This window comes from Cyrtonyx montezumae, unplaced genomic scaffold (genome assembly GCF_038088225.1).
Source record: "Cyrtonyx montezumae isolate F1298 unplaced genomic scaffold, pur_monq_1.0 scaffold_3, whole genome shotgun sequence".
Taxonomy (NCBI): Eukaryota; Metazoa; Chordata; class Aves; order Galliformes; family Odontophoridae; genus Cyrtonyx; species Cyrtonyx montezumae.
Window position 1 is genome coordinate 105,799,383 of NW_027072034.1, and position 224,791 is coordinate 106,024,173.

The window sequence follows — 224,791 nt, forward strand, 5'->3', positions numbered from 1 at the left end:
GAAAAATAATTACTTTAACTCATACACTTCATGAAGTTCTGTAGAAACCTTGGGAATTCAGGGTGCCTCTGTTAAGGATAAAAAACAAATATAAGCATACCAGTTTAAAAATAAGAAAATAAGTCATCTTCAGGTATTTTTAGCAGAATATCATCAATCAAAAAAAACCTTGTGAAAGTTCAAAACATACTATAAATGTTCTGTAAAATACTACACCACCTATTTCACTAAAGGAAATTTGCTTTAAAACCAATTCAGACCAATCAGAGTTCATTTCTCCCAAACCCACGAAACACACACAAACATCTACAACACTCCTAATATATAAAAAAACAAGCATGCTTAGATGGGTACTTTCAAATAAACACAGCTGTATTTAACTGATCAACTCCTTTTGTAAGCATTTAACGCAAAACATCTGTCTTCCTGGAGGGAGGAGGGTTTATTCCTACTAGGCATCAAAGCAATCCTATTCATTGTCATAAAAGAGGAGATTGTAAAGCTAGATTGGCAGATATAGTCTATGTCAAGTTGCACAACTAGAACAAACCAAAGAAGGTATTGGCAGCTGTGGTGGTGCTGTTTGCTGTAGATTCACCTGAAAAGAGGAGAACCCTGTAAACAGGGAATGCAATCCTAACTGCAGTTGAGTATGTGTTTCCATTATTTTTAAGGTTTGTCTCCCAACAGATTTGAGAGAAGACCTGGCTCTAAGGAAGCAGACACTCTAAGGCCTACTGTAGAAGCAGTTTTGCAAAAGCGTGATCTAGAAATGCATTCTGCATTTGGAAGTTAGTTCTCTGCGGTCACTGCTTACCCAAAGAGGCATGTATCTGATTTGGCAAGCTTTTTGCCACTTATAGGTGTTTTAAGATTAATGCTAGCTTTTTCCTAACTGCTAGATCGTTAGAAAGATGATATTTTCTGTTTACAGGAAGTTATCTTGGCACCACTCTCATAGCTAACCACAGAGTGGCACAAGAAGAATGTTCCTTTTTATTGTATCTTGAGCAGGTTAATCACCACTAATGAGAACTAATGCAATGAACACTTACCCTTTTCCTATACCAAATCCTCATATATATTCAAATACATTTATGATTTTATTTTAGGTGTCAGAAAGATGTTAATCTATATGGCTGTTGATGTAACCTCACCAGACACAAAGCTACAGTTATTGTTAAGTTCTGCTGACACGATGACTGGACCCAGAGCTGCAGGCAGCCTTTCACTGGGCTATAATGCTGCTGAATGGGGATTTACTGTTCCAAAAAGCCACACAATGCAGCACTGGAGGGGCACATTCTAAATAGACTGTTGGCTCCTGAACATCACGATTTTTGTGCTGGTTTAACAGTTGTATACCAAATCAATGTTATAACTCCAAGAGAACAAGTGATCATCTAAAATGGTAACCAAAGGCACAAGTTACCTTGTTATCATTAATTTGATGTGCTGTTTGCAGAGGTGAGAGAAAAAAAATTAAGTATATATTTCTTTTCTGACTAAATGTTAAGTAAAGAACTGAAAGTTCCATCAAAGCAAATAATTCATTTTTATTAACCATAATAAAACAGAGTGGGGAAAAAGTTATATTAAACTTGCCAGAACATTAGAACACTTGCCAGAACTATAGTTAGAACACTACAATTTCTAATCTGGGCGATAAATGTAGGTCAAGGGAACTGGAAAAATCTAATAACTCTGTAAATTTTTAAACCTGTTTCTTTCTTCTCAAGAAAAAGAAAATTGTTCCCTTGCATTTATGCATACTTCACATATAACTACAGCTAGCTAGGGAGGTATTTCTGTCTGAACATAAAGGTTTTTGAACTTCCATTAACAGTGTCTTTGTGTCTTGCGTGGTGCTCTCAGCTTTGGCTCGCACTTGTTATCAAGGTAACATTGGTTATTTCACAACCAGCATTACTGTTCTGCAAATTCCAGAGACACCCTTCACATTTAAAAAACAAATAAAAAGCCATCTCTAAATAAAACTGACCTTTGGTACACCATTGTTGCAGTTCCTCTAGGTAACATCCCATACAACTGTAATGTGATACCTCATGTTCATACAGCGCATTAACAAAGTATGAGGCAATGCATCATTACAGAGTTCCTGCTAATACGAATATGTGACAGCATTGTAAATGTTAATTATTTACTGATGGTTTAACCGTTTCACAGATAGATGTTGCTGCCTCCTGCGTCTAAACAGATCATGTTACTTACAAGAGTACCAAATGCTTTAAAAAAATACCAAAAAAAAAAGTGAGGACTCTCACCATCTGAAGATTTCAAAATCAAAGTCTACTGAAGAATCACAAACTCGAAAGATTATAGGATTTCTTTATTGCTTGTCTGTTTTTACACCTCTGCCTAATTACACATAGGCAGAAGTCGGTGCTTCTAGAAAAAACAAAGAGAGCCCCCCCAAAAAATTATGGAGCAGTGGAGCTGCCACTGTGTTTGAAGATACACGGGGATGAGAAGAGGTAACTGCACCCAGCCAACATCTTGTAGTGACCAGCCCTTTGTGCAGAGCTCTCTTTGATTCCTACCTCTGTTATACATGACAAAGAACCACAGCATTTCACAACAGAAAGAGGACTTGCATGTCATGCTCTGATTTGGCAGTCAACACTCCGTTTGTTTTTGGGGGTTGGGGTGTGAGTTGTACAGAAGCAGAAAACCTGGCCTCAGCTCATCTGATCTTTGGACGCTGCTCTCGTTATGCATAAATCCTACTTTTGACCCTCTTCCAACTGTGCTGGCAGGTAAAGACTCCCAGATAAAAAATAATAATAATAATTCAAGAAGAGCCACAGCAAAGACTAAAAACAAATTTGTTGTAAAAGGTAAACCCCAAAAGGCAACTAAGAGAGCACCCCAAATTGAGTTCTGTGACAATGGTCTCCAGTAAAAAGCAGACCAACAACGTTTCTTAACGATATGTTACATGAATACACGTCTATCGTTTATGCAGACACAGTCACAGAATTGTAGCAGTTGGAAGGGACCTCTAGAGATCATCGAGTCCAGCCCCCTGCCATAGCAGCTCCCTAGCCCAGGTTGCACATATAGGCGTCCAGGCAGGTCTTGAACGACTCCAGAGAAGGAGACTCCACCACCTCTCTGTGCAGCTGTGCCAGTGCTCCATCACTGCACCGTGAAGAAGAAAAGTTGAATCTAAAAAATAGTGGTATAAACTGCATTATTAACTTGTTTACTTGCACTGTACCACACCCTGTTTTCTGCATTATGGACAAGTCCACAAATGCAAGCATTACATACATGCTTTTTGTCTCTTCCTCAGTACTCTCAGAGGTTTCCATGTCATTTAAGCTTTCTAATACCAATTCCCGATGCTAATTGGGTATTGGTCCTCCTTCCCTTGCAAAAATATATCAATAACTCTGATTAGAATCATTAAATCATTATTAAGACTGTACGCAGCCTGAGGTGTGACTGATGATACATTGCAACAAGAGCCAGATCTACTCTGAATGATAAGGGAAAGAAGACCTCTAACCTGCCAGGCCAATTGCAAGGTATTCTTTAGAATAAGACAGATTTATACGAGTAAAGCAATGGGTAAAAAGCAAATCAGATTTGGTGCTTCTTAACCTTAGGGTGTTTTGACTATATGACTTCTAACTGTAATAAAGTAATTCTACATAACTTTGGCTTCCCATTTCTATATTCCACTGTTCCTAGTTGTGACATTGCACAGAACCACCACCTTCAGTTTAAGCTCTGAAGAACAGAAGGTCCAAGTGTTGCTAACAACCAGAAGAGACAGCCATGATGAACCAGTCTTTCCAACATATGCCGCAAATCAGACACAGATCCCACCTGTCATAAGTCAGCAAGAGTATAAAATAACGATAATCTTATAATGAAAAAGCATTTGGGTTCTAGAGCAACACAAAGCAGGTAGGATTTGAGAAATTGATAGGATCTGAAAACCCTAAGTCTTCTCTTTGTGCTCTAAACATCAAATTAGGGAAAACATTCACAGAACAGCTCGGATTGCCATAAGCAGAAGCACCCATTGCCTTCCACGTGCCAGCACAGCTGAGTGCTGACAGCTACCTGCACCCAGCCCAGGGATATGCTCACAAAAAGACCTTTTCCAACCTTAAAGACCCTGTGACTCTAATGCTGGACCGCAAACAAGGCTGAGCCTTTTATCCACCTCACCTCCTAAAAGCAAGCACGCACAGCTACACCCCCACTGAGACAACACCAGCACAGCCCCAACGGAGGAGAGCGGAGCCGCTCCCTCCCAGCAGCCCCACGCCACCACGGGGCTCCACGCGGAGAACCCCTCAACCCAGCTCAGCCTGACCCACCCATCCCAGCTCCACTGCCACTCGCGGGTGACTAAGCACCCCCGTGCCCGGCCCTTTACCTTCCCTCCCGCCTCCGGGCCCCGCCCGCCGCTGCGGCCCGCCCCCCCCACCTCCCTGCGCCTGCGCGGTGCGGCGCGGCGCGCGCGGGCGCAGGAATGTGCGTTTCAGTTAAATAGTGGGCGCTGGGGCGGCCGCCGCGGCGCTCGGGCGCGGGGCGGCGGCTCTCGGCCGGGGCTGGAGCGAGCGGGGCGGCGCGGAGCGGGGCCTCCATGGCGCGGCGCGGCCGCTGGGGCGGTCGCGGCGTTGCGGCGGTGCTGTGACGAGCGGCCGGGGCCGGCCTTTCTCCCGCCCCAGCGCCTAGCGGGGCCCGCGGCAGTGGGAGCGGCGTCCCCGCTCGGAGAGGAGCCGCGGCGGCCGGGGGCTGCCGGCGGGTCACCGCCTCTATGATGAAATTTAAGCCGAACCAGACGCGGACGTACGACCGAGAGGGCTACAAGAAACGGGCGGCGTGCCTCTGCTTCCGCAGCGAGCGGGAGGATGAGGTGAGCCCGGCACGTGGGGCCGGGGGACTGGAGCCGGGCTGCGGGAGCCGGGCGGAGGATTGGCGGCCCTTTGTTTCCGTAGGCGACGCCACGCGTGGCCGTCCCCGCGCCGGGGGAGGCGGCGGCGGTCGTGTGGCGCGGGGCGGGTGCGGTTCTCGCCCACCATCTTGGGGCTGCGGGGCGCGGGCCCACGTGCGCGGGGCGGCGGCGCCTCCTTTGTGCGCGCCGGGAGGCGCCCCGCGTAATGGCGGCGCCGCTGCGGGACGGGGCTGCGGGCACGGCGTGCGACCGCTGGGGCTCTGCGGAAGGGATTGTGGGGGGGAAGGAGTTTAATGCTGTCCCGCCTCGCGGTCGGGCTTTCGGAGCTTTTATTCGTTGTTTCTCGGTCGCCGAGGGGCAGCGCGGTGCGGCGTTGCGGCAGGATCGGGAGATGGTAACAGCTTTGCCCTATTCCATCCCAGCCAAGGTCAACAGCACCGGCCGTTATCTGCGAACTTCGCTGATGGATGCGTTGCACAACGCGTCTCAGTGCTGTCTGGAAGCACGCCCTGTCCTGGTTTTTGTTCGTCTTTTTCTTTATGCCTTTCGATACGCTGGTTACGACTTGGGTTTGGTTTTTTTTTCCACCTTTACCCGTGGTTTGGGAGGAGCTGTGTGCCCTGTGCCTGTCAGTGAGGCACGTGTGCTGCGGGTCCCTAAGCGCCCGGCGGGGACAGCCCGCAGCTCCCTCCTGATCATCGACCCGGGCAGCACTGTGCTTCGTGACATTCCCTGCGTGTTAGATGCTTTAAAGGAGAAGGCTGCTGTGACCCCCGGCTGCTGGAGGCGTTGCCCCTGCACAAAGTGCGCTTCGGAAGCTCGGGGTGGCGGTGGTGGCTTTGCTGTGCTGTGTAAGGATGGCAGTGCTGGCACAGGAGAGCATTGGGGTGCTGCAGGTGGAGCGCTTGCATAGCTGGTGCCGGCTGGGCTTGGTGCTGCTGAGCAGATGTGCTGTAGGATGGAATGAATGGGGTAACGTGGATTTAGGGCACCCATGGAGTGTGTGCTAACTGTATTGTCTTCTGACAAGTTGCTTCCTGAAAAGCAGTGGTTGTACCCTAGCCTTATTCAGGTGTTTCCCAAGTGCTGATGGTACTGTCTCACCGCAGAACCTGTGCCTTAGTTTATTGTTGCTGCTGTTCGTTTTTGACTTGTATCACCAGCCATGTGCTGCAGCTGGATGGATGAGACATGCTTGTGATGTTCTTGAATACTGTTCTCTTAATACACTTCAGCATAGGTCTGCTTGAAGTGCTTCCTTTTCTGTTCTCTGGAGATGGTGCCATCAGTTTTCAGCTAACCTGCTTCTCCAGGGCACTTGAGACAGGGGAGCTTCTGCTCTAGAGGATCCACAAGGACAGTAGTACCTGGATATCTTCTGCAGTCTTCTGAAACAAACCTAAGAATTTGTACTCCATCTTTGCCCTGACTCTGTAAATGCCTGGATGCTGTCCAGTTGTGCCTATGTTTCACCTAGTTTTATATCTCCTTCCTAGTACTTTGACTTAGCACTTTCATAGACAGCAGTTTTTCCTTAACAGTGTTTTGATGGACTTTGAAGTCTTAGAACTGCCTATTCTAAAATCTTTCTTCCGCTATTCCATTTGTCTTTTATCTCCCTTAGTTTAATACTATTATTTCTTGAATGTGGGCAACAGAGCTGTTTTGAAGTGAATCCCACTGTTTTTTGTGGACAGTTACTAATACTTCAGTCTCCATACCACAGAAAAAATGTGATAGATCTTGTCTTTACCATGACTGCAAAGCTGTTGTGTAGTCATCTTGCACTTAGAAGTGATATAAAATACTCAGGTTGTTTCCAGTCATGATATTTCCACTAAAGCCAAAGTTCTTCCTGCATGATGGATTCACAACACATTCTTCTTTACCAATTGCCATTTTAATTCTGCAACTTCAGGATATTGAAAGGGGGGCTTGTGCTGATTTGTGGACTCTGCCTCTCAAGTAGGAGGCTTAAAATTTCAGTAATAGATTTTCATGGTTATCCTTAGTGAAAACATCTACTATATACAGCAGTATATCTGTCATGAATCTTGCTGGAAAATCTACTTATGGCTTTTTTTATGTGTTCCTTGCCCATTTTGATCTTCTTGTGCTATCTTTCTAGTGCTACTGAAGCCTACATTACAGCTGAGTTTTATGGGTTATGAAGGAACATAATTGATATGCCATTCTTCGTTTCCTGACTTATTTCAAGTGAAGGGAAATACATTTCTTTTCCTATTTCTTCATTCAAAACATAGGTGAGCTGTAGGATGCCTGTGAAACTGTGGTCAGTCTGGTAGTCCTTGCAAACATCTGGGAGCAGTCACAGTGCTCCTGCTCTCTGGCTGCAGCACTGTCCATTAGAGTTACCAACAGTCCTTGCTGCCAGATTTGAGAAAAGCCACTTCTCTTTGATGTTGGGGGTGGAAATGGGGCTGTAACCTATCAAATGCTTCTGCTTTGTCTGGAGGGCTGGCACTGCAGCATGAGGCATACACTTGTGGGACAGCTGATGTGTATCCAAATGGCTGCACCACTGCAAAAATCCTCCATTCTTGCATCATCTTTCAAAGGACCCAGTGAATGTCAGTCTGCTGGCATTGACAGTTTACCTTAGATTTTTGTAAACATCATGCTGTGGTGTTGTGTGTTTCTTGGGTTTTTTTTGAAAGCACCTTGGAAACCTGAGTAGCCAAATAATGTTGCCAGTCCCTTTGTAGATTTTGGAGTACTTTAAAATAACATTTCTTAGACTGCTGTCTTTAAAGTGAAGCCTGTTTTGATTATTTCAGAGTCATCATTTGGGCTGAGAGAGCAAGATAGCTGAATATCAGATTAAGTACTGAGTCCTTCTGCCATTCTTAATCAAAATGAAACAGTATTAGCAGGCACTGTCTGCCATTCAAATGAAAAAAATGGCTGGAAATGAAGCAGGAGAAATCCCATGAAAAATGAAACAAGGCTTTGCAGGCATGAAGCGTGGGGGCTGCACACAGCATCTCTGCAAGAGGCTGGTAGGTGTACATTTAAGGCTGATTGGTATTCAGCAGGCTGGGATGGGCTGGCATATTTATGCTTGAGGAAATGCAAGTCTCTTGTGCGTGGCTCAGATATGAGCATGGCACCTCCAGGATGAGCAGCAGGAGAGCCTCTTGCAGTGCTGCAAGGGCTGGTGACTTCCACAGGTGGAATTGACTCTTTGTTAAACACTAGGTTTGCACAAAGTGCTCCTGCTTGCTTAGGGTCAGACCAGACGATAGGTGAGGAAATGCTCACCTCGTAGAGTGGAGATCAAGGCCAGGTTGGCAACTAATATATGTGTTTTCCTAGTCACTTTAATAACTAAAACAATTTTGAAAGTTTTTTTCTATCAACTGCATGTTATACAAATAAACGAGCAGTTATTTTTAAATATGTTGAGTGTAAAACTCGAGTGTGTTCTAATTATTTGGGCATCTGCAAACACTGATCTATGTAATTAAATATAATATTGAAAGCTCTACTTCAGTGATCAACAAGCAGTTTTTTGCATCTGATCTAAAAAGTTTCATTAAAATTGTTAGCAAAAATTGAAGGAAAGACCCATTTTCAATTTTTTCTTGTTTTGCTGATTATTGTACGAGAGATGAAAATAAGTGGGGAGGGTGTCCTTGTACTTCTGAGATGGTAGTAATTATCACTTGTGGGAAATGTAGATATACTTATTTTACCACTGTTAGCGGATGTATTTGTTAATTATTGCCTCATAACTTGGTTAAAAGCATTAGGGTTTTACTATTGTATAACCTTTTGAGTACAATTCATAAACTTTTATTTGTCTGGCTATCAAACGTCAAGATTTAAGAAACTGCTGTTGAACCTACCTAGATCCCCATGGTTGCCAACGTGTCACTTAAATAGTGCTCTTCAAATGTTTAAAACCATTCTTCAGTTTTCTGAAACCAAGGCACACACCTCCCTTGCCTTAATGTCAGGATCTGTTCTGACAAGCTACATCTACTTGCCAGCAGTGGAAGCCTGAAAGCGCAGGAGGAAGCTCCCATCTTCCCAGAGGCCTGTTCAGATGTTGAAGCTGGTCCAGCCATGGGCTGTTTCTTGGGAGAAATACCTCAAGTACTGTTTTCAGTACCCACGGTTACACTGAGGATTTAAATGGGTGTCTGAACTTGTCTTTGAATAGCCATTGTTAGTTCTGGGCGCACAAACTTCAGTGCTGTCAGTCTCTACAAAATAACAGAGTGGCAGATGTCTTCAAAAACTTCGTGCATACCTATGCATATGTCCAAGATGTTATATATACATACATTTCTAGATAGGATTTTTAGTAACATTTTTTGTATCATTTATAGATTTGAGTTCCGTGGTGACAGCTTGATGTGTATATTTTTTTGTCTCATTGTAGAACACTTTCAAAGTTTAATGGGGTGGCTTTCTCCATTTATTCCAGCTTGAAGGAAGATGATTTGGCTTTGGCCAGCCAATTGACTTCATGGAACTCTCCAACCTGATCTAGTGCTAAAGCACTTCAGTGGAACTGATCTTGTGAATTAAATATTTTGAAATAAATTTTGTCTCAAAGATGTATGGTTTCATGTTGTGTCTGTATGGGAGGGGCAGTTCAAAGTATCTTAAATACAACAAAGGCCTAAAGCTAACCTGGTACATGTTGAGAAGTAACCTTGTCATGTCTTTACCTACAGCTAAGTGGTTTCTCAGAGACTTGGAGCTCTTGCTTCTTGAAAAGTACTTGGAAGCTGATCCCTTGGTCAGATGGATTATGTTGCTGAGTAACCAGCAAAGCTGAGTTCAGCTGCTCCAGATTAGGCCAGTTTCAAGTTACAAAGAAATGGGCAGTGAGGCGAGGTCTGGCTGTTGGACCACTTCTGGGTGATGTGTTGTCTTCCTTGGTCTGTGTTGGCCAGCAGGAGAGAAGGCAGTCCTATAAGATGGATTGGGAACTTACTGGGTCTGAGGGGTGAAATTAACTTGCATAGGTGTTTTAGGGAAATTTCCTGGATTATTTAGAGGGCTTTTTGTGTCAAGAAATCATACCTTGATACACAGCTGGGTGCAAGACACACTCCATTAATCACAAGTCCTGTCAGATCTGCTTTGTGAAAACTTAGTAAAGCTCCGGAGGAGAGTTGTGTGACACCAGTCCTTGCTGACGTGAGAAAATGTGTTATAGCTGAAACACTGGGCTGCCATGCCTGATATGAACACTTCAGCCTAAGAACAGAACAAAGTACTTTAAATAGTTGGAGGAAGGGACTTCTGGTTCAGTGTTAACAAGAATTTGCCTAAACATGTGAATATCACTGAAAGGAGAATTGATGGAATAATGGAATTTTAATTCTGAGTTAAGGCAAAGCCTTAACTGAAAAAGGCTGATCTTAATCCCTATTGCTTTACACCTTAAATTGTAAAATCTCTAAAAATCGTTTACAGAAGTGATTTTGAAGTTTTGTGAAATATATGCATATATTATTTATTCACTGTTCATCTTTTGAATGCCTGTGAAGTTGCACTGATACCTAAATATCGTGTCAGTGCTTTGATCAGTGATTCATGCATAAAGTTTGGAGTGTTATTTCAGACTTGAGTGTTGTTTGGACAAAACTTCAGTTTTCTGGGTTGCTTTCAAGATGCTGTGCTCAAGTTCCCCAGCCCTTAGGTAAATATACTGCTAGTTATTATGCATTTCTTCACTCTGCTAACTAAACCTTTTTAAACCTGGCATTATTGAGTACACTGCTTTTCAGGTTTTTGTTTTTTTCAGTAAAGTAGTTCACTAGAGGCTCTTGAGTTTCAGTTGATCTGAAATGTGGCAGCTAGAGATATACATTCCTGCATTGGTTTGTTGCTGTGTTGACCTTTGTATGGCCGCGTAGTCATCACCTTCCTGAACTCACTGCCCCAGTGTAAGCTGGAAGAATAAAGATGATGTGGCCTTGACTTGAATTCATTTTTAAAATGCTGTCAAGTCTGACAAGTTTGTTGTTTTTTTTTTTTCTGCTGCTGTATTATAATTTTAGGAATGATTACAGTAAAGTGGAGAAGTCTAAGCAGGCAGACTATGGAGAATATTGTCAGGAAGACAAAAGTATGCCCCTTATTAAATACTACCTGTGTGGCATTGCTGTTGCAAGTGGTGAAGGTCCACTGCATGTTTCTAGTCTCTGGAGTCCAGAGTGAGATATTCTGGGGCAAGGGTACTGTAGCAGTCTACAGGGGAACTGAGAAACTTATTTCAGAACTACTGAAAGGAGGCAAGGATTCTTCAAATAATTAAAAAGTATCAGATGAAGGAAGTTTCTTAACTACAACAGGTTGAAATACACACTCTAATTTGCAGTCTGTGTTTCCTATGTACAGGGAGAATCTTGTAAATGTGGTCCAAGTGTCTATTTTAATGTTGGTAGCATATATTAAAGATGCTTTTCCTGGCTTCTCAGTAATGTGTTGGAGCACTCATTAGTTGCTCAGTGCTTCTAAGGATGGTCCTGAGTGGAAAAACAAGTGGAGGTCAGGGTTTTTTGGGGAATAGTAAAATATTTCCTGTTTGTGTTCCTACCCAAGCATCTGCTGATGGCCGTATTTAAGTAGCTGATAGGCCTTGGCTGACCCTTTTGGCTGTGTTTGGCTTCAGTCACCTTTGACTCTTCCAAGTAATTGTAGCTGGCAAAATGGCCAGATAGCCTGGATTTTTCCATGATGAGTATGCTAGGTTAGATTATATTAATTTCTAACAAAGTGAGTCCTGATGATTTCTTGCAGTAGAATTGGAAACTTTTCCTTCAAAAATATCGTTCCTGTAGTTCTGAGGACATAAAGTACCTTTATTTTCTGTAACAGCATTTTGAAATTGTTATGTACTTGAGAGGTACCTCTTGTCCTTCCAGTTTTTCCCTATACTCCCACCAGTTTAAACATTCTGCAGTTTTTCATGTGAATTCAGCTTCATAGAGCTTGGGATCTGTGTTCCTTTTCCATGCACCTGCCTTATCCTTACTTCATCCATGCAGGGGTGTGCCCAGGCTGTGCTCTCTGGGCTGGTGCTGCACGTGCTCACTTTGTGTTTGGGGGCAAGGGATTGACTTGTTTTTCCCCTCCTGGAAGTTGTTCCTTATATACTGTCAGTTCTACTGTGTACTGAATGAAAAAAGGGCTAACATAGCTATTCCTGTCAGGCAGCTGAAATAGCAAGTTGGATATAGTGGTTTGGTGTGGGTGATAGAAGAAATGGGGTGTGCAGTGAGGAAGGAAAGAATAGATGTGGTTAGGCTGGAAGGAGGGAGCCTACAGACAGGTAATAGCAACTTCTGTGGAACCCTTTCATCTGCAAGTATGTTTCTTGTTTTTTTTTCTTGCAACCGATATATCCACTATAAAAAAAATGTGCATCTTCTGGTCTGTTTATACCAGCTCCTGCTGCTTCCTCTTCCATCACTTCAAGTCATAGGCAGTTGTGCTTTGAAGTCAAGGAATCCAACTGTGCGAGTTTGCTTGTTCTGTCTAGCAGCCTTCAGCCTCAGCCTTGATTCGATCTTTTTTGCTGTAAGCTATTTTTAATCCAATTATTTCTGTAAGCTGTAATGCCCCAATGTCAAGGATCATGAAAAACCATGATACTTTGTAAAAATGTAAGGAGAAATAGCTTGGGGTTGTAATCTGTATTACTCTGGGCAGTTGCTATTTTAATCTTCTGGAATATATGGCCGCTAACTTTCACATGCTTCTTTTGCCTTGAGAACATCAGGCAGGCCAAAACTTTGGCATCTTCTAGAAACTTTCAGTTGTTTATCTGCAAGTTTAACATTTATAGTGAGCAAGTCCCATGATGCCACATGCTCTGTAGTTACCTTTGTTTTTTTGGTTAACCATCTCTTGGTTAAGCGTACTGATAGCTGCTTATTACAAGTAGGCTGGCAAGCTATTCTTCTCCCTTGCTATGTGCAAAGGTCATTGCTATTCCTGGGCAAGGTAAAAACTCGGTTAGTAAGACGTAATGGAAGAATACTTTTTTTTCTTCTTTTTGTTGAATTTTGCAACTTTACTGCCTCACTTGACATATGAAAAACAATAGTTTTACCTTAGTCTTTGGTGTAAGGTAAGCGTAAGAATATAACCAGCAAGCAGATTGGATGCCACTGCTCTTTTAAAGAAGAGAAACAATCATCAGTAAAGCTTTCTGAGGGATGTGAGAGAGGCGGTGATCACTGGCAAGTTATATGATAAAAAGTAGCATGATAAAAGGTAATTTCAATCCTTTGGGTGCAGGAACCTTCCTTTGTACTCAGAGATACAGGATGCAGATTTCTCTGCATAGGAAGAGCTTGGTAGAATATACAAGGTAAAATTTGGTGTTCACAGGCTTGGAAAAAAATAAGGGTGTGTTAGATTGTGCAGTCCTTATTTTCAGCAGAGTATTGCTATCTGCCTGAAGATTACCCTACTCAAGAGACAGGATGTTCAGGTGACCTGGATCTCTTCTCCTGCTTTGCGCCTCTTACATTAAAGGAAAATTAATTGATGATTCTTTGCTGCCAATCTTGCAGCTTTTCTGCCAAGTGAGCACATTTTGAAGCAGCCAGAGCTTTCTGGTGCGTTCATTAAGTGATCTGTGTAGTCATGCCAGTACTGTGGGATCTGTCTTTGGCCAGTTACAGATAGAAGTACCTGAAAATTAAACCCTTTATAGAATCAAAAGCCAACCAGGCAAGTAAGTGCAAGGTTGTTTGCTTCCAGAACTGCAAGGAGGTATGGAGTGCTTTTTAGCCATACCATTCAATCTTAGAATTGGTACTAAGCAACTCTCAATGCTGTGTTGAAATTCACTGCCATGGAGTATGTTGTTGCTAGCATCCCCCAAGGTGGGTGATTCTGGTGGGAGCGAAAAGTTGTGTGTTTGAAAGTCCCAGGGATGTAATTCAGTAAGGTTCTTTACATTCAGATCATAAAATTAGTGGGATAACAGGAAGCTCAGAAGCAGTGATGCTTGAGAAAATATTTTGATTGCAAAAGGTTAGTGGGGAGTTGGGAATTTGCCAAAATGAACTCTTAGGCAGTAGCACATCTCACTGTATGTACTGAAGCCTATCAAGTAGAGTGGTGTATTTTAACGTTGATTAGATGCTAAGATGCATTTGCTTCTGCCTTTTAAAAGGGTAATTTAAAATGAATAGGTATACAAACCCAGCCCAACAGGCTATTGATTGGGTTAGCAGTCGTCAACAACTACATATAAAGGCATAAAACATTCCTGGCTTTATGCTATGCTGCCAGGATCAGCAGCTGGATTTATCCCTTAATAGTAATTAAGAATTTTATGTCTAGCTTAACTAAACAGTAAGTGCTGATTAAAACCATTCTATTAAGCTGGGAATGATTTAATGTTAGATAATCATCCTTTTGTTCATCGCTGTTGCTAGTTTTCACGTGACTGCAATGAGCATGAATTTGATCAGCAGAAAATAACGTGGCAGTGCTTATGTCTCGGATCCCACAAATGTATTCATAAACTCAGTATTTACATTTGGGCTTTAAGCAGCATCCCACCTGTGTGTTTAAAAGCCTGTTTACAACTACAGGTAATAGAGCTGTGTCCCTGTTGGTATCAAAGGATACTAGTCAACAAAAAGCCTGATAAGGATCAAGTTCAATGTTCCTTTTACTGATTGTTACTAGATAAAGTATACAAATAAAATACTTGAGTTGACTGAAAGTCTGAGCATGTAGATCAGGTATTAAGAGTGATTTCTGTACTCAGTGATGGTCTCTTCTGTGTTCCTCATTTAGCATAGTAAAAACTTGGGGGAACTGGCACCATAAAGAGTTCTTAAGAGCAGAACAGCTTGTGGTTGCAATTAAATATTACGATTAGGTGTGCTTCAGTAAGCACCTGTGTTGTGTTCATCTAATTATACTGCCCAGTTTCTATAGGTGAACCTACACCATGTTTCTTGAGTGCTGAAGGGACACAGTTTAGGTGATGTGCATGTCCCTGTTGCCCTCATGACAGAACTGTTGTTCTTTTTAATTAAACAGAAGGGTGAGTTCAGACACTATTAGAGGCAGTTTGTGAAGACTTAACTGTCATTTGCCAGCAGGCAACAGGTAAACCTTTCAGCTAAGGTCCTTATTGTGACTTTTGTCACAGATTTCCAAGACCCAAGTATCGATCCTGTCCTTATGTCCCTGAACACTTGCCTTGTGACTTCAGGATAGTGCCAGTGTTAAGTGTTGCCTTGAACATGCAGTGTTCATCTAGGCACAGTGCTGATGTGTCTGAGGCGTCTTACTTGGAGCATGTCTTAAACACAGTAGTGTTCATTTCTGTGTAGTCTTGAATCAAGATATCATTTTCATAGTCCTCTACTGCAAATTACTCCAGATGTGAGGCATCCTAGTCCTTAATATGTTGTACAGATAGCTGAACATGTTCTCAACTCTGAGCAGTGGTCAGTAAATTGGTATGTGTCAGTGGTACAACCAAGTGGCACACAAGTTTTTAAAACATTCACTTTAATGTCACTTAAAACCTGTTAATGATCTTAGGAGTCATTTAAAATTCAGTATGCTCCAGTTTTTCCTCGTAGAGAGGTGTTAGAAGAAAGGAAATTGAACAAGAGCCAGTGCAGCGCTCTTTAATTTAGTTATGCAATATTGTAAGCTTACTGTGCTAATATCACACTTCAGTTATTGAAGAGAAGCTTTTTTAAGACTAAAAATTACAGCTACTTTGAGAAGGGTAGTTCTTTAGCCAAAATATCCTGTTTTGTGAGAATTGGTTTGTGTTTGATGATAATATCTTAGTTTTTACCCCTTGTGTGATGATCTGTTTTGCTGTGTGTCTTTGTTCTTGTGCACACTGTTATGTACTTCCCATTCTGTATCCAAGCATCTGAAGAAAGTGTATCTGTGAAACAACTGTCTTGACTTTGTATTAAAAAAGCTAATGTTAATTTTGATTTTTCCTGATTGTGGTTTTAAATGCTTTTTATAATTCCCAGTTACCTATTCTTCATTTTTGAAGTAAATAAGTGTGCTATGGAAAAAAAGTAGATAATACCAAGATTCCTGAGTTAAAAGCTGTATTTAACAGTCATTTCCATTATTCACAGGTGCTGTTAGTAAGCAGTAGCCGATACCCAGATCAGTGGATTGTACCAGGTGGAGGAATGGAACCAGAAGAGGAGCCTGGAGGAGCAGCTGTCAGAGAGGTGTATGAGGAGGTAACAAAAAATTTCCAACTATTTCATTGCAGAATGGCTGAGGTAGGAAAGGAAAAAGAGCTCTGGAGGTCACCTCCAATCCTTGCTCAAGCAGAGCCACCTAGAGCCAGTTGTCCAGGATCATACCCGTATGCTTCTTGAATATCATCTCCAGGGAGGGGGGTTTGCACTGTGTCTCTGGACACTGTACAGAAAGTACAAGGTTTTAGAGAAAGCTGGTACATACTAGAAAGTGAGTGAAGTACAGAATATCCAGCATTAAACAGCTTTGTCATCCCAGTATGACAGAGCACACTGATGTTGTTAATTATCGTCATGCATAATGTGTTTTTTCAGTGCTTTTCTCTTCTTTGGATTAGCTGTACTACCCTGGTACTTCAGTTTGCATACCCTTAAGACTCTTAGCTTTGTTGTAGGGGCACAGGAACTTGATGTAAATGTAGCTTGCCTGAAATTTCCTTGCCTTTTGGTGTCAGAATGAATTCTGTGTGCTCTCTTTTGTTGACTCTTTTCCCACCTTATGTGGAGAACAAACCAATTTGGTATTCAGTGCTCTTAGCAACCTTTATGCAGCAAGATTCAAGCATAAATAAACCTCACTGATTCAAGGTTATTCCAGATTTTCTTACTGTGTTCAGTTTTGCAGGGGCCAGTTTTGAACTAACCAAGATGAATTCAGACAAGTGCTCCTGTATTTATAAAAGTGAAGGAGACTGCAACCAGGCACTCAGGTGCCATTTGAAGGAGGCAAAGATCCTGGATCCTCTGTATGAGGGGCAGTAAAGGAACCTCTAGGGAAAGTCCTGACACTTTTCCCATCTTAATATGTCATCAAGTTGTCTGAGGTGTTGACCAGAAATACCAGTGGTCAAGCTTCTGTTTGCAGACAGTGCTACTTACAGAGCTGTCAGGTTGATGCCATAGCAAAGTAGTGTAGCAGTGAGTTGTGACATGGAGGCTGGTACTTAGTTTTCTGCTACATATGCTTCTGCTCTGAGAATATTCTGAGGAGTACTTCAGGTTGTGGCTGTGCTCACAAATTTCTGTAGTGCTGCCTTGAAAGAGGTGTGAAGCCTGTGAGGGTGAGGCTGGAATAGCAAAGGAGGAGTAGGTGTGGAATACGGCCCAGTCAGGCTGCACACGCTGCCCAGACATGGAAAACTTTGTGGCTGTTTTGTACAGACAGTAAAAATTTGGCTACTCCCGATTTTTTTTCTGTGCTTTGGAATTGTTTTCAGATCAGCGGGGAAAAAAAATAGAGCAAATAGTGAAAAATGAAAATGCCAGCTCCCTTCTGTGAAGTGGTCCTCCCATAGCAGAGTTCTGCCCTTGCCCCTGCTTCTTTGTCAGGGCAAAGCAAGACTTGCCCATGCCTCAGTCTCTTACAGCAACCTGCAAGGAGGTTGTGGTGAGGTGAGGGTTGGCCTCTTCTCCCAGGTAACTGACAGGACAAGAGAGAACGGACTCAAGTCACACCAGGAGAGGTTCAAGTTGGGTATTAGGAAAAAAATATTTTCAGAAAGAGTGTCTGGGCACTGGCAGAGGCTGCCCAGGGCAGAGGTTTCTACTGTCCCTGGAGGCATTCCCAAACCACGTGGATGCAGCACTAAGGAACATGGTCTGTGGGGATGGGCTGACGGTTGGGCTGGGTGATCATAGAGGTCTTTTCCAACCTTATCATTCCATGTTGGGGATCCTGGTCAGGAATTTTATCCCTCTTACAGATGGTTCTGTGGGTTCTTCACTGTGTATTCTTGTCCTACTAGAAAAAGTGTATTGCATAGAGAGCCATATGAAAATGAAGTTGCGGTCTGCTAGGCAAGACCATAGGAAGAAACAGGGTACTGTGTGTAGAATGCTGAGCACATATGCAACCTACAGAATCAGATGTGAATTTAAAAAAAAAAAAAATCTTGTGCCTGATAAGATTTCGTATGTTTCCTCATCTGAAATACTGCTGCAGTCAAAATGCTCAGTAGGAGCCTTTGTGATGGAAAAGCAGTCTGAAAAAACAGCAATATCATCGGTGTTTATACACCACAAGAGTAATTGTTTCTCAAGTGAAAGAAACCAACAGATCTCAAGCTCCTGAGAGGTGCTGGTGTGGCCATCTTGTTCACAGGACAAATGAATTCTTATTCATTTTTCTGATGGTGGCTACACTTTTTTTTGGTGTTATTCCAGAGTGAGGCATGACCTGCCAGCCATGTTCATTCAACTCTTAGCTGTGCTTTTAAGTACATATAGGTTTCTCATAAGACAGAGGCTTCAGTGAGCAAAAATTATTTGGAAATGCTTGTTCAACAGCTTGAGGATTTTCAGCATTTCATAGAATTGTAGAATGGTTTGGGTTTGAAGGGACCCTTAAGATCATCCAGTTCCAGCCCCCCTGCTGTAGGCAGGGACACTTCCCTCTAGAACAGGCTGCTCAATGCTTCATCCAGCCTCGCCTTGACTGCTTACAGGGAGGGGGCATTCACAGCCTCTCTGTGTCTCATCACCTTCTCAGTAAAGAATTTATTCCTAATAACCTAGTCTAAATCTGCCCTCTTCCAGTTCAAAGCCATTTCTCCTCATCTTGTTGCTACCTGCCCTTATAAAAAGTCCCTCCCCAGCTTTCCAGTAGGTTCTGTTCAGGTACTGGAAGGCCATTTGATTATGAATGTTAAAAGTTCATGACCCAAATCAAAACAGAATTAAGCCACAGGCTGAATCTTGTGTGCTGCTGTAAGGCTGCAAGGAAAATCACCATTCTTCATGAACACTGCAGTGGTTTTTCAGGGCTTTTACTTGAGCCATGGAAACTCACACTAACTGTTTTAGAGTTGTATGTCCTTTCTATTTTTACTCTAAGGTCAATGTCACCTGGCAAGCTGGTTGCAGTACAGTGAAGTGAACTGTTAAGAGTTTTGTGAATGAATAAACTTCAAAGCAGGCACACTGTGGCACTCCTTTGAACCGTGTTTCTTTGGTATTGGGTCATGCACAAATTAACCATCAGCATCTGGTAACCTATTAAAACAGAGGCATTGATGGTGGGTGTCGTAAGGGTTGTCCCGAGTGGTTGGAGTGCTGGTAGCTCACAGCGTGTTAGCCCACTGGCCCTAAATATCACTTGGTTTCCTGCAAAAAGTGGTGTATTTAAAAATCTTTGTTTTTAAAACCGAAGCAGAGAACAAATGCAGTCAAAGCTACCTGCACTGTTCTTCTTCCATAGTCAGACTCTGAGTCACTCCTGTTGTTTTTTGTCTTTGAGCTCCACTCATGTTAGTGGTGAGGGTTTTTCCTCCAGTAAATTTAGTATGAATTACCTTACTCTTTCTTTCTCCTCCACTGTTGAGGTTACATAGTAAAAACTGACCGTCATTTTGTGGGTTAAGGTAGTGAATGTAACCTGTCAGTTTCTTTAGATACAAGCTTACAAACCTGAAACTAGGATATCAGAATGAACTCAGCAGGGTAAAGCAATCCCACCTTGCTCAGAAATGCAGAGCTGCTTTGTTACTGAAACTGGGACTTGGACTTTAATCAGATGGCACGAAAGGTGGAAATGGGAGTGACTTGCACATGCAGTGTTCAAAGGGAAATACGACACATAAGGGGGGGTGAGATGATTGTCTGGCCTCTTAAAAAGAGTACCCTCCCACTGCCTTTTCTTCCATCTCACATAAAGAAAAAAAGACTGTTTCTGCTGAGTATATTGAAATGTCAGCCAGAATACGTGTAATTTCTCCCTGACCTGTGGAAATACAGCTTTCTGGGAAGAAGAGGTGGATTCTGGTTAATCTGCTGCAACAATAGAAGTGCCAGTAATGTTACCTAAACCTTCCACAAGAAATAAAAGGATCTGCTGCAGCAAGTAACTAATACTTGAAAAAATAGAGACTTGAACTATGTTGATTTATTAAAAAATTTAAAAACCCTCTTAAATGAGATTATACAGTGGTACAATGAAACCCTTTTAAGTTCCAGAAGTATGCAAGAGGGAGCAGGAATAGCCTTGCACTGTGTTTTCATGGCAGCAGCCATTGAAGCACTGTCCAACAGATCCCACGGTTGAAATGACTCTATAATCTTGCAGATTTTAAGCAGCTTTCTATGCTGGTAGACTGTGAGCCTGAAAATTCCAGCAGGGCTCTTGCTCCATCTACAGGAAACACGAGGTACCTCTGCTGCGGCGCTGCATTGGGATCTGCCAGCAGTGAGTCCTCCAGGCCAGAAAGGTTATGGGGTGAAACAGCAGTGATTCCATTTCGACCAGCATTATGGCACTTCTTAAATGATGGATATTATTCATTTGAGGTGAGAGTAGTTTAGTTGCAGAAAAAAAGACATGAGACTCCAGCCACTGCCTTCTATACGTCTGGATATGAGAGTTTTGAAAGATGCTCCTGTCCATAGGAGTGATGCCCCATTTTTGGAAGCACATGTCTGCCTGGAGAGCAACTAGGAATCGGCAAGAGAAATCACACTGATAGCTGGTGACATCTAGCTGCACAAAAGCTTTCATTGTTTAGTTCAGAATTACTCAGTTGAGGATCTATTTAAACTACTGATTTGAGTGGAGGCAGAACAGAGGAGCTGTTAGAATCCATCAAGTTCCCTGTGGCCGTAGTGAAACAGATGACAAATTCACACTGAACCTGGGGTGCTAAGAAGTGGGGGGAAATTGAAAAACACGTGAAGAAAGCTGTGATGTTGTATACAGCTTTCCTTTAACTTCAGTTCTAGTTCTTGCTCTAGTTAAGCAAAAGACTGAGATGCAGAGGCTGAGAGCAGACTTCTTTAATCAAAACTGCCTAATAAATAACATCAGCCATCTGTTTCCTTTAAAAAGAAAGACATGTAGCGTTCACTTGTGAGATGCTGATTAGGCTTACTGCTGAAACCTGCCCAGTGTCTGTCAGAGCTGCATGCCAGAATGTAAATAAGATCCATATGGCCCTTTTACCTAAAGGCATCAGTAACTTTGGTTGAAGCTGGAAACCAAAACTGAAGGCTAGAAAATGTCATCTTGGCACTAAGAAGCTCGTCTCTAAGTATCGGTTAGACAAGGAGGCAAAATCTAAATACAGCTTTATCTACCAGTAGGTTCCACACGTGTTCATGTCTCAGTGGAATGCACTCAGATCTATTCGAGATAAGTGGATGATCATAAATAACTGCTGTTGGAGGAAGCTTTGTATATTACTTCTGTAGAAACCAACCCTGGAGTCTTGCAGGGATGTAACAGCCACCTTAACTACACAACAAGCTGTGACAGTTGCATTCGTATAGGGCTTACTTAAAATCTGAGAATAATACTGAATGCAAAAGTTAGTAATGCTGCACAGTTCGAGGAATCTAGATTGGGTTGGAAGGTTTCCTGTCCCAAGCCATGTATTCCTATGAAAATTAACATGTTAATCAATTATGCTCTAAGAGCCACCTGGTTACTTGTAGTTCAGTTTGTTGCTGTATTGGGAGGACTTGAGTTCTTCAAGAAATAGCAATGCAGTTTTAATGGTTCTGTCTCTAGGTTGACTAATATATTTCTCTCATAGCCTGTTGACTTTCATGATTAATTTTTTCAGCATTGATTCTACTTCTAATAAAATATTATTCAAAGAGTACGTGGGCTTTGGTCTGGATGGAGAGGTTTGAGATACTTAGGTGCTCCTTAAGCTACATATTAGAACAGGTTTTTGTGTTCACTGTATATCTAGAATCTCCAGGAGCAATGCAGCACTGTAATTAAAACCTATGTTAAATAATTGCTTAAATAATCCTAATAAGAAAAAGTAATTCACTGACACGGAATATTGTTGCTACAGTGTTTTGGTTTTTGAAATGATCAAGCACGTGTTAATACTCCTTTTCCTGTCTGTTTTGTAGGCTGGCGTAAAGGGAAAGCTGGGCAGACTGCTGGGGATATTTGAGGTGAGCTATTTCTTTCACTTTGTGAAGACAGCTTTTGTCGGTTGGGTTCAGTCCCATTGTTTTTGTGTTGGTTTTTTTTGATGAGTGGATAAACTGCAGAAAGCAGCTTCCATGTGACAGAGTCAGACTTGCACTTGTTTGCAATTTTAAAGCTTTAATTGCTGCTGGAAGATGTGAGAGGCAGATGTTGTTCCTTTACTGCCACGTGATGTGTGCAGGTTTGAATAAGGGAAGACTTAGAGCCTTTCTGGAAAGAGTGTCTGGATGTAAAACTGCAAGCACTGACCATCTTCAGGCATCTTTTTTGAACCCAGTAAAACAAAGGTTTCAAATACGGTCGAAACTCCCATACATGAGTTACAGTCCATGAGAATAAGAGCCAGTTTTGCTGGCAAATGTTTTCTAGGGTAAGTAACTTGTAATGTTCCAGCTGTGGAATGTCTGTGATGTTTACAACTATTTTTTGCTGTGAATTAAAATCTGTGCTTCTAACATTCAAGCAGAACCAGGATCGGAAGCATAGGACGTACGTTTATGTTCTTACTGTCACAGAAATACTGGAAGACTGGGAGGATTCTGTTAATATAGGTAAATGCATTCTCTCTCCTCATATGCTACACTTAAAATGTTGCAGTTAGCAAATAACTTCACTTTCTGAAATGTTTCTCGTAATCCTGGTAAAAAAAAAATTGGATTCTTTTCTAATGAAGTGAAATTATTAGAAACGATGATGCAGTTCTTCCAAGCTTCTGTATACATGTAACTAGAGCTGCTTCCAGTATGTTGTGTTACTCATGCGTTATTTTAGTGAGGCATTCTAAACACTAAGATGGAATCAACTTTGTTGTTAGTTACCAGTACAGCTCTTAATGCTCAGGCTGAATTTTATATCAGCAGGTGGGCTTTTTTCTTTGAAATGTGGCATGTTTTGCTCTATGATATCTTATAAAAGTGATCTATGTGGAAAATTTTGATATGCCTTTCTTCCCTGATTCTCCTGCAAAAAGAAAGTGATGGCCAGCATGTATTTCCACCTTAATTTTTTTTGGTGGTGCTAGCACTGACCTTATGATGACACCTACTCCTTTTTGTGTATCTGCTATTTAGTGCTTGAAAGACACAATGTTTGTCTGGTTTAAATCCTGTTGAGTGGTATCAAGAATCACATCCTGCCTTGATTGGTGCTTTGCCCTTTTTCAGGAGATGGCCCTTTAAGCACAGTTAATACCCATAAACTCACAACATTACTGTGGCACACAGCTGTAAGGATATCTTCCAAACTGTGCTCAGTTTGTTTTGGTGGGGTGAATATATTGCATGCAAGCATCCCTTTAGAGCAACACTGTTGCTTCATTGATACAGGGATTGGTTTTGTCAGGCTCAGAGTATATGGGAACCATGAGGACAGTGCTGCTCCATTCCTGCTCAGCACAGAGCTGCAGGCACCATCCAGCATGGGCTGCTGCTGACCCACTGCTCTTCAGAGCACTGCCGGGGTAACAGTATAAGAGATCAGTCTTAAGTCCCTTAAATAATAACTTGTTCCTGGGAGGCCTAGATGAGCTTGTGCCCACTGCCTGCTGTACTGTGAGCTGTTTCAGCAGGCTTAAGTGATTCTCCTGTGCTCCTCCATTCTCTTCATGTCTTCATGCTGTGTCTTCTACTAAATGAGCTGTAATTGATCAGATCGCAACTGATGGTGCCGCTAAACATCTGTAACTTCTTTTCTTTGTGGATTGTATTCCTTCAGGAAGGAAAAGAGAATGGTTTAAAGTAGAAGATGCAATCAAGGTCCTTCAGTGTCACAAGCCTGTCCATGCAGAGTACTTGGAAAAACTGAAACTGAGCTGTTCACCCACAAATGGAAACTCCATGGTTCCCCCTCTCCCAGATAATAATTCCCTGTATGTCACTTCTGCACAGACTTCTGGGTTGCCCTCTACTGTGAGATAAACATCTGGATTACCTTTTTAATCATGTCGTCGCGAGGGGGGACATCTCTGATTACACACAGGCGCCCATTAACTGTCGGTTCGAAGTGAAACATGTCAATGTGTCATAATGTCAAGTTTATTTGAACACGTTTTTCCTTTTTAACAGTGTAAAATAGTATTTCAGCAAACCAAAGCCATATATGGATTTTTTTAAGATGCCTTAGTAGGCCATTAAAAAAAAAAAAAAAGAAACGTGAGTATATAAATTTCCATATCCTCTAAAATAAAATCTGCATCTAAGTGGTGTTCAGCTTATTTAAGACTTGTCAGTAGTTCTGCAAGAGTACTTGCTTAGAGAAAGGCTTGAGCAACTAGTCTTACACTAAACTCTTATTGGATAGCCACAAATGACTAGGAACTGAAGAGTGCACTGTTTGGGGGAGACAAGAGTGCTGCAGACAGAGATGTGTGATTGCACTGAAGTGCACTAACCCATGTTGAGAGCCAGGGATACCAACACTCAGTGCTGTTTGCCTCAGTCATCCAAAAAGTTGCCTTGTCCCATGCAACCTTCACGTAATGTAGGACTGCAGCAAGGACAAGAGCTATGTCTTGCAATTCCCAAACCCATTTGCTGTACTTCTGTTACTTGGTCAACTAATTAACTGTCAGTGGGTGTATGTGAAGTGTTGCAGTTCCCCTCCCTCATCCCTTTTTTTTCCTTTCAGCATTTTGGTGCACGTTTTGTTCATGGTGCAGTTACATGGCAGGATCCAAAGCCTGCTGACCTCCAGCGACGAGCGGCCTGTTATTTAAAAATGCTTAAAGGAAAATGACTTACTCCATAAAAATGCTTAAAGGAAAACAAGGCTTACTCCATGGGCATCCTTTAAGGTGAAGTGGTGTTCATTAGCAAGCGTGTTGAGGAGTCATGCCCAGCAGGAGCTGGCTGTGGTACTTCTTGGGCCTTGGAGACTGGTAGGTAGACAGATAGGCTGGTGGGGGAATAATACTCCTTTGTCCCCTTCAGAAGGTGTGCTCAAAGCCCCATATTCAAGTTAGCTCTTTAATACTTGAGTTTTCCTGTCTTAACATCAGTTGCTCTAGCTTTCTGTAATGAACAGCTGGCTTCTCTGTGAAATCCACCTGGAGTAAATGAGGTACAGCTGACAACTCCCCTCTGCTTCCTTATTTTCTCCTCTTCTTCATTCAGACAAGAAGATGAAACCAGATAAATCCACTGTAGGTCTTAATGTGTTTCTACCACAGGATTATTCTGTGTATGTATGTGTGTATATGGCTTTCTTTTACAGGAACACGATCTAATTCATATGAACACCTTAATTCTGAATTTCTTCTAGGATCTAAACCCAGCTCTCCTCTCCAGCCAAAGCAGAGGCTGAGGTAAAGCGTTACCTCCCATGAGAAGTTTGTTCTGGGTATAGCTCCTTCTCTTACACAGCATTTGAACCTTTGTAAATAGTCCAAATAGTAAATAGTGAGTGTAAAATGGAAAATAAATGTAATTTAAACCTTTTGTTACTCAATACACAAATGGTTAACTTCTACTTTTTTAACACAAATTGTGTAAAATGCTGCTATAAATTAAACTTTTTTGTGCTGTTACACTTTTTTAGGGAAAAAAAAAAAAAGTTGTTGCCAGAAGTTACTCCTTAGAAAACCAACCTTGTGCCATATGTAAATGCAGTGGAACTAGGGAGACAGACGTTCTGATCTCTTAATGCTGCTCTCTTTGAGGAGGCATAAATACTACTGACAAGAGGGCGTGAGCCACAAAGCTGAAGACTTTGGCAGTGCTGCGTAGGGCTTTCTGTCCCTGCACATCATCCTATTGCAGATCACTTCCACAGTGGGAAAGAACACAGCTCTGTTTGGCTGCATATCAGCAAGGAAGTACTGCAAACAGCTCCTCCTTGCTGTGAGTGCAAGGTGAGGGGCTGAACTCAGTGGGGTGAAAAGCAGGGGCATGCCAGGCTCAATAGCAGTGTTGGTTAGAAGTGTGCCCCTGTTGTGTAAAAGTACCTCGGGCTCTGAAGTTGCCTTCAGAAGAGTGACAAATTCAGCTTTTTGGTCACTTACCTTTTGCTCACCTATTTGTTCAGTAGTCATTTTATCACTTTAAATTGAGCGAACTTGTACAGGCTTTCTTGTAACAAGATTCCACAGAAGATGTGAAAGCTGAAACAAGAATCCAGAGTTCAAGTCCTTATTCGTAAGACTGCTTCTGTCTCAGTTTCCAATTCTTGGAATGAAACCAATCCAAGCTTGTATGAGATTTAGTGGTAATGCATGATCTTATTTTGTAACTCTTGAATTATGTCTTTGATAATAATGTAAAAATGTACAGTATTGCTGTTGCTAACAAGCTCAGAGTTGATTGCCTATAAATATTTTGGTTATTTTTTTGGTCACACACATTTGAGCTCTTCAGTAATGCCAGATGGATTTTGAAGCAGCATTCGTTGTATAAACCTCTTCAGTCTCTGTGCAGCCTTCAGAAGGAAGGAGAGGTTTGCCTTCACCTCCCTCTCGGAGATGAATGTGCTGTGGACAAACATGACAGTGCAGGTACATTGAAGGTTGTGCTGAAAGAAAACCATTCTAGTGAAGGAGCAGCAGTGGTCTGGCTTCAGCTGTACCAAAATCTGAGCCTAAGCTTAACTGAAAGGATCCGTTTAAAAATCAGCTGGAACACTATGGGTACTTTTCTTTCGAGTACCTAGCCATTAAAATGTAAAGCCATCTTGTTTTCCATGTGTTTCTATTTATAGACAGACCAAATCTGCTGTGTAAAGAGTGGATATGGAGTTGTCCTCATGCCTTGAGTTCTATACACAACGTACCCAGATTTGGTTCTCCAGAGGAAAGAGAAGTGTGTCAGCTGAAGAGTTTGTGCCACTGCTCCCTGCGTTATAAGTGCTGTGATCACAGTGGTGGCAAAGAGAAATGGCCTTAAAGCTTTAAGAACACACGAGGCCAGGAGTGAGGGGAACGGGTCTGTTCTTAAACAGCAGAAGAAACTCTGAAGGACTGCACAGAGGCTGCTGAAGTGGGAGATGTTATTTTGGTGCTTACTGCACCCTGAGTTAACCATTCACTGGTCTGCTATCAATGTGCTGTAAAAAAGAAGTGGAGGAGGTGAACCCTTGGTTTACTTACCGCCATGGTTTGTGAAGTGAAAACTGAAGGGGGGGGTGCAAAAGAAGTTGTAAACATTTTGACCTGCTTGCATGGATTTTCTTTAAAGATTGATGTAAGAATTTTGACTTTTTATATTTGAGAAATACCAAAATAAAATCTAAATTAGTCCTGTGGATGATGTGATCATTCCCTGTCAAATGCTGCAACTGGACTTGCTGTGTGTGAGACTTGTATCCCACTTGAAATGCACGTGTGCGTTTCATCTTCTGTCCTGCTTCCTGCCTCAAAGCAACACAACTTGGAAATGCAGCAAAGCTGCTCTGAAGAGAAGCAGAGGCCATTGAGACTGGTATGTGAGCAGCTGCTCTCTGCCCATGCTGAACTTCCCCAGTGCTCAATGACAGCACTGGTTCCCACTAACTTCATTGTTATTGCTGATTTTAGTGGACAGTACTAAGCACGTGCATGCGCCTGGGTGAAGGTGTGGTCAGCTTACATCCTTCTTGCAAGCACCTCTTCTCCCCTATCACTTACACCTGCAGCCTGGCCCCTGCTACAGCCACAAAGGCTTTGTAACGCATCTGAATTCTGAACACTTGGTGCCTGCGTTCTAGGCGTGCCATGTGCAAAACTCAGTCTGAACGCAGCAGATTGCCAAACATTCAGTGCACTCTTATCTTATTACTTCTTACCTGAGAGAAGTGAACATTTCATTTCCTTCTTTTAAGGGCTGACAGAACCTTTCAGTCGTAGTGCAGCGCAGCAGCAGCCTGCTGCAGGTAAATGAAGCTCGGTGGCTGTACAATGAATAATCACTCTTCCTTTTATTTCAGTGTCATATTACATTACAGTAAGACATGTTATTGACAAAACCTACCAGACATATGTACTTCAAATGTAACCCTCAAAAAAAATAAAAATAAAATAAAAAGCAAAACCAAAAACCCCACAGAATGTACATAAATTGAGATGTCACAATTTTGTATGCTACTAATCCATTAAGAGGTTTCACAATACTCTCCATGTTGGAAATACACCTTCTTGAAAGTTACAGAAGCAACACTTCACTGGTTTTAAACTAAAGTCAGCTACTGCACAGAGCTGCTCATCAGCTCCCTGTGGTGATACACTTCATACCCACGAAAGCACGCGGCCAAACGCTGAGACAAGCACTGAATGTTTATGCAAAGACAAAAGCCTCCCGAAGCCTCCTTCCCCTCTTAAGCTAAAGGAAATGGCCACAACTGTGTTCTGCATGTGTGAGTTTGCTTCCATTTGAGAATCCAAGCTCAACAGATGCAGTCAGTATCCAGAAACCAACCGGATGCAATGTCAGCGCTCTCGCTGCAGATCCCAGCACATGACACAGTACCAGTGATGTCAGAGGAAGCCCACCTAATGTAACGGGCTGTACGTTTGCCCAACAGACAGCCACTAGTGGTAGAGCTAAAAGGAACACTCCCCTAAGGGAGAGCTGCATTTGCTAGCCAGCTGTAAAGGCAGATGTGCCAGAAGTAACCTCAAGTTCAGATAATGCCTGCGAATACACACCTGCTTAGCTGAGGGGAAAAAGACAAAGTCTTTTTCACTTTTCCATCCAAATGTCTTCACAGAATCCCTTTTTTGCTGCAGGGGAGTTGGGCTAGAGGACCTTCAGGGGTCCCTTCCAACTCAGACCATTCTGTGACTCTAATTTAGTCTAAAGCTCTCACACGTTCCCCAACACAATATAGAACATTTCCAAGTTGGCTTTATACATAGCTCTTAAAAAAGGTTTATATTATATATACATATACACACATCACACCCCTAAAATGCCAAATTCTGAAAGATTACAATATACCTGAATATGTCCGACAACAAACAGGATTTCTGACCTTTAGGAAGCCTGTTCAAGGTCTCCTTTCATCACAACCATCACTACTCAAAACAGTTTTGAAACACAGTACTTTGCTTGTCCCACTAACTCCAGGTACAGCATTACAATCAATTCACCAATCCAAACTGTGACAGTGTGGACTTCTGTAAGTCCCTAGCTTGTTGAGATACTAAAAATAACTGTAAAATAGAGGGAAAAAAAATACCCCAGACACATATTAGCTACTGTGTATTCAAACTGTTCTATAATCTACTTAATTCGGTCACTAGCAAACAGGGGCAGAGGATATTTTTTCCTCATTAGATATTAATAATATGCCATCGAGAACTTACTTGTAGCTTTAATTCCGTTGTCAGCAGCCAGCTCCAGCCAAGGCTTAAGCCGTGCACTTACAAACAGCATGTGCTCAGTGGCCCAGCTCTGGATTCAGCCCACCGGGTTTTAAGCCGCGCTCTGTGGAGCACCAGTTCAGAACCGGCTCCTTCGCCAAAGGACAAAGCCACGTTCAGAGGGGATGCTCAGGGCTCCCACTGCCCTGCAGCACTGCACCCTCCGGAGAGCTGAGGCAAGGCACTGCCAGCTGGAAGAGCCCATCTCAAGCTTCCAGAGGAAGGTGAAGGTAACAGACCTACTGCACAGTAGGTCAAGCACATGCTCGTTTGTAACAACAAGAGGGGTTAACAGCACTTCCATTCTGAACAGCAACCCGTTAGCAGCCCTGAACCCAACTTCAGCTTACATTCAATACAGAAACTATTTTTAAGGGTCTTTTGCTCTGTTTGTTTTATAGCTCAATATCGTGAAGCTGAATTCTGAACCAAGCTACAATCACCTTTCAAGGCCTTCAAGGGAAAACACCAGCTACCAATCACTTGAAAGCATTCTGTTTGGAAAATAAGTTGTTTATTTAATAGATAGCCTTAATTTCCCCTAAGAGCACAATAAATGCACCACATTCTATAGATTTCAGCTGATACTAGAATAAGAGGTAAAGAGGGAGGAGAATACCAACAGCCTATATGGCCATCACCCCAGACTGCTCAACAGCACTCCCCAGTGCAACCACTCGCCAACTTCAGATGGGCCCTGCCAAAAGCTTTTACTGTTTTATTTGAGAGGTAAGAGCCAATATGGGAATAGATTAGGGATACAAGAAGTTATGGGAAGTAATAAGGTGGGTTCCCAGAAAAGCTGCTGGACTCCCAGACAAGATACATGCACTCAAAGGCAAGGACAAGAAGGAAGCATCGCATCAGAATTCCCACCAGCACAGAAGCACTGCTGCTATCGATGCAGACTGGTTGCTCAGGCAGATAAAACCAGTGCTCAAAGGGGCAGCCAGACATGGTTAAGCACACATACACTGGTACATAAGCTGGCTCTAACTGGTTCCGTGCACAGGTATGTTTCATGTTTATAGAGGACAGGAACTGGAGTTAGAAAAGTGTAACAACAGCTGATGATAACCAAAGACAAGTTATGCAGATACTCACAATGAGTGCTATCTTTGTTCTCAACCTCCAACTTGATTACACTCCATGTCCACAAAAACACATATCAACACATTACCAAAAATGATGACTATAATGGCAACAGATTTTTTTTCTCCCCCCTTTCCCCCCCTGCCCCCCCAGTCACTCCAAATGTAACTTCATATTAAATTAGATAGGTAAGGTCACCCGTGTAACACAATAAAAAAAAGTCAGCATACAGAAGCAAAACATCTTGTGAATTCCACCTCTTCACTCTTTTAATCTGTCAGAACAGTGAAGACAAACCTTCAATTCAATTCTGGTTTCCATTTCTTTTTTTTGTTCGTTCGTTTTAAATACGATTGTCACAATAGAGAATTGAAAACACAGCAAAATAAACTGTACAAAGGCAAAGTAGAATAACAAAAAATATTTTACTAAAACATAAGATTTACAGGAGATTTTCCAGACAAGCCATACAAAATGGTCACAAGCTTTTTCTCTGAGGGATTTTTCTACACTTGACAGCAGAATCACAATATTATTAGTGAAGGTGATGGATGTTTAATGTTCCCATTTTTTGTTCAAACAATGAAGCTTGTCCATCTACAGCGTCTAAGTTAGACTGGGCTAGAGGGTATATTCTAAAGTATAACTGGTTAGCTGCTTTTACCAATGCAATTAGCATCACCATAAAAAGGGAGGAGGAGCCCACAAAATTAAAACGAAAAGCCCCACAGCTAACCCTGCCTACCTTCATTCACAGTGCTTATGCTTAAACCAAGATGGGATTAAAAGCAGAGATGTGCTGCTGCTTTTAAACAATTTCACAACAATCCAGATGATACTTCTAGCCTCTGCTCATGCGTTACAATAGTGAATTAGGACAAGACACAGATTTGCTAATGTGCATTTAATCACCAAAAGACTGAAGATGTCTGGGCTTTTATTCTGTAATGTTTCTAAGACTGTGTCCATTAAATGCAAACAAAAAAGGAAGAGGTCTTGGCAGAACAGGAGAAGTGATGCACACTTGATGTTCAAAGCGCATTTAAATATTATTCATGGCATATAGCCTAGTCCATGCTCTGGCTGTAAAGAGAAAACACACATTTAGGAAAAAAAGCTTTAATCAAGTTACTTTACTTTTCAGCATTACTTTTACACTGCTGCAAGGACACATAACACTTCAGTTGTGAGGCAAGTGCAATTTTAACCTCCTATAATACACAATATATAATAAAAACAGAGATCTGGCAAAGCAGTGAGGCCAGAAGTGACATAGTGTAATAATTCTTTCCATACCTGCAACAGTACACTCTGAAGCTAAATAACCTGTTCCTTAAACATCACAGGAAAAGCACAAGCGGGGATTTCTATTTTAACCCGTGTCCACACTGGATACCCTTGCAATTTAGGAACAGAAACACTCAAGATAAGATGGCTTAGTTTTCTTCTAGCAGGCTGCATTTACACACTTGGTCTCACTGCAGGTATATGCAGGGAACCAGGACTACAGCTGCATGCAATAATTACTTCTGCATGTTGCAGGTACGAAATAGGAGGTTGGGATTTCAATTCCCCAACCAATTAGCCATGGGCTCACTGCGTTTCCTAAAGCCAGAAGGAAAGCATCAGATACATCACCTGTTTCTATGGCTTGGGCTTCATTGGTCTTCCATTGCTCAGCTACATCATTTGCTAGAGGATCATCTGGATTGGGAGCGCTTAACAACGCCTGGATTGATAGCAGAACTGTACGAATCTGCAAAGCTGGGGACCATTTATCTAAAGAGACATTTATAGAAGTATGAAACACCACAATCACAGCCCACTGAAATAACAAGTTTTCCGCTCCCAGATTACAGGACAATTAAGATATCCCTGCAAATGAATCTCCTTTTAGAGAGAATCTCCATGTTTCTGTATGTAGTAAGATAAAAAGAAAATAAGGTTGCACTTACCTTTCAAAATATCTAAACATATTCTTCCCAGCTTGTCTACATTAGGGTGATAAATTTTGGTCATGAAACGTACTTTAGGAGCTGCCATTGGGTATTCTTCTGGAAGGAATAGTTCAAGTTTAAATGTCCCACCCTCAAAGGGGGAATCCTGTGGACCTGCAATGACCACATGAAAATAACGTGCGTTGCTTTCATCTGGTTCTGCTTTTATCCCAGGGACTGGCTCTGCCAGCAAGCGCTGGGTTTCCTAGAAGGAAAAGGAGGAAAGGAAATGTAACTAATACAAACTGTTCAATGCAAGCACTCCATACAGATTATTTTGAAGACAAGTATTCATTATGAAGTGACCACACCCACTGGAACTACGATATGAAATGAGTATCAAAGTCAGAGAACGGGATGTAGTGAACTGGTGCAGATTTCCTTACAGATCCCTCAACTGTTACACTAACACGTGCCGCCACAGCACAAGGTAACAGGTAACAATCCAGACATTTATTTAGGACAGCTTTACTTCTGATTCAACTACTGCCAAAGTAACATCTTCAATACAAACAGAAGCAACCTAAAGAATATCACAGTAACAATATCAGAAGCATTTCCCATTCTACTTTATAAAGAAAAGTCCATAAGTGAATAACAAATCAACCGATCACTCACAGAAGGCACTCAAGATTTACTCTAACATGAGTGCACTGGTTTTAAAATGAAGGTCTGTCCTGGAATCAGAATTCAGCCCTGGAGAACTGAAAGGACTAAAAGTACTGCTTAGTCTCTTAAAGGTGAAAGTACTACTTAGCCCCAGTATTAAAGCTGCTGCTATATGTGTAAACATATAAAACATCTGTATCCGTGAATAGCTTTTACTCAAGCACACTCAGCCTACTCAGTAAGCACACTCAAAGCTACTCTAACAGACAGTAGGAGACAAACAAGCTGTTTCGTACATGTTAGAATTAGGGAAGCCTGCTTTCATACACAGATTTGTTTCCCTGGATGTTCAGCTCCTCTGCCTGCAGCAGTAACCATTCCCCAGGCACCACGAAGTGGCCACAGTGAGGAGCTGCCCACATTCTGGCCATCCTCCCATCTCACTAACCTGCTGAGCACACAGAGCTCTGTACAGATTCCTCTCTACTCTGCTGCCAGCTTTCACTGTAAGCACCATTCCACCCCCCAGAAAATAAAAATAAGAGGCTGACTGGCAGAAGTACATTAAGCAGGGACAAGGAGTTCTGCAGAAACCTCATTTCCTCAGGTAATTTTAGCCCCGTCTCCTGCTTTTCCTCCAGCTTGTTTTCACCACGTGCAGTTAATTTTATCACCACCTTTCCCTGTCGATTTAGACAAAGAGAAATTCTATTTCTGCTGAAGAAAGGGGCAACCCGTGGGTGTCATATTAAATTATTACCCTGGTTCTGTGGCATATTTACTCTGCGTCTCTACAATAGCAGTATTATAAGCACAACAGTTGTACTTGGCCTAATGTTCTTCAAACATACCCAGGCTGCCACCATACTTGCATTTTGTTAAAATAACTCATGCAGCATTGAAGTGACTGTCTCGATACAGTTAACACCTGGCTGCAGCAAAAGGGAATTACATATTTGAAACACTGAAGCCACGCTAATTAACATTACAATCCAACTGTTCATACCAAATCGACTGAGTTCCCACAGATCATAATATTGACATTACCATCCACATAAACACACAATAAATGTATGTGGTCCAACTTCTTGTTGTGACTATCTGCTTATCTGCACAACTTAGCTGCCAACGCCTCTGACATACCTCACTGCAAGGACATGTAAGCTGCTCTAAGCTTCCTACACTCACCCATGCAAATGTATTTCAAGGGATATAAATGAATTTGCAACACGCTGAAGATTTATGTTCTGTCCCCAGCCCTGGCTCAGTCCCGCTGACCCCCAGGCTGTCTTCCTACCCACGCCGGTGTGCTGACTGTACCCATACCACAGAGCCAATCCTGGCTTAAAACAACCCAGAATCAGCAGTTCCCTGGCAGCAGCATCAGCACTTCTACCTGCCAGTGCATCCGAGGGAGCAGTGTCAGGCTGGGAGCTGTGCATACTTCCACAAAAAGCCATTTGTCAGTACACAATGGGTGAGGCCACATACAAGAAAAATGATTCTCTTGATAAGTCACAGCATCATACTGAGGACTCTATCACTGCTGGAATGTCATCATGTTCAGATAAGACTGTTATATCCTATGTTATGCAAATGCTTATCTTACTATAACAGGAAAGATTAGAGCCAAAAAGATAAAAAAAAGCATCTATGTTACATGCAGCTACATTGCCTCTCAGGCTCCTTGGAGCCATGCAAGACACCTGTGGACTGTGAGGGTGGTGAGACTCTGCAACAGGTTGCCCAGAGAGGCTGTGGATGCCCCCTCCCTGGAGGCATTCAAGGCCAGGCTGGATGGGGCTTCAAGCAGCCTGGTCTAGAGGGAGGTGTCCCTACCTACAGTAGGGGGTTGGAACTTAAAGATCTTAAAGGTCCCTTCCAACCTAAACCATTCTATGCCTCTGAAAAGGAGTAGAAAAGGGAAAATGAATCAACAAACTGTGTTTTAAGGCCTGAGCATATAAAGGTGCTTGAAGATAAGTAGAACCAGTATGTACACCAAGGTAGAAATGGAAACTCAGCTCCCACACTGTAAAGTCAGGTAGCCACCTAAAGACACACTGATCCTGAAACCCAGTCCATCTGCTGCAAGGCTCAGAGCAACAAGTTCCATTTGAGACAGACAGCTGTCAGCACACAGGACAAAGCAGCACCGAGCCAGGAAGCTGAACCTGCTTTATGAATTTTTTAAGATGTTATACCCGTTCCCTTTCCCCTCCAAAAAAGGCACCCACAGAAGAAGCCAGCAGATGTGGACTGTGGCCTCAATCTACAAAAAGAAGTGTTTAATTTCCTTTAATACGTTAATATAATTATCTATTACCTCCCCCAGGGGACTGTTATCCAGTGAAAAAACACACACAAAAAAAAATCACTTCCAATTAAATTTTTACCTCGCTAGATTTAATTAATCAAGAAGCTCAAGTGAATGCAATTCTTGACAATATAGCCACTAGTTTTGTCTGCACAGGAGCTCGTATTTCAATCTAACTAGTACCAGCACTTCATGATGCTTCTTACTAGCTCTCCTCTACTATACACAAACGAGTTTCATAGAAAGCACTTCAGGACATACTTTGAGCTCTACAGCATTTAGTAAGGAATGTTCTTTGCATCCACAGGCAGTTATTGCTATTTGTCACACTCCACGCTTCTGAAATGAGAACTCCTTTTGCTCTCATTTTACCCCACTTTTTCCCAATTTCAGGCTAATTTCACAGATTAACAAAAATGAAGAGATGGAAAATGAAGATACATGCCAGCCAATACTTCAAGGAAAAGAAAAAACACCCAAACACTACTGTCATTCAGAATTCATTACACCTCCCCACCATTTCCTTTCTTATTTTTAATGAAGCAGTTAAAAGAAACGCAGAAGCGTTGAATCTTTTTTTTTTTTTTTTTTTATGAGCCAAAGCTTTTCTTAGTAATACAGGTGGCCTGAAGCAGAGTGACAGATGATACGGAAGGGACATATGGTGCAGCTGACATTCTCCGTAGCTATTCTTCTATGAAGACATTAAACTCAAGATGAATTGTACCAGTGGGGGGAAAACCTTCAACCTGTTCATATGGTGACCTTTGAGCCAAGTCAGCCTAGGAGAAGATCTGATATTAAGAGGCCAGCAAAGGAGGAGTGAGGATGGTTCAGGACACTGAGGCAGAGAAGTCACACAAGCAAGACAGCAATTTCAAGTGGGGTGTGTTTCATTCATTGAGCATTTGACTTTATTATGCTGCTTTCAGAGGAAGGAAAAAATAAATCCTGAAGCACGGACACTCATCAGGATGCTTCTGTATCATACACCCAGGGTAAGGCAGAAATCTTCTTTATGGAAGCAAACCGAACAAGAGAGGATGCTTCCAGACAGACATGCATGAAAAAAATCAATTGCTAGAGCATGTGGAGACACAGCAGTGTAAAGAAGGAGTTCATTAGACTGTTATTTTAATCAGTTCTTGCCTTCCTTCTGAAAGCCTCAAGTTGCCAACACCTCAGTCAAAACAACAACTAAGGAATCCATATCCTACAACTCTAGAAAAACAGAAGCTACCGTAATAGACTTCAGAAGTCTTATTTGCTATCAGTACTGTGGCAGTATCAAATGACAGCATGCAGGCAAATAATTATCATCAAAAGGCTCACATATGCCAGCATTTGGGAAAAAATTACTTCCTACACAGCACAGCCACTGCAGCTGTACTGAAACCTTCAACGCTCTGCCTGCCTGATACAGACAAATTCAACAACACAGGAAGAAATCACTGCACGGGCTTAGACAGTGCTTAAACTCTCGTCACAATCTTTAAGGCAGTTGTAAGAAGAGCCCTAGAACGTAAGAAAGATGTCTGCTTGTCAAGTCAACACAAACTCAATGAAGAAATCCACATCAGAGTCTTCAGCCAAATTTGCTTTGCTCAGTAATTTTCCTTTTTTTGCACTCAATTTACTGACACCTCCTTTTTCCTATCTCACATCTACTATTATTACTGCCATGCAGCTAACTTCGCCAATCAAAAAGCCTGTGTATTAACTCACAAGCTAAACACTCTAGTCCTGAAGCTGCAAATTTAGCAGTTACAACTGAAGGAGTACACATGGGAAACAATCAATCACGGTCTGAACCATTAAAGTTGGTAAGTGAGAGACCAGAAGGAGGGGAAGGAAGGAAGGCCAGGCTGCGGGGCCTTCCACTTCAGCCTGCTACGCACCAGCACTTCTGTCTGCGTGCTGATCTTTTGACCTCACAGTGAAACAGTCCTTGATCCAGCCCACCACATGCCCATGCAAACAGCTGTGCTGACAAAAAGGAGGGGGCAAACATGCTGTCAGAGGGCTTGGAGAACAGAGCTGCTCTAACAGAAGGGCTGCTTTATGGGCTTAGGCTGTGGCAAGCAACACAGCAAGATGTGAACTTAACAGATCACCCCTCTGCAACCAGCCTAAAAAGGAAGCGCAGAGGCTTCCCCTTCATTCCAAAGGAAGAGCCTTAACTACCAGGAGCGCTACTTTCAGTAACAGATGGCAAACTGCTAAATTAAAGTATTTGGTATTTAAGGCTTCATAGATGTATGAAGCCTTTGCATCTTCTTGCTTGTTATAAAGTTATCTAGCAATCTCTGATAGCGCAGCTGCTACAGGAAAAGAATCCTTAGGGCCAGCAGCCTTATGCTGGCACCTATCATTAAGCTCTCAGAGTTCAGCTCAGTTGAGATAAAGTTACACTGAAAGTTCAAACCAGAAAGCACTACCAAGGCCTCTTAGCCAAAGAATAGCCACAAACCAGCTTAAAAGAGTTAATGGTAAAACAAAAGAGACCCAGAGCAAAAGGGAGATGTAACAGCCTCCTCCCCTCCTCTAGGGCACAGAATTTGTGTTTACCCCTGCAAGATGAGGCCAGGGCTGCCCAGTGCCCGACATGGCTGGTTCCAGCAAGTTCCAGCAGCCCTGCAGCCAAGGTGGGGGCACCTCCAGGACAGAGGATTTAGGAAATGACAAAACACCACACAAAGATGATAACAAGGGGAGGGGGGGAAGCACAAGCAAAATCACTTCAAATGCCAAGGTCAGAGGAGGAGACAGCCCCATGCAGCTCTGGAGATAACACTTAGCACTGAGGGCACCACACATAACAGGTAGACACCATGTGAAAGATAACATGATGAGGAAAATATAACTTTCAGTTTAAATGACTGCTGATCAGTCATTTGTCAGTATTTGCTTCACAGAGAAGATCACACATCTTGCTGCCAAGTTCCACAGAAAGATTTCTAAAGCAAATGAAAAGTCAATATCAAAAAGGCAGGTTTGTTCTGTGTGTTTTTCCCTCTCTTATATTTAGACCTACGTTTCATTCTAATGACTAAAAATCAGCACAAATCTTTCACCTCATTCCTCATCAACTCCAGATGCTGGCTTCAGAATGCAGTCAAACTGCCCTCCTCCTCACTATTTCAGTTCCTCTTGGTTAACTCAACATCTATGACTGCACGTCCACCTTCCCTTCTCACAACACAGTGGGGGGTTTGTCCGTGAGGGAAGCCACAGCTTCTCAGCAGCAGCACTAATTCATATGGTTCCATGCACCCCAACCATCAGCCCAAGCGTCTGCAATGTCAAACAATAAACAAGATCACAACTCTGATTTGGATTAAGAAATAACCCTTCTGAGCCAACTCAGTCCCTCAGACCAAGTAGCAGCACAAAATTTTTTGTGCCAGCAGAGCCCAGGCTGTAACAGCTGACACAGTAAGGCTGCACGGACCACCTAGAGAAATTCTGGTTTGTCTGTCTTACTAGGTGGCAACTCCTCCACCAGGTGCTGGCTACCTACAAAAACTACAGCTACCAGCACCATTATGTTCCAACTATTATGAGCAGATCGGATATATTTTTTAGTATGAAACAGAAGCTAACTTTTTGAGCTGCTCAGGACTAAACTCAAAGCAGCATACTGGCACACAGGCAAACCCTAATTACTTGACGGACAGCAATTCTTTCACATTCTGTCAGTGTGGGATAAGGAGGAATATCACACTTTAAATAGATACGTCACATACAGAAAGGTAAACATCACATGTTTTTGCTTTGATTCCGGAGAGGAAGGTGGTAGAAGAAACTGAAGCACGTCATGCAAAACCTTCTTCTACATATATGGATAAAGCAGCATCAGAAAGCCACAAAGACTTAGTCCAATAACTTTTCATAACAGTACACCACATTCTGGCACAGATTCTTCCAGGACACAGATTCTATCCTTTCATTAGCTGCAACAAAGAAAATAACTGACTAGAATCAGCACTGCTGAATACAAATGTTACTCAAGCAAATGTATTGTCAGTGAGATCTCAGAAGGTTTAGATTACAACTGTGTCACTGTAAAATGACTATACTGGAGAAAGTCTTCACAAAACAATACCTTGAGGAAAAAATGAATTACCAATGAAGTCCATTAAATTTTAATGCAGAGGTCAAACATCATAAGCAGAAGGCTGTACTTGTGGTTTCCAGCAGCTGGCCTCCGCATGAATTCCTTGATTCCTTGCCATATGATCCCTGAGTGAGAGCATCCTGCATGCCCCTGCAAACTGGGATCGTCACTGGGCTAATGGCTACTGGCATTTAGAAACTACTCAGTAGGTCTTCCATCTGTGAACAAACATCCAGCAATTGGAAGCTGTAGCTCTGCTGAACAGGCGCTGTGAGCTCCATCACAGTCCTCCCTCGTGTGCTTCAAGTCCTCCAGCTCCCATCACCACACCACAAATTTCAACAACCACAGTACTGGCAGAGTACTGGCAGCGAGATGAAGACAGGCGCACTCCAGATAACAGTGCTTTCACAAAGAGAAACAGACCTGGAGGATGACTGTTACCAAACAACAGCAACGTGAAGAGGGCTCTTTTAAGGCCAGCATCGCCCTCCCCTGGGAATGACCATGTTCTCAGATTTTCCACAGCAGATTACAGGATTTGGGAACTGTGAAGCTGAGACGTTATGCAAATTCCTAGAGGATTATTTACGTACTAGCACAGATCAAGCTTTATTAGAGCTGGAGATGCACCATAAAAAGTGAGGCGTGACTGAATTCAGTAAGCTAACAGCATAAACCATTCCTGCAGTTACACTTAGGGAGCATGTTTGCATTAGAGCCTACTGCACAGAAACTATCAAAGCATGACTAAAGCAAATAATTAACGTAGAGCTTTTGTCCAAATGCCTCTTTGCAGCAGGATTTCCCACTCACTGTCACTATTAACCCCCCAGTCACATATAACAGCAAAAATATATGGATGATATTTCTCCTGGCTTTCACTTATCAGACAAGCACAGTATAAAACAACGGTGTCCAAAATACCAATGCCAGTGCTTTGTATGACTAAGAAAGTTTAATTCACTGAAGATTTGTAACTCAATGGTGCTCAGGTACTACGTAAGAAGGTACTCCAAACAACATTTTTGCCTCTTGCTGGCCTATTTTGCTGTTCTTTCTCTGATTTTATTTTCTGGTGTCTACTGCAAGCTTCTGTAAGGAAGAGGCCACAGAAAGCCATCAGGTTCCCCTAAGATCTTTCATTAAGACTCCATGCCTTTTCTTCCAAGACCTGCTCCTTGGTCTAACTTTACCGGCTTCTTACTCCCTGTGCCCAAGGCTCCTTCTCAGCCTCCTTCCATCATTTCCATTAAATCCACCTGTCCTGAACAAACCCAAGGCTTCCAGCACCTGACCCTACACCCCTAGCACTGCTGGCCACAGCCAACACAGGTTGTACTTGAGAACTGGCAAGATGAAACTAAGAGGGTCACGAAGTACTGAAATCCATCATCTTTAAACATTCTGGGGGAGGGGCAAAAAGCCTGAAAATCTGAAATCTTGATTCTTCTGTCAAATTTGAAGCTATCCACAAGATTCAAACAGCACATGTGGGACAAAAACAAATTACAAAGACCAAACATAACAGTTCCTTTCACCAGTGCCAAGGAAGTGCACTGACCAGAAACAATCAGTTTCTACACCTGGTCATCATTCAAAGAAACTCAAAAATACTGCAAAAAGGTATTAATAGATAAGACTACAGAAATCAGAGTCTCAATATGTTAACACTGATAAATTAAATAACAAAAAGGTTTGAAGAATAGCATCCACTGCTTCAGATGTTTTGTTTCACGAGATGAGCAGCTGCAGCTATCATAACAAAAGTGCTATTAATGAGTTACACAGTTGACACGCAGACCTGGACGCCAGACCATGAATGATGAGATCACTGCAGCAATGAAAACCGGAAGAAAAAAACTCTAAAGGATGACACAAGGCAACACTGCCCACCCGATCCAGATATGTTCACTGCACCTGACACAGCAATGAGGTGGTTTTGAATGGCAGCCAAAGAAAGGAAAGAAAAACAGAAGGTGTATTTCAGCTCTTTACTCTACTGGAGCTACACAACTTTGCAACAAAGGAAATAATCCGTTTAACAAAAGTTCGAAAGCAGAAGTGTCTGGGTTTGATTAGCACATATATTGCAAAGAATTAATTCTTAAATACTGTGCGGTAGGAAAAAGTCCACAGTACCAAAAACAAAACAAAAATCTAAGCAAATGTAAAATACCACCTCCTTATTTTCTTAGATGAATAAATTTTCTTGATATATTGCCTCTCAGAGGACCACTGATGTTAGGCTACTGAATAAAAACATCTTTTCTCTATTCACAAGATAAAAAATTCTCCAATTCCAATTACACATTCAGAGCTAAGACATTTTCTACTTAACATCTGTGATGTGGTAACACCATACACCATACTTCCAAAGCAAGTCATCTCCTGAGCTGATCATTCACCCCACTTGTTTAAAGCCTGTCCTTCAAAGTAATCTGAGGATGGCAAGTCAGGTGTAATCTGTTATCTCCTGTAAAAAATGCTTTGCAACATCAATACTGACACCTTTTAAATGAGCATGGAGAAGCAGCGAAAATATAAATAGAGCTCTTTGCTGAGACAAGGAAAGCCAGTGCCCTCCTGCTGGGCTGGATGACAGTTTGCACAGAGATAAGAAGCAGGCTGGAGAGTGCAGGCCACTAGTCAACCTGAGAGCCAGGCCATCTGCCAGCAGTCCATCAAGACGAGGAATGACAACTGCATTTCGAGCTGTTAGCTAGGCTCTGTATTTCATTACCGTCTGCCTATACACTCCTATACCCAAACAGCTATTGCTGTGCTTCCCTCAGATGGCCACACAAAGACTGCGCGTGGATAAGGTCTTCTCCTAGCAGGAACCTAAACCACTCATTTATCAAATCTGTACCTTGTTACTAGAGTTATTTCACCCTTCTACAGCTCTTTTCTGTCCTCTGTCTTTCTCTCTTCTATTTCCTTTCCTCATCTTTCAAATTCTCACTAGCAATAGAGTTCATTTACTCCCCCCCATCTAAGGTGAGCAGCAACAGGATATTTAACTCCAACATTAAGACCAGTAGAATAGCAAGCATCAAAACAACCCTCATCCAAAACTCCTGAAGACCGAAGCACTCATTTCTAGATCTGCAATTCTGCAGCTGAGATACTTTCAAATATTACTTTACACATTCATAGACTGTAATACTAGTCAGATTCAAATCCTAGACCATACGCACAGCTAATGACCTGAAGCATGCACAGCACAGGAGCTACAGAAATGGTCATCCAGTGCAACCAATTCAAGACTCAAAGGCTCTAGACAGTCTGCAAACAGCCTACGATGCATATCTGGAAACAGACAACCCATAATATGCATCATCCTGTAATAGGCAACACTGAAATATTCCAAGGAATACTCCTCTGGAGAAAATCTAGAGAATCAAGGACTTTGCCTGGGGGGAGTCCATCTATCAACTCCCAAGGACAAGAGAGAAGATGGTATGGGAATATTTTATCTCAGAAATTTGTGTGCACTGCTCTATGCTTTCCCTAAAAGAAGCAAAGAAATTAAAAACAAGAGTGCTGAGAAGGAAATTTATGTACCAGCTTATAAGTGGGTGCACTTCTTGGCTGCACGCAGGAGAACTGTCAAAATCTACAGCTAACTCTAATATGGACATCAGCTTCACAACTGAGCTCTCAGCACATCTTTGCAATGAATACCAGATCTGCTACAAAATGAGTTTTCCTCACACCTGAAACATATTCACTATTGTTGGTCAGGCACCAAAGCAACAAGGTGACCAAACAAACTCCTGTAATACTTGTGTATTATTTCAACTGCCTACACTTCTGAACATTAATCATAGTTCAGCTTCTTTCATACATAATAAATGCTAATCCTGTTGTATTTTTACCCCACGTTATATATATATACATATATATATATACATACATAGGTGTGTGTGTGTGTATTGACTTAAAAGAAATAGTCCAGATTTAATTTTCGCATCAACCAGCTAACACGTTCTGCGTTCTTGTGTTTTACAACGGTTGCCAACTTCACTCAACCAAGGAGAGCTTCAAAGCATTATTATACATCGTGACATTCATTCAGGTGGAAATGAAACGTCAGCTACCACTAATGAATCTCACTAGGATCGTTTTACAAAAGCAGTCAGCGATCACCAACTGGAGATGTCAAACCACATCGGTGCAGAGCAGGAGGGAGGATGCCAGCCCAGGAAGCATCCACGTTGGTTACAAGACCAATCAGCAAGATGAACTGCATTGCAACGCAGCTCCCTGCGCCTGTGCCGAGTGACTCCACGCGTCTGAGCCAGGCTGCAATTCCCTCCAAGGGGCAGCTGGAAGCACCCGCAGACGAAAGCAAAGCTCGGCGACGCCGAGCCGCCGGCATCAGCACGCTAAGGCCACGAGAGCCGGCGGCTCGGGACGCACGTAGCAGCCCCTACACCGGCTGACACACGGGGGCACGGATCCGCGTGCCCCTCCATCGAACACGGCGCCTCTCGAGCCCCGGAGCCCGGAAGGGGCGCGGGACTCCGCCCGGGCGGGCACCGCGACGGGAGCGGCCTCGCTCCCGCCAGCCGCCCACGGCCCACCGGGAGGCCTCGGCAGCTCCTACCATGCCCGCGCACGGCCCAGGGCCGAGGAGCGAGCGGCGGGGAAGGGCAGGCCCATAACGGCGCCCCACTCTCATTCAGCCCCGCGGCGGCCGCAAGATGAGGCAGAGGCCTTGGAGCGGCCGGGCCCCGCGCGGCCCCGCTCCCGCGCACCGGAAGCGGCGCCGGGTCCGGCCCTGCCCGCCACGAGAACCGGGCCCTGGCCGGTGCCGCCCGTCCCCACGGGGCGCGGCGCGTCGCTACCTTGATGATCCTGCGGGGCAGCCCGGCCATCTTGTCTCGTCGGGGTGCAGGCTCGCGGGCTCGCCTCCGCTCGGGGCTCGCGCACAGCCGGAAGTCGCCCGCTCCGCGCTTCCGGTGGCGCCGCCCTCGGCGCGGCACGTCGGGCAATGTAGGCCGCGCCCGCCCCGCCGGACTCCGCGCTCTGAGCCGCCTCCCCCACCCTGCGCGAGCCAGGCTCGCTCCCACTGCCGGTGTGGAGTCAGCGCTTCTCACTGACGGAGCTGACGTTTCGTCGAGGTGTCAGCGAACAGAGACACCTCGGAACACGTCACCCTTGTGCTGCTGGAGTCTTGTTAGTCAGTTTTCCTCCTTCTTGACAGGAAGACAGATGTTGTAGAAGATTCACGTGGACATCGTTAGCCCCGGAGCATCGTGTGACTCCCTGCTGCAGCTGCATTGCAACAGGACTGTCCAGCCCTCTGCATCGGTGCTGAACAGATGGAAAATAAAAGCACAGAAAGATGAAGCGGTTTGCCAGAGTGCTGCCAAGAACAAGACCCTGCGTGCACAATTCCCTGTCAAGTGCTTTCTCTTGGTTCAGAAACAGAACTTGTAGATCAGCTATACCATTTCTGTATGCTGGTAGAATGGAAAGTTCTGATCCTGGCAAATCTGGACTGTGTAATTGCTGACACGCTCCTGACATAAATGCTACAAACCTGTTCTGTGTCCTAAAATATAAAAAATCATACCAACACATGGTGGCTATGATAACATGAGGCATGTCAGCAGTGATGCGCCTCCCTCCTTATAATCAGGGAAACAGAATATTCTGAGTCGGATGGGACCTGCAAGGATCATCAAATCCAACTTCTGACTCCACACAGGACCACCCAAAATTCAAACCCATAGTCCAAGCATTCCTTGTTCCTGTGCTCACCACACTCTGGTGCAGACTCTGTCCCTAAACCCCAGCTGATCCTCCCTTGACACAGCTCCATGCTGTTCCCTCCAGCCCTGTGGTTGTCACAGAGAGCATAGCTCAGCTCTGCCCCTCTACTCCCTGTAAGGAGCTGCAGCTGCCATCAGGCCTCCCCTCAGCTCCTCTAAACTGAAATCCTTATCCTCCCCACAATACTTTCCAAAAACTTACCAAAATTTTCCTACTCTATATTTTGAGAAGGCAACTAAGAAGTATAGAGTTGCTCTTCACTAACTGATCTCCTTAGCTGTTGAATACACCAGTAATTCCAAACTTTTCATATAAATTAATGAAAAACACAGTTGCTGTGCACTTTTGTATATATGTTTGGCCCTCCAAGCACTAGATTGTTCTCCTAACATTATGAATGTAACTTTCTGTGAATCTGATAAAACCAGCAATGTATTGACACATGGCAGGGAAAATGCATTGAACAACATTTGCAGAATTGGATCTCAAAAGGTTCGTCAATAACATTCTCTCATCTCGCAGTGATTAAGGGTGAGTTCATTTGCATTCATTATTGAACTTGTGAAATGGCTGTGCTTAGATGTGGTCCTTCAGCAAAATCTGGACATGCTTCTTATACCCACGACTATTCTTTTATCACAAAGGATTTTCCTTTTTACTTAGTTATAACAACTTGTTGCTACTAAATGGGACCAAGTATATACTTATGTATATGCAGTACCTTACCGGTTGTTGGTGGTTTTGTTGTTTTTTATTGTCATGTGGGGGAACAATGGTTTTGGTGTAAATGAATTAACATAATTTAGTGATGACTGCTATGTATGGCTGATCTGTATATAAGTAAATGCTTACCAATGAGCAGCATAGAATCATAGAATCACTAAGGTTGGAAAAGACCACTAAGATCATCTAGTCCAACCATCAATCCATACCCATCATGCCCACTAACCCATGTCACTCAGAGTGACACCTACCCTGTTCTCAAAAATCTCTAGAAAATGGGTTAGAGCATCTAATTGTTTTAGATGAATGGGGTTAAGCAAACTTTGCTTAGAGAGTCAGGAGAGAAAACCAAGGACAGGTTAGTGAAGAGAACGTTAACATTCATATAATCTTGCAGCTTCATGAACGATTGCAAGTATTTGTAATCATGTTGCTATGACACCCAGTAATAACTAGGAGTCTTCATTTTGAATTAGCAGGTATGCAGAGTGCATAGGTTTCTGTTATTTTTAACTGTTCTCTCCATGTTGTGCAAATTTTAAATATGATGGATAGCTAAGGGACCAAATGGTCTCATGTGACTCTTCTATCCTATGCCAGTAACCCCTATAAGCATTTGCCAGCATCAAGCAAATGTCAAGATGTAGCAAGAGAGGTTAAATATGTCAATTCATTGTGAATTTTAACACACACACACACACACACACACACAGACACACACAAAAAAAAAAAAGTGAAGGAAAATATGAGCCAAAAGATGATTTAACGTAGTGTGATTAAAAGGCCAGTTTCTTGAAAGCACTGGAACTTCTGCTCTGTGAACCTTGCCCCATATCTGCTAGATGCACTACAGCAGAGCATGATTGACACAATGCTGATGAATGTTGTGTTTAGCGTTCTTAACAAGTGTCGTAGACAGAATCCCACTTCTGTCTGGGTTGCAGCAAGTCAGCAGGACAAGCTGTTATATTTTAATAGTTTTCATTGCTCAGCAATGTGGCACACATGGCAATGTGTGCGCACCCTCCCTTTGGCATATCTCTTGTAAGGCTTTCTTGGAGAAGAGCTACTGGTGATCCAGCCCAGTATGGCACTTCTTTCTGCTTCCGTTGGTCAAGAAGTTTTTCAGGACTCCTAATCCAGAGTTCAAGGTTGCCACTAAAATGTGTTCATTCTTCTCTGCTAGATTATATATTTTGAGCATTATGGCTCAGAAATTCCTTTTTCAAAGCAATATATAACAATATCATTAAAACCACCTGGAGAAATGTACAAGTTTCTAAAGGGCATGGGAAGAGGAGCAGGGAGGAGAAACTGAGAGAGGAAAAAGCAGATCTGGAAAACAAGATTTCCACAACACTACACATGTAATTTGTCAGGTGTTTCAGCAATCCCTTTTTTCTTTTTTTCTTTTTTCATTAAATCAAAGTTTGTTCAGTGGAAAAAGTTCTGCTTTCATCTCAAATGTTGTAATTAATGAAGTCATACATCTTCATTTAGACAGCTGCCTTTCCTGACTCAGCCTAGTATTTTTCTTTGGTAGATTGAAAGATAAAGAAGTTATGTGTTTGACAGTCATTTAGATTGATACTTTTGTTTAAATTAGATTGAGATTTTTCATTAGAAGCATTGCCTGGAGTTCTGTCTGATAGTCTCTTAGCAATTGCTAACTGTTTGCTTCCCTGATATCCTTGAAATAAACCCCACAGGTCGGATAGAAAGTGATGATTGTACTGCCTTTAGGTAGTACAAAGACTTTATATACATATTTTACTCCAGAACTTTCTGTCGGGGCTCTGGGTGCAAAAATAGGCCTTAATTGCTGTGTTGGGCCTCAGCTGGGGCCTTCACCCTTGCCCTCTAGGGAGCTGGGCTCTAGGTCCCTTCCCAAGCTACACCGTACCCCTGCTGACCTGAGTGGATGGTGGGTTTCCTTGAGCAACCTCAGGCCAAGTGATCCCTGGTTGACAGGTTAAACTGTGGTGACCACTCAGCCCTGCTCACCTGCCTTGGGAGCAGTAGGACTGCATCCCACTAATGGGGTCACACTGGAGTGCCCTCAGTTCCCTGATCACCTGCCCTGAGGGAGCAGTGCTGCTTCTGCAGCTCCCTGGTACCTTGCTGCTGAATTCGGGCTGCCTGAAGCTGCAGGTTCATTCTGGAAAAGCAATCTTGCCTAGCTACTGTTGCTGTTGATTAGCTTTTATAAACAGCTGTGAACACAGACATTTCAAAGCAAGTTCAACAGTATCTGTTGTCCCTGTAGTCCTCATTAAGACCAGAATTCATTCCTACACCATAGCTCTACCAAGACTTGCCTCAACAGTGATTATTTAAGGTGTTGTTTCCTGTCAGAGTTGCACCACTTTGCATTTGCATTGCTGATGAGAAACATCTTGCCCTCCTTCCTCTGCCACACACTGCTGCTCACTCAGCTCGCTGTCTCACAGGAGGCTCATGGATAGCTCCTGGCTGATCAGTGGGCTTTTGTGACTTGCAGTCATACAGCTGTGTAGGTCTGGCACAAGAAAGGGGACAGGAACACCTGAGACTGTGAGAAGGTAACAGCCTGTAGTTCACTGGACTAGGTGAAACTATGCTTTGGGGTCAAATTACACCAGAGAGCTGAGTCAGCTTGTCAAAAGGAGATCTTATTTCCTCTTCCCATCCCACTCCTACCCTCCTACTTCATCCACAGTTTTTCCCCCGCCGTTCACTTCTAGGACTTGTCAGGTTCTACTGTCTTCTAGTTTAGATTCTATTTAGATTCTATTTACTGACTTGGAAGAAACACAGCCATATATTCCAGCCTTCTGTTGGAAACGTGAATTGATTTGGTGTACAGTAGGATCTAGCATGCACCAGAGACAACAAACAGAACAGCAATGAGAGTGAAGTTTTCACTAGCGTTCATTAGTTACTAAACCAATTGTGGATGTCTCTTACCATCTTTGGGAAGCTGCAGGCAACACCAAATTCCTACTTCCTTTCCCCACACTCTGACATCTATTTCCAATCCCCCAGTTTCCATAGGTGCTTATCTGCTTAGGGAATGGGAGGAGCAAGGATTTTTTATTTTTTTTTTTTTGTCTTGGTTACTTTTCTGACCAGCTGTCACAAGAGAAGCAGTAGTAAATAGAGTAAGAGGTGGTGAATGTAAGATTAAACCTTCCAGCAGCAGTGACCCATTCTGTTTGACCCAGCCTGTCATGTCCCACTGCTCCTGTATGAAAGCCAGGACAGGAAGCATATTTTTCATGTGCAGATCCATAACAGCCATGTCACACCACCTCTAGGACTACAGCAGTTCTGAGAGCAAAATGAAGCAACCACCTTATTTAACAATAAGGTGCTCTGGAGTGTCACTGCAAGCAGAAAATGGGAACAAAGAATTGCAATTATACAATTAATACTCCCAGGACAGCTCAACACAGCTACTGACCACCTTCCTGTGACAGCTTCTGCTGTCATCTAGTTACTCATTGGGTGGATCTAGACCATCTGAGCCTGTGGCTGACTAATCTTACTTCCTCCTCCTACTCTCTGCAATCTTTTATAAGTCTTACTGCAATTACAAGCCTTTCAAAACATAGATTCTTTATTTTACATAAAAACATTTTGATGTTTTTTCTTGCATCTTGCAGAGAGTCTGTTCAACAGAATACTCAGCAAAAAAGATGGATATACACTGAATGGATTCCCTAGCAACATCTAGACTTTACACTGGAAATATTTATCAGTAAACTCAGAGTACTTTAAAATAACTGTTGTTATCCTTTGGCACAAATGAGAAAACTGAGGCATGGAAGTGCAGTTTTGTACTTAGCAGTAGTTGTAACAGTCATCGAGCAAATTCAGATCTTAATAGGCAGCACTGGATGAAGCTGTGCTGAGAGCTGACACCCCTTGGATGTTTTACCTACACAAGACATCAGAATGGGATGCTGTGAGTACAAGCCAAAACTGTAGGAAACATCTATTAATATATTTTGAAGTAAATGCTCCAATATAGGCATAATGTTAACAACTTGAACTACAGAATCAAAACAAGCACAAATTATTTAGGTTGTGTAGGGACACTACAGGCAATTAAGATGCAGCTTGAATCCTTCATAGTAACCCAATGGACAGGTGACGGGATGGCATGAGATTTACAAACAAATGAAGATGGTCTCTTGATGTAAGTTTCACAAAGTTTATTCTGTGTGTTTACGGATTGACTTAAAATATGGAAACATCTATGGCTACAGTGTAACTTGAGAAGATTTGAGTATTGACACCTCAGCTAAAGTGCTGCCCCTTATTAGAAATCTGCCCTAAATTTGGAAAATAACCTCACAAAGACTAAGACACTTTCTCTCAGGAGTAAGGCTTGTCCACCATCGTGCAATACAATAAGCCCATGCAAACCAAATGCTTATTTCTGGAGGACTTTGCAGCATTGATTTCTATGGAGAGAAGGAAAAAGAATTAAAAAAAAAAAAAAAAAAGAGAAAAAAAACCTGTATTCATTTTGCTAATAAGGTGCCTGAATTAATTTTCTAAGAAACAATTTCCTCAATATGTCATACACATGTTTAGAAACAAGGATGCTAGAGAGCTACAATAGCCAACGTCTAATTTTCTGTTTCTCATGAGATGACAGGGGTGAGAGGGAAAATGCAGCTTAAACAACAACAAACCCACAAAAATCCAAATACCAGCTGATTTAAAAACCTGTTGGCAAAGCCAACAAACGCAGTCCTGCCCTCACTACCACATACTGTTTCTTGCATAACTGTAAGTCAGTTCTTTAATCAGAAATTCATAATCGACTGCTTGGGTGAGGTCAGGCAATGCTTTATCTTCAGCCAGAGAGCAACTCAGAAACTACTATACTTTCTAGTTTTTCAAAAATGCAAAATCCCAGAGGTCTGCAACTCATTAGTGCCTCCTCAATGTCTCTGTAGTTAATGGACAGAAAAACCTACTTTCTGTTTAGCCAATACGGAGTGAGCAACGTTCCTCTTTGCTATTCACAATATGCTGAAGCAGGCAAGGCAGTTGGCAGTTATTAATAGCCCCATCTCCAGACATACTTGAGAAGTGTGTAGTCATGCTTCTGAGTGTCCTTAAGCAATTCCTGTCTTGCTACCAGAAAGTTGTAAGCTGTCAGAACACGCTTCCAAGAATAAACTCTCAGAACGTTATGTGTCAGAGAGGGGGCAGACCTCATATACTGTCTCCTAAAATCTTTTAATAGCAACCATCTAAAAATAATCTGGAAACTGATCAGGGAAAACGTGGTTTAGTTTGAAAAAATAAAGGTAATGTTTTGCACTGTCTTCCCTTTTAGAAGTAATCTTTTAAAAGGACACATTTCCAGAATAAGAAATAGCCACCGGTTACATCTAATTTAAATCTAATTATGTTACAAGGTTATAAAACAAGGGAATCTCCTACCTAGTGGAGGCTATTTTGTGAATGAGTTCATACAAAGCACAGAAGCTTGCTACCAATTTCTAATTAACCCTGTAAGTGATATGGCATTGCTGTGATGTGAAAGACAGGACTGCAGATGTGATAGTACTATGTAACAGATAGCAGTAATCTTCCTGGTGGTTTCCCTTCTGCATGGAACCAGACATTCCCTCCGGAGAGCCACATAGCATTTCCTGTGTGGAAAAAATAATAAAAAAATAAAATAAAATAAAATAAAATAAAATAAAATAAAATAAAATAAAATAAAATAAAATAAAATAAAATAAAATAAAATAAAATAAAAACAAACAGTACAGGCTGGCATGTGCTGCATCTTATATATGTATATGTGCTCATGCTCTCACTTGCTCTCCACCTTAAAGCACAAGTCTGATTCAGTAGAGTTTCTGATGGAACTGATCAGAATCATAGAATCATAGGGGTTGGAAGGGACCTCAAGAGATCATGGAGTCCAACCTCCCTGCCAAAGCAGGTTCCCTACACACTCCCTACATCATTGTGATCAACAAGAGTTTTAATAGTGAGGTTTCATAAGCCAAAGGTATTCAACCGCTAACAGCTAAGGAGCTAACTCACCAAGACTGTAAAGAACAGCAAATGAGTGTGGAGATCGTGGGATGAGGAAATCTAACTATTAGAGTGCCTGTTGGTCACATTGACCAGTTACATGAGGAGCTCCACTGATTCAAACTTCTGTTTGAGGGTGGAGAGAGGGAGCATGAGCATATATACACATACATATGAGTATGGGTTTATATACAGTCCACAGAAAGTACATAAGGCCCTCGTGGGCAAATAGTTGTCTTGATAGAAGAAAATAAAATGATGTAGAAAATGGTAATGTAGGAACACCATAGGAGGTTTATATTGCAATGATTACTAATACAAATAAGTATATTGAATATACTAAGACCTAGTATTCTTTATGGATAGGCTAGATTCCTAAGGAGCTACTGAGAATGTCTTAACAATGTTTATTAGTCATATACTTCTCAGTAAAGAGGAGATAATTAATAGAAGTCTAACCCTGGGGAAAAACAAGCAAAAAAAAAAATACCAGAGGTTTGCAGTGGTGTCCAACTGTGAAGGGAGTTTATTTCAGTCTCAGACTGGTCTGCAGAAGGATTATATCTGCAATGTGAATAAGCAGTATCCTTTGAGAAGGAATCTGAACATCTGAGGTGTCAACCTCCTCAGGTGTCATCATTATAATGGAATTTAGCAAATTTTTAAAGTAGTTATGACAACTAAGTCACGAACATCTTCAAGTCAGAGAAAATTGTACTTAATAATTTTCTCTAGAAAGCTAGAACGAGGCCTATTGTGCTTCAGTCAAAATTTCACATAGAACCACACACATAATAACACTCTGCTCTGAGGGGCCTCAGTAGGGTGCATTTTCTTACTGCTGTATCTTACTGATGCAGTTCAATATAAAGGCAAGGGTAACTTGGCTACCTAAATCTGAGTTGATGTTTGCTGAAATGGAAGAGTCTGCCAATCAGCTGAAAGTGGCAGAAAGTGACAGCTTTGTTGCTCTAAGAAGGAGTGATGTACTTGCAAATGATGGGTGGAATTAGCCAGTTGTGGGGGCACACCATACAGACTGCACCACCTGCAAAACACTAGTATGAATCCTGAGAGGTTACCCCTTGTCACATCCTACTCGTAAACTTGATAAGATGCAGCTTAAAGTAAATCAGTTTGTCTCCACTACAAGTATGGGCAAGATTTTACAGAAGTTATTCCTTAAAGTTTCACTTCTTTCTTTTAATTTCATTTCCAGACCACATTTGTTTCAGGCAGTTTATAATCATTTATTTTTGTCAGCACAATCCTTGAGCTTAAAATCCTCAATGTGTTTTCTTTGTTTATCAATACAACTGCTCTCTTGCTTGTACTCAGCCCAAAAGGCCGTTCTTCATCTGAAAGCTGACCTCATCCCAGCACAACAGCTTCCTTGTGGGAGCAACGAGCTGGCACAGGAGATGCACTGAGCTGTGGATCAGTGCTTGAGCACAGAATAGGAGCTGTGCACAGAAACTTGATGGGAGCAACGGGGAGAACGTAAGGGAGTTTTGCAAAGGAAATACAGCTTTCATCCTGACTGCATCTGAGCAGTACCTAAGGCACGGTGCTGCTCTGGCACAGGCTGCCCAGGGAAGCAGTGGAGTCATCATCCCTGGAGGTGTTCACGAAATGCTGCACTGAGGGACATGGTCAGTGGGCAAGTGGTGATGGCTGGACTAGATTATCTCTGTGTTTCTAAGGGATGCTGGCACCTTTCTGCCACTTCTGCGGCTGACTGCAATGCTCCGCAAAGGCCCAGATCTCGGATGTCTTCCATCTTCCACTGTCACACAGAACATCAGAAAAAAAACGTTCTCCACTGCTAATGGAAACGATCATCGGGAACGCTCAGCTCTCGGGTACAGCCCTGCTGCGCGCTTCGGGAAGCCGCCCATGCCACCAGCTGCTCCACGACTGCAGGGCAGAGCGAGATGCTGCTGAGACTGCCAAACACCACAAAGGACGAAACGATCCCCACAGACGCGAACTCACAGCGGAACCAACCGCACCACAGCCGCCGGCGGGCCGCGCACCGGAAGCGGAACCGCACCGGAAGCAGAGGGACACCGGAAGCGGAAGTGCGCTGGAGGCGCCGCTGGAGGACGCTGGGTGTCGGAGGTTTCGCTTATGTCCTGGGCCGGGCGCTCGGGCGGGTGTGCGTGCTGAGGAGTTGAAGTGCTCTGTCGCGCCGTGTTTTGTTTGGTTGGTACGTAGCGGTCCGCGGGTCGGCTTTATAACGGGCGCTCTTGCTTGCCATAAGAGTTGCTTTTGTGTCACGCGTGCCTATTTCCGTGGAAACTACAGGAGTTTCAGTAACGTTGTTTGATAGAGCAGACTCTCAGCTGCAGTAATCGCCACCGTTAGCGGCGCATTCTTGCTAACAGTGAATAAAAACCTGCGTACCCGCACTTGTAAAAGTCTGCATGTCCATCCGGAACGTGGCTTGTCTTTCATGTCCCCTTCACTACTGCTGAAGTGCACCACCCCCCCCTTTCACTGTGCCCACGTCCGCTGTTTGTGCTCCATCAAATTCAGCAAGCATCGATGAATGTCACTGACTGCCATTTTTTCCCCAAGAATGAATTCAGTGACACACCTTTGCTTCATATGCACTTCCATGCCTGACACCATACTGTCACGCTGCCCCTCTGCTGCCATTCATCACACGGCAACAAAATGTAACAGAATGGTGGTGGGAAGGTTCAGCTTCAATCCACTTTGATGTTATCGGCTGATACAATAAAACAGGAGGCGTTACTTTTGAAGCGGGCTTGTGCATGTTGTGAAAAGAAAATCACACAACAGCAATAGTCCCGTGGAGCTTGCAGAAGGAAGGATACAGAAATGGTACGTGTGTGGGTGCTAGTAGTAAAACTGAGCTGAGGGAGGACCCAAGCTTGGAAAGCTGTTTTTCTGCTGAGGCAAGTGATGTTGTTAATGAAGCACCTTAAGAGAGTGCTTCTTACTAAATGAAGTTTGGTCCCATAGTTGACTATTTAGGAGACAGATGCCTTTATCTTAAATCATAAGGGTTTTTCAGAAACTAACAAGTAATATAGTGGGCAAATTATATTTGTTCTTATGATAGGAAACTATCGATCTCTGTACCCAAACATTTATGAAACTGGTCTCTTTTCAGGGGGTGTTCTGGAACCAAAAAGGTACCTTTCTGTTCCATCTTGTCCAGGGCTGGTTTCCCATCTGCTGTCAGCATGGCAGCATCGCTCAGGGCTGTGCGGATCAGCTGCCTCTGGATGCATTCAGTAGCTACCTGCAAGCAAGTCCCACTACGAAGTAAGTGGTGATGACATCCTATATAAAAATGTATTCTTTGAGAGCCTCTTTCTTATACGCTGCAGAATCGTGGAATGGCTTAGGTTGAAAGGGACTTTAAAGATCATCTAGTTCCAAGCCACATCAGTAAAAACATGGAGGTGAATTGCTATTTGAATGGAGTCGAGTCTGATATTGTTTTTTCTGTTTAATTATTAAAGGATATCTTGATAAAAGGATTGATTAAAGGATATCACTTTTCCAAGACCCACATGACACTCTTGTAATTTAGTAAATAGTTTGTAAATAACACCTCTCCAGCCATTAATAAAGTTGTACTTGAAGATATAATTTTTAACTTTTCAGACTTATAAACAATGCTGAGAAAAGGCTGTGGTAAAGTCATAAGCATTATAAAAATAATAAGTAAAAAATAAAAACAGATTACATTTTTGCCCATATTTTAGACTATTGAGAAAAAAATGGAGAGCAAAAGTGGAAAAGGCAACTCAGAAAATAAAATGGACATGTTAAATTTTGGAGGTTACTGGACACAGAGAAGGAAGAAATGTGAACTGTTTGCACTGGTATTTTACCAGAATTTGACTTCTTTATAACTAATGATGATTTTACTTGGGAAAACTGAAGCGTGACAGTGCTAATCAAAATATAAATGTAGAATTTTAAAATCACAGAATCACAGAATCGTAGGGGTTTGAGAGACTCAAGAGATTGAGTCCAACCCCCCTGCCAAAGCAGTTCCCTACACCAGGTCACACAGGTAGGCGTCCAGGCGGGTATTGAATATCTCCAGAGAAGGAGATTCCACAGCCCCCCTGTGCAGCTGTGCCAGTGCTCCGTCACCCTCACCATAAAGAAGTTCTTGTGCACATTCGTGTGGAACCTCCTGTGCTGCAGTTTCTGTCCGTTCCCCCTTGTCCTGTCTCCACACACTGCTGAAAAGAGTCTGACCTCGCCACTTCGTCCCCCACACCTCAGATATTTATAAACCTGGATCAGGTCCCCTCTCAGTCTTCTTTTCTCAAATCTAAGATGCATCTCAATTTCTAGATAAATCTGTCTTTAAATTTTAGAATTAAATGCATGAAAGTAATTCTGAAAGAAAAAAACCTACAGAAAAGTTTCCCCTTGGTTCTCTGCATCTTCCTGGCTTTGCTATGCTGAATGCCTCTCCACACCCATTTTGGGCTGCCAAGAATACCATTTATGGGTTGTAGAAAGCAAGGTGCCTATGGTACAGCTCCTATAAAAAGGACTGTTGCTGTTTAACACCTTCTGTACTAATAAAAAAGGGCAATGGAATCATGGGAAAGCTCAGTTGGAAGGGTCCTCGGGTGGTTTCTAGTCAAACCTTCTGCTCAGTGTAGGCTCAGCTGTGCATGGACACCAGGATGCTCAGGACTGTGTCCTGCTGGGCCCTTAAAATCCTTCAAGGTGAAAGACAGCACAAAGCTCCCTGAGCCCTGTTCCCTGACTACCTTCAAGGGGAAAAGGTTTCTCTGTCTAGTCTGAACCTCTCATTTCAATTTCAGTGTTTTCTGTCCTCCTACCACATAGTGCTCTAAGCTTCCTCTGCTCAGTCAACTGAACCCTATGGCCTCTGGGATCTGCTGTTAGGTCTCTCCAGAGCTGTGGCCTAAGGTTGAAACAGCTTTGGTCCCTCAGTCTCTTGTCATAGTGCAGATGTTGCAAACTGTAGCCATTGTGGTGGGCATTCACAGCATTTATTTCATTCTATTCTTATTGAAGGGGCTAAAAGCAGCCATGGTATCTAGATGTGATCTAGTGAGTGCTGAGCACAGGGAGAGAATCTTTTCCCTCAGACTGTTTGCTAGTACAGTCCACACACCTTTAACCACACACCTTACATGATATAACAGTGAAATTTACTTTTTGTCCATGCTGCGTTTTTTCTTAGGAAAACACTACAGTGGAAATGTAAAAGTAGGACATAGCTGCTTAGGTACTGTAATTTTGATAGCACTAGAAGTCTTCATGATAAAGCAAGCTTCTATTTAGACATTACTTTATATTTGTTTGTATTTTTTTGCTTGCAGCTGGAGCTGTATGTCATACTTGTCATAAATCGACCTACTCGGTGCTCCCTGAGGACTACAACTGGTACGTTAACATCCTGTGTGTGTGGCCTTTTCATGTGATGTGTATTCCAGGATACTGGCTCTGCCATTAAGTTGTCATCTCATGGTATCAAACACACTTTCTGTTTGTTGTTAACACAAAGCCCAGGTAGTGAGAAATGCGACATCTGCTCTGCAGAAGTTTTTTGGAAGCTAATGTGTCACAGAAATGAGTAGGGAAACGAGGTGAGAAGAGCTATACTCCTTCAAGGAACTTGAATTTGTTTATCACACTCACCAGCTTTTGCCAAATATGAAGGTTGGAACCATGGAGCTTTACTTCCTTTCTTTCTCTTATTGGTGCCATGCTTCTTATAAAGGCACGTTGTCCTAGATATGTCTGACATTCGTTAGCTGTTGTTAGCTTTAATGTGATTCTTCAGTGTCTTAAAGACTTTTCCAAACCATATTTCCAACTGTCTGTAGGCTTTCATTTTAGCCCTTTCTTCCCTTACATCAGAAAAAAAAAAAAAAGAAATGTGAAAAAGCTGGGGGGGGGTGGGAAGAAAGAAATTCAGATCAAGTACTTGTGAGCCTTATTTTTTCAGATTTTATTTTATAGACAGACAATTTCCGAATAATTCATAGAGGGGGGAATCAGGTTTTCTTTGGGAATTAGGCTGCACAGTTGGTCAGCATTTCTGAGAATTGCAAGGAATTGTAAGAATGTCACTTTTTACTTTTACAGCAGAGTGGACCTTGCCTTGACATCAGATTCGAAGACAATTGTCTGCTACCACCCTTCACTTGAGATTCCGTATGAGCACACGAAAGTATGTGCAACTGTACACATTGCTTAGTCATATAAAAGCATAAGTAGCTCTGAGTCTTCAGGACATTTCTTCTTGCAATTTGAAATCACAGAATTGGAGAATTACAAGGGTTGGAAGGGACCTCTAGAGATCATCGAGTCCAACCCCCATTCATTGCATGAGCAGCATATCTGTGAAGTGAGTGATGAATATAGCTGCTGCTATAAGGAGGACTTGTAGCTGAACGGAGAGAAAGATACAGGCAAATAAATGCTCAGATTTTTACAGCATTACTCAGAATGAATTAAATGAGTTACTCCAGTAGTTGTGCACTACAAAGAAAATGTTTGTCTAAGAGCACACTCTCAGAGGAGATGTTTGAAGTTCAGGAGATAGCTCGAACATCCTACTGTGTACAATGCAGCATTATGGACAAGGGGATGTGAAGAGGCACTGCTATTTTCAACTGAAGCTTTACATTCCCTTCAGTGCTGTGAGTTCATAAAGCCACAGGAAACCCTTCAATGAGAACTGAAACAAAAAAAAGACCTAATGGGATTAAATAGTGATCATCAGCATGAATGAATTTATAAACAGCTATAATGTGAGTATTTTGTGTTAGTGAATTGATGCTTATGATTCAGCCAGTGGATTGTAAGGATGAGAGCTCAGCAGTAGTAATGACAGCGGGACGCAGTAATCAGCTCTAGCACCTGGGGTAATGAGATATTTCTGGAAATCCTCCCCACAGTGATGCGGTTTAGATTGAGAAGGGAGAGAGTCTTTTATGATGCTTTCTCTTTTTAGTTCTTTTGTTTTCAGCTTTAAAGAGTAAATAGTAATGTTATCAATGTAGCTTGACTTTGTTTGTCCTCAAGGAGGAGGAAAGAAAATATTTACACTGCTGTTTTTATAGCCTGTGCCACGACCAGACCCAGTGAATAACGAAGAAGAAACTCTCGATCAAGTTTTGAAATCCAGATTGAGTGAAAAAGAGCTAAAGAATCACAAAGGTCTTACAATCGAAAAGCTCAGCAAAATGTTTTACACTACAAAACATCGGTGGTATCCTGTGGGACAGTAAGTAGTTTTGTTTCTGCCCCTTCCATAGCCTTTGCAGCTTCGTTGGTAAGATACCATGGAGTAGAGTTTTCTCATACTACGTAGTTAGCTGCTGGTCCAGGTGATTTCCTAAAATTGCGTAGGTGACATCACCCTCTTGATGGACACAGCCAAATCCAGCTTGAAACTGTGTAATTGTCAGACTTAAAAATAGTAGAGGTTTTTCGTTTGAAATGATAGTAAGTGTTCCTTGGTGTACTTTGTATTCAGAAAGCTACTAGAAGTGATAGAGACACGCCTGACCCCGCTTAAAGTGAAACTGTGTGTTCAGGTACACCACTGGAAACAAATAGCATTTTAGTCTGTGGTATTACACTTCCTGGTAATTGCTAATTGTATAGCTATGGAAACTTGATACATGGCAAACCTTTCTAATTATTATGTTTTGAGAACAAGTGAAGAACATGAAATAGTAGAGCTCCTTATGGCCAGAGGGTAGTTGTCACTTAATGAGTATCGTACTGTATCTGCCTTGCTTTAATGTGGCTAATTAGGAAAGTAGGGATGCAATCTATTTTTCTTTGTTGTGAAGAATTTTTTTAAATAATTTATTTGTAGAATATTACACTATTTAAAGTACAGTCTGACATAACTCCTTCTTGTACCCCTGATTGTTCTGTAGCAATCATTTTGGTCGGAGGAAGGCCTGACTATGTAATAAAATTAGCCTCACACAAAGGATTAAGAGTAAACAGCCTTCGTATCTAATCAGTTCTACAGCTGAATGGATTATTGTGTACTTGCAGCAGATGTAGCAGCAGAAATGAGTAGTGTTATGTAACTTCATGAACAACGGAGATGACATCTAACGAACCGTCGTGGATTGTGCTTGTGTGTATTATTTTTTGCTTACTTGTGTAACCTCCAAACCACCTCTGGAGGGAAGAACGTCAGGAGAATCAAAGATCTTTCCAAAAACTTGCATTCACAGCAGCTTTTTTTTTTCTTCCAGGTATCACAGAAGACGGAAGAATCCTAATCCTCCTAAAGACAGATAATTAAGATGACTTCGTGCTCATCAGCATGTTGTTATTGATCTTTATTGGAAATAAAGAAATGTTTATAAGTTCTGCATGAGTTTTAACTAAACCACACTTAACTTTTTTTCCCGTTTCAGTTAGTTGACAGTAGAAAAACAACAGAAGTGCACTAGTGGCATAAGGGGACTGAAGAACACTGTGCGTGTAGGGTCAGAGAATGTGCTGTCTTAGAAGTGGATGTAACAGATGATGGAGTGCTCTGATTAAACTAGGTCAGAGGCTTATCATTAGTGAATGCATAGAAACAGTATTTCAGAGTGCAAGTTCTGGAACTGGATGTGCTGTGGTTTCTTATTTTAGAAATCTAATACTTGAAATGCAGATGAGCTGTGAATACTGAGGTTTAAAGAATTTAAGGCTCTTTTCTTATACTGAAAGCTGGGCAACTTGGTTAAACTTAGCTTCCAAGGCATCACTCACCCTTTGGTCATTTGGTTTTCCCAAATATTTGAGATATTTGTGTACGTTTGTGGGGTTTTTTGACTATTATTTTAATTTCACCCTAACTATTGTTCAGTGAGGATGCTATTTATGTTCATATATAAATTAAATAGGTGTATCTAAGGGGAGGAATAGTTCTTTGCTTTAGCACAGCAATCATTCAGTGAAGACACTTCGTTCTTTCCCGCTTACCAAGGGGGAAGGACTGGTACTTCAAATGCTTTAAATTCAAGGAACATGTTTTTAATGTACTTCACAGCTTTAGCACCTTGCAGTGCTTAGACGTTTCTGCTAATAAAATATTGTCATCTACCATTTTTTCTCAGAAGTATGAGATTCTTTACACCAGTCTACAGTTCCAGGTATCAGCCTTCTGATAGAAAGGGCCAGCTTGGGATGCTGTGCCTGCACAGAGATCCAGTAACATCACTGTTATCTTTGCACATCTGAATAAGCAACGATGAAAAAAAATCCCAAATGTCACGCATTTTGATGACACTTCCTTTCCAAGGCATCTTGAGTAAGATAGGAAGGCACTTGTTTCTTGCACTCATCTAACATTGTTTTGCCAGCTTGTGTTATCCATACATTTTGCTAGAAGACGAATACCATATAAAGTCTCTAATTCTGGTCATTTTAGTGTGAAGTGCATCTGCTTTTTCTAGTGTTATTAAATAGTTTTCCTTGAGTGCTTTGATGGTGTGAAGTTCAAGTCAGATGCGTGCAGTAAGGCTACCACCTTTAAGACCTTGTGGAAAGCAATGTCAAGCTAGTCTAAGGATTTGAGGGGTGTTAATTTTAAAACCTAAAACAAGTTAACCCATAAAGATTTATCCTGGTATAGCATGAAGTAGTTCTGCTTCTCTCTGCTATGCTTATATGTTAATCTGATGCATGTTTAATCCTACATCAGCCCAGTGATCCTGGCTTTGCATGATACAATGTGTTGCTCACAAGATAACAAACATACTGACATGAGGGAATGGTTATTGTGTTTATGGCAAGGATGTCTGCTTACTCTGCAAGTCCAGTCAAACGAAAATAGGTATTTTGAAGGGTTTTCAGTAATTTTTGAAGGGTTTTCAGTAATTGGTGGTGCAGCAAGTTTTATTATTTGTGTCAGTTTATGGTGCCTGTTACTGACACAGGTCCAGATGTGAGAAGCTTACAGATGTGAGAAGCTTACATCTCATGCTCACTGTTTTGTTATAATCCACTGTGTGAAACTGAAGCGCCATTATTTTTTTGAAAGCTGAATCCTAATTTTTCTGCTTAATTCCATCCCATTTTAAAAAAGATTCTCTTTCTTGGGTTCAGCTTTCAAGTCTTTATCCCCCCCCACAAACACACTCTTGCTTATGCCTGCATAACACTGTTGAGACATTTTCCCTTGTGGAAGCCTTTTGTTGTCACAGTGTTACTGTATTTGTCTGTTCTTGCCTGTCAAGAGCAATTAACCATCTGTAGTCACTGCAGAAATGTTGCTGCTTTTCTTACTTTTTTTCCCAGATAGTTTTGAACACCCCTCAGGTATTTGGAGGACTGAAAATCTGTTATGTGTGGGACTGCTGTCTGATTTCAAGTACTTCCTCTTCTGACAGTTACTGGAAACTGAGCGAATCTAAAGCACACTCACTGCATGTACCCTCTGCCAATTTGTTGTTATGTTCAACCATAAAATGGGTGTTTTAACGTCTTTCCCCACACTATGCTGCCAATATTTGTTTTCTTACACTAAATCTTTCGTCCGGGTCATCTGAAGCGTGACCCAAGCAAACTCCTATTCCCACAGTAATTTCAAGCTGTCCTCCTGGCTCTCATCGTCTTCAACAGCTACATAAAGCTGTCTTTAACTCCGTGTTTCTCTTTACTTGAAGACTCGGAGTTGGAAATCCAACTGCTTGAGTCTTTTCCTGCTTTTACCTGAAAGAACAATCAATTTGAAAGGTAGCTGGGGGACTTTCTGTTGTCTTTTTTTCTCTTGTGCTAACTTCATAACTGAAAATGTGAGTTATGTACAGTTGGTGGAATGGGAAATGTGCTGTAGTGCTTTTGTATCCGAGTTGGGGTACTTAGCCATTTGCCTTGTGCTTAATAGTCACCACTTCAGGAGGCTCGTTGCTGCAGATACTGTGCAACTGGGTACATCTTACAGGTTTTTACTTCTTTTTTATTGTTGTACTGAAAGTCTCTTTGAGCTTTCCTTGTTTGTACGCTATTCCACTAGAAATCTCTGCTCTGGTCACACGTCAGAAGGTTTGGCCTCAATTCAGGCCATTGAAATCACACTGAAATTTTTCACGCACTCTACCTACACGTGAATCCAAAAAGGAAGCGTTCTTTCAAAACTTTTTTTTTTTGCCTTCATGTCATTCTGCAGGTTCGTGGTACCGCCACCGGGAGGCAATCTTGCACAATAGCTCTGCTGGATTTGTCCGAAGCCGTAGATCATATAGCTGTATCGTGGGACTTAACACTACGACAGACATGCACCAGCTGTTAATTAAATTTACAAGTACTGAAGAATATGATGTTTCCTGGGAGGTCTGAAAGTGCTTGGATTCAAAGGCTCTTTTCTAGCACTTTCTTGTTTGCTTTGAACTATTTGACTTTCCTAATGTATCATAAAGATGTATCTTTCTTTACATTTAACAGCTATAACGAAACACCCAACCTTTGTGGTTTTGAAAAAATGAGTCGATAGTACAGCACAGCCAAATATGCCCATTTGACAAGTTCCATGTCTGTATGCTTCAGTTCCTCCAAACAAGAATGGAGGGAGTGGTGTGCCTCCCCATCCCCCCACCCCTATGCAGCTACTCAGCCCCATGGAAAAGGTGGCTGTTGGGAGGGCCTGGATTTCACCTGGCATCTCCAAATTGTACTGTGCCACCACCAAATCTTCACTGCAGCTCTATATTATGTCACAGTAATGATTTTTGTCTGATGCTAATGCTGCCTTTTTCAGTTATTCCAATTTCCATTGTGTAGTTAGGATTTCCCACATTCTCATTCCATCCTGAAAAACAGAATGAGGTTACAAGATGAAGCAGACACAGGCTGTGCATTCTGCATTCCTCTTCTGTAATGGAAGATGCGCATTTTGCTTTCATACCACTGTATAAAAAATTGACTCAGAGCCCACCCTTCACTGGAATAAAATTCAGGCTAATTGTGTACCTACAATATGTAAGAGCTAGACTTGTTTCTTAACACCGAGGCAACTACTAATTAGGCATCTAAACCTGAGTTAATTGCCACAGACTTACCTAATAGTTAATAGACACGCACACGGAGTACCTCAACAGGGCAGTAAATCCCTTTAAAAAACAAAATAAATTCCTGGAGTAAGTGACGCATTGTTTTCTGGAGGTGCTTTTCTCTCTTCTGTGAAGGGAGGTGGAGCTTAGTGGGGATTTAGACGCCTATATCATAGCAAATAAAAGTAGTTTCATTGCGTTTGGGAATTATTTTTGATTGGTTGATTTTGGGGGAGGGCGACAGTTTGAGAACAGAAACAGAAATACGGAAGTACTCTGCTTTAAGGTGAAAACTTCCTTCTTCCTGCTAGCCTTTACTAGCATGTAGTCCGTATACAGAAGCCCTGAATGAAGAGATGAGAAAGTCAGCAAAATATTTTAAAGACTAAGCAGTTTTCTCTCGCTGAGCAAATGAAGCAATGCGTTTTGCCTTCGCTGCAACAGCTTTCTTTCTAACTTCCTGGTTTTTGATCTCTGTATGCAGAAATGTGTACACTGAATAATGGTGTATAGGATTTTAATCTCTTACGCCCTTTTTAATCAGCCCTCCGATGCAAAAAGTTATTCGCGAAGCTGTTGTATTTTTTTTTCTTTCATTCTACTTATTCTGAGGAAATGAGGGTTGCTTATTTTATGCTTCTTTATAGTCCCTCTTCTGATGAGCCTGTGGTTCTGCTTTTGTCAAGGCACTCTGAGGCTTCCAGTCAATCAAGTAATTCCAGGGAAAAAGGTCTCTTTGAACCTTAATTATTTAACTGTTTGTTTACGTTAGTTTACAGCAACGTAGAAGTTCACATCCCTCTTCATTTGTTGAAGTGGCCCAATGAGGCCACTGGTGTGGCTGAAAGGTGATGTGGTGATGGTGGCTTGGGCAAGGCCTGTGAAGGAGGGAGGGCGTGGGCACCCCTGAGGCAGGTGGTGAGCACACCCACGCTGCTCAGCAGGTCCTATCCCTTGAGCTGCTGCCTCTTTCGCTTCAACACGGCTGACATTTTAACTCGTGACTTGGGTAAATGAGCCTCAAGAAGCCCTTTGCTTTCCTAAGGGCGAGGCACATGACCCGCAGAGTGTCGGTTGTGCCCAGCTGAGCCCAGCAGCAGGCTGACAGGCAGACCCCTCTAAGCCTGGGCACTAAGCTCCACCTCGAGGCTGCTGAGCACCCATGCTGCCTCACCATATTCCCAGCAGCCCTCTCCCAGCTGGCTCCCAAGGCCAGGCCTTGTGCCTCTGCCCAGAGTGACACAAGATGGCTGCACACCCTCAGGTGTTACTATGCCTCAAAACACACAACGTGTACCTCACTTTCACGCTACAGAAGCACCGTTCTTGCAGGCTCCAGAGCAGTTTCATCTCACTTCAGATGCTCCGAACTGAAAGGAAAAAATTAAAACAAACCATAAAAAAGCATCATTCTGTCTTGGACCCACAGGGCACCACAGCACCTGGGGAGCAGGAGAAGCCCTAGGGGGAACCATGCTGGCAAGGCTGCAAGCCAGTCCTCCTGGCATCAGGAATGTACTTATCCAGAAATACAGACCTGCCCTGTGGGAGCAGGTGGCTGTTCTTACAGACAGCCTGAGCTCAGCTCCTCCTCTAAACACTCTGGCACAGGCATGTTGGGATGTGTGAGAGCAACAGCTCGCATACCATTATTGCTCTCTCCACACGGCTTGAGTCCTCAGCATGGTCCTGCCCAGTCCACAGGTGTTCCAGCTGAGATAGCAGTAAACATCAAAGTACTTTTCTTCTGGATAAACAAAATAAAAAATGCAGTAACATGAAGAACAATCTGCATTTAGGAACAAACAACTCTTCAAGCAGCCCACATTGGAGTAAATTGGAATGAAGGAAAGATAACTAAATATCAGTGTTCTGTAATCCTCAGCCTTCAGAGGATCCAAAAATCTGACTAAATAGCTCAGGTTGAGGCATTTGGGAAAATAATGAGGATTCTGGGCAAAAATAATAATTTGACAATAATTTATTGAAATCTTCATCAAGGCATTTTAAAATAAAAAGGCTGTATTTTAATTTCAGAGCTAGCAATATAGCAACAAAAGACAGAGCATTAAAGAGCTCCTCTTCTTCTCAGGATGCAATAGGTTAATTCATTTAAAAATCTGTGACACTGGCAGATGAGCTTTTTCCTCTAAATAACTTGCCATTTTTCCCCTTTTGAGCTGATCTACATGACAAATTAACTTTGTTAGGAAGGCACTACCAGTTCAGCACAACTCCTCTCCTCACCTGGCACCCTGTTTCCCCCTCAGCAGCCCCAGGAGCCGGAGCTGAGGGTGCCCCAGGAGAGAAGTTGCCTCCACGGTACACTGGAGCACGGCCATCGGCATCAGCAATCCATCCTGTGCGAGGATTCCAGTGCTGCAGCTGCATCCTTTTGTCAGCCAGTCCAGAGGGGTTTCATTAACCTCTCCCCAGTACCTCTGTCTAAGCAGGGATGGTGACTAGATTGTGAAACTTCTAGAAAAAAATCTATTTTGAAGTGTTAAGTACATAAGTGCAATTGAGTGGAAACAGCTGTTATTTACATACGCTGAGCACGGGATTCTGCTCCCAGATGTATAGAAAAAACTTGCCACTACAGGAGAAAGATAATAATAAAAATTGGAAAAATATGGATTTAGAAAAAAATACATGCAATGAACCATGCTGTCAGGTTATATAAACTATTGCAGCTCCACAGGTTTGCCACAGTGACAGGATACAGCCCACCCACAGGAGAGCTGCGTGCATCCCTGCGAGCGGGCGGCTGGAAGGAGAGGGTGTGCTGCTGGGCACAGCGCGGGTGCACGGATCCGTGTCAGCCTCGTACACAAAGGCCAACAGAGAGCCAGGAGTCTTCAGAAATAGTCTCGCAGAACAAAGCCCCCATTCACAACCAGATTTTGCCACGGACTTCTGTAAATTCAAGAATATGTTCTAGAAGAAAAAAAAAAAGAAAGAAAGAAAGAAAGAAAATAAAAATAAAAAGAAAAAGAAAGCAAGCTTTGGAACAATGCAAGTGGTGTAGAACTGTGTGGCTAAAAGAGGAGGATGGCAGGGAAAGTATATCCCATCCCAGCGAGCAGCTGCCCCCAGGACATGAGGTAGCTTTGGCACTGTGCAGAGAGGGGACACAGCCCACCTTGGTCCCCTCCATTAGGGACCAGGCTGAGAACTTGGGTGGGGAGGTTCGGTTGGCTTTTCCTCACAGAAGCTGCTGTGAGAAACAGCAAAAGCTCAGGCACGGTGAAAGCTCAGGCACAGTGAAGCTGCTCAATTCACAAAGCTTGCCAAGGGAACCCCTCCAGGATCTGTTGTGTTCAACCATAGGGCTGCTGCGTGTATTCCTGCACACAGACCTGCCCTGACACACAAGTGTGGGACATAGGTGCCACCCGAACCACTTCAGATGCAGAGCCCCGCACACCAGCTTGTGTGACACAGGGGGACATCGGGCAGGGGAATGCGTCCCGTGGTGCCTGCCCTGAGCAGAGCCCAGCCACAACAGCAGAGTTGGTTCCATCAGGCACAATGGGGCCCAAAATGCTGGGGCAAAGTGTGCCGTGCCCTGGGCGGCTCGCTGGGCCAAACTCTGTACCCGGAGGGATAAGCTATCAGGGGAGGGAGCTCTGAAGAGAAAGCTAAAAATAGTGTTAACATTTTGAAATACGGGACAATGGCATTCACGGTCAGAAGGGACCCAGCCCCAGACTTAACACTTTTTAAAAAGCTCTGCGTGTTTTGTAATAATCCCAGATATTATTTCCCCTCCCCCATCCATGTACAAAAGCTGAGATAATAGCAAACTTCAGCAGATCTGAACCCGGTTGCATGGAGCCGTCTGTTAATTCTTGTCCATGGCAGCAGAGGGCATCTGAGGACTTCGAGCCACATCTGGCACGGGGCTGTGGGCAGGCGGCTGAGATCGATGCCCTCGGTCTGGCCTTGGACATGGTTTGTCCCAGCCGGGGCTCCCGCAGCCAGCAGTCCTCAGGCTCCGCACTGCAGCGTGGGACCGAGTTGCCCCGAGCATCCTGGGTGGGTGCTGGGCAGGTCACTGAGCTTGGGCAGCGTGTGGGAGGCTGTGCCCAGCCCTGGAGGCCTCCAGCCACGGGGCCTCGGGCAGGCTGCGTTCATTGCCTGCTGTGAGCTGTGTGAGAACATGTCTGAGGTGAGCACTGCACACAGCCCCAGGCTGCACGTTGTCACTACGTGGAAGAAGTTTAAAATCACAGCGATGCAGCAATAGCCACCCGATGCCTTGTTACTCAAGCTGCTGAATGCAGCAGCACGTCAGGCCTGAAGTGTGCTGCAGCCTCCCTCCCAAGTGCAGCAGTGGCTGAAGCCCAGGAGAAGGCTCTCCAGCTCCCTCCATGCCTCCCAGCACTCCCAAAATGATATCCGCCTGCTGCTTCCCATGGCAGTGCTCGCAATCATGAACACGTAATTGTAGGAATCCATCCCGGAGGCCAAACAGCTCCGGGTGAGTTAAACATCCTCAGGACAAGAACTAGAGCAGTGATGTAAAATAAATCCTGCTCTGACAGGAGAGCATTTACTCAGAGCCACGTAACCCAGTTTCTGCTGCATCCCCGTTTCACTTTGCGCTCTGAGCCCTCTCCATCGGAGATAGCCACGGCCGCACCTATTTTAAGTTTCCCTATTAGTTTCAGGGCTGCCTCTACCAACCAAGGCTCTGTACTCCGGAGAGCCGCCTGCCCACGGGGGGAAGGCAGCCGTGCTGCCCGGGCCGCCTCTCTCGGCGCAGGCACCGTCCCGTCCCGCGCTCCTTGCGCAGAGCGGCCGTGTTGTTTCTGGCAGCGGCCGGGAGGGAACGCAGCCCTGCGCAGCACTCCCAGCCGCTATCTGGGCGGCTTTTAGGAAGCAAAGCCGGGGCTGCATGTATCAACAAACACCCGAACTTCAAAGGGCGCAAATTGACCGGGCGGAGCTGGGGGTACGCGGCTGCGTGCACACCTCTCAGCCAGCAAACGAGCGGGACACGCAGCACAGCCACAGCACCGTCCGCTGCAGTCTGACTGCTACGGTCCCACCGCAGCAGTTTAAATGACCGCTGTCAACGCGGGGCTTGCGGCACTCTTTTTGTGCCGTGCTGATGAAAGGGAGGCTGACAGCGAAGAAAATGCTGCCAGAGCAGCAGTATCTCCCGCTGCACCCCCCCGTACCTCTGTGATGTGTTTGCCCCCTCCCAGCCGTGGACATGGCACCTCCATGTGATGGCAGTGACCGGGGCTCTACGCACAAAGCAGCCCCACACAGCACCAGGTGGGCGCTGCCGTGGAAGTTCTCTTTAATATTATTTTTTATGCTTATTTCCCTGCGTCACCACGTAACACTTTTCCCTAGCTAGAAAAGCCAAAATATTCTCATGTTGTTTTGTCTTTGCTTTTATTCATAAATAATAAATTGGAGAAGCTTTGGAAGCACTGCATGCAGCAGCATGGTTCTAATTAAAGCTCCCGAGAGTGTGTGAATTTCACTCGGTATGACAGAGGCCTCTGGATGCCATCAGCAGTTTCTACAGAGGAGGGGGCACACGGGGAGAGGGCAAAGGGTCCCAATGCCCATTCCCAGGGGGCTGAGCTCTGTGCCTACCGTGGGCTGTGCGTGTGGCATGGGCAGGAGGACCGGTGCTTTGAGGGGAAACCAACGGGACAGCATTGCAGCCCTCCCAGATCTATCTCTGTACGGTTTGCTTTCCAATTCCGAGTGCTGCTTTCTCTTAGGACATCGCTGATTCATAGAAATTATTCACTGAGTTTTTTGATGATTCTCTTCTAGCAAATGTACATTCTTAAGGAAGAGAAAGTGTTTGTGTCTGAATAGATCAACACGACAGGAAATAAGGTGGCAGCTGGTTAAGAGTAAAATTGTTCGGTATACATCATCACTGATTTCATCAAAACATTCTGTTCCTTGGGCAGCCGGGAAGAGCAGCGTGGTCCCACTTAGGGTAACGCTTTTTTTCTCAGCTCAATTTATTATGTTTTAGGAACTCTGTGTAACAGAAGCAAACCTGCCTGCAGGGCGGGAACTTCCCCAGCCTCTGCCCATGAGGTGCACCCCACTAACTCACCCCCATTCGCTTGCAGTGAGGGCTCTGTGCTCCCATCCCTGTGCCTGGGGATGGGCAGTGGCAGAGCAGGGAGCTCCTGCTGCCGTCTTTATAAGCCCAGCAGCACATGGCCAATCCCCCAACACGGGATGCACAGCCCCCAGCCCTTCGGCTAATGCAGGTTTAGCCGAGCACAGGGCGTATCGCGGGCAGTGGGCTTTCTTCTCAGCATCCTCAGGGAGCAGGGATGCAACAGCAAGGAGAGGCCCCTCTGTTCTGCCACTGGGATAAATCAGCACACAGCCTTTGCAGCACAGCACGGCAAATGTAGCCAAAGCGGCTGCACCAGGGCTGGAGCACCCCCCCCCCCTCCTCGTGACATTACATAAATAAAGCTGTGCGAGCTCTCCAGTGCATCTGGCACTTTTCAGGAACAAAGTGAGAAGCGTTTCTAGCAACAGACAACTGCTACCTCGTCCCTCGAACATGAAAGAGATATTTGCCTTAAGGAAAAATAAGAAGGGAACCCCCCCATCTCGTTCTCCCCGCCAACGCCGCCCCCTCCCCCCCTTTCCCTCTGGGTACATCCAGAACCAAGTGAGAAACGTGACTCGCGCTGCCGTGATTCCAAGAGCTCCCCACGCTGCTGCTCTCTCTGAGGATCTGAACCTCGGTCTGCCGACGGCCGACGCACTGCCCCGACCGAACTGCTCGTGCACGGGGGAAAGGATCTGGGAAAGGAATCGGGTTTCTCCTTCCTCAGCCTCAAACCTCCGACGTTTGTGCCCTCGTCCTGGTCGGGCACCGCACCCCGGGATCTGGCGGCGTCTGTCCCCGAGCCCCATCGGCAATAAGCAGAGCACTCTGTCTGGGCGGCATTACCCACTTCAGATCCCTGCTTACAGACGGTCATTTTCCTTTCGTATCAGTGATCCCGATTAGAAAAAATTATTGTTTATAACACGGCCAATGAAAGCCGGATTTTGTTTACGTGGAGCAAAGCAAAGTTCCTAGAGCTCGAGCTCTCCGTTCTGCTCCCGTCTCCTTTTTCTCTCCCGCTCCACACTCTCTCACCCGGCAAAGCACCCGGGCAGATCGACTGAGCCCGCATTAAACGCCCTAATGCCAAAGAAGCTACAAAGTAGCTTAAAGCACTTTAATACACCGCATGTGGCCCATAATCCCCAAAGTAATTTAATTTAATCACCTTTTCTTCCACCACCGAATCGTTTTTTCCTCCCTATGACCGTGAGGGAGCCTCACCCCGAGGACGGATGGGGGTGGGGGGACTGCGAGGAGCGGAGCCCGAGGTCCCTCCGGACCCCCGCCCCGCCCGGGGGGTCCCACCGAGTGTCCCCGCACCGCTCCGCTCTGCTCCGAGCGGGAACGCCGCGCTCCCGTCACAGAGTCGGACGTTCAGCGCTGCTCTTGACTTCCCGTGGAAAGTTGAACGGGACCCCGTTCAGAAAAGCCCCCGCCGCACTTTTATCGCAGCTTTTCCCGTAACAAAGGCCGGAGCCGGCAGCAACGCCCGTTCACCGCATTCCGCCGTTCTCGTTCCACACCCGGCGCATGAATCACGGCGCTCCCCTCCGCGCTCCGAGAGCGGACACGCACGGCTCCGAGCGGCGGCGGAGGCGAAGGGAGCGCCGAGATGCGCTCCTCCTCAAAATGCCACCGACAAATAACGCGGGGGCACGGAAGCGCAGCAAAGCGGAGCGGCACAGCGCTGGCTCGGGGCGAGATGCGCGGCACTGCCCCGCGGGGAGCTGCTGAACGGGAAAGGGGAGAGCTCCAACCGCAGTGCCATAATAATACAGATAGCGCAGCAAAACAGGCATCGTCGCAACGTACGCATCACTGCGAAATATATCTCGTAGCCAAATAATGTATTTTTTGCGAGCAAAAGCTCTGTGCCTGCGTACAGGGCATTAATTTAGCAAGAAAAACGGAGAAGCGTTCCTTTTTTGTTTTCTGAATGTAATTTTCTGGACGTAGTGAAGCCGACGTGAGGAAGCAAGTCGGAATCCGGGCAGGCTGCCCCCCCACCCCGCTCCTGCCTGCCCCCCGCACCCAACCGCGGGGCACGGCTCGGAGCACGGCCGAAGCGGGGAACCGACGGCCGCACGGAGCCCCGCTCTGCGGGCAGCGCCTTCGGCCCCATTTCCCAAAAGCCCGACAAGCGAAGCGCCCGCACACCGCCCGCACACGGAGCCACGCCGACCGCCTCGCTTAACAGACAAGATTATTTTTTTCCACGCGAATCGGTTTAATTACCAAACGCGACACTTATGGCTTTTTTTTTTCTTTTTTTTCTTTTTTTTTTTTTTAAAGGGGGAATGATTAACCCCAGCGCTCCTCTCTCGCGCGGAACCGCTTTTAAAACTCCGGAACGGCTCGGAGCGGTGCCCCAGGTCCCGGAGCTCCGATCCCGGCGCAGTGACGGCACGGACCCCGTGCGGGGCCCAGCGGAGCCCCCGCACACCGACGGGGCCGTCCCGCGTCGCTCCGCACCGCTCTGCGCGGCGTTCCGCCGACAAAGGGTCCCCCGCACCCCCCCCCCCCGCACCCCTCCTCCAAGCCCGATTTTTAGAGCGGATTTTGCGGCGATTGATACCGGCCTAGAGCAAACCGAACGGCGCAACGCAACCCCGATTCTTTCCGCTTTCAGACCCGAAAAATATCTCCTTCCAGACTCCGCCGTTAATTTGACGGCGATCCCGACCCTTTGCCTGTGGCGAGCCCGGCACGGCCGCGGCCGCCGTCGCTTTGTTTCCCTTTGTTTCCCCGTCAGACCCCCCCCCGCACCCCGCACCGCGCGGCCGCTCCGCTCCGCGGCGCCGCGCCCGCACCGCGCCCCCCGCCCCCCCCACTCCGGGCGCTCCCTGCCCCGAGGCCGCGCCCCCCCCACCCCCCCCCCTCGCGTTCAGGTGCCGCGGCCGCGGGGCTCCCGCCGCCCTCCCCCCCTCGGTCCCAGGAGGGCGCTGACCTGCGGCGGCGGCCTCGCGGCTCCGGCGCGTCCCGCGCGGGGCGGTGCGGGGCGGCGGCCCGTGCGGACAGGGGATTGCGCGGCGGTGCGGCGGAGCGGCGCGGCCCGGGAGCGGTGCGGCTCGGAGCGGGTCCTGTCACATGATGCGGTTCCTGGAAAGTTCCTGGAAAGCGGCCTTTGTATGGAGCCGGGCGGGGGGAGGATGCCCGCGCCTCTTCATCAAAGGCGCGCGGAGCGCTCGCTCCTGCCCGCTCCCGGGGAAGGGGGCGGGCGGGGGGTGCTTCCCCCGGAGCGCGATCCTCCTCCTCTTCCTCCTCCTCCTCCTCCTCCTCCTCCTCTCGCGGCGGCAGCCGCCCGCCTCTCTGTCTGCGTCCGTCTGGCTGCGGGAGGGAGCGCGCTCCGCCGTGTGCCCGCACCGCCGCGTCCCGCCATGCCGCCGGCCCCCTGACGCCGCCGGGAGCCGAGCGAGAGCCGCGCCCCGCCCGCGCGCGGCCCCGTCCCGCCGAGCCCGGGTGAGTGCCGACCGCGAGCGCCCGCCGCGGGGCCGCGCGTTTCCTCGACAGCGGGCGCGGGGTGGGGGGTGGAGGGGGGGGCTCGCGAGCGCGCCGTCCCCTTCGCGTCTCCTTCCCGAGGTTCCCACCTGCGCCCGCGGCCCCGCGACACCTGCGAGTGCCGGGCGCCATGAAGTTGGCTCCGGGGAAACTTTCGGAGCTCCGCCACGGGGCCGTGCGGAGGGAGGGAGGGACGGAGGCACCGCGCTCTGCCCTGCAGCCCCCGCCGGCACCGCCCGGCCCCGGTTCGGCCGCGGGGTGACAGCGGGACGGCGGCCGCTCGCGGCTTTCCCGTCCCCGCAGCCGGGCGAGCGTGCGGGCGGGAAGATGATTTTTTTTTTTTTCTTTTCCGATATCTGAATTTAATGGAGCGGGGAAAGCTCCGCGTCCCGCCCCCGGCGCGCCGCGACTCGCGTGTTCGGCGGCCGCCGAGCTCTGCCCCGCGCCGCTCCCGGCCCCGTTCCTCGAGGTCGCACCGTGCGCGGCGTCGCCTCGCCCCGAGGCCGGGACCCCGCTCTCCCCGGGCGCCTCTATGAACGCGAGGCGGTCCCGAAGCGCCGCGCGTAGCCGTGCCGGGAGCGCCTCCCGCGGGGCCGCCGCTATAACCGCGCTTCTCTCCTCTCGCAGGCGGCGGCGGCGGCCGCGGGGCCGGGGCCATGCCCCCGGCGCGGCGCTGAAGCCCCCGACCCGCCGCCGCCCCCCATGACCCTGCGCTCCGCCGAGTCCCTGCAGAGCGCGGGGGGCGCCGGGGCGCGCTGGGGGCGCCCCGGGGCGGCGGAGGCGGCCGCGCCCGCCGTAGAGGAGTGCCGGGAGGCGGCTCAGCTGGCGGCGGCCATGGACGAGCTGCGGCGCGCAGGTAAGCGGGGCGGAGAGGGGTGCGCGGCGGGGCCGGCGGGTGGGCGCGGGGCGCTGCTCGGAGGCGGCGGCCCCGCGACGGCGTCTCCGAGCGCCCGAAGCGAAAGCGAGGGCAGCGCCGCGCCCCGGCGGGAGCCCGGATCGCCGGGCGGTGCCGGCGGCGGGGAGCGGGAGGAGGCGGCATCCCCGGAGCCGTGCCCGCCGCCCCGAGGGGTGCGCGGTGAGGGCTGGCAGCGCCCCGCCGAGCCGCCCTGCCGCCCCTCTGTGCTCGGGAGGAGCCGCTCGGGCGGCGCGGCCGCGCGGTCCGGGGCCATCCCCTCGTGTCGCCGCGTGGAGCGACCCCACGGGGCGCGGGTGGGGGCGCGGGGGGCCGTGTGCGCGCCGCCCGGGAACAGCCCCCGGCCGGAGGGGCGCGATAAAAGGAAATGCGTCGCGAGGCAAATTATTTTCTATGTCAAATAAAACTTTACGATGCCCGCGGGACTCCAGCTTGCAAGCGGCGCGAGAAGCGGGTTAGCGCAGATCTGTCGGGCGGGGAGCAGGCTGTTAAACAGACAGCCGGCAGCAAATCAACCTCCACTTTCTCCCCTCCTTTACCAGGGTGGTACTGGGGCAACATGAGCGTTGCCGAAGCCAAGGAGAGGTTGCAGGATGCCCCTGAAGGGACTTTTTTGGTTAGGGACAGTTCACATGCCGAGTATCTGCTGACCATCTCGGTCAAAACCTCGGCAGGACCGACCAACCTGCGCATCGAGTACCAGGACGGCAAGTTCAGGCTGGACTCCATCACCTGCGTCAGATCGAGGCTCAAGCAGTTCAACAGCGTCGTGCACTTGATCGAGTACTATGTTCTGATGTGCAAGGACAGAACCGAAACGCCTTCGAACGGGACAGTCCACCTCTACTTGAACAAACCCCTGTACACGTCAGCCCCGTCTCTGCAACACCGCTGCAGAATAACTATAAACAAATGTACGAACCAGATCTGGGAGCTGCCGTTGCCAACAAGGCTAAAAGAGTACTTGAAAGAGTACCGGTACCAGGTATAAATGTCTTTTCTAAATGCCTCTAACGTAGAATAACTTTTAAATGCAATTCTTAAAATCAGCCAAAGAACTGAGTAACCAGTTGTACAACTCAGCGTGGAATTCACTATCAAAACAGTGGCAGTTCTGGGGGAAAGGTTTTTATTTCAGATGCCACAAAGGGAGACTTTATGTAGAATTATCCCCGCTTGCATCCCTGGGGTTGGACAAGGTGACACGCTGTCCCTGTGGGGGGAGTGGAGCCAGGAGGCTGTCTGCATGGCATTGCTTTGTCAGTGGCATTACATACTGCAGTAACGACAGGACGCTGACTGAGCGGGACAGGGAGAGGCTGCAGAGTGTCGGAGATGTGCAGGAGTGCACGAGTAGCTCAGCTGTCTGATTCCGAGATTCATGTGGTGCCAGTGTTCGTACAATCCTGAAAGCTTAACTGGATCACACTGTGATAATCTTGCCAAAGTTATGCAACTAATCAAATCCAGTCAAAAGAGTGATCATCTGTTCAGTTTTTATTGAACTCTGATTTTTGTGCTTTTCTGCAAGGAAAGGAATACTGTAAGCAGTTTCAAACATTGTTTTTCAAAGTTCTCTAAAAGCTGATGTTAAGGAGCAATGCCACATCTTTCATAGGAACCCAGTATGTTGCTGATTATACCAGATTGGTATCCCAGAATCTTTGTTAACATGTTAACATCTTCCCGGTGGTGATATATCCATGTTGTTACTATTAAGCCTCTTTTGGTTGAGGCTTTAGGACTCCACGCTGCAGAGCTGCAGCCGCTCAGTTCCGATGTCAGAACATGGATATCAGCAGATACAGCTGTCTTCTACAGTGTAGAATGTTTTCTTCAGCTTGTTTCCCAAAATATGGGGAAATTTGGATTTTTTTTTGAGGGGAATGGTTTTTGTGGTTTTGTTTTGTTTTGTTTTTTTCTTCTAATTCACAATTGTAGCTCTCAGTCTATTACTCAATAAAATCAATCAGATTGCACACCTATCTCCATCTCTGTATGCATGGATTTGCTACTCTTCAGGAAAGAGTGACGCTAAGAACCCGTAGCATTTCCCAATACCAACATAAGGGGACATGTATCGGTGATGGTGAGTACCCTCACTTTGCCTTTGTGGTGCTGCTCACAGGTACAGCTGGCTGGTGTTCAGATTAGTGCCTTATAAGCTGCCTGCTGAATTCCCGTAGCTAATTAATTCCCGTAGGTAATTAAGTTGAATATTAGCATAGGACTTTGCTTTGTGCATTACAGCACTCCTCCAAATGGGAAGATGGGGCTGAGACCCTCAGTACCCCTTCCTCTTTCTAAATGTAAAGCATTTAACAGAAGAAATATTCCAATTTGGGAGTAATATGGGAGCAGCGACGAGGGAAACCCGAGCATAGATGTATTTTCATTAACAGTTTCAAAGTTTTAACTCTTTTCCTAGCTCACCTTAATTAAAGCAAATAGACTTGTGTTTGAACAAGGAGAGTTGTCAAGACTTGCTGCAGTCTAGCCCTGCCCAGGCTGAAATAGAAACAACAGAAAACAACTTTGTTTTCCCCGTGTCTTAGCTGCTCTGCAGTGCTACTGAGCCTGAGCTTAACTGAATAACTAGGGGGAATGGACTAGCCCATTGCAATGCACTTCTCGTGCTGGGCACTGCTGCTGCCACGATCATGGGCATGGGAAGACATGTTCCCTGAGTACAGCGAGTGCTTGGCGTGCTGTTGTTCCCTCTGTGGAAAGGTGACTTCTCTCCCTCACTTCTCCTCAGCTTGCACTCTCTCTGCCCGAATTTCACGCAGAGATGGGCTGGGGGCAGTCTTCTCCTGGAAAACAAAACAAAAGCTTTTGTTACGTAATTTTTTTCCCCATACTCTGCCAAGATGCAGCAGCGCTGGAAGGTTTCCACCCTCCATGTCCCACCCCAGCAGAACTGTGCCATTGTGGGGACGTATCACTGCGACCTGGCTGCCCTGTTCTCATCATCTAGCTGACTGGCACGTGCCACCTTGGCACGAGAAAGCAACTCTTGTGGTCAGCAGGAACACTTTTCATTCCAGCAGATGTGTGTTCTTACAGCTCTTGCCTTGAGCTAACCCAGAGATGAGGTGGCTGCTGCATGGAATAAGCAGCTGCTGTCGGCGTGAGGGGATGCCCTGGCCCACCGCCATGCTCACTGCCCATTCCTGGGCACGCACTGCCAACATGGCACCCACCGTGGTGCTGGGGGGGCTCGGTGTGAGCATGGTGCACTCAGTGACTTTAAAACGGGTTCCCTCCAGACAGCCCCTGGCTTAGCGATGTGAAACGGAGAGCAGCACCGCTGAGAGAGGCTGATGGAGTGTGGGGGTCAGCGGGGGGCAGCTGGAATGGCCCACGGCCTGCTGCCAGCTGCGGAGGCCTGCTGGGCCCTGCCCTTCCTAACGCTGCCAGGCTGAGGGGTGAGAGGGGCAGAGGCTGTGCAGCCCTGGGGCGTTCAGCACCGCTCTGCGAAGAGCATGGGCTGAGGGCACTGAGGTGAAGAGGGGGAAAGGTGGCGATGGTTGTAATTAAGCGGCGGAGTTTCCCGTGCTGCACAAACATGTTGCGAAACATGCAGCGTCCCAACAGGTACTTCCTCTCCTCCGTGTTGGTTGCTGTGAGGAGGGAGCAGGGTCTGCAGCCGTGCTGTGCTGGAAGCAATGAACAATATTTTGAACAGACTGGAGGGGGAACTAGTCCTCTTTGTATGAGAGCAGAGCTCTTGTCCTCATTAGGATGCCAGCCCTAGGGCTGATGCATTGCGCTCATACAGCTAAACTTCGCTTGGCTTGCTGCAAGCTCTGCACCATCCTAGTGCAGCGCAGGGGAAAGACTTGCTCTGGAATAAAAAAAAATGAAGATAGAACATGATTCAGATCTCAGAGGTGAAAAAATCTTGCATGAAGAACCCTTGATTTTTCAGGCATGATCATGTTGTCCAAACGTTCTAAAGAAAGATCCATTGCTTTTCGAATTTAGTATTATTTTAATTGCTGTCCCTTCAGGTCCCCAAAATGACTTCTAACTGATAAATGCCAGCCTGAATTGCAACCGGGGAGCATTTGGTGAAGGCAATCTCACAGATTTAACCCCTCTGAGTCGATGGAAAATCATCATGAGGACTTTAATTATACGTTTCTTTTCCCCTCGTTTTTCATCTCTCAGTCTTGAGGCTCCAGATTTTTCATCCTGTATCTGGAATGTTAGTTTCTGAAAATGCCTTTGCTTTAATAAATGAAAGTTGAGAATCCCACAACTGTAAAAGTAAATTGTAAAACCTAATTTTTATTTTTATTTTTATTTTTTGCGAGATGGATGGCAAAAGTAGTAGAATTGTGCCTGGATGTAGATGAGCACTACCGCCAGTGTAAGTGTGAGCTATGCTTTCATTTCAGCTGTTTGGGAATTTCTCTGCTGCCAGTGTTAGCACCAGAGACAGAAAATGGTTCAGTACAAGACAGGTGGGCAGAGTGGGAGTACAACCAAACAGCTGCACTCATTGCACTATAATTAATTTTATTTCCATCTGATCTCATCAGCATTGTCCTAATTATAGTTTATGTAACCGCGTTCTAGATAAACAATATATAATTATTGGTGAGCAGGAGAATGGTGCATTGGAATATGAGGTGGGAGTTGTTTATTTTTAATCTCAGAACAATTTGCAACTAAGATGTGGAGTTCTGAAATCTAAAACTCTCACTAAATTTCACCCCCTTACAAAAACAGAATCTAATCACAATAGGAAGGACAATGCTGTGGAGCTGCATTAATCTGTACGTCTTAGTTACCTCTTGTGTCTTAGAAAACCGTTTCTCTGGGGAAATGACCTTGTTGCAGAGCAACAAGCTTTATTTACTCACGTATTCTATTCAAGAGCTCTTCCTTGTGTTCCTGGTACAACTACGGAATTTCGCTTTGTCGGGCAGCGTATTGCTTTGTTCTTCTTCACTCAACGCACACGATGGGTACAGGCAGAGATACCTTCTGATGTGGGTGTTGTGTCTGACAGTCATTTGAAATAAAGTAAAACAAAACCTCTGCTGACTCTGCTACAATTGAAATAAATCTGGGTTTCATACTGACTGCTGGGGGAAATAACGGATCGAGGGGTTCTGAAACTTGTATTACTGGTTCTCAGGAATTGTAAGAAGCTGTCGGAGGGGGAAATAAACAACTACATAAATACAGGAAACTTGTAGATAAAAATAAAATTTCCAAACAGAATAACTAGGAAGTTACTTAAAAGGTGCAGCTAGTTAGGGCTGTGCACAAAAGCTTTGGGGATGACAAGCTCCCCAGCACAGCCCCTGGAAACTGCCTCCTCAGTGCTAACTTCAACATGACTTAGAACGCCTGGAAACAGCATTCCACCGACGCATCCCTTCAGATCACTCAGACCTGAGCTCACTTTACAACGCCATGGCGGTTTGCCACAGTATTGCTCAAATGGGCTAATTTCCACAAAGGGCTGAAGATCAGCCAAAGAAGTGAGAAGGCAGCAGTCGCTGTTAGCAGGGCTGGGAAGGTCATCGGTGCCAAACACCCTCAAGACGGAGGGCAGCTGCATTCTCGGTAAGGCACAGCACGCGGGGAGCCGGTGAGAGCTGCTCTGCTCATTGCAGAGGGAATGACCTGCATGGTGTCTGAGGAGAGCTGGCTTCAGTCTGACGGGGGCAGCAGGGAAGGACACAGGACGGCCAGCTCCTGGGAGAGGTGGCACTCGCAGGAGGTGCACACACAATTCCCAGCAGGATCACAGGTGCAGCACAGCTGCCGGAATATGGGAAAGGTGCATCAGGGGAGCATCAGAGTGGAGGGAGGGGGGAAAAATGTCCACACAAAGCTGTAAACTATACACAAAGTCTGCCAGACAGCCGAACTTCAGGAAAAAAAAATCAGCCTACAGCAAAACCAGTCTATCCTGGTCCCAGGGTTGCCAAGGGGATGTGGGATTAACCGTGTTTATTCATCAGGTGTCTATAGGGGTTGGAAGTAGCCAGTCCTTCCGAGAGAGCTTATGGGAATGTAAAAACATAGTGCCGCAATTATGGTGCTTAATCTCCATGATAAACTGTGGATTACATTCTACTCAAATCCCACTGAAAGAAGGATTGCACCTGTTTGGTTTTTTTTTTAGTTACTCTTGATTTTTTTGTTGTTGTTGCTTTCCTCGCAGTTGGAGCTACTAAAACTACCCAGGAACTGAAATGTCAAAATGATATCACTATTTTCTATGAAACAAAAGAGGAAAAAACTGTAGGAGCAAAAGCTCCTTAAGCTAGCATAAGAAGTAAGCCTTACCAGGAAAGAGTTCAAATGGATAGGACTCAGGACAAGTTCCGTGCTGTGTGCTGCACAGAACAAAATACATGAAAAAATCCCCCAATTAAATGTGCCTGTCTTAATTTCTCTTTGGCAGGCAGGGTTTATGTAAGTGAATCCTTTTGTTTTCAGACAAATTGTTACATAATTGATGTTTCATAGCCGAGGACTGTGATTTGGTGCTCTGTCAGCTAACAAATGGTGAAGGCAGAGAAACGGTAAATGTGGGAAAGATTTAAAGCCCTGTGCAAATTCTTCTTTCTCCTTTCCTGGAGTTATTATTTATCAGACTTTAGATCGGGCTCAACAACAAGAAATAAACTAGAAACAGCTGTGGGATGGACATTTCAAAGCTCTAACCTCACTTTTCAAAATGCTTTGTTAAAATTTAATTGTGCCTCTTTATGCTGCGGTCCCAAAACAGGACCCGTTCAGCTCAGCTTCTGTCCCCACACCCATCTCGTCTCAGTGGGAATGCCCCAACCAGATGGGTTCCTCTGGACATCTCCGTGACATGTCCACGAGCTGCTTTCCTCTTACCTACCGTGCTGCTCACTGACACAAGGCAGAGGAAGCTGTGGCTCAGCTGTGGTTGCTCATGGAACTTTTTGCTGCCTCATTTTCTTTACAGAAAAGCAATATTAAATGTGACCGAGCCCTTACTAGCATCAGTTTCCATATCTGTAAGGCGGGAGATTGACTTCACATTTTGTAGTTTTTCAGCGTGGGTGAAAAATTCCTTATTTTTCAATTAGCATTTACTCTACAACAATGGTGATCTCCTCGAGCAGCTGCTTTGCTCCGCAGAGAGCAGAAAATAAGCAGGGGAGGCTTGTCTGCCTCCATTACAGTGCCAGGGCATCGCAGCTCCTCTGTGAGCTCAGTGCTGCAGGGAGAAGCACTGCAAGGAGATAGCAGCTTTCTGGAAATGATCTGTTTCATTTTGAGTCCCCCGTTGGCAGATGCAGTGCCCACTTGAGGCTGCCGAGCCAGCCCCCTGCAGCCACGAACCACACAGGTTTCACTTTGCAAGAGAACAAAATCAAGCCCGAGGACTGTGAATCGAAGGGTATTTTTTATTGGAGAACAGGACATATGGAAGAAGTATAAGCAAAGCTCCGGCTAGGCTACCTGCAAAAACTTTCCATGAATCATTACCAGCTCCTGAAAAGCTTAACCTGGAAGCAAGAGTCTTTAAAAAGAGATGCACTGTATGTGAGTTTGTGCAGCTCAAAGCCAGAGAAAGGAAAAGAAGATGACAAAAATCACTGCTTATTCTCCTCCTAAATAAATCCTGTGCTCTGTATGGAGTGCTAGGCAGTCAGGTCCTACTCTGGAACATGGAAACAAAAGCAGTTTGTTTTGGGATAAGGTTTTAGACCTGAATCTGAAATTCTGTTTCCTTATTTCTCAGTATTTAATTTCCAGGCTAATTGGTGATATTTCTTTACTTTCCCATCAGTAAAATGGTTGCTACTCATTAAAAAAATAATAATAAAGTTTCAAAAGTCAGGAATATTTCAAGACTTTCAGTATTTCAGCTCTTTCATGAAAGCATCTTTAAATTAAACTGCAAAACAAAACAGGGGAAAGCATTAATTCATATGCTTAAGGAAAATGGACTGCAAATTCCTCGTAGGAGAAATACTGAGTCACATTTTGCAAATATGCATTGCAGGTTTTTTATTACAATTCGCTGCAGAGATTCTTTTTCTCTGGAATGAACATGCCAGTTTCACATTCGATGCCTGCTCCTTTTCTTAGGACTATTCTACGTACGAGTTTTGGCTGAGATCATCAGCACCAAAGCAAACAGCACTAAGAACCAATTCCTCACAGCACCGTTAATATTTACTTATTTTTATTACTGAAACAAATGCAAATGCATGGATGCTTCGGGGTCACTGCAAAACCCAAGGGTTTAATGCTTCGAGACGGTGTTTTACCTACACGCTGGCCATGCCTTTAAATAAAACAACACTTCTGCGAACATTGATGACGTGTCACCTACGTTTTATACCCTTTGCTCTCTTTGAAGTGCACTTAACTCCAAGCCCTTATCGTATAACTGGGGGTGTGTGTGGGGGGTAACGGGGACTCAGGAAGCAGCAGGATAACCCAGTGTGCAGTATGGGGGCTGGCCCCCTCCCACCCCACCAGGTACAATCTCCCGCAGCCAGGGAGAATAGCACTGTCGGGGCTGCCCACTGCCCTCAGAGCCTCCCTGTCACCAGCTGCCTTTGCAGCAGCACTAGGTGTTGGCACGAAAGAAAGCCAGGCTTGCCGAGGGTACCACAGCAAGGGGAGGCTGAGGACAGGGAGGAAGGGATCACTTGCAGGACCCTCATCTGCTCCTCAGGCCACAGCATTTGGGCCACCCTGGCTCCCGTTTTAGCAGAAATGTTTTCTGCGCTCATCTGTCTAAAAATGACAGGCAGCTCTACAATATATGTTTCTTTTTTCCATTTTCATTTTGGAGGTTTTGTGAGAAATTTAACCAATTAGATATGTTTTTAATAAACAAATCTTGAGGCTCATATTTCTTTTCTTTTGTCCCTAAAGTTGGAATGCTGTCCTACAGACAATTGAAAACAGCATAGTCCTAATAGATTAAATCTGGTTGCACGAGTTTTAAAAACACAGTTTGGCTCTCGTTATCAGCAGAAACAAATTAGTATGTAGAAAACAAAGAAAATACACCCATGTTAGGATGGAGCTCAGCTCTAATTAGCAGAGAGGATCCTTTCAAGAGCTTTTTTTTTTAATAGACTTATGATACTTGTAGAGCTTCTAAAAAGATCTGGGATTTAAAAAAATGCGTACGGTACATGTAAAAATCTGGCATCCTGATCTGCAATAGAACACATGTAAAAGGGAATGGAGCTATCAGAAGAGATGCTGTGTAGCTTGGTTCCCATAGAGTTGGACTTGGCTCCCATGGAGTTGGACTTGCTGCCCTGATCTCAGCAGTCCTCAGTAGCATGGCCTGACAACCAGTGGTGATTCCCCATCCCACAGAACACAGTGAGCAAGGTTTTAGGTCAAATGTCCTAAATGTCCTATGTGGGATTGACCACAGTGCACTGACCTACATGGACTGGGTAATACTGTTTTGATCTATGTGTATAACCAGGGTTAGCATTCAGACCTGAGCAGGCAGCAGGGAACGGAGCTGTCCCCAAACTGGATCATGTGGTGCTTTTTTCCCCTAAAACTGGGATGGAACGTAACTGTTGCACAGTTTTGGTGAAGTTGGACCTTCCAGACCTGGAAGAACCACACAGCCGAAACCAAGCAGAATTGCTAAGTGTGAGGACTTCCCACCCCATGCTATTCTGCGGCAGCAGGATGAGCACGGAGCACAATCATTGCCCCATTCGTGTCACTGCCGACAGACCTGAACAACTCGTAGCACACTCAACTTCCACTGGTGAATTTACGGCACCACTTACAAACCAGTGGAAAGAAAAGGAAACTCCAGATTTTCCCTTTAATCAAACCTGGACCTCCGCTCTTCCCCTCTTCCTTCTGAGGCTTATCTCCTTTCTCCCACCGCTCTCCTTCTTTGCATGTTGAGGCTGTAAGCAGCGACGTGACCAGCGCTGGCTGTGCTAAAGACGACCGGGCTGCTGCTATTTATTAGAGAGGGAACCGGAGTTGCTCTGCACACATCCATATGTTTTGCTAACTTTCTAAGATATTCTTGGACAGTATAAAATAAATAATCACAATTGCCTCAACTGGCAGAAAGAATGCAAGCTGTCTAATGAACTGCTTGTGCTCCTTTTCCGAGCTGAGACGTGGGCGCATTGTGTGCACTGAAAGCAGCCTCCAGCACGGCAGCGGGCTGGTACTGGAAGTCCCCAGGTCCGGTCCCTCCGGTCCTAAACACAACACAGTTCCTTCCACGGTGACTAGAACCGAAAAACAAAGCAAAGCAAAGCAAACATTGGCAAGCGGAGGCACAGGAAGTTAAGAAAGGAAACTTTCAGCAGTCACACGGCTCCGCGCGAGGGATGATCTTACACATCGACGGTGCCATATCTCCGCTCCCCGGTGCCACTCAGAATCGCTTACAGATGTGTTTTCGCAGCGCAGCACTACAAACGGCCCGTGACGCAGAGTCGTGACGGCCGTGCTGCGGCTGCAGGGCAGTCGGCTCCGTCACGGCGGCTCACGGTGCCTCCCCGTGCGCTTTGCACCGCGCATGGAAGCCGTCCCGCCCCTGTTCCTAGAAGGCTGAGGTGCGCCCGAGACAAAGCACTCACCGTGCTTTAACGGACGTGCCCACACACAGCATCGCCTACCAGTGTTCCACTGAAAGCAGTTTCAGCCCCTTGCGTCGAATGTAGCACCTGCCCACAAGCCCACACCGACACGTACGCCCAGCGACCCAAAGTATTGTTTCCAGCCACACAACCGCCGCACGCGTACCCACGACGCGCACCCTGCGCCCGCACCAGCCCCCCCACCCTCTCTGCGGCAGAGAGGGCGGGGGAGAGGGATCGGGCTCCCGCGCGCGACCGCTCCTCGCCGCGGGCCGCTCAGAACGGAGCCGGGCCGCTCCCCGCCCCGCCTCGGGAGCCGGCACCGCCGCTCCCCCGCCCCGCTCCGGCACGGAGCCGCCCCCCGCCGCGCCGCCCCCGCTGCCCACAAGTGACATGGCGGCACCCCCCGCCCCCGCCGTCAGCGGAGCCGGTGGCGGCGCTCCCCTGGGCGGCCCGCGGCTTCCGGCGGAGCCCTCAACAAAGATGGTGCTCCCCGCGCCGGCTCCGCGCGTAGTTCCCCGTTTCCCTCTGTAAGTACGGGGAGCGGGCGGAGGGCTCCCCGGCGCCGCGCTGTCCGCTCCCGGCCCGCTCCGCGGCTCGGGCCGCCGGCTGCGGGGGCAGAAGAGCGGCCGAGCCGGCTGCGGGGCGCTCGGCGGGGGCGGGCCGGGGCCCGCGGTGTGTGCTACCGCGACGCCGCCCCCGGAACGGAGCGGGGCAGGACGGGGCCGTGCGCTGCCCGCCGGGCTCGGCGCTCCGCCGCGTGCGAAAGCCCAGTGCGTGGGGCCGGGGGAGAACGGGGCCGGGGGCGGGTGAGCCGCGAGCCGACGGAGGGAGCGCGTTTGGTGCTGGGAAACGCCGACCTCTGACGGGAAGGACCGGGGCAATGTGCGTTTTGTGACCGGGAGGTTCGTCTCCCTCCGTGGATGATTCGCGTAGGTCCGGGAAAGCCCAAAGCCGTGCCCGCGGGTGTGGGGGTGAGTCAGGGATGGTGGGATGTGGAGGTGCGGTTCCTGAAGTTTGGCTGTGCAGTGGAAAGGCGCACGTTTAGGAGTGTCTGGGAAGGGCTGAGCCGTGCCGTCCTGCGGCTAAACTGGAGTCGCGTCTATTTGTTTTCCCTTCAGCAGCAGTCTCACTGGGAAAGTTTACTTTACAGCTCACCGTGGACCTCTAGATACGGACTAGTTAAAATTAATCGAAGCTGTTTCCCTGTTGCATTAAACTTTGGCCCTGTGCTTGTCTGCACCAGAATCCTGATCGTGCCTTCATATCTGTCTGCCCAGTCCTCAATCAGACGTGGTAAACACCCCTAAATAAACGCTTTAATCCTCAAAGAGACCCTAAATATCAATAAGCACCATCCTGGCAGTCACTGGGCTGCTGACTTCGGTGGCGAGTGGCCCTGCAGGCTGTGAAGCCTCTGCTGTGCTCACCCATAAGTCCTTGGCCAGGCAGTCCTTCGGCAGACACCCCCACTGCACGTTCATAATCCAGTCATCATTTCCCAGCACACAAAAATGCAAACAAATGGTTTGAAAAGGGGTTTGTTTTGTGGAAGCATTGATCAGCTTGGTCATGAGGACAAGGAACGGGGCACGTGTCTGTGGTGACTGGAGGCCTCTGTTTCCTTTGTTCAGCGGGTGGGGGAGGCCCATGGGGCTGCTAATGCCTGTATTCAAGGGGAGGCAGAAGGATTCTGTGGCATGAGGAAGAGCTTTCTGCCTGGGTTCAGAGATGGGGTTGGGTGCCTGGTTTAGGCTCTGCAGTTAAGTCATGAGCTCGCAGGTCAGTGGGGAATTTGGGGATCTGCTTTTGTCTCTTGGGCTGCTCCCAAATAAGCATCTAGAGACCAGAATGTTGAGTTTCACCCGTCCCAAATGAGCATCCTAACGCCAGACGCTGTTTGTCTGCCTTCTGGATCTCACCATCGCCACACTCCGTGTTTGGGTTCAGTGTTTGGGCTGTACCCACCAAACCAGGCCTTGTCAAGAACGAGTGCCAAGAGAGCTGCTGCTCAGCTCTGAGCTGGCCCAAGGCAGAAGGTGGGCACCTCAACATTCAGGGTGACCTTCTGGCCCAGTGCCATCCAGCGCTGCATTCAGCGCCTAGGAAAAGTGTTTTCAAAAAGCTGCTTTGCCAGAGGGTGTAGCAGGTGGGGTTTTCCGGTCCCTCCCTTTTGGCTCTTGTGCTTTGTCTAATTGCCGTTTATAGCTTGTATGTTCTGTTGATGACCTGCCCTGATTGTCAACTATCAGGCCACACAGGCATGTCTTTAATGGAGAGTTAACAGGCATCTCTAACAGTAGAGAAGCTTGAGCAGAGTTTTTAAAAATCTTGGTCTCTCCCTGTATCTTTGAGCTAAATGAAATATAATTCCTGTACGGTCAAGCTGTTATAACAGCAACTTCTAATTTAATTACTAGGAATTCTCCTGGTAATCACATTCAACACCTGCTACAGTTTTTTGGCTTCATGATTTAATCACAAGAAAGTATTTAATTGTGTTACTAAGTAATTTTCCTTTGCAAGTGCCATTAATGGACCTGGGGATGTTTGCCATTAGGAACTAGACTAGACATCTTGATTTAGTTGCTAGCTCTGGCACTGAGTCTTGATTTGATCTTGGATGAGTCTCCTGGTCTCTCTGGACCTTGATTCCTCTTTCTCAGAATGGCTATAAAATGCATCTTTTCTAGCTTTTGTCTGGTCGGAGCTTAGTTGAGTGAAATGGAAGCTGGCAGGCGGCACCTGATTGCTTCCTATAAACACATTAGAAGGGTGAATACCAGGGAGGGAGAGGAGCTGTCTAGGCTAAAGGATGATATTAGCAGAAAAAACACCTATAAATAGAAGGTGAATACATTTAAGATGGAAATTTGAGGAAAATTTCTCATCACCAGGTCAGTCAAGTCCTAAAAGAGTCGTCCAGGATGGGCTGGGGGAGAGGACAACCTGGTGCATAAGGTACGTTATCGCCCCTGCTGAAATTAGAACGTGTTGGGTTGCCAGGGCCACTTGTGGACTAGCTGCAGTGCAGCAGCCGTCACGTCTCAGATGCTGAGAGCAGAGGTTAGCTGTGACATCGGGTTAACTTTTTTGGGGATAGAGTCTCTCGTGGACTAGCAAATGCTCCAGCTACTTCGGGGGTGGACCTTGGCCAGTTAGTGAGCCAGGTACTTTGGTATGGTTGTCATTCCATCTAAGCACTGGTCTTCACAATGCCAAAAGTTCTCTTCCTGTCTAATATTTCCCAGAAATGGGAAATGTGTTTTAGCTTGTAAGACTGTTTGTTTTGAGCAGAAAGGAGGTGGTGGAGATTGCTAGTGGTAATTTCAGGCTGATTATTATGAGAATGGCATTCTTTCTGAAGAATGTTGGGCATCAGGCAGCACTTGGGGGTGTTAATGGTTGAAACGTTTTAATCTTGTATTCCCCCACTCCGTTGCTCATGTTTTAGATTGCCAAATGGATGTCAGAGACAAGCAGCTTTTGCGCTCCCTGCGCCTGGAGCTCTGCACGGAGGTGCTGGTGGATGGACTGGTTATTCAGTATCTCTACCAAGAAGGCATTCTCACCGACAGCCATGTTCAAGAAATAAAATCCCAAACCACCAGTCAAAGGAAAACCATGATGCTCCTTGATATTCTTCCTACTAGAGGACCCAAGGCTTTTGATGCATTCCTGGATTCCTTACAGGAGTTCCCGTGGGTTAAGGACAAGTTGAAGGCGAAGCGTAAGGAAATGACAGTACAAGATCCTGCAGGTAAGGCCAGGGTTGCTGTTGCTGGTACTTTGAAGCTTGTTCTCAAGCTGTAGTTGTGAAAGTGTAGAACGTACCAATGATTTCAAGTTATGCATCATGTAGATACAGAGCATGATACCAACACAGGGCACAGCTTGGATTTCCTGGAAGCCAGCCCGACACCAGGAAGCGTTCCCAAGCTTGGGGTGTGAGCGAGCCTGTTTCTGGGCACCAGGAGACAGCAACTCAACTAAGGCTGCCTTTGGAGAGCTGGGAAACATAGGAGGACCCAGACTCCATTGCTTCAAAGGGAATGGACTGTAAAAAGTAGTTTTCCCTGAATGATGGCCTCTTCTCTACCCATACCTGATTAATGTGTATTTTATGGTGATTTGTTTCTGGATAGACAGAAGTTTTACTCATGTAACTTTATTATTTTAATGCCATTTTAATTTAGCAGCATATACTGATTTAGAATTACGTGGTTTATTATGTTTATTGGAGTGCAGATATCTAGGATTATTGCCACCAAAATCACTAGTTGCTGCTTACTTTTAAGGAGAGTTTAAGAGTTAACTGATTTAGTGGATGTTACGTAATCTTGTTGAATCTGTTTTTCTGACATTTAAGCATACTTCTAAAACAAGTTTTCTGGACTTGATGTTTATTCTGAAACAATTTCTCGACCAGTATGTGTGTGCCATTACTATGCTGTTTTGAAGTCAGGAAGACTGCTTAAAATACACTTCCCTTGCCCTAGTTTCTTGCAACATGTGTTAGTTGTTAAATAATTAGTTGTAGGTACTAATAGTTAAATAGTGAAGTAGTTCTCATTTGGGAACATCTTTTTCTGAGCAGTTGCATTAACTTTCCTTCCTTCCCTCCCCCCATTTAGATTTGGTCATGTTATGATGTGTGATTTTTCCAGTGTCAGTGTGCTTTGCGTGAGGCTCTAAGCTTGTGAAGATGTGTGACTCAGGACTGTTGAACATCATGTGCACCTGCGCCTGAATTAGCTGCACGCTGGAGAACGTTTTGTCAAGATCTGCCAGACAAATATGGCATTATCTTACCTTAGGACATTTTTAATGAGTTGTCATGACAGCTTGTCTTTCTGCTGGGTCTCTGTGGAGATCTGCTTTATGCTTGCTCCGCAGCTGCGGAAATAGTAAATAATTTTCAGAACTTTTTGGAGAATAAGTGTCACGTGCTGCCCATGGGTGAAAACAGTGTGAGTTCTCAGCATGGTGCAAACCTGTGGTGTTGAAAGTGTTGGAGAAGATGGTGCTGTTATGACAAGTCCTGTCATGCTCGTGCTCCTTATTTGCCTTACAAATTAGAGTGTGTGTGTGTTTGCTGATTGCTGGTTAACCTATTGAATAATCCTCCAAGTTCTTCAGAAACACACGCAGCCATCAAGCACTGGCAAGGTCCCGTATTTTTTTACTAGAAAAATGCTTTCTGATTTTTATTCTTTTGACTGTTTTGTGGATTGCTCGTTCTCTTTGTGACTAACGTGCTGTATTTATGCATATCAGGTTCTTTGGTTTCGAGTGGGCTGACTGTACTTGATATTGCCAAATCTCATGTATAAGGAAAAGATTTCCATATTAGATCAAAGGTTACTATTGTTTTGTACTGTGTCAACTCAGAGCATAAGAAAAGGGTAAGCTTTAATATTTGGGCATGTTCTCTAGTAGCCAAAGAAAGAGCACCATCTGGACCCTAATAAATGATGAGCACATCCTGAAGTGAATTGGAAACTATGGTGACATCATCAGGGCTGATTACATGCAAGAAAGTGTGGTTTGGGATAAAAAGCTTTGCTTTGCCTTCAGAACAACAAACTTGTAAGCTTTTGTCTCAGCAGAGTACTTGAGCATATGCTTGGCTTTAAGCATGGAAAAAGCCATTGCCTCTAATAAAACTGCAAGCATGCTGAAAATCAAATGTGTTCCTCAGAGCTACACTAGATAACTTCTGCCTTACTGGAAACAGTTCATAAAAATGATGATTCGTCACTGGCAATTTGTTTTTAAGAACCTATTTGTAGTGAAAAGAGCATTTTACCTGCATACATACGTGCATACATATTGTGTAAGCCTTTTAAAATTGAAGTTTGTTTAATGGCCTCAGATTTTAAAATCTTTATTCCTTGGAATCATGCATACTTATGGAAATGGCATGCCTGCTGTTCACTTGTTTATGCTCAATTAAAATTCTGTTTACTCAAGCAAAATACCCTCAGTTTTTGCAGATCTTTTGCAGGATTAAGGACTCGTGGCGAGTTGTTCCTTGAAGGAAGGTTTTATTTTGTAGTCTCTCACTTCTTATAAACTACACGCAGGATTTTTAAAAAGGTAATGCAGGTACACTATTGCTTTGTCTATAGTTGGAAACTCTGGCACATGCACAGTGATTTTTCTGTCTAGGGCTTTGGACTGTTGTGCATTTTGCTTGAAGAGATCAGGCTTTCTATGTGTGGATCAGCTGAGAAATTGTTGGTTACCAGTTTAAAAAAAATCACAACTGTAATTGTTAAGAAGCTTTTAATTTATTTTCTTCTCCTTGTAAAAGCAAAACAACACATAAAAAGCAACAAACAAATTAAACAAGAATTTTAGAAGGATGGAAATGAAAGCATTTTTGGTGATGCAGTGTAATTATGATTTGGTGGACTGAACAGCTATGAGATAGAAGCCAAAGTCTGAGACATAAACAAGACACTGCCACTGACTCATTGTGAGCTTTGGGCAGATTGTTTCAAGGCAGTGGATTTGTCAGTCACAGTTTGTGTAACCTGGTGCAATGTTCATGGAGTGGCATAGATTGTAACTGTAAATTGGCCCAGGATTCAACCCAGAGTGTGCTGTTTGGCTGCTTGCAAATAAATGAGCCTTAAAAGCAGTGCCATCCTGAGTTTCATTGAGTATCAGTTTAGCTTTAAAGTAATAGTTCTAGATACTGTTAGCTGCTGTAGTTACAGGGAACACAGAAGACGCTAATCCTGCAGAGCTTGAGGAGCAGTTTCTGCTGGCATCAGAAGACCGACCGCGGGCAGGTAGGGCTACTTACATCTATACAGGTGCAACAAAGAGATCCAAGATTGCATCCCTTTGCTTGTTTATGCAGAGGACAGCCTTCTGTCTAGAGAAACTTTTCTCCTGTTTTGTACGGTTCTGTCAGATGGCCACACCTTGGGGAAACCTTTCTTAAGGCAGGAAGAACGTAACTATAAACCCCAAAAGAGCAGGAAGAAAACTTAAAATCATGTGCTTTGGAGGTAAACACTTATGACTTTAATCGATTTCAAGATGATTAGGATGCACTTCTTGCTTGTTTAAGAACCTGAGATAGAGTAGTTCACCCAGTGCACTGTCGTTGCTTGTCTTACGAATCATTACAAAGATCAACCCCAGTTACAAGTGCCTGGTTTTGTAGGTCATAACTTCTGCTGTAGCAAGAGTTAACAAAAATAGCACAGGGCTTTTAAAAGGCAGTTGTTTTCTCTGCTGTAGTTTGGATCTCTTTAAGGCTATGTCAGGAGCATAAATCTTCAATATAGTATTATAAGTCCTCTGGAAAGCTACAGCTGTTGGCAACAAAATTCCATTCTTTCTAGGAACAGCACACAGTTACCCAATATTTTTTGCTCTGAGGAAAGTAACATAGGCTTTGAAGGCATTTGTTTATCAGTGTTTTTCTAGTCTCTCTCAGCTCAAGAGTTTCTCTACCCAAGTATTATATTTCTATATATACTGTGTGCTGCTGTAAAATTATTTACTTCAAGAGGTGTTAGTACTGCACCTCTTTGTAGTATAGATTATTTCTCCACTCCACAGGAAATCACAGCATATTGAGAAAGAGAAAAATGTGAGATACAGCACTTGCCAGTGGAATTCTGCAGCAGCCGTTGCTGTCCTGGCAAACGTTAGTCAATCTGGGGCATTGAGTTACACAGAATCAGCTTGGGAAAGCTGTTTTGTCACATCTAAGCCAGGAATATTTTCTAAAGTATGATTTCTTTTGCCTTGTTGATGTTGTTTCTTGCAGTACCTACTCAGCGGTCTGCACTAGGGTCCTGTTAGACTCGGGTGAGGTTTTATGCTTTAAACAGATTTTGATAGGGTTGGGGTTTTTCTCTAGGCTTGTGTGAAGTGCATGTTTTTGTATAGCTCTGTAAAACTCCATGTTGTGTAACACTTTGGATGAAGCATGCAAATACAAAGCAAAACAAGTACTTTTACTGAGAAAGCCATCCTTCCCTCCACCCCAGGTTTACCAAAGTCCTTTTCCACAGCTGGGTTTTAGATTTATAAGAGTTCTGATTCAAATGCAGCAGCATTAGGACATGGGGAAGTTTAACATCTCTTCTTACCTTTGTTGGCTGCTTCCTGCCCTCTTCCTATTCTGCTTCCTCTCACCTCTAATGCAGTGAGGAAACAAGCTGGTTTCTGCCTTTTCCATTTGGATGTGAGATAGGAGAGCAGCTGAGGTATTCCTTTTCTCTCCCTAAAATGGTGGACAGAAGAGGGTGTTTTTTTTTTTCTTTCTTCTCTTTCCCTCCCCTCTCTTGTGTAGTCCAGTGACAGAAGGGGGAGTTTCTTCCCATAGAGGAAAGGGATGGGCTTAGCAATTTTGGCTGCACTGAGTTGACCTGGATGAAGGAATGCCCTTGTGCCACATCCCATTGCCTGAAGGCTGTAGAAAAACTTCTCTAGTTCTCTGGAGAGATTCAAATCCATCTTTGTAGGAGAATTTCCCAAACTCTTTTCCATATTCCCATCTCCCCTGAAAATCGGCTGTTACATTTACGGCTTTGGCTTTGCTCCTGACCGCAGTGAGATCTGGCATTAAAGGTCTGTGCACACACTCAATAAATAGCATACATCGTGATATGGACAAGTAATCAACTTCCCTCGTTCTCCACAGTGTTCTGTGTATGTGTTATAGTTTGTGCATATGACTCTTTTGTTTTTTTATTATTATTTTTTTTTTACAGTATAAGGAATATTTTTGTTGCTTTTTTTTTTTTGCCCTGTTAATAAGCAGCAATGTTTTCACTGAGTACACTTTTACATTTTTCACTTTGAGAAGCCTAAATCATACACACCAACAAGAACTGTAGGCATTCCCCCTCAGGACTCAAGCAGTTTTCTTTCATGCAAGTTAACAGCTGAATTTAGTTGTACTTGATATCATCCTCAATAGAGCACATAGTGAGGCTAATGATAATTTAAGATTTAGTAAAATGTTTAGTGCTGTGGGAACAGGAGGGGAATAAGTGCTGGCAAGAGAAGCGTTTGGGTGAGCTGTACATGGTCAGCTACTCATAACCAGTGCCAGTGCTTTGTAGGAAGCAATGGGTAACAGGAATTGGACATTCCCTAGTGCAAGGAATGGGAACATCCCTCTGCTGACCGGACCTGATGACTTCCGAGGCTTGCTGCTGTCCCAAGGATCCAGGACATCATGAAGGTTGTCAAGGCCTATCTAATCATCAGACTTTGCTGCTCTTTCATGTAGGCACTACTAACAGCAGGTTGAGGATGACTGCAGTGTTCGGTGACCTAGAGTGAAGAGTTGGAGCCCAGGAAATGTTCTCCATCCTGGGCGGGAGTGGATGCATTCTGCATGCTCACATTTCTCTATGTACCTGGTGGCATGGTCATACAGGACTGTGTGGCCACAGGATCCTTTTCAAGAAATGAGGATTGCTAGTGAACGTTATCAACAGAATAGTGTGGGGCAAAACTGTCTTTACCAGCAGGCATGCTGGAAGGAATTGGAAGTCTGCTTTTACACAGTGCAGTGATGCCATTGAATTTGCAGAGACACAGTGGGAAGTTCACACAATTGCACTATTCTATTGAGTGGTCACAGGTTCTTAGGGATGCCATTGGTGTCTTTTCAAAGAAGTGTCTTGAAGGGAAACTTTGCTGTTGTCTGGGTAACAGGCTGGTCAAGAGCTATTGGGTGAGGATCAGATGGGGGAGCTCAGTAGGAGACATTGTGGTCTAAAACTGTCTGATCAAAGATAGGCAGTTCCTAGAGAAGAGAAGGCTTCAAGGGAGCCTGATAACAGCTTTCCAGCGCCTACAAACAGATTATCAAGGAAACACAGAGGCAAGCTCTTCTAAGCAAAGTGTTGTGGGAAGATGAGAGGTGACAGGAGTTAATTGAAATGGGTAATTCTGACTAGCTGTGAGCATGAGGGCAGTCAAGAAGTGAAACAGGGACTCAGAGAGGCTGAGCAGTCTTCAGTTTTGGAGGTTTTCGAGAGCCAGCTGGATTGAATGCTTAGCAGGATGGTCTGATCCCTGAGCTGATTGTGCTTTGACCACTAGGTTGGGTGCAAGACTTCCTGAGGTCTCTTACAAACTGAATTTTCCTAATATCCTATGAAATCTTCTGAAAAGAACAGTTACATTTCAGGCTCTGGTTCTTTTAACTATCTTGGTGCATACTAAAAATGTGGCACAGTAGGGCAATCCAAGAGCTTTCTGGAGTGCAGGGGGGACAGTGTATTGATGGCTGTCCTAGATGGGTGGACTAAGGAAAGCGATCTTCTGGCCTCCCTTCTAACAGATAAGGAGCAACAGTTTAAGGATGTGCTAGTTGATGTCAGTCTTGGCTGCAGTTACCGTGCAGTACTAAAGTTTCAGATCTTGAGAGAAGTGAGGAAGGCAAGTAGCAGAGCAAAGATCACGGTCTTCAGCTTGTTTGTGGAGCTAGTTGACTGGGCACTGTAAGAGACAGTTCTGAAGGACAAAAGCACCCAGGAGATGTGATTGATCATCTGGTAAAACTCCCAATCACAGAAAGAGTCCATTCCATTCCTGTGTGCAGAAAAAGACGCAGGACTTGAAGGAAGCCAGTTCGTCTGTAAGAAGACTTTTGACCTGAACTCATGATAGAATGACTACCTCTGTGCGTGACAGGAGTAGACTTTGTTTTCCATAAGGCTTTCAGCTCAGTTTCTTTTAGAATTCTATATATGGAAGTATGAACTTAATGCCTGGACTGCGTGGTAGGTGAAAAAAACCCAAAACAAACTGGACCACTAGGCTCAAAAGAGTGGTGGTCAGTGGTTAATTAATTAATTCTCTGATAAAATCATGCCAGTGTTTTATGTCCAAAACCACGTGTAACTGCAGTCCTCGGTGATCCCTGAGATCTTTAGTTAATTGTTGCCAGCTTCCTGCTGTTGGTCTTGTCTCAGAATGCGGCATGGCATGGGAAGCACTGAAAATGCTTCGTGCAGACAATAATCATTGTTTTCTAAAACAGAGGGGAGACGTTCTGCTAAGTACCTAACCCTACAGCTTGATAAAGCCAGTTGTAAGCTTAATAAAAACAGTGCAGTTATTATTTTTGCATTATGTTATTGGTACTGGTTTCTTCATGGATATTTTCTTTCAGAGATGGCCAGCATTTTTTTTTTTTTTTACCACCTCCAGAATTGCCTTGGAGCTTTATCTGAAAAAGTTCGTTTAATCTTTGTATTCCCACTGTGCAGAAAAAATCAATTGTATTTTATAAATTAAGACTGTGAATGCTATTTTTAAAAAGAAACCAATCAGAAAACCTATAACTTGATGATCAAGGACACTGAAGGTCTTGGCACCGATGACTGAAATGTTCTTTCCAGTGAAGGAGCAGATGCACTGCTGTCTTCTCTACAGACAGGGCACTATGTGTTGACCTTCAAAGCAACATCTTTTCTGCAGCTGAAAAGCTATTACTAGTTCAGACTATCCGTGCTGTGGCATTTTGCCTGTTGACTGAGAAGATCAGCAGTGTCAGACTTCCTTCTGGCTGGGAAATGTCACTTGTATGACAAAGATCAGGAAGTTTCTCTAAGATCCAGGTAATTATTTATGGTTATTAGACTTGAGAAGCCTCCCTGCTTTGCCATAGTCAACTGAACTTTCCTTCCAGATTTGTTTATTTGTTTTTTGGCCATATATGTTTACATGAATGAGAATTAAAACAAATAAGCAGAACTGGTTGTAACCTCAGAGGGATGCTGCTGCAGTTTATCTTTTTAGATTTAAGATTTTGTATACAGGACTTTAAAGGCAATTTTTATCTATTTGTCAATTGTCTGTGTAAACTGAAAACCAGTTTTGTTGCTTTTCTAAGCCATTGAACCCTTGTTCCACTGTACTGTCAGATTTTCTTAAAATTTTCTTCCTGCTCTTGCTTTATCTGAATAGATTTGTGCTCCATCGTATATAAATGTATTGATAAGGAGTTGTACACGTTCCGATAAACATCTCTGTTTCACAATGCTGTGAACTGAACTGAACTGAAGCTTTACTGTTTCTTCCAATCCACATTTAGAGAAGGAGCTGATTTGATTTATATTACACAGTTTGTGTGTGCGGGAAATAAGCATTAATGCATCAGGTCAAGGGGAATAAATTGCCATTAGTGCACCATTTCTTCTGGCAGCCTTCTTAATCTTAGTGTTTCACCACCTTGCCTGGGATTTGCAAAGTACTCAGAGTTAACCCAACCCTCCACCCTGCAAGGTCAAGGGTAAGCTCCCTGGGCTTTAAAGAAGGCAGTTTTAGTCCTGTGCTGATGCTTTTGAAAATCTTACCTTTCATTTGTGGTTAATGATGTGTTGAGCTCTTTAACGAACAGCTTGTTTCAGTCTTTGGACCTGTCTAATGCACAAGCTACGATTGAGTGAAGGGGCTTTGTGCAATTTCAAACAGGTAAAGGGTTAATGGAGCCCCTTGCCAGCCCCAGGGCTTCCAAAATAGGCAGCTGATTCCGCCTTTATGCAGGGGTATGCGAATCCTCAGCAGAGTAACTGCTGTGAGAAAGGACAGCTGGACCAAAAGGAAAATCACTACTACTTTCTAGTATTTCTGTGTAAAAAATGTAATTCTTCCAATATGTTTTTATTTACTGCAGCTGATGGCTGTGTTTGCTCATCTTTTTGAAGGGACATTTCATTCCTACTCCTCGTCTGCTTAATTAAGAAGTCATGTGTTTCTCTGTGATCCAGTTCTGCCACATCCCACGAGATGAGCTTTTTCTTGGTATTAAGAACAGTGATTGCTGTGGTCGTGATTGCAAGACACTCCTTGTTTTGTGTGCTTATGGGGCATCTGATAAGTTCTCCTACAGAGCACTTGTCTTAAAAGCAACTCAAGATTATGGCTGAAAGTGCTAGCTGGCTGTTTGTAGTAGTAGTTGACTCAGGATTATGGGGATGCTGCACTGCAGTTACTTTGATCCCAAAGGTGAAGCCTTAAATCTTTCCCCAGGGAGCAGCTGGATGGGCCTGCAGCCAGGCCTCTAGGCCTTGCAGCTTTTGCCACCCACATCCCATATCACCTAGGGCATGTCCCAAGGCTATCTGCCTCTTGCAGTGAGGTTAGGCATTTTTCCAGCCATCTGTCCATGTAGCCTAATCCATTGGACATTCTCCATACTGCTTGAGGGGTCAGGCAGCCTCTGCCAGCAGCTAGCAGCAGGGCAAGGGGCCTGCACTTCCATTTTGTTCCATGGTGCTGCAGGGAGAGTGCATTCTGTGTTGCAGGGCCTGAGTATCTTTGTAGGAGAGGGCTTTCAGTCCCTGCTGTTGCAGCCCTTTGTGTAAAACAGTTTGGCACTGATGTGGCCCTGCTGTGTGACAGTTAGACACTACTTTGTGATTTGCCTCTTAGTCACTTCCCTGGGGTATGTGCCCCTGGTAGATGTGGCCACTGGTCCCTTCAGCTCTCTTTAGCAAATCTGAAGTAGAGGATGCACTCCAAGAGGGATATATAGTGCTTTTCTGGCCATTGAAAGAAACATACCTAAGCCCCAGGAAGAGATAAGACAGGGCATGAGTTCTTGTCCTTGTTTCATATGGGCTAATTTAGTCAGCTGCTCAGTTGGCACATTGCTCTTTGTGAATCCCATCCTTAATGCACCTAACTTTCTCCAGAAACTGGGCCTGGATCTTAGTGAAATAATTCAGACCTGTCCTGGAAGTGGTAGTGCTGTGCTTCTTCCTTGCACCTGACTCCAGAAGAACTGATGCTGTACTTGTGAGTACCATTGAATTTATCACTGTTTGTTTTTATTTTTTTTGTTACCCTAGTTCTCTTATGTAGCAGTGTGACTGTACGTTGAAATTGTTCATGTAAGTGCATGGTCTTTCCTTTCCTGCACAAAGTTTTAAGTACATACACTTCCCTTGACTGTCTGTAGCATATGCTCTCAGTGTGATCAACAAGTAGAGTGTAGGTAAGGGAAGACATACCAAATGCCTACTTAACACACATCTGCCCTATTATTAGCAAGCTGTTACCATACTCCTGTTTGGGCAAAATTAAGTTGGCCAGCTGCTGGTGTGACACTGCATTGATCTGCTGTCTTGCAAAACAAAAGCCTGAACAGAGAAGCCCCTCAGTCTTTAGAAGATGGTGCTCATTTTATATGATGTCCCTATCCCAGTTAGAGGAAATGTGCATTGCACAAGTGACTTTAATTGTAATAGGTAATTAGAGACATGAGCTAATATATTTAGACTCATCTTGCAGACATGAGTTTCTGTGACTGAATGCATGTAGGCATGCTTGTTGGCCACAGCTGGATTACTTGTGTCTAAATTTTAAGTGTCGGCAGGATTGGGCCATAATGTGTAAAGAGTCTGTAAGAGGAGAAACAAGGGGGACTGAAAGATGCACATCGAGTCCAAGAGGATATTACAGGCTAGTGTGTGTCACGTGTAGGTTTTGTTAGGCTTTTTGTTGGTTTGTTTTTATCTGTTCGTGATCTACTACAGTGCAAAAAAAGAAAAAGAAAATAAACGAAAAGAAGAATCTCAGTGGTGCGGTACTTTCCCCAGTATGAGGAGTATGGAGTGCACAGCTGCTGTTCAGTTGGCTTTCATGCACTAGTCTGTTACATGACAAGGTGTTTTCATGACTGACTATGCTGATCAGAGGCATTCCTAATGTGATGATTTGTCCACTGCAGTGTTTGTTTTGCCACTGGTATGTGTACCCTCTTAGAACATTCTCGGCACACCAGGCTCTTGTTTAGAAATTTCTCCCTGCTTGTTCTGTGAAGCCAGATGAGAAAGAAGCTGTGATTTACAGCCTTGACTGTACAACTGACCAGCCTTCACTTCCCCTGCTCAGCAGCCTGTGCACTTGGTAACTTTCCTTCTGTATCACTGAATATTTTTGTTGACAGAGATTACATTCTGATTAAGAAGGCGGTGTGCTGTTCCACCTGCCCAAACTTACTACTGCTTCCTATTCAAAGCCTTTTTCGACAAGTGCTGAAAGAAGTTTGGGATGTATATATTTTTAAAATCAATTCTGGTGATGTGAGCAGCGGTATTATCTTGAGATTCTCTGCATGTCTTCTGCAATCATCTGTAAAAGTTAGGGAAGATATAACTAGCCTTTTTTTATTTGTTCATAAACTTTGTATGTGAGTCTTAAGCATTGGATTGTGCATGCTTATCAGAGCCCTTCCCTTCTGGTTTTGTCCCTCAGGATGGAGTTCAGCACTATAAATGTGTCCAATTTTGTTTTTCAATTTAAGTGCTTAGCTGAGTTCTATCAAGCATCAAGTATTTTTGTCCATAAAATTTGAGAGGTCTAAACTAAGGAAATATATGGGATATCCATGTCTTGATGCTGCTTCACTGCCAGCTGATTCCTCGTGGTATGGATTGAGGAATGATTGTGAATTATTTGTGCGAGGTGCAGCGTTATTAGTGTTTCATGTACTAAATAGCATGCTGCCCAGGTGAAATTGCAAACCTCCCAGTTTATGTAAAGGTAAAACTGTTCATTTGTTTGTTATTGTATTTGCTGTCCTTTCCTTGGGGATGCATTCTGGGAATCTGGTATCGTGCCAGCAACGTTGTTATCATGTCAGCAGCATATATGGACAAGTCTGGAGCTCTTAAGGCTTTATCACTGTCTTACATTACTGTCTGTGGGATGTTTATGAACTCTTCCCACAAACAGTTTAGGAGTGCTGGAGAGCACCACTGGACTAAACAGGAGCCCTGGATTTGAAGACCTAGTAGTGTTAATCCTGGGGCATCGGACTGAGCAGGCAGTCACACAGCATTCATATTCCTGGTGGTAAGAGATTCTGTCCTGCCAGAATTAATTAGCTTTCTGATTTGGCACCAGCTAATGTTTATTTGCTTATATGCTTTACACTGATAAACAAATCCCTTTTCTCCTGTTATGTACCGTGAGTGTGGCTTTTAGCTTTTACTAGCACTCAGTTCCTATCAAGTGTACAAGTTGTTGCAGTAGCCCTTTTTTCCTGCTGTGTTGCTACCACCTTTTAATTACTCAGACTGCTGATTTAATCTTGTGTGTCAAGAAAAATCATTACAATACTATATTATTAATGAAGAATTACCCTCTGTAAAGATTAAGTCCTTTGGTTTTTCGAGTAAGTGAATACCTGAGCAGGGTATAAAATCTGCTGGAACGTCACTTGTGTTCCTGTATCATTGATGCCTAGACCTGGCTCTAAAAGACTCCTTGACAGCTCCTATCTAGTTCCAGTCATCTGGGAGCCACAGCATTCATGCTTTTCCTCGTTTTGGATAGCTTTTTCCCTCCCACTTGTTTCCACTTGCATAACCCTTTCTCAGATACGGTAGCATTACGTCATCTGGCTGATTTAATTCTGAGACACAAAACATATTGATTGTACATACCAATGAAGAGTTTAATAGCATTTCTGGGGACAAATTGAACATCATTGTATTGCATCTTCTTTAAAGATCTAAAAGTGAGGGTTTTACCAGGACCTTTCACTAGGATTAAATGCTCTGCCTTTGTCAACATATTTGGAGTAGATACATTATTATTTCTTATCAGCTTCCAAGTCCAATGCTATCATAAAGTTACAAACAAAATTTCATTGGCAGACAGAATGTATAGGGAAAGAATCAAGAATTAACTGCTTTGTGTCACTGTAGGAAGCAGCTGTGGGTTATCTCTGTGCTTGTTGTCTTCGTTACACCAAAACAGACAATTACATTTATTTTTTGGAAATGGTTTATTTTCTGGTTAAAAACAGTCCGCACCAAAATTACTCTAAAGTGTTCTGCTACTACAAAAGCTGTTTGTCCTTCCTTTGCAGTGGTAACACTCATGCTTGCCATCATGGTCTTCCTTCTTTTCCAGGGCATTGTGTATCTGCTATAAAGACTAAAGTACAGTGATGACTCCTACTTCGTCCTCAAATCATTGCAGCTGTGCAGCAGGCACTCACTGATGATTGGCTTACTCTTCGTAGTACATCTTACTGAATTCCTCACCTTGGTTTTGAAAAAAAAAGGAGCTTTCTAAAGACTTAATCATAATCCTATCTTATCCTTGCATAGCACACATTATGAACTTGTCAGTGTTCGTGTCAGATAAATCTTTGCCTTGCCTTGGAGCTGTAGAGGCATATAAGCTTTGAAATTATTTTTTTCCAATTCTGGGATCCATTTTGCTTCTAAGAATATTCCTTTTAGTATCATAATCTCGAGGTTGCTAAGAAAGCTTCCTTGCCCTTACAGTCTTAACTGTGAAAGGATTGATGCCTGAGGTTTTGTTCTGTATTTCCATGATACAGTCTCTGGAATAGGATGATAGGAGGAGGAGGAAGGAAGATGATAGGGCATCTGTGCTGGGTCTGTCTTGTTCGGTGTATCCACTGAGCCAAGAAACTCGCTGTCGATGGCTCTAGAAGTAGCTAGTCCAAGCTATCTTTTAACACCACAGTCATAATTAATTTCATGTAAAGTGGTAGTGCAAGACATACCTGGATGAAACACGTATGCTATGTCTGGAAAACAGAGATGAATTACCTCAGAGGTAGAGGCAGAATGCAATCACTTAAAACAATGTATGATTTAAGATCCAGATACGGGAAATGTACTATCAGATAAACTTCCCCCATCATTCCAGGCTTATAAAATAAGGATTGGCATCAGCACACAAAGACGATTGGTGCTTTAGGAATGCCAAAGTAGATGCAGTTATTTGTCAGAATACCTGCTTGTTTTTTGCCTAAAGGCTATGAGAAAGTTTTGCTGTTCTGAGCTTTTAGAGAGTCACCCTTTCTTCGTAGCTTGAATTTAGGGTATACGTACATACAAGTAATTTATTTCCCATGAGAAATCAATGTGTTTAAGTAGATGAAAATAAGTTGTTTGAGAGAATTGGTGCTACAAGCAGTCCACAATTCTCTTTATGATGTACGCAGACTGATTGGTAAATGTTTGGTGTTGGGTGGAAAAGCGTTGGAATCTGATGCTGTTCTTTGATGTTTTCCTCTGGGGGAAATGATTGAATTATATTTAGTACAGAAGAAAGCTACATTGCTTGTCTTAAGAATTGCTTTAAATCATTTACTTTTTTCTCTCCATATAAATGGGATGTGTTGTGCTGTAGGCAGCACCCAGCTGAGCAGTCTTCTCAGAAAAACTTCTTGCACGTTGAACAAGCAGTACTTAGCAGCCGGAGCTTTGCCCCTGTACAGAAAGTGTGTTGTATTTACACTGTAAAATACACCAACACTTAATTTCAGGTTAGCTTTCATTGCGACTAAAGCCAGACAAAAAGCTGAAATTCCCTTTTGTCTACAGTTGTAGTTTCCATAAATCATCAAAACCTTATAACTGGTTTAGTTTCGTTATGAAGTCTTGAAATGGAGCTTTAAAAGATCACTCCTATTTGGAGATGAAGCCTGTTGTAACTCTTTTAATTGCAGCTTGAAGATTTAAGTTTTGGATTGTTTTTTGTTTTGCTTTCTTCTGAATACAGAACAACTCTTTTCATATCAAGAAAAAATAAGGAAAACACTTGATGTAGTCCTTTCCATTCTGTGTTTTCTCATCATACTTCTTAGTATGTCGGTTGCTCTAGAAGTAATGCCTTCTACTTATTTCCATGGAAGCTACAGTAGATGCAAAGAGCACAATAACACTCTTCGATAGAGCAAATTTTCAGCTATGAAACACTATTTTTCAACATAGTCACCTCCATTAACTATGGATTTTCATCAATGATGAACAAGAGCCCGCATGTTGAACTTGTAAAAGTCTGCACCAGCAGATGTGACCCACCATTTCACAGCTACTGTGACAGCGCTGTTGCTAAGAAAATGTTGTCTCTGCAGTCAGTCCATCCTTCATTGGTCCAGTCAGTCAGGAGGTACCAAATCCAGACCTGGTCACTGTGCTAGGACAGTCCAGCCAAATTTGGCAATGTGCTCCACAGTCTTTGAACTGGTATTATCGTATTGCAAGAGAAAAGTTGTCTCAAAAGACAGTGCACATCACTCTACCCCCAGAGGACTGCATCTTGAACTTGTTCTTTGATGGAGAATTCACGAACTTGAGTATGGTATTCTTTCTGATTCTTCGTGAACATTTGTGGACCTACCTGGTGCAGGCTTTGCAATATTCCAGCGTTGCCACCATCATCTCCAGAGCACTGAAATCGATATTCAGCTCAGTATGCAGTTACCTGTTCATAATCTGCTGATGAGCAGAGAGGAGCTGATGGAGATGCTCTTCATTTTGTGGTGTGACAGCTATGCATGGCTGCCCAGAACATGACTTGTCTTTCCTGTCACTGCTGCTGAAATGCACCAACCACTGCCTCACTGTGCTCACATCTGCTGTTTAGTCTCCATCAGCATTCAGCAAACACCACTGAATGTCAGTGGGTGCTGTTTTTTCCCCGTGGAGGAATTCAGTGACACACTTTTGCTTCATACATATTTCCATGTCAGATGCCGTTCTGTCAGGCTTCCCCTCTGATGCCATCTGTCACACAGCAACAAAAAAATGAGATGGAATATTGGTGGGGAGCTTCAACCTCTGCTGCCACACCACCAACATCTGCCTCTGATGTCATGAGCAAATGTTAAATTAGGAGGCAGTACTTTCAGAGCAGCCCTTGTATAAATTGAGCTAGTGTTGGACATCTTGTATTCCTATTAGGCACTAGGACTAGTAAGAGCTTTTGTTAATAGGGACAAAACTTCCAGACTTCTTGAAGGCTAGCCCTTATTTTTTATTCAGAAGTACATAAAACAAAACAAAAGTTCTTGTAAGGCTTGATTTTGCATAGGAATTGTATTGTTAAGCTAGACAGCTTTTAGTTTATGTTTAAAACTCATGGAAGAAGATGCAGCTGATGGGCGTAATACTGAGGAACCTTTAGGCCCAGGGGTCTGATGTCAGAGGACACACTTTTCAAAGATTCACACTTTTTGAAGGTTCACACTTTTCTTGCAAGGCTCCATTTGGTGCTGGAAGGGAGTTTAACACCAGAGTGAAGTCTGGATGTGCCAGGTGTTCATAACTTGCCACGGGAGACATCCTCATTAACTACATCTCTGTTTCTCTAGCTTTTCAGCAGACTGTGATCAGCAACTCATATTACATTTGGAAGAGATGTGAAAACTGCTCTGAAGTATTCGTAGTCATTCAGAAGAGCTCGTGGTTTTAGTATCTTTGTAAACCTCAGTTTTCCTTTACCTAGCCTGTTCTGATTTGACTGTGTGATACTATCCTTATCCTGGTGTTTTTGTCTTGTGCTGCTCCCCTGGAACTGAGATAAGGTTGCTGCTGGTAACGTCTGGCGCATTCATTGCCGTGTTCTGCCTTAACTTGACTGTTCTAAAAATGGTATTGCTTAATTGGCTTTTTAGGAATAACTCCTCTTTTAAACAGTTTGGTTTCCTCCATCAGCAGGTACCACTGCTGCTTTACTTTCCTCCATCAGCAAGTACCACTGCTGCTTTACTGCTTTACTTGCTGCTTTTACTTTTTGTTTTCAGAATTTCTTGTCCAACTGATTTATGGCGCTGGAACTCCTTAAACCATTCTGTAATTTGCCTTACGTGTATTTTAATCTCCGCACTGACTATCAATAAAAATATTTGGAAAAGAAATTTCTCCTTTTAACTCATTAAGAAAACTGATGTAAAAAAGTTAATGTAACCGTCAGCTGCACTCCCAAGGGTGGCTGTGTTACATGCACCATCTTATTGTTCTCCTGCTTAAAACAATGTTACCAGAGAAAATGAGTTTTAGCTTTTTGTTTACGTGCAGTTTTGCCTGCAAGAGGGCTCTCCTCTTGAGCTACACCATGACTGAAGTTGTCTGTATGTTTACCAAGGTCCCCGCAAGGCCCCCACTGGGATCCCCAACGCCCCTCAGGCCAACCCAGGCTGTGGGCACAGAGAAGCAGGTAGCGCTTGGCTTTCATTTCTGTGCCTTGAGGGTTAACATTCCTGAGTCCTCTCCCATCATCATAAAGAATACATATATCATTTTTTCATGACAGCTAAGAATGGTGGGTCTGGCAAAACGTCTCTGGGAGCCAGGTGCTTAGACCAAGCAGCAGACAGCATCCCCATGGGCAGGAGCTGGGAGCGGTGCTGGCGGGGTGACAGAGGTGAGGGCAGGCCGGGTGCCATGGAGGGAGACCTGCCCATCAGTGGTGCTCAGGGGACCTTTCAGTGCACGCCCTGCCTGAAGTGCAGATCGCCGTTCTCTTCTGGCAGCGAGAGGGGTTTTTATTCTTTAAAGAACACTTTTGTAGCTCTCAGGCATTCATAATTCTCGGCTTACTCTCTCAGGCTTAACTGTTCCCTTTTGTGGCCTGTCTTGTAGGTCACAGACCGTTTCCTAACACGCTGCTGTCAGCTCGCCTCTAAGCCCCTTGTGTGGTCTGATCGATGTTGTACTTTCTGGTGTGATCGGTGCCCTTCCCCAAATGCCATACATCTTGTGCTTCCAGGGATCCGTCATGTCTGAGTTGGGGCAGTGGGCTCCCTTCCCCCTTTGCAGCAGCTGTATTTATTTCCTACCATTATAGTGACTCTATATGGTCTCTTGAACGACTTCCTTAAGAGCCTTTTGCTTATGTTTCAGTAGATGGCTTCTAAAACCGCTCCCAGCTGTGCCATCCATCCGGACAGCATTGGGCTGCTTGGCTTCAGGGCTTTCTGAGAAAGCTGAAAGGATCCTCATATTACTGAATAATACTGAGCTGTGAAAAAAACAAAAACAAAAAACTTCTGTGAAAAATTCCGCCCCTTTCTTCTTGGGGTTAATGGTTGCATTGAAGTTGCAGAGCAGAGGAAAGCTTGTTTGGGTATTTGAAACAAAATAAAAAAGAAAAAAAAATCCCCTGTGTGCTGGTGCCCCCTTGGTTTCGGTTTGGTGTGGTGTTAGTGCAGAGCACAGCCCCGCAGCGCGTTCGCTGGGCAGAAGGTTGTTTTCTTTAAACATTTTCAGCCTTTTCACTGTATATTCTCTTTTAAATGGATTTTAAAGATCATTCCAAGCAGCATGCCAGGGCTTTGAAACAACTCTCCTGGCCTATTCCACCCATCTCTCCCGTGTATTTCTAACCTATATTTGCTGTCAAACTTGCAGCTCAGATTCTCTGCACTATATGATTTCTGATTCAGGCAGACATCTGAACTCTGCTGTTTCTGCTCATTTCTATTTTTGTGTCAAGTGCTGTACGCCCCATTTTTGGTTCTAACCTTACTGAATTAGCACAGAAGGCTGCTTCTGTGTCTCTGTGGACATATGCATTTGTTTACTGGCAGTAATGGGGTGGTTGCTGTTTTCCCAGCGTGTTAAAATCCTGTTTTTCTCCTGACCCGGTGTGCGGATAATGTCCAAACCTGTTCAGACTACCCACTTTTCTCTGAGGCTTATCAGCCCTCACATCTCAGGTGGGTGCTCAGACTGAGCCCAGATGCACGTTGCTCAGCAGCTGTTCTCCTTGTCACAAAGCTCCCCTCTCGCAATACTTTTTGCTTTGCACTGAGCTGTTAATTTTGTCTCTATGCTTGTTTGGTTTTGTGCTGCAATCTTCCGAATCGTGCCTCGACCAGGAAAGCAGAGTGATTTGGGAATTTTATTCCCAGTTCTGCCCCTGATTTAAAGCGTGGCCTCGGGCAGGCGGCTGTCGGTCTGCCTTGCCGTCTGCTCACAGGAGGTGGTGGCGTTCCCTTTGCATCTTGGGGACCCTCAGCCGCGATGCGGGGCATGGTGGCACGCTGCTGTGGCATCGTGAGCACCTCTGAGCTGCCTGCTGCCTGTTTGAATTGTCCCCTCCCAGGCCAGATGGATTTGAAATTTATAGTTCTGAGAAACTGGAGTCCTTTGTTCATTCCGCAGGGCTGGGGTTTTGTGTGTGTGTGTGTGTGTGTGTTTTTGTTGTTTTTTTTTAAAACCTCAAGATGGGGGTACCTAATTTAATAAAGGATTTGATCAGCTGGAATGAGCACTTCTGAAAGCAGCTCACAGCAGAGGCTTCCAGGAGGAGGCCAGATGCATGAGCCGGCTTTAGGAGAGAGAAAGAATGAGGCAACCGTAAAATAAAAGATGTCTAATGTAGTTAACATACAAATACTGTGCTCAAAATGAATAGTCTGCTCTCTGTCTTGGTCATGCTGGAGCATGGCGGTGTGTCAGACCTCACCAGCTCTTTACTTTGAAGAGGTTTAATGCTTTATGACAGGTGACAGGTTTGGTGGCGTCTGCTACTCTGAGATTAAAAATTAAAAAATCCACCTGCCTTCCTTTTCACTTGGGGTCTGCAAAGGGTTAAGGACTGCCGAATGCAGACGTATATGGTGTTGTATTGATATAATGTACTTTGTAATAGAAAACAGAACTATCCAGGTCAAATATCAATAACATTCTATAAGCCTTTCTAGGAAAATATAATTAAAACCATTCAAAGCTGTTTCCCATAACTGAATTTACTGTGTCTTACTGACTTCAGTCCCACGTCTACAGTATGATATTATTATTGACTGTTAGAGTTCTGCCTATTTTAGAAATAAATAAAAAACACAAACTCAGGTGGTGGTATTCGAAATCCATTAGAAATCTTGCCCTCCTTTTCTGCCTGAAGCGAGGGTAATATGGTATTGTTTGAGCAATAGAAATGTTGGGTAGCCCTTGGGTTTGTTTAGCTCCACGGAACGGAGCTAAGTCAGTGGACCATCAACCGAGAACCTCTCCCACATCCTACATTTAAGCAAGTTACTAATTTGCACCAAAGGCTGCTGATTACAGCACGGCCTCTGGTTTTATTGTCAAGCTATATTCACTTGTTTTCATATTGAATATCATGAATAGGATCCAGAGTAGGAAGTTCACTAAATTGGTTAAATATTTCAGACAGAATGACTTTGCTTGTCTAATTCTGTCCCTCCCTCTCCTTAAAGCAAATACTTTGTCATATTATACACATTTAAATCATGAATATAATCTCCCAAGCATATAATTTTCATGATAGATACATCTAGTATATTCAGTGAGTTCTTAAAAGCCATTTGCTAGCACAGCCTCTTAAAAAAATAAGTGTACCAGACTCAAAAACCGAATAAAGACCTGATACTATACCACATTCACTAATCATATTTATTCTGAAGACTTCTACCAAATATTGACTATGCCTGTATTTTTTTTTACACAGATCTGCTAGTGGAATAATTTTTAGTTATAAATAGTAATAATATCGAGCTGTTTGTGCAAGTATTATGGAGACTAAGAAAAATCTTTTCACAGAATAGTTTTGTTGCTGTTGTTCGCTGTGTGTAGATTAGCACCTTATGGTAACCACTCAATATTTGATCAATATTGAAGACTTCTGAAAAAGTCAGGTGTATGCATATGTGTAAAATAGGTACTCACACAGAAATGCTTATATAAAGTAGGAATAGGCATAGAACCTTATGGAGAATTTAAATTCACACTTCCTTAAAATTCAGTGTGCACATTTAGCATTGGTCTGATTTTACTGAAATTAGAAATTTCTCAGAGGTTGGAGGGGTTGCACTGTAGAAGAGAGAAGCTAATTCAGTCTGTTTCCTTTCTACTTGAATTGCACTATATTGGGTAAATTTGTGGCTTGCACAGAGCACCTAGATTTAACATCAGCTTGCTTTAAAAACATTTAGATATGGAAATCTATTGGTTCTGACAGCCTAGAATATTTTTAGTCTACTAATGTTTTGTGTGTCTTTTTTATGTAGCTGGAATTTAATTGCTAGAGTAAGAAGCTCCCCTCATGTCCAGAGACAGACAGTGGTAGCACTCAGAAAAATCTGATAGTCAGTGGTAAATGTGCTCCGAAAGAGAAGAAAATCCTTCTGGAAGTATTCAGAGCTGAGCAGGAATATTGTGTGAACAACAAAAGCTATTTTTTTTTTATTTCAGCAAGTATCCTTTTGCCTTATTATAACTTAATAGATACGTGTGAAGTTGGTAGACAAAATGCTTCGGTAGGAAACATAATTTTATTCCTTGTGCTGTCAAAATTGCTAGAACTCTGTGTCTGAGTTCTTAAAATAACATATTTAAAAGTAAAGATAACATGAACTAGTGTCTTCATTGCTGTTAGAGCTAAATGTTCAATACAAATTCATCTGAGTGAATAGCACCTTCATTTTTTTTCTCGTTCAGTCATTTTAAGTTGCCTGCAAATTGTAGGCAGGTCTGAGCCATTTTTAATACTGAACTTTCTGAAAAAAAAAAGAAAGAAAGAAAGAAAGAAAGAAAAAGCCTAAAACTTAAATATTTAAATTTGAACTGCAGAATGTTTTACACCCTAGGTATTTGTTTAATATTGTAATAACTGTATTTTGGAGATCAATATTTTTTGCTCCGAGTATTAGAAACAACATTACTATGTAAAATAGAACAGAAGTAAATGATTAGGAAATCAGTAGGACTCCGGTGTCAATTTCATGATTTCTTGTCATTTCTGTTTCTCTCTTGTCTTGCTTAAAAGGGGTTCTGCAGTCTGGTTTTGAGTTGATGCACATCTTCTCTAAATATAAAGGTGTTGGTGGTGAAAAACGTGCCAGGGGGAGTCTGTACGGGATTTTCGTGTGCAGTCCTGTTGTTGATGGCCAAGCACACAGGCTGGGCAGTGGCTGTAGAATTGTAGTTCCCCAATTCCCTTTTTTTTCCTTTTAAAAATTGATAGTCCTGTGCTGTGCCATTGCAAGAGCTAATACTGCTTGCAAGCATTATCACAAAATGCTCAGCATTGAAAGTCCCGTGTTTTAGCATACAGGTGGCAGTAGAAAGATTAAACCAAACAAAAGTACATTACTAAAAGACGACCGGGAAGACATTCTACTTCTGACCTGCATCACTTGTTTTCAGTGTAAACACCCCACCCCCTCCCGATTTTTCATAGAACCAATGAATGCTTGGAAAAAACATTGTTAAATTAATATTTCACATGCATGTATATATTTGGCAAAGTCAACTACTTGCCTGGGCCTGCTACTGTTATATTTTTAACTCTGTTTTCACTTGCTATGTGAGAAGCATCGCTGCAGCATGCAGAAAAATTGTTGCTGCAGTAACATCTGGAGCTGCCTATTTTTTCCAGCTGCAAATTAATTATTCTCTTTATCTTTAGGATTACTGTAGGACGTTGTGATTTTATGATTATTATCAGGCCTTATGAGGTAGTTAGAATTTCATGTAATAGCTTCATGAGTTCAGAGACCAGACTTTACTGTACAAGAGCAGTTAATGCATATGGATACACCCCCAAAGTTTCCAGTAACAATTACATTCCAAGAAAGGTGCTAAATATATTGCTACCAAGAATCTTCTGTTTTTTTCCTCCCTGGATCTTTGATGTCATTTGGGAGTGCCAAGAATTTTCACTTCACCTACTTAAAACATTTAAATGTGAATATAAAATTTGTTTCAGATTTTATTCTACCCAGGAAGCTTGATCCTGTGGCTATCACCTAGCAGAAATTCCCACTGCATGAAAGCGAGTCTCCCTTGTGTCAGGGCTGCAGGAGGAGGTCCGCAGCTGCAGTCAGTCCTTCGTGAGGAAATTATTCTGAGCCCATGTGAGGCTGCCGGTGCTGTTCCTCTCACTGAAAGCTTAAATACAACGGCACAAGCTCCTGAAAGTAAAGTTCTCCACATGGGTTCTGATCGCTTGTTTATATTTTATAGTTCAGCGATGTAAACTGATTGACAGTGTTGTGCTCAGTGTTTGCTTTAATTCGGAGAGATGCTAGACTTCTACATTTTGGGGAGAATGGGTTACTGATGTAATTTTTATATGCCCAAAGCAAAAGCTCCAAACAGGTCTGAAAGTATGACATACTTCTTTAGGTCCCAGTTATACTTACTACATAGTTTCTACCCATGGTTACTTTGCAAAGAGGGAGGAGATGATAATTGGGGTAGTTTGCAGGCAATAACAACCTGCATTTTCTCACAGGAACCTTAGTAACAGTGTGACATAATGAAGGTAAAAGCAAATTGAATTAGAAAAACAGCAAACATTGTGTTTTATAACCCAAAATAAAATTCTTCAGCGGCAACTAGTCCTGTAATGTAATCCAATCTGTTTTAATACTGAGATTTTTCCAAGAAAGCAGGAAACAGTAAAGGGTAAGGCTTTCAAACCTCTGCTGTTTCGTTTACAGATCCCTTGTGTTAATTTAATGCTTCTAGGGAACTGGGGCTCTTTCTTTTTCTCAGAATCCCTTCTCTAGGAAATACTGAGTGGTGTGGCGCTGAGAAGCAGTCATGGTTTACAACAGATAAGCCAAAGGACCTGGCTTCAAATTCCACACTTCTTTGAGAAAACAAAACACACCAATGTGTGTTTTCTCTAAAGCTGGTGTTTTCTTGCTCTCATAACTAGAGAAAATTTACCTTAGAAGGGACGTAGCAGGCAACCTTGCAGGCACTGACTCTTCTCCCCTTCTCGTGTCCCTCCACTGCGTGCATCGGCATCTAATAGGTCTGTGCAATAGGATTGTTAAGCACTGAAGATAAACATTTACAGCTAATGCTTTTGAAGCATTGGCCTGAAAGTTTTGCTGGCACAAAATTCACTCTCCTGCCGATGCAGCTGTGCCAGCTACAACCCTGGAAGATGCACTTGCTGCCCCTTCCCAAGCCCTGGCTGTGCACTTTTCCTGTTCTTCTCTTCCCGCAAACCGGAGACACCCACCTGGAAAACTGGATTTTGCAGAGAAAACTCATTTTATCTGGAAAAAAATAGAGTGACTTGCTTGCAAAAACAGTCTAGCCGACGTCAGCTGTATGCTTATTTGTAGTCTTCCTGTTGCAGCAGCTTTAGGAGATGCTGGAGCAATGCGTATTTTGGCCTCTGTTTCTTTTCCTCATTTTGCTTGGTTCAAAAAGAGGCTTTGCACGGCGAAGTCTGAACTTACAACAGCTCTGGCTTCTGCGGTGTCGTTGGCGGGGGGTGTATTGGGCATAAATCGTAGGGTTTGGGCAGCGGGGGCTGTGAGGCGTGCCCGCAACGTGCCAGAGCCCTGCCAGCCCCAGTGCCTGTCCCACACCTGCCTGGGGAAGAGCAACAGCTGCTTGCGGGAGGAGGCACTGGGAAGGGGACACGGCAGGGGACATGGCTCTGAGGGGCTCCAGCTGTGGGTGATGCGTGCCGGGGTGGGGGAGAGCAGGCAGCAGGAAGCATTGGAGGAAAGGCAGTGGGAGGGAGGCTGAGCAGAGAGGGCCCTGCGTTAACAGCCCCAGAATGGCCTGTCCTCACATGGCGTGCAGTATGTGGGGAACTGGGGGGTGGGAGAGGGAAGGGGGAGAAAGGCTGCTGGAGTTCGGGGATGGAGGAGGAAAGGTGATTCCCAGAACATTTAATTGTTCCTGTCGTCTTCTTTCCCCTTTATATCTGAATTGATAATTAAAATGTTATGTTAATTAGTAATAAACTAAGTGAAATTAAAATTAGTGCTGGAACAACTCTGCCCACCACAGGAAGGGAAAAGCAAAACTTAACAGTGTGCTTTGTAAGCAGCAGCCTCTCCTGTCTCAGCTGCAGCTTGGCTGGCCTGGGAGGAGATTTTCAGGAGCTTTGTTCTCATTGTGATACAGAACATCCTGATGGACTGATGCTTTCCCTCTGGTCATTGATTTTTTCATTACTACGTACAGGCAGGGAGAATATCAAAGGCTCAGCTGTATCCTCTCCCAGGCCCTGAGAAGGCCAAAAGGATCTTGGATTCAAACGAAGGGAGTAGAAATTCAGCAGGAGGGAAGAGCTTTGCGCTAAATCCTACTTTAGTTCTGGCCCCACCTCCAGTGCTATATAGCCTGGGAAAGAAAATTTAGCAAGCAGTCCTAATTGTAACACCGAGAATCCCGCTGCCAAGCCAGGGAAGGTGCAGCTCTTGTAGGGGCACGTTCTGTGTTTAAGATTATGGTTGTGAAATTGGTAGTTCCTGGAATCAACACCAGAGTGGGATGTCGTGGCATTCTTGAGATTACCCAAGATCAAGGGAGTATCTTTAGAATCTTCTTCAGGGGCAGCTGTTACTCTCACATATGCAAAGGATGAGCAACCTCATGTGTGGTAGATAAGGCACCACCCTGACTTTCTTCTCAAATTGTCTTTCCTGGGTTTTACACGGGAGGGAGAGTGCTACATCAGTTTCGTCAGTAGGTTCAGTTTATGCTTACAGTGTGTTAGAAAAGCTGATAATGAGGTGTACTGGGAGAGAGAAAAAACAAAAAACAAAGTTAGGATTTTAGAGGGGATTCGCATGACTATTACAGTTATAGAGCCTCTAGCTTGGTTTTCATTTTCCGAATCCTGCAAAGAATTCTTGGTAATGTAGAAGTGTTGTCCCTACCAATTTTGGAAACAAACTTTGAAAAACAAATTGACTACTGAGGCAAGAATTTGCAAAATAAACTTCCTCTCTCTTCCATTTCCAGATTTTTCTTTTGTTTTGTCTTCCTTGTGTGTGAACTGTTCGGGACTGGCAGTGTTGTGTCACCCATTTCTTCTACGCTGCACTGACTCTTTGAAATGGTATCGTGTGCATGGTATTTGCATGAACAGACTTGGAGAAAACTGAAACATAAAAATTAACCTAAGGATGGCCAGACCAGGCCAGAGCCAAGTCCATCTGTCCCATCAATCTGTTTCCAAGTACAATCAGCAGCCTGGTGGCTGAGGGAAAGTGGCACGAGGAGGCCATGCCCATTGCAGTGTGTGTAGGCCGTGCTCATCCTGCAGGCTGGTGCTCAGAGGCTTCCTGAGCTGAATTTGTCCCTCTCTGTTTCATGGTCCTTCGTGGACTTCTCTCACCCTTAACTCAAGAAGGTGTGTGTTGAAATCTGCCATCCATGTCTGGAGATTGTGAAAGATTTAACTTTTGGCCCACTCCTGTTGCGTGAGATGCATTTCTGTTCCCCAAGCACCGCTCACTTGAAGGAGAAAGAGCAGGGGTCTGTGTAGGCTCAGGACACCGACATGAGTCGTTTTTACTTTCATGTTTGGCCCTCTGAGCTTGGCCACTGAGACTGTTTTTGCCCAAGGAACGCTTCTGATAAAAAATACTGGCACGTTACTGCCTCAGGGTGTCAGTTTGGTGTTATTTACATAAAACCTTGCTCAAAAAGCCAGAACATTTTTTTGTTGATGTGTGATGAATGGTAGAGCAGCTCCATTCACCAAAAGACAGTGCCTGTACTCTGTGCCCCTCATAGAAAATAGCCCACAGCGATGCTGTGGCTAGTGGTTGCATGCTGGCAGGCACAGTGTTTGGTGGTGATTATTTCTTTCCTGTGTAGGGTTAATCTACAGCTATTTGTGTAGCCACTTGACAATCATGTGAAATTGTATGTCCTATGATGTGGAAGTTGCTTCAAACTGATCATCTTCCAGAGCTGTGGATAGAGCCTCTGTATCTACTCTGTAGCTTTGTCACTGAGCTGAGTTTCTTGGCAGCCAGAAGAAATATAATAAAAAAGTGCTTTCTGCATACCAGGCAGATAGAATTTGTCCCATGCCATAATAATTGTGTTCATTAATTCATAGCTGCTGTGTTATTAAAATTAAGAGTGAAGTTCATAGGAGGTCAAATAGATTACTGCACTGCAGTATAGATTGTAGGAGTAATAATCAGTAAGAAAGTTACGAAAGGCCTCACATTACAAAATATGGATTAAAAAAACCTCAACTTTTATGCAAATGTGGTAATCCTTGCTTTCACAGAAATTTCTTTGGGCCTGCACACAATGACAGCATTGTTTTCTATCCTGTTTCGTTTTGTTATGCTGGTGGGAAGTGCTGAATAAAACTGGTGGATTCAGAGAGACTCATACGCATAGTGTATGTTCTGTAAAGAGAAAAGATATTTAAAATGCTGTTAAAATGTATGTTTTTTTTTTAAATAATGTCAGTATGACTAACCATGACCTTGGAACCTGGAGACTACGGCCTATTAATATGTTTGTGTCTGCAGTTTGATACTGCATGAAGTCTTGGTTGTAATTACATGGTCTTCCATTTACATGTAGTCCATTTACAAGCCAGTGCTTTGATCTGTCACATTGCTCCTGACCAGCACAGATCAGCCTGTGACTGGAAGTTCATGACACTTGGCCAGCACTGAGACCTGCTGTGGAGGAGCGGCGGTGAGGGTCCATCTAGAGTGATTGTGCTCTTGGTGACGGGGAGCAGTGTGGAGGGGGGCTGGCTCACTGCTGGGGGCTCAGCAGGTTGTCGTGTGGTTTTGCTTTACAGCTCGTCCTGGTCAGTCACCACAGGCTGACACACTGGGAATAAGCCAGCAGAACCAACATCATCCTGTGATATATACTCACTGGTCCATGTAGTGTGAGGAAGGTAAAATGAGAACAGGCCCTGTTGTTTTCATCAGTCACTGTCTCCAGGTGTGGAGGCTTCCAGATACAGGACAAGGGAAAAAGATGATTGTTTTAGTTCTACAGCTAGCAAATTGAGCAGAAAAATGGATAGTTTCCCCAGAGTTTATGGCAGATTCAGGAACTGAACTATTAAGTCCCAGTCCACTGTTCTGACCGCAGTCAGTTTTTCCTATCATCGTCATCATCCTATCATCAGATGAAGTCATTTTACATCTTTCAAAGCTGTTTTCAGGGATACTGGCCTGTCCTCACCTGTGAGTATTTTAAAGTCTAGTACCTATGTTAATTAAATAGTAAAAAAGTAGTACCTTCCTTACTTTATTTGCAGTAATTTAACTTCTGAGAATAAAATCACCTACTAGCTCATCTTTGAATCCTTCTGTAGTCCCCCAAAAGTGAGAAACTATGTCTTCCTCTGTAGAATGCTATTTGAGCCAGCAGTTTAAAGTCATGAGTTGGTATGTTTTCTAGAAAATCCAGTAAAAAAAATCTTTACATTCCTGAAATATTGCAACTCTGTATTAGCTCTAAATACTTCTCCCTGTCTTTCTTGCTTCCCTCCTTGTGAATCTGGGAGTGTAGTCCTGCTGTGGAGATCAGGCAGCACAGAGATGAATGTGTTAAAAAAGAGAGAGCCTCTTCTGCAGCGCAGCTGTGTATGTCTGAACGTTGGCTTCCAGTAGGCATAAAGAATAGGTATCGGATTATTTGCACTGAATTTTCACGTGGTGTCTGGAATTGGATGTGGGGAATTTTACCAAAATACATAACTCTAGAATGCACGAGCTTCGAGCTGTTTCAGTAATTCCTCATTTTTATAGTTATCACTGCTAATAATGAATTTGCTGCAACTAATTTTAGTGTCTTTCAATGTACTCATTAGCATTCTGGGATACTTATTGTCTGTATATCATAAAAATACAACACTGTCTTTCAACAGACAGGTTTTCTTTTTAACAATCCTTTTAAGTACATTTCATGAAGTAACAAAGACATCCATTAAAAGACAGTATTAAATAACTTCTGCCAAGTTTCAGTGAACAAATTTTTATTTAAATTAGGAATGGAAAAGATTTCCTGAACCTACCGTACATTCTCTCACTGTTCCAGGCAACCTCCTCCTGCTGTTCCATTTGCAAAGTGATCAAAATCCCATTAAGTTCTTTGTCTTCACTACTGTTATTAAAACATGCTTCAAAACCTCAGTGTGGTCAGGCTAGAGGCCTTCCTCTAACTTCAACCGAGATTTCATTGTGGCTTGTTTATATCCACTTGTTCTTAACATTGTTGTTTTGCTTAAATAAATCTTCTACATCCTCTGTGATACACTTAAAGAGACAAATCCTATGGACTTCTCAGCCTACTCCTTCTGAGACTGATCAAGCCAAACTCCTCAGAAGCAGGTCTGTTCCTCTCACCATTCTAATAACCCTTCTGTGCACCAGTATGAGTCCAGTTTCCTTCAATATGAGCAGTAAAACTTTTGCTCAGTGATTTGTATTTCACAGAAGCCCATCTGAAATAACTCTGAAGCATCTTTGCCTTTTATGATTATTTCAGGGTGGTTATCTGTGTGATTTTATGGATTTGCCTTTGACATTTCCAAGTGATGAAATTCCAGTCTATGGCAAAATTTTTTGCTTTTAGTCTTTTTTCATCTTTTTCAGTTTGTCTTTCTTCATCTTTTTCTGTTTCATTTCTGTAGCTATGCTTTACAGGTCAGTTAGATCCTCCTGTTTGTTATCTCCTCCTGAGATCAGGAATCAGGTAAATAGGGGCCTCTCACACAAAGATTAAGTATACTAGGCTTCAAGAGAATTCAGAAGAGAGCTATACAAATGAGAAAAGACCAGTGGGACATATCGACATCTCTGCAGTCAAGACAATGGATACAATGGAGCTGGGCAAACATAAGGGGAAAGGTAACCGAAGAAACTGGTGTTGACCGGTTTGAGTGAAGGAACTGAGCCAAGGTAGGAAGGTCAACCCGTGGAAGATGTCTGACTTCATCCCAGTGACCACCAGAGCGAGACCCCCACTACAAACTGCGCACGCATCCATAGGAAGGACAGCATGTAAATGAGTTCCCAGAAAAACAATGAATATGTAAATGATTTCTCAGACATTTATTGAATATGCATGTAATCGCTCTGTAATTATCCAGTTCTTCTGTTCATGGATGCACATGTTAGAAGGAGTGATGCCCCAGCGCTGAATAAACATACCTCTTTATAACCGAGCCTTGGTTATAGAGTTTGATTCCTCACGTCACTCCATACAGGTGATTATTTAATAACTGATTTATTTTAAGTTTATCAAACTTGCCCTTTGAAATCCTGAACTTTTATGACAGGCATTTTGCTTATCTGTTTAATTAGAACAAATATAAATAATGGTCTTTCAACTTCTAATTATTTTCTTAATCCAATTCTATTACAGATATCTTTATTCCTTCCAAAGTCAACCCTGAGATTACCTACAGGCCCTCCTATTAAAGCTGTTGTTGGTATAGATAACTTGGGTCTCACATCCAGAAATCTCCATTCTCCTGCTGTCCCATGTGTTCTACTATCTCTAACTCCTAAATTGAAGTCTTGTTTTCTGCTAGGAATTCTGCTTTTGGAGTCTCAGGTGAAAAACTTCACTGGGGAAAAGTGGGAGAAATATCTGCTGCAAAGGAACCCAGTCTGCTGCAGAGCCCACCTTCCCCCAGGTAGATTTTGTGTTGTCAGTGGTATTCCCTGCTATCACACTGCTACTGCTACTACTAATGTTCAATTCTTTCCCACTGTTTTAACTTGTGCTTTTACTTCTCCTGAACATAGCTGTATTTCCATCCTGATTGCATTTTCTGTTATTCCTTCAAAGTATTGCTTCACATTTTGCACCAGCAATTAAAATTCCTCTTTTACTTTTCTGGTCCATGGCCTAAGTATTATTAGTACACAAACATTTCACTTGTTTCTCGCTAACCACATCCATTTCCCTCACTGAATTAGGTATAATCCCGTGTTTCCTTTCAATTACTGCTCTGTGCAGTGTTGAATCTGTTTTCTTTCTCATTTTTGTATTTCCTTTCCCTCATTGACATTCCTTTGCCCATTGCCATACATTAAAACTGAAGATTTTTCAGAATCATTCTTAACTCCGTATCCTGTATCCATTGGGTGCACGCTATTCTTTTTTTCTAGATCGTCATATGACATGTTTTGCAGATCTTCTTAACAGCAATCTCCCTTCATCTGTAAAAGTCTTTTTCCTGTTCCCAGTGTCAGTACGTATCTGACTCCTTTCCCTTCCCATTCTTCTGTCCGTGGATCACCCTGCTTTCTGTGTACGCTGTGGTCTCCAGAGTGCTGTCAGGCTGCTCCTTGATGTCCAGTACCTCAGTGTTTCTGTTCTTTTCCTTTTTTGTAATGCTGTTTTCCTTCACTGCTGGCAGGTCTCATTCTCAGCGTCCTAACCTAGGGGCTTCTTTTTGTTTTCATTTAGTTTAATTTGCAGATCTGTTCCAAGTCTCTGTCACATTACTGGGCTGTACCAGTAGTCTTCCTTCATAAAAAGCATCTGTCGTGTACCCAGTCGAGGATAAGGGGTGTCTCCTTTTCAATATCCAGTCATTTTGGTGTCTTTGTAATTATGTGAGTCTGCCCCACCACTGCCATCATCTCACTGTTACTGTTTTCTCATTGTTGCCTTACATTTGTAACACCAAAAACAATAAGAAAAACCTTCCTTTTCCAAACTCGTGAACACTGCCCTCTTTTCTGCTCTCTGTCACTGGTTCCAAGGCTGCTGGCTCTGCTCCATGCTTACTGGCTTCTTTCTCAAGAAAATACATACCGTAATCACTTGGTGAACTGCTTAATAGAAGGACTTACATCGAGGAACTGCAAGCAGTGTAGTAGAAGTTGATGAATTTAATATAGCTTGTTACTGTAGAAGAAATGTCTGAACAATACATACCAACAAAACTAGCTGAGGAGCTTTGCTAAAAAGCCATTTCATATTGGACTGTATGTATTAGCATAAATACTTTAAAGTTACAGTTTCAAATCATGTTTTCTTTTCCTGAAAAAAAAATAAAAAATAAAAAAGGTGGTTCTGTAAATTAGTTTTTCCCTAGTTGAAGCTGTATAAAAGCCTGACAGCCCAAGGAAATATTTCTCTAGTAAAGCTTATTCTAATAAGATTAATTCTCATCATATGTTTGAGCCTGAAAAAAAATGGAAACGATGCTCAGAATAATTTCTTATCATCCATGCAAATAATTTACAGTAATTGGGGACTTACTACATCATTACTTCAATAAAGCTTGCTAGTGGAGGCACAGTCACAGCATTACATGTTCACTCTTTCTCAGGACTGAGGATTGTTTTTTACTACAGAACTGCACAATTCAAAGCTTTCGAAAAAGTAGTGGATGATCCTCCCTGTTCAGCAAAACCCGTGTTAAAACTACATTAAAATGTAAAATGTTGATTACTTATTCCAGTCTGATAGTTGAGTAAGAGACCAGAATTTCTATTCCATTTGCAGATGTCTCCTGTAGCTGACTGAGAAATTAAGTAAATTTTAATTAAGTTACAGTTGCTATTTGCTGAGCTTTTGCTGTTCCTATTTTTTTTTCTCAGTTACTCTTACTGTTTTCCAGGAATTCTGGAACTAAGAAATGTTCTACTTAGAATTTGAAAACATAAAGCCTTCAATTCAGGGAGTTTGTTTTTAAGTTCAGAAGAGCAGTGAAATAGAGATTTCTAATTTGTTACTCTATGTGCTATCTTGTAAACATGTTTAATATAATTTAATTGCACTTCGTGGAGCAAAAAAAAAAACACCCCACCAACAGTAATTGCAGATACATTCTTGCAACGTTAAACAAACATCGCCCTCCAAGAAAGAGCACTTAGTAACAAAAAAGGAAGGAAGGGATATGTAACTAAATAATGAAGGTTTTTGAAATACAGAAATTATGTAATAGCTTGTTGACCTTCTCCTCTGCACTGGAATTAAACATATCTGGGTTTTTTTAGTTCTTTTTGGCTTCTTTGAAAGTAGTAAATTCCTTCTTTCCTACCATTCTCCCATTAATTTGTTTTTCACATTAAAAATGCCAAAATCTGAAGTTTCTCTTCCTTTATTCTCTTCCTTTTCCAGCTATTTTCCTCAGAAGCATTCTATCTTTAGTCCGTTTCTGCCTTCTTTGTTTCTCCACCCTCATTCTTCATTTCACAGGGCCCAGCTCCAGTGATGCTCAGTACCTCAGAGGAAACCACAACAGTCTTTTTCTTAAGCTAACGGGTCCAGTCCTATTCTTAGTGAGGAATAGAAGAAGACATCAATCCCTTAGTCACCCACACCAGATGTTGCAAACTGAAATTGATTATCAGTTCTGCCTTTTTATTTTATTTTAAGTGAAAAAATATGAGAGGAGAAGGAAAGAATCCCTAGGCTAGTAATTGCAAAGCACAAGCAGGCACCATATCAGCAGAGTTTCAGCTTGTTTTTAGGAACGGGAATTCACTTGCCCTATTATTGCAGAGTGTTTCTCTCAGCTGCCAGACCTCTCGTGTTTTATTTTTAATATCCATCGTAGCTCACCTCATTCTCTTTTCAGTGTAACAATAATCACTCTTGGGAAGAGATGAAATAAGTAGTCTATGAAGTTAAATGCATTTTAAGGTAAACAGGCCGGTTCCCACATGATGTAAAACGATACAGCTCCACTAATCCTGGTTGGGATTACAGCAGTTTCTGCCATTTGAGGGAATTGAATAATGCTTTTGGTGAAAGACCCTGTGCTTAGCTTAATTGAGTTGTCAGCTGAAAACATGAGTAGACAGCCATTGGACAGTGACACACACTTTAGTTATCACAGCCCAAGTTTATTTTATGAGTAAGTATTATTGATGCATGCTTTCCAACGCTCTGTGAGTGAAAGCCGATCTGAAGCAGACAACTGGTAGCAAAGCCAGCTGCCACCTCTTACTTATTGGAAATGTTAGTGATTTTTGAAGTTTGTTCTTCAAGTGAATTGTTAAACCTGAGCCATCTTTCAGAGCTCGTGTTGATGTTTTCTCTGCTCTCCGTTACTTTGCCTCATGCGCAGCAGACCGCTCGCTCAGTGGATGCCAGTTTGCAGGGCTGGACCCACCATCTTGGCCTTATGAACAGAAACGTTCTTTTCATTCTACCTGTGCTTTGCCTCTTTGCAGGTGGAGAGCTACAGTTCCTAGGCTATGTCTCTCCCGTTTTCCCCTCCCCTGATCAGAGGAAGGCTGAGCTCAGGTAGTGCTGCCAGAGGATAGGTGGTATGGTAGTGCTGAGGACAGGACCCTGCAGTGGGGAGTACACTTGTGGCAGCCCCTGCCTTCTCCACCACCGCTCCATGGAGGGCTAGCCATGGCCCTTCCAGTCCAACTCAGAGCACAGCAACATCACCAGGCTGCTCACCTGAACCTGTGTCTCACCTCTCTCAAACCAACTCAGCAGTGGCCCCACCAGCTCAGACATGCCACATGGGAGAGCCCTCCTCCTTGTCCTGCCATGTGTCTTTGGATGCGTTCCTCACTTTGCCTGTTTGAGGGCCAGTCCCGCAGCATTTGCTGGCAGTGTGGTGTTACCCAAGAAAGGCATACGCTGCGAGGATGTGTCCCCTGCACTTCTCTCAGGTTCAGAGGGGACTTTTAGAACCGGTCATGTGGTTATCCATTTGGGAATTTAATGCTGCTCTTGTAGGTTGCTGGGGCAGATAATTATTCTCATTGCTTTTATCCAGTGTGAACACTGCCTTGTTTTTCATTTTCTTCATTTGTATTTTCCTGGGTACAAGCTTTTTCTTCTCTGCAGATGAGTTTCCTTACTGATAGCCAGTGTTTACTTTATGTTTTTAACCATTGTAAATTAAATTATAGCTTTCTAAGTGCTGAGAAAACTATATTCCTGTTGATAAACATGCTTTTGGTAGACATGTTGACACTCTTTCCTGTGGGTGGAGACTGGCTTAGGTTTACTCTTTAGTACTTGCAGGTGACAGGGTGACATTCATTTCCTCGTCCCCTTGTAGCAGGTGATTAGAGCGAAGCTCTGTATTTTCGTGGAGGTCTCTCTTCCCAGCCTGCAAATCTTTCCCTGCCTCGGAGCAGCAGTAGGCCTTTTAGCACAGACTCACTCACAGCGTTGCTACCAGCTGTGTTATCTGTCCCTTCTGCTCCTCACTGTGCTTTACTTTTCCCATCAGGATCACTTAAGGAGTAAATTTCCAATGTTTAAAATTAGTTACTTTATTTAGATGGTAAGAGTTTTCTGTGTATCATGATTCTGATGGTCAGAAGCCTCTGGGTGCAGAAATACGTAGAAATGACAAGAAAAAATAGAAAAGCCTCTATAAAACATCTCTGCGTTTGGGCTGCTCGGAGCAGGTGTTGAAACTAGGTGCGAAAAATGCCTGTGCTGTCTTGGAGAGTAATCATTCAAATGTACTGGGGGAGATAACTGAAAACAAGAAAGAAGAGTGTGTGCCCCGGTGATGAAATGTGTTAAGTGTGATGCAGTCTGCACAACACATTTCCAGGTTGGAGCATGCTGGACCCTGGAAGCTGTACAGCTTCCAAGCACCTTTGCAGGGCCCCGTGCTGGCTGCCATCACCCTGCTGGGCACACCCACCCGCCAGGAAGAGGCAGCAGATTGCCACCCTGTGCAGGCAGTGACTATGTTGGCACCCACAGGTCTTTCTCTAGCTTGTCAACCCCTCCTCCAACTGGAGCCCTCTTTTTCTTGAGCACTTTAATGTGTTCTCCCTTTCAGAAATATTGACCACAGAGTTGGATAAGGTAATCCATCCAAAATCTCATAACACTGACTTGAAGGGTATATGTTTTATTACTTTCCCTAGGGAGCTCTTTCGCTTTTAGTAATTTTCCCAGTCACGGTTCTCTTGATTTCCCACTCAGAAACCTCAGGCCTTGCATACTTCCACTCCCTGGTCTCCAAACCCTTGTTCCATTCTATCAGATCTCTGGGCTCTGTGTGTGGCCAGGACCTCTCTCCTCACCCATTGCTGTTTCTGACTGCTCCCAAATGTATCCACTCTTCTTCCCTGCATGCGCACATGCTGTCACAGTGTGTCTGTTTGCTCTTTCTTCCTGTTGCATTCTGGAATGGACTAACTCTTCTGCTTACGAACATTTTGTACACAGGTAGGGATCTCTCCAGGCTTCATGAACAAACCAGTGCCTAGGTTATCTTAATGCTTGAAGCAGTCTGCAAGAGAAAAATCTGTTTCTTGTCCTTTTAATGAAGAATACACGTTATTCTTGAAAGAAGCTTTCCAGAGCTTCTTTGCATGTCATAAAAAATGAGCTCTCCTTTTTTCTGCTTAGCTAGAAGGCGGGCCTGAATGGTTGAGGAAAGATGTGGTCACCATCCTACATAATCCTTTCCAGCTCTTTTGAAGGAAGATCTTTGTCTTCACTTTTTCTCTTTCCTGCTGTTGCTGTGCCTACCACTCAGTGTCTCAGCCGGGCTTGGCTTTGCTCAGCAGCTTTTCCCTCTGAATCTTCCTGCTTTCACATACCAGCTGCCTACCCTGCCATCCAGGCAGCTTTTCACACCATATAATGTTTTGCTGTTCTCCTCTCCCTGTGATGCTGCATGGTACCGTGCCAGGCTGGGGCGCGCCTCAGTCTCGCAGAGTGGGAGAGGGGTGGCAGGAGGGGCCACGATGTGGAAGGTAGATCAAGAGAGCATTGGGGTCCAGGGGTCAGTGGAAGACTGGGGGAGTCTTCACTGGCTTGGGGAAGACCAGGAGGAGAACGGTTCTGTGGGCCTCCTTCTGCCATCCCCTTGCTGCCTTTCCTGTAGTTTTCTGTGCAAGAGCAGCCCCAGCTTGCTGTTCCCCATCCCTCCCTTCCTGCCTCCTCCTTCTCAAACTGTCTAGGGAAGGCAGGAGGAATGTCCCCCAGGAGAGTGGGGAAGGAAAAATGTTGAAGAACGGCTGCTGTGGCTCTCTCCTTCTCATTAGTAAGAGAAGTGTCACAGTGAGCTGACTGTGACTTGGTGTGTCTGGGACCACTGCCAAAACATCCATTTGGTGTGAGGTTTATTGGTGGAGTGATACAAATAGCAGAGGGGTTTGCAGAAACCAGGAACTACCAGGCTTGGTCAGTGCTTTGTTTTCTGTTTTTGAATTGCTGTTAGGCTTCCAAAGTGACTTGAAGTACTTTTTGTCCACGGTAAATCGGGTCTTTATAAAGCTGGCATTAGTAAAGAAATCCTTGAAACTTAGGTGCAGGCATTGAGGTTAGAGAGACTAGAGCAGGTGGCTTGAGTGTTCAGAGCATCCCCCATTCCTGGTATTCTTTTCTCCCTGAGGTTTGTTTGCTCGTTTTAATAGAATCTGCATATCAAGGCCAAACCACTGAATCAATCTCTCTTTTTTCCTCTCTGAACTTGGGTTTGCTTTTACGAGAGAAAAAGGGGAACTGGAGGCCCCTTGGGGCTTTGAAGTAAATGGCAGGCTTTGACATCTGCAGAACGTGGGGAATGTGATTGGTATTTTCTTTAGAAAATTTAATGGTGTTTGATAAGGAACCTGAGAGTTAGGAAAGCTGCACTTCTGAATTTGTGTCTTAAACAGTAGAATTCATTTGGGGGCTGTCTTCTGTCCTATGTGAAGGAGAGAAAACAAGCAAAGGAAAAAGTGATTCCTTCCATGTTTCTTTTATTCATGTAATAATAAAAAAGAGCTCTTTGAGTGTGGTTAGGGCGTATTTGTTCACCAGTCCCATAGGAAGTGGTATTTTCTGTGCAGCATGAAAACACGCAGCTCTCAGGTACTTCTCTCAAAGTTATATATAAAAAAGAAAAGGCAGCATGCATGCACAGAAACCAAAAAGAACTCCCCAGACCAGACTGCAGGCAGAGAGGTACACCTAAACACCACCACCACCTATTCTGAAATTTTGTCCCCACATTTTCGTGTTATTTTCCCTCCGGAATACCTAAATCAAAACATGGCAAGTTGCTGAGCTGATATTCTAGTGAGCAATAGTGAAATCAGTTAGAACTTTCCCGTCCTTCTTCCCTCGGATCTCTTGACATTAAGGGACAATTTTATGTTAAAGCACAGTGGAGATCAGAGATCCCCTGGTGCCCTGTTTCTGCTAAAATGATCCCATAATGAATAAAACTACGTGTTACACTTTTTCTGTAGCACACTGTACATATGTACATACATGCCTGTTCTAACCTTACTGTGACTATGGTGAACTTCAGCAGATGTCTCAGGATGATTTGCATTGCAAGGCATGTATGTGTCTATTTGAGAATTACCTTGGTTTCCTGGTAGCAAAGCTGTTCTGCCATTCTGGCTCTATCTGGCCATGTTCAGGAGCCTTACTGTCTTTTTCCATCAAGTTGGGTTTCAGAGTTTGAAGTGGAAATAATCTCTTCACAGCATTACAAACATAGATTGAATTAATTGCAAATTGGTGTCTGTGGCATAGAAACTCCAGTAAGTAAATTAGTAGGTGTAACTTAAAGGTCTGATGTATATAGTCCATTAGCATGTTGTGCATTAAAATCTTCAGTAGGAGAGAGAATTAGGGAAAACTTGACAAGGAATATTGCTGCACTCAAGAATTTTTAATTTTGTCTTGTTTGGCTGATTGTATTGCTCTAGACCTTGTCCATATGCTGAGCAGGATTTGAGGGGCTCCCTTGTTTGATATTCTGGCTCTTTTTCAATTGAGTACTTAATCACAAGCTTAACTGCAAGCATACGGATGGTCTCACTTATCATAGGTGTTGACAAAGTCATCTTCAAGAGTCCATTTGCTGGCCTTTCTAAATATATCCTGTTTTATTTTCTGCTAACACGAGTTATATTTGACCATTCATCCTGTATTATCTTCCTCTTCCTGTTTTTTCATCCCCAAAACACATTAGATTCTTTCAGACTGGAAGAATTTCATTCATAACAGAGCGAATGAGGCACAGAAAAAGCTTGTTTATCAAAAAGATCAAGGGAAAGGAATTGACAGAATATGGAAATTTCAAAACATTTGGTTTGCAGCAAGGGGCAAATGACTCCTCTGAGTGGCAAAATGATATCCCTAATGAAAAGAATTTCGACATGCACATTCACAGCATCACAGAATGGTTGAGGTTGGCAGGGGCCCCAGGACATCATCTGGTCCAACCCCCTGCTGTGAGCAGGGTCAAACGGGGCAGGTAGCACAGGACTATAGCCGGCCAGTTGTCTCCTAGATTGGTTTGGGAATGGCGTCAAACAGCATCCACTGCTCTCCCTCCATTACCCTGCAGTCTTCTCATTACAGAGGGCTTTGAGGTTGATCATACTACAGACAAAGGCTGCCATGATCGAAGTAGGGATAAAAGCAGCAGCAATATATTGATGCGTTCCCTTCTGAGCCAGTGAATTTGCTAGTTCAAGTCTCTAAATAGACTGTAAAAGTCAGATGAAGTTTTAAGCCTAAAGTTGACTACCTTTAAAATGGAAAAAAATGTATTTTAATTTAACAGATAATTAATAAAACTCTTTTTTATACTTTTTATCCTGGCTGCATGTACAAAATCAATGCAAAAAATATTCTTCAATTTTGTATCAAGCAAATTGGCAATCGTGACTGATGAGCTCATTAGGCATTAGAAGCAAGAAGGCTGCATAACACTGCCCTATTATGGCTTTTCAAATGTGACTAAATTCTTTTGTACTGGAAGCTAAATCACACTGAAATCTGGGGTTTGGAATTTTGTGTACTGTTGAGATTCATGTTAGGTCTTTTTTTCCTCTTGTTTAACTTTCTAACTTCTGTGCTAGTTAATCATTTATAAGTATTCAATACTATACTAGATTTACAAGGAGTAACTTTGGCTCTCTGCCTGCATAAGTAGTGCTTTTTCTTTTTTATAAAGGTTTTAATGTGCTGCAAGTCTGTGGCCACTGTTGAGTCATGCTGCATAACTAGGCCAAGCAGGGATATCTTGCCTATTTCTGTCTTTATGAGGATATTTCTAACATTCTGCTCTAATTAACAGTGTGAAGAAATGAGGGAAAACAAGATCTTATTTTTTTTACATGACCTTTAATTACTTATGGAGGGAGTTAAACTTAATGGTTTGGAGTTCTCCTGTTAAAATGAAACCAGAGTGGTGCGTTGTCTTACTGTGTAGGTACCTTCATGGGGAGAAAATACTCGATGCTAAAATAGTGGGTTACTAAAAGGTCACTTTAACAGGAACAGAAGGCATATCAGGAATCAGTGGCTGGGAGCTGAGTCCAGAAAATTGCAAATGAGAAGCAGGGTTCATATTTTTTATAAGTGAAGTGGCTAACCTTTGGAGGAAATTGCTGGCTGGCAAATTAAATATTTCTCCATATCTGCAAGAGAAGACTAGAGGATATTCTTAAAGATGCAGTGTAGTCAGACATAATTTTGTCCTGTATTCAAGCAGTTACTGAACTTTGTGCGTGAGCAACAGTCTGATGTAAAATGGCTTGTGGTGGTGCAAACAGTTAGACTGGATGGGGTGGGCTGGCATCTAACTCTAGATTGTATGCGGCCCTCATCCACTCTCTGTCACCCTCCGCTGTGAGACAGGGCAAAAAGTAGTATAACTCTGGGGAAGCTGGTGGCTGATAGCCCCTTGTGCCAAGACACACATTTGTCCAGGTTTGCATCTGCTTAGACAAGAAGAATTCTGGGGGTGCCATTTGAAGACTGTAACGTCTTGCTTGGCCTGACTTTCTGCCCTGCAGTTCACATAGCAGTGTATCAACTAGCTCACAAGTAGCTCTTCTGTGAACCTCCTGACTTCTGGGGAAGTCAGACAGACTTTTCTAGAAGAGATGCAAGGAAATAATGGGCAAGGAACAAACGTGCTGTACCTCTCAATGTCCATTTATACAATGGAGAAAACATTTGGCTAATTGACAAATGCTTAGCACTGTGGTAGGGTACCCTGTGATCCTCGAGTGAAAGGTACAACATATACAACGTGGTTCCTTTTCTTGCGATTGTAGGGATGTGTAAGGCCTTAAAGATGAGTCAGCTATGAATTAATAATGTGTCGACCAAATAAGAAACCCTTATAATTGAGTGAAATTATTTTCTCCTGGCAACACAAAGTACGTTGCGATACCTGTAGAAAGGCCGTAGTTCTGTCACTGCGTTTGGTCCTCTCACTGAAACCAATGAGAATGTCTGACATCTGGCTGAATTGTTTACATGGTCCCATGAATTAGAAGAGCAAATTGTTGTGCCTGCAACTTACAAACACGCCTGCGCGTCAGGCTTCAGCTTCCTGTAGACTCTACTGATCTTCTCTGGAAATCTCCAGCACGAGTTGCTAAGCACATTAGCTGCTGTTATCTGGTCCACCTATAGGAACTCCAGCTATGAGAAAGGTTGTTTTTGCAAATGACTAGCCTAAAAATAAGAGCAGCATTTATAATGCTTTTCAGCAATCAGTAGATTACCGTTCCTGGGGTCTTGTTTTAAGAACATGGGAATAGCTCTGATTCTTCTGCAGAGGATTGAGAAGGTGGTAGAAAGTAATGCATTGTTGGGAAATCAGTATTTGTTGTAAGATGTGTTTGGACTGTGAAATATTGCTTTAATTACTGTGTTTTTGCTGTTATTTTATGCTAGGCATTTTATTACGAGCTAAGGGAATAACCAGGGACCATTATGTAAATGCAGAGTGTCATCTTCTTTCTACAGATGGTTCTGCTTTAAGTCATGCTTTACATAAATTACCATAGCACAGAGTAAATCACTTCATACCTGAAGTTGTTAGCTAGCGTAAGGAGAAACACTCTTTCTGACTGAAATCAGAGCTATCCTTAAAATGTGTAACTCCACCAGCAGTCTGAGATCTCTTTCATATTTATATTTTTATGATCTTGCTCTGTTGAGATAAAGCTCCAAATACATGACCTTTGAAGATCATATACATGAAACCATCAGATTTGCTTTTTTTTGTGTTTACCTCACTTTTATTCTATTTAACCTGCATGTAGATTTTGAATATAATCAGTGTCACAACAACCTTACAAATTTGTCATCAAAACGTTTCATCTCCACGTCACCTCTCAAATGTCTTACCCAAGTACCTTCATCATCTTCATCACATCGTCTTTCCTACCTTCTCAGTGCATTCCAAACTTCCCTGTTGATGTTTTCCACATTGCATTGCCTCTTACCAAATTTGAAGAAAGCAATTGTGTCTTTTGGGTTACAATAAAAAAAAAAAAGAGAGGAAGTGTCTTTTAGGCCAACCAGCTGAGATCTTAATCTGCGGGGCCCCTCAGAAATCCCAACCTTTATTTACACCAGTGCAGTTATTTAGCAAATAAACAACTCACCGTGGCCCACGGTGCATAACAAAATGATGTCTGTCACCATGCTGGTATGTACTGAACTCAGTGCTTGAAATACTGCCGAGGTTTTGTAGGCAGAAAGCAAAGGAGAATTTTAGAGAAGGAGTTGAAAGATGATTTTCTGAAGCAACTACATATTTTCTTAGCCAGCTGCTTTAGGAGTGAATGCTATCTATGAGAAGATGCTGACATAACCTGTTAATATTAATAGAGCATTTCCTAGAAGTTCTGAAAGCATTCTTACGATTACTCCCAGGCATTCAGATGATTTGGACTTGGTTCTGTGGAGTGATTCCTTTCTATTTTTTGTACCGTGGCAATTACTATCGCAATAGACTGTTGGGAGTATTCAACACTATCCTGAAGTACCATGAAGTCTCATAGAAAATGGTAGGATCTTTCTGCTGGAGCTTAGAATCAAACTCTGCAGCCATTGATGGGATTCATTTTTATTTTCGGTGGGAGGCTCTGTTTATTTCTATTTACCTGAAAGGCCAATAAAACTTAGGTACTGACTTAGGAAAGGAGTGTACCTCGCACAGTGTTGCTCTCAGTAAGAGGCTGGTAGGAGACACTGATGGTGTAGAGGACATAAATGTGCCAAAGCAGCGTTCGGATCACTGTGTTTGGGAGACTGTTTATCCTCTGAATTGGTCTAATCTGTTTTGAACCTTATTTTAGTTTAACTTCCCGAACATCCTGTGTCTATGAGTTTGGCAAACCGTAGGGTGAGGAAAAAAAGCTAATTGTTTCCTTACTGTTTTTTATGTGCAAGCCACCTGTTAACCTGGTAAGCACCTGTGCTCACGGGTGGCTTGCATCTGTCTTTCTGTTCCTTTGTATTCAGTGAGTGTTGCTGACATGGTGATAGGTACTAAATATAAAAATATGATTACCAAATGGGAAGTATGAGGACAAATAATCTTTTCAAGAAGATTATGTATTCTGTGCACAGATGGTGGCTTTTTAGTGCCCACAGACTTACTTAGTCCAAGAAAGATAAGCACATACTTTTTATGATCTTTTGAAACACTGTAAGCCACAAAGCTGTTTGTGATACTGCTGTTGTGAAAGCTCTCATTTTTTGCATAGGTGATGCAGTCTCTTGCTCTTTGGTGGTTTGAGTTTGGGATGGACTCTGACAAGGGTTAATGGGTTGTGCTCAGCCTGGACCTCTGGCAAGCGTTGCAGCACAGGATCTGTCATAGCACATGACCTGATTAATAGCAAGGAGCTGGGGGAGTAGGAGTCCAGGTGAATGTTCACCAGGTTTACAGATGGCATCATACTGGGAGAACCACTCAGTATGTAAAGCACAAGGCTGCCATTCAGAGGTGCCTAGACAGGCTGGAGGAATGTGTCAGTGATAACCTTATGAAATTCAGCGGGGGCAAATGCAAAGTCCTGCATGTGAGGAGAAAGATTCCTGGCAGCATTACAGGCTGGGGACCGCCTGGCTGAGGAGCAGCTGTGCTGGAAGGATTGTGACACACAGCAAGAAGAACATGAGCAGTACGCCCCAGCAGCAAAGGGTGCAACAGTAGGCTGGGCTCTATCAAGTGTAGCAGGGCCTGTAGATAGAAGGAAGTGTTTTTTTGCCTGAGCTGTCACTGGATCACACCTGGATACTGCGGGTGGTTTTGACCCCTCGAGTGCAGGATGGATGCTGATAAACTGGAGTGAATTCACTGAAGGCCCACCACAGTGATAGAGCTGGAGCACCTTCCTTGTGAGTGCAAAAATCATATATCTGTACATTCAGAACAATTTGGGGAGCTAGTTGAACATACAGTTTCTAGACATGGTGCTTAGAAGACATCACATCCTGTGAAAGCTTTGGAACTTTCACCCGTAACTACGATGCTGCAATCACACTTTTCTCTGATGGATGTGGTCTCTCTGCCACTTGACATGGAAAACAAGTATATACCCCTTCCTCATTTCTCTGAGAACATGAGAGCTCTTGAACTCCTGAAATGATGCTATCTGTATTGAGATCTCTGTTACCACTTCACTTTCAGGAGGTAAAGATGTACTTGTGAAGAGCAGGGCAATTCTTGATTTGTTGATACTGTTTGATCTCTTTGCTGACAAAGTTGTTAACAAAACCAGCATTTGAATTGCAGGAGCCTGAATTCAAGGACACAGAACCACAGAATGGTAGGGTTTCGAAGGAACTTTTGGAGATCATCAAGTCCAACCTCTTTACTAGAGGAGTTTCTCTACAATAGGTTGCACAGAGGAGTGTCCAGGTGGACTTCGAATATGTCCAGAGAAGGAGATTGTACAGCCATTCTGGACAGCCTGTTCCAGTGCTCTGTCACCCTCACAATCAAGAAGTTCTTACTCATGTTTGTATGGATCTTCTTGTGTTGCTGTTGATGCCCATTGCCCCTTGTCCTGTACTGGGCACCACTGACAAGAGCCCAGCCCCATCCATTTGACCCTCACACTGAAGATATTTATGACGGGGCCAAACCCCCTTGCAGTCTCTTCAAGGCAGAACAGTCCCAGGTCAATCAGGCTTTCATCATAAGGGAGATATTCCAGGCTCCTCATCATCTTTGTAGCCTTCTGCCAAACTGTCATTCTTCAACTGAGAAGCCCAGAACTTTATACAGTACTCCAGATGTTGTCTCACCAGGGACCTGCTGGCCATGCTCTTTTCCATGCTCCCCAGGATACCACCGGCCTCCTTGGCCATGAAGACATACTGCTGGCTCACAAACAACCTGTTGTCCATCAGGACCCCTAAGTCCTTCTTCTCAGAGCTCCTTTCCAGCAGGTCAACCCCTAACTTGTACTGATGCATGCGGCTATTCCTCCCCATGTGCAGAACTCTACATTTGCCCTTGTTGAACCTCATAAAGTTACTTTCTGCTCATCTTTCCAGCCTATCCACATGTTGCTGAATGACAGCACAGCTTTCTGGTGTGCCAGCCAATCCTCCCAGGCTTGTTTCGTCAGCAGTCTTGCTGAGAGCACATTCTGTCCTGTAGTCTGTGTTGCTGATGAAGTTGTTGAACAAGATGGGACCCAGTACCTACCCTTGGGAGACACTGCTAGCTACAGGCCTCCAAGTGGACTCTGCACCACTGGTCACACCACAGTGAGCTTCTGCCATTCAGATCTCAGTCTACCTCACTGTCCACTCATCTATCTCACACTTTCTAAGCTTACCTATGAGATGTTAAGGATGACACTGATCACTGTCTTGCTGCATACGGTCTCCTTTTCTTTCTCAACCAGGAACTGGTTTCAACAAGATTTCTAAAAGCTGAAGAAAGAAAGCCACGATCACTTTCAGAGATCCAAACTAGCCAGGACAGAGCTGGTAATATCCTCTCTCTGTTGAGACTCAGCAGTTGGCTTCTCAGCGTAAAAATATGTCATAGAGCGTAAACCATTCCACATTCTTTCCAGTGAACATGCTGTTTGCACACATGATCAGTGTTGCTGGTCCAGCTGAGGGAGGTCTTCACAAAGCTATAGACAGATACGTTACCCGAACCAGAGCTGGGTGTGGGGCAGGGAGCTGTCACAGTCTGCAGTGGGGATGCTGAGCCACCTGCGCTGACACAGCACATTGCCAGTCGAAGCGTGCAGAGGAGATCCATAATTCACTATCCAAACTGTGCTTTGGGGCTGCAGATCTCAGAGCAGAACCCTTCAGCTTTTCAGTCAGCTCTGTTAATGTCCACCTCTGTTGTACAGGTGTTCTCAACCTGCCCTCACTGTTGGTGCTCTGGTTGCTTGTGGCCTTGCTAGAGAATTACTCATCAATGAGGAATGTGCTCTGCTCACAGTATCTTGAAGCCCACCAGTCCCTTTTTTGTTGCTTTTTTTTTTCTTTTTCAGAATGCTGATTAGTTTGTACCATTATGAACTATTTCATACACAGTGTCACTGAATTAACTTGTTTCTCAGTTATTACTTTCTGCTTTTGCTTATGCTGCTCTGTTCTCTTAAATGCAGATCTTATCCTGCATAGCTGCTCTCACCAGTAACTTAATGACTACATCAAAGAGTACAGCTGAGTTTTCAGCTCCTAGGTAGTCAGTGGGACTATGAAAAGACACTGCCAAAAACTCCCCTCAAGCATATAGCTCGTAAATGGAATTAATTATCTATAAGTCACCAACGCATAAAATGTGCAGAATTGTAACGTATTTTTGATGAGGCACTTTTCCAAGCAAATTACACTTTAAAAACTCAAAATTTTAAGAGCTGTGTATGTTTGCTAAAAGCTAGCGAGTACAGACAGATGTATTTTTAGAATGGAATTGGAAAAGATAGACCATTATTGGTTATTCAGAGAAAGTGAGGGAATAAACCTCTACTCTATATGGAAAGAGACCTCATGAGAATATTTGGGTTGCTACAATAATTATTAATAATTAAGCAGGCAAAATTGTCTTCATTGTTTAACTTCTCATGACTGGTTATGATAACATTCTTGAATTATGCTGCCATAAATATATATTTTCAGCAATGACACTGAATCAGCAAAGTGAATATTGGAATAGATGAGGTGACATCACTTAGGTTTTATTGAAGACTTCAAAGGCAAGGAGCTCTGAAGAGATACATGGCTTCCTTGCAGCAAAGATCTTCATCTTCGTTATACAGGCACTGTGCTATGCAATGGATTTCATGTGTTATTTTTTTTTCTTGTTTTATTCTCTAGCTGAGGAAGGATAGTATGTAATTTAATATGATGAAGGTTATTGCAGAGGTAATTGTTGCATGGGTAATATTAAAGTAGCACTTTGCAGCTGATGAGCACTTCACTTCCCATCTCAGAGCTAAAAAAAAAACCACAACTCCCCCTCCACAAACCTCTGAGAAACGGCATCATTTAGATCTCTTTAAAAGAAAGCATTAGAGCATTCTTCAGGATGTGGAATACTTATCCTTTCTCCTCTCTGCAGTTTGCCAGGATAACCAATTAAGAAAAAGAAGACAAAGTCACCAAGTGCTGTGATTGCAGGTCCTCCATTATTGGCATTGTGAATGCTTTTTGAAGTTTAGGAGTAAATAAGGATATATTTTCATACATTTTTGCCCGATGGAAACACTTACATGCCATAATTAAAATTTGTCTTTGCGTCATTAGTTTTCATAATCCTACTTGCGTGCTTGCTGTCATGTACATCCCGTTGTGGGTGTATGGTCCTATCTGGGATTAATAATCAGCCTGGCTGTGCCCTGCTCTCCAGTTTGGACTCAGGCATGTTATGTTCATATGCATATTGACTTGTAAGGCAGCTGTCTGGCTGTGACGAAGAAGTGGATAAGAGAGAACAGCTTCTAGATTCTTGGCAAGCCTTCTGGATTTTCAGCAAACCTGCAAGACGAATTTGATTAGTGCACCCAGCCTTGAAGGTGATCAAAGGACATCACCCATTGCCAGAAGGTGACAGAACTGCCATGATGCTTATATATGTTTTAATATAGCTTTTATAAGCGGAACATCGCTGTCACCTGGTCACAGAGCCAGATCATGAACTCCTTATCTTGTAAATCTGTACTGAGCTTGTGGGACTGACTAAAAACCCACAGTATTTTCTGTGAGAAGAGATGCCTACATTCAAACAACCACCAAAACTCAAATTAATTGGATTTTAGAACTTTAAGGGGAGCTTAGGTTATCAGAATATAAAAGATTGCAGTACTTCTCTTTACATTTAGCCATATGCTTTTTCTATTTAAGTTACCAGCTTTCATTATAATTCAGATGTGGCTGAATTTCAGTAATAGGCAAAATTATTCTTAAACACAGCTTGTTTGTAGAGCTGTTTGGGACACATCAAGGACTTGTGTAAATGTTTTCTCTGAAGGCACAGTATTCAGGTCAAATACATAATATGCTGCTGGTGTCTTAAATTTAGGAATTTTCCTACACTTCAGTACTGTCTCTTTCTCTCAGTGTATCAGGTTTACAAATGCCATCGATAGCCAACTGGCTTTTCTTTTAAGAAGGCGCAGAATCCTTGAACAAATTAACAAGCTGTGAGGGCTTCCAAAGGGAAATTGCCTAGACTGGAGTTTGTCTGAGGAGAGTTTGTCATCAAGAGGAATTCTCTGCCATCTAAGAAATCTTTCACCAGCAGTAGACATCCCTTGCATAGAAATCACTGCCAAGCACTTATGGAAATATTTGAACTGGAAATGACTGACTAATTGATTGACTGGGCTTTTTCTACCACAGCCTTTTTTTTTCTCTTTTTTTTTTCTTCTTTTTTTTTTTTTCCTTTTTCAATCAGGCAGTTTAGAAACCAAAGACATTCCTGGCCATGACTGCTGACTCAATTGACTCAATTTTCCCATTTCCTCCCTGGCTTCCGTTGGGATCGCTGCGACAGGAAGTTTCGTGGTGCTCTGTGTGAGACTCATCTCCTTCTGCAGCTCAGGCCCAGAGGTTTTCTGGTCACTGCAATCCCTCCAGAAACCTCTGGCCTGAAGGGAAAATTTGCCCTGTAAGACTTCAGAAGTGACTTTATTATCATTCTAAAAATGTGAGGGTCTTGTTTGGGGTCGGGATCCTCTCCAGCCAAGAGGGAAGGCTCCCAGCACCTAGGCAGGAGGCCAGAAGGCCCCATGTGTGCTCCCCGTGCCAGCCAGCAGCCAGAACAGCTTCAGTGGCAGGGACAGGAGGGCAGAGTGCTTCTGGGAACAGAGAGGTATGGCTTCAAACCCTTCTGACCCAGAGATACTGCACAAAGTGGGTCAGCAGCAGCACTAGTGTCAGGTATTAGTAGAGGGGACTGTAACATTGTTCACCTGTGAAATCAAGGGTTTGTCCAGCTCTGGAAGAAGATTCTGGACTGAGAACGCTGGCCAGAGACCCCTGGTAACCTTCTGCTAGGTGCTCCAGGTCTCCATAGGAGGATGGCTTGCAACGTCTCATCTCTGTCAGCATTTTGTCATTCAGTCTGCCCAACTCACGACATGCATGGCATTGAGGGAGTCTCAGCATTCAGAAAGGTGAGTGAAGCCCCCTCAAAATCTAATCTCTGAAATCCTTCACGTCTGCACTTCCCACTTTCCCTTTGCTCAGATCTCTGTGGAGCCCCTGGCTGTTTGGAGCAGTTCTCTTTTTCCATTTTCCACACAGCACAATACCTTTCATCAACGGCTTTTCCCTGGAGCACTGTTTACGAGTGCCTGTTCCTTTCAAGAGATGCAGACCTCATTCCATTCAGAAATCTGAAGTGATCAGCTTGCAGCATTTGAACAAGTTTCCCGCTCCGGGTGAATTCCAAAGTAGAGAACTTGTCTTTTCCCCATTTTTCTCCTTTGCTGCAGTTCCCTCGGGGTGACATGTCAGGACAGACAGGAGTTCTCTCCCCAGCCTCTGAGGGAGTCTCCCTCCAGCCTCATTTCCTCCAGAGAGATTGACGTATCCGGCTTTGTCAGCATCCTCCGAGAATGCACGCTACTTTTCTCCCAAATCGAACATTTCTTACTTTGTTGCTTCAAGTTGCTTCATCCTCCTGTAAGATCATTACTTTTATTCAATGGTGCTTGAGGAGAGGTTTGGAATGGCTCTTTCTTTGATGAAGGCTTTTGCTTGCTTGGGCCTCAAGCGCTTTGTCTTTCAGACAATTTAATGCTTAAGCCCCTAGTTCCCTGCTGAATGCTGCATGCCTTGTTCTCAGAGAGCAGCTGAAGGAGGGAGAAAAATCGTCGTACACGCATTTTGCCATATTGCCAGCTTAAGAGGCATTGAGCGGTATTGTGACTAAGCCCGTCTGTGAGAATCTGCTAGAGACAGTGTCACTGCTTTCCATTGCCACAGTGCTCTCTCTTCCCCCTGCTTCTTAAACTTTGAGGCCCCATGCAATAAAGAAGAAGGGAGCCTGCATTGTCATCAGGATGCGAGGTCTGAGTGCTATCAAACATTAAAAAGGTTAATTTCCTTCAGTTCAAAGGAATATCTAGAAGAAAACTTGAGTATTGCAATGTGTGAACCAGGCTGTTAGCTGGGGTATGGAGCCGTTAAGACTTAACTTTATGGTTATAAATTACTACCAAGGCAGCTGCCAGATGCCGTTTTTCTGATGTTGGTGACAGTCATTGTGAGAGAGCTTTGCTGAACTTTGATCTGCAAGAAGGCAGCTGGGAAGTGCTGGGACAAAGGGCTGAGGACATCATAAACGTGGCAGAATAGGCATTACCTTTTTGTAGCGCTGACTTGTAGGACTAAGTTGATGTATTAAAGCTACAAGCACCTTTTTGATATAATGTGATTTTAAAATCAATGCTGTCAGACAACAAATGAAATATTTTAACCTAAGTTTATGTACAGGTAGCGGTACTAGTCCAGATCTCTAAGTTTGAAAGGACTTTAGCAGCTGGATATATAGCTCTCTGTGGGACTTCCCATGCACTGATTGCATTATTTACTGACGATCAGTGATGGTACCAGAGCCCAGATTCATTTATTTATTTATTTACTTTTGTCACAGAATTTATATTTCATGGTCACAAAAGGTGGAAAAAGACCAATCACTTTCACTTTCCTTTTTAAGGGCTATTTTTAATGTGTTTCATTTTCTGGCTTCCCTCCATTTGACCTGTGTTGTAATGTTTGGATTAGAGATGCTGCTGGGGAAACATTAAATCCAAACAAACTCCCTTCCACCTTGTTTTCATGAAATCTTTCTTGGAGAGTCACTAACTCTCTCTTTCTTTTCCATTACGTTCTCTGCAAAACATAGGCATGTACTGGAGGCCTCATGATTAGTAATTTCCCAAAACAAAAGCAGCTTTAAATGTTTTTTTTGTGTGTGTGTGTGTGTGTTCTGTAATGGAGAGAAATCAGAAACACCATGGTACTTGCTTGTTTGTTTTATTTTGCTTTGCTTCTCTTTTCATTGTTTTTCCTGAGGGTGAGCTGGAAGAGGCGAGGAATCAGAAGCCCTGGAAATACTTGGCACTAAAATGAAAATCAACTTTTCCCCTTAGTGGCATGTCTGGAATTGAAGAGTGTTGAGTTGTTACCTGGTTGGTCCTTTCCACCGTGATGTATGGAAACTTTCCATAGTGACAATGCCTTCGATCACACCTCAAGGTGTATGAGCTTGTTCTGCTAACACATGAGCAGCATGCTCATGTGTTATGCCTTCCTGAGGCCGTGTAGGTTGTGCAGATGCAATGCAGGCAAACTCTGGGAACATTTTGAAGAGAGATCTTCCTTTTTTGCAGAAAATGCAGCAGAAAGAAGCATAATGAAGTATTCACAGCTCACTATTAAGAATTCAATAAATGGCTCCTTGTTGGCTGATTCTCCGGTAGGTGTGACACAGCAAAGAAAGAAGCAAAGAACAGGAGGCCAAGCCATCAGGGTAGAATGGAAGGTTTGCTGTGTCTGTGTTCTGCCTGAACCTTCTCCAGAGCCAAGCTTCCAGAGAAGTGGCAGAATTTCTCTATCTTGCTTCATCCGTGCTTTATTATTTCATATCAAGTCTCGTAAAATCAGCAACTTGAAACGCAATAAAATCTGCATGCTTTGTTTATGTCCAACACAACTATATATCTTCCTCCTTACGCCCCGCACCTGGGATAACATGAGAAGGGGTCTCCTTCTCATGTCTTCACAGGGTGCCTTTGTTCCGGAATTTTTAAATCAAATAATTTACTTTGTATCCTGTTGTTGGATAAAATATGTATTTCATATGCAGCTTTGGTAACTCAAGTATCTTACGAGACTTACATTCTTCCTGCTGCTGTAGTGTGTTTTTTTCAAATGTATCTGGTTTGAGTTGATGAATTTGAGAACCAAAATCTGTATTTTTATTATGAGCTTCTTGGCACTGATGTGTAATAAATTCGTTTCATTACCCCATCCAGAAGAAATACTGCTAAGTTGAGGGCCATGAATGTTTCATATCAATATCCTGTCTTTAATAAAACCTGGTCACTTCTGCAAAAAATGTGTCTGCTTTATGTTTTGAAATATTCAGGAAGAAAAATATCAAAAAATGAAATGTTTTAGTGTGGGACTTCCTTCCTTTTCACTGCTGCTGTCTCCTTTGTCTTTCTGTGAGATATTGGTGGTCTGTGCTCACTGGTCCAGGCTGCAGCCAAGCTCAGGAGCAGAAGCTGAGTCAGTGCATCTGTACTTCTGCTAGCCTGCTTTCCAAAATGCACTCACAGTTAGCATCTTAAAGCTTGTCATGGGAAGAAGAGATGGTTACTGGTACTGGAGCTGTCTGCCCTCTGACTCTAAATTACTTGTACATAAGGCATTGCCCTGCATTAAACAGCTTCTAGCCTAAACTCAGTTGTGATGCAAAGATCTCCATTTTAACAAGGAGTTGGGCTGGATCTTCTCTCTTTAGCTTAGATCCAGCTGTCCTCTGCCCCTGTCCTCCCTCTGGAGGCTGTTCCCAGTTCTGCTGGCACATGTTGGTCAGGACAGGGCAAAGCATGGCTACAGAAGTCATGGATTATATACTCCTAAAAATTGCTATAATGGCAACCGACAGTCTAACTCCAAGAACAGGCAGAGACAAAATCTTTTCGATCAACCTAAGAACATGACACAGGAAGAGTGATACTTGTACTTACTGTTAGCATGTAAAGTGAAAGCAAGTAGATTAGATGAAATGAAAATAAATTAAGACTTCATCTTTTTATTATTCTCATATTTTATTATTTTTGTTCTTGCAGGAGATTATATGTGTAAGGCCCTTGCAGGTACAAACACCTAGTGGTGGTGGGGATTGGAATCGTTACGAATAACAACACTTGTTATCTACAGAAAATCCTCAAGCTATGTTCTCGTAACAAATATAAGCTATGGCGTAGTAGTTTCCCAAATGAGCGGTGATATCAAGACTTCAGTTTACTTTGGAAGATGCTACCAGGATGTAATTTCATAGGTGGGTTTTCTGTGCTGTTACAACTTGTCAAAACACACTTCAGTTAGTCCCTTTACTGGAATCCCCTGGAGGAAAGCAGCCTTCAGAGGAATGAAAACCACGGCGTACTGGCACAAATAGTTTCACCGTCTGTTGCATAATAGGGTGGCTTGCTTGGTTACTCTGTTGTTTTCTGGTCCTGTCCATACAGAAAGCTATTTGGAGGCAGCATGGATCCAGATTAAGGCCGTCTTGTGAGTGTATGGGGGTGCAGGACACTTCACGTCCAATGCCTGTGAGACATAATGTATTAGCATTGCTCTGAACAGAAGATGTCTACAGTGTGCATACATGATCCTTTGTTTTGGGAAACGACATCAGGTATTAGAACATTAGGCCTGAAGTTTCCAGCTGTATAGCTCATTGTTTGATTCGCTTTTCGGCTCACAAAGCAGTACTTTTCAACTCTAACTATAGCTTGTCACACCAAAAATGTGCAGTGCTGTTGCAGTTGCCGTGGCAGACTTTGCTCTTACCGACGTGTTCCATGTGGAGAGCAGCAATTCCATGCAGTGCAGCTAAAGGCTTGAGGAACTTGGGAGAACAGCTGGCTTGGCTGATGGATATACACCCTGTGATGTTGTTACTGAATTTGGGCTGACACCGTAAAATCTGACCCACTGGTGCTTCATGGCTTGTGGAGGTTTGCTGGACTCCAGCTGCATCTTCTGGCTCAGCAGTTGCTGGTGGTCTGCTGAGAAGCTGCATGTGTGTGTGTGTGTGTGGTTGGGGTTCCTGCTCTCATACCTCCAGGTGCGAGCAGATTCAGTTGTAGAGGAAAGAGTGTGAGTATTGTTTGTCCCCAGAACTCGTCATATTTCCAAGGGCTGTTATTTTGGTTGGTTTGCATGGAACTTACTTGTGCCAACGAAGGTCGCTGGAGTTTCACTTAGCTTGCATTTTGTAGGTAGTTGTTGAGCATTAGGCAGCAACGCCCCGCTGCAGGTTGGGGAGGCTCTGGGTCATGTCTGGTGGTGTTGGGGTGCCCAGCTGTGCTGCAGGAAAGAAGGGGACCACAAGGTGCTGCCGCCGTGGGGACTGCTGCAGTGCACACCGTGGGTTGGCAGCCAAGCCTTACAGGAGGGTCCCGGCCAAAAACAGAAAAGCTGCTGAACGAATGATCTAAACCAGTACTTGCTTCTGTCACTCTTTTCTGGTACAGTTCTTTACAGCCTTACGTATTTGCTAGTGCTAATGATGTTGGGGTGTTTGCATGGCAGATGTGGTATGACTAGAGCGACAGGTCGCATTCTGAACTGGTGGTGGAATCTCTGCTCTGAACTGTAGGGAAGTCAGATTGATGGTGCGGCCTCAAAAAATGAACAAAACAAAACAACAATCGTTGAAGCAGGAAGATTGTTGTAGGTAGTTAATTAAAAATTGTGTAATGGTAATTATGTAGTCTGTCTAGCTACTTACCCCTGAAACATATAAAATAATAGTTTGATGGAAAGAATTGGAGAGACAGCTATTTTTGCTTTGGTAAAGAGAGCAGCATTCTTTATTTTTGAAAACAGCCTGGGGCTGGTTTGGCAGAAAAGCCTTAACCCAGCAGCCATCATGCTTACCATCTGTTAAGACAAAGCAAGCCTTAAACAAGGTAGACTCCTGCGTACAAACAGTGTGCAGTGTATGCGCACTCGTGCTCCACATCAGCCACTCTGGCATCCCAAACTCCCTCCAGCCTCTGTGTGTCAAAGTCTGTGGCCTTGGGGAGTTTGTCTTGCTCTTCTCTGGTCACTCCTATCTCTATCCTCCCATACATGGAAGGGCTGCTGCACTTCTGTCTCCCTCGACTGTCTCATAGCTCAGGGTGCTCTCTCCCTCCATCCCTAACATGCAGAGACAATGAGGATTGCACTGGAGTACATGGAGCCAACTGGCAGAAGGAAAACATCACACTCTGTGCTTCCGTGCTGGGCTGTAGGGTGTGATTTCTTCCTCCTAAACCCCAACAACCATTTCATAAAGATACAGTTGAAGGGAAAAATTCAAGCTGACCTCTTGCCACTGGTAAACCTGGGTTTTGTGATAAACAAAACAGAGGTCAATAGTTACCGGCTCCATGCTGCCTTCCACTCCAAATGTCTGTATTAGCTGGACACTCATGTAGGAAATTTTTAATAAAAAAAAAGGATTCTGAACTTCACTGAAAAAAAAAAAAAAAAAGAAAGAAAAACCAGGAACAAAAATCTGTCTTGGTGGAAAATTTTGTGTGTTTTTTTTTTTTTTTTTCCAACAGAAGCTGAGGAAATCATTATTCTCCCTGTCACTTTCATTCCCACTAGAAAAAGTGGGAGGGAAAGGAGAGAAAGCACTAAAGAAGAAAGAAAAAAAGAAGAAGAAATGCATTTTCTAAAAGTAGGAGGGGATTTTTATTACAGAAAAGCTTGCAACACACCTTTGGCACAGCTGCTCCTGCCCATCTGGTCGCAGGACTGCGTGTTGGCCAGTGTGGGTTACGTGACAGGCAGCTGTGGAAGTGGATCAGCCATGGCCTTGAGGTAGCTGCTTGTGAAAGCATCAGGTCCTTTGAGAAATAGTTGTGACGACGCATTGCATCCACAAAGAGAAGGCACCAAAGGCCCACAGTTGCTGTAGGACAACCAGCAGGGCTATGGGTGCCTCCACCCAGCCCTCCACACCCCACAGAGCGGGCTGTGAAAGCTGAACAGCAGGGAGTGACCATTCCAGCACTTCTGTACTTAGATGGTTTGGGACAATTTTCTGTTTGCATTTCTAGCACCTCGTAAATTAACCGTTCCAATTGAAACAGCAGAGGCATCTCCATCCGCATCTAAAGATGGGCACCTTTCACGAGCAGGAAATCCAGCGTGGGTGAGTGGGATTGCTCCTCATCTGTGATCTCTGCGGATGCTTTTCCTTTTTGGCCTGGTTAGGCCCGGCACTTCAGAGCTGTTTGAACTCTCTGATGGCATTCTCTGCATACACAAATGGATACGCACAAAGCCTTTTTCAGGATCTGGGGTTGCCAAGTGTCTGTCTGTTCTTCCTCCATTAGAGACAATGAGGCCTGTCTCGCTGGGAGTTTCCAGACAGTACAGTGTGGAAGCCATAAAATACAGTAGTTCAGATATAAGACTAGAAGGCTGTTTGTTTAGAGTTCCTGGAAAGCCTGGGATGGTGTACAAATGAGCTAATATCTAAAACATCTTCAAATATGTTTCTAAATCAAATGTTGCACAATTAATGCTTCAGAGGAATAAAAAGTAGAGGCAGAGTTGCTTTTCTGTGCAACAGGACAAGTGCGATATAGTGATTCCCGTGGAAAAATGTCAATAAAAGCCGGAACTGTGTTGTCAGTCTAACCGAGTGTATCAGACTGGGACAAACAGGGCTGTAGATTCTTGCACAAAAGCAGAGTTCTGACTGTCTCTTTCAGGCAGAGTTTTGAGGTCATTTCTTTTAGACTAATAGGTATATTCATGTGGTAATTAGACTTTTCTTGGAGTCAGAGACGGATGAGCACCAGGGCTGTGCTGCAGATTGCTTCAGCTGCCTCCTGCTGTCCCTGTGTGTAGCTCTGATCTTTTTTGATAGATATTCTCAAGCTGTGTTTCTTAATGAAACTGTCTTTGGAAGAGCAGTTTGTGGGGTGACAGGGCTACAGTTTTTTACAGTTTTTTGCAGTTGTGTATTTGGAGCAATTTTACATGGTGCTGTATTCATTTTAGTAGTTCCAAACACCCTTCTTTTTCCCACAGACAGTGCGCTCCTGTGGCACATACAGATGGAAGCATTGTTTGTTGACTGAGTTTCTCCAGTTGCATGTGGAAATAATTGCATGACACAAAGAACAGTATTAAAAATGGCTTGTGCTTTCCTTGCTTGGTTTACAGAAGAGGTCTGTTGAGTCAAATGCTTTGGACCCGGCTTTAGCTTCTTGTGCTCATCCTGAGGCTCTCTGCCGTTTCACAATCCGTCTGTACAGAACTTCCTGAAAACACTCAGGCTCTTTGCAGATTTCAACTTGAGTATCCAAACTCACTCAGCAGTTTTGGAAGGGAGTACCTTCATAAATCTTTAGACTCTAAGATGTGCACAGCAAAACCTTCTCATAGCGTGTCTAAAGTGCTCAAACAACGTAAATACGGTATAAATACCAGTAAATAATACTTCTTGAAAAGCCTGAGTCAGAGATAATTTTATGTTCTTGTTGACCTCTTTCAAGTGGACAAGAAGGCCTCGTTTTCAGTGTAAAAAACTGAATGAAGATGGTTAAATAATTTAGTTCTGCATCTTCAGGACAAAACTCCTAGGCTTTATAATCACCTTTAAAAGCTGTCATCTACAAAATGAAGTAAAACCAAAGCATTAAAGCCAGATTTTCATCTGTTTTCTGCACTTGAACCTGTAAACTTTGCACACGTGCCCCCTGTACCTGTGTTTAACATATTGATGAGCATTAAAGTGCAAATGGAAGGTGAGGTTAGGTAGCAGGGCTCTGTTTGTGTGGTTTGTTACACAGCAAAGTTCTTGCATATGCAGATGTGTATTGTATTTCCTCAAATGAAAGTCTGAGGACACTTCCTCAGAACTTGTCAGCTTTGCATCTCAGATTTGTTTGGTTGCACTCAGTGCAGCTGGGAGGAGCCCACAGGCACAACATGTTGAGTGTGTGAGGTTCAAACTATTTCTCTTTACTGACACTAGAATCACTCAGAAGGGTCGTTGCATGACATATTTTGTTTATTAAGGTCAGCCAACACCTAGCAGTTACATCTGAAGAAGGGAGGAAGACAAAAATGTTCAAGTTTACAATTCTGTCAGGAAAACTGACAGCATTATAAAAAAAAGTCCTGATATCTTTGTTTATGAGTTTGTTGGACTACAGAGATATTTCCTTAAGAAAAAAATAAATAGATCATTTTTTAAGATGCTTTCCCATTTTTACCTTTAGAAGGTAGATGTGACGTCAGCTGTTTCCAGTCGCTGAGCAAGTAAGCAACTCTTCTAACTTGTTCATAGCATGGTTTCAGAGTTGGTTCCCGCAGGGATGCAAGCATAGCTTGTATTTCTGCATCTCTGGGACAAAACGGAGTTGTCTAGTTTCTTGTTTCGCCTTTTGGGTTTGTGTCAGATTCACTTAGGTTAGCATAGCTGCGTTAAATTCCCAAACCAAGTAAAACAAATCTTCTACGGCCTGTCTGATCTTCCAGCCTTTTCCTTTCTGATGTTAAGACATTTTCATTTCTGATTTGCCATGTACAAAAGCCAAAACGACTGAAAGTTTGATTCTGGATCAAAATCTGGCAGCAAGTAGACTATGAAACTGTGAGGGAAAACATTGCTCTGTATGCACAAGACGTGAAAATTAATCGTTTAAGCACAAGATTTTTTCAGATGCTGAGGTTTGTATATGAATTGTCCCACTAATACTGGCATAAATCTTATATAAATATCTTAAGTAATACAAGTGTTTGCTTATAGCTTGTTTGATTTTGAATTTGCTTCGATTGCTTTGGCAAAACACCATTCGTGAGAGAGAAAGAGTAACTGGGCCCCCAGCCTTCAAGGGCATGGTCACAGCTGTGAGTCACCTCGTTACTTTCAGTACTGTCTTGGGACCCTTGGTGAGCGCGGTTGGTCAGAGTGCTGCATCCCAGGGCAGGCATGAAGCGTGCCAGCAAGCACATCACGTCGGGTGTGAGATCAGCACTGAGTCAGAGGGGAAAGAAGGGGAAGAACTTGCAGTGCAAAGTGCTCTGTGCTATACCCACTCTCCTACTTCCATTTCTCAAAGGGAGGCTCGCCAGTTCCCTCCAATGAATTTGTGGAAATAATATCAAAGAGGGGATGAATTTGACTTTCGGATACCTAAGACTTTCATCTATTTTTTTTAATAAAAAGTTGGAAATGTTCATATATCTATATCCATATATATATATACCAATGTATACACACACAGATGTAATTTCCCATTTGCCGTACAGATAAATGAAAGTCCTCTGACTGTGACCCTTTAAAATTACTGTCCTATCAGTCAGCTGGAATCGCTTTCAGTCCAGCTGTGTCACATAAATCACGAGATTCCAGATTCATTTCCCCCAGATCTGTAAGTGACTTGGCACCTGAGCAGGTTGTGGTGCTGAGCCCCACTAGCTGGGAACACTGGTACCTGTGTAACACCCAGTCAGGCGGCTTGGGACGTTGTAGCTCCAACTTGGCAGGCCGGGTAGATTGCCCAGTCACAGCTAAGCAGTGCACTTTAGTACCAGTAGCTGGTTTTCCTGGGGATCATAAAATGTCGAAAACTACTGAAGTTCATAAGCTTTTAAGGAGAAAGGTCCCAACATAAGAAAAGGAGCAAAAAAAGAAGCAGGACAGATTGAAGTCTGTCTTGCTTATGGCATTTAGTGAAGTCTTTCACACCTGTGCAAAATGTTTATAGAAGGACACTCAGCTGACCCATTGGTAGCGTTCTGATTACTTGCTTTGCATGGGTGTAAATGATTAAGTGAAGTGCCAAGCAGTGGAGGATTCAGGATAATGATAGCACTGTTTTAGCTTGCTCTGCACGGCTTGTTCTATTAATATATGTGGTCAGGAAGGAACGTAGTCTCACTTTGCTAAAATCTGAAACTCGGTAAAGCATAATATGTGCAGTATTAATTTTGGTTTGACACCTGCCAGGCAAAGATCTTCACGAGCCAAAGGCATTCTTCTAAACGAAGTTCCATCTGTTGCGCAGATCTTTGATTCTGATATTTCTGACTACTCAAACCAAGGCAAAAAGAATAGCCAGCTTGATGAAAAACCTCTAGGTGGAATGAGCAGTTTTATCAGGGTTAAGTATAACGGCTTCTTGTCCTGTTTGGTTAAAGTTCTGCAAGAGAAAAATGTGTGACTAGTCGTGTTATATAACAGAGCAGTCCTTCGTGCTGGCAGCGTCAGCTTTGTTTTTGCATGAGAGAAACATCTATAGCGAAGTCCAAGTGCGTGATTTTATCTTTGAAACGCCTCAGCCTTTAGAAATATTTCTAGGAAGGAAAGTTGCTAGTAAAAACTTTACTCGCTCATTGTGCTTATCGTCAGATAAACATCCTGCAGATCCTGCTATGGGTCTTACACGCAGAGGAGCAGCAGAATTAATACGTGACTCAGCTCCGTGAAAGACATTTGAAGTCAGTATTCAAGTAGTTTCTGTCAAAAGAAGTTTCTTGCTAATCCCTTGACAAAAATTGCGTGATGAGTTTGTCACATAGCTGACAAAATAATCATTAATCGCTCCAGTTGTCTTTGTTTTGCACTTAGAGTGGGTGAGTACTTCTGTCAGTGATGCCCTGCCCACCTGGGTAAACACTGGTTTCCTATGGAACCATGAGAAGTCTGCTGCAGGTACAAATGTGCCTTCTGATCGTCATGACTTTGTACAACCAACCACTGATTGTTAATTATTATTTGTGATAGTGCAGAGAAGAGACTTGATTGAGGGAAATGATGGCTTCGTATGGTTCAGACCCTTAATTAGTGGTTGAAAGCGTCGTGAGTACTATCAAATTCCATTGAATTCGCTGAGAACTGCAGAGCATTCAAAATTAAATAGAAATTCACAGACATACTTTAGAATTTGATTTTCAGCATTTTTTCTAGAGTTCACTCTTGATGTGACTGATGGCATGTAAACTAGGGACTCTTATCTGTGCTCTGCCACGTTATCAGATAGCTTTGTATTGGCTTCCAAAAGCATGGTCTTACCTGTTGTTTCCATAAAACTTTTCAAGGCATATTCAGAAAAATCTTTGGCCATGATCTGAATGCTCAGTATTTGTATTTATGCAGTTCTTCCAAGCTCAGGTGTTCCTCAGAGTCTTCCCATTAATTGGATGTTTGTTTCTTTTTCCCTTAGTGCTGTATGCTGTTCACACAGTTCGTAGAGTTGTAGAATCATAGAATCATTAAGGTTGGGAAAGACTTTCAAGAACATCTCATCCAACCATCAGCCCATGCCCACCATGCCCACTGATCCTGTCCCTCAGTGCCACATCCACATGGTTCTGGAGCACCTCACAGGGACAGCGACTCCGCCACCTACCTGGGCAGCTTCAGTGCTGTGTGTGTGGGTTATTTAAGTACAACAGTGTTGTACGTAAATACATGTAATAAATAAATAAATGTAAATCCATTGGAAATATCAAGCAAATGTGATTTCCACTTGAGGTAATAGAGCAGTATCATACTGCTAAAACTACAAAAGCATAAGAACACAGTATTATTCAATTCAGTCCTGACTATAATGTTTAGGTGAACCTGCTTGAAAAGGGAGGTTCACAACATAAATATATTTCACAACATAAACCTGTTGTATTTATGCTTTCTTTGCATAGGAATTCCTTTCCTCATATGCACTGATAGATGTCTTTCAATTTATACAATCAATTACGTGATTTCTTGTGCAACAGCAGAGAGCTACTAGGTAGGGTTGTAATTATTTAATTTCTGCATGTGAAACAGAACCGAATCCGTGGTATTAACTGCTGAAACTTCATCCATGCTCTTCTCCATAGAAAGCACTTGAAAAGTGAAAAACGGATTAGCTTCAGCTCCTCAAAGCCAGGGATTTCTTCCTGCAGCCTGACAAGGGTGAAAGCATGATTATATTTAGGGACTTCCCTGTCAATCTGTTTAACATGGATTAAGCAGGACTAATACTGAAGGCTAACAGTCTGCAGAAATCTGTAGAGGTAACAACGCGTTAGATGCATTACAAATAATAAATCATGGGAAACTGTGCAGCTACTGGAACTGAGTGGTGAGAATACAGTTGAAACCTTTTGTCATGAATATTTATGTTTCAGATTTTACTAGTCTGCTGCTGGATCCACAGCTACTGTGCATCCATTAGTAAGTGATAAAGAGAACATGAATTAGCTGCTGGTACTGAGCCATAATAGAAATCTCTGTATTCTTTCCTGTAGATTTACAAATTTAAAAAAATTTTATGCCTCCTATTTTTCCTACTCTATTATCACAAATTTATTTAATGTCCCAGAATCACAGAACTGTAGGAGTTGGAAGGGACCTCTAGAGAGCGTCGAGTCCAACCCCCCTGCCAAAGCAGCTCCCTAGCCCAGGTTGCACAGGTAGGCGTCCAGGCGGGTCCTAAACGTCTCCAGAGGAGACTCCACCACCTCTCTGTGCAGCTGTGCCAGTGCTCCGTCACTGCACTGTGAAGAAGTTCCCATGCACATTTGTGTGCAACTTCCTATGCTTCAGTTTGTGGCCATTTCCCCTCATCCTGTTGCCACACACTGCAGAGAAGAGTCCAGCCTCATCCCTTTGCCTCCCTCCCCGTAGGTATTTAAAGATGTAAGATGAAAAACAAAGCAGAAGGCAGCAACCTGACTGCTGCTGGATGACACAAATGCCAGCAAAGCACAAAAGCTTTGTCCAAGTGCAGCCACTAACATAAAGCATGCAGATGAAGAGGTTGCCAGTGAGTGAAGATGTATGTACCTTTTAATTACCGTAGAAGTGCGTAATCTCAGCAGGATGGAATTGAATTTGGTGCCAAGAGCGGGTAGGATTTCACTTGAAGGAGACTGTTTAAAGTTCCTATAGATGGGATTATCACAGACTCATGGCTGCATTTCTTTCTACGCATTGACTGTTAGAGTATTAGATTCATACTTGTGTTAAAAAAAAACAGAAAACTTTCTATTATGCAGCATGTTTTGAGAAACAGCATGATGTGGAAGAACACAGACAACCTTAATAACATTTACTTTCATTTTGATTAGTGTCTGATAATTTAATTATGAGAAGTGTAAATGTAAATTACCATAATAGGAGTACACTTAAGGGTAAGTGTGTTTTACGATCTCTAATTGCTGAGGTTGGTTTTAATCATACACATTCTGTATATTAATGACTACATGTATTCATAAGATCAGAAAATCATCTTACAGAAACTTCAAAATCCTGCATCTGTGAAGTCTAGCTAGGACATATACTCAGCTGAACATAAAGTTCTCTGTCAGTCTGTTTTACTGGGACATAGTCAGTGTAGATTTCTCTCCTTGCATATGCTTATGGTGCAGTCTCCGTTCCATAGTTTAGTCAGAAAAATTAAATGAAAAAAGATTTTATTTTGATTGCATTAGAGAAGATAGTATTTATTCTGGATTTATACAGGCATTCTTGGGAAGGTAACTGGGCCCATTGTTCCTGCAAAGCTGCATCTTTTCCATCACCAGGGTTTTCCTCTGTTGATACAATTCTGTGGAAGAAGAGGGAGTTTCCAAGTGGAGATCAGCACATTCTCCACAGTCATCATAAAATGATGTCCCCTGATATAGTGAAACAAGTTGAAAGAGGTAGGCATGACTCTGTTTGATAATGAGCAGAAACCTGCAGAGGAGGCAGCAGGCATCGACAAGTGGAACAACGGCCACCCTCTGCCACCATGGCAGAGAAACATCTGGCTGTGTGCTAAAAGTCAAACATCTTCTCTGAGTTTTTTAAAATTTCCTCTGTAAATTACTTTAGTCTGTGTGTTTTAACTTTATACACATAAATATCTATAATGGGGTCAGCTGTCCATGTTCAGGTACTACGGGGTATGGTTCCATTTTACTCATTCCAAGATCCAACACTTTTTGAAACTCACTGGCACCATGAAGCAGACCATAGTAGTTCTGAATAGACTCTGGATTGACTGCATGATCCATATTTACAGATATATGGAAAAAATACCTATACGATGATATATAGAAGATAAATATTTTCCATGGAGCATGATTATTTGGAGCTGTTGCAATTCACTAGTGTTCCCTTTCTAGCCTTTGAATCAGTTTGATGTTTAATTTGCAGCAGCAACAGGAGAAGAACAGCACCCAAATTGTGCAGTATGGGTTGGTTTCTGGACTGTCTGTTGTACTGTTTTTTAACTCATCAGTAGTTTGAGCTAGTTTATTGTGTTTGGATGGGTCCTGAGTCAGGCCTTCTAAAGTTCACAAGGAAATAACCTTATAGTGCTTCATTAACATTTTTAATTTGCTCAGGAAGGAATAAGTGTTGCATTCCTCATGCAAGCCCGCCAAGTAAATCTATCATGGTACATTCCCATTTGGCACTCTAGTCATTTGTTGCTGCGGGTTGGGTTCATGCTTATGAATTTGAATATACTGTAAGAAGGGAGCAGGCATATGTCTTCCATTCTGCCTGTTAGGACAGGGCTGAGAGAGAAGAACTGAACAAGAAAGCAGAAGAGCAGCCCCACAAAAGGAGGCCCACTATCACCTCCCATCCCCTTTTCTAATAAATGGAGCAAACCCACCCCCTGCGGTTACCCAGCAGTTACCCTCTTTATTCCATCCTTCTCACCATGACCACTTTCATCATACCGTCTTTGATTTAATGAAGTACACGACCTGCTGGGAGCCCTCAGGGCTCTTTCACCCAAGATCTCTGGTAGCTCCTGGAGGTCTGCAGCTCTCCGAAATCTCAGATCCTTCCGTTATCATCAGCATTACACACTCGCCTTCCCCTTCAGGTTCTGCAACCCCACCTCACAGCTCTTGAAAGCTTGTCCCAGCGTGATCCTCCAAGTGTTGCTCTACTTCATGATCCAGTTCGAGCTGTTGTGCTCGGCCCAAGGGCTTTAAAGCAAATCTACATGGTTACATGCAGTTTTTTTCTATTATGACATCTAGTCATTAAATAATTCCTGGAACATAATGCACCTGCCTAAATACACAGCACACAGTCTGACAACCACAACCAGACCTGCTCAGTACTGGGTCGGCAGTTCAGACTAGTTGAACAAGTGCACTGCGTTCAGAGGGGGCTGGAGGGAAGCAGCAACGAACACTAGTTCTTTCTTATATATGTTTTCAATGAGTCACAGAACCATAGAATAACATGGGTTGGAAGGCACCTCAGCAATCATCTGGTTCCACACCGCTGTCACAGGCAGGACTGCCATCTGCTACATCATGCTGCCCAGGGCCCTGTCCAGCCCGGCCCTTAGCTGAAGTGCTCCACATGTGTCTGGCTGATGGCACATTAGCGATGGTGTTCTGTGGAGCTGTTGCATTGTCACTGGGAGCGCCCATCTTCTGCAACGTAGTTTCCTAGTAACCAAAGCTGTGCTATTCTCTTCTGAGGGCTGTTGTGTGTACTTGCCTACCTTCTGAATCTGTTGTCCTGTTTCAAGAAGCCTGCCTACTTGCTGTAGTGAAGAAGAGCGATTTCATGAGTATGCTGAGAGTCAGTAAGCAGCCGGAGAGGTCCTGTGAGGTTGAAGCAGCAGTCAGTGAGCTGTGGACTCGCACCTGGGGAAGCAAGGTTTTTTTTTGTTTTGTGCTTGTGGGATTGCTTGCTCCAGCTTTAGCACTTCTCAGGGAAGAAGTGTATTCCAGATGCCAGAAAAGACAAAGAGAACTCTGAAATGCTTGCTTTGAACTCTTTAGATATTGCGAGTAGGATCTGGTAAGGGTGTCAAGTGAATAATAAGGGCTAGGCACTTGAGTCCAGATCACTGAAGGACTGGACTCTTATTGACAGGAGATGCTGAGGCTAGAAGCATACCTAAGAAATTATTCCTTTCTGCAGTCTCATTCCCAGCTGTGCGAGATTTGAAGCCCAGAATCACCTGCCTGTTTGTGAGGTGATAATACAAAAATAAAGAGTGTTTGCCTAGCACTTTCAGCCAAGGACTCCTGCATTTGATTTTATGGTGTCTCAGCATACCTCTTTCTTCCCAGGAGTTTTCTCTTTCCACCAGTCTCCATTCTGGAGGTTTGGAAGTGTTCTTGACCCTCTGTAGAGAAATCTTGCTATTTTTTACTGAAATTATTAATCCAGAGAAAGAGAACAAAGTAGAACATTATCATGCAACTCAGCACTAGGATGTGCAGCTCAGAGGAATCTGGATTCCAGCCTCTTCTGGGACTGTTTCTGCCATCTTATCCAGTGACAGTGCACGTGGTCATTTTAACAGATGAAATAGAGGCAGTGCTGGAAGCAGAGAGTAGTCCCCAGAACATCCTTTTCCAAGGGGCAGCTTTAACCAGGAGTGTTCAGAGAACAGGTGGGCTCAGTTATCCCTGGCTCACTAACTCTGTCCTTAACTGCCTGTGGAGTTGTCCTCCAGGATTAAGTTGCAGCTGATTGGGACTTTTTTGGCACTTTGGATTCAGGCACGTAATTTCCATCAAAGTACTTTTTACACAGCAAATACAAAAGCCAGTAAAATGAATTGACTGCATATGGGGAAGGATCTCTGAAACTCTAATAGACTCTTCTGGTCACACACAGAGAAGCCATATTTACACAGAGAAGTGTCCTTTAGACAAAACTGTAAAGCACTTTGGGCTGACAGTGGTTCTGGGGAATCATTTGGGAACTTTGCAGGTAATCCAAAAACACCTCAGTGCTTTTCGCTGCTGTGTCCCATGCTGGAGCCAGGCTTGTTTTCTCCTTCATTCAGAGCTCACTTTTGCTGGACTTTACATTACATACTCTCATTTCTGCCAAGGGGGGCCGAACTGGGGTGAGTTTCTTTTTCCATCCCCCTGATTGTTACAACTTCCTGGAGTTTTGTGCTTGAAGCTGGGAATATTTCAAAGAAAAGTGAGTGCCAAAGTGGGAACCGGATGCTTTTGCCCTAAACATATTTTTGGTATCTGGGTTACTTCGTTTTGTTCGGTCCCTGTCTGTGATAATTTCAGTTTATATCCGGGTCTGTTTCCTGTCCTCACTCAACAGCATGGCCATGTCCCTCACTCTGAGACATGGTCCAGAAGCACATAAGTCAATAGCTGTCAATGTTTGCTTTTTGTTTTCAGCTGGGACAGCTAGGATTTAGGCTGAGGGTGGATGATCTTCCTTGACCAGCTAGAGCCAGTGGAAAGGAACAAGTGGAGAAGAGGGGAAGCCTACCCCTTTGTGCTGCAGCTTTTGAACTGGAGGAGCCACAGTTCTTTCTCTGGGTCTGTTCCAACTCCAAATCCAGGGTGGAGAGCATCCTCCCTGCTTTCAGCCCTAAGAAAGGGGATTTTTGTGGTCCCAGTGCTGCTCCAGCAATCCAGCAGTAGAGCAGCCCTGCTCTACGTCAGTGCACTCCCCAGAACAGTGCTGTCAGCTTGCCATTTCTCAAGAACTCGGTGGTTTTGGTGTGAGCAGCGAGAGGTTGGACTCTCAACCTCCACAGCATGCGGCCATGACACTTCACAGGATAGACCATGTCTGCAGCTGTTGTGGTCTTTCACTTGGCATGCTCTCCAGAGGTAGAAACACTGCAAATTGTCTTTTCAGGAATACCCCTCAGCACCTTCCAGGTCCCCCTGTGAAGTACAGCACACACCACTGCAGCAAGATCATGAACAGGCAACCCAGTGGCACCCCGGGTGCAAGTCAGGTCACCCCTCCCCAAGCCCCACTTCTCCCCATTTCCAGCAATGCAGTATGAATTTCACAAGCCTCTATCTATCTTAAGCACAGACATCTTCATATTGGACCCACCTAAAGCTAGAAAAGCTTCTTATTTTTGCAAATTGAGGTTTCAGTTTCCTAAATATGTATTTCAAATGCAGCCAGAGCCTCTGCATAATTGGAACTTTTACTGTAATCTCGCTACCTCCTTCAGCCTCCTCCTGACCAATGCAGATTGTAAGCGGGGGTCTGCAGTAAAAATAACCAAAACAAGCTGTCTTTAATGTTTTTGCAACGTGTTCAAAGCAGCTTGGTTGCTGAAGACAGAATAAGCATTTCCCTTTTACCTGAAATACCCTTGTGTTTATTAAATTAAGAGTGTTATTAATCATAGATCATATCCAAACCTTTATATGATTTTACATTTGTCATAACTCAGTGATCTCACTAAATATTTCTGTATACCTCTAAATAATGTTGCCTGTCATGTAGTACTTGTCTTGGGTTTTTCTCAGTGAGAAGTGAGCTGAAAAAGAGCTATCACAGAAAATAAAATGGGACGAAAGTAACAGGCCTTTGTATTAAATTTAACATTTGGCTTCTGTCCCAGAATTTCCTGCATCCGTATTAGAATCAGATGCTAGCTCAAGATGAAAAGATTTCCTGGATGGGTTTTATTCTTATTCTTATTAAAGGGCTGATAACAGGCTGAAGGCAAGATACTTGTTGTAGTAAAAAAATCTGCCTGATATCAAAGGCTGGATGGACAAGCTGACATATATTGTTGTTAGGCCTCCCTGCTTGATCACATTTCAGTACCATAAAATCATTCCGCTAGTGAACACGAGATGTAAAAATCTCAATGTGAGAGCAAAAAGCTCAGACTGGCAGGTCCTGCTCCTGGGCACGGTGTTCCTGCTTAGTAGCAGAGACAATGTGTGGGTTTGATAGCAAGAAGTGTTGTTGGCTGGTAGCTGTCTTTATTATAAATTGTATTTATTGTTGAATACGTGCGCTCACATTTGTGTTCATGGCAGGCACTCGGTTATCCCGATGTGCCCATGGAACTGGTGTTGTATGTAACACGGGGACAGCTCTGCAGTGCTGCTTGTCCTTCTTCAGGAGAGTTGTGCTGGGGTGACAGGCCGCGTAGGCCTGGCCTCCTTTGCCACTCCTGACATCACCAACAAAATGTTCGGCCTGCATGCCACAGAGCCCTTGTCTTTGCAGATGTATTCTTGAGAGGAGCTGAGGTGTTCTTGAGCTCTGTGACAAGGCCTGGAGCCACTGACCTGGCACACACCCTTCCATCTCACGAGCCACTGAAGCTAAAAGGTGATCTGGACATTCAACCTTTGCTATTGTAGCTGAGACCTGTGCAGGAAATCTGTGCGGCCTGTGCCCTGCACAGAAACCAGCCACTGACCCTGTTCCATGCTGTGGTTTAACCCTGCAGGCAGCTCAGCACCACCCACCTGCTCACTCATGCTCCCCAGATGGAATGGAGCAGAGAATTGGAAAGGGGAAAGTCCAAGAACCCGTGGGCTGAGATAATGACAGTTTTCTAGGTAAAACAAAAGTTATGTACGTAAGTGAAGCAAAGAGAGGAACTCATTCCCCGCTTCCCATCACCAGGCAGGTGTTCAGCCACTACCAGGAAAGCAGGGCTCGTCATGGGTGATGGTTTCTTGGGAAGACAAATGCCATCACTCCAAAAAGCCACCCCTTCCTCCTTCATTCCCCTGGCTTTTATTGCTGTCCATGATGCTCTATGGTGTGGGACATCCCTTTGGTGGGTTGGGGTCAGCTGTCCCGATTCTGTCCCCTCCCAGCTGCTTGGCATGCCCGGCCCCTTGCTGGCAAGGCACTACAAGGAGCTGAAAAGTCCTTGGCTTTCTACGTGCACTTTTCCACAGCAACGGAAACATCCATGTGTTGTCAACACTATTTTCATCAAAAATCCAAAACACAGCATCACATGAACCTCTAGGAAAAAAAAAATCTCTATCCCAGCCAAAACTGTGACACCTAGATGCTCTCCAGAAAGCACTTTTGCCTTTACTCAGCAAAGCAGCTCTGTACAGCACTCATGTATGGCTGCGCTTGAACAGTACAAACATTTGCAGGCTCTGGGTATTCTGTGCACAAAACGATTTTTGTTCTGAGACAATGGAGTAGTGCTTTCTAGTGTTGCTGCTCTGCTGTGGCAGAGACTGTGAGCAGGGTATTGGAGCTATAAATTAGATCTTGCAAAGCAGCTCTTCTGGAGGGAGGCTGCTGTTTCAGACTGGCAGGCTATAATTAGCATTTTCCTGAGGTTATTTTTGCTCTGTTTTGACGCAGTTATCTTCAGTGACAAAAGTAGAGTAGCAATTGCAGCTTGCTTTGACCCTTCATTTCAGCTTGTGATCTCAAAAGTTATCAGGGAGTGAATATGTTTTACAGATACGCTGCTTTTCTAGGTACACCTTTTCAAAGCAACTGGTCTGTGGTTTGAATTTACAGGCAGAGAACCATTTCAGCAGCGCTGGGCGTTTACAGCATCGACGTCAACATCTGAGCTTATACCCAGCGCTCCTTTTATAGTCAGCGGAGAGAAATGTGCATTTTTAGAGGAGTAATTCATCTGGTCTATTTTAAACATCTTCTTTCCAATATATGAATTGTATTCTAGAAGAGCCTATTTCCCTCCTCAGCAATAATTAATCTGAGCACTGTTAGGGTTTATTCCAATAAAAGCAGAGCCCCCAAAGCTGGCCACCCAAAGATGATTTTGCTATATATGACAAGGAACAAAGGGTAAGCAGCATCTTAGGAAACTGAAGACTTTCTGGTAGCTAAGCAGTCAATTACTTCTGACGTCTATATACAGAGAGACAGGACCGAAGTGATAAGGTATTATTGGTCTTGTATGTGTCGTTGTCGTACTTATAGAACAAGGCTGATCTTCACAATGTGCTGACTGCTGGAAGCATGTTCCTTTAAAACCTTTCTTGTTCACTCCCCCAAAATCTATAATTACTTTTGAAAGTCCTGCGTATCTGAATTATTGGCATTCAGAAGCTCCAGGCTCTCTAATAACGTTCACTGAGCATTAGTTTTCCTCTAATTAATCTTGTATTTGATTATGTAATTCATTTTTCCTGGTGGAGTGTGCTTGCTGTTTCTCTAATTAATTAATCATTTCACCTCAGCTTTGCTTATTCTCTCCTTGTCAAGGTTTTATGTTAATATTTCCAACATTGCCTAGTGACAGGTGTTTGCATTTTCTTTATTTTTTGTTACAGATGCCACTGAAATTGCCCCACGTATTTTGAAGAGCTCACCAACAGATCAGCAGATGAACAAGCTCGCGAGGAGACTGGGACCCGAATGGGAGCATATTGTTCTGTGCTTGGGTTTGTCCCATACTGACATCTATCGATGTAAAGTCAATCACCCTCACAACGTTCAGTCACAGATTGTGGCCGCGTTCGTCCTGTGGAGACAGCGTTTTGGGAAAAAAGCAACAATACAAAGTCTGCAAGCCAGTCTAATAGCAGAAGAAGTGGATCCTTCTGTGATGCAGTACATGCTTGCGTAAAGCCTTGCTGTTCACTGGGAGCTCTCAAGTACTTTGCTAAATTAAGTACATCATGGAGACAAGTTGAAGATCTGGTGCATCAAACTGGCAAAACTGGGGTTGAGAATTGTGATTTGTATTAAGTTTCTACATTTCAGTTTTCTGTGGCACCTTGTGACTTCTCATTCTTTTCAAGCCAGATTTCTCTTTAGCAGGCATTAAAAAGTGGATCACCCTTTCCTGTTTGCTCTTGTGCTATTCCACTGGGGATATAGGGTGACGCTTAAAGCCCTTGCATGCAGGAGGCCCTGCAGTGAGCTCAGCAAGGTTTCCCGTTTCACTGTGAGAGCAAGACTTGATTTAACCTGTTTTCAGGACTATGGACCAAGAGCCTTTTTTGCTGCTGTTGCATGCTAGTTCCCTGATATCCCAGTAAGAAACGAGAATAATCACTGTTACTAACATAACAGTTTTACGGCAATTACTGCAGGTGGCCTCTTTCACATTTGTCAGAGGGCGCATATCATTTCTTGCTTGGGTAGATGGCAGCCACCTTACTCTTACCTTTCTGACTGGCCCTAAGCAGAAGTAACAGAAACGTGGTGCGCCCGTGAGGTGTTTTCCCATTGTAATTTAATAGGTGTAGGTTTCTCCAAGGAGGCGGGAGCTGTGTGTGTGTGTTAAGTTCAGTGTGGGTGGGGAATTCTCTGAGAAGATAAGCAGCAGGAAAGTGAACAGAGGTTAGGCAGAGAAAGTGCCTGAGAAATAAGACGACTTATAAATTTTCCATCTTTGTCTCAGCTACTAAACTGGAAGATAAGCTGGTGTCTGCTGAGTTTTTGTACTATAGCCTCTATGCTAAGGCAACAGAAGTGGCCAGCTGCTCTTAGAGACCTGATGGTAAGAAGCTAAATACATGTTAATTCTTTATGGGCACTTTACTGTACTGTAAATGAGGAACAATGTTTGAGTGCAGGGTTTCCAGGTCTATTTATGAGCAAGTTCTGGGAGACCATTTCATCTATACAGAGTCCTTGCCAAATAACTTACCATCCTTCAGGATCTGCTCCATATAATTTAACAGCTTAACAGGCTTGTCAGAATGCTTTACTAGGGAAAGAATGAGCTTTATTGCCTTTTTTCCTTTTTAATTCTTCCTCTACTCTGATTTTTGGAGCCGTTTTCCAAAGATGAGAAATCAGGAAAAACAAAAACATTTTCAGGAGACATGGTCTGCCTTGCTTTTCAGAAATATGAAAAGAGAAAACACATCCTGGCAATTCCTGCAGGTCCTGAAGCGATCTGGTAGTATTCTGCATACAGTTTTCACCTTCAGTAAGTCATGATCCTGTAATAGGTCACTCGGATCTTAATTAATCATATCCTATTTCAGCTATTTACAGAGTCTAAGTCTATCAACAAGTCCCACATAAACAATTTAAATCAGTTTCGCCCTTGTTACTTATTTTAACAGTTTGCCATGCTTGCATGCCAGCATATACTTTTTATTGAAAACCATTCTAGAGGTATACAGTGACATTTGGCAAACTCACATCGACACAGCACAGAACAAGGAGTGTGAGGACCCTGAACCTGTTCTGCCATGAGATAAGCACCAGCGTGACACGCATGTTAGGGAAGAGGGGCAGAGGAGCATCCCTGGAAGCAGCTTGGAGGGAGATGTGGAGCGGGACAAACTACTGAAAACATGGCTTGTAGGAGTAAGGCAGCTCCTAGTCACATAAATGTAAGTACCTTGTCTGGTTCTGAGATGGCACGGGCCAGGTTGGAACACAGGCTGGTGGCACGGGGAGCCATCCCCAGTTAGCCCAGCCTGAATGCAGCAGTACAACCAGTCCCACGGTAAAGCAGTGCGATGGGTGATGCGCTCACAGGGTCCTGTTACTTTCTTCTTTGGATGAATTTGGGAATTTTATATCCTTCTTTTATAAGGCCAATGTCAGATGACATGTAACTATATTTGGAGCATTTTAAAGAAAAGAGCTTGGAACAGGTATGAAGTCTCATGCCAAAGAAGCCTTCCTAACCAGTCAGGTATCCTGACAAAGCACCTATTTCATAATTTATAGTTACTTTCGCGTTCCCAGGCCCCAAATTAATGCTGTAATACTTGAGCTGCAGATATTGAAGGGAGAGGTTTACTTGTTTTATGAGACTGTTTCCATTGCTGTTATTTTTAAATTCATGGAAATGTTTCTATTAGACCCTTCAGTTTTATTAAGGCTTGTTTTTGCACCACACAAATAATGGGATACATTAAACTTGACAGTAGTATTCCTTTAACCCAATGGATTTTTCCATCTACTTAAAAATATTTTTCTTCTGTATGTAATGCTTCATTTTACACAAGGATGTAATTAAGACAATTTAATTCTTCAGATGTAAAGCAACGCCTCTCATTCTCTCGTAGCACAGCCAAGAGATCTTAAAATGTTTATTCTTCTCTGGCTAATTTGGGAGCAAATGTTACTCGTTTAAATGTCACTCTGAGGCAAGCTTGCGACTCGAGCATTGTTTGGGGGGAGGCAGCTCCATCAGTGAGCATCCCCATCTCTGCCTTCACACTTTGGGTGACAACCCAAGGCTGGCGGGGGGCTGCTTCCTGCCCCAGGGCCATTGGGGGGACAGCCCCCACAGCAGTCACCTCGCCTGGTAGCAGTTCAAGTGCTTTCAACTAGTTTCTTAACTAGTGTGTTCTAGTTTCTTAACTGAAGCTGAAAAAGGCTTTTGAGTGCAAATGGTGTGATTGCTTTATACTTGTTTATGGCAGTGTTTAGGTGCCCCAAGAGAGAAAAGCAAAGGTGGCCTCTGGATCTTCTACAGAGTTGGATGGTTTGACTTCTAGCCCTTGGAGTAAGCATCCATTGGTTTTCTTCCATGGCCTATAAAGGAGATGCTGAGATCCCACTTAACTCTCTTTAGTGGTAAGCAGGCTTTATAAAAACTGTTTTGTACTCAGTGAGTACAGGCAGACTCTTAGCATAGCAATAGGAAAGGGCTAAGAGCACTACTTCCCACCTGCACAGGGCAGCACAGATTATCACAAAGGAGGGACCTCGCGACCCTCACGATTAGGCTTCACATTGCTCCAAGTAGTGGCTGGAGTGTAGAGGAGAACTAAAATGCAGTCATCTTTGAGCTGCTTCTCCAAGATGATGTAGGGGAAATTTCCATCTTGAGTCATATATTACGACAGCCATCGATCTATGGAATAAAACATTTTGCTAAAGGCTGGAAAAACAAACAAAAGTCACATTGTATTCAAAGAATATAAAAGGCATGCTGATCTTATTCTAAATATGGTCATGCTGCCAATTTTGTTTCTTGCTGGAAATAAAAACAAGCTCTGAGAGCTAATCTATTTATAAGCTTCTGTATTCTCAATGGCCATAAACTAATCTTGAGGCACTGCAGAAGTAGAGCTGAAAAAGCAGTTCCTAAAAGGTTTGTGTATTTATAATGATTAACAACCTTTTTTTTTTTTTTTTTTTGGTGAATTTGCTAAGAGTGTCCAGATTTCACTAAATGAGAAAAAGATTGACTCTCAAGGTGTCTATCACCCGATAAGTAGACCTAAAAATAAGCCTAGTGATTTGGCTTCTCTTTGGCCTGAACACAGTGTCTTTCCGGAGAAAGAGGAACAATTGCTGGAAATGGATATAATCTTTCAAAGTATCTTTCCAGATTAAAAAAAATAAGGATGCGTTTTATCCGAATTCGCTTCTGAACCTAGCGTCTTAGTTGTGAGACAGACGAATTGGTAATTTCCCTTTGAAGCTGTCAGGGAGGGCTGAAAGCTCAGCAGAGCAGAGCGGTTACCAAAGAGCTGATGGTGCAGGAAGGCTCCTGGCACTTTTGTACAGAGACAGCATTAAAATGCCTGCACGTGCTGCAGATGCCATTTCTGACACTGATGTCGAATCCAGGCCCTGAAAGAAAGGAGACAAAAAGTCTCTTATTGACTTCAATGCGCTTTGGATTAGTCCGTCTCTAATTGGAACCTGCTGAAGCGTGGTACTTTTACTACCTCCCTTTGAAAAGCAGTCTTTATGAATTTGGGGCAATAAAACGCGAAGGGTTTTTGTGGGTGCAGAAAGCATTCTGGGTTATGGGGTCCTCTTTGCCTCAAGTGCTGCTTTGCACTTCAAAATCAGCATCGTGAGGAAGGAAAAATAAGAGAGGAGCAGAAAAGGGCAGAGGATGGAGCAAGCCAAGCCCTTGACCCAGAGCTCTCACACACCAGCAGCAAGCTTGCTCAGCAGAAAGGTCACACAGCTGCCCGGCTGCTGGCTGCCATTGCTCTCTGAGTGCTGTTGTAGGCCTTGGCGAGGAGTGCAAGCTCAGCCCTGAACACACCTACCCCATGACCACAGGCCCTGATCTCCAAGGGCTCCCACTCGACCTAGGCTGGAATGACTGAGCCATCCACCCCAATTCGTCTTCAGGGTACCTTGGTCAGAACAGCACTGAGCACACATGACCTGTTCAGTGCCCTCCAAATCCTGAGGGGCACACAGCAGCCCTGTAAAAAAAGGATATAAAGGCACACTAACAGGAAACTATACAACTTACAATTAATTGAGCAGGCAGACTCAGTGATGCCGTCTTCTATGAGGTAATTTTATTTTTATGGACACATTTGCTGGGTTTTATTTGAATATTGAAAGCAGTTAACAGCTAGAACATGTGGAGTCTCCTGATAAGGATCCTTCTTTCAGGTTATTAAGCAGACTGCATAACAAGTGCTTGATTATTCTTGAAAATGCTTAAGCAACACCTTTTGTTCAGAGTCCCGTCCCGAGCTACCTCCCAGTGCGGCGCCTCCCAGCAAGTTCCAAGAAGCAGTGTGCGATCAGCACACGCCCCTGTTCTCCATAATAAAGATTTCTGAGAAAAAGCATTAACAAGCCAGCCACGTATGGACCTGGGAAATCGAGCCTTCTGATGGAATTTTATTTGCCTCATGCTGGGCTCTCTGTGCCTTCGGGTCGGATGTCTGTATGTGAAATGAGTCTCCATAATTAAATATTCTTCCTCTCCATTGCCGGCCCTGACTTAGCAAAATTCGAGAAACGACTTCAGGCTGCAACCCGTAGAATGATGCAGGCCTCCCTTGAGAGGAGCCCCAAGGACAAAAAATGACAGGAGCTATCCACCTCAAGCAAAAGTCACATCACAGATGCACGTGAGAACAACGGCAGCCATCTGAAGAAAGCCAAACTAGAAGCAAAACCCAGGGTCTGGCTGAACAGTTTGCTGTGAATTTGAGGACCGTGATTTTGTTTAGGTTCAGCCCCAGAGCAGGCTCTGTGCTGTCAGTCCCTGCCTCTGTGGCAGCTCTGGGCTCCTGTGTCAGCTCCCAGAGCTCCTGGTAAAGACAGAGATAAAAGCAAACTGCAGAGAGGAACACGTGGGTCAGCATGGAGGCAACGAGGAGAAGGGGGACAAAAGTAGCAGGAGCAAGAGAGGAGGTAGCGAGCTCTGGAGCCAAGGGCTGCTTCCCAGTACCTCCCTGTCACTACCATGAGACCCCATGTCAGGAGATGCCCACCCTGACCTCAGCAGATGCCACAGCAGGTAGGATTTTTCTTTTTCTTCCACAAGGCAGACACAGTCAACACATCAGATTTCACCCTGAAATCCAGCTGACAGGCTGGGTCCAGGTTTAACGCACTTTCCTAGAAGGGACATTGCTCACAGGGCATTCAGCTGCCATTTCCAAAAGTTAATCTCAGGAGGTGAGGGATCCTGGCGAGGTGACAAGCCATGAGTGACTGAAGCAGAGCCGTCATCTCAAAGAAGTGCCAGGAGGCACTCTGCCAAACACTGCCGACAGCAAATGCTCCTGGCCATGGCTGTCACCAACCCAGCACTGCACAAGGGGCACACAGCCATCACGACCACCATGTGCAGGACATGAGCACTAGGTCAGCGTTGGGGCACATGGACATGTGCCACCCTGGCCAACTCATCCAAGGCCAGCTGCTGGGTTTTGGCTCCAGTCTGGGGATGTGTTTAACCTCCTGCCTGACCTTGAGCCATTGAATGCAGCTCATTGGACGACGAAACCTTCCTGCTGCTGTGAGTGCTGAGAGGGACTCGCCCAACTCTAGTGTGGGACTGTGAGTCAATACACAGCCAGGCTTGGAGAAACTCGCACCCAAAATAGCTGGTTCCTTGGGAAACAAAATGAAAAGTCAACAGAAAATTTGGCTGCTTCAAAGCCCTTCTGGAGTGTCTCATCTGAGAAATGCAGGTTGTTCTCTTATGTGTTATAAAAATAAACATTTCAAGCATGGGGAACAGGAATGGATTAGTGCTAGGCGCAATACATAGGCGTGTGCTCCTGCTTGCTCCTCAGGGTGCCCCTTGGTGTGTGTGCCTGCCTGCCCCTGCTGGGGGCACTCCACAGTGGGCTTGCATGGCCCCTCAGGGTGGGCCATGGTGTTTCAGTCTGTTCTGTTCCTCACCATTCACCTGTGCAGAGTTCTCTCTCCCAGAGGCAGAAGCATGCACGGTGCCCTCAGCCTGCCTTCTCCTGTGTATGCTATGGTGTTACCACCCGGTGGTACCAGGCAGAAAAGTCCTCTGGGAGGGCTTGAATGTGTCAGGTTGCCAGTGCAGACCAGTTCTGCAGGCAGCCTGGACTCCACTGGTCATCACAACACAGTAACTGCAGCTGGAAGCACTGTACACATTCCCAGGTGCAGGCAGGAGCACCTGTATCCGGGCAGCAGTGTAGGCACGGCCAGAGTAACCAACTCCGTGGTGCACTTCTGATGAGCCCAGCACAAATCCAGTAACAAAGATTGTGCCCTGTTGAATCTGTTATCCATGCAGCAGTGAATGTCACTTCCCCAGCGAACAGCAGAGTATTTCATTAAAAAGCCAGCACTTCTCCGATAGTGCCATTGTGTTCTGTACTCAAGCATGTTGGCAAATGCTTACATCTTTAAGGGCCATTACAGCAACAAAGTGGGAGTGCTGCACAAAAGTAAGCCAGAAGTGCAGCTGATCAGAAGCAGGGTTGCCACGTTCGCTGCTATGAACTCTCCTGGGGACATCAGTTTTGTAAGAGAAGGAGGAAAAGAGGAACGTGGCACCATTTGACAGTGGCTATTACTAACATGGCAGGAAAAGCCCAGGCCTAGTTTGCAGAAGATGATCATATGCCATAACAGAATTGCTCATCTGTTAAGCATTACTAAATGCTTACTATACTAAGCATCGCCGATCTCCAGGAAATGTACCTAGGTGAAGCTGAAGATTTTTAAATCTAAAACTGATGGCATAAATCAAACCCTTCTTAGGCTCCTGCAATAAGAGGAGAAAAGGAAATTGCTTTTCAGCCCACAAAGCATGCTCCTAGTAGCTGATAAACTGGCTGTGACTCCCCATAGAAGGTACAATGAATAGCGAGAGGGCAAATATCATAACTATAACGAGCCTCCAAAGGGGACATGGAGTGACAGCAACTGCTGCTGGAAGCACCTGGGGCTACAGGAAATCTTCCTGAGATGGAGGGCAGCGTCTGGGAGCTGGGACTGCACCCTCCAGGTGAGGACTGTACTGTCTTCGGAGGTGGAGCTTCTTGTCAGATTGGATTTTCCCTTGTCACTTTAACTGCTTTACCTGGAAGACAGAAAGGTATCCAAGGAAACATGAAAGCATCGTGTCAGCCAAAAGACAAGCCTTACTGACATCCTGGGTGGGGTCGCACACCTGAGGGTGTGATCCTGAAGCATTATAACCCTGTGAGATGGAGACCTGGCTTCTTCCCCTCTGACTTATCCCATCTGAAGATCAGACATGCAGCCCACGCTTCTCCCATAGCCAGCAGAGTATGATGGGCACCACTGGTGCACAGTTCTGCCTACGCAGATTGAAGTGACACATTTCAGAGGATTCTCTTCTACTGATTGTCAAGGGAACTTAGATGCTTTGACCAGCCACCTCACTTTCGAAAGCCATGGAAGGTTCAATTTAACTTCAGACATCTACAGTAGAGACACTCACAAAAGAGCTGATCCCTATTGTGTCCTGCTTCAGTCAATGCTGAGAAGCAGGACCCTTTTGGGAGAACTTTTCCTTACGTTTTTGCTAGGATGAGATGAACTAACACCCCACTGACTATAACTGATGCCTGCCTCAGCTGTAGATGTGTACATTTACTGAGACAAACCCCATCCCTCATGGCAGATTAAATAAATGCTAATTCACCCCGAAGTCTTGATCTTTGGAGAGAACATGCCCGAGCAGGATCCGAACACTCCCAACAATTCTGGCTGCTGGAGCGGATGGCCCCCACAGCAGTGCTGCCACCTCGCCTGTCATGGAGGTCCGTGGGTGTCCTGACAGCATCAGTTTCAAGGAGGCCTTTCAAGGGGTAATAAAGGGCCTGTGGATCCAATAAAAGGAAATTGAAACTTGGTAGACAAGCTTCCCTGGAAAAAGACCTATTGGGTTTGTATAAACAGCTCACACACAGCAAGAGGGATTCTGGAACAAAATGCAGCACTGTAATCCAGTTCTACTCTTAGCCATCCACAAACATAGAGTGCATCTCTGCTTCAAAAGGAAATATATTAGAGGAAGCCAATAAAGATGATTGTGCCTACCCAAGCTGATGCATTACAAAACAGTGCATCTTATATATGTTACCTTTGCAGATGTATTTTATTGTCTGCTTTGTGAAGCACCAGAGCAAAAATGTTCCACTTTGTGCCATGAGAGGTTTGGTAGGATTTGTTGTTTTTTGTTGTTGTTGTTGTTGTTTTTTTCCCCTCTTTGTTACTAGAATTTTAGAAGCTTGAATTTGGAATAGACTTGCATTTCCTCGTGTCTGTATGTCTCACCTCAGTGCCATTAAAAGTCATGACACGTAATAGAGAAACAGCTGTGCAGGAAACTTCAGGCATCTGTTTAATATTAATTGCATGTATTCCTAAAAAGTCATAGCATGTTTTTAAAATTTCACTGCACATCTGGTGCGTCACTACTTTGGGTTTTTTTAAATAGGTTTTATCTGTGAGTCACTGAGGATTATCAGCCACAAGCTGGCCAGACAGTAGAGAGATATACAAGCAAGTAAAATGGAAGAGACGTTTCTAAATAGCTTGTAAAAAAACCATCTCTCAATAACAAAAAGAAAATGACAAAGCAGCATTGACTCAGCCCATCAGAAGACACTGAGCTGTAGGGAATTTAGGCTTTAGGGAAGGACAGCACATTCTATAAATAAACATTGTATGATTTAAAAGATACAGCTTACATGTGAATCCAGTCTTGTACTTTAGGTTAAAACTTCTTTCTCAGCCAGAGAAGCTACTCAAGAAATCCTGAGTTGTCTCCTTCTTCTGTATCCCTTACTTTCACCCTGACCTACTTGCCTTTAGCCATAAACTGCTTTTTCTGCAGACCTGGCAAGTCTCACATTAAAGCAAGTGGTCTTTTGAAGATCAGGTGGAAAGCTGACCCAGTCCTGCAAAGCCTCCAGCTCCAGGCAATCCTCTTACTGGCAACCATGGGGCGTGTGAAGCTGGAGCCTTCTGCTGGGGCAGGAGCCCCAGCCCCCGGGGAAGGCACAGCAGTGGACTCATGAGTGTCCCTGATCTTCTGAAAAGTATGTGAAGTTTCTGAGAAGCTGCTGCTTCTTCTGAATGCTTGATAATGATTTTTGCACATCTTTCTGTATGCCCACCCATTAAGAGGAAAGGACGCCCAAAAGTGTCACTACAAATGATTCCTTTTTAATGTAGAGGTTGGGTTGTTTTTTCAAAAGCTGTTCTTGTACAGCACACATGGCAGGATGTTTCTTACTGCCAGCTCTTTAAAATACTTGCTGAGTGGACATAACTGGTAATTAACTCCGAAAAAAATGATTATATAAGGTTTGGATTAATGCATCTAAGAAGAATTAGAAGACATAGATCTGGAAAACACAGATCTTCCCGTGTTACAGAGCAGGTGCATGCCACAGTGAGCTCCATTTAGAGAAATATGGAAGCAGACCAATGGCATGTGCGTGTCTGGGGTTATCTTCAGTAGTGAGTGGACACACAGAGGCAAAGGCAAGGGAAGAAGGGAAGGGAGCCCTCATTCCATCTTGCATCTAGCTATAGGGAGGTGTCTATGGGAGAAGTCCTTGCTACTCCCATGCTACGGAGGTAAAGAGTTATTCATAAAAAAGTAAAGATGCTTTCTCATTCTCTACTCAGGAGGGTTACAACTTTCTCCTCTTGTCTTGGAAGGAGCTTAACTGAAATGAAACAGTCATTTCACACCTGCTTTCAGCTCTGGGAAAAGTCCCCATCTGGGGCTAAAATTCACCATGTGTTTCTAATGGGGTGAGCAGCTTTGAGTGCTGGAAGTCCTCTTTGGGAAGCTTCTTGTTTGGAATCGGTAGCCAGGGCTCCCTGACAGCTGTGAGCTTCACACCTCTCTCTACTCACCTGTAAAACAGGGCAGTGATTGTACCTCCTCCTTGTAAACTGCTTTGAATTTTTCAAAAGAAGTCTTACAACATCTAAGAGCACGTGGGAAGGTGTGAAGTGGGTGTGTTCCAGAGATGTAAGGACTGATTGTCCATTGCGTGTTCCCTGTGTTTGCACTGCCAGCACAAGGAGTACCTTCCAGTCCTTATTTTTCCCATCTTAAAATTTATGACTCCTTATTAAAAACTATTATTCTCTGCAGCTGAATGCAAAGTTGGTTTTAAAAGCTCACATCCTAACAGAGGTGAGCTCCAGGCCAAAGGGAATCAGTCAGAAAAGAGATGATAAGGGGGTAAATCAAGAAACAATGCAGTATATCCATGATGTGAGAAGGGGAAAGGGAAGGCTTCTCTGAGCCTTTGCCGGCAATCCAGCAGGTCTGGTGCCAGCTTGGGCCATTGTTTGAGCCAAGTGTGTTTTATCTCGATCTTTTTACAGATATGGATAAAATTAAGTTCCTGGCAGAGAGCAAGAACATTATTTGTGGACTGAGTCAAATAGGGAAAACACAGAACCTGCAGAATGCTATTTAAAATTAATACTAGTGAGCAGCTGCATTCAAAGACTGCAGAGCAGAAGTAGTAAGAAAGCTCAGGGGCCTCTGAGTAGGGGCAGTATTAAGCTCTCACAATCACCACAACCTGGATACAGAGGTAAGGAAGGCTTTTTGCTTTTATACTCCGCCTAGCCTAGTCCTTTTGCTGGCCCTCCCTTCCACCTTCTGCTCCTGGTGAGGTAGATGAAGACAGCCACTGCTTGTGCTCCTGTTGCAGGACAGAGGCAGGGTGTGCTGCCTGTGCTATCAGCAGTTGCTGAGCTGTGCTGTGCAGAGCAAAGACTGTTAACATGCTAAGGGCTGCCTAGGCCAGCACTAATGCAGCCACACTCACCCTCTCAGAACAGCACCCCGGCACCCTCTGTGTGTTGAAGCCAATGCCCTCCCACCAGGCAGATGGGAGAGCTCCTGCTCACGGCCCATCCCTGCTGCCGTACTGGGGTTTGCTGGGCCAACACTGTTCCCTGCACTACATGGGAATGCCAGAGAGCATCCTGAGCGGCCCAGCTGCAGCTGAGTGTCATCACTGCCCACGGCCTTTCCTCAGTTAGCAAGAGGAACCAGGATCTGCTCCAACATCAGTGAAAGAAAGAGATCTTGCCAGGGTAGTTACTGCCAGTAACAGGTCAAGGGCACGAGGAGTGACAATGAAACCACCTGAAAGGATCTTTGTTTTTTTTCCTTGACAGCGTTCCTCACCTTAAGCCACTTTTTCACAGCATGACTTCACTCTGTTTTCTCACTGCTGGCAAACCCTGATGTGCTGCAGCCCTGCAGCCCTCAGCAGCGTGTGCTCGGCTCGGGCAGCAGTGGGACAAGCAGGGACGGGCCATCCGTGCGCGGCACTGCCGTCACACCAGCGAGCGGGCAGCGCTGCAGTTTACAGTCTGGGGCCGTCCGCCTTCACGCAGCAATTGTTCTGGCAGCGCAGAACAACCACGGCAGCGCTGCCAGGAAGGAAATAGGACTCCGAGTATGCCGAGTCCTGAGGGCCTGCGCAGTGCAGGGTGCGCTCCGAGCGAGGTTGGTGCCCACCAAGCCCAGGGGCTGTGCTGAGGTAGGGCTGCGGTGGGGGCACAGTCCCAGGGAGCAGACAAGAGGCAGCGAGCGGTGCACGGAGCGGAGAACAAGATCTGCTCAATTCCATCAGTCAGCACTCTCTTCCAGAAGATGACCTATTGAACATTTCCAGGAATAGCTGTGCCAAGCCTGTCAACTGTTTCTTGGAAATACACTCAAGAAAAATGGCCTCCTTCCAGTAGGGATCTGCAGAAAGCCTGGACTGGATCGTGGGCTGCAATCCGGTGCCAGGATGGCTGGGTGGATGATTCCTGCTCTGCTGCCCACTCAAGTGCAGGAGCCTGGGGTGCTCAGTCCACATGGTGTCCCCTTCTCCTCCTCCAAAAGTCCTCTCGCATCTCACACAAACAGCAAGAGGGAAGGGGCAAGGCCTTGCCGACTGACTCAGCCCTCGGCCAGCTTCTGCCTAATTTTCAGTCTTCAGGGTGAGCCCATGTGGAAACAGGCAGTGCTGGAAGTGCCACGTGAGTGTGTCGGGGCCATCCCATCAGCTGTACTGGTGCCAGCTACCCAGGGTGGCTCTGGGAATGGAGGTCACACCTCTTCCCAGTGTGCTCTTCCTGTTATTCCCTTATCATTGCATTACTGATACTGACACGACAACCTGAAGTTATTGCTCTGATACCTGGATCTCAGCGTGCTGCAGCAGCACCTCCATGGGGCTCAGGCAGTGTGGCTGGGGACATGCCCTAGGAAGGTTGCCAAGTCCCAGCCTGGCTGCAGTGGCCCTGTCCCAGCAGGAAGTCCCCACTGGCTCAGCTCGGTCATCGAGATACAGGGCCACGAGTCACAGTGATGGGGACACCTGCCTGGGCCATCCCCTGGGAGTGCACACCATGACACTGCCAAATCCAATGCTCTTCTGACAGCTGGAAGTGGTAAAGTACAAACTGGAGGCACATACCAACCTGATGTACAAATCTAAGAGGATTCTCTCATATTTACATGTTGCAGTGTGGTACTGGTGCAGCAAATGGCTTTTGGAAGGTGAGTGTCCTTCCCATCTCAGTGGTTGCTTTCCACCATCATCCAGTGACACGCGTCCGGGTAAGCAAAAACCCACAGAAATAAATATTTCCGCACTGTCATATGCCAAGAGAAAATAGCCAGATGCTGCTCCTTTATGTGAGAGAGATTGTGGAGCTGCCCTTCGGAGTTGTTCTGGATTGACTCCAGATCTGGATTTACATTGGGTCCTTTGTGACGGGTTACAAATAAACCAAAGTAATGGGATCTGGCGTGGCTTGGCAGATTTTTAATAGGATACAGAGCCATTCATTTGTGGGTCATTAATTCAAACCAGCCCAGATCAGTAGTGGGCTGGTTTGTTGCAGTCTAATAGCTGTATAATGACCTCTCTGAACAGAATTAGGGAGTCCATCACCATAATTTAAATTAATGATAATAACTTTTGTTGGCTGTCTCATGAAGAAACCCAAAACTGAATCCTGCCCAAAGTGGGAGCTCTCCAAGAAGAGGTGTGTAAGAGGTGTGGGGCAGGTGGGGTTCCTCCTGCAGCAGATGAGTGCAGGCTGTAGCAATGGTCCTTCCTCAGACACTGTTTACAAGGTGAAGCTCTCCAGTATACAGATAGACCACCTGAGCAGTGCGCATCCCTGCGGCTATTAAAAACTCAGCTCCAGATGTAGCCTCCGGCTTAAGAAAGTCCCCACAGCCCCTAATTGACTGTTGGAAGTGTCCGATCACTTGATAGTTGCTTGCTTTCTTGTATTCTTTCCAAAGCATCTGTTACTGGCAACTCTCCTAGTCAGGATACTGGGCTGGCTGGGCTAGTATTTGACCTAACAGGGATCTTTTAACTTTTTTTTTAATATATATTCTTATATTCTGAAATCCTCAGAGGGGACATTAATGATGAACAGTGCACTTGTGTGGGATCTATGCACATGGACACATTTACCCCTCAGATCACACATGCACTTGTATGTGCTCACTCCCATCCAGGGATCGTCTGCATTTTTGCAATGGCCCGGTAATTAAAGAACCTTTGAATGATAAATAATTCCTTTGGGGGGAAGGAGAGCTATACTTCTTTTTTTTTTTTTTTCTTTTTCTCTGTCAGATCCAGTTAGCTGGCCACCATCTCTCTTGAAAAATTAACTAAAATAAGCTTTCTGTTTTCCTGGGAGGAATATTTTCATGTTTCTTTCTGGGTGTGGTCAGAATTTCTGGCAGCACTGTGCTGAACTGCAGCGTGTGCCTGACTAATGCAGCAAACAGGCTCGTACACTGTGCCATCTGCAGAGATTATTCATTTCATATCATCATATCATATCATTTGTAATTTGCTGTAGCAGTTCCAAAGAGCCCTAGAGCTTCATGCTAACTACATGTAGATGCTTTCAGTACAAGGCAGAGGAGACTGGGAGGGGATGGAGGAATGCTGTTAAAGTGATAAATAAAACGGGAGCAGTGGAAAAAGCCACTTTTTCTGAGTGTCCTATCAAAGAATTTATCTTCAAGGATCTTCAAGATATCCCATCATTCTTGAGATGTCTCCAAAAGAGTCATTCGTCAGAGATAACAGTTTTCACTTCTTTGCATCACTAGCTATATCACTGTGATTCTGGTGAGGTTTTTGGTTTTATTTTGGTTTGGTTTGTCTTTTTGTGGTTTTCTTCTGGTAATGTTTATTTTTTATTTAAAATTTGCTTAATTTATAATTCTTGTAAAAGAGAGGCTGATATCCTTTCTTCACCTAATAAAAGAACAGAACTGTGACCATCTCCAGGTCACCTTGTCATTTATTTCTGGGCAACACTAATTCACCCACCACAGTACTTGCTAGCACTTTTTCTGATAGCTTTCCCAATAAGTAGGCTTTGCTCTAGGAATCAGTTCACAGCATCCCAGTGGTCTCCAATACTTGCCTTTACCTCCTGCCCCTGCATTGCATAGCTGTCCAGTGAGGGCCTGGAACACAGCCTTGAGCTTTTACATGTGCACATGAGAATCAGGGAGCTGAAATGGAAAGGGAACCCTCTTTTGAACACAGGGAGACTTCAGCTTGCTTGTTCCCACATTTTACCCATTCTCATTACACTAGCAATGGTGTTAACAAGCAACCTTGAAGCGCAGCGAGTTGTAGTTTTGAAGGCCAGTTTTCTCAGGCAGGAGCAGGCTGAAGTTCTTTTAGTTACTACGTGCAAGCAGTTTGAGAGTTTGAGCTGATCACAGAATAAAGCAGATCACTTGCAAACAATTAAAACACAAAACACTGAGTGCTAAAGCTGGCATTGGAGTAGCAACCACAGCTCTTATTTGGATAATACAGAGGTTTATGAATGGCACTATGAATTAGAATAGATTTTGGAAGGGTATTAATCAGGACCTTAGAGCACTTTGGAAATCAGTTGTAGCTGCCAGGCCAAAAGTAAACAACTCAAAACCTGAGTACCACACAATGACAATAATATACCTATCGATGTGTGAATGCTGAAAGAGAGATTACAGCTCCAGCAATCAGCAATGTGTCCGTGCCAATGACAAAAAGAAATTAAGCCCTTTGGTGGACAGAAAGCTTAATGGAGTTTGCAAAACTAAAGCAATCTATGGTGGAGACTGCCATTCTTGTGCTGGTTGTGAGTATGAAATTAAGCTATTACCAAAAACTTTCCTGAAGAGTAATAGCACAATTTTCTTGCAAAAGTAAACCAGTAGTTTAATCCAAGAAGTATATGAGGAGCCCTGTGCTGATGAATGTTGCCCATAACCTCTTTTAATGACTCCAAAGAAGTTGCAGACAGCTGTTGGTTCACCTGGAGAGGCTGCATCCAGCCTGGGCCAGGTCCAAGCTGGACAGAGCTGCAGCCCCACGCCGGGCATGTGCAAGGGTCTCTGAGCAGGGCAGCTTGAGGCAGAACTGTGAGTCTCACATATGAGGTGCAACCTCTTGGAGCAAGGATGAGGCTGGACTGTTGAATATCTGCACTGGCAGCAGCCGGCTGCTGCACTTCCAGTTTCTTCTATGTTTTCTAAGGGAGCAGGAAGAGTTGCTCTCCGCGATTCTTCAGGTTTTGGTCTGGCTTAGGTTTAAGCCAATGAAATTCTAAGTGGGAAAAGGCTTGGGACAGCCCTGGGGCTCATTTCTGAAGCAACAAGCAAGAAAGCTAATTATAATGACCTCAGTGACGGCGATGGTAATTTATCGCTTATTCTATGAGAATTGCACTAACTTCAGTGAGTCATGTCCCATGGGTGATGAAACAGCCATTTTGGGAGACAAACTTTTGGTCACCACCAGCAAATCTTGGCTTTCAGTCTTCAGTTCTGCCATCTGTTGACATGACATTGCCAAATCCTCATGGGTGTCAAAAGACTGCGCTGTACACAGTCTAAAATGATGTCTAGGCATACCTAGCTAGGTCAAGAGAGGCAGCCCACGAAGTGTAAAACCCAGGTCCCAGCACAAGTCCTTGACTTTGTGACTGTACAACACATTACCCTCAGTATATTAATCAGTCTCCATTTAGTACAGATGTAACATGGATATCTTCCACGTTTTCTGCCAGCTCTCATGCAGAAGAGCTATTGTGTGTCTCACAATATATGAACATGGGAGTGCCCAATGAGCTAAAAGACACTTTGAGATCCTTGACTAACATATACTGTAGAAATGGACTGTATCGTTATTATCTGATCACGACCATGAAAATTGTTTCCTTCTACAAATTAGCTGGGCTAACCAGTTTGATTTTTCCCAACAGTTAAAAGAGGAGAGTAATTCTTTTCTTCTGCCTACACCCCTGACAGGAATTCAAACCTTTATCAAAGTCTTCCCTGCAGAAAACAACAAATGCCAGACTGAAAATTCTTTACAAATGAAACCAAGCTCTTAATTTTATTTCATTTGATGTCTAGCAGTGAGCCCTTTTATAGTTTGGTTTCCTCAGGTAACGTTATGTGCACAACCATGCTGTTCCTAGGTGTCTGTGAGCCCCTTCTTCACAGATTTGACCAGGTTGACTAGTTGACCTAGGGAAGGAAGCCAGTTGATGTTTGATTCTGTTTCTCACAGTCCTTCTGGACAGTAAATCCAGCATGCATCGGATTTGAATTTAGAGTGGCCCTCTGTGGAGCCAGGAGTTGGATTTGATCATCCTTTTGGGTCTCTTCCAACTCAACACATTCTATGATTCTGTGAATTAACAGTAAAGTAGAAATCTCAAAGATTCTGTAAGTCTTCTGAACATAGACAGCTGTGGAGAGGAAAGAGACACAAGTTCATGGCCTTTCTGAGAGGAAAGCTTCTATATCAGTGGAGCCATTTTCTGATCTAATATGAACAGTTCTATACAACAGTATGTGCTTCCTTCTCTCCAGATAGCAACAGAGGGACACTGAAAGGAGTTCATATAGTGAGGGAATGAGGGTTTGAGGAAAGCAAGGGGTCTAGGAGATGTTAGATAAATTCAAAGTCCTGTAGCAGGCCATAGTCTTTGGAACCCAAAGCTGGGAACTAGATCCACTGTGGGCAAGGGCACAAAGATGATATCTGGAACTTGTGCCTCTAACGCCCTTCAAACTAATCTCCCAGTCCTCAGATTCTCTCCACCAGTCAGCAGCTGCCCATCATCATGACATTCATGAAGTCAATGACAGGACGAGAGGGAATGGCCAGAAGTTGCGCCGGGGAAGATTTAGATTAGACCTGAGGAAACATTTTTTTTCTGAAAGAGTGGTCAGGCACTGGAATGGCCTGCCTAGGGAGGTGGTTGAGGCACCATCCCTAGCGCTGTTCAAGAAGCGTTTAGATGAGGTGCTAAGGGATTTGATTTAGTAGTTGGGTAGAGATAGTGATAGGAGGATGGTTGGACTAGATGATCTTGTAGGTCCTTTCCAACCTTATGAACCTATGAACCTATAAGTCCTCTGGGCCTGTGTTGTGGAAGGAGGACCTCTTCTTCACAGAAGAAACTTCTGTCCGCACTGTCATACCTTAATGGACCATCACAGCTGTGTCTTCCCTGGTTTGGGCAAGCTGCAGTAGGGCTACCTTCAAGACCAGGCTTGCTGGATAGCACAGGCTGGCAGAAGAGCAGCAGGTGTGATCAAGCACCCACCTCCACAACAAACCTGCCCACACGGTGGAGCAGCACAGCAGTGCCAGCCAGGCCTGCACTGGCTGCTGCAGAGCTCTGGGGTGGGAGAGGGCAAGGACAAGAGTCTCCAGCCTGTGCTCCTGCAAAGAGATGACTCCTGCAGGGAGTTAAGAACAGCTCCTGCTCCCAGCACACTTTGCTGTTCCTGATAAGGATGTGCCTTAATTAAAATCCTATAGTTTAGTCTGGTTATCTGCTTCTTAAGTAGGAGCCACTTAATCCAAGCTTACTAATGAAATACCAGTTGGGTCAAAATTGCTGCTGGAACATGCTGGGCTCACATAGGAGCTCAAAACTGCAAAGCAAATGGCAACCTCACGCCTGTCATATAACGATTTTCTCCTCTCTGCTATTTTTGTCCATCTAACTTAAAGGGTAATTTTGAAGCTCAGTTGTCTTCCTAGAAAGTGTTGCAGAGAGGTGTTAATATATATATTTTTTTCCTAACAAGCTTGGCATAAAACCAGAGAGATGTTTGAATGACGTCAATGAGGAAAAGGAGTGCTTCAGACCCAAAGCTTACTTGAGTATTTGTCAGCTCACATCTGACAGTGCTTGAGTCTGGAATCAGAGCTTGATCTCACTGGCGGCTACAGGGTTTTGTAAAACCCTGGGCAGTGGTTCCAAAGTTTTCTGTACTTTGTATGTAGCCCCTGGTGCCAGGTGAGCAGAGCTGCCAGTACTGTAGGAGTCATTGCATGGGCAGCTGAGGTGCTGCGGCAAGACAGGAGGATGGGGAGAAGGCATCCTGTCCAGTCCCAGCTCCAAGCCCCTTCTAGGCATGGCCTGAGGCTGCCCCCTCCTTTCCTGCTGTTCCCAGAGGGTGCCATGCTGAGGTCCTGAGCCTCCTGAAGCCATGCCTGCCCATTTTTTGGAGGAAGGCACCGCCAGATAGAGTGATTTACTTGTGAAACTGTAGTATTGATTGTGGTGTGCATATGCACACATCATACCACAATAGGCACAAAAAACTGCAGACAGCCTCCCTGAAAAGTATTTTTTTTTTCCTGTTTTTCCATCCCCTAAGAAGACAACATCTTTCTGTTTCTGGTTTCTGGCAGCCAGAATAACTGTCCTCCCTCTCTCTTATGCACAAGCTCACACTTGTGATTCTCATGTTTCTGTCTCCTGTTGTTCACATCAGTTGAGTTATCATTATTTATCCCTATACTACAAAATCCATTCCTTTACTCACTGAATCAAGCACCAAGCATGATAAACACCGCACAATGATCTTTATTTGCTTTGATATTTAAAGGAGAGAGACAAACACAAGGAAAAGGCAGTTTGCTCACTTAGCAAACTATACATAAATACAGAGCATATATGAAGTTTCTGCAAACTGCCTGTTCTGCTGACCCTTCCTATCCTCAATCCCAGAATAAGATGTGGGCTGCCGCAGGTTTGCAAAGTGAAGCCAGAGCATTAACCCAGAGGCCTACTGGGAAAGAAGGCAGCTTGTGGAAAATAGCAAACAGGTGAGCCTGGTAGGGAAATCCACAGCAATCCCAAGAGAGTTGTGAGGGCACAAAGACGGGAGAGCAGGAAATCTTAGAAAAGCAAAGTTCAACTGTCCAAGTGGTCCCACCATGGCTTGCCTTCGCAATCAGGTGCAAACAGATGCAAGTGAATTCTTGTACAAAAGCCGTGCAACTGCTTTTTAGCATGCTGCCAGCTCCTTGTGTTGAGGTCAGTGGTGTGCTAACCCAGGGATGATCCCCTGCTGGCCTGGACCCACAGCACTGGCAGAGGAGCCAAAGTCTGTCTGCACCTGCTCATCTGGCACACTTAGGCTGGAATGGGCGTGCAACCTAATACACAGCAGACCTGCTAGTGCATAGACCTGGCCTTGTGTTCCACCACTGCCTTTGTATTTTTCTTCCCCTCAACTGCTTTCACCCAGCCCCCCTCGCTGTGCTTATGGCAAGGGCTGAGAGCGGGGCACCAGGAGGACAACCTGTGTCAGAGAAAGACCCCATCGTGTACTACCTTGTTGGGGCTGTCCCTGGACTTTTCTAAGCAGTGCCCTCACCACAGCCAAGTCAACAGTTCATGTTGCTAAAAAAAGAAAGAGGAAAGAGTAAGGATCACAAGTACTGCTTTGTGGGCTTTCTGATTTCTGAGGGAGCCTTGAAACATGCCCTTCATTTGAGAGATGAAGTTGTCCCAGGCTCGTGTAGCATGTAGCAAGCTGTGTCTCAGGGAAGGAGCTGGAACACATCAGGAGTAACTGCTCAAACAAGAATCCTTTATTCATTCCCAAAACCTGCTGGCAGTGTGGAGAACAGGAATGTTTTCTATCACACCCAACAATTATCCTCTCAGATAACACCATTGGTTACGTGAAATTGCAATAGACATTTTTCCCTTTAGGAAGCTGGTAGAAACTGATGCTACCATCAGACAGGCTCCTCCATTCACAGCTGGTGTTAGCAAGGCCACTGGCCACAGAGCAACTCTGCTGCCTCTTTCTCCAGTAAAGATGGGGGTGACATGCTTTCCCCAAGCCTTAGGTGCAATTCTGCGTTTATCCTGCCCAGCACAGAGTCGTCTCAGGCAGCACGAGCAGCCCCATCCCTCTCATGCAGCCTGACCCTGTGGGATCCAACCCCGCTGCACTCACGGAGCTGCTCAGGCATCCACCTCCCATTTCTCAACAGTCAAAGCTCCCTCCGCTGCTGTGCACCACACGTTGCAGTTTATAGGCTCTGTCCATTTGTCAGTGAGGCTCTTGCAGTTGCACATGTGTTTCCCAGTGCGCTGCAGCTCTGATTACCCTCTGGAGTAGTTCTGTATGCCAGAAGCACTAAGAGGCTCTTGATGCTGTAAACTTGCCATGTGCATTCATTCAGAGATCATCTTTACAGTCTCTCCCCATCTCGTACAATATGATGAGAAGTATTTAACTGCCTCTCAGTCCAGCTGCAGCCCTAAATCATGATTATTATGCTACAGAGAGCAGTGAGGAGTGGTGTGGTCATATTTCCAGGACCAGCCTCTACCAAAGCTGTCTTAGTTTCAGATGAGATAGGGTTATTTTTCTTCATAGGAGCTGGTGTGGTGCTGTGTTTTGAACAATGTTGATGACACTGACATTTTAGTAGTAGTGCTTACACTAAGTCAAGGACTTTTTAACTCCTTATGCTGCTGGCATGTACAAGAAGCAGGCAGGGGACAGTACCAGGACAGGTGACTGCAACTGCATGTGGCCAAGGGATGTCCTACACCGTATGGTGTCATGCTGAACAATAAAACTGGGGGAGCTGGCTGGGGGCACCTGCTGCGTCTCTAGACCTGCCTGGGCATAAGTTGGTGCTTCGTGTGCAGTTGTGCATCACTTGTTTTTTATAATCTTTTATATATATATATATATGTATATATATATATATATATATATTAGCATTCTCTCCTTTTTTTCTGCCCTATTAAACCATCTTTAACTCAGCCTGTGGGTTTTACCTTTTCCTGATTCTCTCCCTCATCCCGCGTGGGAGAAGTGTGCGGATGGTTGTGTGCTGCTAAGCTGCCTGCAAGGTTAAACCACAACAGAAGCACAGGGCTTGTTTGGAGGAATTGTCAGCTGCCATAGATTGGCTTCCTAAAACCAAGTCCTAGCCCTTCTCAGTGGGGCACAGTGGAGACAGCAGCTTGCACTAGGTAGCAGAGAGGTCCTAGCAAACAGGCTAAGCATTCAGGGTGATACTCCCTTCAGAGAGCTATGCCACACAGCACCACAGGCACAGCAACATGACACCCAGTGTGTCTTCATGTGGACCCTAGTGAGGTCACACACCACAGTCATGCTGAAGACACACAGACCTGCAGGGAGAATGCCACCCCACAAGCATGCACTCTGCCACTTGGGACCAGCAGTGTCACCACACATGTGCCTCAGTGCCCTCCAGGTGCTGCTGTCTTGTTGGAAGCCCAGGGCAGAGGGGCAGCTGATGCCAAAAATACACTCACCATCCAGTAGAGAGATTAGGGTGAAATTCTTAACAGCACTTCAGACCTGCTGGCTTTAAATGAAGACCATTTAAATGAATGTTGTTGGTTGGCCTATATCAGTATGAAATTATCGAGCCCCTAGGGCTCTTGCTAGAGTGACCTGTTGCAGGTCAGTGGGTGAACACCTCTGCTCCCAGATGCAGCCCTGCAGCTGAAGCTGAGGTCCTCCTCCTTCTTTGAAATGTCCCTCATGAGCACCAAGACATGACAGCAATCTGAACGAGGAAACATGGCAGCCCTCAAGGTAAAACTGCATCTGTACTACGGGAGACCTGAGCTCAACTTGGGTCAGGCCTGGCAGCTCACCCTGATCTGTGACAAATCAACAAGATGTGTCACAGTGAAAAACAGCCCTGCAGTCATAGCTTATTTGTGGCACAGTTATTGTGCGCTGGGTCTAACCCTGCTGCTCTGCAGGGCACCGTCACAGATCTTGAGCCTGGCTGTGTGCAGGGCCAGAGAGAAGCAAAGCTGTGAGGGGAATGGCCTCCCCATGGGGTCTCAGGGGGTGACCAAGGCCTCTGATGGGCTCCATGCCCATGCTGCTATCAGTGCTGGGGAGGTGGGCTCAGCTGGAACAGTCCAGGAGCCCAATCACATATTACCTCCATAGTAAAACATGTGATGGGGTGTGGTGTCCCTCAGTGCACAGCGGCCATATGGGGCCCTGCATGCTGGGTGCAGAGAAACCTGGGGATATAAAATGATTTTCCTATTGTTTTGTCACTTTTAGATCCCAAATAATTTTGTTATATGTGCTCCTCTCACTCCCATACCAAGTGGCTCTTGTGGTAGCCCCTGGTGCAGTAAGGGCTGTGCTAATATAAATTAAGCTCTAATAGGACTGTAAGCTTCCTTGATGGTAAAGTTAATTGCTGCACTAGGGAGCAAATATGAAACAACTGCACGTAATTGACTTATTTGGGATTAATGCTGGTATAACTGGCAGCAGATATCCAAACGCTTCCAGTACTGTATCACAAAATCACAAAGCTTGGCTGTTTTCTTTTATCACAAAGCACAGTTACAGAAAACAATATGTCCTATTTTTAGCATTCAGAGTATTTAGTGGTGTGCTGTCATTTTCAAGTTACATTTTCTTCTTCAAAAAGTGCATAGACTTTCTACTGGTGTTTGTGTTTTTGTGATTCTGGGTCTCGAGAAAAATGAAGGCATAGAGCAGACATTTGGCTTGTCAGACAGTATCCCAGTTCTGTGATGTCTGTATGTGAGTGCACGTTTTCAGCTCACAGTTACGTTTCATTTATATTCATTTGGAAGAATGAACGCAGTGAAGTGCACAAATCAGGTTTTGTTAAAAGCAGCTGTGGATAAGCATTTCAGTTTGAGGAAGATGGAGAAATAAACAGCATTTTTCAAAATATGATAATAAGGTTTTAACGATCTCTGGTTCGTGTATGATGGAAAGGTTACACACACTCAGCTGTGCCTGCATGCAGTGCTTGTGAGAAAATGAGAAGTGATAGTATTTAGCATTTCCTTGCAAATGCGTTTCACATAATCAAATGAATGCTGCAAATGCTGAATGCACAGCCTGTTTCAAGGGCTGTCTTTTAACTCCTGCAGGAAGCACTAGAGGAATCATTCGTGTTTGAATTGCTAGAAGAAAGCTGGAGAAAAATCCGCTAACAAGTATCCAAAGCATGTTTTGTTTTGTTTCAGTTGTGGCAATGCATGTGCCCAGCTTGTTTAGTGTAGAATCAAACTTGTCCTACAAAGGAGAGTCCCATCAGTGCTTGCACCTGAGGAAGGTAATGGGGTGCAGTTCTTCCGTGCTTTGCAGGCTGCAGCAGAGGGCTGTGGGCAATGCCTAGCTCTAACAGGGAGCAGTATAACTGCTTTAAATTGCCCCATTTGGGAGAAAGAGGAGCGAATGGCACTCTACCTGGAAAATTTCAACGCCTATTATAGCATGGAAGCTGTGACCTGGTGTCTGCCGCTGGGTGTGTCAGGCATATGGGGCCCTTGCCCACCCCAGCTCTGTGCTGCTGGGCAGCCCCTCGCCCCCAGGCTGGCTCGGTACACAGGCACGAGTTGGCCCACATGTCTGGTGGGAAAGGCTTATGAGCTTTGCAAGACTCAAAGAAGGTGTTGGGTTTATAGTTGTGAAATCTTTCCAGTGAACTAAGGAAGTTTCCTAAATGTTGGATAATCCCTCATTTCCTCCGTAGTCCTTGGGAACCGATGCTTCTTTGCGCTGTGTGGAATTCCTCTCCTATTAGACAAATCAGCTCCACTGGACTCTGCTGCAAGCCTTGCTCCCCTCTGCTATGTGCCAGCAAATTCTGTACCACTCACTGTATTAGATGGGTGCGTCAGGAAGTTGAAGTTGCAAAGCAGAAGTTGGGAACACTCATATCTTTATTTATTTCTTGAGACACCACCTGGTGCCTGCAGGAAAATACACTCCTGAAGCTGCATGCACTGTTCCTTCCCAGTTCCCATGTCAGCCACATGGCCCCTGCATGCCCTTCCCTATCTGTGTGACATGTATGTGAATAATTCTTTGTGCAGTTGGGCTACAAACAAGTAACAATCTTTAGTCTGAAGACTGTGCCCAAGTATAGGCTTCTGTTTCTTTCTGTGATGGCATCATATTTGATTTTTAATTCTCAGACTAGATTGAAGGCTGTCTCTGCAAAGTCTGGTAGAGATGCTAATGATATATGTCATGGCTCACATTAAATCAAAGAGAAATAAGGGCATACAACTGCCAACTTAATTCCAGCTTCTGTTAAATCAGAATGGCCCCACTGTATGGCTCCTTATACTCGATGATATGTGAGTGCAGCACGTCAACATATCTTCCTCCTGTCATCTGTTACAGCTATAACACTCATGCAGTTTTTGAACAATGGTGATTGAGTGTGATTTGGCAGTTTGAACCTCGGGAAGCCATATATTTCCCCATGACACCATGCTATCTAATATACCGGCTATCTCAGATTGCATCAGCTCTGAAAGCTAGCCTAGAGGTTATGACTTAAGGTGAATAATAAAGTCAATTTATTGGTTATTAGACACGAAGCAATAACATTTCTGTCATTCCACCTCCCCAGTCCAACAGCCATTTCTCCTGCAGCAGAGGGAATGCGTGGTCTGCCTTTCAAACTCCTTACTGGCGTGTTTGGGGGAGCATTTCTGGAGGGGCTGCACAGCTGAGCACGGGGGGCCAGGGCAGGAGAGGTGGGCAACATGTGGCCAACAGCTGTGGGGTTTGCATGCCTGCAGATAACATCCATGATGTGCCATTCTGGCATGGACAGCGAGTGGAAGCTTTCTGGCCTGGAAGAGCTGCTTTCTGCCACGTGTGATAGAAAGCCCACTGTAGGAACAGGCACGATCTGTAGTGTTGGTGGTCTTTCTGCCCTTAGTAAGCAAACTACAGTTGTTATTTACTATGCAAAGCTTTTAGGCATGCTCTAGGTATTAGAACTCCATTGTGAGTTTTGAAGTCCTGTCTTTGAGGCTGTTTCTGTCTCATTGCTCATTGCTTGTGAGTTCTCAAATAATTCTTTCCATTTCATTTTTTTCCTCACTTTGTCACCTTTTATCTAATGGCTATTATTTACCTGCTACCCAAAGCCAATATTTTTCTTTGAATTTGGCATTTGTTTGCTCCCTATGTTGAGAAGGAACCGGAGTGTGAGATACCTGCCCAGTGAACACCTACTGCCATGTGTGTGCTGCTGTGGGTTGGATTCATTTACACTGACTCAAATGGAGATGCTTTACGGCCTGTAGGCACGGTACTCTGTATTTACAGTAGATACCAGTTCTGCTATCCCCTAAATTCAACGACGACGTCAAAGAAATAGCTTTTGGAAGAATATATTCATTTTAAAATATAGTGTTTTAAAAATTGTATTGGAATAAAAGAGCCTTTTGTGTACATAACAGCCATTTTACTCCATGTCCCTCTTTACGCGATATTCACAGTGCCCATATGTTAGCTGCCAGCACTGCTCCTGCCTGTTACTGTGATCTTCCCCCAGCCACATAAACCACTCAGGATCTGACTTTACTTTGAGTTTAACCCCTCCGATTTCCATTCACAGTGCCACACACAGTGTACATTTAAAATGTCATAAAAGGGATTAATAATGCCTGACTCTACAGAGGAGAGTACAGAGAAGGAAGGGACAGAAAAGCAAAATATAACTCTCTCTGCTGAAATTTAAGCAGCACAACGAGATTAATTCTCCAGCTCTTGTGAAAAGCGTCATGGGATCTTTAAAGACCACAGACAAACCGGGCCAAGATCTTTAAGTCCCTTCAAGAATAATGCTCCCTTCACATCATATAAACCATATAAAATAACCACCGAGGGAAAGCCTCCCAACAATTTTAACAGCTGTGCGGCATGTAACCTGATGCCAGGAAGGTTTAGGTGTCTATGCACCCAGAGCATCCTCTGATCAGTGCTGAGCGCTGTGCAAGATATTCCTGCCAAGACCAGATGGACAAATGTCACCAGCACCCATAGCAGACAGTGCGTGGCTGTCGGGCAACGCGGGTGGCAGCTGAGGGAAAGAGGGGCCGCCACGGTATGGCAGCGTATTGAACAGATGTTTGTGACTGCCTGAGCTGCTGCAGATGCATTTAATGAGATTAGCTCCCCAAATGAGAACACTTCAAAAGAAGTGTATAAATAGTTGTCTGTATTCTCCCCTTAATGAGGCAGATCATCTGCCTGGGACTGAAACAGAGGCACATCAGCCCCAGCAGCCACAGACAGAACTGCACTCTTTCTCTGGAGGACTCTTTGTTGGACAAGCGAGAAGCCAAACTATTTGTCCTTCCTCACTCTCCATTCAGAGGGCTCCATGTGAGAGGTCCCCATACTCCTTGCAAGCATGTCCTGCTCAGCAGCACACTAAGGCCAGGAGGGGAATTTACAGTTGGCAGTGATGCAGACACAACTCAATAGGTGCTACTGACAAGTTGCCAACCTGACCAAACCCAGGTACATGCAACTTTTGGAGAGAAAGGGAAAGTCTGCTACACCATCTTGAGCACAGAGAAAAGTGGCATTACCAAACTGATAGCAAATCACAGCTCAACTTTGTGTCCGCAGATCAAAGGAAGGACTGAATGCTGAGTGATGTGACAGCAGCAGGAAAACAGCAAGAGTAGTGGGGATCAGCAGCCCAGCTGCAGCTTGGGCAGCTGGCACCCGCCCTGCAGTGATGGACTCTCAGTTGTAAGTGTTGGGTCTTGGCATATCTAGGCCAGGAACTTGCACTTCAGAGGAAAAAATATTCCTGATTCAGTCTTAATTAACATGTAGGAGTTAATATTAAAAAAAAAGGTGTCAGTAGATGAGTGTTATATAATTAGAGACAACCATATAATTAGACCCACAAAGGGAAAATAAAACACTGGAATGTGCCGTGGCTCTGGTAAGCACTAAAATGTAAGATGAACACGTTAGTTTTAAAGGCTTTAAAATTAGAATTAAATAAAATCTCTAGAAAGTCACCTACTCAAATCACAGTTATATAGTGTTGGAAGATATGCATGAGGTTGAATAAAAGGGAACCAGACAGGGGCAGAAGAATGCCAAGTGGCAAGATTTAAGAGGTAATTTGAGCCAGTCCTTCAGCATTTGGAAATCTGACCCTACAGAGGGCAATAAACAGGATTATAAATTATGGTAGGTGATAAATTAGCAGGAAATCAGAAGGATCAACATAGTTTTCAAAGGAACATAGCTAAAAAAAAAGAGAGAAAATATGAAAATATGTTTTCTTAAGACTATGGTAGACAGAGGAGAGACTTCATGGTTCTGTGAGAGAACCAGGGTCTAAGGGAAACAACTAAAGGAAGTCAAGGAAATTTTTCAGAATCGAAGCTATCTTCTGGTGTAAGGCTTTACCACTGGTGATGTTGGTTCTGTTCCTAGAGATTAGATGAAGCTGCTGAGGAAATACCACAACTGAGGTGTTGGAGAAAGCTGAAAACCTTGCATGTTGCTACATTCAGATCGTATATCCAAGAATGGGAAAGTGTTGCAGTCCTGAAGGAGGCTGGTGGGCTGAAAGAAAACAAGTTCTTGTCTGCCTTGGGACTTCAAGTGTCAAGCTTTTCTGTACATGAGTAAAAATCTGTGATCACTAATTGTCACATTTATACTGCAAAATATGTTGAAACAATCACTGAAGTTAAAGCAATAGAACATCTGGAAGCAGAATAAATTGTTTGGATTTCTGCAGAGACCTAGTTAAATCTTATCACAACAGCTAAATAGCAAAGAAGTGAGAAAGCACTGTCCTGAGCCAAACATTGTGCAGGGGGCAGAAATCAATGCATAGGACTGGAAGTTTATTTTCATAATGACAAAATGGTCAAAGGCAGAAGATTCTGTGCTGGAACCTGTGTTATTTACTGTCCTTATTAACAATCCGGAAATAGGGATGCCGCTGTAAGGTAGTAAAATTATGAGTGATTCAAAGAAGGTAGTAGAGAAAGATTAATTAAATACATATTGCACTTAACAGATGTGTACTTGGATCTTGTCAGATCCTTTTTTCAAAAGCTTCAGTGCTGGAGATTTCCCTTCCTCCCTTCATCACCCTGCTCCACTGCTGCACAGTCCATATCTATCACAGAAATTTCCCTGATAAGTAACCCGTCCTCTTTGCTGTGATGTCTGGCATTACTCATAATCCAATACCCAGCAGACACTGAAAGCAGTTTATTCCTTTCCTATGACTGATTTGTTGCCTATTTAAATAACTATTTTTATGATTATTGATTTATGCAAATCTAAGGATTCATCATGAGACATTTAAGGACTTGTCATCTCTCACCGGAGTCTCCTCCATAATAAATGAGATTCTTCCAACCCTTCCCATTGCAACCACTGGAGGATAAATCCTTGTTGAATATCTGTGACCAAAGTGGGACATATTCTCCCATTCAACTTGACTGACACCACACAGAACAAAAAATCACATCATATTTCATGGACTGCTTGTTTTCATGCATTGTAATTCAGCTCTCGTCTGTTTTGTGACTGAATTCTTGACTAGTAGTTAATATAAGTACTGCTGGCCCCCCAGGCTGCATTACTCTGTATTAATTGATTATTCCCCTCCTATGTTTCTGGTGTTTGTTATTCCTATTTAATTATTTACATTTTATTTAGTTGCATCCTTTTTCTTCCAAGCCACTTCTTCAATTTGCCAAGATCGTTCTATATTCCCATCTTGTCCTGTTGTCATCACCGCTGCTTCTCCCAGTTTAGTCATTCATATAATTAAACAGCATATGTCTGCTCTCTCATGCAAGTAACCTTTACAAACCCAGTGCAGTGCTGGATGCAGTACAGATACCGCTAAACCTCAGCAGATAGATTCTGTGGTTTTGAGAATGAGCTGTTGATCTCTGTTCTCTGAGTACAGGTTTTCAAACATTTATGGTACTTCTAAATGTTCATGTCTTCTTTTTTTCCATGCTTATTTATCAGAATGTCATGTAAAGCGTGTTGAAAGCATTAATGAAATAAAGAAAATATATAGGCCATCGATTTCCTCTTTCTAACAAACAAGACCTGTTGCCCTGCCACAGAGAGTAAGTTATGTTAGTGTATGACATGACAGGTCCATGGTGGGAGTTATTTGTCTGCTTGTTATCTTCCAGATGCCCACAATTCTTTGATTACTTATTCCAGCATTTTTCTGTTAATTGAAGAACAGCTGATTGCCTGGTAATTTCCCAGCTCCTTGCCATAGATGAAAATTACATATATCTGGTTTTAGGCTCATAATTTACCCAGGTTTGTTTCTCACACTCCATTTTAACCTTCCTCTTCACTGGGATAGATCACGCTTTTCACCTTACTGTTGTGTAAATACAGAATAAATACAGAACTCTCCACTGTTCTGAAGTACTTTCCTTCTTATATTTGCTTTCAGTATTGATCTTATACTTCTGAAGGTTTCTTCTGCCTGGTGGTTTTTTTTTTTTTTTCTTTCTTTCTAAGAGTCATACAGTGATCACACAGCTCATCTTCACTTCCATATTCTTACATAAATCCAGATGTAGAAGACCCTCCCTTCTAGTTGTTTTTCTGCTCTCTGTATTAACAGTTTGACTCACAACACATCCCCATATCTTGTGGCCAGTCTCTATCCTGCCATTCTCTTCAGGAAAATGACTGTGTAGGAGTTCTCATTAATACCAAGCCTTGTGTTTTGAGTGGTTCTATTAGTTGCTGAGACAAAGTTGCATTCATCTCATCTCCCTGATATTACACAACCTTGCTGTGCTCATGCTTGTGTAAAGTTTCTGCTTTTGTATTTACACTTTGACTTTATGGCTGTGAAGGTACAAGGGAGAGCTGGACTGTTGATGTTAGGTAGACAATGTGGGTAGTTCTCTCTCTCTTCTAATAATAGGTCACTGACATAGAAAGCATGAGAAATTTGGCTGAATGAAATCATTTTTTTTTCCCACAGATTTATTGTTAGACTGTTCATTGCCATGGGAACAAATTTTAGCCAAGATTAAGATTCAGAAAGCCACATGGAGCATGGATGTGGACAGTGTACATTTCCAGACACTGTGTATATGGAAAACACTGTTGAAGAATCTCCAAAGGCTTGTGTCTCTAACAGTAAGGTGTTAGAGTGGCTGGTGACACCGAGTGCCTTACCTTCTCAAGGTGACTCTTTGTCATGCCAGAACTAAGGAAGCTTCCTGAGCCCCAACTCAACTCTGGGCTGCATGCAATATTTCTGACTACCAGTGGCTGCCAGGGCAATGCGGTCTGACAATTGCTCCCAACCTGAGCACAGCTGCATTTACCACTTCACCCACATACAGCTCTTACACCTTCCTCTGAAGCATCTGCTGCCAGAATTTACAGAGGACCTGACAATGTTTGCCAACTGAACCAGACCAGGGGCTGCTTTCCTGTTCCTATTATTTTTGACAGCAGTTTCCAATTCTTTTTTTTTACTCACAATCCCACTTCCTGTGTCCCATCAGCTTGCCCTTCCAGATTTGTGAGCCCTTCTGCAGAAACTGCTGCTTTAAAGCATCATGTGTTCCCCATATTCCCTTCCTCCGCATCCATTCTCACTGCATTCCCACCTTGCCCTGCTGATCACACCCTTCCCTCTCTGGCTGCTCTCTTTCTCATTCTTCTCCTGAGCCTCCGCTGTGCAGATGTAGCCATGTTTCCTTCATTTCTTCTCTCCTAAGGAACCCTATCCTCCCCCAGAACTTCCTAGGCTTGTGCAGCCCTCTGATTATTACCCATTATTGTTTCTTCATGTATGCAGCAATGGAGGAAACAGAAGTGCAAGGGTGATCAAAAGAATTGTCAGGGCCTTGGTATGTTTGGTTAAAGGATCAGGAGCACAGGTAGGCTTTCCTCTATCCTTGCAGAAAAAGGGAACAATATTGGAAGAAACAAGCAGACCCAGCTGATCCATACATGGTTCCAAGAGTGATGTCACTGGCATAATTTTTTTTTTTTTTTAATCATCAGATGGTCTACACAACACCACGCCTGCTTGTGCCTGATGTACCTTTCTGAGAGGCAGAAAAGCATTTTTATGCATGAGTTATCAGGGTTGACTGGAAGAGCTTTAGATCAGATTTGAAAGGAGCAAGAGATAAAAACATCCTTGTCAGTGATAAGCAAGGGGCAGTACATAAAAATTGAAGAGCCTATGTGCTAGCAAAGTACACTGTAGCACATTTGAATTGTTTCTACACCAAGGGTTGCAGTTTGAGGAACAAGCCAGAGGAGCCAGAAGCCTTGGCTGAGTCCCAGAGCTACAGCATCATTGCCATAAGTGAAACCTGGTTGGAAGAGCCCTGTGACTGATGTGTCATGATGGACAATTCTAGCTTCTTCAAAAGTGACATGCAAGGCAGATGAGGCAGGGTGGCTGTGTGTGAGGGAGGGGCTGAGCTTCATAGAGCTCACAACTGGCTATGATACACTTGAGAGCCTCTGGGTATGGCTGAAGGAACAAACAAGTAAAGCAGACGTAATTGTGGAAGACTTCTGTAGGCCACCCAGCCAGAATGGCAACACTGATGAATTTGTTCCTTAAGGAACTAAGAGATTCTTCTACATGGGTTGCTCCAAAATTAATCCATCCTGTTTATTTCCATGGAAACTACAACAGATACAAAGAGCACAACGACACTACTTGATAGAGCAAATTCTTGGCTACAAAACACTATCCTTCACCACCCTTAGCTATGCATTTTTTTTCCAGCTATCGGCAAGAGCCTGCATGCTGCACATATAAAAATCTGTACCAGCAGAGGTGACTCAATGTTGCTGTTTAAAATTGTTGTCATTATGAGAAACACTAGCAGCAAAACTTTGACCCTGAATATGCAGAGAGCAGACTTCAGGAAACTGGTTAGTAAAATGCCCTGGGATTATGCTTTTGAAGAGGCACACAGTTCCAAAGTGTGAGAAGTCAGTGAGCAGAACAGAAGGCTGCCTTGGCTAAGCGGAAATCTTCTACTAGTTCTTAGATCAAAAAGAAAGGTGTATGGGTACCAGAAACAAGGTCAGATGACATGGGAGGACTACAGAGTTTCTATTCATTATTGTAGAGTGATAACTTGTGCAGTTGAGGCTCAATTAGAGTTGAAGCTGGCTACTACAATGAGAGACAACGAAAATAGCTTTTTAAAATATGTTAACAGCAACAGGAGGCCCAGAGATAGCATCTGCCCTTTACTTGATGAAGATGGTCACCACACAGATAGGTACACAGGCAAAACAGAGATGTTTAATGCCTTCCTTACCTCTGTCTTCAACACAAGTGATGAGGACTGGGACACCCTGAGCCCTTAGTTGGAGAACCATGACTGAGATAACAATAATCTACCATCCAGCTCCGTACTTGTGCAGAAGTTCCTGCTCCACTTGTGTATATGGAGCCTCATGGCTTTACCAGATGAGCAAGATGTGTGAGGAGCAGATGAGGTCCCTTGGTTTGCTCAGCCCAGAGAAGAGTAGGCTGAGGGAAGGCTTCATGGTGATCTGCAGCTCCTTAAGTGAGGATCCAATGAGCACCACTGATCTCTGCTCTCTGGTGACAATGACAAGGTGTGAGGGAATGGCACAGATCTGTTGGGGTGGATCAGGTTGGGTGTTAGGAAGAGGTTCTTTATCAAAGCGTGGTCAAACACTGGAGCAGGGTCCCCAGGGCAGTGATCACAGACCCAAGCTGCCAGAGTTCAAGAAACATTTGTACAATGCTCTCAGACATAGGATTAATTTTTATGTAGTCCTGTGTGGAGCCAGGAGTTGGATTCAGTTGTCTTTGTGGGTGCCTTCCAACTCAGGATATTCTATGTATGATTCTGAAGAAGTTGGGATTTTCCTACCCTTCTTTGTTGCAGAAAATCGCAAGGAATGAGGAAGCAAGGCAAGGGCATGGATAGTTAGACATGATCATTTATTAGGAGTTGCACTGTAGAGAAAGGAGACCATAAACCGTATACAAAAGAGCAATAAAAAGCAAATGGCTGTAGCTACCTAAAGGAAACTTCAATGAATATGAAAGTGTATGATACGTTTTTAAACTTCTGAATAAAGAAGTAAAGATAGGATTGTGCTCATTTGACTCTTCATCTTCTTCTAGCAAACGTAATGCATGACTCATACATGCAGGAGTGGCTCTAGCCGTAAGTGGCTGCTTCCCAAGTGGGACCAAGTTCCACTGCACTCACTGCTGGCTCTGTGGGCAGAAGTGAGGCATGAAAAGCCTTTTGCCCCTACCCCCTCTCTGGTGCATAGAATAACAGTTCAGTTTCAGTTAAAAAGAAATAAAGAAAAAAAAAAGATTATTTAGAAAATAGCACAGAGGAAGAAAATTTTGTATGCATTAAAAAAATGCTTTTTCTGGCTGTGTTCTTGAAGAAGAGATTTTCTTTCACTTAGAAATACTTTCAGTGGCAACGAAGACAAATCTCCCAGAAAATTACTGGAAAAAATGTGTAAGAAGGAGGTTGATTAATTTCCCAAGTAATTTTCTGGAAGATTTGTCTTCATTGTCATTTAAAAGGGTTTTGAAGAAAGAGTCTGATTAATTTCCAAATTTAAGACTGCCCTTGTTTAGACAGAAAATTATATTTGCCATGTTTCCACTCTGGTGATTTATATTTTTCGCTTTGGAATTAGGCCAGAAGGATTTACAGCTTGAGAAAGGATCTTCCATCTTCCTAGGAAGCTAAATCATTGGCACTGCTTCAGCTTTTGTGTATAAAGGAGATTAACATCATATTGACGTATAAGGTTGAATGAACCACGAAACAGATGTTTGGATAGTCAGCTGGATGCTGAACCCAATGGAAAAAAGTCCATTTTGATCAGTTTGAGGTAGGCCTAGTTGTCTTGTGGCTGTGTAAGATACTAAAATCTGGACTTTATAAATGAAACACTCATTAAAAAAATTCCCGGAGAAGCACAACCGCTTCAGGCTTCTCTTTATGTTTTTTAAACTGCAATAATCTCTGGAACAGATGGCCCAGTCCAAGTGGAATACATTAGCATTAGTTATTCTAATAATCATTACGAATTTTCAGATGATGGCCTTCTCCCAGTCACAGCTGGTCCCCATCTAAGTATTCCTGGTGCCATGATGTTACCTGTTTGGCAACTTCTTACGGGGGTTGCTCTAGGAGGGAGGATGAAGGACCAACGAGGATGCTGTGTAGAGGTGTTCACTGCTGGATATTTGCTTCATTCCCAAAGAACACTGTGAGAGGTCTTTGCTAAAGCTATGGAAGACAATCTGGATTCACCACGAGAGGTCATTACCAATCAAGCACACAGCAAGCCATAGCGCAGGCCTGGACTTCTCTTCACCCTGGTAGAGGGAAGCCTTCAGATTATTACAGCCAAGCAGCATAATTTACTGCTGCTGCGGATGTGGTTTCCCTTTGTTATACTCACTGAGCTATATTAGCTTTTTCAGCCAGGTATTCTAATGCTTACCATCTTTACAGTATATGGCAACTTTCCATCCTTTCCATGCTAGTCTCTTTACCAAGAGGTAGCAATGAAAATCTCATTGGCTTTTTCTTACCTGGAAAGGGATTACAGCACCAACTTTTTTTTTTTTGTCTCAGCTATGGGGCGAAGGGGAAGGGATAGCCCCTCTAGCTTGTTATAAGGCCTTTGTTGTAAGCACACTTATTGCTCACATTCTTTAACATAAGGAGTTCATTTTGGACCTGCAAGAGCAGCACTGTGGCAAACAGACATGTAGAACGCACCAATCCTCATATGCTGTAAATGTCAGACTCTGGGTACAGTCTTTGTTTAGAGTTGTGTAGGGTTGCCACTACATATCCCTTTTTACCTGATTTAGTCAAGTTAGTGGTGAGTAACAAAGAATCAGCAAGTGTCAGATCTGTTTACCAAGAATGTTTTAAATATGCTCCTATGAATACCAGTGTCTCTGATTATAACATGGGAAGACTGTAGTTGCAATAGGAAGGCTGGAGATGAATCTGACCTTTAATCATTACCAAGCTGAGTAATGGAAAATGACTAAATTCTGGCTCTTAAAAGGAGCAAAAAAAATGTTGGGGCTTTTTTTGTTCAATTAGGTGGTTGATCGGATTGTTGTTCTTGTTTTTTCTGTTTTGTTTTTAATTTGACCTGACAATAACTGTATAAGCAGAGGAAATTCACGATACAAGTTGCAGTTTTGCACTGTCTCCAAGTGTTAGCACCAGCATGAAAAGAAATGGTGCCTTTGAAGTACCAGAATAGATTAAGGTACATATTTAGACAAGGAATGTGGATTGAAAGATGGGAAGCTGATCAAAAGCAAATCGATCTCTTTTAACATCCAAGTTCTGTTCTATTTGAGAATATTCATTTGAAGCATTTTCTTCAGCTACAGAATTTGCAGATACATTGAGTCTCATTGCTCTCTGAGATACTCATTCATGCTCAGGCTTACACCAACACCAAAGGTAGACTCAGTGCATGAAGAATCCTCTGTGAACATTATTTACTTGTCTTTCTGTTTCTTCCTTTACATTAACATACATCTCCCCTGTCTTCAGGTGATTTAGATTAAGCTACTCACTGCTACAGTCAATATAAACAGAGAGACACCAGCCTCCATAACGTCTACTACCTGGCACTTATTCTGCCTAAACTTCAATCATGTCTCCCTAAACGCTTCCTCTGAGAGTGAGTTATGTTCTTTGCTGCCTTCAGAGAGACCACAGCTCAGCTTAGATGGCTAAAGGTAGATTTAATGGTCATGCTAGTGCCTGTGAAGTTTTTACCCTTTCTTTCTCCTAAAGCCAGAGAGCTGAAAAGGTGAGAAACACTGCTATCGGAACCCAAGGAAAGTTCAGTCAGTGAGCATCATTAAGGGAATTCATTTTGTTTTCTCCTCCTTCTGTACTCTTCTTCTTTGAGCTCTGCCAAATTTTAGTGTTTATATTTCATGTTCTTCTTTATTTTCTGAAATAAATACCTGACACTGGGATGAAGATCTGCCACAATCTTGTGATTTGTGAGCCCTACTTAAACAACCTAGCAAATGGCATTTCATCATCTAATTTCAGCTTCTACTGGCATTTTTGTCTTTCCCACTTCAAATGCTTTAGTAAGTATGTGTGTTATCCAGTAAATATTCATTTTAGATCCTAACTGGAAACTCCCTTTCATTCCAGAGATATATTGGAAGTCTGGGCGTGTCTGCACAGATGGGTCCAGACAGGTGTGCTCATCTGCCATGCTTTGAGCTGGTCAAATGGAAGCCAGTTCGGGTCTGGAAACCATCGAGCCATGTTCCTGCAGTTCTGTGCCCAAGTTAAAATGTTCTGCAGAGGAGATCATGTCTGTCTGCATCTGTCTGCGCAGACACGCTTTCTGCACATAATTTTGAATCTTTGCTTCTCATTGTTGTTACTCTTGCTGCATATATGTGCACATGCACACACATGCAACTGCATTTCTGTTATATATATATAATATAATCTGTGGTGGCTCAAGTGGCACCAAAATACCACAGGAATGATGTTTTATGAATTACAAATATTCCCTTTTGAGTGAATAAACAATTGGAAAGCATCCTGTATCTTCTCCTTGTGAAATTTTATACTGGATAAACTAGGTGACCTAACTATTCTTTCCATCTCTAGGTCATAATTTATGATGTAGGGCAAATAGATTGAGAGCCTCACACTTCTAGAGTGTTTAATCCAGGCAAAACAGTCCAGAAGGAATTAAAAGAAGTGTCAGTTCAAAAAGAAATCTTTTCCAGCTACATCTGCATTTGAAGTTCACTCTGAACTCACAAACTATGTTGAAATGAGCAAAGAGAGTGGGGATGCTGAATTTACACACGTGCAAAGAGCAACTTGCTATGCAGATGCAGATTATGGCCTGAAACCAAATAACATTTTTTCTTTAAAGTCTTTGGTGCCTCCGAATCCTTGGAGGAATTTTGGCTGGTGCAGACTTCCTCCTGGAACATTAGCACAAAGCAAGCTAGAGTCTCACTCCACCTTCAAAGAGCTATCCCTTGGTCCCATGCATGGAGCCAGTCCTCCTGATGCGAGTGTTCGCATGCCTCCCTTCCTCCATGGGCTGTGATTAATATCCCCTGGAAGACCCCAGGTGTTCTGGGTGCCTGATGATTATGGCTGTGGACAGCTATTTTGTGGAACACAACTGGGATGGAAAAAATCCATCCTTTTTCTCCTTTTCTCACATCAGTGGAAAAAAAAAAAAGTGTCCAGTAGTGCTTCAGAAATTACTTTTGCATGTAGCATTCCCATAGATTGTAAAGGGCATGCTGATATACGAAGTGGGTGCCTATGCACATATGACTGTATTTCTGGCTAAACAAATGCAATGAATGCCTTCATTCCTAAAAGTCCACTCCAGCGGACAGCACTGTATTTACCCACTTTTGTTTGCAGAGATCACTGAACCACTTCTTGATCTTTCAACCTCTAATTAAGCACTACTCTGTTCATGCCCTTGGAGGTGTCCCTGTTTCCAAGGGCTTCTCTTCAGGGTGATGCTAGTGTGCATTAAGATTTGGTATGAATTTAGAGTGCTCTTGGGATATCCAAACTTGATAGAAAGGCTGTATGGAAAATGTGAAATTATGCCTAGTGGAATGGCTTGTTTAGCTAAATCTGGTTTAAATGTGGATAATGCTTTATTCAGATGGCAATTTTGGTCACCTGGCAGATGTTCATGTACATTCACATAGCTTTTGAATAATTATTCCACAGTTTCTCATCCCGTTTTTTAGACATGATTTCCACTCTCTCCAGCCACTGTTTTCCTTGGCCTTTTTCCAGATGTGAGTGATTTGATAAAATTCCTCTTCAAATATAAAGTTTCTGCAGCTATAATCAGTTTTGGCAGCCTGCCCAATAAGATAAGCTGATCTACAAATATTAAAAAGATTGGACTGATATGAAGCTTTATTCCATCACCCTTGAAAAATAAACAAAACTTGCAGTTCCACGTAGGTCTGTTCTTAGAAAAAGATCTGATTTTTAACACTGAAAGTTTAAAGCAGATATAAGAGACTTGCTCAGTTTTTTTTCATAACATCAGTGATGTCATGATCTTGTATTTTTAAACCAAAATATCTCTTCCAGTTGGTAGGAATTAAATCTACTTCTTCACAGAGACAGATTGAGTAGAGGTATAGCAGTATATGTACTTCTTTGGCATTATTATTATGATCTGCAATATCCACATTTTCCCTTTTAGAGCTGCTGCCTTCCTGAATGTGCACATAAAAAAAGACTAAAAAGAGCATCTTAGTCTCACACTTATTGAGTGATGCATGACTTCACATTTGTCCCTGATGAATTTCCTAAGGTTCCCATTGGTCCTTTTCTCCAGCCTATGCATGTCCTGAACAGCAGAGCTGCCCTTTAGCATGTCAACTGGACTCCCTGATTTGGTGTCATCTGTAAATCTTGTGAACATGCACCATCTCTTCCTCTTGGTCACCAAAAAAGGTGATGTACAAGTCCTGGGATAGATCCTGTGGTACTCTGCTTGCCACAGGCCTTTACACTGGATACAACCCATTAAGCACTACCTTTTGAGTCCATCTACCCAACTATTTTTACACACATTTACCCATTAAGATCATAGTGTTCCACCTTGTACAGAAGAATACTGTGGGACAGAGAATTGAAGACAACATAAATGACACCCACTGCTCTATCCTATTCCACATATTCATTTGTTTTGTCATAGGAGGCACTTAAGTTGTTCAGATATGCTCTGTCCTTGGTAAACCAGTGCTGACAGATTGCAATCATTTTCTCTGCCACATGCTCAGAAACATAGAATATGCTTCAAGAGAACTCCCTTCATAATATTCCTAGGGATTGAAGGAAAGCTGAATGGCCTGATTTTCCTTTAATCACTGGGGACCTCCCCTAGTCTTTACCCCCTTTCAAGGACACTAAGAAACAGCCTGGGAATTATATTAGCTTCTCTTTCAACACCCTGTAATGGAGCCCATTGATTTCAATAGATGTGCATGAGTCAGGTCCTCTGAGATAATGCTTGGCTTGACTCTCATCCATTGCTGGTCATTCTTCTCTTCCTCAGCCCTGTCTTTAAGCACAAAGGTCAATGTGACCTTGCTGGTGAAGACTGAGGCAAAAAAAATCACAGAATTGTAGAATTGTAGGAGTTGGAAGGGACCTCTAGAGATCATCAAATCCAACCCCCCTGCAAAGCAGGCTCCCTACAGCAGGCTGCACAGATAGATGTTCAGGTGCATCTTGAATATCTCCAGAGAAGGAGAATCCACAACTTCCCTGGGCAGCCTGTGCCTGTACTCTGTCACCCTCACTGTGAAGAAGTTCCTTCTGCATATTGGTGTGGAACTTCTTATGCTCAAGTTTATGACTGTTTCCCCTTGTTCTGTCCCCACAGACTGCTGAAAAGAGGTTGGCCATGTCCCTTTGGCCCCCACACTTAAGATATTTATAAACATTAATAGGATCGTCTCTGAGTCTTCTTTTCTCAAGGGTGAGACCCAGGTCACCCAGCCTTTCTTCACAGGGGCGATGCTCCAGGTCCTTTATCATCTCTGTAGCCCTCCACTGGACTCTTTCAAAGAGATCCCTGTCTTCTTTATACAAGGATGCCCAGAACTGGACCCAATGGGCAGAGTAGAGGGGGAGGATCACAGCCCTTGACCTGCTGGCTACGCTCCTTTTAAAGCACCCCAGTATCCCATTGGCCTTCTTGGCCACCAGGGCACACTGCTGGTTCATGGCCAGCCTGTTTCCACTGGGATCCTCAGGTCCTTCTCTCCAGAGCTCCTCTCCAGCAGGTCATCCCCCAACTTGTACTGATACTTGCAGTTATTCATTCCCTGATGTAAGGCTCCACACTTGCTTTTGTTAAACCTTATCTGGTTTCTTGCTGCCCAGCTCTCCAGTCTGTCCAGGTCTTGCTGAAAGGCACAGCCTTCCGGTGTATTGACTACTCCTCCCAGCTTTGTATGACTGGCATACTTGCTGAGGGTGGACACTATCTCCTCATTACTGAGTATTCAATCTTCTCCATGTTTACTGGCACTAAATCACCTGCCCTGCTCAGAAATAGGCCTCGTTTTTCCTTTTCAGCCTTCTACTATTAATTTAAGGCAGAAGAATTTAATGTTGGGCCATGCACAGGCTCCAGTTGGACTAGCAATGGCTGAAAAAATTCCAGTGAAGGGTATCACCATGGCTGGAGGCAAACAACAGGAATAGTTCAAAGCTGTCTGAAAGGTCAATACACCATCCTTTGGAGTGGAGTGATACAAGTCATCACAGACAGCCACATCAGCAACCCTGAGAGGATACAAGGTAAACACACAAGAATTCAGTCAGTGGGTTATTAAAGGACAAAATTATTATAGAAAGCCATTCATGCATGATTTTAAAAATTTTGTCATATAGTTTTTACACACTTCACCATCAGTAACAAAAATTCCTTCATTGCCTTCAAGCAATGTGGAATTTCCTTCTCTGATCCCTTCACTGACCTCTGTCTCCAGAGAGATGAAATGTCACGGCCTGAAATCAAGCAAGCAATTCTAATAGTTATTCACCAATTATTGCACCTCCTTTCTGTGTAGCTTAAGGGCACCCTGTCAGCTTCATTGTACAGCTGGGAAAACTGGAGGAGAGCGAGTCAAGAAATTACTCAGCGTCTCACAAGAACGGGAGGGTAAATGTCTCGTCTTTCCAGCCAGCCCTTGTCCTTCAGGCCATGCTGCTTCCATCAGTGATATGGAAATGAAATCATGTTACTGGTATGTCTAAATCCTCTACGGTCTTCACTTTTTTAGCTATTGTAAACACCAAATTATTATCCCGGTTATCTTAGCTGAGATGGTGGACAAGTACAAACGCTTAAAGGGAAAGAAAATAACATGGGTGCGCAATGTGGCTTCAAGAAATCACTTAATGACAGGATGTGGAGAAACTCAAAAGTCAAAAATATCAGAAGGAATGACAAGAATGATGCCACAGTAGGGAGCAGCTAAAATGCAGGGAGCAGAGCAAAGCTGTACAAAAGCAGGTTTAGGAGAGCTCACAAACATTACTTCACGCATACTCTAAAGAGGTAAAATGGCAGTGGTGTTATCTTGATGCCAGAAGAAAAGCAAGTTTAGGGACAAGTGTGTGTATGAGGAGTGAAAAAGAGCAAGTGTGTCTTATCCTTACTCCTCTCTGCAAGCGTTTTTAACAGTTGGAAGTAATTGGCTTCCAAAGACCTCAGCATGAACTTCACAAGGTGTGTATGATGAGTGCACACAATGACTGGCTGAGGACTGAGTGCTGCTGCCCCTTACACTCACCCAACAGTGTGTTCATCCTTAGCTTCTTCAAGAAGCAAGCTCTGAACTAAAGGAGGCAGGCTGCATGGGAGAACTTTGTCCTCTATTATGAGTCTGCTTCTTGTCGAAAACCTGCAAGAACCTGGGCCAGTAGTGGGAACTTACACCTAAAATTAGAAAAGCCATTGTGAAAATAGAACCCCTAAAAATAGAACTGGTCTTATTTTGAGATACACTTCAGGGAATGCCCCAGTGAAATGTGGTCTGAAGCCAAATCCTTGAGTACACAAAATTTGTCTTTTTTGTGCAGATCATTCAGTAGATTACTTTTTCTGTAATTGGTGGTCATTAAAATATCTTTGGCTGATGTGTTCTGAAGGTGTGGGCAAAATGGGTGCTCAGGCTGTTAGCAATGCAAAAGTACATATTCCCCCTCCCTGGCACATGCAGGTCCCACCAATAGTAAACTGGGATCATTCACAGTGTGTCAAGAAGTCCCATAAGGTGCCCCAAGGAAAACACAGCAGGGGAAAATGTTGCGCTGAGACTCAGGTAGATCCTGGAGTGCTGAGGATTTATTTCCTACTTTCTTTCTAGCATGATTCTGGAGATTAAATAATAATGCTCTTTGTTTAAATAAACCTGATACGCCTTAATGGATTTTTTTCAGCTCATCTGTTCGTGAAATATTAGCTAGTGAGTATATTACTGAACCTTCACCTCCAAAATTTACGCAGATGCGATGCCGGCCACAAGCCAACTCATGAGATGTCAGAAAATAAGCCAGGAGCAGCAGGCTTAGGAAAATAGACCATTTACAACCCCTGCCATGAAATACTTTTGAACTACTAATTTTAGATGTACGCACTGGAATCAAATAGCAAAGGCATCAATGTGGTGAGAAACTGAGGATTCTTTTATCCATATGTCAATTAGAAGTAACCTAAAGCATGATGATATTGTCCCACCCCAGTGTACCTGTGGTAGCATGTCACATCGTCCTCAGAAGCTGGACATACTGACATATGAAGCAGGACATACTGAGAAGAATGTTCCTTGTCTTGAGTGATGAAACTGACAAATGTTTCTGCAGATATTTATCTGTGGAGCCTTGCTTGGTGCCTATCCACTGAGACCTGCCCTTGGGCATGAGGAGGTGGAGCAGATGGCCATCACACCAACCTCCTCACCACTGCACTGCCCACCCAAGGCCCCACCTTTCTCTTCCACTTCACCAATCCCATGTACTTGGAGAGAAGTCATCACTCAAGGTGTGAGAGGAGCAAAGACTTCTGGTCTGGGAGGCTCATGGAAGTCAAGAGCCCATGGCCAACCCTCCATGGGAAGCAGCCTCCATTTTTCCAGATCTTCCCAAGTCTGGCTGTAGGATGATGCTTAACTGATGCCATAACCCTGACTGGGTCTGTTGTCCTCTTGTTCACTTCAGTATTTTTCCTTGCTTCCACTTCCCCTGTCTGGCAGATCTTCCTTCCAAACATTTATGGAGATGCTTTGGAGAAGTTGACAGCGTGTGGCTTGAACAGTCTCACCTGCCCACACGGACAGAGTGGGATTTTTCTGAGGAAATATGGACATCTGTAATGTAGATACCCACTGCTGACATCATGATCCACACTCCTATGATAGCTGTGGATGTTTATGTAAACTTCTAGGCTGTACTTGTTGCTTACTGAAGCAGTATCTCAAGAAGACCAAGCGAACAATGCTTTCTCGAGCATGATTTCCTCAAGTTGCTCTCTCAAATGTGAAATCCGCACTGGAGGAATCTAAAATAGGCAAGATGAACTCTTTCCCTACTTCAGTAAGGCTACAGCAACTCATTAGCTGCTTCCAAAGCTTAGCAACATGCCTCTGTTTCATGGAAAATGTTTAAATGACACACTGATGCTCCCTCTTATAAAAATTGCATATGCAATACAAAATAACTTCCCGCTCCCAGCTGAGAGCTGGCATTACTGAAAGCAGCTTCACTAGTGTGTTTTCCTTGTCTAGACATGACAGCAACAAATCCCTTCTAGGTGATAATTGCGTTTGGAAACCAGACCATCTCCTGGGCTCATCTTCTAAGAAATACTCCGACAACAAAATTTTAAATGAATCTAATTAAAATAAGTGAGAGTAAGATGAGAGCATCACTGCAGCTTGTAGACTTCAGTTTTGCACAGTTTAACAAATATGGTCATGGTTTTTGTCAGACTTCTGGCAATGTGGTAGTTGTCAGTAATCACAGACCTGGATAGACTCAGTGCATGCAACTGTTTACATTCCATCCAAAACGAGGAATGATTAATCATCTTCAAATGTAAAAAATAATTGAAACCATTTCCTTGAGGAAATTGCTAGCCATTGCTGCAGAAGATAAGACACCACCAAAAATTCAGTTTTCCTAGGGTGAATCTGCCCTATCACAAACAAAAAGATGCAATACACAAGACCAAGCCAGCAAGTAAGGACAGTTGTTGTCAGATCCCTAAGAGAAGGGACAGGCAGACTGTACTCTCTGGAAGAGCAGTATTGGAAATCGTGGGCAAGGAAACTGCCAGAACTTTGTTCTTACTGTGTTCAAATAGAGATTTTATGTAAAATACTGCATGTTTTATAAATAACCATTGCAGACCCAGGGAGCTAATAATTGACTTCTGTAATCAATTCTCCTTGCAAACCCTGAGTATTGGCTAGCCTTTCTGTCCAACGGCCATTGATATATTGTCCAGGAGTAATCAAGGACAAGGTAGATTTCCGTGGCTTGCAGTGAAAAAGCAGGAACTGTCAGTACACTGATAACACAGTGACCAGGACAACTTTTTATTTGGTGACTCACTGTTGATAGATTGCTCTGTATGCCACTTGCCCCTCTGCTTAGTTTGGACACACTGTACTCAGGGATGCTACCAAAGTCAATACTGTAGATAAGATTATAGACTTGGCTAGAATCAAGGAGAAGCTGCAGGGAAATACAAAAAAAAAAACCAAAAAAACCAAACAACAAACAACCAACAGTAATTTGAAAGTGCATGGCATAAAGAGTACCCCATTCATTTTCAAGCAATTACCCACCCATAAGGAGGACTAAAAGGCTGCATCACAGATGTCAAAGAAAGTCTACTGAGACACCTTCCTTAATTTGAAAACATTCTGGATGTGAAACGATATAATGGAGTGGAGAAAAAGGCTATTAAATGATAATAAGGATGGAATAGCCTAAAAAAGATGCTAAAGGTGGCAAGCAGTGATGTATCCTGTAGCAGCCCTACCATGACAATTGTGGAGGCTGGAGAGTACCAAAAAATGGGCCACTGAAGGGTCTACGCTCTCCTTCAGTAACATCTGCATTGCCACTGTCCATCTTATTTCTCTAACAAAGAAACAGAAAACAGAGAAGTCAAGTAATTATGGGATGCAGATATTAAGATAAGGAAAAGAATTGTATGTCAGAGAGTGAAAATTGAATACCAAGACACCATAAGGAGACCTTGATGGAGCACCCTGCAATGCCCTGGCTGGAGGCAGGACAACCGCAAGCCCTGAAATCATGACTGCAGAACCCTTCTTTCCTACACTTTTGTGTTTAAAAATAGTCCTTTGACTGAGATGAAATAACTTGGGTCAAATTCTGGGGGACTGGGGCACGTCCTTTCCTGATTCAGAGTTGCTGTCCCACCAGACTGCCCTCCAGGAGGATTGGCATGGGCTGACAGTCCCGTGGGAGACCCAAAGTGTGCAACTGGGAGCAGCATTTGTGATATCTCCCAGTGGGAAGAGCAGGGTCTGCAGTGAAAAGTGAGGAACCACCATCTCCAAGACCTGTGACTTCCTCACTGTGACTCCTATTACCTCTGGGTCTCACATTTCACAGGGTCTCCCTCTTCTTCTCAGCATTCTCTGACCGCTTTCCCAAAAGGCATTGTCAGGTGGTGTGGCGGCTGTGTGCTCAGAGCTAATCTAGGTGAATTTGTAGAAAGAATTGTACTCTGAAGAACACAACAGAGCAACGGAACCACCCCAAAAGTAATTCAGAGTGCAGAGAGCAGAGAAACAAGGACTGGTTGTGTTCCTGCATGAGCAGGGCTGCTCCTGTGGGTCCGTGCTTGGATTTCTGCAGGAGCTTTTCGGGACCAGAAGAGGCTCCTCAGCCACTGCTGAGCAGGGAAAGGTCAAAGCATCTGAGTGAGGAGCCAGCTGAGTTTCGCTATGAAGTGGCACTTTGTTTAAGGAGATTAAAAGGGGGAAGCTCAGTAAAGCACAATAAATAAACTCTGGCAATCCAGTTTGAACAAGTTTCATGTCTTTGCTATCAGAAAGGGTGGCAGCAGGCAGCATGGGCACTGCACCTGCATCAGGAAACAGTGAACTCTCCTGTTTAAGGAGAGAAATTTCCACGTGATTCCAGAATGTCGGTAATCCCCAACACCTCTCAAGTAGGTCACAGTGGGTTCATACATGTGATGAACTAGATGATGTATTTTTCTGCCAGAACAGAACACAGAAAAAAATAATAAAAAGTTGTGCTCTTTAACTTTATATATATATATATACATATATATATATATTTTTTTTTAAATCAATAAGACAATCTGGCTTCTCACCCATTTATGTGAGTGTCACTGTCCAAGGCACAGAGGTATCAGTGACTGTTCTGACTGCTGGAACAGTGCTCCTGGTAGAAAGAGACAAGTGTAAATAATTGATTATATCATGTAACTGCTTTCAGGAGATGGAAATACAGGCTAAAAAAAAGTGATCTCTACTTTAAGGGGGAATAGCGCAACCAGATCAGTGGCTGGAAGCTGTATAAAATCAAGTGAGAAATAACATTCACTTTTGACCAATTCAGTTGTTAACATGGGCATGGTGAAGTCCTCATCTCATGATGTCTTCCTGTCAGAACTGCTAGGCTTTGAAGATGGCAGGAGGTACAAACAGGAGAATCCCAACAAGGTGATAGTTGGGCCAGTATACTAGTGTGCACAATGGGCTGGGGCACAGAGTTGGGCAACTGCTGGTTTCCTTGGCTTTCACATCACTCCTCAATTGTGAAGCTAGCTGTCTACAATAAAATTCAACTTATTAGTTCGAAATCATTATCAAATCTAATAGCCACACCAAACAAAATTTCTCTCTGAAGTATATTCTTTCCAAAGGTAAGTCCCAAGTTAACCTCTCTAATATATAAACATCTTTAAAGGCTATCCAGTCTTTAACTTGGCTCTCAGCAACATTTCTATCTTCTGGATACTTCAGAACCAGCAGAGGTTGCACAAAATTAGACAAAAAACTTGCAGGCCCCTGTGTCAGATAGGGAAATCACAGCCCCAGACCAGCATACCCTCCTGGCCCTGAGCTCTCAGCCCACTGCAGAGTGTGTCAGAGCTCTGGGGCGGGTCCTTGCTCAGCAGCAGAAGTCCTGTGCTTTCCAAGGCAGAATAGCACTGGATGATCTGAAATAACCTAACTCATAAATCAAAGAATCCTGCTTCAAAGTATTTTGACCTTCTAGAGTTTGGATTTTGGATATTACTTTCTTACAAGCAGACTGATTCTCATTTTTGGGTGGCTTTTAAAATATGTTGGTTTGGTACTAAAAGTAGCCCATAACTAAAACTGATACTTGCTTTTTTGTAGCCAAGGTGATATACTGTACATATATTGTGTGCTTTGCTTAAAAATACAGTTCCTGTGTCAAATGAACAACAGAAGTTTGAATCAGAGCATGCTACACATTTGCAATAAAATGAAACCTTAAACAAAGAAGGCATTATTCATAGCAACAATTGAACTGATGGTTTCTGATCAATGTTCTTCAGAATTCTGGGATTGAAATATGTTAGCCTCTCACACCTCATTTTTATAAATAAATTGGAAGAGCAAACTTGGCTTTTCTGATTGCTTTTTTTTTTTTTCCCAAATCCCATCTGGTTTCTCAAATTCTATTACATTATTGAAGTAGTTATTGCTTTGTACAGATCTGATATGAAGAAAACATCCTTCCAGCAGAAGAGACTACAGACTGCCAAAAAGAAATTTAGTGCTTCAGCGAATTCCAGAGCCCAGCTAGTGATTTCATATGCTAATTGACTTTTACAGAAATTTCATTTAAGAAAAATATATTGCCTATTATGGTGTTCCTTATATAACCTAAAAGCTTTTAATAGCTTAAGATTGGGAGTTAATATAGCTCATGATAATTCTTTAACTGCATTTAAATAAAAATCATTAAAACACATTTATTTTTTGAGGAGAAAAATAACTTCTTTGCTGTGGTTTTTATTAATTAAGACCTTTGCCAACTCAGTGCCTACTGCTGTACTGAGAGATCCACAAGCCCTTGGGACACATTGCTCCTGTGTGTTGCTGACAACCATCCTACAAGCACTTCTCAGCCTTATCCCAACTCCGTGACTCAGTTCTGCAAATGGATCATGTAAGGACAACCCCACAAACACAGGGAGAACTCAGCAAGACAGGAACATCTATTTGTCTTCCAGTTCAGTCTAACAGACTCAGGGAATTGTGCATTCTCAGCACTGGTTTTCCGGACATCTTTCTCTCCCCCATGCTTGTCCTTGCTTGTCCAGTTCTGCTTTCAAAGAGGGTTTTAAATCATAGAATCATGGAATCACTCAGGTTGGAAAAGACCTTAAAGATCATTGAGTCCAACTACGACCTAACCATACTACCCTAACTCTAACAACCCTCTGCTAAATCATTTCCCTGAGCACCACATCCAAACAGTTTTTAAACACATCCAGGGATGGTGACTGAACCACCTCCCTGGGAGCCTATTCCAGTGCTTAACAACCCTTTCTATAAAGAAGTGTTTCCTGATAGCCAACCGAAACTTACCCCCGCACAACTTAAGGACATTTCCCCTCATCCTGTCACTGCCATCAGTGAGAAGAGACCAACTCCGCTCTCACTGTAAACACTTTTCAGATATTGGATGAGAGCAGTAAGGTCCCTCCTCAGCCTCCTTTTCCCCAGACTAAACAGCCCCAGTTCCTGCAGTTTCTCGTATGTCATATTCTCCAAGCCCTTCACAAACCCTGTTGCCCTTCTTTGGACCTGCTCCAGCACCTCAATGTCCTTTCTGTACTGAGGTGCCCCAAACTGAACACAGTACTCAAGGTGTGGCCTTACCAATGCTGAGTACAGGGGCAGAATTTCTTCCCTGCCCACCACACCATTCCTGATGGATGCCCATTGGCCTTCTTGGCCAGCTGGGCACACTGCTGGCTCATATTCAGCCAAATGACCATCAGTGCACCGAGGTTCCTTTCCATCAGGCAGCTTTCCAGCCACTGCCCCCCAAGGCTGCAGGGTTGTCTGGGGTTGTTGTGACCAAAATGCAAGACCCGACATTTGGCCCTATTGAAACTCATACAGTTAACCTTGGCCCATTGATCCAGTCTATTTAGGCCTTTTGAAGCATTTTCCTTCCTTCCTAGGATGTGCAACAACTTGGTTCACCTGCCACAAGCTTCAACAATTGTGTTTGAGGTACTGTGCTGGAAAATACCATTTGCTGTAGGAAAATTGACACCTGGAGACTTTTCTTCAGACTCCAAATGAAGCAGGGAAAGATACTTCCTTGAGAGAAACCATTTAGCTTATGTGTTTCATTTTTTCCTTGACATTTTACAGAATTGATTATTTGCTTTACTGCCTTTTTTTTGATATCACTGCAGCTCTTTACCTCCTCCTGCTGTGCTTAGTTACTAACTTGGTTCTTGGGAAAAGTTTCTTTCTTTTCCCATACTCTTTTTCAAATCAGTGGTTTTTCTGTGTGTGAGGGCCAACACATGCATGTATGTGTGTTTGGGTATGTTTTAAACCCATAAATGCATTTGTATATATTCATTCACATGTATGAAGGCTGCTCCAAAAGTAATGCCTCCTGTTTGATTATACCAACCCACAATCAGAGGTAGACATTAGTGATATGGCAGTAGTCTCTTCCCACCAATATTCCATTATGTTTTGTTGCTGTGTGACAGAAGGCAGCAGAGGGGAAGTCTGACAGAATGATGTCTGTCATGGAAGCACATATGAAACAAAGGTGTGGAATGGAATTCCTCCATGTACAAAAAAAGATGACACCCAGTGATATTCACCAACACTTGCTGAATGTCTGTGGATATCACAATGTGGATGTGAACACAGTGAGATAGTGGGTGGTACATTCTAGCAGTGGCAACAGCATCCTTGGGTCATGCCTGCTGGTGGAGATATTTATAAGCGCAGCACTCAGGCTCTTGCCATCACTGATGAAAATGCACACTTAATGGTGGTAGCTATGTAAAAAATTGGTATTTTGTAGCTCAGAATCTGCTCTGTCAAGTAGTGTTATTGTATCTGTTGTCATTTCAATGGAAAAAATAGGAGGCATTACTTCCAGAGCAATCTACATATATACTGAATATTGTCATCACTAATACTTCATGATTCAAAATTAACAGTGTAATACACAGTTAATACTAACAGCGTAATAATTATTACTATAGTAATTATCTGTAATTTTTCTATTTCCAATCTGAGGAACTGTGATAGGAACATGAGAAATCATTCCTGTCAGCGAGGTTAATAGCACTGAGGCCAGCTCTTATTTGCACACCCACGTGGCACCTGGCTCCATCAAGGAGCCCACCTGCCCCAGCTCCCTCAGCCCAATTGGGCTCCAGGCTGGCTTGGGTCATGCTTGCTCTGCATCAAATCCATTGACAGGATCAGGGCCAGGAGCAGGTATTGCTTTGCTGAAGTGAAGCTTCAGCTATTCTCAGTGTAGATTTAAAGATCATCTCTTAAAATAAAGGGTGTTCTACTGGGTAGTTTTTTTTTTTCTTTTTTTCTTTTTTTTTTTTGTGATAATAAGAAATAAAGAAAGAAAAATGAGGTATCTGGATGAATGGTTGGGACTTGTGGTACCAGGTGTGATTTACATTACCTTGTGACCCCCTAATGTACATCCAACACTCTTTCCCACAATTTCTAAGAGACACATGCATTTGTGATGGAGTTCAGTGCTGCTCTTGCTGCTAATTGGGGATACGCAGTTCAGATGTTACTAAGTAAGGTCATACAGCGGTCATGGAGCACATTTAAATTGTTACTAGATTATTGTTAGTAATGAAAAAATATAGAAAATAACAAAAATACTTTATATCACAGAATGCACCTTTATTTGACGAGTCGCACTTGTAGACATCATCTCATTAATATCAACTTAACATAATTCTGTACTTTGTTTTGCAAGGGCAATGAAGTTTAGGAAACATCACTTTAAGAGGTTATGGAAGCATAAGAGAAAGATGAAAAATAATTAATCACACCCAATTAGGATGATTAATCTTCTGTAGGGGAAGTGAAAAAAATCTCTGTCTTCTGGAAAAAGGAGTATGCAAAAAAAGTCAGTAAAATTACTGGACGATATTAAAGAGCAAATAAAGTTAGGATCAAATAGAGTATATGACGAGAATAAAAGTAAAAATGGATAATGCCCGTAGGCAAAAGATAATGGTCTAAAACCAGAAGCAGATGAGCGGAAATTCTCAGCTCTAAATGAGGATATTGTTCTATGAGATAGTATGTGAACTGGGAGGAAGGAAAGGAAATCAGTGGGAATAATGTAACACTAAGGCAAACATTAAATCAGAAAATATAGTGGTCTGTGCTGGTAGAGGAGCAGTATGTGTGTTAAAGAAACCCGTGCTGGTAGAGGAGCAGTATGTGTGTTAAAGAAAACCGTGTCAGTAAAATAATATGACTAGGTCATCCATGTCTTAGGGTAACTCTGTGGATTGAAATTGTGGAGTAACAGTTAGCAAAGGGATAACAACGCTCCACATCAGTGGAACAAAGTGGTGACCAGAATCAGAAATAGAATAATAATGACAAGGGACACATGTCATTACAGGCATCACATAGAGCCAAAAGTTGTGGAAATCACAAATTATTGTTTTCCCAAGAAAAATGAACAAATAAACAGAAAACCATACACTCCAATCTAAATGAATAGCAGAGATGTACAAGAGGAAAAGCATTCTGTGGTCATTGTGCAAGACACAGAATAGAAGACACAGAATTCAAGATAGAAGCATAAAAATGACGCTCTGTAATAACAAAGTTCATATTGTAACAGGAGAAAAATGTCAAAAAGTAAATTATATTATCATTGCACTTTAAGAAGAGTGATTAATAAAAATAAAAAGTTTTAAAAGGAGATTTTTTTACAGGCACCTTATCAGACTCTTACAGAAAATGTACATTACCTACTAAAAAGACCTAAACCAAATCTAAGAATTAAAAAACAGAAATAGAATAGCCTGTATGAATATGTATCAGGGTAAAGTAACTGTCTAGAATTGAAAAATCCAAACAGCCTTCAAATGGGGAAAACAGATGACAGTATACATCCTGGAAGTCAAATGCAAGAGTAGAAAAGGGCAAAAAAAACCACTTTTTTTTTTTTTTTTTGAAGAAAAGAGTGGGAGAGAGAGGAGAGGAGAGGAGAGGAGAGGAGAGGAGAGGAGAGGAGAGGAGAGGAGAGGAGAGGAGAGGAGAGGAGAGGAGGGGAGGGGAGGGGAGGGGAGGGGAGGGGAGGGGAGGGGAGGGGAGGGGAGGGGAGGGGAGGGGAGGGGAGGGGAGGGGAGGGGAGGGGAGGGGAGGGGAGGGGAGGGGAGGGGAGGGGAGGGGAGGGGAGGGGAGGGGAGGGGAGGGGAGGGGAGGGGAGGGGAGGGGAGGGGAGGGGAGGGGAGGGGAGGGGAGGGGAGGGGAGGGGAGGGGAGGGGAGAGGAGGGGAGAGGAGGGGAGAGGAGAGGAGAGGAGAGGAGAGGAGAGGAGAGGAGAGGAGAGGAGAGGAGAGGAGAGGAGAGGAGAGGAGAGGAGAGGAGAGGAGAGGAGAGGAGAGGAGAGGAGAGGAGAGGAGAGGAGAGGAGAGGAGAGGAGAGGAGAGGAGAGGAGAGGAGAGGAGAGGAGAGGAGAGGAGAGGAGAGGAGAGGAGAGGAGAGGAGGAGGAGGAGAGGAGAGGAGGAGGAGAGGAGACCAAATGGATTCAGCACAGAGAAGTTTAAGGATTTTTGCACAACAAAGTCTACTTACTGGATGAGGCTTGAGGGGTTGTGTTAAATTGAACTGTCATTAGAGAGGTTTTAGAGCAAATCAATAAAGTAAGTAGCAGCGCATTGCCAGGAGCAGGTAACAATCACTCGAGGGATCTGAGGGAATTCAAATATAAAATTGCTGAACTTTTAACAGTAGTGTGTAACCTATCGCTTATGTTGGCCCAGGTTCCAGAGTAATGGAAGGTGGCAAATGTGGCCTCAATTTTTAAAATAATCTCCGGAGGGGAGCCAGGAAACCAGAGAATTGTAAATTTGACTTCCTGCTGAGGCAGACTGATGGAAGTTATAATAATGAGCAGAATTAGTAGACGTGAATACACAAAACTTACTGGAGATGAGTGAAGAGAGTTTACAAGAGAAGAAACCATGCCTCACAAACCCTGTGCAGTTCTGTGGAAGTATCATTGCAGTTATAGACAAAGGTAACTTGAGCAAAAAAAATTACAGTTGGATTCCTAAGCTTTCCCACAAAATCCCTTCCCAAATAGTCTTACAAAAATCTCACTTCAGGGGGAGTTTTCTGTGCATTAATAATTGCTCAAAGCAGATGGAGAAGGCAGGAATAAATGGTCAGCCTTCTTCCTGGAGCAGTTACCCAGGAATCCCAGGGGTACCTTGCTGGCAGCAGTGCTGTTCATCATGCCACAAATCACCTAGAAAAGCTAAAGAACAGCAAGAGCAGAAAGTTTGCTGGTATTTCAGAATGGTTCAGGGCAATGGAAACTAAAGCAGACTGCAGAATTTCAAAAGCTTGCATCATGCTGAGAAGGTGATAAAATGGAAGATAAAATTCACCCTTCATAAATACAAGGTAATGGAGTGCAGGAACACAGTCCTAAGAGTACACAGGCAACAATCTGATCCAAATTTGACTGGTTTTGTTTTAGCAATGAGGAAAAGCTTAGGACACTGTTCCAAAGGCATCTGCTTGACCACATTTAGTTGTCAAAAAGACAAACAATGTCAGGGATGGACTAGGATGCACTAGAGAATAAAACTGAGAATATTATGCTAATGATGCTGTCATATCTTATAGATAGTGTCAACTTCTTTCTCAACCTCTTCCTCATTAAAAGATGCAGAGGAATTAGAAAAGTTAGGAGAGAAGGATAACAAAAATGAGTAGAGAGTAGTTTGTGCTTAGAGGAGCTTAACGTGTGAAGACTGTTATCACTGAAAAAAAAAAAGCAATGAAACATCTGAACAGGACTCTCCCAAGATATATAAATATCCAGAAAGATATAGAGAAGGAGTGAATAATTTCTGTTCTACAGTCAGCAACATGGACAGTGTGGTCTGTGGCTGTTAAACACACACATCCTGCTCGGAAAGTTTCTAACTTCTGACTTCAAGAAAAGGGGGGGGATATAGGCATGTAAGGATGACATTAGGCCAGATTCTCACGTACCCTGTCTGCACCTGCAGTGGCTAGATGGGATAGCTGGGCCCCTCTTTAGACTCAGCACATCATCTTTAAATTATCTGTGTGCTTTTGCTCGCTATAGCAATTAGTTACTCAGCATTTCTGAGGCCAGAGGGAGGCAGCTGGGTTGTCGTGCTGGTGCTCAGGCGCACGGAAAAGCTTGGTGTATGACAGATGTTCTCTCATCTTCCAAAATGGCTCAACATAATGGACAATCCTCCAAGGCTGCCACAGTAAAAGGTAGTGATCTCTCAACCCAGAGAAATACAGGGAGAGCAGGTTTGGGTAGAAAACAAGGACATGCAGTAGATGGAAGTGGGAAAATGAATGATGGAAGCCTAAGTTGTTACTGCTGAAGCTCTGATGGCTTTATACGATGAGTGCCAGGGTCAGTCAGCGGGCACTGGGATTCCCCAGCGCTATATCTGACCGAGAATTAGCAGTTTCCCTTTCAAACGCTGAAGCTCCGCAGGCTCAGAAAGCCCCAGAACAGGAGCTGGGGAAGGGTATGTTGAGCTGCCCCGGGTACATGTTAAAGTGCAAGTCGGTAAAACGGTCACGGTCGCCGCTAATAACACAAAATCTCCTTTTAGAGCCCGTCTGAGCCACGCTGTCTCCCAAATCGAAAGTCGCCGCGTCGCTCCCTATCGCAAACGCTGCCTGCCACGGAGCTGCTCTGCTGCTCGGCCCCTCCTCAACTCCTGGGAGCTGCTGCTCCCTGGTGCCCGGCTTCCAAACAAAGCAGGACAACTCCTCGTCCGTTCTGCTGGCCCTGCATTTGGTTTTGCTCCTGAATCACGTCGTTAAGAGAAGCATCAGGAAGCAATTGCTCATCTTCCGATGCGTTTGCTCTCTAGTTAAGCACTGGAAAATATTACATGCTCGAAATGTAAGAAAGACCCCTGTACTATGTAAAAGAATTCGAGCAAAATTGAAAATCGTGCTTCGTACAGTGTGATGTCTTGAAGGCACGTAATATGAACTGCAGAGAAAATCCCAATTTTGGTAGCAGGGATAGTTTAATTGAAAAGTTTTTGATAGAGAAAGTCTGGAGTCCTCATTTCAAAACCATTTTTAATTCTGAAATTGATGGAGGCACCTTGAAAATGGAGTTAAATAACCTGAAAAAAGAAACAAAGCACTCCTTTTTAGAGCTGAACCGTTGAAGCATTTTTTTTTTCTCAAAGAGACTGTTTGCTTTAAATGGAGAATAAATCTTGAGTTGAGTCTCTCCGAGGGCCTTTGATGCATTTAGCGAGCGACGGCTTGAATTCTGTTTTGATTTTATAGTAGGGAAACTACATGGCTGAAATAACGAACGATTTGGTAATATATCCTTCACTATTTATTGCTCATTTTCATCGCAGTTCTGTCATTTTTATTCCCTTTGCAAACCAGTACATCTTCCTCGATGTTAGAGTCTGGTGAACTAAATAAATTTGAAGCAGAAACTGTCTGCAATAAAATTTCTATTAGAAGTTCTCTCTTTCCACTTGAAATAATTATGTCCTATCAACTGCACAACAGAAATAACAGAATCAGCCAGTAAATCAGAGGTAGTAAGTAGAAAAAGGGACTGTTGATGGTGTCTTTAGCTGCCGAAAATGGATAGATGCATGAAGCAGTAATATTTCACAAAGTCATAACTATTTCTGACTTTATTGAAATGCCTGCTGCTCGTTACAGAGATTTAAGAGCTTGATGCTATGAGGTATTAACAGTTATGTTTAATGAAAGATGCAGCACTCCTGCTTTGGGGGCTACTGAAATGAAGTTTTATGTAAACTGTAGAAGCTCTGCCATCCCTCCAACTGACCACTGAATCATCCCATGCTGTCATTCACTGAGATTTCAGCATTTATTACTCGTAATAATTGTGTGGAGTTTTTGTGAATAATTCCACCTCTTGATTGCACTATTCATGGTTAAAATGCTTGTGTTTTAAAGTTCACACAGGCTAATTTCATGTGAAGAGAAGACTGCAGGATTCAAGCTGAACAAAGCACCTAAATAGGTACTTACCCTTTTATTGTATGAACGGGAATGTTGGCCCTAAAGCACTTTGCTTACATGTCTAATATAAGCTGTGTTTCAGAGTTCTGTTGGATTAAATTCTGTTGGATTTATTATATTTTAAACTAAATATAATAGTTTAAAAGCACTATTTGAAGACACTACGAAATAACTCTGAAACAGCAGAGCTCTGGTGCGTTTTTTTTTTTTTTTTTTTTTTTTTGTTTGTTTGTTTTGAGCTCAGTCTCTTTGTGAACAGCATTCCTCTTCTTTAGCTGTAATTTAATTTTAGGAAAAGGTTTTAATGAGAAGTTTTTCTGTAAGACAGAATACCTCCTCTGCTGTCTTTTTGCCTACTGCTGAGCTTATGGCCCAGGTTACCCCAATCTATCCACTTAGAAATCACTGTTTCTGCTGGAACAAACATGGACTCACTGTGAATAAGCAAGGTAGAAGAATGCTGGAAAGCTATATAACGAATCCCCCAAGGATAGCAGTACAACGCTCAAGAGGCTTAGGTGCTCTTGGACTATCAAAATTAAAATAATAAGCTCACTTCATTACTTTATGACTTAAAATTATTACTAATATTACATATCCAGTGTGGATTGTGCAGGTGGAGTGAGCAAACAAAAAGAAGGGTCTGTCTTCCTGAGGGAGGCTTGAGACTCAAAGATATTTATAAGAAAATGTGTTGTTAATCGACAGAATTTTTTTTCTTTAGGAAAACCTTGGAATGGAGTTTTTCAAGTCTGCAGCATCCAAAGGGACAATTTTGACTAATTTTCTAATCACATTGTATTTAGGTCAGAAGCTGCTGTCATCAAACAAGAAATCTGTCCACATTGTGCTGGTGTAGTGATCTGAAATAGTCAATTTTTCATTTTATAAAAAGAAAGGTTTTTGTATCTCACTGAAGACTTGCTCATGTGCTAGTACCATACACGGTGGAGCTGTGTTAATCATAAGACAGTAAGTCAAAGCTCAGGGTTGCATGCTGAGGGGTGATGAAGAGTATCTGATATAAAAAGAACTGGAGAGAACTGTACCCACTGTCCAGCCACTTCCTTCAAAGTAATGACAACTTTTCAGAGTGCAACCATGAAATAGCCAGAAATCTAAGCTACTAGAAAAAAGATTTCCACAGCAAAACTCACTCAGTCAGTGAATAAGCCTCACAGCCATGTACTATAAAAAGGAGATAAAGATGCCAAAAAAAAAGAAAAGACAGAGGTGGCAAAGCGTAACTGTGATTCTTAAATGTTGATGAGATACCATAAAATACTCTTAAGAATCAGCCAATTATTTAATAAGGTAAGCAGGGAATTAAGAGGAAGAGTTTGTGCTAGCAAAATCCACCAAGGCATACTTCAAAAAATTCAAAAATACTTTTTTCATGTGAGCATTTACTGATTACAAAGTGTTGCTACAGAAATACACATTTTTATTTTGGTTTTCCTTTGAGCATACAGTCACCATATAAATATTACTTCTACACCCCATCCTCACACAGTCATTTTTATCGTCTTTAGGCATCCAGTTTTCCAGGACATCTAACTCCACATAGATTATTATTATCATATAATTTGTCACTTACAAATGTGGGCTACATTTTAGCTGCCAACAGCACAGGAATCTTCTGTGGTTATAGGTTCCAGCTGAATACTTCCAAGGCATTTATGTGTTGAGGTTACAATAGAATTATTCTTCAGATTACCAAGTAAAATTAGGAAACTATGAGGTCATTTCCAACAAATAATTGCTATATAATTCTCTGAGTGACTAGGGGAGAAAAAAAAAATAGCTGTTGCTTATTGTGTGTTTCTTAAATGAGCACAACTCAAATGTTGGCAGACTAGTCAAAGGAACAATACCTGAAATATACGAGAGTTATAGATAGAGTGCCCATACAGAAGCAAAAATTAAAGTTAAATCAAAGGATGCAGAGAGAGACAGAAGTGCTAACTCATCATCAAGTTTTTCTTCAAGAGGTGCTGCCCTATCAATGAAGAAGTGATAGTACTATATACATAACTTATGACAGTTGTTTTGGGTTTATGGACATACATAAACCCTTCCATGTGTATCTCCATGTTCAAATTTTCAGCTTGGGGCTTTATGAGGAGGAGAGGGTCATTCATATCTTGACTTGTTCTTTCCTGCAGTGTCTGGCTCCAAGATGTGAAGACGTGCTGTGACATGATGAGTGAGGTTTGGCTTCATTTTGTATTCCTCTTTTCCTGTTTGCAACCTGTGCTGTGTGATTGCAGAAACAGTGAATATAGTCTTCATGCAAATTAAAGAGGTGCCTGTTCCCATGGCATCTTGGAGGATCTGACTTGGGTTGAAACACAGAAAATGTACGAAGCAAAAGGTGGAAATAGATGAGGAGAGGCTAAGGGCTGAGTTACCCCAAGACACGCTTCAGGAAGTAAGGAGTGCTGCCTAATTTGCCTTCAAGGTTTCTTTCTGGGCACTCATTCAAGTAAGCCCTTTACACATTTTTTGCTGCAGATGTGGCTAGCTGTATCGGTACTGCTGCTGTACAGTGACAGCTGTCCTCCCAGCACTGACTGCTGTCAATCACAGTGCCCACTAGGCTGTCTTGGCTGCACAAGACACTGGGCAACATGCTATCCATGTTGGAACACCATGGAGGCAATGTGAAAGGACCGACCTTTTCTCCCTCTGTGGTTGGTGGTACAGGTACTAGAAGAAAGAATATATACAAAGACTGAATGATTCAGACGATCCTTTTGTTTCCAATCAAGTCCAGATACAAGCGGTGTTTTAAGATTCCTGCAGAACATTGCTGGCAATTGGATCAAGGGTTTTGACTGCTGTCCATCATGCTCTGACTCCAAAAGTGAGCTGAGCTCTGCCTGGAGCAAAATAGAAGGCAGTTTGCATCAAGCCAGCAGGAATGTAACCAACGTATTGAAAAGGTTGCATAAATAAAATGCCTGGCTTTGAGGAACAAGGCCCGAGGTTCTTAGGCAGTGTGAGATGATTCTGGATTTGGCTGATGTTCAGAAGTTTGCTTTATGTTTGCACAAACAAGCCCCTGGAAGTCTGCTTGAGACAATCCTTAAACAGAGCTTCTTACAGTTCAAAATTAACAGTCAGTAGTAACTTATTACGCTTTTACGTAATAAACCAGCTATAAGGGTTTGCAGCCAGTTCTTAAGCTTCCAGGAACTGTGCTGCAGGATATAATGTTTCTATAGAGATCTTTTGTTGCACCACAAAATAGGTCTCCTAGTGTACAGCAGGGTGTCCCTTCTTCTAAAACCCTTCTTATATCTCTCTGCCACATAGCACAATGGTGCCCCGCGCAATCACACTTCATCATAAAACTGAGTTTTCTGAGGATGTCCTTGTGCCTTCCAAACAGACAGAGGGTACAGATAGAAAAAGAAGTTGAAATTTTCAGTTTTCCGAGGAGAAAAATCCAAGTTCTAAAATTAGTGCTTTTCCCTATTACATTAATACTTGTCTTCTACTCTTCTGTTCCTGCACATACAGCTCCACTTTATATTCCCATTCTATTTTGAATTAGAAAAAATCTAAGATTTGGGAAGAAAGGATATTATATAACATTAATATATTACCAATCACTGACATTTATAATATGTAGTAAGATACTATCACTTATTGAAATGGAAATGGACTTTTAAGTGTTGTTTTACAAGCAACTTCTTATTTGAAGCTCGGGGAACTGGGAGAGTCTCATAAGGGAAGTTAATTTATTTAAAAAATAAAGAAAATATGAAAGAAAATCATGTATGGGGCAGAATTATTGGTATAAAACACATTTGTGACGAGCTATTTTTTAAGCTGCTAAAAACAAGTAAGACAAGTCGTGAGAATATTCCTTCAAATGACTGCATTTCTTCGTTTCAATTAATTTGATAGATTTCTGTAGACTTTATGCATACTCTTCTGTGTTAAATTAAACAAAACTGTAAAACATATTTTGCTGGAGAGAATCATTCAGAAAGGCAGTGTAATTAACACAGAAACTGCAGAGAGGTTTTCAAAATAACTTTTTATGCAGAAACATGAATATTGGCTTTGGAAATCAGACCCAAATGATGAAGAGAATTGTGAATAAGATCACATTTTTATTCTGACTTTTTTTCTAGGCACAGAGAACCAAAATGGTAAACATTTGCAAACAGTGATTTACAATACTCTTATCAGCCTCTACAAATAAAGAATTATTCTGCAAATAATAACAAGGAAAAAATAGATTCCAGTACATTCAGAACAATGCCATAACAAATTAGAGATTTAAATCAATTCTAAGTGCATTAATGTTTAATCTCTTTTTCCAATAGAACTGTGGAATATTGTTTCTGTCGAAAAAGAAAGAAAGATTTCAGTTTCTGAAAACCAAAATTGCTGAATAAAAGGAGCTGATCTTGCAACATGTTTGTTGAGAAACCATTAACGTGCTTCCCTGTTTAAGAGCAGCTGGCACACTATATAAGAATTTTATGAACATTCTGATTTTAATTAATCCCTTGAGGTTTTCCATTGACCTCAGGACAGTTACACAAGGATGAGATTTGTCTTCTTGTTAGAGACAATTCTGTTTATAAATATGTCTTTAATTTTGGTAGGAGCTGGGTGGATTCTCCACTGGTTCTCAGTTGAGCTCTATGAGTACAAAGCAGAATTATTTGTTTTGTTGCTTAATGAGAGTTCTGAATTTGAACGAAGTTTATTCTTACGGAACTCACCTGTTGTTGCTGGGCTTTTCTTATGAACTCAACTTTCACCACAGACTGACCAGCTTTTTTTTTTTTGTTTGAGTCTATGGCATGCTTTCCATGGTTTTACAGATGAAAGGGCCTTTGGTTATCCCAAGGGAGAGGGACATGGTCTTAGGAGACTTCTTGTTTTCTGCTTTGACTTCTGCATTCACATGAGCTGGAGACTGTGCATGAAATTAACTGAGAACAAACTGGCAGAGATTAAGATTGCAGTAAATCCTCCCATCAAAACCACTTGGCTTTGAGCTAGTCATAAATCTTCCCGTGGGACAACATAATCATTGATCACTGTCACAGCAGGCAGCTGAGGTGTTACAAAAGGACTTTCCAGTCACTTGAGGAACAAGCAGCAAGAGTTGCTGTATCATTATGTAAGTACCCAGTTCGTACAGTTATATAAGTCCCCATTTCTATGTCAGGAAGCTCATTAATGTATCAGTAATAAAGGTGGGGAGAGGAAGGTACATGGGATAAGAGCCACACACATGCCAGCTTTACACCTTCTCCTTCAGGGGACAGTGACTCAAAAGTTTTTGCCTGCCATGCATGCTTGCAGTGGTTTCATTCTGGCTTGATCTGACAGAGCAGGAGACATTGCAAAGCAGCATTTGCACTGATACCGTCGGCCCACCAGTGTGTAATGAATCTGGTGTAGACAGGCACCACGGCTCTGCCCAGAATATGTTCAGAAACATCAATCACAGGGATTACACAATGTATTTCATAGGTATTTACACGCAGAAATTTCACCTGCTGGATTAATCTTGTAGAAGCAAGTACGATTCAGTGATATTATATGTATATTACAAAGGCTGAGACATGAGGCTCTGTGCCAAGCTCCTCTCTTGTAAACATCAGTGAGAATCCAGAGCAACTCCTTCAGCTTCAACAGAGATCATATCAGGAGTAAGCCAGGATTCACATCAAAGTTGCTTCCCACTGACTACACGTGGTGTGCTGTCTTGCCTAAAATGAACTCCAGTGCCTCACTTCTGGCATGTTTAGAGAACAGTTACCTAATGTATACATACCTGTACATATAGCTATACAATATTGAATTTGTGTTATTAGTAATGTTGGAAATAACATTAACACCAAGAATTTATTACTTCAGATTTTACGTCCCAACAAGCACATGTGATATTGTACTTGCAGGTACACGATGGTCATGCAGAGAGTTGATTCAACTGTGTGTGCAAGATCCCAAAGAGAGGAAGAGGAAAGGGAATTCCATAAAAACAACAAAGAAGGAGGTGACAGTGATTTCAAGGTCATTCTTCTAAGCTAACAGTTGTGACAAGAAAAACTCTGGATGACTACAATGGAAAAAAAATTAGCATTACATAGTGTGGCTAGGACCTTTGACGTTACTTTCACGGCAGTTTCCCATTTTCCTAATGTAGTCCCTTAATGAGGATATCCTGTGACTTATGTAGGACATTCACACAGCAAGTTACAGGGAAACTATTTATAGTCAAATTTCCTGCAGATATCCGTCTCTTCATATGAATACTGAGTCTGGAGGCCTGTCTGTCTTTCTCCTCATCCTCCATGATGACCTTTGGCCAGCTGCAGCCATACCAGAGAGATGTAGATTTCTCAAAAATATTGAACCCCTACAAGTTTTGTGACATTTTGACTGGATGGAGGAGAAAGACCTAAAATAATTCCTTTAATCTGAGCTCTGAACACTATTACTTACTGGACATCGAATGAAGCCACACCAGAGAAGGCAAGTTTAAATATTCTAGTTATTGGAAACAACACAGTGCAGCACTCCCTTGGCAAGAAATGATCAGGCCAGCTCTCAATATTTCAGAGAAACTCTTGAAAACACATATCCCAGAGCATGAGCTTGCATCTCTCTGGCTGTGAAGCACAAACTCCTGCCTCTGTGCCTCCTTGTTCTGATCACTGTGAAGTTTAAAGTTGACAGACTAGGCATTGAAAACAAACAATTCAAGTACATTTAATTTAGAATCATGGAATAGAGTAGGATGAAAACGTTTGGCTGGAAAAGACCCTTAAAATCGACAGTTCAAACTATCAGCCTAACACTTTCAAGCCCACCACTAAACCATGCCTTTTACTGTTTCTTAAATACTTCCAGGGATGACAACTCTCTTGCCTCCCTAGACAGCTCATTGAGTGCTTGACCTCATTCTTCTTTTGTGAATAAATTCTTCCCATCATCCAATCTAAACTACCCCTGGTGCCACTGGAGGCTGTTTCCTCACATCCTGTATCAGTTGTCATTTGAGAAAAAAGACCAATGCTCTCCTTGCTGCAACCTCCTTTCAGGTGGCTGTGTACAGTGATGAGGTCTCCACTCAGCTTCCTAAACAGCCCTGTCCCACCAGCTGCTTCTCATGGGCTTTTTTCTCTACCCCCTTCACCAACTTTGTTTCTCCTCTCTGCATACACTCCAGCAACTCAATATACTTCTTGTAGCGAGGGGCCCAGTGAAGGGCTTGAATTTAGCATTCAAGTAAGTAAAACTGAAGTTCCTGAAGCTTCTCTTAAGACTGAAAAAATACCAACAAAACAAACAAATAAACAAAAAGCCAACAAAATAAATCACCAAAACTTTAGTCTTTCAAATGCCAAGAAGTCTTGTAGAGAATTTATATCTAAGTGCCACAGATGGCAAGCACCGTGCTGCCAAGTGTACAAAAGCATGAATTCATCCATTGGGTTCTTGATGAAAGTGTACTATGCTTATACTCAGAAAAGTAATGTTCAGTTAAGTTCCAGGATGTTAAACTTTCTAAACTATAAAATCATGGATATAAACCTAATGCTTCCAGTCGACACTGATACGCTTTTCTGGCTGCTGAAAGAGACCCTTTCACACCAGTGCTCTGCACCACCACAGCCCTCCCTTCCCTGCAGGACATGCTGTGCTACCATCTATAATCACTGCCATTGCAAAGACATATGTCTCTGTACAGCTTTTCATGGCACGACATGCTGCTCTGCAGACACGGCTTCTGCCCAAGCTGAAATCATGCGAAAAAAGGGGGAAAGGAGGCTCCCTTTGAAAACACACAAACAAACCCAATAAGCAAGCAAATGAAATGTCTCCTGACGCCTGTCTGTGACAGTGCTGTGTGTGTTTGCTCTCCAGACAGGCCCCACTGTGGCCAGGCCAGTGGGGCAGCATGCTGGGCTATTTGCTCCTCTGCCACCCTCCCGATGAGGCCACAA

The 224,791-nt window shown here is 43.7% G+C and overlaps 5 protein-coding genes and 1 long non-coding RNA gene across 10 annotated transcripts; 4 read left to right on the forward strand and 2 right to left on the reverse strand.

Annotated features, from left to right (window-relative positions):
* Positions 1-4,496: 4,496 nt before the first annotated feature.
* NUDT4 (nudix hydrolase 4) lies at positions 4,497-24,281 on the forward strand. Of its 2 annotated transcripts, none has more exons than XM_065742657.1 (5): positions 4,497-4,897; positions 16,066-16,176; positions 22,051-22,095; positions 22,596-22,683; positions 23,846-24,281. In XM_065742657.1, the coding sequence occupies exons 1-5, from the start codon at positions 4,799-4,801 to the stop codon at positions 24,046-24,048; spliced, it is 546 nt and encodes a 181-aa protein (XP_065598729.1). In that variant the 5' UTR covers positions 4,497-4,798; the 3' UTR covers positions 24,049-24,281. The 2 variants fall into 2 exon arrangements, with proteins under 2 accessions (XP_065598729.1, XP_065598730.1); XM_065742658.1 differs by having other exon boundaries at positions 4,499-4,897; positions 22,599-22,683.
* Positions 24,282-30,957: 6,676 nt separating this feature from the next.
* UBE2N (ubiquitin conjugating enzyme E2 N) lies at positions 30,958-44,573 on the reverse strand. Its single transcript, XM_065742659.1, has 4 exons — positions 44,445-44,573; positions 32,507-32,753; positions 32,190-32,330; positions 30,958-31,634 (listed from the first exon to the last, which is right to left on the reverse strand). Exons 1-4 carry the CDS (start codon positions 44,472-44,474, stop codon positions 31,594-31,596), a joined length of 459 nt encoding a protein of 152 aa, XP_065598731.1. The 5' UTR covers positions 44,475-44,573; the 3' UTR covers positions 30,958-31,593.
* Positions 44,574-55,327: 10,754 nt separating this feature from the next.
* On the forward strand, positions 55,328-60,513 carry MRPL42 (mitochondrial ribosomal protein L42). Its single transcript, XM_065742660.1, has 5 exons — positions 55,328-55,443; positions 57,501-57,564; positions 58,270-58,354; positions 59,250-59,413; positions 60,408-60,513. The coding sequence occupies exons 1-5, from the start codon at positions 55,362-55,364 to the stop codon at positions 60,451-60,453; spliced, it is 441 nt and encodes a 146-aa protein (XP_065598732.1). The 5' UTR covers positions 55,328-55,361; the 3' UTR covers positions 60,454-60,513.
* A 4,569-nt stretch (positions 60,514-65,082) lies between these two features.
* On the reverse strand, positions 65,083-67,154 carry LOC136052520 (uncharacterized). Its single transcript, XR_010622551.1, has 3 exons — positions 66,444-67,154; positions 65,844-65,943; positions 65,083-65,566 (listed from the first exon to the last, which is right to left on the reverse strand). It is a non-coding gene; the product is annotated as an uncharacterized LOC136052520 (long non-coding RNA).
* Positions 67,155-73,439: 6,285 nt separating this feature from the next.
* SOCS2 (suppressor of cytokine signaling 2) lies at positions 73,440-76,710 on the forward strand. Its single transcript, XM_065742711.1, has 3 exons — positions 73,440-73,773; positions 74,440-74,668; positions 75,268-76,710. Exons 2-3 carry the CDS (start codon positions 74,515-74,517, stop codon positions 75,714-75,716), a joined length of 603 nt encoding a protein of 200 aa, XP_065598783.1. The 5' UTR covers positions 73,440-73,773; positions 74,440-74,514; the 3' UTR covers positions 75,717-76,710.
* A 9,005-nt stretch (positions 76,711-85,715) lies between these two features.
* CRADD (CASP2 and RIPK1 domain containing adaptor with death domain) lies at positions 85,716-160,615 on the forward strand. 4 transcript variants are annotated; one of them, XM_065742713.1, is made up of 4 exons: positions 85,716-85,856; positions 88,224-88,287; positions 88,781-89,086; positions 159,819-160,615. In XM_065742713.1, exons 3-4 carry the CDS (start codon positions 88,789-88,791, stop codon positions 160,112-160,114), a joined length of 594 nt encoding a protein of 197 aa, XP_065598785.1. In that variant the 5' UTR covers positions 85,716-85,856; positions 88,224-88,287; positions 88,781-88,788; the 3' UTR covers positions 160,115-160,615. The 4 variants fall into 4 exon arrangements, with proteins under 4 accessions (XP_065598785.1, XP_065598788.1, XP_065598786.1 ...); XM_065742714.1 differs by lacking the exon at positions 85,716-85,856 and adding an exon at positions 86,032-86,099; XM_065742715.1 differs by lacking the exon at positions 85,716-85,856 and adding an exon at positions 86,197-86,300.
* Positions 160,616-224,791: the final 64,176 nt, after the last annotated feature.

Bases quoted from the DNA above. Each gene is read 5' to 3' on its own strand.
- NUDT4 (XM_065742657.1), top strand. From the start codon at position 4,799: ATGATGAAATTTAAGCCGAACCAGACGCGGACGTACGACCGAGAGGGC. The intron at 22,096-22,595 runs GTGAGCTATTTC...CTAACATTCAAG, and splicing joins GACTGCTGGGGATATTTGAG to CAGAACCAGGATCGGAAGCA. The intron at 22,684-23,845 runs GTAAATGCATTC...GTATTCCTTCAG, and splicing joins GGAGGATTCTGTTAATATAG to GAAGGAAAAGAGAATGGTTT.
- UBE2N (XM_065742659.1), bottom strand. From the start codon at position 44,474: ATGGCCGGGCTGCCCCGCAGGATCATCAAG. The intron at 32,754-44,444 runs GTAGCGACGCGC...TTTTCCTTCTAG, and splicing joins TGCCCCGCAGGATCATCAAG to GAAACCCAGCGCTTGCTGGC. The intron at 31,635-32,189 runs GTGATGTATCTG...TTCTCTTTACAG, and splicing joins AGCCCAAGCCATAGAAACAG to CCAGAGCATGGACTAGGCTA.
- MRPL42 (XM_065742660.1), top strand. From the start codon at position 55,362: ATGGCAGCATCGCTCAGGGCTGTGCGGATCAGCTGCCTCTGGATGCAT. The intron at 55,444-57,500 runs GTAAGTGGTGAT...TTTTGCTTGCAG, and splicing joins CAAGCAAGTCCCACTACGAA to CTGGAGCTGTATGTCATACT. The intron at 57,565-58,269 runs GTACGTTAACAT...TTACTTTTACAG, and splicing joins CTCCCTGAGGACTACAACTG to CAGAGTGGACCTTGCCTTGA.
- SOCS2 (XM_065742711.1), top strand. From the start codon at position 74,515: ATGACCCTGCGCTCCGCCGAGTCCCTGCAGAGCGCGGGGGGCGCCGGG. The intron at 74,669-75,267 runs GTAAGCGGGGCG...CTCCTTTACCAG, and splicing joins GGACGAGCTGCGGCGCGCAG to GGTGGTACTGGGGCAACATG.
- CRADD (XM_065742713.1), top strand. From the start codon at position 88,789: ATGGATGTCAGAGACAAGCAGCTTTTGCGCTCCCTGCGCCTGGAGCTC. The intron at 89,087-159,818 runs GTAAGGCCAGGG...TTTTTGTTACAG, and splicing joins GACAGTACAAGATCCTGCAG to ATGCCACTGAAATTGCCCCA.